The 215813-nt window shown below is 39.9% G+C and overlaps 6 protein-coding genes across 17 annotated transcripts in view; 3 read left to right on the forward strand and 3 right to left on the reverse strand.

The window, feature by feature from the left end:
* Positions 1-32383: 32383 nt before the first annotated feature.
* On the reverse strand, positions 32384-139846 carry jade2 (jade family PHD finger 2). Of its 4 annotated transcripts, none has more exons than XM_017705311.2 (12): positions 139711-139846; positions 122324-122384; positions 115571-115656; positions 104458-104615; positions 83203-83375; positions 79840-80051; positions 79411-79578; positions 76561-76677; positions 75760-76263; positions 66996-67113; positions 54608-54730; positions 32384-37888 (listed from the first exon to the last, which is right to left on the reverse strand). In XM_017705311.2, exons 2-12 carry the CDS (start codon positions 122382-122384, stop codon positions 37044-37046), a joined length of 2565 nt encoding a protein of 854 aa, XP_017560800.2. In that variant the 5' UTR covers positions 139711-139846; the 3' UTR covers positions 32384-37043. The 4 variants fall into 4 exon arrangements, with proteins under 4 accessions (XP_017560800.2, XP_017560801.2, XP_017560799.2 ...); XM_017705312.2 differs by lacking the exon at positions 139711-139846 and adding an exon at positions 138887-139576; XM_017705310.2 differs by lacking the exon at positions 139711-139846 and adding an exon at positions 138781-139574.
* A 4729-nt stretch (positions 139847-144575) lies between these two features.
* On the forward strand, positions 144576-157505 carry cdkn2aipnl (CDKN2A interacting protein N-terminal like). The gene is made up of 3 exons (XM_017705309.2): positions 144576-144864; positions 155431-155539; positions 157196-157505. Exons 1-3 carry the CDS (start codon positions 144599-144601, stop codon positions 157199-157201), a joined length of 381 nt encoding a protein of 126 aa, XP_017560798.1. The 5' UTR covers positions 144576-144598; the 3' UTR covers positions 157202-157505.
* Positions 157500-167086, reverse strand: ube2b (ubiquitin-conjugating enzyme E2B (RAD6 homolog)). Of its 2 annotated transcripts, XM_017705307.2 has the most exons (6): positions 166914-167085; positions 166005-166085; positions 165121-165146; positions 164145-164234; positions 159502-159590; positions 157500-158363 (listed from the first exon to the last, which is right to left on the reverse strand). In XM_017705307.2, exons 1-6 carry the CDS (start codon positions 166955-166957, stop codon positions 158235-158237), a joined length of 459 nt encoding a protein of 152 aa, XP_017560796.1. In that variant the 5' UTR covers positions 166958-167085; the 3' UTR covers positions 157500-158234. The 2 variants fall into 2 exon arrangements, with proteins under 2 accessions (XP_017560796.1, XP_017560797.1); XM_017705308.2 differs by lacking the exon at positions 164145-164234 and having other exon boundaries at positions 166914-167086.
* Positions 167087-174468: 7382 nt separating this feature from the next.
* ppp2cab (protein phosphatase 2 catalytic subunit alpha b) lies at positions 174469-190000 on the forward strand. Its single transcript, XM_017705303.2, has 7 exons — positions 174469-174791; positions 187242-187451; positions 187556-187729; positions 187822-187911; positions 187993-188154; positions 188358-188476; positions 189254-190000. The coding sequence occupies exons 1-7, from the start codon at positions 174690-174692 to the stop codon at positions 189324-189326; spliced, it is 930 nt and encodes a 309-aa protein (XP_017560792.1). The 5' UTR covers positions 174469-174689; the 3' UTR covers positions 189327-190000.
* Positions 190001-191903: 1903 nt separating this feature from the next.
* Positions 191904-197664, forward strand: skp1 (S-phase kinase-associated protein 1). 2 transcript variants are annotated; one of them, XM_017705305.2, is made up of 6 exons: positions 191904-192062; positions 192772-192868; positions 192995-193068; positions 195368-195511; positions 196603-196743; positions 197014-197664. In XM_017705305.2, the coding sequence occupies exons 2-6, from the start codon at positions 192772-192774 to the stop codon at positions 197047-197049; spliced, it is 492 nt and encodes a 163-aa protein (XP_017560794.1). In that variant the 5' UTR covers positions 191904-192062; the 3' UTR covers positions 197050-197664. The 2 variants fall into 2 exon arrangements, with proteins under 2 accessions (XP_017560794.1, XP_017560795.1); XM_017705306.2 differs by having other exon boundaries at positions 191934-192062; positions 192762-192868.
* A 461-nt stretch (positions 197665-198125) lies between these two features.
* Positions 198126-215813, reverse strand: part of tcf7 (transcription factor 7) — a 51393-nt gene continuing 33705 nt past the window's right edge. The window contains exons 5-12 of one of the 7 annotated variants that reach the window (XM_017705301.2): positions 213437-213524; positions 211239-211325; positions 208484-208603; positions 207912-208074; positions 207070-207177; positions 204246-204294; positions 203216-203288; positions 198126-199787 (exon numbers count right to left, since the gene is read on the reverse strand). In XM_017705301.2, coding sequence (XP_017560790.1) covers positions 199475-199787; positions 203216-203288; positions 204246-204294; positions 207070-207177; positions 207912-208074; positions 208484-208603; positions 211239-211325; positions 213437-213524 — 1001 coding nt within the window. In that variant the 3' untranslated portion in view covers positions 198126-199474. Of the gene's footprint in view, positions 199811-203215; positions 203289-204245; positions 204295-207069; positions 207178-207911; positions 208075-208483; positions 208604-211238; positions 211326-213436; positions 213525-215813 lie in introns of all 7 variants that reach the window. The other 6 variants (XM_037546302.1, XM_037546301.1, XM_017705298.2 and 3 more) reach the window with 6 other exon arrangements.

A 215813-nucleotide genomic window follows, 5' to 3' on the forward strand; every position in this document is an offset into this window, starting at 1 on the left:
TGGGTTTTTGAGCTAGTTTTTGGAAAGTACAATTTTATAATTGTAATGAAATGTATGTACAATTCAGTCTGACTGACCAATATGAGGGTTTTTGGTGTCAGTTACTTAAAAATGCTACAGTGTAATCACCTAATCTTCAGTTTTTGCATAATAGACTCTAAACGCATTTCTTATATCTTATATCTTTAATATGATTTTCATAATGTGTTGGAGTTGCAATTTATGATTGTTAGATTTTCCAATGTGAGGACTTTCACTGCCATTTATTTAAAGGACCTATATGCTACTTTTTTTTTTAATTATTTTACTCCTGAGTTCCACTTAACATTTTTGTTGATTTATGTACTAAAATTCTTTTTACATGACCATTTTAAAGGCACTCTTCATCTCTTAGAATTATTCAGGCTGTTTCTGTTACTGTCTGTTTGAAACCGAATAAATCACATTTATTTTGAGACTTTTTAACAACTGGACCCAGGCCTTGGAGATTTAAACTGATAGGTAAAGCATAGATAGCTTAAGAAATTGGTAATGGTAGTGAATTTGATAGTTCCATAGAGGCCCATGCTTGTCCTTAATTGTTTTCATACATTGAAATCCAGTAGCTCAATTTAGAGATGTTAGTTGCCAAGCAGTAATAATAAATAGAAAATTAGGCAAGTCCCACCTTCCTCTGCATTTATGTGTCTCTAGACAGTCTCCAGATTTGTTTCCTCATTGTTTCTCAAACTGCTGTAATGTGTATAATTGGTTGGAAGAGGCTGTCCATATATAGCTATACCTTATGTGTTATTTGGTGTCTAATAATACCTGGAATTATCTGTTGTATACTCAGGGCTATGGCAAGTGGATCAGTGGCTAGGTCAAATAAGAACATTGAGAGGCCACACTCCTGCTGAGTCAGTTTTTCCTGCAGGAAAAAAATCTGATCTGTTAGAGTTTGTGCATACTGAAGTTGTTGGCAAGAGTGATTGCCAACTCAGCCGGTTACGAAACCTGTTTGGTTGGCGTTGATGACTTTAGGTATCATCATTTCAAGGCGATGTGACAACACCTTGGTGAGGATTTTATAAAAACACTCTAGGAGCAAACAGGGCAGTAGGATCCGTAGTTTAGGGAATCCTTGTCTTTCCTAAGACTGATATTATTGCCTGGGTCGTAGTAGGCAGTAACTTACCCTTCAAAGAAAATTTTCTTAAACAATGACCACAGTAAGGGTGCTAGTTTACAAGAGGATAATGAATAAATTTTTGGTCAGAATCTGTCTGGACTATGCACTGTCCCACCCTCCATGGAACTTATTGTCTGTATCATTTCTTTGCTTGAAATAGGAGCATCTATTTCATAGGATGATTTGGTCTTCTGCCTTAAGTTTTGGTCATTTTATGCCATCTAAAAATCCTTTGTCAGTGGTACTTATGGAGGCTTATGGTATATGTAAAGCTTAACACAGTATGGCTTGAATTAGTAATGGGGTGCAGATTTCAGGGAATGTGCCATGTGTTGCTGCTTGAGTTAATATCTCAAAGAAATTCCCGCCTTTACACCAGGTTCATAACATGACTGTTTTGATTTAAGTACGAAATGATCTGTTTGTTTTACAAAAAAAGGTTATGTAATTCTATTTAAATCGGACTGTTCTTTTTAAAGAACATTATGGGACTGTTTAAAAACGTTCAGGTGTACAGTCATGGGCAAGCTTCTTGTCAATACCCGATATCTGTTCAATTAGTTCTGTAAGGCACTTAGTTTGTTCTCTTTTCCTGTGAGCTTTATAAGAAATGATCTGTCCCCTTATACTGGGGCTTTAAGTGATTCCCATATGGTAGTATGACATTCGAGGTGTGCTAAGTAAAAGTCGATTTGATCAACTTTTTGAATGAATAATTTTGTAAAAGTGGGTCAAGTGGCGACCCATCCAGGGTGTATCCTGCCTTTCGCCCGAAGACTGCTGGGATAGGCTCCAGCACCCCCCCGCGACCCTGACGGAGAAGCGGCATAGAAAATGGATGGATGGGTCAAGTTGCCATGAGTGCTGAAGTACAAGACTGTTTGGAAGTTCTAAAATCTAGCTGAATGGGCCAGTAGTTGGATATCACTATCCTGTAGTATTTACAATTAGTCACTATGGAAATGGTCCTATGGTCAGTCAAGTAGAAGTCAATTCTTGAATATGAAAGGTGAATTGGCGAAAAGAATGAAAACTGTCTGGTTGTGGGATTGGAGTGTTTCTAGGGACCGAACAACCTGTAGGACTGCATAAACAACAAAATCAGTGCATCTGATCTAGACATGGTTGTGTTTCATCTGTGGATGCATTTGTTTAGGATTGGCTTTAATGTACAGTTGAAAGTTTAACAATTACCATTAGACCACATAGCTTTCCTGATACAGTGACAAATTGGCCAGGGTTATTTGATGTAACCTTAACAGGCTTGAATGGGACCAGCTTCATTATTAATGTTGCAGCCCCCCCAGATCTGTGTGCATAGTTGGAATGAAATGTAGCCTCTCCAACCTTAAAGCTGAGTCTGCACATAGCTGCACAGTTGGGTTAGTCCTAAAGTAGCCATAAGGCCCCCAGAAGTCTTTTTACTGCAGGTGTTTTCGCAGAGCAGATTTACACATAAATCCAGGCCCAAGCCCCCATGAGCAAGCCAAAGGTGATAATAGCAGGGAAAAACCTGAGGAACTAGATACAAGAGGAAGAAACCTTGAGAGGAACCAAGACTCAAAAGGAGAACCCTTCCTCCTGTGGTCAACTCTGCAGTTCATGCAGGTGAGTTTTGCACGGGCTTGAGCAGCGGGAAGCTCCATGGTAGTCACAGTGGTTCAGGAGGCTGTAGAGCAGTGAGCACCTGATCAAGGCAGAAGAAGCAACAGCATCAGACACACAGGATGGGCAGTTGTTCAGCTTGACAAAAAAAAACAAAGAATGAACAGTGTTAGTTCTGGTAAGAGAGACTGATTAAAGTATACAGTGTTAACAGAGTGGAGCAGAGACTCTGGCAGGTCTAGCTATTACAACCTAACTAAAAGGGAAAGGTAACGGATATATGAGGGCTCCCAGAGATGTCAGCGCCCCTCCGCATCAACAAACTTGAGTCAATGCATGAGAGCAGTGGGAACACACCAACACTCCCAGTTTACCATAATACATATCTATGAACCCCCAGATCTGCACCTTTTATCTAACAGGAAGAACTAATTACCAAAGGCCTGACTATTTTGTTCCATTCTACGTCTAATTTTGTTTAGTATTTCTCTGTGAAGTATGTAAAAACTAAACTGAAAGCACAACATGCTTATTTTTAGTTTAAAATAAGCTTACTAATAGCACACTACATTACATACAACTTCTTTTTTTGTAAGGGAAATCATGGTGTTTTAGGATTAAGTGACCCTTATTAGTCCCAAAACGGGGAAATTTCACCTCCGCATTTAACCCATCCATGAAGTGAACCACCACATACACACTAGTGAGCACACACACACTAGGGGACAGTGAGCACACTTGCCCGGAGCGGTGGGCAGCCCAATCTGCAGCGCCCGGGGAGCAGTTGGGGGTTAGGTGTCTTGCTCAAGGACATCTTAGTCATGTACTGTCGGCTCTGGGGATCGAACTGGCGACCTTCCGGTCACGAGGCTGGATCCCTAACCTCCAGCCCACGACTGCCCTGCAACACACAAATAACCAATATTACTAGAATAGCTTTCCTGCATATTCACAATATAGCCAAATTAAGAAATACACTACAGGATGCAGAAAAGCTAGTTCAAGCATGTATTACCTCAAGGCTGGATCCCAGTAATGCCCTGCTGTCTGGATCTTCCAGCATAAGCTTTACCAAGCTTCAATTAGTCAAGAATGCTGTAGCCAGAGTCTTTACACGCAGGACTGCCGGTGTTGTATCCAAATCACGTTCTCTAAATCAATATTTTTAAGTGATACAGACTGTATCATGCTGCAAACAATGCAATTAATGGGATCATATGTAGATGGGTGAATAGTCTCATCCAAATGTGTCCCCCCTGTACAACTCAAGAAGTATCTGCTGTAATAACATATATATGGACTCTATAATTTAGTGTTACACCAGGGTGATTACTGTAGAGCAGAGATTTTTTTTCTTTTGGGGAAATGCTTTTTGAATTAATTAAATGCCTTGTCCACAGTTGTTCCCCCAGCAAATATAGCTCAGAGAAGGTGTGTGTGTTTAACACCTTCATATCGATGAATTACTTATAGTAATATAGTACTAATAAGTCAAGCCCTACACCAAATGTTTTTCAGACCCTGTGTGCAAAGGGTTTAATAAGGGGAGTTCATTTTGAATGGGACAAACGTCTCCCATTAATTGCACTGTTTGCAGCATTATTTTTATTGCTAGAGGACAAGCAATTATCAGAGACATGGTTTCAGTATACCAATAGTTCACAATGGGAAGTCAAAAGTTTAAATAAAAGAAATTATATATAAATATAATATATTTATATATATATATATAAGAAAGAAAGACAGAAATAAATTCATAAACTGAAAAGCAAATATCACATCTTGCATGAGGCAGTGGAACAGGTCTTCAGTAAAAATCATTTTTAAATACTCTGTAAGACGGGATTTACTTTGTAAATTTCATTTTATGGATGAAGCATTTACCAAGTAGAATGAACAGATTAAGCACGTAGCAAATGTCCTTATTAAAGTCTTTATAATAAGATAAAATATCAAATATATTCTTAATATAACGTTCATTTTTTTGCCCAATATCCTTCATTGCATCATACGAAAAATTCTTTGAATACAGTTGAAGATGATGTGTTCAATACATTAATTTTTTTTCCACCACAAAAGCTACATATATTCTCTACTTGTAAGTTACGTTTTGAGACTATACTAGTGCAGGCTTAATATTTATGAAGGATTTTGTATGTTACTTCTTTAACTTTATTATTTAATACATATTTGTAAAAGAGGGTCTGTACTATGTTCCAATCAGTGACAAATTTTGAGCCAGTGCCATGGAAATACTTCTTGGGATGTAAAAAGCTCTAAGAAATCTATTATTAAATTGTTCTTTACTTATATTCATTCCATCAATTGAAACCATTTCAAGGTCATCAAATGTTAGTGCTGATATTTCTAATGTGTTTCTTAGCAGAGTGAGTGTACCTTTAGGAATAGCCTCTGTTACTATAATATATTCTTTTGTGCTAATTTTAATGTTATATTTAATTTATTTAGTAGAAAGTCAGAGTGTTGATAAAATTGACCACTTTCATTTAGCAGTTGACTTACCAAAAGAATATTACTCCTGCACCAGTTTTGAAAAAACAAACTTTTTCTTTTGTGATAGATGTCTCGGGTTATTCCAAATGAAGTAACGTTGAGGAGAGAAGTTGTGTTTGTAAATAAGAGACCACAAGAGTAGCGACTGCTTATGGAAGTTGGCTAGTTTGATTGAAAATTTCCCTATCGCATATGGACGCTGCAGCAAAAAGTTCAGACCATTAACTTTTAATTCATTTACTTTCGTTATTTTATTAAATGTTGTAAAGTTCAGTACATGCAATCCACCGTCCTTTATTTTATTTTTGAGAACTTTTTTTTTTTTTATTTTGTGAGCACTCTTGTTCTTCCAAATAAAATTAAATAATAATCTATCAAGAGGGCTACATAATGTATGTGGGATATCTATAGAGGAGAAAATGTAAGAGGCACGAAAAGGCTCTCTACTTTAGTTAATAAAACTCTGTGAGCGGGCATTTGACCCACCACTTTTCAAAGTACTGGGGCGATGCCCATGCTACTTTTTGAGTTAAACATATGCACAGAGGCTACGTTCACATTACAAGCCTCATTGCTTAAATCCAATATTTTGACATTTAATTAAATTGTCTGTAGCCCTTAATCATTAAGGTTGTGTATGTGGTAAATAGACAGCAATCACACAATATTGCCAAAAGTATTCGCTAGTCTGCCTTCACATGCATATGAACTTGAGTGACATCCCATTCTTAATCCATAGGGTTTAATATAATGTCGGCCTACCCTTTGGAGCTATAACAGCTTCATCTCTTCAGGGAGGGTTTTCCACGAGGAGTGTGTTTATGGGAATTTTTGACCACTCTTCCAGAAGCGCATTTATGAGGTCAGACACTGATGTTGGACGAGAAGGCCTGGCTCACAGTCTCTGTTCTAATACACCCCAAAGGTGTTCTATCAGGTTGAGGTCAGGACTCTGTGCAGGCCAGTCAAAATCTTCCACACTGAAATCGTTCATTCATGTCTTGATCGACCTTGCTTTGTACACTGATGCATAGTCATGTTGGGAAGGGGCCATCCCCAAACTTTTCTCACACAGTTGGGAGCATGAAATTGTCAAATCTTTTGGTCTGCTGAAGCTCTAACAGTTCCTTTCACTGAAACTAAGGGGCTGAGCCCAACTCCTGAAAAACAACCTGACACCATAATCCCCCCTCCACCAAACTTTACACTTGGGACAACGCAGTCAGACAAGTACCGTTCTCCTGGCAACTGCCAAACCCAGACAGATGGCCAGATGGAGAAGTGTGATTAGTCACTCCAGAGAACACGTCTCCCAGCCATGGAAACCCATTGCATGAAGCTCTACGCACTGTTCTTGAGCTAATCTGAAGGCCACGTGCAGTTTGGAGGTCTGTAGCAATTAACTCTGCAGAAAGTTCCCAACCTCTGCGCACTATGCGCCTCAGCATCTGCTGACCCTGCTCTGTCATGTTATGTGGTCTACCACTTTGTGGCTGAGTTGCTGTCATTTCCAATCACTTCCACTTTGTTATAATGCCACTGGCAGTTGACTGTGGAATATTTAGTAGCAAGGAAATTTCACAATTGGACTTGCACATGTGGCATCCTATCACGGTACCATGCTGGAATTCACCGAGCTCCTGAGAGCGACCCATTCTTTCACGAATGTTTGTAGAAGCAGTCTGCATGCTTAGGTGCTTGTTTTTATACACATGTGGCCATGGAAGTGATTGGAACACCTGAATTCAATTATTTGAATGGGTGAGTGAATATTTTTGGAAATAAGGTGTATATTGTTTCAAAGTGGCTTCAAGTCCAAACTGTCTAAGTATTTTATCTATGTAAGCACTTAATCACATTTCTCCTTCTTTACGTTTGTTCCAAAATTTTTATAGAGCATGTCGTCCTTCTCTATAATCTCTCAGAATTTAGAGGTCATTTCAGATCCTCCAAAGGACAAGTAGAGGTCTGTAGAGAGTGAGGAAGCCACATTACCGTCCAAATGGTTTTAATGTTATGATAACCTTTTTTCCTCTTGCTTACTATTCAGGATCTGATCAACCCTGTTTACATGAATCCACAGCAGACAAAACTGCCACTGACAAAGAGTGTCTAGAGTGTCCTAGGCTGTCTATGGACACTGTCGACCAGGAGTCTTATAGGGTTATAGCAGATTTAGTGTCACAAAATCCACTCTTGCCACACATCTTCATGAGTTTTGTACTCTAGTAAATACACACATGGCACACCACGTTTGGTCACCCTGGTAGTTGGCATAATGCTACAGCCTTTCGCCTCACAGAGGTTGCTTGTCTTTTGGAGGAAGATTCTCCCACTAGTTGCACGACTCTCTTTGCTAGCAGAGGGATCAAGCTGCTCCTCATTAAGAGGACTGTCTGGCTTTGCATGTGAGAGGCAAGGCTGCTCCTTTCCAGTGGATGAGGGCAGTTGGGAGGAGGTCTTGTCTGGAAATAAAGATGTTAAGTAGATGGTGGTGCACTACCTGCCCCTGATTTCCCAAACAGGTTATCCATTTGCTGTTAAAGAAAGTTTATTAGTTGCTAAATTTTCTCACTGTGACTTACTTTGATTCATAATTATCCACCAAGTATATGTCACATAATAAAATTAGTTCATTCACAAGTTGGACCAAAAAACTAACCAGTATATCAATCCAGGTGGCAATTGGTCTACAAAGCTGCAAAAAAGCACATGAATTTTGATCTGAACGTTCACATTAAGGTTGCTTGTCCACAAATCGATTATGCATCGAATGTAGGACCACAAGTGGCTCACATCGGATTTGAAAAGATCAGATTCACATTAGGGCAAAAATCGGATTTGTGCCACTTCAAGCTGGTAATGTGAATATAGCCATAAAAACCTCTGCTTTCCCTAAACGGCATGAAGTGCTCACCAGCAGGTGAGCCAATAAAAATCTCATTTTCTGATGGGACTCACTTTCAGACTTGTCTTGGTTAATGCGGATCTGTCCAACTTTTTCTTTAGTTCAGTTTTGGCATGCAATTCCACCTGAAATCAGGCAGAAATCAAACAGCTGATAATTCATGAGAAAATTAAACACTTTTTTGCTGTAATGTCAGCATAATCTGCTGCTAACATTTCACTCTTTACAGTGCTCATTTCCTTTTAGTATTGCAAGCTGCTGTAATAAAGACACAAAAAAAAATGTCTTGGATTTTGGCAATAGGACCGTGAAGCATTATTTTGGCTAAGAACCTGATCGGTTAAACCTAAATTTGTATTCACAAAGATGATGAATATCTCTATTTTCTGTTTTTCTGTTTTCCTGGTGGTCAATGTGAGAGTAACAAAACGCTTGCATCCCTGCAGATGAATAAAAAACACCCATGTAATTTAGTCCCCTTTACATTTATGGCATTTTGCTGACGCTCTTATCCAGAGCGACTTACAATTTGATCATTTTACACAGGTAGGCCAAGGTGGGGTTAGGAGTCTTGCCCAAGGACCCTTATTAGTATAGTGTAGGGTGCTTGCCCTGGTCAGGGATTGAACCCCAGTCTACAGCATAGAAGGCAAAGGAGTTAACCACTACACTAGCCAACCACCTTTAGCCCTTGCAGTCCACCATCTGAACCAAAGGAAAGAGTATCACAAACTAAAAACAAACTTAAAACAGCCTTAAAAATAAATAACTGGGAATAAAAACAGCCAGATGTTCTTCAGAGTTATTAACCAACAAATATTGCTACCTGAGGCTGCACCTACTGACACTGTTCATGATCATGATCAGGTTCAAAGGTGGGTAGTGTTGCCTGAATCAATACTCAGGTAAAAGCATTGACACTTCCATAAAATAATTATACAAGTAAAATTATCTTCCTCAAAACTACTTTAGTAGAAATACAAAAGAAACAGGGCAAAAATATACTTAAATACTGCAGGGAAACGTCTACATCCAGCATTTATTAGCATAGGAACTGAAGATTGTGCAGAAGATGTTCTTCTATTCTGGGAATCTTTTGGTCCAAGATCCATACAAAGCATACGTAACCAATGACAAACCAGTACAAATATTGCCACCATCAAAACAAATTGAAATTAAAAGAAAAAATAGAATTAGTTACTAAATACGTTTGGCTAAAATGATTTTTTTTTTACTCAATTTAGTAGATGTAAAAGTAATATGATTTGAAAATACTCAGGATAAAGAAAATCCATCAATATTTTATTTTAGAACATGTACTTGAGCAAATGTAACTAATTACCACCCACCTCTGAATAGACAAACCTTTTTATTAAGACGACATTGGCATGACATGAAATGCAATTTTAGTGGCCATGGTGTATTCCGTCATTCATCCCAGCCACTTTTTACATTTTTATTATTTTTGAAAAAGTATGTTTTGTCCCATCACTTCTGGAGGTGTGGTGCCACCCCTACTTGCAAGAACTAGAAAGTTTAACCATATACAAAGCACAAAATTATTTTACTGATATGTAAAACTCTGAACAGGCTCCCCTCAGTACCTGAGTGAACATAGTTCTTACTATAAACCATCACTCCTACTTAGATCACATGGTGCTGGCTATCTAGAATTAATAAAGTTACATCAGGGGGTAGAGCCTTTTCATATGAAGTCCCCCAGCTTTAATCTTCTAGCCAGTGTTTGGGACTCAGTTTCAGACTAAAACAGTCTCAGTTTTAGGTCTATGCTAAAAACCTACTTGCTTAGTCAAGCTTTTGGTAATTAGTTTTCATATAAGATAATGATACAGATCTGGAGGTTCATGGAGAATGAAAAATTATGGTAACCTGGGAGTGTTTGTGCTGTCATCCCGCTGCTCTCATGTGGAGCAGAGGGGCACTGACGTCTTAGGGAGCCCTAATGTCTTTGTTACCTTCTGGCTCTCCCTTTTAGTTAGGGTGTAATAGCCACACCTGCCACTGTCAATGCTGCACTCCGTTAACACTGTACATTGTTATTAGTCTCTCTTAACAGAACTGCCTGTCTGTTTCTATACTGAGCTGAACAACTACCCATCTTGTGTGGTCTGATGCTGTTGCTTCATCTGCCTTGATTGGGTGCCCACTGCTCGCCTACCTTCTGGACCACCATGGACCTTCCTGCTGTACAGCGCTGTGCAAACCTCACCTAGCACTTAAAAAAGTGCTATTTAAATAAACTTTGACTTGACAGTTGGCTATTGGAGGTATCCGCATATGTAAAGATGCTAATGTAAGTCTGGGCCTCGTCAGGTATAGTGGAGACTGTTTGTTACTGTTTGTTATGGTTGATTCAGAGATGAGCTGACTGGAGGATAATGCATTGGACCCGTTCTAAACCCTAACACAGTTATCTCACCCTGTTTTACTCTGCTCAGGCTCTGGCCACTCGTGCTGTGTAGTCTGGGTAGCTGTATAGACCACTGTAGTTGTGTGTCATTCTGTAGTCCATGTTTTACCCATATTAGGATCTCCAGATCTAAGTTGGATTTCTAGGCTGGATGGCCAGAATGAATGGGGTTTTTGAAAAATTGCTTTAATCACACCCTGTGTTAAGCCACTTGTAGCTCACCATGAAAACACCCTGTTTTAAATAAAAATATTCAGAACCTTATACGTTTTGTCCTGTGCAAATCTTCCCCCAAATATCACTGGATCCTCTGAATTATGAGGTAGTTAAAGAGCCTTAATAATAGTAATTATGCTATATCAGTTTGATTTCACAACCCCCCCCGCGACCCTGGCGGAGAAGCGGCTTAGAAAATGGATGGATGGATGGATGGATGGATTTCACTAATCTCTGTGAAGGTAAGGCAGGTTATGGCAATGTTCTGGTGACTTATGCACGTAAACAAAACTTCTAGGTGGGAGATTTCGATAGCTTAAACCTCCTGATCAAAAAATACTGTACCAGCAGTATTTTTTCCTGTTTCTAGTTAGAGTTTCCCATACCACCTTAAATCGTGCAGCAGTTGTGATTAGCTATCAAAAACATTAGCAACTAGGACAAAATTATACTGACCTGTTCTGTGAAACAGCAAACATGAGTTAATGTTACTCAGCTGTCAAGCAGAAATTAAGAGACCTCCCTCACATGTTGCCTTTCAATTCTCCTGAAATCAGCTTATTTTTCGCTGGCTGCTTGTACAAATTTCTTGTTTCACCTTAAACGGCCGCAATATGTTACAAGCATTAAAATAATGATTAGAATATTTTGATAGTGCAAATCAGTTTATATTAGAAGGTAAGCAGTAATATTAAGCTGAGTCTGTACTGAATTATCCTGAGGTAAGTTTAAAGAGCTTTTCAAATCAAGCAAGTGTGCAGAACGGTAAGATCTATCATGTTTCAAAATGATCAGATGAAGAACAGAGCACTGGAGGGTTACCTTGCTTCTTTTGTTCTGGCTTCTTTTGCCCTCAGTCTGTACATCGAATGTGCTGTTTTGCTCAGTTTTTAAGGCGGCCGGCAGTTGAATGATGTGAATTTAGTTTCCACTAGTATTAGCTTACATGTCTCAGTATTGACGCTTTAACAGTCTTGTAATTTAGAAGATCCAGTAATATTGCATAGAAGAATGTTAAATGGGCATAAGAGCATGGTGCTGACTAGAGAATACAGACACGACTACAGTGGTCTATGGGGCTGGAAGGAGTTAGGACGATCCTAAGAGCATGTGACTGACAGGGGCCCTGAAAAATTATTAGAACATTACGTCATTTTAAAAAATATATTATAGAACATTTTATATACAATGTATTTGTAAAGCGGTTTATTTTTAAGTAAACGTAAGTATAACCATGGGGTGCTTGGTTCTGGGATCGGTGGCTCTGTGATCTGCTAGTATTCATTCTGAGTGTTTGCTTAATCTGTTTTCTCTGTTTTTATTTTTATTATATACTAACCATCCATAGACCCTTACAGGCTGTTTTCACAGGATTACTTCCTACAGAGAGTGAAGACTACAGTTTAGCTTTCCAACAAAAGCTGGTGGTAAGATTTAAATCCACTGAAGAAGCAAGTACCTCTATCCTCTACTATGGCTGTCTTTACTTGTGTGGATTGTGGCATGTATAGTGATAATCCTCTCTCCACCACTAGTGATAACAATAGTGGTTCAGTTTGTGAGAAGTGCCTGTTAATTTCTACTCTGGTGGAGAAGGTGAATCAGTTAGAGGTGCGCATCCGGGGCTTAATCAGGGATAGAGAACAGAGTTCAGTGTTATCTACCCCGGGTGCCTCAAGGAGAGTTAGTGCCCCACCGACTCCGGCATTAGAGCCCCCACAGCAGGGCGAATGGGTGACGTCTCGGCGGCATAGTTAACAAAGCTAAAGCTAAAGCTAAAGCTAGCCCACCTGAGCACCACACTCCACCTATTCATGTGTCAAACAGGTTTTCTCCACTCAGTGAAACACCCACCGAGGAGCCTGTCAGAGGTGCTCTGGTTATAGGAAGCTCTATTGTGCGACACGTGAAATTAGCTACTCCTTTAGGGTCACCAGCAGCTAGAGTTATCTGCTTACCAGGAGCCAGGGCGCCAAAGAGGTGGTCAAAATAGCCCATACGACGACCGATGCTGTAATATGCTCTGACCCTATTCCAAGATGACGGGGTGCTGAAGCTTAAAGCAGGCTTTGGGCACTACACTGCTGGATGTCCAAGTGGTGTGCAGAAAATCATGTGGGCTTTATAGATAATTGGTCAAAGTTTGAGGGGAAGTCTGGTCTCGTAGGGTGGGACGGTGTTCACCCCACATGGGAGGGCGCCACTCTGCTATCACGCAGCATAGCCCATAGTCTGTTAGTTAGTCGGCAGAGCAGGATAGATAGTTGCTGACTGTCCAGAGCCAGGACCAGGCAGCAGCTAAACCGACCGTCTGCTCGCTGCCTTGAGACGTCACCTACGTAGGTATAACTATATCGAGACTGTTTCACTGCCCCGAATTAAACACAAACGTAGAAAATCTCCATCATTTTGTTTAAATAACTTAATTAATATACAAATAGCAGATCCAGTGTCTAACTGCAGCATCTCTGAACTAAGGTTTGGTTTGTTTATATAAGGTCACTCAACTCTAAGGCTCTCATTGTAAACGATACAATAATTTATCATAAAATTGATGTATTATGTCTCACAGAAACATGGATTAAACCTGATGAATATTTCTCATTAAATGAAGCCACCCCTGTAGGTTATAATTATGTACACAGCCCTAGACTATCTGGCAAAGGAGGTGGTATATGTGTCATTTATAAAAATTCATTACACATAAATCAGAAACACAGTCTCACTTTCAGTTCTTTTGAGATTCTTTTCATAAACATAACCAATCCAACCACAAATAATAGCGCTCTTAACCTAATTAGTATTTATAGGCCACCAGGACCTTATTCAGAATTCTTAAAAGAATTCACTGACTTTGTTGCAGATCTAGCAGTGAGTACCGAGAAAGTAATAATTGCAAGAGATTTTAATATTCACTTTGAGAACACAGCAGATCCATTAAAAAGGCATTCTCATCTATCTTAGACTCTGTAGGCCTCACTCAAAATGTAATAGGACCTACACATTACTGTAATCACACTTAGATTTAGTTTTGACTCTAGGTGTTGATATACATAATCTAACTGTTCTTCCACAAACTTCAGTAGTTTCAGATCATTACCTAATCTCATATGAACTAGGTCTTAGTGAAAATGTATATACATCACCCCGTTATTGCATGAAGTGTTCAATAACACCAGATACAGCTCAACACTTTATTGAAAGCATTCCAGGCTTATCAACCGTAGCTTTTCCTTCATTAGACCCAACAGAGCTAGACAGATTAACAGACTAGAAAATATGTTCCGATCAACCATAGATAACGTTGTACCTATAAAAATTCAAATGATGCAACAGATAAAAGCTCGCTCCATGGTACAACAATGAAATACCCACCTTAAGACAGACCGTACGGAAATTAGAGTGCAAATGGCGACTAACCAAGCTGGAAGTATTTCACTCTGCTTGGAAGGACAACATTAGCAGGTACAGAAAGGCACTTATCAAAACACACTCAGCACACCTGTCCTCACTTATCGAAATCAACAAAAACAATCTTAGAGTTTTATTTAGTGCAACTGCAAAACTTACCAAAAATCAGGCAGGATCTGAACCTCAAATACCCGCCAACTATAGCAGCAATGATTTCATGGACTTTTTTAATAACAAAATCGAGAATATTAGACAAAAAGTTCAACCAATACCAGTAACCTACCCATCATCTGGTTTGGCTGAAACAACACAAAATGTGGTTATAGAAGAGAGACTAGAAACATTTTGTCCGCTTCAGCAGTCAGAACTAGAAAAAATAATATCTTCCTCAAATTCTGCAACATGCACACTTGACATGATTCCAACAAACTTATTTAAACAAGTACAACCAGCTATACTTAAACCCATTTTAAGAATAATTCATTCTTCTCTTAGCCTAGGTCGTGTACCCAAATCATTCAAACTACCAGTGATTAAACCTTTGATAAAGAAGCCAAATATTGACCCCAGTGAATTGTCAAGCTACAGATCTATTTCCAACTTATCATTTATTTCTAAGATTTTAGAAAAAGCTGTAGCCCAGCAACTCTGTTCCTGTCTACATAAGAACAACATGCATGAAAAATTCCTATCTGGTTTTAGGCCCCATCAGAGCACAGAGACAGCTGTAGTTAAGATAACAAATGTTCTTCTTCTTGCCTCTGATGAAAGCCACGTATTGGCCACTGGTACTACTTCATCTAAGTGCAGCTTTTGACACTATAGATCACTCTATTCTCTTAGACAGACTACAAAACACTATTGGAATTAGAGGAATAGCGTATCCTGGTTCACATCCTACCTCACTGACAGGTTTCAGTTCATACAATTAAATAATGTATCATCTAACTATACAAAAGTGAAATATGGAGTTCCACAAGGTTCTGTTTTAGGTCCTCTGTTATTCACGTTAAACATGTTACCATTAGGCTTAGTTATAAATAGACATGGAATTAGTTTCCATTGCTATGCTGATGATACAGAGCTGTACATATCAGCCAAACCAGATGATAAATCCAGACTAAATAAAATAGAAGATTGTGTAAAAGATATAAGAAACTGGATGCTGCAGAATTTCCTTCTTTTAAACCCAGATAAAACAGATGTTCTCCTTCTTGGTCCAAAGGCTGCTCAGAATAAATGCTCAGATTTAATGTTAAATCTTGCTGACTTCTCTGTAATACCTGGTTCAATCGCTAAAAATCTTGGTGTGACGACTGATTCAGATCTAACGTTTAATCAACACATAGATAATATTACAAAGACAGCATTTCTTCACCTCAGAAACATTTCAAAGTTAAGAAATGCGTTATCCCTTCATGAAAAATTGGTACATGCCTTTATAACTTCAAGGCTAGACAACTGTAATGCATTGTTGTCAGGATGCTCCAACAGGAACCTAAATAGTTCAGACTGCTGCAGCTAGAGTTCTCACTAAAACCAGGAAATCTGATCACATCAGCCCAGTTTTAGCAGCATTACACTGGCTTCCTATCAAATTGCGTATTGACTATAAAATTCTCTTATTGACGTATAAAGCCCTGCATGGTCTCTCACCAGAGTACCTGCAAGATCTTATTTCCCATTATAAACCGCCTCGTTTACTCAGATCCCAGGATGCTGGTTTTCTACTGGTTCCTAAAATTCAGAAGACTTCAATGGGTGGAAGAGCTTTTTCTTACAAAGCCCCCAAATTGTGGAATAATCTCCCAGTAAATGTTCGGGACTCTGACACAGTCTCAACCTTTAAGTCTAGACTGTAAACATTTGTTTAGTTTAGCTTTTGATAATTAGCCTTCCCCTTTAGATAAAGGCAGGAGCTCCAGGGGTTCAGGGGCATAGAGGCTTATGGTAAACTGAGATGTTGGTGCTGTTGACCCACCACTTAACGCGTCACACAGGTTTGTTGATGCTGGAGTGGGGGGATCCCAGTGTCTCAGGGTACTCTCATATCTATGTTACCTTCTGGTTCTCTCCTTTTAGTATATGCTGTTATAGTTAGATCAGCCGGAGTCACCAGCCACACTCTGGGGGATATCATATTTATTACAGTCATACTCCTGAGCAGAACTAATTTTGTCTCTTTACTCTTCCTGAGATAATGACTGCCCTCCCATCCTGCTGAAGACATCATGACCTCCTCCTCACCATCACCAACTCGCTCTCCTGTTCATTTGTGCCAACTGCAACACTCTCAATTACATCACTGTGCCATCCAGATGTACCAGCATTGAGATATGATGGGACTGTTTCAGCTCACACCCACTTTTCATAAAGACTCAGTCAGAGACTGCCTCAGTCAGAGACTGCCTCTACCAGTGCAGTTTCTAAAGCTGTACCATCCAGTCTTAAGACAGAGATCCTCTTAGCTTCTATTTGGTATTTAGCTTATTAAATTGTAAATACTGTTTGACCAGAGGGGGATGGGTCTTCCTCCAGTCTGAGGGAGTTTTTCCTTGCCACCGTCACCTCTGGCTTGCTCACTGGGGGATATTATGTTATAACTGTATGTTTTCAAACTTCTGTAAAGCTGCTTTGTGACAACATTGTTGTAAAAAGCAATATACAAATAAACTTGAATTAAATTGAATAAACATCCAGATCTGTATGGGGTTTAAGCACTTCATTAGGTCTCCATTAACTTCAGAAGTTTTCGAAAATTATTAACATCTTGGGTTTTACAAGGCTCTCGAGACACAAACTTTACATTGCTGCAAGTTGTCTTTTGCTTTAGCGTCTTCTGATGGGAAGGGCAGTGTTTTCATGGTGAGTCACAAGTGACATATGGGAACATTCCCTGTCACTGTTTGCCACTCTATACAATGTTTCAAATTTGGTTATAATTAGACAATTGCTTTGAGGTCAGACTAAGCCAAGTCACAATGATTTATTCAAATCTTGCAGCCACACTGTGCTTAAAAGTTACAATGTTTTTAATATTTATTCATGTTCAGACTCCACAGATTGTTTTGAATTAAAAATAGAGGGAATTTGATATAAACCCAAGGTGGTAAGAAAACATCCATCATCAAACCTTCAGACTCAGTGGAATGCAGGCAAAATTTTGAATGTACATGTCAAATTTGGTCAGAATCAGAGCATCACTGATGGTTTTATGGCACAACTAATGAAAGCTCCTTAATGTACTCATGTTATGAGGAAAAAGTGATATTACAATAGAAATTTGGAGTTATGGGATGGCAAACTTGTGAAAAGTGTCAGTGTGATTCAGTATATACCACTATTTCAAGTCCCATAAAACAGGCAATTCAAGGTGTTTTCATATCCAAACATTAGAGACCTAAAGAACACTCTCTCCTGTACTCATGTTATGAGGAACAAGTGATATTACTGTAGGAATTTGGAGTAGTGGGATGACAAACTTGTGAAAATTGTGAATTCGTTTCTGTATACAGTGTTCCCTCGCCACTCCGCCTTTTTCACCTTTTGCGGACTCGCTGCATCACGTTTTTTACATTAAAAAATCCCAAAATGTATAAAAATATATTAAAAATATTAATTCTAACAATAAAGGAATGTTATAAATCATAAAATATTACAATTTACAGTAAATAGTGCATATTGATGAATACACACCGAAAACGAGAAGCAGCATCGCCCGCCTGAGACGCTACTTGCCTACATGAGATTGTAAACAACACACAGTAAGTGTAAAGGTACAATACATGCACAGAAGTGTGGGAATGGTTATTAAGGGAATGGGAAAGGTTTATGTAGCGTAAAAGTGTGGGGGAGGGTTTATAAAGCCTTAAAATAGTGTATAAATACTTAAATAAATATAGCATTCCTACTTCATGGATTTTCGTTTATCGCGGGTGGTCCTGGAACGTAACACCCGAGATAAACAAGGGAACACTGTAGACTAAAATTTGAGGTCCCATAAAAGAGGCAAGAAAGAGTGTAATCGTATCAGACCAAGATATTCCCGAAGAACATTGTATCACTTACTCATGGTATGAGTAACAATTGCTTTTACTGTAGGAATTTGGAGTAACGGGATAGCAAACTTGTGAAAAGTGTATATTTTGTTCAACACAGACCACAATTTTAACTCCCGTGAAACAGGTAAATCAGGATGTAATTGGATCACACCAAATTCCTGATGAACACTGTATTCATGGTTTGAGGAACAAGTGATAATACAGTAGGAATTTGGAGTAATGGGATGGCAAACATCATCAAATTCATCAAATTTATTTGTATAGCGCTTTTTACAACGGATGTTGTCACAAAGCAGCTTTACAGAATTTCGGAAAAGACAAAGTTTCAACAGGACTGTAAGAATGTACAGAAACCCCCCGGTGGGCAAGCCAGGGGCAACAGTGGCAAGGAAAAACTCCCTCAGAACTGAGGAAGAAACCTTGGGAGGAACCAGGCTCATCAGGGGGGACCCATCCTCCTCTGGTCAAACTACCTACAAGTGATTATACTACTAATATTAATAGCAGTAATATTGGTATTAGGAATAACTAGGAGTCTATGAGAACATCAGCGTGGGGTGGGCAGCTCGTCCAAGGCAGGTGGTGGCAGCTGGGGCGTGGGCAGCTGGTCTGAAGTGGGTAGCAGGAGGGCTCAGCAGTCGGTCGTCCTTCAGTGTCCAGCCGGACATATGGGTGATTGTATACTCGGAAAGAAAGCAGGTAGATGGAATTAGTTTTATTCTATCCGTTTGTACATAAACAGGGAATGTGAACATTTACAGACTGTGGCTAACGACTCCGGCAGATCTGACGATGACAGCTAAACTAAAAGGAGAGAACCAGAAGGACACACAGACACGGCAGCACTCTGAAACAGTTTGGCATCCCTCCAATCCACCGTCCACAAACTTGAGTGACCGCGTCCGAGCAGCGGGACGACAGCACCAGTGTCTCACTTTACTATAATTCCCTGTGTCCATGGACCCCTGGATCTGCTGCCTTTATCTAGGGGGGAACATCACCTACCAAAAGCTAAACTGAACAAGTGAGTTTTCAGCCTAGTCTTAAAGATTGAGACTGTGTCTGAGTCCCGAACAGTTTCTGGAAGATCATTCCAGAGTTTGGGGGCTTTATAAGAAAAAGCTCTTCCCCCAGACTATTAATATGTGAAACATGTGAAAATAGTCTGTGTGGTTCTTCATATACCACTATTTGAAGTCCCATAAAATAACCAAATAAGAGTGTTATTATATCAGACCAAGATATTCCTGACAAACACTGCATCCTCTACTCATGGAATTAGGAACAAGTGATTTTACAGCAGGAATTTGAAGTATTCGGTTTTGTGTAGACCACTATTTGAAGTCCCATGAAAAAGGCAAATCAAAGTGCAATCATGTCCCACCAACATAATCCTAATGAAAACTCCTTTGTGTACTCATGTTATGAGGAACAAGTGATATTACAGTAGAAATTTGCACTAATGGGATGGCAAACTTGTGAAAAGTTTTAATTAGTTTCAGTATAGAGAACAGTTTGAGGTCCAAAAAAATATGCAATTCAGAGAGTTATTGTATCAGACCACCACATTGTATCATATACTCATGGTATGAGTACCAAGTGCTTTTACTGTAGGAATTTGGAGTAATGGGATAGCAAACTTGTGAAAAGTTTTTTCAATTTTAACTCCCGTGAAACAAGGTAAATCAGGAGATTATCGGATTATCAACATATTCCTGATAAACACTCTCTCATGGATTCATGGTTTGAGGAACAAGTGATAATACAGTAGGAATTTGGAGTAATGGGATGGCAAACGTGTAAAAACTGTCTGTGTGGTTCTTCATATACCACTATTTGAAATCTCATAAAACAAGCAAATCAAAGTCTTTTCATATGTGACCATCATACTGCTAAAGAACTTTCCCTTATGTACTCGTGATATGAGGAACAAGTGATATTGCAATAGAAATGTGGAGTAATGGGATGGCAAACTCCTGAAAAGTGTGAATTCGTTTCTGTATAGACCAAAATTTGTGGTCCCATAAAATAAGCAAATCAGAATGTTATCATATAAGACAGTCATATTGTCAAAAAACTGTATCATATACTCATGGTATGATTATGAAGTGCTTTTACGGTAGGACTTTGGAGTAATGGGATAGCAAACTTGTGAAAAGTGTCTATTCGGATTTATATAAACCACTATTTGAAGTCCCTTAAAAAGAGGCAATCACAGTGTTTTCATATCAGACCACCATATTCCCAAAAATCACTGTATCATGTACTCATGGTATTAGTAACAAGTGCTTTTACAGTAGGAATTTGGAATAATGGGATAGCAAACTTGTGAAAAGTTTCTGTTCGGTTCTATACAGACCACAATTTGAACTCCCATAAAACAGGTGTTATTCATTTCAGACCACCATATTCCCAAAGAACACTCTCTCAGGTACTCATGGTATGAGGAACATGTGAAATTACAGTACGAATTTGGAGTAATGGGATGGCAAACGTGCGAAAAGTGTGACTTGGGTTGTGTATAGACTACAATTTGAAGTCCCATAAAAAAAAAAAAATCAAGATTTTATCATTTCAGACCAGAACCTTGTTCTATGTACCACATTATTTGTAAGTCACTTTGGATAAAAGGGTCTAACTATATACGTATATGTCACGTATAACTATGACAACACTCTTATTTGCCTCTTTTAATGGATGTCAAATTGTGGTCTATACAGAAACGAATTCACACTTTTCACAAGTTTGCCAAACCATTACTCCAAATTCCTACAGTCATATCACTTGTTCTTCCTTAAATGAGTATATGAGAGCCAGTGCTTTAGGTATATGATGGTCAAATATGATCAAACTTCGATTTGCCTGTTTTAAGGGACTTCAACTAGTGGTATATACAGAATCACACAGACACTTTTCACAAGTTTGCCACCCCAGTACTCCAAGTTTCCACAGTAATGTCACTTGTTCCTCATCCCATGTATACATGAGAGAGTGTTCTTCAGGAATAATGTGGTATGATAACACACTTATTTGCATATTTTATGGCACCTCAAACTGTGTTCTGAAATGAATTCAAACTTTTAACAAGTTTGCCATCCCATTACTCCGAAATCCTACAGTATTATCACTTGTTCTTCTTATAATGAGTACATGAAGGAGTGTACTTTAGGATTATGTTGGTCTGATATGATAACACTTTGATTTGCCTGTTTTATGGGACTTCAAATTATGGTATATACAGAATCACACATACACTTTTCAAATGATTGCCATCCCATTACTCGGAATTCCTACAATAATATCACTTGCTCTTCGTATCATGAGTACATGATGTAGTTTACTCTAGGATTATGCTGGTCTGATATGAAAAAACTCTGAGTTACCTGTTTTATGGGAGTTCAAACTGTGGTCTGTATAGAACCGAATAGACACTTTTCACAAATTTGCTTTCCATTACTCCAAATTCCTAATGTAAACGCACTTGGTGCTCATACTATGAGTACATGATAGAGTGATAACCGGGAATATGGTGGTCTCATATGACAACACTTTGACCAGCTTTTTTTTATGGGACTTCAAATAGTGGTCTATACAAAACCGAATTCAAACTTTTTACAAGTTTGCCATCCCATTACTCCAAGTTCCTACTGTAAAATAACTTCTTCCCCATACCATGAATACAGTCGAGAGTGTTCTTCAGGAATATTGTGGCCTGATATGATAACACTCTGATTTACCTGTCTTATGGGACTTCAAATTGTGGTCTGTATAGAACCGAATAGAAATTTTTCACGCTTCCTTTCCCATTACTCCAAGTTCCTACTGTGAGATAATTTATTCCTCATACCATGAGTACATAAGAGAGTGTTCTTTAGGAATATGGTGGACCAATATGAAAACACTTTCATTTGCCTGTTTCATGGGACTTTGAATACTGGTATATACAGAATCACACAAACACGTTTCACAAGTTTGCCACCCCATTATTCCAAATTCCTACAGTAATTTCACTTGTTCCTCATAACATGAATACATGAGAGAGTGTACTTCAGGAATATGGTGGTCTGATATGATAACACTCTGATTTACCTGTTCTATGGGAGTTCAATTTGTCGTCTGTACAGAACTGAATAAACACTTTTGACAAAAGTCAAAATTCCAATTTGACTTTTTTACAATTCCTATTGTAAAAGCATTTGGTACTCATGCCATGATTACATGATACAGTGTTTTTTGGGAATATCATGGTCGGACATGAAAACACATTGATTGGCTTTTTTTATGGGACTTCAAATCGTGGTCTAACTGAATTCACACTTTTCACAAGCTTGCCATCCCATCACTCCAAGTTCCTACTCTAAAATCACTTGTTTCTCATACCATGAGTACGTGAGAGAGGGTTCTTTAAGTTCATGCTGGTCGTATATGATAAAAGTTTGATTTGCCTATTTTATTGGGGCTTCAAATTTTGGACTGTATAGAGCCAAATAGACACTATTCACAAGTTTTCTATCCAATTACTCCAAACTCCAACAGTAATATCACCTGTTCCTTATAACATGAGTACCGGTGAGAGAGTTCTTGAGGAATATGCCGGTCTGAGTTGATATTTTGATTTGCCTGTTTTATTGTACTCCAAATTGTGTTCTATACAGAAATGAATCCACTTTTTTCACAAGTTTTCCATCCCATTACTCCCAGTTCCTAGTGTAATATCACTTCTTCCTCATACCATGAATACAATCGAGAGTGTTCTTCAGGAATATGGTGGTCTGATATGATAACACTCTGATTTACCTGTTTTATGGGACTTCAAATTGTGGTCTGTATAGAACCGAATAGACACTTTTCACAAGTTTGCTATCCCATTATTCCAAATTCCTACACTCAGAAAGCCTAAAAACGCGTTTACAGCACGCCTGAAGCGCCTAATCTCTTTAGAAAGGCTAGAAACGCTATGCAGTGATCTCTTACCGTGAATACACTACAATGTTTATTAAACGGATATTTCTGACATAAAACACACTTGATATGTCATATAACTGAATTAAAAACACATTTTATTACATATTGACCTAAATCTTTAACTTGGGTGAAGAAACCCTTCCAATAATGAAACCGTCGTTCTATACGCTCAGAAAGCCTGAATCGGTTTCATTAATGGGCAGGTTTTTTTTACAAGAGTTAACGATTTAGGTCTCTATGTCATAAAATGTGTTTTTATTTCAGTAATATGACATATGAAATGTGTTTTATGTCTGAAATTTTTGTTTATAATCGTAATGTTTTATGAGATCACTGCATAGCGTTTCTCCTCTTTCTATAGCATTTGGGCGCTTCTGGCGTGCTGTAAGTGCCTTTTCAGTGTTTCTGAGCGTGTAGAACAACGGTGTCATGATTGTACAGGTTTCTTCAGCCAAGTTAAGGATTTAGGTCTCTATGTAATTTTCTTACAGTTCTATGACATATGAAATGTGTTTTATGCTTGCCCTACTTTTAATTGTATAAAATCAACCATCCTTCATGAACTTGTCAGTCAGACACCATTGTCCAGTCCCTACCCATTCCCTTACGCACCCTGCATATCATGTATTTGGACATCAAAGTCCACATGCAGCCGTCGTAGCTGCCCAAACCTATTTTCAATCCATTGCTAACAGCTATAAACAATAAACGTTCTATGAACCTTCCACAATCCCTCATTGGCAGAATACCTACCATCAACAGACAGTAATACCAAAAGTAAATTACTCCTTTTCAACTTCCCACCACTTGCTTTTAAAATTTAGACTCCATCATCAAGTTTTACTGGAAAAACAAATCATCTAGAATTAGCCCCTAACTTTCAACATTTTTCCAGTCAACTACAGTATACAGTCAACCAAATGGAGAAAACAAACTCTTAAGTATGACACAACCCTAACTTAATAGCAATTAAAAAAAAAAAGACCAAATCCATAAAAATGGATAGAAAAAGATGTTACACATTTCAATCACATCTTTCAGAATAGTAAGTTTGCATCCTTACATCTAATCTAGACATGGAATAACAACTAGTTTCTTGAATACCTCTAACTGATATCTATCATACATTCAAAAACTCAAATATAATTTATAGATTAATATCTCAATCAGACCAACAATTTCTTTGTTAATGAGAAAATGGGAAGAGGATACTCCCACTGCCAGTGTCTGGACAAACGTTCTCAAAAACACTTTTAACATGACTAACAACACCTTCACCTTATCAAATACAAAGTAATTCAGAAAGTACTCTACACTGGCCAGAAATGATATGATCTAAAATGGGACTGGTAGACACTGAAATTCACTTGAATCGTTCATTAAACACACCAGACAACTACAGTACCCTCCACAAATATTGGCACCCCTGATAATCATAAGCAAAATAAGCTGTACAAAAATAATTACTTATTAATTAGATCTTTCATTCAAAATATTAGCAAAGATCTAAGCTTTATTTAAGGCACAAATGGGCAATTAATTTTCCCAAGGGGCCACATGAGAAATTGGAATGGTTTTAGGGGGCCAGACTAATATATTTAACTCATGTCTGCCCAATGCATATATACTGTGTGTATATATATATATATATCCCTTTATAAAAAAATGGAAACATTGAAATGATACAACGAAAATGTGGAGCACAGAATTATACCATTGTTTAACGAACTTGTGATTGTTCAGTTTAGAAAATTGTAAACTTTTGCAATGTTTAAAAAGACGAACATCACAACCTGACATAAAATAACATGTTTTTCAAAGACCAGCATCACATTAACTTTATACAGAAAAGCAATAAGATAAGTGCACCCAACTTTGTTTGTTCTACCTCAGTTCTTTTTGTATTCAATGACAAAAATTTAGACTATTTTGGCCTTGAACAAGTGCATTGAAGTCAGGTTGAATATCTGAGGTGATGGTTGTTCAAGTCTAATATGATCGATGTTTCTTAAATGTGTTTCTTGCTTTTTTGCATGGACCTATTAAAAGAACCAGGATATTTTCCCATCTTAAAGCATTGAGGGCAGAAGTTATTTTTTTATAACTTCTGCCCTCAATGCTTTAAGAAGGGAACATATCCTGGTTCTTTTAATAGGTCCATTTAAGCCCTTAACATTCCAGCTAACAAAGCGAATAGCGCCCCCTTCTGACTTTGTCTCAGTATTTACTCATATGTACTTAGTAAAATATGAACAAAAATGATTAATCGACCCTAAGAAGAAGATGTAAGCCTGCAGAGAAGAGTTCACATAAGCAGCATTGTCCTGGCCATGAAGTAAAATATAAGACTTGACTCTAAACCAAACAAAAAAATAATTAGAAGAGAACAATTTAACAAGATTAACCATTGCCTACATTAACCTCTTATTACTTGGTCAACTGCAGGCTATGTGCCACCTAACTATATTCCAAGACTTCCAATATTTTCCACACAAGAGAAAATTCACAGCGGAGGCGACCATTGAAAAGATAACAAATCTTGACATCTATAACATCCAACTTATTTACAAACTGTGCAGAATTTGTCAATGTTCCAGAGCCACACTCAGATCAGGGTAGACTCCTAGCTTGCTTCCTCTATAGGTTATGCCGTGTTCTCTTACCCATCTAATCACCTTCTCTTTCTCCCTGTATCTGTGAAAGCACACCACCAAAGGTCTGGTTTCAACCCAAGCAAACAATGTACTCTCTCCAGCTTCAGGGGCTTAATGAAAGCGTTCTGTCCCATCGCCTCCACCAGAATATTTGAGATGAACTGAATACAATCTTGGTCGTCTTCACTACCTTCTATACTGAGAAATCGAAGATTGGATCTGTGAGACCTATTTTCAAGGTTGTCCAGGCGATCCAAGAGGGTAGCGTTTTCTTTGTGTAAATGCTCAATGGTAGGCTTGGCCCTTGAGAGACTCTCAGAGCAAGCGAGGGCTTCAGCTGAAACAAGGCGCTCTCTGCACCTTGCAAAGTGTCAAATGCTGTTTGTAATGGCCTGAACAAGACTTGTATTAGGGTTGAAATGTCTTCCAAGAGGGTCACTCGATTTTTAGTAAGTTCTGTGACTAACTGCTTCATTGAGAGAAAATCAGAAGAGCCGCTCTCACTGTGGTCTGTTCTTTCCCTCCCCTTCTCCATCTCTCTAGCTAAAGCCGACATTGCCATTGTCGCTAGCTTTCCAGCTAACGTAGTGGAGGCTCTGGCTGCAGGAGGTTGAGTGTTCGACTGTTTCTGTTCTGCGCTGCTCATGTTAGACAGTACTTCTGAGTATCAGAGTTTATTAGCTGATTATCTATACCTCTTAGGCGTCGAATTTGTCTTGAAATATAGTGGAAAAACAAGATTTGGCCCGGAGCTCCTCGCTGACATGTCTTTGCTCTAGTCCGCCATACCGAAAGTCCCCCGCAGCTTGATATTTAGTTCATTCATTAGCGTAGTGGCATCAATAGCAAAAGCCAGATCTACAATCCAGTGTGTATCTAAGAGCTCTGGGGTGTCTTTGCCTTTCTTCTCTCAAGTCTCATTTATGCTTTTATCTTGCTCTATCAAGTCTCAATACACCTTTAAGCACCTTGCCAAGGCTGAGCCATCTCACATGTATTCTGTGAATCTGGTATTCAGTGCTTTTGCCCTGATGAAATGAATTACAGCGCCCTCCACAATTATTGGCACCCCTCGTTAAGATGTGTTAAAAGCCTTAAAATAAATTACATTTTTATTTCAGAAGCATAATCTCACACTGAAAATTGTAGAAAAAAATGTAACCTTAAAAAATTCCTGACTATGAAATCATTATTTTCCATAAAATTACCTGTTCCACAATTAATGGCCCCCCTAACAATTCCTAGAAAATAAATGTAATTGAAACATTTCTGTAATTTCTACTGTAGTTTCTAAAGTTGATCAGAGTATCTAGGAACCTTTAATCAGTAATTCATCACTTCCTGTTTCCCTGGGGTATAAATATGACGTGCCTATTTCTCCACTCTTCAACAAGAAAACACACCATTCATGTAAGGCAGCTGTGTGTCGACCTTCATAAGTCAGGCAATGGGTACAAGAAAATAGCCACTCGCCTACACCTGCCCATATCTACAGTCAGAGGAATCATCAAGAAGTTTACAGTGGCAAACAAGCCTAGATGAGGACACAAGTTTATCTCAGCACCAGGCACAGTGAGGAGGATGGTAAGAGAAGTAAAAAGTTCTCCAAAGCTCACTGTTAGAGGAATTGCATCAAAGAGTAGCATCTTGGGGTCACAAAGTCTCCATAACAACCATCAGGTGCTATCTACATGCCAACAAGCTGTTTGGGAGGCATGCACAGAAAACGTCTTTTCTCACTTACAAGCATAAACATAAACATCTGGAGTTTGCTAACTGGGACCAGATGAGACCAAGATAGAGCTTTTTGGTAACAAACACTCCAAGTGGGTCTGGCATAACACAAAAGATGAGCATGTTGAAAATAACCTCATGCCCACCGTGAAGTATGGGGGAGGATCAGTGATGCTGTGGGCCTGTTTCTCTTCCTAAGGCCCCAGGAACCTTGTTAGAGTGCATGGCATTATGAACTCTTTGAAATACCAGGACATTTTAAATCAAAATCTGGTGGCCTCTGCCCAAAAGCTGAAGGTGGGTCATCACTGGGTCTTTCAGCCAAATAATGACCTAAACATGTGGCTGAATCTACACAAAAATGGTTCACCAGACACAAAATCAAGCTCCTCCCATGGCCACTTCAGTCCCCAGACCTCAACCCAATCGAGAACCTGTGGGGTGAGCTGAAGAGGAGAGTGCATAGGAGAGGATCCAGGACTCTGGACTTATTTAGAGAGATTGTGAAAAGAGGAATGGTCACAGATCCCTCTCTCTGCATTCTCCCATCTTGTGAAATGTTATAGGGGAAGATTAAGTGCTGTCTTGTTGGCAAAAGGGGGTTGTATAAAGTATTAACATCAGGGGTGCCAATAATGGTGGCACAGATGTAAAATGAAAAAGAATTATTTCTTAATGTGGGATTTTTCCCCCACTGAATAAATGAATTAAAGGTTGGATTTTTCTCTTTTTTGCATTGTTGTCCTATATTGTTTAAAAAAAAAATCTTAGGAGCCTAAGAACACATTTGAGGGGTGCCGATAATTGTGGAGGGCGCTGTATCTTAGTTACAACATCAACAACATTGCTGATTTTTTAGCACTGACAAGCACAAGACCTCCTGATGAATAATACAATGCAAAAATATCAATTTCAGCTCTGGGTTCATTTCTGTCACTTTATCTTGCATCCGCTTAAAAAGTCTGATGTTTTTCCCTGTTAGATTTGGACAGCCATCGGTTGTAACACTTACCAGTTTGTCCCAATTTTAGTCCCAGCTTGTCCATGGATGCATTTACCTAGGTGAACAAATCACTCACCATCGTAGTCCCTTTCATTGACCGCATAGCTGCCAGCTCCTCCGTCGTGTCAAAGTTTTTCATTATCCCATATACAAAGATAAGTTACCGGGCTGTATCACAGACATCACAGCTCTCCCTCCCACAACTCCCCATCAGACAATGGCTTACTGTACAAAGCTGGTGTTGACTGCTGCATCCCTGGATAAGTGGAGCTTTGTAAAAAATCCTTGCTGCCTTTGCAGCTTCCCTAGCAAATCTGCAAATGCCCAGGCCCACTCTGCCTCAGTCAAGTTCTTGTATTTCTCTATTCTAAATAAATATTTAGAATATTTAGAAATGCCTCATTAAAACTCTGCATTCTGCATCAATCTTTCTTTTTTAATGTTAGCTGACATATTTAGGTGCTAAAAGCTAAGTTCTTGAAAGCGGTCCAACACATTCGCTGGCACACTTGAGTGAAGGTGCACACTTCACTGACCGGACAGACGCAAATTTAAAATCAAAACGGTTGCCTTCAAAATAAAAACAGTGTAGTTGTATTTTGTGCACACTGTAATAGGTGTTGTAGTTACACATTTATGCCCAGGTATGATTTAATGTATGATGATTTAAGGAAAATCTGGTCATGGAATATTTTTGCGTGTGCCTCAGTTGTAGGCATCAGAAATTCTTAAAGTGAAATCCAAATGTAGTGTATTCCCATTCATTTTTTATATTTTAAAGGTTACCTGAGCAATTAGGAGCACTTACATGGTCAGCCATGATTTTCTGTCTCACTAGGGTATAAATGTAAGGTGGGACATGGGCCAAATGCCCTCAGTCACACACCACTATGAGAAAGATCAGAGAATACAGCACTGATATACGACAAAAGATTGTTGAGCTGCACAAAACAGGAAATGGCTACAAAAATATCTAAACTGTCAAAAATATCCATATCAGCTATGAGGTCAATAATTAAGATTAATACATTTAAAACAACCGGAGATGTTGAGAATTTGCTATTCTTATTCTATGTTGAACTCGTGCACAGTGAGGATGGTTTGAGTGGAAAAAGAATTGCCAAGAATCACAGATGGGGAATTTTAGAAATTAGTTAAGTCTCAGGGTCCGATCATCTCCCAGAAAACAATCAAACACCACTCATATAACTACAAGTTGGTTTGGGGCTGCCAGGAGAAAGCCCCTTCTGTCAAGGACCAACAAACTCAAGTGCCTACAGTTTGCCAAACATTAACTGGAACTTTCATTGGGACCATGTTCTGTGGTCAGATGAGACCAATATATGAGGTTTTGGTAGCAAACGCCAGAGGTGGGTTTGGCTTAAACTGGTCCATAGTTTGGATCTTCCAGTAGGACAATGATTACACCATAAAATCAACATAAAATTGGTTCATTTGACCTCATGTTTACCAGGGGAGCCCATATTTGTGGAGGGCACTGTATATACATATCCCACTAAACACTTCTGGAAATGTTATGGATTGCTTTCTCACTGTGTTTGTGTGACACATCAGCAATCAGGATAATCAAGACAAACATTAGAGCAATATTGGTGGTGCTAACATTCACCAAAAATATTCTGATGAATTGGAAATAAATATTACCATTAGAAAAATCTACTTACAGATCATGTATCAATGGATACGTTTTCAGCATCTGTTTAAGACAAAACTACCAAACTCATCACAGCATTACGAATACAACATACACCCATAACCATACCACATATCTGAGGGTCTTTCCATGAGTGCTTTCTTGCATTAATACATAAACATAAACACGCACACACAAAAACACAAATCTATGTGACAGAGATGTTAATTGCAAATTGGTACAGTTCAATACACCAACATTACTTTTTTCATTTGTTTATTTGTCTGTTTTGTTTTTGTATAATCACTTATTTATCACTCAGTTATTGACTTATTTTCCATTTGATTATTGCCATTATTACTGTCATAACTATTACTACTATTAATCAATGTGTTGTTTTTTTGGCAAACATTTGATCAGACTACACGTATACACACATATCACAGTGCACATGCAGCCTTGCAATGTTATATTTTCAAACATTTATATTGTAAAGGTGGAGGCATGAAAACAAAAAGGCAGAGGGCTACCACAGAGGGACCGAGACATTCTCAGAAGGACAAAGGGAGAATCCATGACGTATATGGTGCTTTTACTTTAACTTTTAAACAAGTATAAATGGGTGTTCAAGTTCTAATTTGTTATGATTACGGAAATCAAAATCCTTTCACATGAAATAGGCCTATTGTATAAAGACATTTTTCATTAGCTGCCTCAAATAATTTAGGTAGCTTCTTTTTCATCTTTTGACTCTTGGAGAGTAAGAATGCACTCTCTAGTATTGTAGTTATCAAGTGCATCTTAAAATAAATCAATCAACCTTTATTTAAACCCTTAGCAAAGCCAATACAGAAAAAAAGAGTATAAAAATAGATTGTAAAAACTTAGTAAATTTAATAGTGAAAAAAATCAACATAATTTAATGAATAACAGATTAAAAAGAGATAAAATAATAAGAAAAAGGGGAAAAAGAATTAAAGACAAAACCATAACTAGCAGTAACTTCAAAGTTGATTAAATCAAAAAAATAATAATGTAAAACAACTAAAGTGTAGCAATATATAATTATGTGTTAATTAAAATCAAATAAACTAATTGCAGGCTGGGTGGAGGCAGTTAGAGACTAAAAGTTTAAAATGTTCTTCTGACACCAGCACATGAAGCTTTAGAACTTCCTGTAAAGAATTCCAGCTTACTGGTGTGCTGTAGCTAAATGCAGATTTTCCCAGTTCAGTAACAGCTCTTGGCACCTAAAGGGTTATCCAGGAATGGGAATGAGTCAAATAAAATGCATTATTTACAATGAAATTTTTTTATCATGTACAATGGCATACAATGAGTAGTTTTCTTAACATTTAAGACTAGTTTATGATTGTAGAAAGGCAACTGTAGGGCATTAAAAGAATACTGCAATTTTTCCCCAGCGGCACTAATTTAGTCAATCAAGCAGTACAGAATGTTGTCGTCAGCATATAAATGCATTTTGCAATCCACAATGGAGGTGTCAATGTCATGAATACAAGTATTAAATAATACTGGTCCGAGGATGCAACCTTGAGGGACGCCTTTAGTTACTGGTAGTAACGCTGATTTTACCCAGGGCCACACAATGCTGTCCATCAGAGAGATCATTTCTAACGCAGTTGGTAGCTCTGTGGTCAAAACCAATTTTTTGTAGACATTTTGAAATTGATTGCAGTGTTTTTTTCTAAATGCTTTTATCTAAAATCAGATTGGCACTCTTGACACAACTGAATTTCAAAGGAGAAATGTCTTCAGTTAATAATTTACTTGGGATTCTAAGACTTTATACATGACATTTTCAAGATGGGTCTATAGTTATTAAGATCTGAGGCATCACCTCCTTATAACACTGGAAGGCAACAAATGTGTTTCAACACTGCTACTACTGAAACATAAAATGTGCTTTCCAGACTGCCTGTAAACTCTTAGAAAGTCATAGTTTTTAACAGTTAATGACTGAGGCTTTGAAGTAACATGTTATTAAGTCTGAGTCTGAGGAGAAGAGAACAGAGCAGAACAGAGACTGCATGGATACACAGAAAGCGTAGCTTTATTGACTACATTGGTCAACCACACCAGGGTATTGGGCAACGACAGGGACAGGTGAAAAAGCCACAGTGAATGCAGCCATTATTAAGGCAACAAAAACAACATGCAGATATATGATGGAACATTATATTGCTTTAAAGACTGCTTACATGGAGAAAATGTACAAAAAGTAAAATAGCTTTTCGCACTAATGAAAAATACATTTGTCTTCTGTCCTCCTACAAATATGATTCGTAATACAACAAAATAAATATAGCAAAAAAGCCCCAAATAATTTAAAATAGCTTTTCCCTCCCTCAATATGTTTAATATTTTTCTCTCTGTTATTAACAAATGGCACAACATTCTCTAAAACAAAGGATACAGAAGGAAACTCCTGCAACATTCATATTATCATACTAACAGAAGCAGAGCCAATATTAAGTGGGAATAGTACTTGATAACAAAAATGTCACATTTACAAGATGGGTAATGACAATGGATGTTTAAAGGTGTGAGATGCTATCAGCAGGTTCTAAAAAGGATCAAGTTCTCTTTCTGATATTGATCTTCCCTTTTGTAACACACATACAAGAAAGCTCCAGGAAAAAAAGCATGTGTGGCCAACAAATAATAACACTGAGACTTGACCAGTCCCCTTTTGGGAGGCCATCTGGGGATCTGCATTAGCATGCAAAATTTAGGGATCCCTGATCAAAATTTCAGTTAATGCGAGACGTTAAGTGGAACAGAAAATATACTCATCTCCAAAAGGCATACAGATGAAACATTCTTTCAAATGTTTAAGCAAGATTACTGTATTATTTTGCTTTGTACAATTTTAAAGTGAAGACAGGAGCCATGGTTTCCATGTCCAGCACTCTGAATATTAAGATAATTGATGCCCACAAGGCAGGAGTTTCCTCAGATCGGTATGTAATGAAGAAGTGCCAGTTAACAGGAGCAGTCACGTTGAGGTTCTAGAAGACCAAGAAAAGGATTGCTAGAAAGGCAAAAGACCTTCAGGTAGATTTAGCAGACTTAGGAGTTGTGGCACACAAATATGACCTTCATGGAAAACCTTTCCTGCATCCTCAACACAAGATTAAGCTTCAGAACTTTGCAAAGGAACATCTAAACAAGTCCGAAGCATTTTGGAAACAAGTCCTGTGGACTGATGAAGTTTAAACTTTGTGATCTCAATCAGCAAAGGTTTGTATGTAGAAAAAAGGGTGCAGAATTTCATGAAAAAAAAACACCTTTCCAACTGTTAAGCACAAGGATGGATCATTCAAGCTTAGGGCTTGTGTTGCAGCTAGCGGCATGGGAAACATTTCACCGGTAGAAGGAAGAATGGATTAAATTAAATACCAGAAAATTCTGGAAGTAAAAAAACACCAACTGTAAAAACACTGAAGATTAAAAATAGGATGGCTTCTACAACAGGATAATGATTCTCAATACACTTTAAAATTCATAATGGATTTACCTTGAGGTGCAAGCTGAAGGTTTGCCATGGCCCTCATAGTGTCCCAAGCTAAAGTTCATCAAATATTGGTGTATAGGCCTCAACAGAGCAGTGCATGTAGGTTGGCCCAAGAAACTGGAAGTAGAAGTCTTTTTCAAATAAGAATGGGTGAAAATCCTCTAAACAAGAATTGCTTTCTTAGAAGGTCACAAAAAGTGTTTAAAAGCCGTGACACATGCTAAAGGGGGCATTACTAAGTACTGACTATTCAGGGTCCCCTTTTACATCAGGCCCTTTTCCTTTTTGTTCTTTTGAAACTCTTAACAGACAGAAATAAAGAAGCAGCCTTGCTTAAATTTAAGTTTATGTCAGCTTTATGCCTTTTGGAAACAGCTACTCACAATCCCAGAAATTTTGAGCAGAGTCCCCAAACTTTTACATGTCACTACAAAGTCATGAGACATGAAAACATACTGGACAAGAACATGAAACCCTATATATGGCCCATATAAGAACCCAGCTTCTGAATCACCTGATCATTTAATACATGCAGAATACAGGAATTGTTGAGAACACTGAACAAAATTGCGAATGTGGAGTTTTACTGAATCCAAGGGATGAAACATTCCTACAACTGACCTCTGAATACTAGACAGCAAAAGCAAAGGCTCCTTTTCTACATTGATGAAAGCTGCACTCTAAGTCACAATGAAGGGTGATTTGAACTGCAACTCATCACCATTTTAGCACTTACTTTTTACAAAAATACACCCAACTACTGTCTCATTACTTTTGCTGCTGATAGGTACTATAAAGAACAACATCGAGTTGCTGCTTGTATTAGGAATTTATTTTGTGTAAAAGCAACATATCCATGTTGTTACCTAGCTTGAAGAGCTTTTATTCTCCACTTGTACCTAAAATAATTTCTTAGCCAGGAATTGGAAGCAAACTTCATATCAAGCAGTTAAATGTCATCATTCTGGTATATAAACAATAAATAAAAAACTGAGAGAAAAGCTTGCAGACTTCAGTATAAAGAGCAAAACTAAGTTGCTAGAGGCACAGTATTCTATGTTTACTATGGATGTGTACAAAACTACAAAACAGAGGTGGGTGGAAACATAAATAAATCTGTTCCTTTTCACTGGCAGCACATCCATGTCCATTTATCTTATATTGCAAAATGTTAAAAATTGTGGCTTCGGTGTCTAAAAATATTTAGGAAAAGAGATTCCTCATGTCACGACAATACAGAATGGTTTAGATTACACTTCCATATTACTCACATTATTTAGTACTGCAGTATTACTCTGTCGATTGATCAGCGACACGTCATAACAACAACATCTACACTTTCTTTGTAGTAAATCGGAAGGTTTTTAGCCATTTAAGCTTAAGTTAGTCCAAACTATGCACTGAAATAGTCTGTTTGAGCTCACATGCTTTTCTGGTTTGCAAACGAAATGGAGTATGCTGTAATATATGCCAGTACTGGTTCAAGAGTCAGGATATAAACTTAAAATTGCATGACCCAGTAGTAGTATCTAAGAATACTACTACTAGCTTAGATTAGGCCATAATATAATAAGCAGCAAAAATGAAATGCTTAAAAGAGTTGCTGTTTTTGCATCACTAAGGTCATACAACAGATATAAATTGTGGTTTGTGTAGGTACAGTGTAAGAGCAGTGAAAAGCAATTGCCTGTAGATATTTGTCAAAAAAGAGAACTGACGTGAAACTCTTAAAAGAGGTTACCCTCTCCCAAATGAGAGAGCTGATGATACTCTCGCCATGGGGCTAGATCAACCCCTGTTATTAGAAGTGGACCACCTTGTACTAACATGCCCACTGTATAGTTTTCAAATGCTGTTCTTTGGCACTAATAATAAAAAAAAAACTATTTAGATAGCCTACAGAGAGCCTACCTATTAGTAGTCATGATTATCAACAGTAAGGTGTGCATATGAAAAATGCAAATAAAGATTTTGTGATTATTTTCCTTTTTATTAGATTGAGATTAAGCTCTTGCTCTTTAACCCTGAGACATATACCATGGGTTGCTAAGCTATACAATAAGGAGGAATTGAAAGCTTACAGCTATTTTGAAATTGGAGACTCACAGAGGCTGATTGTAAGTCAACAAACAGGTGATTTAGGCTATTTGCAGACAGCATCTTTCATAACAACGGTACGACGTTAGACACAGTTTGTTGTTTGGCTGATTAATGGCAAATGCTGCATTTCTAGGCACTGCACTAAAACATCTGAACTTAGCTTTTAAGGGGTTTGTCACTTTAAACAAATAATAAGTTGATATATAAGTTGAATTAGCTGATTATCTTATTTCAGGAGAGCAAAAGAAGGCACAATTCTTAATACAGATATCTGCTTACTCTAAGTGAGCCTTGGCAACTGGAAGAGACAGGGCTAGTTTGAAGACATGAAAAATGGTGTAGTATGTTATATACATATGCAAAAGAACTCTTTATTTTTCGAACTACAAACTATGTGAGTGAAACATATAAAATCTTATTTTCACCAAATACATTTTAGTAGTAATGTGCTTGCGTACTACAGTTTTTTTTAAACTTTGTTTCTTTAAAGCTGCTTTGTGACAATGTCTGTTGTAAAAAGCGCTATATAAATAAACTTTTACTTGTGCTTTTAGGAATCTAAAGACGCTTAGTTTTTACTCTGTATATTGTTTTTGCTGCCAAAAGGCTGAATTGGTCACATTCATTGGAAAGACGTATTTGGTACTTTTTGAAGACAAAAGAGCAATACAAACCTGAACCAACTTAATAATGCCCATATAAAATTTCTATTTGATTGCTTATCACTTACTTTTTAAACCAGTGTACCAAATCCAGTTGCTTCCCAAAAACAGATTTGGAGGATAAAACAAAATATCAAGAAAAATGTTCATGTCTATTGTAAATTGTTCTGACAGAGAGATTCTGCTTAGGAAATACAATGGTAATAAGCATTATGCTTCACCAACCAATAACAACATGATGTGGGTACAGTGTCACATTAACAAATTTGACTGACTAGGTATTACAGAGTTTTGGTCATAGATATAATTCTACAGGTAAACTTCGCATTTTGTCACCAAATTGATTGAAAAGAATAGAAATCAAGGTATCTTGAACAAAGACACACTTTTCCTCCAACTGTATTTGATTCACACATTCAGGAGGCCAGAACACTTTGTCTCAGTACCTCCTCATTACCAGGATGCAGCGGGGTCAAGTGCAACTTACGGCTAGCAGGACGGGAATCTGAGTCACTCTGTTCAGCATCTGAGAAGTAACCATCAGTCTCGGTGTCCAGCAATGAGCTTTCTTTCTCACTACTACTTCCCTGCACAGAGGCTCCCACTCTTTTAAACCGGGACTTGCCTTGTCTTGGGAGTCGAAGTTGTAAGGCCACTTGGGAGCTCCTGCTGCCCTCTGTTTTTGGAGCAGTTGGGCAGTCAGGTGCAGAGGCTGCAGGTGTTACTCCTGCATTACCAACACTCTCCCAAAGCTCATTCTTCTCTGAAATGTGGCAAGAGTCCATTTTGGATATAGGTGGCTGTATCAGATCCACTTTGCCATCAGTGGTACTTGTTTGGGCATGACTAAGGTGGTAGTGGTGGTGATGGTGGTGCAAAGCCTTTAAAGAGTGTAGTCTTTTGCCCCATCTGCTGCCATGAACTTCCCGATGTTCAAAAGGTTTTTTACCTTTGAATGTACACCCAACACCGACTCCTGGGCCAGAGGTGATCTGCTTGTGGCCTCTTCCCTGGGATTTGCCTCTAGCTTTGCGACCCAGTTGAGGGGTCTTCCAGGTGGACTTCATGGAGTGGTCCATCATCAGGTTAAGCAGACTCTCCTCACCTTGCAGCAGCTGGTCAGATAGAAGGCTACCAGAGGGGTCACGTGGCTCTCCAGCCAATGCCCATTGACTCAACATATTGTCTGCTGTGATCTGAACAGACTGTGCTAGCCAGCTGTTAAATAGCGAACCTTCTAGTGGGAAGGATGTGGAGAAATCTGTGTGAAAGACACAAAAATATACATTAAAAAATATTTTCAAAACAACCAAGTGTATGTCTACAGTCATTTCTCTGGTCATCGGAATATTTCTTAAGCAAGACTTCTCCCCACTTTTACTACCTTTAAAATCAATAAAGGAAAGCCAACAGGAGTCAGTACGCTTCATGAATATAAGATCAATCTTTTGTTCCTTGTTAGCTGTACATTTTATTTAGGAAAATACATCCACACACCCACTCCTGGGTCAAGTCTCTTAAGTCTGTTGTGACAAATTAGGGAGAGAAAAAGAGTATGAACCAGTATGAGAAGCAAAAGAACTAAATTCTAGATTCCTTGTTTGTTGTCTCAGTGGTGTTTTTACTGCCATAAATCAGGACATATAACTGCTTAGTTTTGCATTAAAACACAAACAGAAACACCAGGAAAAAATGCAACATCCAAAAGAGGTGAGTTTTATTACATCAGTTTTATCCCCTGATGACTGTTACCTGCCCTTTGTCTTTAATGGGTCAGTGTCTATATTACATGCAGAAGAATGTGGCCAGCATATTGTCATCCTGCGTGACACTGGGGCTATGCAGTCCTGTCAGATAACACCCAGCACCAAACACAAAATGTATCTACTGGAAAGGTAAATCTGTTATAGTCATATAAAACATTTACTGGTTCATATGATTTTGCCACGGTTTAGAGATGAGCTATGTTCAGGTTATAATGCTTCATGATGTTCCTTTTGGCTTAATGACTAGCACTGTGAGAATTAGTGTTAGGCAGGAGTTAGACAGACAGATAGATAGAGCGATAGATTCAACCTTGTCATTACTCAGTACAAGTAATGAAAAAAGCAACGGAATGCAGTTAGCATCTACCAGAAGTGGAAATATCAATTGTGCAAACAGACATGTCTATGAAGTATGTATATAGTATATAAACAATATATACACAATAACAAATATATCTATGACTGATCTAATGTGTGTATCCATATATATATATATATATATATATATATATATATATATATATATATATATATATATATATATATATATACACACACACACACATACACACATGGTATCTCAGTAATATTTTATTATATCTTTTCATGTCCTCTGAAAATAACTACACACAGCCATTAATGTCTAAATAGCTGGCAACACAAGTGAGTACACCTCACAGTGATCCAAATTGTGAAATTTGGCAATATTTTGTGTTACCACCATTATTATCTAGCACTGCCTTAACCCTCTTGGGCATAGAATCATCAGAGCTACACAGGTTGCTACTGGAATCCTCTTCCACTCCTCCATGATGACATCAGGAAGCTGGTGGATGTTAGAGACCTTGAGCTCCTCCACGTTCCACTTGAGGATGCCCCACATGTGCTTGATTGGGTTTAGATTTGGAGACATACTTGGCCAGTCCCACACTTTTAACTTTAGCTTCCTCAGCAAGGCAGCTGTCATCTTGGAGGTGTCTTTAGGGTCATTATCATGCTGGAATACTGCCATGCGACACAATTTCCGAAGGGGGGGGGGGGGGGGGGGGTCATGCTCTGCTTCAGAATGTCACTGTACATGTTGGAATTCATGTTTCCCTCCATGAACCGCAGCGTGCCGGCAACACTCAGGCAGACCTAGATCATGATGCTACCACCATCATGCTTGACTGTAGGCAAGAGACATTTGTCTTGGTACTCCTCATCCGTGCCACAATACATACTGGACACCATCTGAGCCAAACAAGGTTATCTTGGTTTCATCAGACCACTGGACATGGTTCCAGTAATTCATGTTCTTGGACTGCTTGTCTTAAGCAAACTGTTTGCAGGCTTTCTTGTGTACCAGCTTCCTTCTGGGACGATGGCCATGCAGACCGAGTTGATGCATTGTGCAGCGTATGGTCTGAGCACTGACAGGCTGACATCCCACTTCTTCAACCTCTGCAGTAATGCTGGCAGCACTCAAGCGTCTATTTTCTGAAGAACACCTCTGGATAAGACACTGAACACGTGGACTCAACTTCTTTGGTCAATCCTGCCGAGGCCTGTTCCGAGTGGAACATGTCCTGCAAAACCACGGTAAGACCTTGGCCACTGTGCTATAGCACAGTTCCAGGATGTTAGCAATCTTCTTATAGCCAAGCCATCTTTGTGGAGAGCAACAATTCTATTTCTCACATGCTCAGAGAGATCTTTGCCATGAGGTGCTATGTTGAATATCCAGTGGCCAGTATCAGCAAATTGTACACAAAACACCAAATTTAGCAGCCCTGCTCCCCATTCACATGTGGAACCTTGTAACTCTTGAGGTGTATTCACTAGTGTTGTCAGCTATTTAGACATTAATGGCTGTATTTTCAGTACACTGACTGTTTTAAGTAACATCCAAATTGAATCTCTATAGTGCTGTCCCATGATAAGATATAATAAAATATTTGCAGAAATGTGAGGGGTGTAGTCACTTTTGTGAGATACTGTACATATACACACACACACACGTTATTGTAGTCCATCTGTTTTTCTGCATAGTTTGTTAGCCCCCTTTTACCCTGTACCCAGTGGTCAGGATCCCCATGGACCCTCAAAAAGCAAGTACTATTTGGGTGGTGGAGCACTGATGTGCTAGTGGTGTGTTAGTATGTGGTGAGCTGGTACGAGTGGATCAGAAACAGCAGTGCTGCTGGAGTTTTTAAACACCTCAGTTTAATATGTTTTTATATTATAAACACAATACATACAGTAGGTTACATACTGTTCGAGTAAGCAGTTGTGTTGTATTCTATATACAGTGAACAGTCTGTTGTATGAAAATGCAGAAATACTAAAAAATAAATATTGTGTGCAACATACAATATTACAAGATTAGTGGAGCGGTGTGGAGTTCAGCAGGGTGAGGGTGGAGGAAAAAAAGCTGGACCTGAGCTGACTGATGGCAGGGAGCCATGTGCCAGTGATGTGCTCAGCAGCACTCACCACTTTTTGGAGGGCCTTCTTGTCGGCCACAGTAGAGCTGCTGTACCACTCTGTCATAAAATTGGTCAGTACGCTTGTGTTGGTGCAGCAGTAGAAGTTTGAGAGAATCTGAGAAGACAGATGTTCCTTCTTTAGTCTCCTCAGCAAGTAGAGGTGCTGCTGTGCTTTCTTAAACAAGTGTGAGGTGTTGAGTGTCCATGAAAGTTTTTTGGAGAACTCCCAGTAAATTGAAGCTGGAGACACGCTCTACCTCAGAACCATTCATTCAGACAGGACGGTGTGTGCAGCTTTTGTTTTTCCGGTAGTCCACAATGAGCTCCTTGGTTTTATCTGGGAGTTGAGGGAGTGGTTGTTGGCGGTGCACCAGGCAGTCAGGTCAGATCTCCCCCATGTAGGCAGATTCATCACCACTGATGTGGCCAAGCACGTGGTATTGTCTGCAAATTTAATGATGATGTTTCATATACGCCGAGGAATGCAGTCATGGGTAAACAAGGAGAAGAGCAAAGGACTCAATACACAGCTTTGTGGAACACATTTTTACATTTACAGCATTTAGCAGACGGTCTTATCCAGAGCAACTTTCCCGGAGATCAGGGTGAGGGTGGAGGACATATGACAGACTGGTGTCTGTCAGGAAGTGCAATGCCCAATTACACAGGGGGTGTTGATTCCCAGATCACTGAGCTTGGTGACCAACCTGGTGGAGATGACTGTATTGAAGGCAGAGCTGAAGTTTGAACTGCGAATGTATGTGTTCCAATTTTCCAGGTGGGTAAGAGCAGAATGAAGAGCTGTGGAAATGGAATCCTCTGTTGATCTGTGTGAGTATCATGCAAACTGGAGGAGATTCCAGTGATGGTGCGAGCAGTGCTCTCAGAAGAGTAAAAACCAGTTTCTCAAAGCACTTCATTACAATGGGTGTGAGTGCGACAGGGCAGAAGTTGTTCAGACATGCTGCAGAAGAAAGCTTCCAGCACATTTGGAACAGCAATCTGGGCCAGAGACAAGTTGTAGATGTCAGTGAAGCCTTGGGCTAACTATCCAGTGCATGCTCTGAAGACATGGATGCTGGCTAGGAGAAAGGCACTGAGAAAGGCACTGCTGGCTAGGTGGGTCAGTGGGGGGAGGTCTGTAGTCCGTAAAAGTCTGGATGCCCTTCCACATGTGGTGGGGGTCAGCGCTGTGGAAGTGCTTTTCAACAGACAGTTTTAGGCTTTCCTTATACCCTTCTTCAGGTCTGCCCTGATTGAGCTGTAAGCCTCAGCATCACCAGATCTGAAAGCAGTGTTACATGCCTTAAGCATTAGCCGAACCTCAGCATTCGTCCAAGGTTTCTGATTAGGAAAGATTTTCACACAGAGGTGACAGTCAATACATGAGTTGATGTGACTCATTAAAGCTGAGGTGTATGTGTCAAAGTCCGTGTGAGAGTCTGTAGTGGCTTCAGAGCAGAACATACTCCAATGAGTGTCTAAAACTGATGCTGTAGAGAAGAGACAGCTCCTGCTGGACACACTTTAACAGTCTTTGCAGATGTTTTCATATGTTTGATGAGTGGCACATACTTGGGAAACAGAAAAAAAATGATATGTGATCAGACTGACCCAGGTGGGGGAGGGTGACAGCATTGTATGCGTTGGCAATGTTTGTGTTGATATGTTTTCGAGTTTTGTCTCCTCTGGTCAGACAGGAGACGTTCTGTTAAAATTTAGGTCTCAGTGATAACAATGATGTTACTCTCTCTGATCCATCTGTGTATTGTAGTCCAGTGTCGCAGTTCATCCGTTTTGTTCACCGAAGACCGAACATTAGCAATGCTGGGAACCAATCTCCTGGTGCAGGTTAAGCTCCGGCTTAGCCCATAGTCCACCTCACCTTCCCCAGATTTGTTTACGATCACTGCACCTGCGTCAACTTTGCTCAGCTTGGGAAGCCAGCTGCGCAGTTCACGGCACATTTCCAGAGGTAATTCCAGATCAATAAAAACTGTATAGTAATAGTTTTTATCGATCTAGAACTACCTTTGGAAATATCAAGAGTGCTGTGAGGGTATTGTACCTGACAGGACCAATATACACTAGATTGCCAAAAGTATTCGCTCATCTGCCTTCACACGGATATGAAATTGAGTGACATCCCATTCTTAATCCATAGGGCATAATATGATGTCGACCCACCCTTTACAGTTATAACAGTTTCAACTCTTATGGGAAGGCTTTCCACAAGGGTTAGGAGTGTCTTTATCAGAATATTTGACCATTCTTCCAGAAGTGCATATGTGAGGTCAGACACTGATGTTGGATGAGAAGGTCTGACTCACAGTTTCCGCTCTAATTCATCCCAATGGTGTTCTATTGTGTTGAGTTCAGGACTCTGTGCAGCCCAGTCAAGTTCTTTCACACCAAACTTGTCTTTATGGACCTTGCTTTGTGCACTGGTGCACAGTCATGTTAGAACAGGAAGGGGCCGTCCCCAAACTGTTCCCACAAAGTTTGGAGCATGAAATTGTCCAAAATCTCTTGGTCTGCTGAAGCATTAAAAGTTTCTTTCATTGGAACTAAGGGGCCAAGATCAACTCCTGAAAAACAACCCCACACCATAAGCCCCCCTCCACCACACTTTACACTTGGCACCATGCAGTCAGACAATTACCATTCTCCTGGCAACCGCCAAACCCGGACTCATCCATTGGATTGCTAGACAGAAAAGCGTGATTCGTCACTCCAGAGAACACGTCTCCACTATTCTCGAGTCTAGTCCACTTTGTACCACTGCATTTGATGCTTCGCTTGGTGATATAAGGCTTAGGTGTAGCTGCTCGGCCATGGAAACCCACTCCATGAAGCTCTCTATGGGCTGGTCTTGAGCTAATTTGAAGGCCACATGAAGTTTGGAGGTCTTTAGTGACTTTGCAGAAAGTTGGTGACCTTTTTTGGTGGCATTTTGTGTCAGATTATCCGCTGACCCTGCTCTGTCATTTTTACGTGGCCTACCACTTTGTGGCTGAGTTGCTGTCATTCCCAATCACTTTCACTTTGTTATAATACCACTGACAGTGGAACATTGACTGTGGAATATTTAGTAGCGAGGAAATTTCACTACTGGACTTGTTGTACAGGTAGCATCTTATCATAGTACCACACTGGATTTAACTGAGCTCCTAAGAGTGACCCATTCTTTAACAAATAATTGTAGAAGTAGTCTGCATTCCTAGGTGCTTGGTTTTATAGAACTGTGGCCATGGAAGTGATTGGAACACCTGAATTCAATTATGTGAATGGGTGAGTGAATACTTTTGGCAATATAGTGTACCTAGGACTTTTTACAGGCAGTGGTAGCTTTAAATCCCATTTGGAGAGCCATACCGTTTAAACTGGACTGTAAGTGGGCGTGTTCCTGCATCTGCGATCTGGGTAGATTTTCTTCTGACGCATTGCCATTTGGAGTCGTACATGTGCTGAGTACGTGCTCCAAACCTCCTCACTCCTTTTCATCCAATCATCGACTGATGGCACTTCAGATGGTTCAACTGACCAAGGAAGTAATGGGGGTTTATAGCCCAGCACACACTGAAAAACGAGAATGATAATTATTGTAATATAACTTTTTCTCGACAGAGCGATAAGAAAAGTTAGCTAATTTTTTGATATGATACGCCGTTCTCACTTCTGAGTTTTTCAACATGATTAGAGAGGGTAGGGGCGACAAGTAAAAAAAAAAAGAGTTGCCAAATATACTTTAGCAACATCTGAAACTTGGAGTTATACATTCCCTGCTTGAATGGAGAACCATCGTTCTGCTCTCCTGTGACCAAGAATGAGTGACGAGATTAGTGGTGTAACTGTACTTGCTTAGAGAGAACTCACCTCTTTCTGTACATCCTAACAAGCTTTAGCAGCGTTAAATTACATCTGCTCCTCTCAACTAAAGGGCTGTTACAGCGCTCAAAAAGTCATATTTTAGTATTATTGCATTCCCAAACAACGAAACTGAAAGAAAGAAGGATCATGTTAGTTACAGCCTGATTTAAATAAAAGTAAACTGGGGAAGCTGTGAGGCACTGGAGAGCACTATCTTTATAGGCTAGCTTTACATTACATTACATAACATTACATTACAATTTAGCAGACGCTTTTATCCAAAGCGACTTACAAATAGTGTGGTACATAGAACACACATAGTCAGGCCTTAAAGGAGGCCAAGGGGTAAAAGCGGGGTAGAGAAGGGAAGGAGGGCAAGAAGGAGATGAGGTTGGCAGTGGCTAGCTGTTTTTAGCAGCTGGCTAATTTAAAACAGCGCTCTATCACTTGCACAATGAATCGACGATACTGTAGATCAGACAAGACGCAAGAGCACCACTTTCAGTTTAAACATACCTAAAAGGAGGACTCTGTTTGGTGCTGGATATATTGCGGTTCACCCCTTAAACTACTACAATAGAATAGAGAAATCCAGATATCTACTAGCTGGTGTTAAAAGGCAGTGTGATCCATCACTGACCTATTGAGCCAGCTAATGTTTGCTGTTCATCCTAAGTTGACATTGTTGAGAAACTAAACAGTTTAGCACTATTGTTGGCCACTTGTTTAGCATTTGTAACGTGACAGCTTAGCACTCATTACCAGACAGCTAAAATGTTTTTTTTTTTTCCCGTAAATTATGACTATTACAAAAATTGCGGCCGTGCTTTTTACAGCTGGTAAAAACAGCAAACCAGACACTTTCTCCCTCTCTCCCATGACAGATTTGTGAAGTGTCCCACTGTTTGGCGAGTGTGTGTCATGTTCCGACCATAAACGATAGTTTAAAACAGCTACTCAGGAGCAAAAATCAGATTTCAAACTTGACAGAAACAAATTATTTGACATTTATTGTGATATGTATCGATATTGAACAACATGAATTTTATTTATCGTGATAACATTTTTGACTATATCATCCAGCTCTGGACTACTATGTCTGTGCTTCCTTTAGATGGGGGTAGATCTGTCAGGAAATTCACAGCTATATGCAATGATGGGGGATAGCGAGGGGCATAAGGCGCCCAGAAGCACAAACTCCAAGCACAAACAGAACATGAGTTAACAAAGTTGGTTACGTCATTGGATAAGGAGGGCCACCAGAAACTGTTCTGAACCAGGGAAACCATTCAGGTTATACCAGGATGACCTGATCTCAAGGATGAGTGCCCCATTGGATCAATATTATTTCAAAGGGCAACAGGAATGTAAATACTGTCAGCTGGGCATGTTGGGGGTGCTGGGTCGGTGATTTGTGCTCCAATTTCTTTCATACAATGCCAAGAGATCAAAGCAACAATACATGAAGGGGGTAGTATGGGGTCTGCACTGATGGGGTTTTTTCTCAACATTATGTTGGCGGGGGAGAGTGTCTGCCTTACCATTCTTAGATCCAGGTAATACCCATCGGGCCTGGTGAGGATTCAGATGTTTAGTCAATTTAATGTATTCCAAGTTTCTATGATCCATTATAATGGTGAAAGGGTGGGCAGTGTCCTTAACCCAGTGCCTCCATTCTTCCAAAGCTGCTTTAACAGCTTATTATTGCCTATGTCATAATTTCACTCAGCAGGATTAAGCTTCCTGGAATAGAATGCACTGGGGTAGAGTTCAGCAGGGTTACCATGACTTTGGGAGAGAACAGCACCTACTACCATCTCAGAAGCGTCCACGTCCTCCAAAGAAGGATGGGAGGGGTCAAGGTGGCAAAGAATCAGAGCAGTTGTAAAGCTTCAAATGAGTTGAAAGCTGATTTGGCTTTGGTTGACCAGTTCAATTACTTAGCATAGCCTTGTGGTAGAGAAGTGAGAGGAGCAGCAATCATACTAAAGCCTCTAATGAATCATCTGTAAAAATTTGCGAAGCCTAAAAAGCGTTGCAGTTCTCCAATAGATTTTGGTCACTGAGGGTTTTCCCATACAGCCTTTTGACAGTCAAAGGTGATTTTATTTTATGGATGGGAATGTGAGGTTTGGTGGCAATGTCTTGGTCGATAACGTTTCAGGCAGCTCCATAGTCAAACAGCACTGAGACAGAAAGACTTTGAGAACCCCAAATTAGTGTTACGGGTGAATTTGCGACTTTCAATAGGAGAATATATGGTCTCACTCACGCATATGGGGTGAGAGTGGGACAGTCACCTTTGAAGTGTCCTTCTGGACACAGTAAAAGGAAAGTCCCTCATGCATGCACTTTAGTTTTTCTTCTGGAGTAAGCTGCACATGACCAATCTCCATGGGTCCAGAGGTTGACAAACACAGAAGGGATAGCAGAGGAGCTAGTGGCAGGACGACATCTGGAATGAATGAGACTCCAAAGTAATCGATAATTGTATGAAATCTGAAAGGCTATTGTGACTGTCCCTGCACGCTAATTCCTCCTGTAGGGTTTCATTAAGGCTTTGCCGAAAAAAATGGTCTCAAGGATTTCTTGACCCATCCGGCCTCTGCAGCGAGCGCTTGGAAGTGCAAAGTGTGCTCAGCTGCTGTCTTGATCCATTGTTTGAAGGATAGTAAAAGTTCTCCAGGATCTTTACCGCTAACTGGGTGATCCTTTATAAAGACCAGGGGGCCTGTCGTATTTATCAGGAAGTGTCAGAGGGAGGTGGGAAGAGCTGTACCGGAGACTGGAGGGAGACTTGAGCAGGCAGGGGGGCTTGTGCAGACAGAGTACCAGAACCTGAAGGTTATGAACCACATGGAGAACTTCGTTGAGGGTATTAATGAGGTGCAATAATTGTGTGTGAGCCAAAACAGCAGAATGGATATTAAATGGGTCTTCTGGATTCTGGGTGGGTGAAGTATTCTGTAATGAAGACTCTCCAGATGGGTTTGAATGGGTTTTACAGGTCAGTAACATGATATGGTTATAAAAAAGCATCCCAGAGAGGCTGAGTGTAATGAAGATTTTCCAAATGGGTTTGAATCCATAATTATCATTTGGATAATTAATACTTGCACCATTTTGGATTGTGCCAGTTCATTTCATGAGAACTGGCGTCTTGCTTTTCTATAATTTTGTGATCTCAAAACCACAAAAACAGAATCAGAGACATTCCAAAAAGTCAAAAGAGTAGATCACAACACAGCAAGGGTACCAAAGGGAGTTCAAAAAGCTCTCTCAAAAAGAGTTCAGAAAAAGGTCCAGGCAATCCAAAAAAGCCAACAGACGTGAAGAAACAAGGCTCGGTACGTAGATGAACTTTATAAAATACTTCATAGAGATCCAGAGTTTGTGAAGGTTCTTAGAAAGTGAGGTGAATGAGCTGCAGGCAAAAGAGTTCTAGGACTGCACAATCAAATAGGGCAACAAATCAAGAAAAACACTTCTCAACATAACATTAAAAGATTCAGAAATTCTGGAGAAATCTCTGTATTTGCTGGCCATGATCTTTGGGCAGCACTGCATTAAAAACAGACGTGATTCTGTAGGGGAAATCACTGCATGGGCTCAGAAACTCTTCTGAAAACCACTGTTTGTGAACACAGTTTGTTGCTGCATCCACAAATGCACATTAAAACTCTAAAACTCAAAGCAGAAACTGTACACAAGCAGGATCCGGAAATACTTCCACCTTCTCTGGGCCCAAGAAGTTTTTGAAAATTTGAAATTCTTTTTGGAAATCATGGACCTCAAAAAGTGAATCCTCATGGATTCAAAAGCCAGTATTCATGATAGTATAAGAGTGCATTAGTGCACATGGAATGGGTGACGTGCACATCTGTGAAGGCACCATTAATGCTGAACAATAAATATAGGTTTTGGCAACATATGCTGTCAGCCAGACAACTTCTTTGTCAGGGAAGGCCTGGCTTATTTCAGCAAGACAATGCTAAACCACATTCTGCATATATTACAACAGCACTGCTCTGCATTAAAAGTGTCCGTGTGCTAAACTGGCCTGCCTGCAGTCCAGACCTGTCACCAGTGAAAACACTTGGCACATTATGAAATGAAAAATACAACAAAATAGATCCAGCCTTGTTAAGAAGCTGAAATTCTGTATCAAATAAGAATGGGAACAATTCATTTTCAAAACTACAGCAGTTGGTCTTCTCAGTGTTGTTAAAAGAAGAGGTGATGAAACACAGTGGTAAACACGCCCCTGTCCCAACTTTATAGAACATGTTGTGGGCATCAAATTCAAATTGACCATACATTTTTCAAAAAACAGTACAATTTCTTAGTTTCAACATTTGATTGTTCTTTTTGTAATATCCTTTAAAAATATGGTTTACATGATTTGCATATATCCCTGCATTCTATTGTTATTTATATTCGGCACAGCATCCCAACTTTTTGTAAATGGGGTTGTAACTAAATTTGACAATCAGAGGTATATATTGAAACGGAAGAATGTTTGCATGTCTCCATGCAGAGAGCCCTGCTCTCCTCTGAGAGCAGATATTTCCTGCTGCAGAGAAGATGCACTCTGATGGAGCTGATGGGAAAGTGGCAAATGTTTGTGGCAAACTTATTCTCTATGAATGAATTCATTTAATCTTCTGCCAGCTGCCCTGTATTTTCACAAAGAACTACCTCCTGAAACTGTTTGCAAGTGGTGGAAAACAGAAAACATTCACAGAAAAACAGAAACCTGTTGGCAACTGTTTGTAAACATTTCCTTATGTAGTTTTAAACCGTAAACATTATGTGGAATGCGAACAGGGTCATTTTGAATAACAGTTATTTGCTTTTCCATTTCAACTCCATTAACGATTCAAGAGAGCATGCATTTCAAAAAAGATGTTAAAGCTTATGAAGTACGATGGCTTTTAACATTAGCATTAGCCAGTTAGCTAGCTTTTCATCTTCAGATGCTCCAACATGGAGAATGTGCTTCCATGCCAGCTGTTTAGCAAGAAATACTCCCACACTTTTGAGGATTTTGTTCTTGGGCTGCCATCGCGCTTTTGTCAACTCTCCAGTAAGCAGTAATGTCAAATCATTCCTAATGAGCGTGAAAAAGACGTGACGTCACCAACTAAACTAGTGTTTAGCTTAAAGCTAATATGAATGGACATTTTCATAGACATGCTGACAAATTAGCATAATTTTCTACAACATGAATTTAGTGATAACTTCACACATGTCGCTATTTTTCCACAAGGAGGTACTTAAGAACACGATCCGGTTATGAAAACAAAGATAAATACCCACAGACCTATGGCTTTCACGACCTAACAATGGAAGTTTAACTTCTCTACAGCAACTCTAAAGGTACAAACTTAAGGCAAAATGCTATAAAAAAAAATTAATAAATAACCGCTCTTGGGTAACAGACAGCACAGGGGTAGTATAAAGCAGCACTGGTGAGGAAACTTTTACTGAGAGAGAGATCAATAACAACTGTTTGTGGCAAAACTGCAGATGAGCAAAATGTAGGTACCTAAAAATAATTTTGCTATGTGTTTCTTTGGTTGTTTAGGGCCAGCTAACACTAACAGCTGGGGTAATATAGTAACTTTTTTTAGTAATTTTTTCAAAAGTTATTGGCCTTACTTGCAGCAGGATCTAAAAACACTTTGTTAATTGAATGTCTGTAAGATTAACTTACCAACTTATCATCTTATCAACATTATCTTACTCTGGTAGTCGAATCAATACTTGCACCATTTTGGATTATGCCAGTTCATTTCACGAGAACTGGCGTCTTGCTTTTCTAGCCAAAGAAATGCTTTATAAATTAACAAGCAAAAAAATGTAATGTTTGATAAAAAAAAGCTGTACTCTGTGAATTACTAGATGGCTAGTTTTTGTTCCACTACCCTGTTAGAAGCAAGATTACCAAATTCTAAATTGTTGGCAAACTTGGATTCCCTTGAACAATCCCCACTTTCGGCAGAATTTTAAATTATTAGATTTTTCTTTACTAGGCCCTATATGTAATGATCATTAGTCTTACCCAGCAAAATTGGACTCTGTCTTTTCAGAATGGCAGAAGCTGTGTCTCAATAAATTCAGCAACTTATACACAGATGGGACTTTTGCCAGCTTTAAAGTCATCTCCATGAACCATAGACTTCCAAACTCCAACCTATTTCGTTACTGTCAGTTATGCTGTTTCATTCATGCTGAATGTCCAACTTTCCCTAATTTGCCTCCAAGATCAGGAATTGATACCTTCTTAGAAACTTGTTCGCAATTCAGAGGCCTGATTTCACGTATTTACAATACTATCATGTCTTTCAAAAACACGACAATGAGTAAAATCCGTACTGAATGGGAGGGGGAGTTTAGATCAGGGATACCCGCTGAAAGTTGGGAGAGTGCATTAAGAAGAATTAATGGAACAACATGCTGTGCTCAGCTCAGCTTAATTCAGTTTAAAGTTCTACATCATATCTATTACAACCGAACAAAATTGGCAAAAATATACCCTAATGTTTGTGATACATGTGACCTTTGCTGTTCTGCCAGAGCGAAGTGGATTTGAAGTGGAGATACAGCCTAGAATGGAAACTTTTTAGTGTCCAAGGAGGCAGTGATTCAAGAAATAGTACAAAGAGGGATGCTTTTGCCTTTGCAACTCTCCTAGCAAGGAGAAGGATTTTACTGAAGTGGAAGTCAGCATACCCACCTCAAGACCTCTGGCTATTTCTTAAAAATGGAAAAAAAAAAATATTCATTTAAATTTCTACACCCTGTAAGCCTGTGTGGTCACACTTTAGAAGTCTACATTCTTGCTCTAGACTAAGTAGGACAAAATATTGGCGGTATTTTAAAAATACATTATGCAGTACTATATGATAGTATATTATCAAACACAGACTAAAGTGTGTGAGTGAATGTTTACAGTGTTATCCCTCATCATTTTCCATCCATCCATCCATCCATTATCTTCCGCTTATCCGGGGTCCGGGTCACGGGGGCAGCATCCTAAGCAATGAAGCCCAGACCTCCCTTTCCCCAGCCACTTCCACCAGCTCTCCAAGGGGGATTCCGAGGCGCTCCCAGGCCAGCTGGGCGATATAGTCGCGCCAGCGTGTCCTGGGTCTTCCCCGGGGTCTCCTCCCAGGTGGACTCGCCTGTGACACCTCCCGAGGGAGGCGTCCAGGAGGCATCCTAACCAGATGCCCGAACCACCTCAGCTGGCTCCTCTCGACGTGAAGAAGCAGCGGCTCTACTCCGAGTCCCTCCCGGATGACTGAACTTCTCACCCTATCTCTAAGGGAGAGTCCAGACACCCTGCGGAGGAAACTCATTTCGGCCGCTTGTATTCGCGATCTTATTCTTTCGGTCATTACCCAAAGCTCATGACCATAGGTGAGGGTGGGAACGTAGATCGACCGGTAAATCGAGAGCCTTGCCTTATGGCTCAGCTCTTTCTTTACCACAACAGACCGGTAAAGAGCCCGCATCACTGCTGACCCAGCACCAATCCGCCTGTCAATCTCCCGCTCCCTTGTACCATCACTCGTGAACAAGACCCCGAGATACTTGAACTCCTCCACTTGAGGCAAGAGCCTATCCCCGACCCAGAGAGGGCTCTCCACCCTTTTCCGCCTGAGAACCATGGTCTCGGATTTAGAGGTACTGATTCTCATCCCAGCCACTTCGCACTCGGCTGCAAACCGATCCAGCGAAAGCTGAAGTTCGTGGCCTGATGTCCCCAATAGGACCACATCATCTGCAAACAGCAGTGATGTGACCCTGAGGTCACCAAACCGGACACCCTCCATCCCTTGACTGCGCCTAGAAATTCTATCCATAAAAATTATGAATAGAATCGGTGACAAAGGGCAGCCCTGACGGAGTCCAACTCTCACTGGGAACGAGTCTGACTTACTGCCGGCTATGCGAACCAAACTCCAGCTTTGTTTGTACAGGGCCTGAATGGCTCGTAGCAAAGAGCCATGTACCCCGTACTCCCGAAGCACCTCCCACAGAATACCCCGGGGAACACAGTCGAATGCCTTCTCCAGATCCACAAAGCACATGTGGACTGGTTGGGCAAACTCCCATGAACCCTCCAGAATCCTGGAGAGGGTGAAGAGTTGGTCCAGTGTTCCACGACCAGGGCGGAACCCGCACTGTTCCTCCTGGATCCGAGGTTCGACTATAAGCCGGACTCTCTTCTCCAGTACCCCTGCATAGACCTTGCCAGGGAGGCTGAGGGGTGTGATTCCCCTGTAGTTGGAACACACCCTCCGGTCCCCTTTTTTAAAAAGAGGCACCACCACCCCAGTCTGCCAATCCAGTGGCACCGCCCCCGATGTCCACGCAATGTTGAAAAGGCGTGTCAGCCAAGACAGCCCCACAACATCCAGAGCCTTGAGGAACTCAGGGCGGATCTCATCCACCCCTGGAGCCTTGCCACCAAGGAGCTTCTTAACTACCTTAGCGACTTCGGCCTCAGTAATGGACAAGCCTATTCCCATGTCCCCAGACTCAGCCTCCTCACTGGAGAACGTGTCGGTGGGATTGAGAAGGTCCTCAAAGTATTCCTTCCACCGCCCAATGACGTCTTCAGTCGAAGTCAGCAGCACACCATCTCCACTATATACAGTGCTAGTGGCACACTGCTTTCCCCTTCTGAGTCGCCTGACGGTTTGCCAGAATCTTTTCGGAGCCGACTTAAAGTCAGTTTCCAAGGCCTCACCAAACTCCTCCCATACACGGGTTTTTGCCTTGGCAACAACTGAAGCCGCAGATCGCTTGGCCTGTCGATACCTGCCAGCTGCCTCTGGTGTCCCACAGGCCAACCATGCCCGGTAGGACTCCTTCTTCAGCTTGACGGCATCTCTCACCTGGGGTGTCCACCACCGGGTTCGAGGATTACCGCCCCAACAGGCACCAACTACCTTATGGCCACAGCTACAGTCAGCCGCTTCAGCAATGGAGGAACGGAACATGGCCCATTCTGAGTCAATGTCCCCCACCTCCCCCGATATCTGGTCAAAGTTCTGACGGAGGTGTGAGTTGAAGATCAATCTGACAGGTTCTTCTGCTAGACGTTCCCAGAAAACCCTCACTATGCGTTTGGGCTTGCCTGGTCTGACCGGCATCTTCCCCCACCACCTGATCCAACTCACCACCAGGTGGTGATCAGTTGACAGCTCAGCTCCTCTCTTTACCCGAGTGTCCAAAACACATGGCCGCAAGTCCGATGACACGACTACAAAGTCAATCATTGAACTGCGGCCTAGGGTGTCCTGGTGCCATGTGCACTTATGGACATCCTTGTGTTCAAACATGGTGTTCGTGATGGACAAACTGTGGTTTGCGCAGAAGTCCAAAAACTGAACACCACTCGGGTTCAGATCAGAGAGGCCCTCATCATTTTATTATTGCTATTTATTTTTTCTCTTATTTCATTCTAGCCTATAATTATTTATCTTTTTATTTTATTTATTTAGTTTTTATTAGTATAGTTAATGTACTCTCTGTTAAATATGAAGGCGCGGGAGGCGAGGATGGAGAAAAAAAAGTTAGTGTTTTTCACTTATATGTATGTAAAATACCTGTTCACTTCAATAAAAAAATATATCCAATAAATAAATAAATGAATAAATAAATTCCAATGTGTAAATGAAGTCTAAAATGTTGCACAAGTCAGCCTTAGAACTTTGAGAAGCAGGTCATCTAGCCTTGCCCATTACTCATTTTACCATCAACAAGAAAGTGGCAGGCCATATTTTGAAACTGCACTATTCAGAATGAAGGACGAATAAGGCAAGGTGGTGTAAGAATAAATGGTGTAAGAGGCTGACATACCCAGCTGTTTGAGAAGAGAGCTGTTCTTCCATTGCTGCATCTTCTCTGGACTTCTCTTCTTCCGTTCTTTTCCTTTCTCCTTCGCCCCATTTTGATACTCCTTATCAACTTTCAGTCTTTTTTCTGCAAGGGACACAATGTCAAAAGTTATCTAGTGGACGATAGATTAGTCTAGTGGAAAGACTATTATAGTAGACTCCCCATACAACCCCATGAGGGATGGGTGGCTGGCCATTTTATGGCAACAAAATACTATATACAATACTATTTTCATATTAATGAGTTTTGTAAGATGGAGCAACTGAAAGCACACAAATTACGGAATTATATAGAATTAAAAAATGTATATAGAATTAACACAATATGTATTAATGGTGGCAGAGAAGGTGGCACAAGCAGCCACTTAGGCTATGTATAGACTGCAGCTTTAGAGCTTTAGTACAGACTGCAGCATTAGGAAGTGCCATGCTTGTTTGTTTATACTGTCCACACCTGTGATGCTCATCTTCCAAAATGAAGACAAGAAGTGTAACCATAGTAACAGGCTTCTGAGCATGTGAAATTATGATGAAAACTGAGATCGACTGATGTAAAAGTCATACGAATACCATTCTGACTGTTCAGACAGAGGCCACAATGTGTCACAATGTGTGTCAGATTTCAGTACCACATAAGAAAAAAAAGTCCAAATTTATTTGAAAACCAGATTCAATGCACTGTTCTCAATGTCTCTCTCACTCACACACACACACACACACAAACAAACAAAAATAACAAGTGTATGTTATATAAGAAAAAAGATGTCTGCAGTCTGAATGTAGCCTCATTTACTTTGCTCAGTCTCATGCATTCAGTATAATTCAGTATTTGCCCTACTTAAATATGCCTGGTTAAACGTATTTGTTAATTTTCATGCTTATTGGCTGTGTTTTAGCAGGAATATCACTATCCTCCAGGACTGGAATTGAAGAACACTGCACCACATAATCAACCACCTCATTCCCTGTCCTTAGTGCTTGTCATATGTCATACAACACTGTGTGCCTATAATTTCAAGCACCCTAGAAAATGTCCAAAAGGTGGTCTTTGACAGCTGCAAATGATTTTGCAAATATTTTTACAAAATATTAAAGCAATAAAACAGAAGAGGCCATGTGTTGCAGTGGCATAGATAAGAGGTATTAATATATAAGTAAATGAGTAATATGTATATAAATGTGCATGTCTAGTAAGCCATTTAACCATCACCTACTGTAAGACATACCAGTATGAACATTTAAAATAAGCATTAACAGGGAATGCTAATCACAACTTTTTAAATGTTGAAACATTTTTTTTATGAAGAAACCTACACACTTTACATGCAGTCTTTGTTTATCTGAGTACCACTTAGATATCAAATGTTGCTATAAATATCATATTATGCCAGTACTTAATGTAGAAACATTCACTTTTTAAGAAGAATTTGCTAAAATTACCACCACTATAATGTCAGTTGTATGGTAGGATGAGATAAAAACTGACAAAAACAAAAAGACAAGAACAGAAACCAAAGAAGAAAAAAAACCCTTATCTCAGCTGTGGAGCCCAAAGGCCCTGGAAACCATCATTTGCTATATAGTCAAGGCACTGCTATGTCTGACCCAGTCAATTGTAAGTGCTATTATTGTAAAATGGAAGCAACAAGAACTCGGTCACAAAGCCATAAATCACATAAAGCCACTGGGAGGTGAAACAAACAGCACAAAATTTAAAAAAAAAAAATCATGCCACCACAGGACTCTGGAGCAGTGAAAAATTGTGAATGTGGATGTGGTACATACCAGAAGAACTCTACCTACCAGAATGCACAATGTCAACAGTGCAGTTTAGTGGAGGATGCATAGTGGTCTGGGGCTGTACTTTTGAGATCTGGGCTAGGCCCTTAGTTACAGTGAAGGGTAATCAATGTTACTGCTACAGGATACATGTTAGGCAATTATATGCTTCAAATTTTGTGGCTAAAGTTTGGGGAAGGCTCTTTTCTGTTTCAACTTGACTATGCCCCTTTGCATAAAGTGAGGTCCATAAAGACATGGTTTGAATTTAACCTTGATGGGTTTATTTTGTTGTCTGTGCTTATGCACCGAACGGCAGTTCGGAGGACCCGGCCTTCTTGGAGCCTCTAAGGGGGTATTGGAAAGTGCCTCCAGTGGGGACTTCATTGTCTTGATGGGTAACTTCAACGCTCACGTGGGCAATGACAGTGAGACCTGAAAGGGCGTGATTGGGAGGAACGGCCTCCCCGATCTGAACCCGAGTGGTGTTTTGTTATTGGAGTTCTGTGCTCGCCACAGCCTGTCCATAACAAACACCATGTACGAACACAAAGGTGTGCATAAGTGCACATGGCATCAGGACAACTTAGGCCGCAGTTCATTGATCGACTTCGTAGTTGTGTCACTGGATTTGCAACCATGTGTTTTGGACACCCGAGTGAAGAGAGGAGCGGAGCTGTCAACCGATCACCACCTAGTGGTGAGTTGGATCAGATGGCGGGTGAAAATACCGGACAGACCTGGCAGACCCAAACGAGTTGTGAGGATTTGTTGGGAACGACTGGCAGAGGAACCTACCAGAAAGATCTTCAACTCCCACATCCGACAGAGCTACAACCGCATACCGAGGGAGGCGGTGACAATGAGTCAGAGTGGGCCCTGTTCTGTGCCTTCATTGCCGATGCAGCGGATCGGAGCTGTGGCCGCAAGGTCATAGATGCCTGTCGTGGCGGCAATCCCCGAACCCGCTGGTGGACACCTCGGGTAAAGGAAGCCGTCAAGCTGAAGAAAGAGTCATATCGGGCCTGGTTGGCTTGTGGGACTCTGGAGGCAAAAGATGGGTACCAAAGGGCTAAGCGGGCCACGGCTTCGGCGGTTGCTGAGGCAAAAACTCGGGTGCGGGAGGAGTTTGGTGAGGCCACGGAGAAAGACTATCGACAGGCATTGAGAAGGTTCGGGCAATCCGTCAGGCGCATCAGGAGAGGAAAGCGGTTCCCGACCAACACTGTATACAGTGGGGCTGGGGGGCTGCTGACTTCGACTAGGGACGTCATTGGACGATGGAAGGCATACTTCAAGGATCTTCTCAATCCCACCAACTATCCTTCCTCAGAGGAGGCAGAGCTTGGAGATCTGAGCGAGGGTCCGTCCATCACTTGGGCTGAGGTAGCCAAGGTGGTTGGAAAACTTGGTGGCAGACACCAGGGGTGGATGAGATCCACCCAGAATTCCTGAGGGCTCTGGATGTTGTAGGGCTGTCTTGGCTGACACGCCTCTGCAACATTGCGTGGACATCTGGGGTGGTCCCCCTGGAATGGCAGACCGGGGTGGTGGTGGTCCCACTTTTTAAGTAAGGGGACCGGAGGGTGTTTTCCAACTACCGGGGGATCACACTTCTCAGCCTACCCAGTAAGGTCTATGCAGGGATACTGGAGAAGAGAGTCCGACCGATAGTTGAATCTCAGCTACAAGAGGAACAATGTGGGTTTCACCCAGGTTGTGGAACACTGGATCAGCTTTTTATCCTCACCAGGGTCCTGAAGGGTGTGTGGGAGTTCACCCAATCAGTCCACATGTGTTTTGTGGATTTGGAGAAGGGATTCGACCGCATCACTTGGGGGATCCTGTAGGGAGTGCTCTGGGAGTATGGGGTGAGGGGCTCGTTGTTACGGGCCATTCAGTCCCTGTACAAACGGAGCAGGAGCTTGGTTCATATAGCCGGCAGTAAGTCAGATTGGTTTCCAGTCAGGGTTGGACTCCACCAGGGCTGTCCGTTGTCACCGATTCTGTTCATAACTTTTATGGACAGAATTTCTCGAAACAGCCAAGAGGGTGTCCAGTATGGTGGCCTCAGGATTTCACGTCTGCTTTTTGCGGATGATGTGTTCCTGTTGGCATCATCAGGCCATGACCTCCAGCCTATTCTCTGGACCAGTTGGCAGCCAAGTGTGAAGCGGCTGGGATGAAAATCAGCACCTCTAAATCTGAGACCATGGTCCTCAGTCGGAAAAGGGTGGAATGCTCTGTCCAGGTTGGGAGTGAATTCTTGCCCCAAGTGGAAGAGTTTAAATATCTTGGGATTTTGTTCACGAGTGAAGGAAGGATGGAGCGAGAGGTTGACAGGCGGATTGGTGCAGCACCTGCAGTAATACGGACCCTGTACTGGTCTGTCATGGTGAAGAGAGAGCTGAGCCAGAAGGCAAAGCTGTCAATTTACCGGTCAGTCTACGTTCCAACTCTCACCTATGGTCAAGAGCTTTGGGTAGTGACCCAAAGAACGAGATCGTGGATACAAGTGGCCGAAATGAGCTTTCTCCGAAGGGTCGACGATCTCCCTTAGAGATAAGGTGAGAAGATCAGCGATTCGGGAGAGGCTCGGAGTAGAGCCGCTGCTCCTCCACGTTGAGAGAAGCCAGTTGAGGTGGTTCGGGCATCTGGCAAAGATGGCCACTGGATGCCTCCCTAGGGAGGTGTTCCAGACATGTCCGATAGGGAGGAGACCCCGGGGAAGACCGAGGACACGTTGGAGGCACTATATATCTCGACTGTCTTGGGAACGCCTTGGTATCCCTCCAGAAGAGCTGGAGGAGGTGGCGGGGGAGAGGGAGGCCTGGGCCTCTTTACTTAGGCTGCTGCCCCCATGACCCGGACCCGGATAAGCGGTTAAGGATGGATGGATCAATGGGTTTATTTTAGTCAAAATATGTCCAAATAATTTTGATGTAATCTATCTGGAGATATTTTGCACAAAAGAAAAGTTTCAAAGCTCTTGCTAAGTGTTCTCCTTGCACATATTTCACAATGTACTCCATTGCCATCAAACATTACATAAGAAGACACTTATTATAATACAATTCTAATGGTGTGTTAACCACGGAGAAATTCAGCCTTCTTCGGCTGTATTCTTGGCTTTGAGACGTGGCTAGCATCTAAGCACAAACCTGTCAACATTTTGTTTCCACTGGCTATAAATAAACACATGAAAGGGATACTGCATAACATGACACCATTTGTGTCATGTATCATGATCTGATAACACGCTCACTTCTGTGGTTCTACTGTTTATGGAAGATGAGTTAGCCAGCTTGCTAATGGCTACATTGGCTCTTTGGCTAACTGCAAAAGCACCCAAGACAACCCCCTCTGCTGTCATCCATGCCGGTTATCTACATTTTGGCTACAGATCAATGTGCAGCACTGTACTGCCATGAGAGCAAGTCCTTCTGTCTGTAGGTGTATGCATAAACTCCATACACCCTATTTGCAGTCTATTTGCTTTGATGGCATCAGTACTCATTGTTATGGGAGATATTTTATAACATGCTCCTAGTGCAGTTTGGCTAATTTCCATTCATTCACAGTGGCAGTGATTTGGGAGGTAGATGAGCTGAACCTTTAAACCTTTCATCAAACTGAAAGAACTTTGTGACTTTTTAAATAAGAAAATTAACACTGAATTAAATTGACATCACATTTTCTATTACTCCAAAGTTCTAAAACTGTCTTATTGCCAGACATTCTCTATTATCCCAAACACTTTTTAGCTTATCTTTTTTTTAGATTTTTAAAGTCCCTTTTTGCATTTTGTTTTACATTTATATTCTCTTTTTCACGCTGAATATGTAAACACAAAATAGTATTTTTCTACTGTTTTCATTTGTATTTTTACAAATATTTGTAGCAGTTAACCTTTAACAATTCGATTAGAGTTCTATCACATTCCACACATTTAACTGACTTCAAACTGAAATCACCTTGCTTTAGGAAAATTTTTCATAAAAATTACATATAGAGTAATACACAGTACAACAGTAGAGCTAGCTACCGCATAGTGGACAGAAAAATGACTCTGACCTCAAGTTCACTTTACATCTGTAACTTTTGCATACATTAATTAGGATACATTATTCAGAAGTTTGAAGTAGGCTAGTCACTTTTGAGAAAACAAAAGTTGAAATGATTAACCTGTAAAATGGATTCTTATTTGTAAAGCCATTTTGTTAGCCAAGAGTGTAGCTTCAAACATTGTGTGCAGAAATGAATAATTCATAAATCTCATAGAAATATAGGAATGCTACATAAAACCTTAATTTAACAAAAACTATTTTGAAAAATGGAACGGTTAAATAAAAAAAAATTACATAACAGTAAATTAATTCTGTTAACAGTTAAACCCAATCTTTAAGAAACTTATTATCACTAATAATTTAGCACTAACAGCTAATTGGAACATTTTTTGGAACATTGCAACAACTTTCAAAAACTGCATGGTGACAATTTAGTTTTGGCTTAATTTTTTCCTATGGAACACCAATGTGTTCCATGATTTGGTGTGGAAAAACAATTATGACTAAGTAGTATTAGAATGGTTATACAAACTGACTTTTATTATCATTTAAAAAACAGTATTTTAGGTTAATCATTTTTCCACTTCCGGCGGCGCGGCGAGTAGCTGCAGCGGCCACTTCGGGAATAGCAAAACGGTGCTTTTTTTCTATTTTCGTTTACTGTATGTCGTGTAACCCGACCAAAACTAGATATTATGACTGTTTCAACCAGCACCATCATCTACCATCGCCAGAGCCTGCTACAGCTGAGAAATCAGCCACAATCTCTGCTTCCAAGTGAACTGCGGGAAGAGCTGTGCGAGCTAGGCCTGCTACGGTCATGGCACTGCGTAAGCCTCCTGGCCAAAAGCGATGCACGAGGAGGCAGATGTGAGGCAAGCAAGCCGGCGTGTGCGCTAGTCTATTGGCTAACCCCACATGACCAGCCATTCCATTGCTCCTTCTCTCCAACATGTGTTGCTTGGAGAACAAACTGAACTACCTCCGGATTCAGCGGGCTACCCAGTGTGAGCTTAGAGACTGCTGTGTTTTCGTTTTTACAGAGACATGGATGACGAGCTCCACTCCGGACTCAGCTGTTCAGCTCGACAGCCTGTTGTGCTTCCGTACGGACAGAGACGCTGAGCTGTGCGGTAAGACTCAAGGTGGAGGACTATGTGTTTACATCAACACTGAATGCTGTAAAAATGCAGCACTAGTCTCCAGTCACTGCTCACTGCTGGTGGAGTTTGTCAGAGCCAGGCCATTTTATTTGCCTAGAGAGCTAAGTTCGCAGTATATAATAGCAGTGTATATTGCTCCCAGTGCTAATGCTAACGCCACACTGAACAAGTTGTTCAGCGCTATCAGCGTCCTCCAGAACACAAACCCAGACAGACTGTTTACTGTTGCCGGTGATTTCAACCATGCCAATCTGAAGTCAGTACTCCCCAAATTTCATCAGTATGTGGACTTTGCAACCCGGGGGCTAACGTGCTGGATCTTGTTTACACAAACATCCCCAGCGCATACAGGGCCGAGCCCCGCCCTCACTATGGCTACTCTGACCACATCTCTGTGATGCTCATTCCAGCATACAGACCACTCATCAGACGTGCCAAACCAGACCAAAAGCAAGTGAGGAGCTATCTCTGCTCTTCAGGACTGTTTTGAGCACACTGACTGGTAGATGTTCAGAGCAGCAGCAACTACTGGTGACTCCATCAACCTGGAGGAGTACTCAGAATCAGTGACTGGCTACATCAGCAAGTGCATTGTTGATGTTACTGTCTCCAAACTCGTCACAACTCACCCCAACCAGAAACCATGGATGACTGCAGAGGTGCGCATGCTGCTGAGAACCCGCGACAAGGCTTTCAAGTCAAGGGAAAAGCAAGCCTCAGGGTGGCAAGAGCCAAGCTCTCTTGGGCCAACAAAGAGGCTAAGCGTGCCTACTCAAAGAAAATCCAAAAAGAATGCTGTTCATAGACTTTAGTTCAGCGTTCAACATCAATCCTCAGCAGCTTATTGGAAAACTGAGCCTGAACACTTCCCTCTGTAACTGGATCCTGAGTTTCCTATCTGAGAGACCTCAGTCAGTCAGTATAGGAAATAAATCTCCAGCACCACCACACTGAGCACCGGAGCCCCTCAGGGCTGTGTGCTCAGTCCACTGCTGTTCACTCTACTGACTCACAACTGTACTACAGTTCAAATCACATCATCAAGTTTGCTGATGACACGACTGTGGTGGGTCTGATCAGCAAGAACGTCAGCATGCAGAGAGGAGGTGCAGCGGCTAACGGACTGGTGTGAGGCCAACATCCTGTCTCTGAATGTAGACAAAACTAAGGAGATGGTTGTTGACCTCTGAAGAATGCGAGGTGACCACCCCCCACTGAACATCATTGGCTCTGGTGTGGACATCGTCACGAGCACCAAGTTCCTTGGTGTCCACATCACAGATAACCTCACCTGGTCCCTCAAAACCAACTCCATAGCCTAGAGAGCCCAGCAGCGCCTCTACTTTCTGTGGAGACTGAAGAAGGCTCCCCCCTCCCATCCTCACCATGTTCTACAGGGGGACTGCAGAGAGCATCCTGAGCAGCTGCATCATCGCTTGGTTTGGGAATTGCACTGCCTCAGACCGCAAGACGCTACAGTGTATAGTGAGGACAGCTGAGAAGATCATCAGGGATCATCCCCTCCATCATTAGCATCTACACCACACGTTGTATCCGGAAAGCCACTAGCATTGTCGATGACCCCATCCATCTCTCACACGGACTTTTTTCCACTGCTGCCGTTTGGCAGAAGGTACCGGAGCATCCGTGCCACCTCTGCCAGACTCTGCAACAGCTTTATTCCTCAAGCAATCAGGTTTTAAAATTCACACTCACACAACTCTTTTGATGCTCTACTTGCACTCTGCAAATCTGGAACATTGCTGCTACAGTGTGTTTTCACTGTTTTACTCAGGTTTTTTTGGTGCAAAGTCTGCTCTTTGAGGTGTATAGTTTGTTTACTCCATTTCTGAACTACTTTTAACCTGCGTATGTATGTTGGAAAAATTATATGCATTTCTTATAAAATGGTTAGAAAAAGTAAACAATAGTATTAGGCAGATAACAGTTACATTGAGCATATGACGTGCAAAGAATGCTGGTCCTGTCATGACTTCTTTAGCTTATTAAATATTTTCATAAGTCAGAAATGTCAAGTGGCATGAACACATTAAACAAGAAATAACATATTTTATAACAACATAGCATGTTTACTATAAAATGTTATGTTTATCCATGTTAATGTCTTGTCATTTTGTACAAGACCAAAACATGCTTTCATTCAAATCATTCATCATTCATTCATTCATCAATCATTCATGCATCATTCCAATACCCAAGAGGGGGCGACCCAGCGAACTCAATGACTTCAGGCCTGTTGCTCTAACATCCCATGTCATGAAGACACTGGAGCACCTTCTTCTACACCTTCTTAGACCCCAGATTCGACATTCAACAGACCCCTTGCAGTTCGCCTACAGGGAGAAAGTGGGAGTGGAGGATGCCATGCTATACCTCCTCCATCGTGCCCATTCTTATCTGGACAAGGGTGTTGTGCTGTAAGAGTCACGTTCTTTGATTTTTCCAGTGCCTTTAATACCATTCAGCTCCTCCAACTGAGAGACAAGCTGGTTAACATACAAGTGGATCCACACCTGGTCTCCTGGATTACTGACTACCTCACTGGTAGACGTCAGTGTGGATTTGTACTCTCATTAAATGACAAAAGACACCAAATTAGGAGTTGGTGGTAATTTACTTGTTATAATAAGCTTTTACAGTACTCAGACACACAGCGTTGTCCTCACGTTTCTAGCGTTGTCATTACCCCATTTCCAACGCATGCGCACCTCTCTCTTGCGTCCTCTCGTGGTGCGTTCAATGTCATTCTATTTCAGTGTTTTAAACATCACAGACATTACACTCAGTATGTCAGGCTGAAGGACTGTACATCAGAGACTAGAGACTGTGGTCAGCAGCACAGGAGCACCACAAGGGACTGTACTTTCCCCCTTTCTGTACACCTCAGACTTTCAGTACAACTCTGAGACATGCCACATGCAGAAGTTTTTGGATGACAGTGCCATTGTGGCTTGTGTAAGGGGGGAGGACAGGAGGAGGAGTACAAGACCCTGGTGAAGGACTTTGTGGAGTGGTGCCATGGGAGCAACCTGCTTCTGAACACTGCCAAGACCAAGAAGATGGTAGTGGACTTTTGCAGGGTTAGGCCACCCACACAGCCAATCTCTATTGAGGGGGTTGAAGTGGAGAGGGTAATGACCTACAGGTATCTCGGTCTGCAACTGGATGACAGGTTGGACTGGTCAGCCAACACAGACATCCTGTACAGGAAGGGTCAAAGCAGGCTCTACTTCCTGAGGAGGCTGAGGTCCTTTAACATCTGTAGGAAGCTCCTGCAGATGTTCTATTAAACCATGGTTGCCAGCTGTCTTTTTATGCTGTGGTGTGCTGGGGAGGAAGCATAAAAAGGAGAGACGAGATGCGACTGGTCAAGCTGGTCAGGCAAGCAGGGTCAGTGGTCGGTGCGGAAATGGACTCTGTGGTCAAGGTGGCTGAGACAAGAACAGTACACAAACTGCTCTCCATCATGGAGGATGATGGCCACCCACTGCACACCATCATCATGGACAGGAGGAGCATGTTTAGTGGCAGGTTGCTGTCACAGAGCTGCTCAACCGACAGATTCAGGAGATCCTTTGTCCCCAGAGCCATCAGGCTCTTCAACTCTTCCCAGGGGGGCCAGCAGAGAAGGGTGCAGAGAAAGGAGGACTGAATCTGAATCTCATGCTTATCTTGTGTTTTTCTATTCATCTGTACATATAGACAGCATGCTGCACATAGAGCACTTTCTGCATACCTCACTGTGCTTCTTGCACATCTGGACACTACACACTTATTCATTCAGTGTGGTCATTATATGCCGTTACCTGTAAATTCCTGTACAGTCATTATTGCACTGCATTTCTCATCTCAGGTTGTAGATATTATGACAGATTGTTGTATTTTTTCTATTTGTATATATGCCTGTAGATAGGATCTGTTACATTTATTCTTGTTATATGTCTACACCCTTATTACGGTTACTGTACAGTGTTGTGTGTCTGCTACTGGCTGCTAAATTTCCTTCAGAATCAATAAAGTATCTATCTATCTATTTTGACAACCAGAAAAATAATGAAAAGATAGGATTTCTAGGAAGTCTAAGAAAAAAAATCTAATCTAAAGACAGAAAGGTGTCAAAAAACTTTGAGCTATCTACAATAGCAACTTGTCCATTCTGAATCTTGCTTGCCTTCTGTGTTAATGACAATTTAAATCAGTATTTGCACTGATGAGAGAGGGACTGAATTTGTGTGCCACACAAGACATCTGAATGGGGTTACAGGCAAGATTTCTCTAGTTGGAAGCATAAGGCATGTACAGGAAAGTATGTTTGAAAAGTGCAGTCAGAGTCTGAACCAACCGCAGGGAGCAGAGGAATAAAAAACGGTGAAAAACAGAAGTCGGCCAAACACAATGCCCTTATTCACCAATAAAAAGTTTTTTTTTAAAATCTGTTATGAAGAAATCTCCTAAGAAAAGAAGACTGCCAGGTGAATTTGAGAAGACATTTCTTCTTAAGGAAACAAAATTTTTATTTAAGCATTTGGTAAGATACAAACCTTAACACATGCATGTGTATTATCTTGTTTTTTTCAAGATAGTTGTTGCTTAAGAACTGGCTCAGCAGGCAGACAGTTAACACATTGCTCCAATAATACCCAGAGTTAGGCTTTAAGTTGAAGAATTTAATAAAGTATGTCCTAAAAAACTGCAGCATAAAGTAAACCGTTCTCTGTACACTATGACACTAGTCTTATGGGGTTAGCTGAGGGAGATAAGCAGGCTGCCTACAATGCTTTCTACCCAAAGCTCAAAAAAATGTAAACTTTGCTTTTGCACCCCTGTAGAACCGGGCCCTTGTTATAGGTCAGCATTAGTTATATTAAACTGATTCTGCAGTTGCTATGATCATTTTAAAGACCTGAACAAGAATGTCCTGCCTATACATACATTTGTCTTCACGTTTGAATGTCCCTGGTCAAATTACATGTTTTGTTGATTCCCTAAGTGAAAACTAGTTAAAACATCCCCTACATGTTAACAAACTTAATTATGGCATTTGTCAGCAAGATTTAGTGTACATTTTTGCTGAGATTAACATATTTAAAAAAAAAAAGAAATGTGCACAGGACCCATAAGCAGTGCATTACATTTACCAGAAATGCATTTTTTGTAGAATGTGTACTTAATTTCACTTTAAAAATAATAAAAAAAAATCATGAGGGGATGCCCAAACTTTAGGTAGAATCAAAACTGGAAATGTACCAGAGATATGCAACACCCTGATCTAAAGAGATGGTGAATGTGTATTTGTATGTGTGCTTTTGTCTATATATACCTCCAGTCAAGTCCTCTTCCAGGAGCTGAATCTGCAGGTTCAAGATCTTCTCTTGTAGGCTACACAAGTTGTGCTTCATCTTTTCTCTCCGTGTGACCATATAGCACAGGTTTCTGACCTGAAGTGGACACACCACACACACAGACACACACACACACACATTATCCCTGTTATGTAAGAGACTAGTACAGTAGGGGACATACAAAAAAAATCATTTTCACATCTAGACCAATTCTTTTACTTCTCAGAGGGGAAAGGTGACATTTCACTAAGTATACTGCCCATGCGCCTACCTCTGTCTCTTGACATCTACATTGTGTGCTCCAAGGGAACTCACAAATATCCTTTGAATTTAACTTTTAGTTCTCATCATTCTCCACAGTCATTAGACTTCACAATCATAGTTTCATGTAATGGGGTGCACTGGGATGAGGCAAATAAATGCAGCAAGTAAAAGAAAGCAGTAAATCCATTCACTGAGATATTATGGAGCTATCAAAAAAAACTTGCGGCTCAACTAGTGTTAGCTACTAAGGAAAAAGCATTACAAGTAAAATAGCTAATCAGTCAGTTTGGCTTGTATTTTAATACAAGAAAAGACAAATTGTAAATCAAAAATATTTATATGACAATAGTAATATTAAAATTTCTTGTGATGACTCTACTAGTAAAGTAAGAAAACTTTACCCCCCCCCCCCCACCGGATGTTCATTCAATGTATAGCTATACAATATTTCATCACTTTAAACATAGCAGAACAAATTCTGTGGTATTTTCCTCATCATAGTAAACTTAGTTGTTGGATCCTGGCAGCTGTACTTTAAACACTGATATCTGAAGCTTGAATGACATGTATGTAATATATTCTCTACCTTGTATGTTGCAGTTTTTCAGTAAATTTCTTAGTAAATACTTCAACTTAAAGTCTAACTCTGAATGTTATTACTGTTTGCCTATCAGTTGTTTGCAGAACTTGGTTTTAAATAAAGGTTTGTGCTACAATATGTCATTGTGGTTTCCACCTTTTGTGACTGCAAACATAAGGGCATTTACTACAACCCCAATTCCAATGAAGTTGGACGTTGTGTAAAACATAAAAACAGAATATGATGATTTGCAAATCCTTTTCAACCTATATTCAATTGAATACACTACAAAGACGAGATATTTAATGTTCAAACGGATAAACTTTGTTTTTTTGCAAATATTCACTCATTTTTAATTTGATGCCTGCAACACGTTCCAAAGAAGTTGGGACAGGGGCAACAAAAGACTGGGAAAGTTGAAGAATGCTCAAAAAACATCTATTTGGAACATTCCACAGGTGAACAGGTTAATTGGAAACAGGTGAGTGTCATGACTGGGTATAAAGGGAGCCTCCCTGAAAGGCTCAGTCGTAAGGATGGGGCGAGGTTCACAACTTTGTGAACAACTGCGTGAGCAAATAGTCCAACAGTTTAAGAACAACGTTTCTCAAAGTGCAACTACAAGGAATTTAGGGATTTAATCATCTACAGTCCATAATATCATCACAAGATATAGAGAATCTGGAGAAATCTCTGCAAGTAAGCGGAAAGGCAGAAAATCAACACTGAATGCCTGTGACCTTTGATCCCTCAGGCGGCACTGCATTAAAAACCGACATCATTCTGTAACGGATATTACCACATGGGCTCAGGAACACTTCAGAAAACCACTGTCAGTGAACACAGTTCGTCGCTCCCAAGTGCAAGTTAAAATTCTGCCATGCAAAGCAAAAACCATATATCAACACCCAGAAATGCTGCTGGCTTCTCTGGGCCTGAGCTCATCTGAGATGGACTGGCGCAAAGTGGAAAAGTGTCCTGTGGTCTGACAAGTCCACATTTTGAAAATCATGGACGTCGTGTCCTCCGGGCCAAAGAGGAAAAGTACTGTCTGGATTGTTATCAGCGCAAAGTTCAAAAGCCAGCATCTCTGTTGGTATGGGGGTGTGTTAGTGCCCATGGCATCGTTAACTTGCACATCTGTGAAGGCACCATTGATGCTAAATGGTACATGCAGGTATTGGAGCAACATATGCTGCCATCCAAGCAATGTCTTTTTCGAGGACATCCTGCTTATTTCAGCAAGACAATGCCAAGCCACATTCTGCACGTGTTACAACAGCATGGTTTTGTAGTAAAAGAGTGCAGGTACTAGACTGGCCTGCCTGTCTCCCATTGAAAATGTGTGGCACATTGTTAAGCACAAAATACGACAACAGAGACCCCAGACTGTTGAGCAACTGAAGTTGTACATCAAGCAAGAATGGGAAAGAATTCCACCTACAAAGCTTCAACAATTAGTGTCCTCAGTCCCCAAACGCATATTGAGTGTTGTTAAAAGGAAAGGTGATGTAACACAGTGGTAAACATGCCCCTGTCCCAACTTCTTTGGAACGTGTTGCAGGCATCAAATTCAAAATGAGTGAATATTTGCAAAAAACAATACAGTTTATCCGTTTGAACATTAAATATCTTGTCTTTGTAGTGTATTCAGTTGAATATAGGTTGAAAAGGATTTGCAAATCATCGTATTCTGCTTTTATTTGTTTTACACAACATCCCAACTTCATTGCAATTGCGGTTGTAGAAATGTACTAAGAATCATCAGATGTGTTCCGAAAGAGCTCATTTAGCACATAAAATGCAAGCTAGACGAAGAGCAAACAATGTTAAATGTTATATCTACTGCTTCACAAAAATAAAAGCAATAGTGTTTCTATGCTTCCTTCTTTGGACTACACTGGTTAGAACCTCTGCCCAAAATAAGATACAGGTTCTACACTGCCTTTTGTCGGAGGATGATGTTCAGAGAATGCATAATGTTAGAAAGAAGATTAAATTTGCTTATCAAAACCCTAATTTGATATGACAATTAGATTTTTTTTTTTTTTTTAAATCAGTCTGCCCATGTAACAGATTGCCCATGCATAGCACTTATTCAGACCCTAACCTATTCATATAAGCTGATGTACTAAAGAGAAGATGGGTTCATGGACAATTTTGATGTGCTAATCAAAACACCCTCCTTAAGTGGTTCTAATAGCAACAAAGAAAGCATTAAGGAAGGCTGCTTGTCCTTAAAAACATCCATTGCCAATAAACAGAAAATGAAAGATTTTCAGGCTGTTATTCAACAGAAGACACACAACATTCAAAGCTCATTACTGTTTCATGCCAACTGACACGTTTAGGTAAATAGAACAAAAATAATGTAAACTCCAACACAAAGGCCGCCACTCAAAAATCATGAATTTTGGATAAAATCAGGATTCTGGCACTTTCCAGTCTTTTTCCCAGACGACTATGAAAAGTTAAAATGCTAAAAGGTAAAAACAAAAAGGTTGCAGACTCGTAACAAAAGTACCCAGTAAAATTCCAAGATGGAGTATTTTTGCTTTAAAGCAATTACTAAGGAAAGGTCAGTGAGGCAAATAATATTAAAGCTATGTCTTTAGGCTGAATTTCAGGTCATTTATTTACTTACTAATTTCTTTGGTATAGCGGTGAGAGAAAGATTATATGAAACTAGATGCAGAGACGTAAATAAATAAATAAATAAAAATCAGGGAGCTCCTTCTGTTCTGCCATGCAACACTAGGAGAGCAGATGTTAGGCAAATGAGTGTTAAGTGTCTTGGTATCTATGGATATAAGCATTAAGGTCAGAATTTTACATACACTATGCTTATTTTCTGACCTAACATGCCACTGAGAAATTTCACACTTCCTATAATCAAAATCAAATTATTTCTTTGAGATGATATTGTAAAAGTGTGTGTAGCAATCACAAGAAAGCGATCCACTCAATCACACACTGTAAGTCAATTAATGTTAATTAATTAACTTTAATTAATTAATAATAATAATAACAATAATAATGATTATGATAATAATAATAATAAACAGTAATTAACAGTAATAGAAGAGATTATGATTATTCATTTAAAATCAGATAAGACAAATACCAAGAAGAACTGTTTTAATTAAACACCAGGTAAAGAGATATGTTATCAAATGTGTCTAGAAGGTGTGCACTCAGGTTGATTGTTCAATAAAAAGTGGAATTTAATTCATTGGTTTAAAAGCATAATTACTGACGCCGCTCTATGTTTTCTGTATCTAACGGAGGGTATTTGCAGAAGGCATCTGCAGATCCAAGATTATGTGCCAGTATACAAACAGAGAGACATTGTGATGAAAGCAGGTCCTGGGTCATTAAGTGGTAGCAGAACCTTTTTTTTCTGAAAGATTAAGTTTAAGAAATGAAAGAATAGTTGTCGAATATTTTGTGATGCATTACCTCAACTCACTCTGTGTGTTTTCAAGGCAGCCAAGGCCTATGCATAGCCTAATTTACTGACTCTACTCTGTCTGTGAACTCACCCAGTACTGCATGGACAGCATGTAAGAAGCAGAGAGACCATGTTGCAAACAACCCAGAAAACTGTTCTGATAAATTCATATCCCATCTCTGGGAAAGCTTGGACATTTAGTAAAATGCAATAAAAACAAGAGTCTGTGATTTGTTAATTCTCTTAAACCTTTATTTATCTGACAATACTACCAAGAAAAGATTTCCAATGTGATTCCAATTAGTAAATATATACAAATTAGAATTTGATGCCTGCAACACACTTAGAAAAGCTGGGACAGAGGCACGTTTACCGCTGTTACCTTTCACCTTTGTAGTTACTTCACTTTTACTTCATCTGCTCAACAGTCTGTGGTCGTCATTGTCTGATTCTCCTCTTCCTGATGCACCATATATTTTCAATAAGAGACCAATCTGGACGGCAGGCAGGCCAGTCATACACATGCATTGTGTCTACGAAGCCACAATGGTGTAGCACGTGCAGAATGAAGCCCGACATTGTCTTACGTGAAGTAATCATGAGCTAAAATTCCAATAACCGCCTTCACATCAATGGTGCCTTCACACATATTCAGGTCACCCATACTGTGGTTACTGATGCACCTCCATAACAAGACAGATGTCGGCTTTTGTGCTTTGGCACAGAGAACTCGACGTCCGTTTTTACCAAACAAAGCTGAAATGTGTAATCAACTGACCATAGCACACATTTTCAGCGTCTTTTGGACCACCTGATGAGTTCCTCATCTATGGGGCCCATAGAACTCAACAGGTTTCCATATCTTTTTGTGTATGGTAGGTGATGAAAGAAAAATGTTCTTTTTGAACTGTTTGGCAATTCTCTTACAAAGTTTGGCACAAAGTGGTGAGTCACAATCCATCTTTTGTACCAAATCATGATATTCTCAGATGTTAGCAACTCACCTGTCTGTCAACTGTGCAACTTGAAGATTCTATACTTTTTCACTCTTTTATCACCCTGTCCCAGTTTGTCTGAGTGTATTGCAAGCATCAAATTCAAAGTTTGTTTATATTCACAAAATACAATCAAGCTGGTCAGCCAAAACATCAAAACTCATTTCTTCATATGTTTGTCAGTAAAATTAAAAGTTCAAGAGAATTTACAAATCACAGGTTCTTGGTTTTATTGCACTTTGCAGAATGTCACATCTTTTCCAGAAATGGGGTTTGTAGTTATCTAGGGAAGCCATGAAAAGAGGGTGGAAAGAAAACAGAGAAAGACTGGCGTGGGGGAAAGGTTATGTGCTGCCAAGATTAGCTAATGTTGCCTGTCTAATGTATGTCACATACAGATGTTTGTTGGCACACATTTTCTTTTTCCATCTTTAATAATAATAATAATAATAATAATAATAATAATAATAACAGCAACAACAACAACAACAACAACAACAACAACATTAAATACAGTCAACTTTACATATCTTTTCTGCCTTTTAATAGTAACAGAAAAAATTAAAGTTGAGTTTGAGTCTTTTATCATTCTATAATCAGCCATTATGCTGTTAAATCAGGATCAGGAAATATCAAAGGACAGCTCATAGACAGAACACAGTTAGATTCAGGTTCCACTCAACATCACTCCAACAACAGTCATTTGACTTGCCCCTCTCTGACATAATTCTTATTATCTTGTATATATTAATATGTACATTTTATTTAATGCAATTGTTCTTGTGAAGCCTTACGAGCCTCTGTAATCCGTGGTGCTTACATAGTTGACTGCAACATGCCAGAAAACATAAGATACACTCCTTAAAAGGTGGATGACCGATTAAGAGAACCCCTCACCACCACATCTTTTTAAACTGCGGCTAGCACAAGTTCACTGCACAGCTCAACACACTTGGGGGGAGAAAACTAAAAGACAGTTCTTTACATTGGCTAACTGACACCCATATTGTCTAGAATCAAGCTGAATGATGGATGAGAGGGATCAAAGCCAAGTGCTCTCTTGGACTCCTTACCACAGATGGCCATGGCATCAATGAAGATCGAACTTGAGATTAACAACTGTGCCACTTGAAGCCCGATTTTTTTTTTCTTTCAGTTTCAGAAAAACATTGATATTTTTGCAAACCTTTTAAATGTGTAACTCTTCGCTCCTACAACTTCTGTACTACAGCAGAAAGGGCAGACTGTGTATCTACATCCATATTGGCATTTCACACCGACATTCAAAATGAACAATCACCCAATGTTTTGCATGTGTGTACAATGTGTGTACAGTGCCAACAAAGCCACATAAGATAAAACACCAGCTAGCAAACACACGATTGCACCTCAGTTACTTGATACCTACTGTTTCACACAAAGGTCAAGAATAACTTAAAACAGGATAGCAGGACTGTTTCATTGTCCAGTGACTAGGCCTGTATTTCACTCCAAAAGGCTTAGTGGTGTCTAGGATGCAACTGCTCGCTGCTAACATAGAAGCTTTGATAGCCAGAGCCAGTAGTGAAGTGACATTCTGTAAACTGATTTTAGCATGCAGTTTACAACAGAAATTCAGTGAACTTCTATGGGCAGAGTGCCTGAAGCTGAAACTTGCAGAAACATAACAAAACATTAAGTCCAGACAGAGATTTTACGCCTGTGAAATTGGAATCCATTAAACAGACAAACATATTAGATCAAACTAACAAAATTAGTGGCAAAATCAACTATTTGGCACATTGTTGAGAGGCAGGAATGCACTGGTGAATTTAGTAATAGCAAATTTACACAACTTAAGTAAAATTACTGAAAAGACCAACGGTACTTATCATGATGCAGGCACAGATAATCAAATACTATGTAAACAGAAAAATATCCCATCATGCAGGCTTCACCACCGAATGTCTGTCAAGCCTTAACAAAAGAAGGGCCAGGGTGCAGTTTGTGAAAAGGTACACCAAGACTCTACATGCTCCAAATCATATTTGGACTGATAGTCAAGGTAGTGTAATGGCTTGGGAACTTCCTCACTTTTCTTTACGCTTGACATGACTGGAGTCAGGAGCAGGATGAACTGTGAAGTGCACAGAATCTCAGAATCAACCAAATTTGTCTCACTGGACCTGGACAGTAACTGAACTTGCAGCAGTTTTTTTTCAAAATTGCATCCTTTGTACTGAATACAAAGGAACCCCCATAAAAAAGGATGTACTTAACGCAACACAGACATAAATAACTTTAAACTGAAGCTAAAATGCTTTGCCTCGAGTCCAAACGACTGCACTGCAGATTTCTTTTTATTTATTTATTTATATTTAAAATGGTTCAAAAGGAGCCATTTCAATCTCTGCACTAATATTTGCTAGCTTTTAAAATGTCATTTAATAAATATTGATAAATTAACTTGGACATGGTTCTGTAGGCATGACAAGCGTATGTCGTGGCTCAACATTTAGTTAAACACTATTTTTTCTAAATGCAAATTATAAAGGCCAAAGTCAAAAAAGACAAAGGCCAAAAAACATAACTGAACGGCAGTACATTAAAAACTGGCATTTCTGTGACGGATTTTTCAATTAAGCTTGTGCCTTATATCAGCTTTATCAGCACTTTTTATATTTTTAAGACTTTTACATTTTTAGCAATTTACTGTACGCTAACAAGTTTAGACTGACAGATTTTTCATCGATTTTGAGATAAGGTGATTAGTTAGACAATGTAGCCCTAAAACAAATTAGAATTATATGGCTACATTTGTGCATTGTGCCTCATTTTAAAAATGGTCAAAATAGATAGATTTTATTTTGGAATGAACTCACAGCGAAATTACCTGAGGTTTAAAGATTTGCTTAGTTCAACAAGACAACGCTAAGCTACATTCTACACATTACAACAGCACTGCAGTCTAACCAGAGTGTGCGTGTATTAGATGGGCCTGCCTGCAGGTCAAACCTGTCTGCCCTTGTTAATGTGTGGTGCTTTATGAAACACAAAACAGGACAATGAAATCCACATATGGGTGCACAACTGACTTCTAAAAGTAAAAAATTCTGCTTTCAAACCTGAATCAACTGGTGTCTTCAGTCCCCAAATAATTACTTAGTGTTGTTAGAAGGAAAGGTGATATGACACAGTGGCACATGCTTATGTCCCAACTTTTTTGCAACATGTTGCAGGTGTCAAATATGGAAGAAGTGTTAAAAAAAAGGTAAAATATCAAATAAATTTTTGTATCTTTTCTATTTAGTACTTGTCAAACATACCTTACTAATCACTGTTCTCTTCTTTTATTAACATTTCATATATTGTCACAACTTTTTTAGAATTGAGCTTTGTGTATTATAGTAAAGGAGTTAACAGAGCTACAGATACAAAGAGGTTTTAGAGCCTGTCAACCCAACCAGACTCACCCTCTCCAGATCCTGTCTCAGGTGAGTAAAGAGCTTTAGACGGCGATATAGCACATCTTGCTCCTGTTGAGCCAGGTTGTCCACCTCATCTCTCTTCAGAGTCACAAGTGGACGGTTAAAGTTAGCCCTGCGACGGAGCTTCCAGAACTGGTAGAGGAAATCCACGTGAGCATCTGGCAGGCCAAGGTTCTCAGCAACATCCTTGGGATCCACCAGGTGGTAAAATTCATCTTCCAGTTCCTGCAGCTTCTGTTTGCGCTGGCTGGCCTTTTCTATTTCTGTTTGATTCCGGTCTACTTGTTCACTCTTTGACTGTCCCACATTTGTGTGTCTTGATTCAAACTTCTCTACATTGCTGCTGTTTGGGTGCGAGACACTGCTATGCTCCAAGCAGTAGGACTTGAAGTGCACCTCATCATTTTCTGCGAGGATGGTACGCATCTCCAGGCCATGGTCAAAGGCGCAGGTCACATGGAAGGCAACAATGCAGGAAGGCATGGAGCACTGAATAAAGCAACAAGTAATAGAGGAAAAACACCAATGACCATTTCTCCTATAGAAAACTACTTAAACATACAAACTCACAAAGCACTTTATTAGGAACATCATCTCGTATTTATGTTCCTTGTCCATTTCATCAGCTCCACATAGGAGCACTTTGTAGTTCTAAAATGACTAATTCTAGTCCATCTACTTCTCTGCAGTGTATCATTATTAGTACTTCAGTGACACTGAAGTTATATTATATATATATATATATTATATATATATATATATATATATATATATATATATACATACCTGTATGCATGTGCCTGTATGTTCTTGGCACAGGCTACAGGACAGGGCCCAGCGACTGGCAGGAATGTGTGACACCTTGGTGATAGGCTCCATCTTCTCAGGGCAGCCAATACTTACCTGCATCAAAGTAATGAAAACACAATACATATAAAAAACAGCATTGTACTCAACACTCAATTAACTCTTCATCCCAAGGCAACAACATTCAAAAGCAAATTAGATATAGTAGACTCATTCTATAGTAAAGGAACTTCTCTCTACATCTGGGGCATTACTACTAAAAGTGAATAATAAACAAGATGAAATCATTCTAAATCAAGTGATAATTGGACGACATGTTTACCAAGTGTGATTCCCAGGTAAATGCTCATTATAATAAGTACACCTCATGAAAACCTTAAACATATTTGTAGATACAAATATCAGACATTATTTTACACAGTACTGACATAAGGGTGATATAATTTCAAAGGCGACACCTAGAATGAACATTTTTGTAATACCTTAAATGACTGAAATGAACAGCAATGTAATTTTCTTAAGTGTAAAATGTAAGCACACCCATGCATATATCACTAATTCATGTGTGTTAAACTGAATTAGGTGCACCTGATCAGGTGCTAATAATCAGAACATGGTTAGAGAATATCTGGGAGGAATTTGTTTTATTTAAACCTCAGATATCTGGTCTATTTTTTTTTTTGGTCTCACGCCTAAATGAAATGAGCTCTCTGAGGCCTGTAGAAAGAAAGTTGCAGATGCCTATGAGTCTGGGAAGGGGTTTAAGAATATATGCAAAACACTGGAAATCAATCATTCCACTGTCTGGAGCATCATAAATGGAGAAGATTGGAAACCACTGCCAATGTCCAGGCCAGCCTGTCCCAGCAAATTTAACCAAAGAGCAGACTGTAAGATCCTAAAACAAGTCTTTAAGAACATAAAAATTTCATTACATGGTCTGCAAGTAGCTCTTGCCACAGTGGTGTGCATGCATCCACCACTGGAACAAGACTGCACAACTTTAGCTATATGGACGGTGCATCAGGAGGAAGCCTCTGCTGTCTAAAAAAGAACATTGGGGCAAGACTAAAATTTGCTATTGAATATACAGACAAGGACCTGGACTTCTGAAACAGTGTGCTATGGACATGGTCAAAGATTGAATTTTTTGGCCACAGTACCACGTTTGATGAAAACCAAAAACAGAAGAGCGCAATACCAACAACTAAGCATGGTGGTGGAAAATGTTCTGGGGTTGCTTGCTTCCTCAAGGCCAGTCAACTCACAATCATTGAATTTAATTGAACTGAATTCTGCACCATCGGTCACTGTGTTTGCACACTCTGAAATTAGACCTCTGCATTTAACCCATCCGTGCAGTGAAACACCCACATACATGCACACTAGTGAACACACACACTGTTCAGGGCAGTGAGTAGCCCTATCCATGGCACCCGGGGAACAATTGGGGGTTAGGTGCCTTGCTCAAGGGCACTTCAGTCATGGACTGTCAGCCGAGGGGATCAAACTGCCAACCTTCCGGTCACAGGGCTGGTTCCAAAAGACGAGGTCCCACCAAGATAGAAACGACTCTGAAATCTCTTCTATGCCAGAGAGGAGAATCATCTGTAAAAATTGAAGCTGAAGAAGTGGACCTTCCAACAGAATAATGATTCCAAATTTACAAGTAAATCTACCAAGGAATAGCTCGAAAGGAAGAAATTGCGGGTTTTGCAATGGCCTAGTCAAAGCCCATATCTGAATCCCACTGAAATGCTGTGAGGGGAATTAAACAGCCTGAATATGCAAAAAAAAAAAAAAAACCTCAAACATTGCACATTTGAAAGAATTCTGCATGGTGGAATTGGCAAAAATTTCTCCCAGTGGATGTCTGAAAGTGGGAGACACAAAACACATTCACTGAGTTGTTTCTGACATAAGGGGTGGTACCAGTTACTGAAGCCAGAGGTGTACTTACTATTTCAACTGACAAAAATAATATTTCGGTTAATGGCTTTTAGATTGCAAGGTCAAAGTTTTTGTTCTATTACATAAAATTCATCTATACATACTGTTCAACTGAAGATCAAATACTAATTTCCACATATGTCATATTACTGTAGGAAGTGCATGAACCTATTCCAAGCACACTTTGGTTAAATTTGTTCATCCACCACAAGCTATACAGCTTTATAATTTCATTTTTCTGTAGCGTGCCCATACATCGTTTTGTTTTCCCTTTGCAGTATTTTATGCGTTATTGCATTACTATTTTAGCAATGGTAATCTTTTCAGTTTTTTTTGGATAGCCTCTACTTTCTCCCTCCTCTTTTATTATTGAGGTGTTTTCCCTCAAATGATGTGTGTTTAAACTTTGACTTACCCCTTTCCCCCATTCTGACTGCATTTAAAATTCTGCAGACCTGAGATTTATTTTATCTTAATAGCGTGACAACTTATATATATAAATAACGAGTGGAGAAACATGATGTGCAAATGCTTCCAGACAGGCATACTACATAATACAATTCATTACTTAACAGCTTACTATGGTAGTATGTATACAAACTCTTGATGAAGACTTTATGACATTAAAAGAGGGAATTATGGGGTAATGGATGGCAGGGGGTTTTGTCCAACTACAGACCAACTATATATATATATATATATATATATATATATATATATATATATATGTAGTTGGTCTGTAGTTGGACAAAAGCACTTCATTGATATTAAATTACTTTGGAATATAAAGAATTTGTCCCTCACACAATCTATAAGCAAATCCGAGCACACAATATCTGACAGTTCTGGAACACGAAAGTTTGACAAAAACGACTTTACCTCAGGGATCCATAAGGCACAGCTGACGTGGACCCATTTCGTTCCACTGCGGGTGGGCTTCAGAGCTCCTCCTCTCTTGGGACACAGCAGACATTTCGGCTGCACCCCAAGTGCACATGTCCGACACAACCAGTTCCCCTGAGGCACCTTTAAGATGCCATAGCATGCCTTTTAGAAGAAAATGAAACAAGTTTTACTACATAGTCAACAACAAGAACAGTTAAAGCGCTGTTCCTAATTTTGAAAACCTTTTTTTAACCTTGCTAATTAATGTTGCTCAATACATCATGGCATGGAAAGAAAATGCATTATGATTTCCAATTTGCACTGACTATGTTTAAATAAAAAATATTTATATATTGTTCAACTGAAGTGTTTCATATTTGTAATCCTTTGTTATGGGTGCTAGATGGAGTTAATTTTCCATACCTGGTGTACACAGATGTTGCACTTGTCGCAGAAAACCATCTCATTGCCATCCTCACCTTCAGGTGAATGGCACACATCACAAACTACATCCTCATCATACTCAATTCCCAAGCCTTCCTCTGCCTCAATGGCTTCCTGCATGTTCTCTTCACACTGGCTTTCCAACTCCACCAGAACTTGCTCCATGGTCAGTTCGTCCAATTCTGGCAGTGCTGCCACATATTAAGATATGTTAATGCACTGGCAAAATAATGAATTTAATGGCTGCTAAAATTGGTGCCTTAATACTAGTATACATACTTTCTTACATTTTCAGCTTAACAAGCTTTAAACACAAATGTAATATGAAAACAGTTAGCTACCTAATTCAGGTTAAAAGCCACTGAGTGAACGTTACTATTTACATAACGGTGAATTCAATCAGCTATGATGTACATGTGGGTGCAAGAGTTTAGACCAAAGTGAAAGGGTTCTCAGAAGAAGCACAGGCAACTTGAACACAGCTTTTTAAAACTTGTACTGGCAAAACGAGTGAACACATGAACATGATTTTTTATAGCTAAATAGAACCTAGGCATGTTCTGACACCACATTAAAACCTCCCCGACCAAGAGCAGCACTAAAACCACCAGACAAATTCTCTGAAATGTACAGGAGTCCACTGTCATCTCTTTAAGGGCTCTGGGCCCAAGGGGGTATCTGGCATCCCTTATAGCCTTAGCCTCTGGGTCACAGTTCACAGTTCTCCTGAGTGCTGGGCCTTGATGGGATTCCAATGCTGCTCAGGGACGTTATCAGTGCTCTGGAGCCTGGAGCCTGGGGGGGTGGCTGGCCGGTGTGGATTGGGTAGCCTAGAGGACTAAGGGTGCCTACACACTAGACACCACAAGGACTGGCCAGCAGACACATAAGCATGCAGATTGTCCATCTGGAAAGCATGTACATGGCTGGAGCGGGACAGAGTTTGTATAATTCGAAATCCAGTGGGAAACATTCGGGCCAGAAACAAAGAAACACAGGCCATCAAAAGAAAATTTTGGTGATGGCCATGTGCAGAACCACGCAGATAGCCATATTGAACAGGAAAACAGTGCTGCTACTGTCCTCCATCTTGGATTTTCATCCGTCTTCTGCCTGCACATTTCTATGGGTTGACGTTACCCCATGTCAGAATCCATTACAGCAAAAAGCTGAAATGATTTGAACTTTTTTGACGCTCAACGAAGCGCCCTTTCACAGTATACAAGTGCGTTTCTAGTCTGACAGAGCTGATGCAACGTTCTAACTGAATTACATTGGGGGAATGCATGTCTGGCACTGCCTCGTGTGTAGGCACCCTAAGGTGCCCCTCCCAGGGAAACACCACATGGCTCCAGGTTTTTGTGCATACCCAATACACTACAACTGGCAACCTTTACACCGTGGGGCAGGGCCCACTTGAGAGAGCGGCCTTCCCGGCGGCACATCTCTCTGCTGGCTGAAACTTCCCAGCTCTCGACCCGCTGGTTAAAGTACCACTTTCTCTTTGATCCACTGCAATGTCAATACTGGTGATGGTGATAGTGCTGATGGTCCATGGCCCTCGGGAATCCATCCACCAGCTCTTGCCGCTGCATGTTCAGCTCCTTCAGAATGGGCAGCTTCACCTACAAAAAGCTATGGTGCCCTGGGGATCTACCAGTTCTGGCGCTACCTCTTCATCTCTTACAGAGCTGGCAGCTTTCCCTGTGGGAACAAGGCCAAATTGTAAGGGACCCCAAAATCTCTGCCTCAGCTCTTCCTCTAGCTACTGCAACCAGCTTTACTTGTCAGATCTCCAAGCCCAGGATTTCCTTCCTGAGTTTGAGCATGACCACAGCCACTGCGAGGAAATCCAAACCAAGTATGCACACAGCCTGTATAAATGCAGGCCAGAACTTGTGCACTCAGCTCAGGCCCCACACCATGACCAGAAGCATTCTTACACCATTCCCCATCATTACTGCAGCAAGCTGACCCAGCTTCTCTCAATGCTGGCACTTCCTCAGATGGAGTTCCTCGTTCACTAAACTCCCTCCCCAGGCTGTCTATGAGGTTGTGTCAAGTTATTGTAACATCAGCCTAGACCTCTAACAGCTCCTGCAGGGCTGGCCCTTCTAGCGCCATGGCAAACTGCTGCCTTAGCTTGGTCTAACCATCCTGCTGCTGAGGCAAGCATCTCAAATTGCTACAGGTTAGCTGATCAACTTCCCGTACCATCATAGCACCTTATTTTAGGGAGATGCACTGCAGTTGCAGTGTTAGCTGCATCACGTTCAGGGCTGGTACTGGCATCAGGTGAGAATGCCACAAGTTTAATGCCAAACTGCTCTGTTGACCAGTACAGGTTGGCACTTTTTTCATCTAGCCTGCATGAAGGGGGAGGGGCCCGCAAGCCTTTGGGAAAGCATACTCTTCCTCTGGGCTGAGGGTAATGGGCTGTCTCCCAGTCACTTCATGGCAGTTTGGTGCTTTTTTTCAGTGTCTTTGGGAAAGTGTACTCTTCCACTGGACTCCCTGGCTGGGAGTGTCAGTGTCTTCCACCAGCCTTGCCTCCCTCTGTTGCACCAAGCCCCTTTTCAGTGCTCCACCAGATCCACATGCCACTACTGGGATCAATATTCTGCCAGTTCTGATACCAGTGTTGCAGGGGGGCTCTCAGAAGAAACACAAACAACTTGTAGTTTATGTCTATAACACAACTTTCTTTAAGCTTGAGTTGGCGAAAGGAGAACAAAGTGTGAAAATGTTCTCAGCCTAAGCTCAGTTATCTTACTGCTCTCTTGATACACAACTTTTATACTAATTTAAAATGTATTTATCTGTTGATATACATATGTTTACATATGCACTACACTCTGCACTACATTGTATTACTTTTTTTTTTTTCTTTTCTCCCTGATCTACTCTGAGCCAATGCAACGTAATTTCATTCTAATGCGCACTGTACGGTGTAAATTTGAATGACAATAAAGTCTGTCTAAGTCTAAGTCAACGCACACTACACACAGCCTGTGTGGTTACCAGTCCTGCCTGCCTCTATCACAGTCCTTAACAAAATAAATTCAGTGGGTAAACGCAGAAGAACATACAATGCAAAATCAACATGTAAAAACATTTTCTGAACACACTACCTACTGTCTTTTTGAACTAAACAGAACTGCACCACAATATTTACCATGCTATATCCACTTTGGAGAAAAAAAAATGTTTTGCTTGCAAAAATACAGTGTGCAAAACAAGATAAATATATTTGCTTATCACTTGAAATTACATCATACTAGTTCCAATATTCCATAATGTATGCACAAAACACTACGGAATGTAAGACAAGGGGATCTGTACCTAGTTCTCTGAACTCTGCATTAACAAGTTCAAGCCAGGTCACATCCAGATCGTCCAGATCATATCGGCTCATTGTGTCTGTAAGAATCTGTGAGTCTCCTAAGTGTAACTCTGCATGGTCTCTCCTCCGAACTGACGAAAAGAATGGAATTCGATTGACCTCAGGAAGCATCCTAAAACACACATCAAACAACAGAGATTGGTAATTCATTACAACAATAAGACATCAAAGGCTGCTTTTCATTATGCAAAGTATTATACAATATATGGCTGAAAGTATGTGGACAATAAACCATGTCCTCGCTCTTATTCTAAAACCATAGGCGTTAATATAGAGTTGGTTCCTATTTTCATAATTCAACAGCCTTGTCGAGATTTTGGAACATTGCTGTGTGATCATACAACATGGCGCCCACCGTGGCAGATGTCTTTGCGTGTTCCTCCTGCAACTGACGCTATTTATTATTTATTTTAACTTTAGTGTTTATTTTAAATGTACAGAACATCTACGGTACAGTTAGTTACAGTAGAGAGGCACTCCTGGAGATTGGTAAAGTTCATCATTCAGACTTCAACTTTCTCTTACGCTCGCACTCCACCAGCACCAGCCAGCAAGGCCCAGCAGCACCGCTGCTAGCTAATGTTCACCCCCTCGAAAACAAGCTGGATGAGCTGAGAACCAGAATAACAACTCAGTGTGAAATCAGAGAGTGCTGTGCTCTTATCCTCTGATAAGCACAGCACGCCATATCTGACAGCACGCCAGACTCGGCGATCCAGCTGGAAACGCACTCCGTCCACCTCGGGCACCGCATGGCAGCGTCGGGGAACAACAAAGGCCGTGGTGTCTGCATCTACGTGAACAACAGGTGGTGTACAGACGTAAAGACTGTTGAAAAACATTGTTCAGCTGACTTAGAGCTGCTGATGGTGAAGTGCAGAGCCTTTTACCTGCCTAGAGAGTTCAGCTCTGTGCACATTCTGGCTACTTACATCCCGCCACGCGTGAATTCTACCACAGCGCTAGGGCTGCTGCATGACACCATCAGTAAACAAGAGACCGTGCTCCCGGACGCGCGTTCATTGTGGCCAGCGACTTCAATCACTGCAACCTGAGGACTGTCCTCCCCAAGTACCATCAGCACGTGAGCTATCTGATGAGGGAGAGACACTTCGGACAGTCCGACCACATCTGCGTGTTCCTCTAGCCAGCATACAGACAACTCCTCAAGCAAGCACTTCCAGTGAGTCAGACCATCAAAGTGTGGAATGAAGAAACTGACTTAGTGCTTCAGGACTGCTTTGACAGTACAGACTGGGATGTGTTCAGAACTGCATCTGAGTGAGGACTGCACTGTTGATCTAGAGGACTATGCTTCTGGGTTAATGGGCTACATCAGCAGTTGCATTGAAAGTGTTGTCCCTACAAGGCGCTGCAGAAAATACCCCAACTTGAAAACCTGGTTAAACGGCCAAGCTCGGTCCATGCTACGTGCCCACCATGCTGCAACACTGACGATTACAAAAGGTCCAGATATGACCTGCGTAGATCTATCAGAGAGGCCAAGAGACCGTACAGGCTGAAGCTGGAGGGCTACTACACCACCACGGACTCCCGGCGCACGTGGCAAGGACTACAGCACATCACCCACTACCAAGAGACGAGCAAGGCGGTCACAAACAGCCACACCACACTACCTCATCCTCAACCCTGGCCAACCGAGAGACACTATGGCCACACGAAACACATCACTCACTGTGACATCAGTTGATGTGTGCAGGACCTTGAGGAGAATAAACCCACAGAGAGCAGCCGGCCCAGACAACATCCCCGGGCGTGCTCTCAGAGTTTGCTCATCAGAACTGGCTGATGTGTTTGTGGACATATTCAATCTGTCCCTCGCGCAAGCTTTTGTGCCATCCTGCTTCAAGTTAACCACCATCGTACCCCTCCCAAAGAAAAGCATTGTGACCAGCCTAAATGACTATTGCCCTGTTGCACTCACCCCAATTGTGATGAAGTGCTTCGAGAAAATAGTCATGATTCACATCCAAGAGACCGTTCCAAACACTATAGACCCTCTTCAGTTTGCATACCAACGGAACAGGTCCACAGACGACGCAGTGAACACTGCCTTTCACACAGCCCTCACACACCTGGAGGGCAAGGACACCTATGTCAGGATGCTCTTCATTGACTACAGCTCAGCATTTAACACGGTCATCCCACACAAACTCTCAGAAAAGCTCACCCTCGGACTGACACCTGCCCTCTGTAACTGGGTGCTGAACTTTCTATCTGATAGACCCCAGTCAGTCAGAGCCGGCAGCGGCACATCCAGCACAAGAACAGTGAGCACAGGGGTCCCCCAGGGCTGTGTGCTGAGCCCGCTTCTGTACACACTCTTCACGTATGACTGCGTGGCCTCCCAGAACAACACCAGCATCATCAAGTTCGCTGATGATACTACAGTCGTTGGACTGTTCACTGGTGGGGACGAGACAGCGTACAGGAAGGAGGTGGCAGAGCTGGTGGCCTGGTGTCATAACAACAATCTCTCCTTGAATGCAGACAAAACCAAGGAAATGATTGTTGATCCAAGGAGAAAGCGGGAGCTACACATACCCCTGTACATAGGTGAGACTGAGGTGGAGAGGGTGAAAACCTTCAAATTCCTTGGCATCCACATCAGTGAGGATCTCACCTCATCAGGATGTCCCAGCAGCGACTGTAATTTCTGAGAAGGCGGAGAAAATTTGGCTTGCCAGGCAAAATTCTCAGCACCTTCTACAGGAGCATGATCGAGAGCGTTCTTACCAGCTCCATCACGGTCTGGTATGGAAACTGCACTGCTCAGGACAGGAAGGCTCTCCAGCGTGTGATCAAAACTGCCATCAGGCTGGTGAACACCTCACTACCTCTTCTCCCCTCCCAATCTGAACTGATTTAACCTTGCACTCAACAACTGCACCTTACCTACACTGTACTGCTGCTGTTAGAACAATACTGTTTACATCTATTACTTGCACAGAACAATATTGTTTACTGTTTACATCCGTTTACATCTGTTACTTGATGCACTTTATGAACAGCTGCTCTACATATTTGCACGTGTAACTTTAATTTTATTTCAACTTTGCACATACTGTACATTTTTTACTTTTACTTTTTACTACTGTTTTTAGAGTTCTTCTTTTATTCTCTTATATTTGGTGAGGAACAGCAAAGTAAGAATTTCATTGTACAGTGCAACTGCCTGTTCTGCTGTGCACATGACAATAAAACTCTTGAATCTTGATTCGGTTTACATTCAGCCACAAGACCATTAGTGAGGTTGGGCACTAATATCGGATATAAAGGCCTGGCTAGAAATGTGCGTTTCAGTTCATCCCAAAGAATTGGGCTGAGGTCGGAGCTCTGTGTGGGTCAGCTTGGTAGACCACTTCTTTATGGACCCTACTTTGTGCACTGTGGCACTGTTATGCTGAAACATGAAATGGCTTTCCAAAGTTGAACGAACACAATTCTTTAGAATGACTTCGTATTAAGATTTCCTGCGACTGGAACTAAGGGCCTCTAAAAAAAAAAACAAAAAAAAAAAAAAAAGACAATTATTCCTTCTCCACCAAATTTTCTTCCTCCTCAGTCACTTGTCCAACATCAAATAGCTGTTCATCAAATACATTAACACACATTTTAAGAAACATGGAACGCAGAACTTTAAAAAAGCTCCCAGGAAATAGTTTTCACAGTGATCTTGCTTATAAATTGCTTCCAAGTGCTGTGTAAACCAAGGCCAGATGATTTTTATGTGCTAGACGATAGCGTTCTGTAAGCTTACGTGGGCTAATGTGTTGTGGTAAGCTGCTATTGCTCTTAGACAACAGCCCTTCCAGTTAACCAGGACAGTTATAGCAGGGCAGAAACAGGATGAAATGACATGTTGGGAGGGTGTCACCTTCATGTCATGTGTCCTGTACAAATCACTGAGCTCTTCAGTTCAACATACACTCACCAGCCACTTTATTAGGTACCTTGCTAGTAAAACGTTGGATCCCCTTTTGCCTTCAGAACTGCCTTAACTCTTCGTGGCATACTTTCATCAAGGTGTTGGAAACGTTCCTCAGAGATTTTGGTTGGTTATTTGAGTTACTGTTGCCTTTCTATCATCTCGAGCCAGTCTGCCCATTCTCCTCTGACATCTCACATCAACAAGGCATTTTCATCCACACAACTGCTGCTCACTGGATATTTTCTCTTTTTCGGACCGTTCTCTGTAAACCCTAGAGATGGTTGAGCGTGAAAATCCCAGTAGATCAGCAGTTACTGAAATACTCAGACCAGCCCGTCTGGCACCAAAAACCACGCCACGTTCAAAGTCACTTAAATCCCCTTTCTTCTCCATTCTGATGCTCGATCTGCACTTCAGCAGGTTGTCTTGACCACCTCTACATGCCTAAATGCATTGAGTTGTGGCCATGTGATTGGCTGATTAGCTATTTGTGTTAACAAGCAATTGTACCTAATAAAGTGGCCGGTGAGTGTACAGTCTTTGTCTATGGAGATTGCATGGCTGTGTGCTTGACCACTGGACATAGGTCAATGTTTAAAGCCTCCAAATTTCTGTTTTTTTTTTTTTTGATTCAATGTTTTTATTCATTTCTGTTTAATCTAGAGCTGGATGACAGAGTGTTCAACCATCCCCCATTTTTTTTTACTAACAAGAATAAGTGACCAATTATTTTCACTACATTTAACTGCCAAGCCTAGTTAGGTCATATGCAAAGTTTTGGCAGGGCTCCTGAAAAGAAAAAAAAAAAAAAACAGGTTGAGGAGCCACTGGCTAAAAGAAAAAAAAAAAAAAAAAAAATCAGGTACCAATAGTTTTGTTTTTTTTTTTTAAGTGCCAAATAATAATATGCAGGAAAATAAATCTTTTCAACACACCTCAGTTTGACTTGAAAAGGGACTTTTTTCAAAGTTTTTTTTAATTTTCTGCATAATGTCAACAAATTCATGCAGTGGTTTGGTATGAAATGCTTTGTTCTAGAGAGACTTACAGAGTCAGAATTGTTCACAATGATGATGATAGAAATCTGTGTAGTTAAATGTCTCTAAAAGCTTCCTCCCAGAAAGGCTGAGTAGGTCAGCCTAGATTTGGCATTATGGAAGGCTATATAACGATTTATATGTGTTTATTGATTTTGTTATATTACGAAGCGGAGAGAGCGGACCTTCGTTGCTAAGAGGCTGCCTGCTTTTTCTGCTGGTGTGGTGTCAGTAAAGAGTACTTCTTGTAGCAATTAAACTAAACTAAGCAGCACCAGGTGGTGCTGGAAGGTGCTGAAGGCACCCAGGTCATCTCCCCTGAAAAATGTTGACTTCCCTCACTTGATTCAGACCATCGTAAAAATGCTTCCAGAACTGAAATGAACACACAGACCCATTGTGCAGCTTTAACATGCCTCTAAAGGTCCTTTCCCCCAAAACCCAGAGTCAGCACCGCTGCTTCATTATTAAATAAAAAAACAAACCAAAACAAAAAAAAAACCCACTATGAACACCGGACACTGCACATGTCGTGTCGTGTGTCAGCACAGTTTTTATGCTAATAGAACAAAATCAATAAACACAAAATGCCTTCTATAACAGTCCTAACAGACACTTCTGCTCTAAGGTATGTGGCAAAGTTAGCTGACTGCTCTATGATGAGGTGGAAATGAATCCTTTTTTATTGGCTGTCAGTGAGTTTAGCCTCTATCTTTATCCTTTTAGCACTTCTAAGGCAGTCACAAATTGAACACAAAAAAGCATTGAAATATTCAGACGCAATTTTTTTAATCAAAACAATGCTCACCGAAAACAAATAACTGACCAGACAGACAAAACGTCTTCTTCAAATGATGAATACATCCTTTTCATCCTATGTTGAAAAAAATTCAAACATAGTGCATCCTTTTTTGAGAAAAAGACAGGAGCAATGTTTAAGTGATTGCTTTCGCAGATAATTTTGGATGCCAATTTAAATTTCTGTTGGAGGTGTTAGCCCCACATTTAACAAAGCAAAGGACAAACGATAGGGAGCCTGTAGACCCAGAGCAGTGACTAGCAGTGCGTTTGAGGCAAGAATAAACGTCCAAATTACAACCCCAAAAAAAAGTTAGGACACTATGTAAAATGTAAATTAAAACTCATGATGTGCAAATCATTGAAACCCTATATTTTAATTGAAAATAGTACAAAGATAACAAATCAAATCTCGAAACTGAGAAATGTTATTGTTTGCTGAAAAATATATGCCCATTTTAAATTTGATGCAGACAACACATTCCAAAAAAGTTGGGATGGGGGCATGTTTACCACGGTGTTTCATCACCTCTTCTTTTAACAACACTCTGTAAGCGTTTGGGAACTGAGGAGACAGAGTGCTGTAGTTTTGAGTGACATATGCAAGTCATATGCACTAATGCACTCCTATACCATCATAAATACTGGCATTTGAACTGTATACTGACAACAAGCTGAGTGGTCATTAGCCTGGAGGACACAGCATCCATGATGTCCAAAAAGAAATTCAAATGCTGATTCATCGGACCATAGAATACTTTTTCACTTTGCATCAGTCCAAATGAGCTTGGGCCCAGAGAAGGTGGCAGCATTCTTGGATCCTGTTCATATATATGCTTTCTTCTTTGCATTTAAGAGTTTTAATTAGCATTTGTGAATGAAAAGCTGAACTGTTTTCATAGACAGTGTTTTTCACAAGTTTTTCTGACCCCTGCAGCGACTTCCACTACATATTTACTGAATCAAAGATCATGGCCAGCAAATACTGTTTGTTTGGTTCCCTTGCATGCAAATTTCCCTAGATTTTCTAATTCTTTTAATGTTATTATGTATCATAGGTGATGAAAAGCAAAAGGGCTTTGCTATTTCACATTGAGAAGCTTTGTTCTTAAATTGTTGTAATATTTGCCTGTGCAGTCTTTCACAGACTGGTGAACATCCCCATCATTACTTCTGAAAGACTGTCTGGGATGCTTTTTTTATACCTAGTCATGTTACTGAGCTGTTGCCAATTTTCCACCAGGTATTTTTTAAGCATTACACAACTTTACCAGCCCTTTTGCTGCCAATGTATATTCAAAATTGGAATATATTTTTTCCCCAAAAATTGTGATATGTTGTCTTTGAAGCATTTTCAATGAAACATAGGGTTTAACTGATTTGCACATCATTGCATTTTGTTTTTATTTACATTTTTCACAGTGTCCCAACTTTTTTGGAAATATAGATTTACAACCCCAGATAGAACATCAAATAGCCTGCCAACAGAGATATCTTAGGCGGAGAAAAATACTGTATACTTTAGCTTTAATGCATTTCAGCATCAAGTGACAATCATTTTGCACTGTAATTGTATTTTACAGATTCATGAGTACCTTTACAATCACAGCAGGATGCTACTGTTTGGGGGTCTCAAGTGTGGCCAAAAGGTGTGTCATAGACACATTATCTGGACACACATGAAGGAAAAATACATGCCACTGACAACAAAAGAGCACTGGAGACGTACAGTTACAACAGTCTTGGAAAAATTGAATTTTCCTAATTGTACTGGTGCACCCCCGCGACACTGAGCACTGGCTACCAAATTTCAGTTACAAGGGAACATGTCCCACAGTCGCTCTTGTTCATGCAAATTATAAATTCAATGTAATCGTTGTTAGTAGCTATGATAGTAATAGAGACTAGGGGCATATTTACAAATTTTTCTTTAGGACAGGATCTGCAAGCGAGAACCCTGAATGTATCCCCACCTTGTCTGTTACCCTCTGCATCTGTGCTTAGGCCACTGCCACAAGTCATTGTGACAGTTAAAGCTTTTCCAACAAAGCCCTACCTCCTGCAACTTCACCTAAGAAAACACCTTCAAGACGATATGAAAATGTTCAATTACTGCCTGCATGCAGATAGTGTATTCAAGGCCAGCTGCATTCTTTGTAACTACTTGTGGCCTGAAGAGGAAGAAAGTCACAGTGACACAAAACTGTGTACTTGACACCATTCAAAAACTTTGAGGAGGCTCCCAAGTGGCGCAACCGTCTAATCGTTGGCCCTATCATCAGGAGATCGTGAGTTCGATTGCTACAGCCATCCGTAGCCGGGTGTCCAAGAGAGCACAATTGGCCTCACCCTCTCTGGGTGGATACGATGGCCCCCCCTTCTCCCCCCATTACTTTAATGCGATGCGAGTCCAGCGCAGGCGTCTATTAGCTGATTAACAGATCTGGCGGTTGCTGCTTTCGTCCAAGCATGTTCAGCTGTTCAAGACGTTGGGTGAGCGGCACTTCGAAGAGATACGGTAGCTGGCGTCACAGGCCTTGGAGGAAGCCTGTGCTGCCTTCACCCTCCTAGCATTGATAGTTTTGTGTGATTGGGGGAGTCCTAACTAGCGGGTGGAATTGGAGACAACTAAATGGGGGGGGGGTAAACTAAGCATCAGTTGGGGCTTTGAAGGTACTGGACACTTTTTGACATTATTTTGTCTAACTTGAAGTTCCATTTCAGTCTGTGAATAAATAAAAATTTTATTTTATTTTGTGTACAATTCTGTATTTGATTTTGTTCAAGCCAATATAATAACAGCACAATTAAACTAAGCAATAGTATAAAACACCTATATAATAGTAATTACAATATATATATTTAATTCTGTAATAAATATATACTGTAATTTTTTTATAGTAGTAATATTAAATGTCATGTAATCACAACAATAATTATTATAAATATTTTTATTACACAAAATACTTATAATAATGGTTATATAATTGTTTTTGCTGCTATCACCATCATTAGTTACATCACACTGTCATACATTAAGAAGAAATATAATAATGTCACATATACTATCTATTATGCTATAAATAATTGTAATACAATTTTGACTGATTGACTGTTTGAAAGCCAACATTTTGATGTGATCAGTTGGCTGAATTGTTGAAGTTTGTGAAAGCTTCAACATTTTGTGAATTTTTGCACACGTTTGTCCCAAAATGTGGTCGGATCATCATCTTAGTATAAAAATACATAAATAAAAATATAGACACATACTAAAAGACTGTTCTGGAAAAAGTACCTTCAGTGACCCTAGTGTAGCACAATAAGCTCAAGTTAGGCAATAAGGCATAAGTTCTTGTAAAGACAATATTGTCGTATTTCTTACCTTTATGTTTTATTAATGTTAATTCAGGTTTTTCACTTTGTCATCATGGTATCAATCATTCGTTTGGTGTTAAGATAACTAGTTTGCTAGGTTGACTTAGCTAGCTAGTCAATCTACTCGTTCATAGTTAGCTATAATAATATTTAGTCTGCACAGCAAGCTTTTTCAGAAGTAGCAAGAGATGCTCCCATGTGCCACCCTAAAGCAAATCACATGCTCAGCGGGCAATGCAGGTCACAAATTCAGATTCACTCGTTCTCTTGAATTTATATAATGTCTGACTCAAGTCTATGATAAAGTTTGAATATCAGTATGTTTCTGAGCGTGCAGTATTACACTTGCTGTTAGGAAGTTATTGATAAAAAAATACTCTGTCAATTTCACCATTAATAAACATTTTAAAATATTTCTCACTATTGTGTTACATAGCATTTTGTTGATGACTAGGTTTCAGGGCTCATACACCTTTTCCAAAGTCAAATTCAAACACTTTTCAAGCAGTTTCAATGTCCACTGACTTTCCTTGCTATCTAACCATGCAAAATCAGGATAAAACAATTAACAAATAAATAAATAAATATATATATATATATCACTCAACAAATAACTTTACCTCCAATAAAATCTTTACTGAAAATGTTCAAAACAACAACTTCCACCTTTGAGGTAGGCAGTCGATCAGCTCTATAACATTTTCCACGGTATTGTGCAAATCAAACTAATAGAGAAGAGTGATTTTGTCCTTTCAACAAAAATCAAACCACACTGTGAGCCACAATATTCCATTTTATGTCCATTTTGACTGTAAATATGACTCAGTATGTGCTAATGTACTAGTATAACACTACTGTTGGAAGAAATTTCAAATAATTTGAAAATACCTGTTGCCCTTTACACGGTGTCATTTCATGAAGAACGGACCAAAACAAATGGCACCAAAATTACTTGAAAAAAATGTCTGGTTCCATTAACTTACACTAAAAAGTAAAGTAGGTTTTTCCTTCTTCTATAATGCTACTATTTTGGAGAAATAAGGTTTTCTTGTCAATCTTCAAGGTTACAGGATGAATTAGCAGTTCTACATTAACTCCAGCATTTAGACCATTTACTGTTAAAACTGTGTTAGAACCATCAGCACAGCTTTATTTTACTGCAAAGTAGGATTATTTTATTTTTACACAAAAATAATTCTGCTGTGGAGCCACAACAGAGCAGTAAAAGAGCCACATGTTACCGACCCCTGTTTTAAGTGAACGATGGGAGAACTGTTTTTCTTTCTTTCTTTCTTTCTTTCTTTCTTGTAATTTAATACAAGGCAGAATATTAGGGTGACCCTCTCTGTGGTGGTATAACGAAAGAGCCATTTGGGAGCAAAAAGAATAGTCACTTCTGGGTGAGTCAAACCAAATGACCTTGGTTCACCAAAAAGCTGAAATTCCTATCACTATAACAGATGCAGATGAGCAAGCGAGCCCAGGTGGAGAAGTTTTCATTTTAGGCAGCAACTTATTTTATTTCTCCATCTAATAACTGAACTATTCAGTTAGACAGATATTTGTTGTTATAATTCAAGCATTTTCAAGCACTTTATCCAAAATTCCAGCATTTTTCAAACCTGGAAAACACAACATTAAAATTCAAGCATTTTCAAGGATTTTAAGCACCTATAATAATAATAATAATAATAATAATAATAATAATAATAATAATAATAATAAATTACATTTATATAGCGCCTTTCATAAACCCAAGGTCGCTTCACATAGCATGAGCAGGAGAAAAAAAAAACATTGCAGAGGAGGAGAAAGAAAAATGTGAATTAAACAGAAAAGTCTTTAAGTCAGATTTAAAAGAGGAAAGAGAAGAGGGATTGAGGAAGAGAATTCCAGAGTTTGGGGGCCATGGCACTGAAGGACCTCCCTCCCAAAGTGAAAAGTCTGGTGCGTGGAACAGCAAGTAAGTTACTGCAAGAAGATCTGAGAGAGCGAGAAGGAGTGTAAGAGGTCAGCAGTTCTCTGAGGTAGGGGGGAGCAAGATTATGCAAAGCTTTGAAAGTGAGTAGTAAAATTTTAAACTTCATACGTGACAGGACCGGTAGCCAGTGTAGCTGAGAGAGAACAGGGGTGATATGAGCTGAATGCTGAGTATGGGTGAGAACTCTAGCCGCAGAGTTCTGAATGTACTGTAGCTTTAGGATAGACTTTACAGGGAGACCAACAAAGAGGGAGTTACAGTAGTCAATGTGGGACATAATGAAGGCATGAACCAGACTTTTGGCATCTTTATCGGTCAGGAACGGTCGGAGACAAGCAGTGTTACGTAAGTGAAAGTATACAGTCTTAGTAAGGAACTTGATATGCAGATCAAAATTGAGTGACGGGTCGAGTAAAACACCAAGATTTCTAACAACAGGTGCAGGCTTAATGAGCAGGCCATCAATACTAACTGAAAAATTGGATGACTTTGATAGTAAATGTTTAGGGCCAACCAGTAAGACTTCAGTTTTATCAGTGTTTGAGAAAGTTATTGCATGAGAAAGTTATTATGCATCCAAAGCTTTAAATCAGAAATACAATCAATTAGTGTACTGGGAGGGGAATCTGAGGGTGTGTGTGTGTGTACTGAGATATAACTGAATATCATCAGCATAACAATGGAAGTTTTGGCCATGGCTACAAATAATCTGCCCATGGGGTGAAATGTAAATTAAGAAAAGTAAGTCCAAGAACTGAGCCCTGCGGGACACCACATCTAACAGGAGAGGAGGAGGACTTCTGTGGGCCTAGTGTAATAAACTGGTGTCTGTCTATAAGATATGACCTGAACCACTGTAAGGCTGTGTCAGTGATGCCAACAGAGAAAAAAATGAGAACATCACGATTAACGGTATCAAATGCTGCACTTAAGTCGAGGAGAAGGAGAACATTGAGAGAACCACTCTCAGCAGACTGGAGAAGATCATTAACGACTCGCAGAACAACTGTCTCAGTGCTGTGGTGAGTATGGAAACCAGACTGGAATGGCTCATAGAGGGCATTATCACTCAGAAAAGTCTGGAGTTGGGAAGCAACCACTCTTTTCATTACTTTAGCTAAAAATGGAAGGTGTGAGATGGGTCTGTAATTAGAAAGAGAAGTCGGGTCCAATTCAGGTTTCTTAAGTACCGGAGTAACTGCAGCAGTTTTAAGGGCAGTAGGAACAGAACCAGAAGAGAAACATGAATTTATCACTGCATCAATTGGGGTTGAGTTTTTGGCCTAGACTTAGCATTATTTATGATGGAGGAGTAGTAGTTGGAGCGGGCAGTATTAAGGGTATCCCTATATTTGTGGGTGTGTTGACTGTAAAGTAGAAAGTGGACAGTAAGGCTAGTTTTTTTATAAAGGTCGGCGTTCAAGACGCCGACCAATGGCCTTCAGTACCTTTAGTTCAGGGGTGAACCAAGGACACGAGTGGTTGGCAGGGAGAAGTCTATTCTTAAAAGGGGGAGGAGTTGAAATATGAAAACTACATTGAGCTTATGGTCAGAGATACCAGAGACAGAGAGATACCAGAGACATTCAAACCAGTAGAGCTGAGTAAATCAAGAGTATGACCATGAGTGTGAGTTGGAAAATCAACATGGTGCATCAAGTTAAAACACTCTAAAGCTGAAATGAACTCAGATGTGCAAGAGCATTCAGTATCAACATGGATATTAAAGTCACAAAGCACAATTATGACAGAGCAAAGAGATGAGATGATTGTGAGGAGTTCATTAAGTTCAGACAAGAACTTTGCAGCAGGTTTTGGAGGGCAATAAACTAACAGGAACAGTAAAGCTGAGGAGGAAACAACCTTCAAAGCGATATATTCAAAGCTTGTAGTACTGAATAGGGAAAGTTCTTTGACCGTTAAACTGGAATGATGAACCACAGCCAGACCACCTCCTCTCCCTGTCAGTCGGGGTTTTGAGAGATAATTGTAGCCTGGGGGCATCAGCATGTTTAAATGTAAGTAGTCAGCAGTTTGTTGCCAGGTTTCCGAAAGAAAAAAACATATCCACGTTATTCTGGGTGATGAGGTCGTTGATTAACGAGGCTTTATTGATTATGGATCGTGCGTTAAGATGAGTGAGGTTAAAGCAGTGACGGCTGGGAAGAGAAGGTTCAACCAGATGGCCATGATTTACTCCACGGATGGCTTTAGTGTCACGCCGGCAAGCACGATTATATGTCCATATAGTCGGGACCCGTGCATAAGAGCCATCACAGCCATCACTAAATGAGGGTCCTGTTTTTGAACGGTGGATGTAACATGGACGTTGAGCAATTCCAAGTGTCTGGCAGAGATTATATGATGCAGAGTCCAAGCGTGCATGGCAGGCGAGGTGTGTAAGTTCAGTTCGTGAGTATTTAAACATTGCCAGAGCGTAAAAAACAAAAATGCACAGCACAACTCGAGGCCAAAAACAAAAACTCTGGACACCGGTCATGGACATGACAGAGGAGAGTGAACATGCCAGAGCTCAGGCCACGCACGTTAGCCAACCAAAACCCACTACACCACCAGCTTAGACTGAGAAGCACAAGCAGAAATGCTGCAGCTTACCACAGAACAAACTGGCAACAGCAACGAAGCAAGAGGTTACAAACACACTCACCACAGATGCGGTGAAGAGGAAGAGGGCTCGCGCAGGTGAGAAGCAGGTGTGTTATAGGCATGATCACAAAGCAAGATTCAGCTTGCGAGTAGAAAACAGAGAGAGTCCATCGATACTGGAGAGAATCTGTGTCAAAACTCCCGTAAAAAGAAAGGAAAACAGCCACAAGAAAAACAAAACACCGGCGAGTAGCGGCAGCCAAACGCGCACAGCGTACACTCAACCGGAACCGGAAAATGAAAAGAAAAAAAAAAAAAGAAACAAATGTGCAAAAATATACAAACCCTATGGTTTATATTGAATTAAATGTGAGGTATATAACTATTTCTAATGTCACATTCCATGTTCAGTACATTATTGTTGTACACTTGTTGTACACAGTGGTACACACTGAATTCAGGGTGGAGAAGATTCTGTATTAAGGCTGTTTTCCCGCCTGATTCGTTTGCTGAAGTCCGAATAGTTGGTTTACTGTGATCTTATATCTTTTTCATTCGGTTCTGTTGGTTTCACACTGTAACGGATAGGTTCGTTCACTTTTGCCACCATCGGAGGTAGAAAAGTAAACAAAACATTTTATTATATTACACAGACCACATAACTTATGTCTGATAGGCCCACACATCAACAACCAATAACTAGAAGTAGAGATGGTGTGAGGTTTAGTTTTATTTCTCTGACATCATTATACCATGTTGGGCTAGTGAAAGTTAGTTTGTTAGGTTAAGTGTCTGTCCTGAAGCGTAGGCAACCTTCTCAGCTAACGGGCTGCTCTGTATGAGCCTTTTCTGCCGGTGTAAATAAAGGGCACTTCTCGTAACAGAATCACGGCCCTTCCTGAGTCTCCTTCTTCACCAAGGAAGAAAAGGAGTCAGAGTTCAGTACAACACCAGCCAAATACTACATAATGTGAACTTGAGCACACCAGCAGCTGATCTGGGGAGTATGAAGCCCCTGCATTAAGTGGCGGGAGTGCAGTCTCTTTCTCATATCGTTTCATTGTTTTGCAGGTAGAGCACAGCTGTGCACGTCAAATACACAAACACCCACACAAAACATCCATCCATCCACCCATCCATCCATTTTCTAAGCGCTTCTCCGTCAGGGTCGCGGGGGGTGCTGGAGCCTATCCCAGCAGTCTTCGGGTGGAAGGCAGGATAGACCCTGGACGGGTCGCCAGTCCATCGCAGGGCAGACAGACAGACACAGACAGTCACTCACACACTCACATCTAGGGGCAATTTAGCATGTCCAATTGGCCTGACTGCATGTCTTTGGACTGTGGGAGGAAACCGGAGAACCTGGAGGAAACCCAAAATATATCAGAACCACAGGCCTGTATTCTGAGCTTCTGCAAATCTGCACTTTTTTCAAAGTGATGGTAATTTTTAAGTGTGGATGATTAATATGACCATTTATTCTATTTCTTCTTGTTTGTTATTTGATTTTATGATTAGTTTGCGAAACTAATAACTAAATTAAACAGTTTCTGGATTTTTTCACTGACAGTAACAGAACCAAAAACAAGAACTTACCATTTTTAAATTTTTCAACACTGTATTTTGAAATGAAACTCGAATGAACAGAAGGTACAAGGTCTGCGGTAGAAGACCAAAAATGCTGCTGTGTTCCGGCTGAGATTGAGAAATCTGTGGCCTCCTTGAATCAGCTACCGATGTCTTAAGCAGGTTAAGTGAGTCATTATCCAAGAGTAAAACTCTGATCTCGTTCTTTTCTCAGTCTAGCAAGTATGCTTTGCTTATTTTACTTCTATGACGAATGGCTTGTTGGAGAAAAGGACAGTTAACTTTAATGGTGGAACCTAGACTTTAGTGCCTCTGCTGTCTTTCTTACGGAGTTCCATGGTAAGAGACGTCACTTTGACCCCTATGTTTGCCTACGTAGCTAGTTCTCAAGGTAAAGTGCAGGTTAATACGCATTACAGTTATGCGTTCTTTGTTATTTTCCAGCTTATTTTTATTTTGGAATGCATAATGCTGGCTTATAGGCTGTATTGTCTTCTCTCTTCCTCCTGTTTTTCTGCTTTTTTAAGAAAATGGCTTTTGTGAATTTTTGTATTGAATTTTAAGGGTATCCCTTCACATATCAAAAGGATCTTAACTTCTTTAAAAATAGCGAGTTGACATTGCTCTGTTGCAAGAAACTCATTTGGAAGGCACAGATCATTTAAAACTGCAGCAGGGTGGTTTTGGGCAGGTCTTCTTTTCTTCATTCACTAGCAGGAGTAGAGCAGTAGCTATACTGCTGAAAAAAAAGTACCTTTCAAACGGTCATCCTGTGTGAAGGACAGCCAAGGTCGATATTTGATCGTGAAGGGTATGGCTATTATGAATGTGTATTCCTCCCCTCGTCATCCATTTGAATTTCTTACTTGTGCTTTTTTTCCCCCAAATTGACTGACATGAATATTGGTAATTAAATTTTTTGGGGGATGTAAATCGTCATTTAAACCCTATGATAGATACATTTCCTAGGGGTACAGTATTACTGTCATTTCAGGCATAAGGGTCTTAATGTTTTATGCGAGGATTAGGAATGTATTGATGTCTGGATGAGTACTTTTTTCCCTAACCTTTATAAATATCAAAACAAGGATAGGTTATTTCTTTATCCCTAGAAGACTAATGCAGTGTGCAATTTCTAGCTCAATTGGAAATACAGCTATACCTGACCACCAGTATTTCTGAATGTCGAGCTGCGTAATTCATTACCACAGTCAGACGTTGGAGACTTAACCCCCCAATATTGAATAACCATAAATTCATATCATACGTGACTTAACTTTCAGTCAGGACAATCCATCCTCGTTATGGGAAACTTTAAAGGCCTTCTCACGTGGGATCATCATATCTTATACATCATACAAACAACACAGACAGCATGAACAACAAGAAGTACACACACTCTCTCTCTCTCTCTCTCACACACACACACACACACCCCCACACACACCTTCTAAACTGCTTATCCTTCTGAGTCACGGGGAGAGCTGCAGCCTAAGCCAGCAGTCACTGGGTGGAAGGCAGGATACACCATGGACAGGTCACCAGGCCGTCACAGGGCAGACAGAGACATATAGATTCACACACACACACACACACACTCACAACAACAACAACAACAAAAAAAATACTAGAAACCAAATTGAAATTAGCAGATGAAGTTTATATTAAGAATTCATTACCTGCTAAATTGAAAGAAATTACTGCCCTGCGCTCAGAATTGGAGCACTTAACGCTCCAATCTCCAAAGTAGAGGTTCTCAGTGTTAATACAAAGCTGCCATCTGGTAAGGCCGCATGCACGGGTGGACTTAATAGTGATTTCTAGAAAGAATTACAGAATCTCTTCGTTGACCCAGTACCAAATATGTTTAACGAATCTTCTGCCTAGAAAGTCTTCTGCTTCAGAGAGGCTTTTTTAAGGGCTGTAAAATTCTTATAATAATATTTGCAGCCTTTTAAATTGTATATCTTGCTTATAAAAAAGGGCACTAGATGGGATGGTGATTTTATTAGATATGCGGAAAAGGCATTGGACAGCATAGAATGGGCATACCTTGTATATATTATATACATCCATACATGTATGTGTGTGTATACACACACACACACACACACACACACACACACACACACACACACACACACACAAACTTCTTTAACATTTTAAAAAAAGAATTCGCTTGCCTGCCCTCACATGCATATGAAATTGTGAGTGAGATCCCATTCTTAATCCATAGGGTTTAATATGTCGGCCCACCCTTTGCAGCTATAACAGCTTCAACTCTTCTGGGAAGGCTTTCCACAAGGTTTAGGAGTGCGTTATGAGAATTTCTGACCATTCTTCCAGAAGCACATTTGTGAGGTCAGACATTGATGTCTAACGAGAAGGCCTGGCTCGCAGTCTCCGCTTTAATTCAGCCCAAACGTGTTCTATCGGGTTGAGGTCAGGACTGTGTGCATGCCAGTCAAGTTCTTCTCAGTCTTCCATGTCTTGCTTTGTGCACTGGTGTGCAGTCAGGTTGGAACAGGAAGGGGCCATTCCCAAACTGTTCCCACAAATTTGGGAGCATAAAACTGTCCAAAATCTCTTGGTCTGCTGAAGCATTAAGAGTTCCTTTCACTGGATCTAAGGGGCCGAGCCCAACTCCTGAAAAACAACCCCACACCATAATCCCCCCTCCACCAAACTTTACACTTGGCATAATGCAATCAGACAAGTACCATTCTCGTGGCAACTGCCAAACTCAGATTCGTCCATCGGATTGCCAGATGGAGAAGCGTGATTCGTCAATCCAGAGAACACGTCTCCACTGCGCTAGAGTCCAGTGGCGGCGCTTTACACCACTGTATTCGATGCTTTGCATTGTGCTTGGTGATGTAAGTTGGACTTGGAAGCAGCTGCTCAGCCATGGAAACCCATTCCATGAAGCTCTCTAAGCTGTTCTTGAGCTAATTTTACTATTTTATTTCATCCCGATCACTTCCACTTTGTTATAATATCACTGACAATTCACTGAATATTTAGCAGTGAGGAAATTTCACGCCTGGACTGGCACAGGTGTCATCCTATCATGGTACCATGCTGGAATTCAAGCTCCTGAGAGTGACTCATTCTTTCATAAATGTTTGTAGAAGCAGTCTGCATGCCACGGTGCTTGGTTTTATACAACTGTGGCCATGGAAGTAATTGGAACGCCTGAATTCAATGATTTAGATGGGTGACTGAATACTTTTGGAAATATAGTATACTTCAAAAACTTTTCACAATACACAATATGTCACATTTCATTTTTCCTGACATCTTATAACTGGGAACAGACAAAACAGATCCAGAAATCTAAAACTATATTATCAAAAACAATGAACACAGTGAATTGTATTCAACATTTCATATTCTATGCAGCAATAATTCCAATTTAACAGCATTACTTATGGTTTCTTTGTAATGAAATATGCAGCTGGTCAGTAAATTGCTGACAATGCACATAATATATTCAATGAAGCATACTGTGGCTCTTATCTTGATAACGAAAAATATTGTCACATTTCCCAGCCCTACTGGAATGCATCAGGAAATTCTACAGGAAAATGTCAGGACAACTGCCCATAATCTCAAGTTTAACAGAAGATGGGTCTTACACCAGAGAGAAGAGATAAAGCTTTCACATAAGTAGTGGTGCTTTATTTTCCAGCTCTTATTATTCACAGCTATGTCGCATGTAAGCAAAGCTTTCCTCGGTTGTAACAGCTCATTCTCTGATTCCGCTCATGGCGCTATTGTTTCACTCAGCTCATGTAGATTATAGGTAGTGTGGCTCTCCAGACTTAAGAATTCAAACTGTGCTTGAAGTGTTGTTGTAATACCCATCATTATGACAAAGTCATTCAACTTCCTGAGTGCTGCGACAACAACCAAAATCTTTTGTTTATTACAATAAATTAAACTAAAATTAAAATAAATTAAACTCAGACTCTTTGCTTGGCTTTATGTCCTATTGTGCTATTTGCTGAAATGGAATAATAAAGATTATTTACACATAGAAACAACTGAAATCAAGAGTGTAATCTGTAGCATCCACATGTCTGCGAGATGTGCAAGCACTCAAGTACTAATAATACCCACAATATTCTCCGAAGAAAAAACACTGCAACATATTGTGACATGATTTATCACAATAACAATAAACGCAGTCAAACTGTGGGTTAGAACTTTTTACAGCCATCTCAGTTATTGCAAATGTGCTTAGATTGAACACATCCATAAGCACCAAGCTAGAGCACGACTTTCAATTTTCAAATGCATGTGAGCATGACTAATTTCAGATGTGTCAAGCAAAACTGAGCAATAAAAATGAAGTCAAACATATTTTTCCCTCACTATAGAATTGTAGTGTATGTTGAAGTGACTCTGATATACTCGTCATACAGTTATGTAAATAAGAACACCCTATGAAAAAAAAACATTTTAACATTGAACACATTTTAAGATGCAGATATCAAGTTTTCATTTAAACAAAGTTGATAAAGGTGATGCAACTTAACGATTGACACTTAGTATTAACTTTTTTGCTATCCTTTATATAATTGAAATATAAAGCCATACAATTTTCTTAAGTGGAAAAAGTAAGTATACCCATGCATATATCACTATTTCAAGTGTGTTTATCTGAAATTAAGTGCACCTGATCAAGTGTTATGACTAGCATCAGGTACAAATGACTACAATACTGTTAGAGAATATCTTGGAGGAACTTGTCTTATTTAAATCTCAGATGTCTGGACTGGTTTGCTCTTTGTTATTGGACGGTGTGGTATCACCATGCCTAAGAGCTCTCTGAGGCCCTCAGAAAGAAAGTTGTAGATGGCTATGAGTCTGGGAAGGGGTTTAAGAAGATATGCAAAACACTGGAAAGTAAACATTCAAGGATGTGTTCTCTTTTTCAACAAACAAAAATGATCAGTTTTATTAAAATGCAATATTGCAAAGTCAAACTTAAATTTTTTGTTCTTAAATAACGTTTATCTATATATGCTGTTTACCTGACAATTCAATACTGATCCACACGTCAAAATAAATAAATTAATAAATAAAAATAGGGTGCAGTTCTTCACACAAAAGTGTGTGTGAAACAATTTAACAACAAAGGCATTGAAAAAGTGCAAATGCACTGAAGTAACAGATCCTTCACATGAAAATGCCTTAATGAAAGATGCATATGGTGGCTGTCCATTTTTTATCTCTTTATTTATTTTTTTGGTTAGGGAATTTTTATTGTTCGTTTTTGTTGATTTTTACTTTTCTACACCATGGCATGGCAGCTGTCCTTGACATTGTGTAAAATATTTCACAATGGAGGAACCAATAGGAATGCTGTATTAAGCAATTTTGTAACACTTCTTTAAATGGGCTTACTTTAAGAGTAAAGCTTTTTTTGCATTCTCTTGGAAAGTTACCATCTTTGAGATACTTTAGTTAGGTGTGTCCAAACTTTTGAGCAGTACAGTATTTTATAGTTCATTAAAAAAAAAAAAAAAAGCCACTGATTAAGTCTGTTTCCGAATTTTACAACTCACTTGATCTAGGATAGTGCCGTTAAAAGTATTACCTTGAATAGCAATCCTACTAAAATCATTTCATCTGAAACATTACAAACTTATAAATGATATTATAATGAAATTGTAAAAACAGTATATCTAGTTTCTGCTCCAGTGATCAAGAAACTCTAGAATAATCAATACAGTCTGATCCACAGCAAAAATGCTGCTGGAGTCTGTCGTGCTTTATGGCATGACAGGCACTTGAAGAACCACTTTTGATTTTATTTAGGTAGCATGCACAAGCAACAGAGGTCACGCACCTGACCACAGGCACAGGAACGGCCTCCATGTTCGCTGGGACCTGAACACCTTTCTCCCATTCCTGTCTCCAAGGATCTGACAGAACATAAAAGTCCTCTGGGTTCAGCTGGGCTGAGTCAGGCAGCTTCATGGCTGTGATAAAATCTGTCCGAAACACCTGAAGGAATAAAAACATTTACATTTACAGCATTTGGCTGACGCTCTTATCCAGAGTGACTTACAATTTGATCATTTTACACAAGTAGGCGAAGGTAGTGTTAGGAATCTTGCCCAAGGGCTCTCATTGGTATAGTGTAGGGTGCTTACCCAGGTGGGGGATAGAACCCTAGTCTACAGCATAGAAGGCAGAAGTGTTAACCACTACACTATACCAACCACTAAAAACTAAAGCAGTAAAGGAGAAAATGTAATAAAGCAACAACAAACTGCTTTTCAGCTCAGTTTTTACCTATACACAGCTTAATTCAGGCATTTTTGATCAACCAAAGAATAAATCAGAAACCTGTTAATTTCCTTTAATTCATAATTATAATCCATACTTTTGTTAGCATAATGCCTAATCAACACCTACATAAACACAGAATTACATAGTGGGGGAATTTATGTAAAGTTTGTTTTATTTAAATATGAATTAATATATAAACAGAAAAGGCCGTATTTTTGTCTGGGTTTGGGGAAGCAGGGCTGTGAGTTAAGTGAATCAACACACAATAGGAGGCAGTGAACACACTTGCCCAGAGCGGAGGGCAGCCCATGGAGCAGCTGGGGTTCAGGTGCTTTAGTCAAGGGGGGCACTTCAGTCATGTACTGTATGATGACCTTCTGGTCACAAGGCTGGTTCACCCTTCACTTGGAACTGACATACAAAGATACAACTAAATTGAAAGGACATAACGAACATCCACAACAGAGAGTTTACAAACTCTTCAGTTCTGCATGTGACAGTCTCCTAAAATGCCTAGTGGTTGCTTTTTTTCAGATTCCATTGCACATAGTAGCTAAAGGACAGTACAACAGTGCACTTCTGTGAAGAGAAAGCATACATGCCAACACCGCGGCAGAGAAAGTTGGCCAAGTGAATACTAATATTGCAACCAAAGGGGGGGCGCAAGAGTACTAAGTGCACAGGCAATGAACAGTAAGTCTCCCCTCTGATCAGACTTTTAACCTCTTTACCGATTAAAACGTTTTTTCTACCTACAGTGATGTGAAAAAGTGACTGCCCCCCTCCCATTAAAACATAAATTAATTGTGGTTTAACACATCTTCGGAAAGCTGTGTTCAAATTCCCTAGCCACACCCAAGCCTGATTACTGCCACGCCTGTTCTCAATCAAGAAATCACTGAAATAGGACCTGCCTGACAAAGTGAAGTAGACCAAAAGATCCTCAAAAGCTAGACATCATGCTGTGATCCAAAGAAATTCATGAACAAATGAGTAACAAATCAGTCTAGAAAAGGTTATAAAGCCATTTCTAAAGCTTTGGGACTCCAGCGAACCACAGTGAGAGCCATTATCCACAAATGGCTAAAAAAAAATGGAACAGTGGTGAAGCTTCCCAGGAGTGGCCAGCCAACCAAAATTACCCCAAGAGCGCAGGATCTGGAAGACTTGCTGTGGTAAATGGAATCATGAATTCTGCTGTTTACCAAAAAATCCTGAAGGTGAATATCCGGCCATCTGTTTGTGACCCCAAGCTGCGACACTTGCGTTCTGCAGCAGGACAACGATCCAAAATACACCACCAAGTCCACCTCTGAATGGCTTAAGAAAAACAAAATTAAGACTTTGGAGTGGCCTAGTCAAAGTCCTGACCTGAATCTGACTGAGATGCTGTGGCATGACCTTAAAAAAGGAGGTTCATGCTCGGAAACCCTCATATGTGGCTGCAAAAAAAAATCTGCAAAGACGAGTGGGCCAAAATTCCTCCACAATGCTGTGAAAGACTCATTGCCAGTTATCACAAACGCTTGATTGCAGTTGCTGCTGCTAAGGGTGGCCGAACCAAATTAGGTTTAGGGGCAATCACCTTTTCACACAGGGCCCTGTAGGTCTGGATTTCTTTTTTCCTTAATAATAAAGACCTTCATTTAGAAACTGCATTTTGGGTTTACTTGTGTTATCTTTGCCTAATATTTAAATTTGTTTGGTGATCTGAAACATTTAAGTCTGACAAACATGCAAAAGAATAAGAAATCAGGAAGGGGCAAACACTTTTTTTACACCCCTGCAACTCTTTAATTGGCATACACAGGTGGCATACACATCCTGGCTCTGGGGGAACCTGTCCAGTATTAAAGAAGGGATGGACATTGGTGATAGTAAAAGGTGAGAAAACATCATTACTTGGATGAAATTAGCTGTACAAGATAAAGTGTGACTGGGGTAAGATCTTTAGCCTCGATAATAAATCAGATACTCAGCTCTCGCTCAAACCCATATTGAACAAGCATAAGGTTGTCCAGTATGGGCTTGAGTGAGAGCCAGCAGCACTGCTGTCTGAGATCTGCTCAGACCAGCACAACACACACTAAAACACCACCACCACCACCACCACCTCAGTGTTACTGCAGTGCTGACAATGATCCACCATCCAAATAGTATCTGATCTGTGAAGGTCCACAGGGGTCTTGACCAGTGAAGAACAGGGTAAAAGGGGGCTAACAAAGTATGCAGAGAAACAGATGGACTACAATATGTAATTGTAGAACTACAAAGTGCATCTACACTGTATTGCCAAAAGTATTCATTTGTCTGCCTTCATACGCATATGAAATTGAGTGACATCCCATTCTTAATCCATAGAGTTTAATGATGTTGGCCCACCCGTTGCAGCTATAACAGCTTCAATTCTTCTGGGAAGGCTTTCCACAAGGTTTAGCAGTGTTTTTATAGGACTTTTTGACCAGTCTTCCAGAAGCGCATTTGTGAGGTCAGACACTGATGTTGAAAAAGAAGGCCTGGTTCATAGTCTCCACTCTGATTCATCTCCAAGGTGTTTCCGCAGGAAGTAGAGGCGCTGCTGGGCTCTCTTGGCTATGGAGTTGGTGTTGAGGGACCACATGAGTTTCTCTGTGATGTGGACACCGAGGAACCTGGTGCTCCTGATGATTTCCACAGCAGAGCCAGTAAGGCTCCACATTCAGAGACAGATTGTTGGTTCTGCACCAGTCCGTTAGCCACTGCACCTCCTTTCTGTACGCTGACTCATCATTCTTGCTGATCAGACCCACCACAGTCGCATCATCAGCAAACTTGATAATGAGGATGGAGTGATGCTTTGCAGTACAGTCATGAGTCATCAGAGTAAACAGCAGTGGACTAAGCACACAGCCCTGAGGGGCACCGGTGCTCAGTACGGTGGTGCTGGAGATGTTATTACCTATCCTAACTAACTGAGGTCTCTCAGTCAGGAAATCCAGGACCCAGTTACAGAGGGAGGTGTTCAGGCTCAGCAGGTTGATGGAGTCACCGGAGGTTGCTACCCAATCAGTGTGCTCAAAACGGTTCTGAAGAGCAGAGATAGTTCCTGTTGGCCAGGTTCTCACTTGCTTCTGGTCTGGTTTGGCACATCGGTGTGTTAAATAGCATAGCAACCACCTGACAACACTTTAACAACAGGCTGGAACACCATAGCAACCACCTAGCAGCTAGCTTGGATATCACTGGAACCGCACAGCAACATCTAAACAACACTTTAAATTTGTAGACTTTTGATGGTTACTAATGTTTTGATGTTAATTAACTGCCTTTTTCAAACCAACTTTTGGTCTTTCATGAACTTTCTCTTTTCTAATTACTCTAATACTATGGTCAAAAAATAAAATGCTTCTCATCCCAGAGCTTTCAAGCTAGAACAACAACACTTTGTAGAATAGTAGGACCTATACTGGATTAGGTTGCTTGTGCTTTTCTAATCAATCTGACATATGGCTTTCATAAAAGATCATATAAAGACAATACTTTTTTCCAGTAGGAAAAGAAGCGCAGAACGTTCAAGTCTAACTGCCACAGTGATTTATACGCAGTATTAACATTTGTATGTAAGGGAGCAATGAATTTATGGTAGCAAAAGATTTAGGGTGGCAGTGGATTTAAGGAAGGAATGTATGTAACATATCAGCAAATTTGAGATGGCATTTAATTTAAGATGGCGGTGGATTTAAGGGAGCAGTGGATTTAAGGTAGCAGATGATTTAACTTTGGTGGCAGTGGATTTTGGAGGCAGATGATCCACTGTGGCGACCCCTAAAGGGAGCAGCCGAAAGAAGAAGAAGATTTAACTTTTGAAGCAGTTGAATTTAGCTGGAGATCTAATGTGGCAGTGGATTCAAGGTAGCATTTAGAAATGCTTCAAGGTAGATTTAGAAATGGTAGAAGTATCAGTAGATTTAGAGTAGCAGGGATTTAGGTAGCAGTGGTTTTAAGGAGGTATTGTATTTTTAAAAAAAAAGAAAAAAAAAAGTGAATTTAAGGTAGCAAATAATTTAAGGTAACCGGAGATTTAAGGTCTCAATGGATTTAAGGCAGCAATGAATGTAAGGCACCAGTGTATATAATAGCACAACAACCACCTAGCAACACCTTAGCAACAACCTGGGACACCATAGGGACCAACTAGCAGCACTTTGGCAACCATCAACAGTCTGCCTCCATTTTAAAAATGCAACTTAATTAGTTGCCTTTTTCAAGTCAATTTAACTGTTCACAAACTTTCCCTTTCAAGTTCTTATTGCTGTTCTACATTTTAAAAGGTAAACGTTACTCCTCCTACAGCTTTCATGTGACAATCACCAAGCTTTGCAGGATTATAGATCCCGTATCACATAACAGTTTTCATACAGTATTCATTTAAAGACAAGATAACTGTCCATAGGAATTCAATGGAGGATTGTTTGGGATATTTTTAACTGCCACAATAAGTCACAATACATATCTCTCATAGAAAAACTCATACACAATGACTCACACCCACACTAATGCTCAGCAGTAACAGCAAAAATAATGGATTTAAAGTGTTACTAGGACTGCATGATATGGACATAAAATGTGATGTTTGATAAAGCTACTGGACAGTTTACCTCTGACTGGATGTGATTCAAGTACAGACTTTTCTTGTATATGTACGGAAAAATCTAATTAACCTCTTTAAGTAAAAAGAAAAACACAAACTTAAAAAGCACCATTTACTACTGTGCAAAATAAAAAGTAAAGAAATACTAACATTAACTTCAAACATCAAAACTGCAAGCACATTTTTGTGCACCAAAAGGCTGAGCTGAGATTACTTCAAAAGCTTTTTTTATAATTTCTACCAAAACAAATAAAAACATAGGCTATTATTTTTATGTAGGCACAAAAGAAATATAGTTTATTTGTAGAACAATAAATATTAAACAATATTTACTGTGACAGTAGTAAGTACTGTCTTGCACACATAAAAACACACTTTTAGGTGTGAGAACAATCCTAATGTTTGGTGTGTTTTTACAGGGTTGCAGTACAGAACAGAGAAATTTTTGAACTGTGCTTTTGTAATTGGCTGAACATTTAAATTTACAGCATTTCAGCTTATCGCAGAGGAGCATTCATTAGCCTGCTAATGGTTTGTGCTTGCAATGATGTAGCCTCTCTTGGGCACTGAGTGTAGGAGGTTATTTGAGCTGTTGTGTTATCACAGCTTTTAACAATGTGTGTATAGCAAAAACTCATATTGAGATAATGATAAAAATATGATTTATCATGCGGTCTCTTTGTTATCTTCTGAAAACATGCTTCACAGCTGCAGTAAATACCCCACAAAAACTAAAGAAAGCATCCAAAATGGACCTGGCAGTTTTTAGCCAATACCCGATCCATTAAAACATCTCTAAATTTGGAGGTACAGAAAAGAATAAAGAGATTTTCAGACATTAAATATTTTTGAAAAAGGTCATAAAGATTTAAGATTTTATGGATTCAGGTGAACCTGATGAATTTACAGCCAATAGTTTTCTTTGAGCCAATAGTTAATTAAAATACAAAATAAAATCATATATGATGTTGAAGAATAATGTGTTAAATATTTCATGTATTATAGTTATGTAAAAGGAACTGCTAAAAAAGGCATAGAAGCATGCCCAAATCTCAACACTCATGCAGAATGCAACGATCTATGGATATGCATGATTACACAAATTCCCTTGCTGCCTAGTTTCTAAACTATTCCCCATCTATGCAGGTACCTATAGCAGAAACAAAGCTCCCATTCCAACTTTAATAAAAAAACTTTGTCTGACTCTCCAGTACCAGTACTTTATTTCACCCACTCAGATTTGAGTCTTTATCCTCCAAAATTGCCTCAGTCCCACATCAATCAGCCCAGGATGGTGGTGGCTGGTGTGTGATGACATGGTTTGATGACAACAGCCAGGCACATTCCCCCATCTACACAGCTGAGGTAGAGTGCATATCTGGCTTCAAGTTCCTCAGCATCCACATCTGATGAAGCCACATGGATGACCGCATGGAGGTCCGACTCCTTCAGCATGGTCAAAAAGGTGCAACATATTTATTTCCTACAGAGCCTCAAGAAGCCCCTGCATCCTGGGATATTAGTGAACTGCTGTACCATCTCAGTGTGGTATGGCAACTGCACAAAAGCATTCCAGTAGGTGGAACAATGCATCACAGGCACCCAGTTAGCCCCCATTATGAACATTTACTATAAGCACTGCCTGGGCAGGGTGAGGAACATCATCAAGGATGTTTCTCATCTTAACCATGGACTTTTACCCTCCTCCCATCTGACAGGCATTACAGAAGCTAGTAACGCAACAATTCAAGAATAAAGTTTTTCAATAAACACAGCAAAGAACATTTGCTTTTCATCATCTGTGGTATAAACTAACATTTAAAAGATTGAGAATCTGGAGGAATCTCTGTGTGTAAGGGACCATGTATTCATAATCATAGCACTATTCATATTTGCACAGTCTATTATGGCACTATTCATATTTGCAGCAACAGTTATTGTACAAGTTTACTCTGCATACACATCTTTTACATATACTGCTCTCAAAGTACCTACATTTGTACACTTTCCATTCAGTCTGTATAATATATTTATACTTGCATATCATTTTTCTTACCATTATACCATCTTTCTGCACTTTATATGTAAATAATAATGTATTTTGCACTTCTGGTTAGATGTTAGCTGCATTTGATTGGCTTTGTATCTGTACAGTGACAAAGTTTAATCTAATCTATGTTACTTGTTCCTGTATAGTCAGCAAATTGCTTGTATATTGTGTAGACTGTCTGTAAATTATTTGTATACTGTCTGTATATTGCATTCAATACTACAGATACCAACAGCTAGAATAAAATTCTTTGTGTGTGTGTGTGTGTGTGTGTGTGTCAACATGCTTGGCCAATAAATCTGATTCTGATTCCAGAGCAGGATGTACTTTGGAGTATTGGCTCCTTTCAAGGCTTCTTCCTCTTGCTCTTAGGAAGTTGCCAGTATCACTCTACACTAGCTCATCTGGGGCTTGGACCTGGATTGAATGTAAAGCTGCTTTGTGACAGCACTCAATGAAAAAGCGTTATGTAAAAATAAATATATATATCCTGAAAAAGCACTGATTCAACTAATTTATGCATGATATCAACTACCAAGACAATACAGCAGAAATTCTAAACCCAGTTAATCTGAAAAAGCGTCCCCAAAAAAAAATTTAGCATGGTCTTTTTTATTTTTAGAACCAGTAGTAAATTATGTTCTGTTCCTTTTCATGTAGCCATGCAAACAAAGGAACTAAACTGTTTGAGTCATCACAGTTTCACACAACTCCACAGTAGAAGCAAGAACCAGATTTTGGCAACTTCATGGCATGATTTACCGCAGCTCTTTCGTACACAGCTGGTTAAGTGACATGGCGACAGCTTGTGAAGCTTCCATCGCCTGACAAATTCTACTCCAACTGATTTTTGTCTAGGCTACAGAGGAAAAAGCCTTTCATTACAAGTTTCACACCTGCCTACAAGCAAAAGCAGCTTCCTTCCTGTTCAGTAAAGGTTTGTCCCAGCTCTGTATTAGTTCACAGCCAAAGTTTAATGATTCATTTTCAAAGAAAATAAATATACTAAACAATCTTGTGCTAGATTTTGTATGCATTGCATTTAATAAATGTGACACGTGCACTTAAATGTAATGTATCAAGATGAAATGGCAAATTATTTGAATTTGGATTGTAGCTTGTTGAAAGAGCATGCACTACAGAGGAAAAGAAAACCACCTACTTGGTAGTATAAATAGTATCTCTGTAGTTTCAGCTTAGTTACACACTAGACTAAAATGACAAACAAACACTGTAAATATCCTCTTAGCATTAATCAGGCATAATACACTTTGACAAAAATGTCAAATAAAAACAAACTATGGGCATTTAAAGTCAATGTGAAACAGAAATAACAATGCATGATCCTTCTGCACCATGACTTGCACTATATTGCCAAAAGTATCAACTCACTCATCCAAATCATTGAATTTGGGTGTTCCAATCACTTCCATGGCCACAGGTGTATAAAACCAAGCACCTAGGCCTGCAGACTACTTCTACAGACATTTGTGAAAGAATGGGTCGCTCTCAGGAGCCCAGTGAATTCCAGTATGGTATCATGACAGGATGCCAGCTGTGCAACAAGTCCAGTTGTGAAATATTCCACAGTCAACCGTCAGTGGTATTATAACAAAGCGGAAACGATCGGGAATGACAGCAACTCGATGTGGTCGGCCACGTAAAACGACAGAGCAGGGTCAGCAGATGCTGAGGCGCAGAGTGCGCAGAGGTCACCGACTTTCTGCAGAGACAATCACTACCAGACCTCCAGACTTCATGTGGCCTTCAGATTAGCTCAAGAACAGCGTAGAGAGCTTCACTGAATTGGTTTTCCATGGCTGAGCAGCTGCATCCAAGCCTTACATCACCAAGCGCAATGTAAAGCGTGGAATGCAGTAGTGTAAAGCACTGCCACTGGACTCTAGAGCAGTGGAGACGTGTTCTCTAAAGGGTCAGATGACGCTTCTCCGTCTGGCAATCTGACGGACGAGTCTGGGTTTGGCGGTTGCCAGGAGAATGGCACTTGTCTGACTGCACTGCGCCATGTAAAGTTTGTTGGAGGATGGTGTGGGGTTGTTTTTCAGGAGTTGGGCTCGGCCCCTTAGTTCCAGTGAAAGGAACTCTTAATGCTTCAGCACCAAGAGATTTTGGACAATTTCATGCTCCCAACTTTGTGGGAACAGTTTGGGGACCGCCCAAACATCATATAAGACCCGACATCATATCAGACCCTATGGATTAAGAATGTGATGTCACTCAAGTTCACATGCATGTGAAGGGTAGACGAGCTAAGACTTTTGGCAATATAGTGCATTTCTAAATGTAGGGTCTCTAAGCCAAGTGTTTGACTCGATGATACGTGGGAGTAGTGGGAGCAGAAATATGACAGTTTGTTAATTTTGTTTTTCCATACCTACTGATGCATGACGACCAAATTTAGAACACATTTCTGAGGTGTGTTAAAGTCATTACACTTACAGGAAGATCATGGGGAAACAAAATTGTACCTTTTTTAAATGATATGGTAACTTGTGCTTATGATAACATTTTTGGATGCAAGTGTACTATAATAATTTAAGACACCAAGTTTTATTTTCAGAACAGTGTAATGCAATTGAACAACAGCATTTAGGTGACAAAAATATAAAAGCCAATCAGGTCACTTATTACATGTGTTTCAGGCCAAGTGACTACCTGTTTGCAGTCTTCAAAGAACACTAATCACTTTAGAATAACAGGCCCAAGTAAACAGCAAGTTAATCATAATCTAACAGTTGGTTAGTAATTATATAACAATCAAATGTACATTAATAAATAGTACAAATCGATTTATTAACCTTTTTCTTAGTTAGCTTTTTTTTTTTTTTTACACATCATTAATCACTGGCCCCTTTTTGTAAAGGTGTGGAAAAAATATTTATAGTTATATAAGCACATTTTAAATTCTAGTATAATATAAAATATTTATAGTTAATAATTTCTGCCACTAAGTAAATTATGGGTATTATGAATTTTATGACATGATTAATTGTGCTTATTATAATTAATAATGTGTTTATTATTATGATGAATTATAAAAGGTAAAAGGTCCTTTTTTTTAGTACATTTTTGCTACATATCTACACTTTAAATGAACAGTATTCAAATTCCAATGGGAAAATATCTGATATTATTATCAATTAAAAATTGAACACAGAACATTAGTAAATTAATTTATTATAGAGGTTAGGGAACTGGCCCTGTGACCGGAAGGTTGCCGGTTCAATCCCCAGAGCTGACAGTCCATGACTGAGGTGTCCTTGAGCAAGACACCTAACGCCCAACTGCTCCCCGGGCACCGTGGATAGGGCTGCCCACAGCTTCGGGCAAGTGTGCTCACTGCCCCCTAGTGTGTGTGTATTCACTAGTGTGTATGTGGTGTTTTACTTCACGGATGGGTTAAATGCGGAGGTGGAATTTCCCCATTTGTGGGATTAAAAAAAAAAAAAAGGATCACTTAATTAATCACTTAATTGTCATAATTGTCTGATGAATTTCTGATAAATGTAAGATTGCTGTGAACACCTAGCAGAAGAGGTGGTCCATAACTGATCAGTTGGTTTGTTTAGCAATTTTGTGTGTAGGCATATGTGATTTAAGGTGTAAAAAACTAGAAACATGCTGCAGGTGTGGGTGATCGCGAGTGGGCAGAGCCAGGGTGGTGAGTCAATGCAATATGGTAGAGAGTCCTTGTTGCAGTGATTTACAATACCACTTGACAAACAGAACAAGAACTTGGAACTGCATATAAATTGCAGATAAAACCTAATTTACTTCCATTTTAATTACAATCTATACATGGCATAATTGAATACACAATAAAGTAAATAAATACTAAGATGTGTTCAGATATCTGAATAACCACACCTATTCCTGATATACATGTAAATGTACATAAATACAAATTGCCCTTCAGCCACATTTTATGCCTTTTGATGAAATAAATACAACTTTCCTAGCACTCACCTCTGATGGTTTTCTCTGTTCCTGTCGTACCCACGTGCTATTGGTCCCAGTGTTCTTTGAAGAACGCGACCAGGTTGTCACTTGGCCTGCAACACATGCAAATGCCTTAGCTAAAAGCCAATCTGGTCACTTACTACATATTATGTGACTTAAATGCTGCTGTTCAATTAGGGGCATTAGATTCCTCTGAAAATAAAACTTAAAAAGTGTATTAAATGATTATAGCATACAAACATCCATCCAAAAATAGCATATTTAATCATGAATCAACTGTTGCTGTTGGGGGGAAAAAAAAACATCCATCAATATGTAAAGATGTAACAGGAGTATGAAAAAATGAAAATTAAATTAGCATCAACAACAATGTCTTATTGTAGCACAATAAGAAGTGTTCACTTGATTTGATCAAGGTAAAAAAAAAAAAAAAAAAAAAAAAAAAAAAGAGGTATTTTTTGGAGATTTGGCCCCATTGGGACACTCACAATGATCAGTTTTAATTAGGGTTGCTGCACAAATTTTAACTTCAGTCGTTTTTAATAGCTCTAAGACCTCACCAAAGCACAAATAACACACAATTTAATAAGATGTGATAGTTGATGAATTAATGCTGCAGTAAATATTTAAAAGTATTTACTGTCTTGCTACAATAAAGATATCTTTTATTACTTATTACACTTTAATCTACATTTGTAAAGAAGGATTTACAGTGCTTTAATAATTTGTATATCACTAAGTAAATGGTGAGCAAGTTAAATTGTAACACTTATTAATGTACAAAAAACAATTCTAGAACTGTGATCCATCATTAACAACTACGTAAATATTAAGTTGCTATTTATATGGGCCTGTTATTATCAAGTGTTATAATTTTATAGTGGGTTTAATATTGATTTATGATTTGGTTACCAGTTACTTTAAAATGCTACAGGAAAATCACTTCATTTTTGTTATGTGCACAGTAGTGTCCACTCTAAACTGACAGTTTTTGTTTTGTTGGTCTAACCATTTTACACTAACCATCAATACGCTATGGCTTCAAGTTTCACATTAGTCACGATTTTGAAACTAGAAACAGCACAAGGACTGTAAAGCAGAATGTTTACGTGATATTTTTGTTTTAAAACCGTCCTAACTTTGCAGGAGCTTTAATATCAGTGAAACAGATTTACATAGCTGTTTCACACTATCCTGTCCATCAGAGATGTCTATATGTGGAATGGCAAATGCGAGAGTGAAAGTACGTAGGTTGGCTGAGTGGGCATGTTTGTTTGAGTTAGGGGCACCTTTTAAAAGTGCACAGACTAGGAAAATTTTGAAGCAGGCTTTAAAGAAATAGCAACAAATGTCATCACAACGCACTGAGGCTTAATATAATTTCTCTATACATGTATTGGCCTTGTGAAAATATCCTATTGAGGGCATTTGGAAACTACCATTTGAAAAGGCCACATGGTCTTGCCTTACAATTTACAGGCCAGTTGTTCCCAATTCCTCTCATAACATAATTGAACATCCTCATGATGTGTCTGATACTTCACTGATGAGTAAGACGTGAGATTTGGGAAGATACAAAATGCACAGAGAACAGGGTCACCAGGACCAAAAACCACATCCTGCTAGGTTAAAAACAACAGCAATGAAAACACACAAGTGAAGTAGTTTGAGAAGTCAGAAGAAAAACTGTGCATGACATACAGATGTCCTGCTTAAAAACCGCTTCTGTGAGAGAAGGATGATGTGACAAACAACGAAAAATGATGAAATGAAATGAGTCAGCATTACTGTGCCCATAGTGTGGTACTACCATCAGAAGTACCATGTCAGAGCAAGCCACTTTGACCCAGTTTACATCTGGTTGTTTGAGTCCTGAGTATTAGGATTAAAAAAAGAATATTCACAAAAAGGAGGTGTAAACACACCCAAGGCTTGTTTAAAGGAGACTGCTTACTGCACTTCAGGAGGTGGTCTGAGACGCATTTTAGCCAGAAGTTATACAAGTGTAAATGAGTCCTTCCTTCTGAGCCCCATTTGACAACTAAAACCCCTCCCAATACTGCAGTGTACCAGAAGCTTCCTATTGATGTAGATCCTGATTATCAAAATCACTTCCTGTTTTCTGTACTCTAATTTTGCTAGTGTCTATTCTTTTACATTATTCTAAGTATACTACAACCACAGGCTTTCCAAGGCCATTTATTCTCGCCTAGGATCCTTGAGACACACTTGGAAAGGACTCAAATCAACCGACAAAGCAATGTCAGTATCAGCATGACTATCAGCAGCTTTTGCTTTGCTCTGTAACAGGTTTAACTATGTGACAGTAGAGATACTAACTTTTCTTGTGAAAAATGTTAATTAGTTTCCTGAGGTGTGCATCCAGAAATTAAAAAAAGATGAGGGCTACTAAGCAGGGCTCAACCTGCCGTTACAAGCTCCGGGTGGCTCAGGGAGTGGTTAGCATGGCCTTGACTGTGGCAGCAGAATCCTCAGAGTGGTACGAATGGTTGACCCCCTGCTACCCACTTCAGACCAGCTGCCCACGCCCCAGCTACCACCAACTACCTTGGATGAGCTGCCCACCCTACGCTGATGTTCTCATAGACTCCTAGATATTCCTAATATCAATATTACTGCTGTTAATATTAGTAGTATAATCACTTGTAGGTAGTTTGACCAGAGGAGGATGGGTGAGCCTGGTTCCTCCCAAGGTTTCTTCCTCAGTTCTGAGGGAGTTTTTCCTTGCCACTGTTGCCCCCAGCTTGCCCACTGGGGGGTTTCTGTACATTCTGTACATTCTTACTACTGTTGAAACTTTGTCTTTTCTGAAATTCTGTAAAGCTGCTTTGTGACAACATCCGTTGTAAAAAGCGCTATACAAATAAATTTGATTTGATTTGATGTCTTGGTAGCATAGTCACAAAACCAAAACTAACGATAAGCATTCCCTGTGCGAGTACCACTCCACTCCCATTCACGTGTCCAACAGGTGTACCGCATTCAGTAAGGCACCTCCGAGATGCCTGTTGAAGGTGCTCTGGTTATAGGTGATTCTATTATAAAGTATTTGTTGGAGACTTTAATATTCATCTCTGCTGGTTTCCATTAAAGTATAAAATGGTACCCACTTATTATTACAACAATACTTTTGACTTAATTTTAACCTTTGGTACAAACATAGGTCATCAAGTTTCACATCTCCCTCCGTCACAGTTGAAGCTATAACCAATACTGCCGCCTCAGACTGCTATTCGCAGAACCCTTCGCAGTCTCACACTGGACTCCAACCGACCAACCTACCTCATTCTCACCACATATCTAATCACCCACATGCCTGTTCCTCATTTTATGTCTTTGTTAGTTTAGTATATAAGCCTGGGCTTTAATTCAGTTATTTGAGAAGTATCGTCTCAGTACGAGCATACTGAGCGTTCTTTCCTTGCCTGTTTATCGATTTCCGAGTGGTACCTGTTTTTCTGTCCTGACTTAGATTTTTGCCTTGCCTTTTTGTCTTGTTATGGATCTCTGCGTTTTGACTTTTTGCTTTGGCCTTACGACTGTGATTTTGGCTTATACCCCTGTAATTAAATATTTTAATAATCTTACCTCAAGCTTCATCTGCATCTGGTTCTGTCTGCCAACGTTACATTCAGCCATTCTCCCACAGCAAAGCAGTCTCACATTTTTACCTAATCTTATATGAAATCCCCATGCTATTGTGTCAAGTATACTATAACATCCTCCACAGTTAGTGGCTTTGTCAAAAACCTCCCAGATCCATCAAATTCTATTAGCTGTCCATCAAAGTCTACCAAAATAGATAATATGACTGAATTCCTAATATTTTAAGATTTTTTTGTTCTACTTTAGTGTAGCTAGACCAAGAGGTAAAAGACTAAGGCCGAAAAGGCTTGCCCCAGTGATCCTACTCAAACTTTAAAACAGAATGTCAGACAACTAGAGAGTAAACAGTGCCTGACTAAACTAGAACTACTGTATTACAATCTGCCTGGAAAGATAGCATTACAGGCTACAAATGACAACTTACTGAGGCACAGTCAACCTGTCTCCCCTTTCTGACTGAAAATAAGAATAATTCTAAATTATGATCATTCTTATTTAGCACAACTTCTAAATTAACTAAGAACCAAACAACAACTGAACTCCAGGTACCAGCCTCTTACAGCAGCAATGACTTCATGATTTTTTTCAATGATTAAAAAAAAAACATTAAAAAATTCAAAACGCATAGTTAATTGCCACAAACCTGGTGCCCTGCGAAGACAATGCAAATCTTAAATAACTACTAAAGAGGCTGGAATCCTTAAATCCAGAAAATCTTGTAAAGTATGTCAAAGTATGCCAACATACCAAATTCCAAAGCATCTTGCAACAACAGGCTTCTTCAATTCCCCAAGTAGTCTGTGAGTGCCATACCTAAAGCTGCCTAAATCTATGGGGTGTAAGTACAGCTGAAGATGGCATATTGAGAGCCACCATCAAATAGGTCTAAATATAGCTGAAGGACCCAATGTACAGGCATTTAAACATGCTTGTTGTGGGCAAGTTTGGGTGCATCTTTTGTTGTCTCGTAGTACAGAAAGGGGGCGGGTCTGGGATGCCAAACACTACTGTAGAGCCTTCTTGAGGTGTTGAGGACTTTCCATGAGACACTAAAGAAGGAAGGTGCCCACTTGATGAGCCCTGTAAAAATGCTCACAAAGGCATTTTTGTTGTTGTTAGTATTAAGTACTAGCATAGTGGTCATAGTGCACCTTGTTGTGTTCTACTTAAGCTAGGTTGCTAGATATGAGTCCTTGCATCTGACAGTGACAGGTTTGGTCACTGGGAAAATTCATAAGGAATTTAACATCTCTTCCTGTGTATAACTAAAACTGGCATACATATGTAGCAAGATGACACCATCTAGTATGCAACAAATTAAGCCATTATAAGTTGTAATTTGCAATTTGAACACGATATCAATGCAGAGACAAAAAAATAAAAAAAAAAATAAAAAAAAAAAAAAAAAAAAAAAAAAAAAAAAAAAAAAAAACACAAAACAAATATCTACCTATGAAATAAAACCACTGAATGTACAGTCAGTGAAAAGTATGAAAAAAATAGCTATTTTCCATAAATTAATGATGAAAAAGGTTTCTATCTGCAAGGAATATTAATATCTTCCCATAAAAGTTTCAAGCAATGAGGGGTTCAGTGGACAACTTTTATAGCTGCTGGTCACCTTTCATCTCCTTTTTCAGGTCCCTCCCGCAGCTTCCTGCAGAGGACTTTGGTACTCCCCCCTCTTGAACATGCAATAGTCCCAAGCCGCCACCCCCCCTCCTTTATTTATTTATTTATTTATTTAACATTAATGTTTCACTGTTTTCATTTCTCTATTTTCCTTTCATATTATTTTATTTGCACATTGATTCACTTAGTACTTTTGGTTTTTTTTATGTTGTTTTTTTTTTTTGTATTTGTGTTGTAAGACCTGTAAAAAGCAATAAAAAAAAGTTTCAAGCAAATTCAAATAATCTTTTATAAAATATAGTCAAAATATCATAAGACATGTTTTCAGCTATGAAGCTATATTTAGCAAGATATGTGGCAATCATTGTTTTATGCAGGACCAAATAAATTCTAGATGTGACAGAACTATATTAATACTATTAAGAATAAAAATCTGGTCACAGAAAAACTGAAATCTAATGGAAAATTACACTTTTTTATAATATGAATACTCTAACATTCAGCACCAACTACTTACATAAATATACAGTCCAAATTATCCTTAGAAGTACAAATTTCAACCCAATCCAGTGAAAAATCACCAATTTTTCTACTACCTGGCTCTACTGTTTAGTAAGGCTATAATAGCAAGGAATGCTCAGCCCACTACTTTTAGGCCTGCACCCTGTCAACACTATATGTTTTTCTCAGTCACCTTGACTAGAACTAACTATGCTGTGCAGTCTGATGCTGCTGCTTTGTCTGTCTTGATCAAATGTCCGTGCCTCCCACCTTCTAGACCAGCTTGAAAATCACAGGGCTTCCTGCTGTCCAAAGCCACACATATCATCACACATCTCAGAGAAGTCCCTGATGTTCATGGATTTGACTCTCCTTTTCACTACAATATGCTACTAATAGTAATAGTAATAGTAGTCCCTGGTTTCCAGGTCCCAGCAGTCATTGTGTATCGCTGACATCTGTCAATGACAAGTTGACTTGTTTTTCTCTGTTTTCAATATTTGTAAGCTTCACTGCTTAGGAGCCAATCATAATAGTCAGTAAAGAACTTAGCCAATATCATTGCCTGTTATAAGGGTGTATTTATAAACTCCAAAAGTGGTTATCAGAATTTTAGCAGCATCAGCAACAAAATGTTCATATTGGTCAGGCCCTACATGACATGGACTGCACCTCGCTCTTTCACTAAGACCAGATCAAATAAAAGAAGTTGACAAGAGATGATAAAGATGAAGGGAACACACAAACTCAAGAGTGACAATAGGAGAGCACCAGACTGGTAAGAGCAATAGTAGCACAGAAAAAAGATAAGAAGAAATGTAAAGGTCCTCTGCTTGTCTGTTTAGCCTGCTGGGTACAGCGGCTACGCGACGTAATCTTTACTGCTTTGTAAATTGATCTCTTGTGAGTCACTCCAAACTAATTAATCTCCAACAGCAACATTCCTTGTACAATTGCTTGTTACCAGCCAAATGTTTTCTCTGCTCAGTAGCTACTTACTGTCAGTGGTATCAGAGTCATTGCTACTGGTGGAGTACTTTCTCCTCTTCTCACTCTCCATCTGATAAAAGAAGATACAGGAGAATATCAGCAGTCAGAAAACATAACACTTTCAAAGCAAATGGAAAAACCTAAAAACCTTTCATTGCAAATAGTACAAACACACACACACACACACACACACACACACACACATATATATATATATATATATATATATATATATATATATATATATATATATATATATATACATATACATATACACACACACACACACACACACACACACACATACATACATGCATACATATAAATAAACCGTCAGTGTCAACAACCCCTGTGCTGGACTGCAATGACTGTGTGAGGCGTATGGATGGTTACCATGGAAAGGACAGTTCCATGGTGCTCTTACAAGAAGTTTCTGAAATAAAACTTTGTCCTGTGACCTGTATGTATGTATAATGTGTGTGTGTGTGTGTGTGTGTGTGTGTGTGTGTGTGTGTGTGTGTGTGTGTAAAGCTTTAAAAATGTAAAGCTGTAAAATGTTGTTAATTTTTGAAAAATATAAGCCCATAAGCGTAACAGCAGACCTGTGAGACGTATAGGGTCCTCTTTTTTTTGGTCAATAATTTGTAGGTAGTTTGACCAGAGGAAGATGGGTCCCCCCTTGTGAGCCTTGGTTCCTCCCAAGGTTTCTTCCTCAGCTCTGAGGGAGTTTTTCCTGGCCACTGTTGCCCCTGGCTTGCTCGCCTGAGGGTTTTACATTTCATGTTAAAACTTTGTCTTTATTGGAATTCTGTGAAGCTGTTTTGTGACAACATCAGTTGTAAAAAGTGCTATACAAATAAATTATATTTGATTTTGAATTTGACATCAGCAAAGCATTTCAAAAACGTTAGGGAGAACAAAAGATAAAAGACTGAAAGTTGCGTAAAGCTAAAAAAAACACCTGGTGGAACATCTCAACTAATTAAGTTAATTGGCAACAGGTCAATAACATGACTGGATATAAAAACAGTCTTTCAGGAGAAAACAGGGGAAGGGGTTCATGACTCTGTGAAAGACTGCATGGGCAAACAGTACAACAATTTAAGAATAACATAATATAGCAAAGAACTTGAGGATTTCATCATTCATTCAGAAAATCCAGAGAAATCTCTGTACACATGGGACAAAGCAAAAAACCAATAGTGGCTGGCCACGATCTTTGGTCCCTCAGGCTGCACTGCGTTAAAAGCATATCATTCTGAAGTGGAAATCATTGCATGTGTTCAGGAACACTTCCAAACCCACTGTCTGTGAACACCATTCATCATTTGCTGCCACACGGACATCTTTTTCAGGGAAGGCCTTGCTTATTTCAGGAAGACAATAGCAAATCACATTCTGCACGCATTACAATAGCATGGGTCCATAGTAAAAGAGTCTGGAAGATTGGCCAGACACATTATGAATCAAACAAAAAAAAAAAAAAAATATATATATATATATATATATATATATATATATATATATATATATATATATATATATATATATATATATATAAAATGATCCCAAACTGTTGAGCTGAAAATCAAGCAAGAATCTGTAAACATTTCACATTCAAAACTACAAGCAGTCAGTCTCCTCAGTTCCCAAACAAATGCTAAAAGAAGCAACAAACGTGGTAAACACTTGTCCCTGTCCCAGCTGTTTTTAAATGTATTGCTTGGGTCAAAGTGGGCATATATTTAAAAAGAGAAAAAAAACTACAAAAAAAAAAAAACAAACAAGAAAACTCAGTCTTTACACCATTTTCAATTAAATATAGGGTTTGCATATCATTGCATTCTGTTTTTATTTAGATTTTTTTTTGGAAACAAAGGTTGTAGAACCTGGAGTGACATGTCTACACATCGAGATATACAACATGTAGTTTTACGAGTCCCAAGGTAAAACGATTTACAAGACCCTAAAGGCACAGCAAATCCCGATTTCACTATGAGCTATTCAGATAATAGGCCAATGCTTTGAATCAACAGGTGATGTTGACAGAAAGAAAAGATCTGGAAGGCCCAAAGCCTCTTTAAACAGAGAGGACCACCTGCTGAAGTTTACTGTTCTCAAAGACAGCGAAAAAACCTTCAAAAACTGGCCGAATTCAAGACACAGAAAACAAGACTATTGACAAGAACAACAACCAGAATGTTTTCTAATGCAGGTTTTGTACCTAGAAGGTATGTTAAGAAAGAAGACTGCTGTCTTAGAGAAACATCAGGAACAGAATGAAATGTTTGGCAGAATATGGAAAGTTTGATTAAGAGTCACAAGTTGAGTTGCGCGGTGATGTTTCAGACAGGTATCTTTAAAGAGTTGAGAAATACAACTCTGACTGCATCTCTACTACCATTCAGCATGGAGGTAGACATTTCAAGGTGTGGGGAGCCTTTTCAGCTGCTGGTACTGAAAGCTACTTCACTGAAAAGTCAATTAATGCTTTGGAACACAGAAACATAGTGCAGAAAGGCTTGAACCCACAACTGAAAAGTTCTTTCCTCTTAGAAAGCATCACCTCTTCTTAGAAAGAATCACCTCTTCTTAGAAAGAATCACCTCTTCTTTTAATAACACTACGTTTTTGGGAAGTGAGGAGACCAACTGCTGCAGCTTTGAAAGTGAAGTGCTTTCCTATTCTTACCTGATGTAGGATTCCAGCTGCTCAACAGTTTGCATTTTAGAGTTTTAACTTAAATTTGTGGATGCAACAATGAATTGTTTTCACAGACAGTGGTTTGCAGAAGTGTTTCTGAGCCCATGCAGTGATTTCCACTTTAGAATCATGTCTGGTTTATTGTGGTGCAAAAAACAAATACTAGTTTTTGGCCTTGTCCCTTGCACAGCTTTGCAGAGATTTTTCCAGATTCTCTAAACCTTCTAATGTTATTGATGTACCGTAGATGATAAAAAGCAAAAGTTCTTTTCTATTTTATGTTGAGAAATGTTATCCTTGAATCATCGCACTATTTGATAGTGCAGTCTTTCAGAGAGTGGTGAGCCCCTGCTCGTCTTTACTTCTGAAAGACTAAGTCTCTCTGGAATGCTTTTTATACCTTAACTGACCTGTTGCCAACTAACCACCATGTGTGTTTCTTAAGCATTACACAACTTTACCAGCTTGCTGGCATCAAATTCAAAATGGGCATATATTTTTCAGAAAACAATAAAATTCTCAGTTTCAACATTTCACATGTCGTCTTGGTACTAATCACTAAAGTTAATCAAATAAAGGGTTTAAATGATGTCCACATCATTGCATTTTGGTTTTATTTATATTTTGCACAGTGTCCCAACTTTTTTGGAAATGGCTTATCTCGATAATAAAAGAGAAAATCCAGGTCCAAGCCCCTCTGAGCAAGCCAGTGGCGACAGTGGCAAGGAAAAACTCCCTAAGGGAAGGAGGAAGAAACCTTGAGAGGAACCAAGGAGAGAGGAAGAAACCTTGAGAGGAACCCATCCTCCTCTGGTTGACACCAGATAGCAAACATTGTTAGTATTACAGTACAAAATGGGAAAAAACAGGTGGGGCAGTGGTTAATTTGGTTAGTTTATGATTATGCAGTGGCGGCAGCAGCATGTGAGGATGAGGACTGCACAGCGTTGTACAGGAAGAAGCTCAATGACAGTGTTTTTTAAGTGCTGACGACATACACAGCATGCTCCAAATACTGACATATTGTCCACTCCAAAGTAATGCATCATATTTCCAATGCCAATTTGAGAGGGCAGCCTATGGTCGATGAGACTTAAAAAAATTATGCCGTATACTAGAACTGTTGTTATTATTGTTAGTCTTTTTTCCCCCCTTTTGAATGGAACTTGTTAGGTATTGGCTGCAGCTTCAAGAAGAGATATGTATCACTATACAGGCATCATAATAAAATATAATGCAACTTGCCACATGCGCAACAAACATCTTTTGTCAATGTTTCTTTTCACAGTTGTTTAGAAAATATGGTAATAAATTCTTCCCCAGGAATGCTAGGGAGTCTTCTAAGGACTACATTGTAGGTGTTTAGAAGCAGAGATTAAACATTGATCAATAAGCAATCATATGATAATATTGCTATCAAATATTGCTGGCAAAAATGACTTTGCTATCTGTCAGATATTTAGTGTTGATATAATATTAATAAGTAACAAGAGGCCAGGTTTTTACAATGATTTTACTGCAGGTGTCGTCAGGCATAATATAAAAGTGCCAATTGTTTGTGTTGTTTGTAAAAATGCGTGTTAAATTGTTTGAGGTGTTTTCTAAAATGTGTGTTAAGATGGATGCTGACTCATCTATTGAAAACCAAATTTACCTACAGGTACAAATGAGGGAACCTAAACCTTTCTCTTTCTTTTTTCTTCAATACAATCAGTATTTTGATTTATGACAGATTTAACACAAATATCCTTCTACTTCATTATGCACATTCAGTAGGTGTGAATAAAAAAGAAAGCATGTTTGTTTCAACAGTACATGCCACTTTCCTTGAATTCTACTAAATTTACAGGTGCTAGAAATGGGTGGCGCGGTGGGTAGCACTGTCGCCTCACAGCGAGAAGGGCCTGGGTTCGATTCCCCAGCTGGGTGACCAGGGTCCTCTCTGTGTGGAGTTTGCATGTTCTCCCCGTGTCTGCGTGGGTTTCCTCCGGGTTCTCCGGTTTCCTCCCACAGTCCAGAGACATGCAGTTGGACATGCTAAATTGCCTCTAAGTGTGAGTGACTGTCTGTGTCTGTAAATGACATTTTGTACATTTTAAAACCTACTGGTCTCTTCTAAAGTTATAAACATCTTATAGAATATTAACCCATTTTAACTATTTTTAAAGGCTTCCTTGTTTTAAATTTCCTGAAGTCCCAATTATGAATAAATCATTATAGACCAATCTTATTCCAAATAAAGTAATTCATTAACAGTATGTTATGGTTTCCATGCAACATAACAGCCAAATGTTATTCAATGAGCAGCATTTTTTTTTCCATTTATGTTTTTAATGTTGCTACGGCAACCAGATTTCATAACTAAAACAATGTCATTTAATAATGACTCATTTTCTCTAATAGTCCTCCCTGTATAGGACAGAGCACACTGACATAAGACACTGCAACAAATCCCAACATTCTAATACTTGGAGTTGTTTTAAGAACTGATGAGCTAATTACCAGTAAAGAACATGATACAGTCTCCCACCAATCAAACACAGGTATAGGTATGGCATGTCAACCAAAGATTTAGGTGTGTTTGGTCAGAATATTGCATTGTTTTCAGTATCAAAAGAAAGTTTTTGATCTGATATTATAGCAATATGCTCCTGGTAGGGTCTCCCAGGGCGAACAGGTCTGGAGTGAAGACCCAGACTAACACGATACAAAAACCCATCATGAAAAACGGGCACAGAAAACCGTGTACCCTGCCCAGGATGGGGTCACCAGGACCTATCGCTGGAGCCAGGCCTGGGGGTAGTGCCCCCCGGCAAGTGCCTCGTGGCCGGGCAGCCCACGTAACCCGGCTGGGCTCAGCCCGAAGAGGCAACATGGGGGGACAATGCAAGGTCCAGCATGGGGGAGCGGTGCAGCGCTGCACAGGCAGTGGGAGATTGCAGGGGGGCCCTTGCAGCAGAAACTGGCTCTTGGCACGTGGAATGTAACCTCACTGCGGGGGAAGGAGCTGGAGCTTGTGTGGGAGGTTGAGAAGTACCAACTACAACCCCAATTCCAATGAAGTTGGGACGATGTGTAAAACAAATAAAAATACGATGATTTGCAAATCCTTTTCAACCTATATTCAATCAAATACACTACAAAGACAAGACATTTAATGTTCAAACAGATAAACTTTATTGTTTTTTACAAATATTCACTCATTTTGATTTTGATGCCTACAACACATTCCAAAGAAGCTGGGACAGGGGCAACAAAAGACTGGGAAAGTTGAGGAATGCTCAAAAAACACCTGTTTCAAACATTCCACAGCTGAACAGGGTAATTGGAAACTGGTGAATGTCATGATTGGTTATAAGGGGAGCATCCCTGAAAGGCTTAGTCATTCACAAGCAAGGATGGGGCGAGGTTCACCACTTTGTGAACAACTGCATGAGCAAATAGTCCAATAGAACAACGTTTCTCAACATGCAATTGCAAGGAATTTAGGGATTTCATCATCTACAGTCCATAATATCATCAAAAGTTTCAGAGAATTTGGAAAAAATTTCTGCAAGTAAGCGGCAAGGCAGAAAACCAACACTGAATGCCCGTGACCTTCAATCCCTCAGGCGGCACTGCATTAAAAACTGACATCATTCTGTAACAGATATTACCACATGGGCTCAGGAACACTTCAGAAAACCATTGTCAGTTAACACAGTTCATCGCTCCATCTACGAATGCAAGTTAAAACTCTGAAATGCAAAGCGAAAGCCATATATCAACAACACCCAGAAACACTGCCGGCTTCTCTGGGCCCAAGCTCATCTGACATGGACTGACGCAAAGTGGAAAAGTGTCCTGTGGTCTGACGAGTCCACATTTCAAATTGTTTTTGGAAATCATGGACGTCGTGTCCTCCGGGCCAAAGAGAAAAAGGACTGTCCGGATTGTTATCAGCGTAAAGTTCAAAAGCCAGCATCTCTGATGGTATGGGGGTGTGTTACTGCCCATGGCATGGGTCACTTGCACATCTGTGAAGGCACCATTAATGCTGAAAGGTACATACAGGTTTTGGAGCAACATATGCTGCCATCCAAGTAACGTCTTTTTCAGGGACATCCCTGCTTATTTCAGCAAGACAATGCCAAGCCACATTCTGCACGTGTTACAACAGTGTGGCTTCGTAGTAAAAGAGTGCGGGTATAAGACTGGCCTGCCTGCAGTCCAGACCTGTCTCCCATTGAAAATGTGTGGCGCATTAGGAAGCGCAAAATACAACAACGGAGACCCCGGACTGTTGAGCAACTGAAGTTGTACATCAAGCAAGAATGGGAAAGAATTCCGCCTACAAAGCTTCAACAATTAGTGTCCTCAGTTCCCAAACGCTTATTTAGTGTTGTTAAAAGGAAAGGTGATGTAACACAGTGGTAAACATGCCCCTGTCCCAACTTCTTTGGAACGTGTTGCAGGCATCAAATTCAAAATGAGTGAATATTTGCAAAAAACTATAAAGTTTATAAGTTTGAACATTAAATACCTTGTCTTTGTAGTGTATTCAATTGAATATAGGTTGAAAAGGATTTGCAAATCATCGTATTCTGTTTTTATTTATGTTTTACTTCATTCCAATTCATTGGAATTGGGGTTGTAGATATAGTTGGGCTCACCTCCTTGGTAAAAACTCCTTGATAGAGATTGGTCCCTCTCCTACTCAGGGGTTGCACAGGGTGAGAGGAGCCGTGGGGAATGGGGATACTCACGAGTCCCCGGCTGGCAGCTACGCAGTTGGAGTTTGTCCCGGTGGACGAGAGGGTTGCCTCAATGCAAATTAAAAACGCAGAGATGAAAACTCTGTCTGTTGTGTGCGCTTATGCTCCGAACAACAGGTCAGAGTATTCGGCCTTCTTGGAGCATATGGGCGGGCTTCTGGAAAGGGTCCCACCTACAGACTCCATAGTCTTACTGGGGGACTTCAACGCTCATGTTGGCAACAACTGGGAGACCTGGAGAGGCTTGATTGAGAAGAACGTCCTGCCCGATCTAAATGCGAATGGTGAATTGTTATTGAACTTCTGTACCAGGCATGGATTGTCCATAACAAACACCAAGTTCGAACACAAGGATGTTCATAAGTGTACATGGTACCAGAGCTCCTTGGGTCAGAGGTCAATGATCGACTTTGTTGTCGTTTCATCTGACTTGGGACCATATGTTTTGGACACTCGGGTAAAGAGAGGTGCTGAGCTGTCAACTGATCACCATCTGGTGGTGAGTTGGATCAGATGGCAAGGAAAACTGATGGTCAAACCCGGTAAGCCCAAGCGAATAGTGAGGGTGTGCTGGGAATGACTGTCGGAGGCCCCTGTTCGAAATTATTTCAACTCCCATCTCCGGAAGAGCTTTTCTCATGTCCCGGGGGAGCTAGGGGAGTCTGAATGGACCCTGTTCAAGCTGCCAGGCATAGCTGTGGCCAAAAGCTTGTGGGTGCCTGTCAGGGCAGTAACCCAAGAACCCCCTGGTGGACACCAGTGGTGAGGGAGGCCATCAAGCTGAAGAAAGAGGCCTTTCTGGACTGGATGGCCCGAAGGACTCCCTACTCAGCATAGAGGTGCCAACAGGCGAAAAAGGTGGCAGAAGCAAAATCCAGGGCATGGGAGGGGTCAGCTTCAAGGAGGTTCTGGACAACTGTCCGGCGACTCAGGAGTGGTCGGGGTGGCTGTGCCCAAGCTGTATTCGGCAAGAGTGGAGAAACTCTGACTTCAAATGAGGATATTGTCAGTCGGTGGAAGGAGCACTTCAAATGAGGATATTGTCAGTCGGTGGAAGGAGCACTTCGAAGAACTGCTTAATCCGGGAGACATGCCTCCCTCACAGGAGTCAGGGCCGGAGGCCTCTGGCGGGTCAAGCTCCATTTCCCTGCTGGAGGTCACTGAGGTAAGGCAAGCTCTTCAGTGGCAAGGCACCGGGGGCGGATGTGATTCATCCGGAGATGCTTAAGGCTCTGGATATTGTCGTCGCTCAACACTTATTCGACTAATAAGCCTAGGTATTATTTATGGTTGATAAAATAAGACGAATTTAACTGTTTGTTCAAGGAAAATAAAAGAATCAAACGAACTAAAAAATATGAGAAAACTCTTCGGATTTCAGAAGTGCAGGTCATTTATTCCTTCTTGAACAATGGCCCTCAGGCAACACTCACACATATACAGAGTTTGTAAACATATTTTATACGCTCAGTAAGGGTGGGGTGGTGTCACCCCACCCTTTTTTTATTATCTCCTAATCCCATGATACCATCATTATGTCCAAATTGATATCCATACATCTAACGTATGGAGTCATGTGGAAACCATTATCTCCAAGTGCAGTCTGTAGCATTTATAAAAAAAAATAAAAAATAAAAAATAAAAAAAAAAAAGAGAGAGACACTGTACCAGGCACATCCTAATACATCCTAGCATGCTTGCTGGTGTTTTTCCATCTTGGCCATTCAGCCTTGAGAAGTTCATAAGTTCACTCGCTTCCTATAAAGTGTTTTTCTTCCCTCTTACGCCCTACTAAGGAAGCTTGTTTTAGGGCACTTGCTCCAATGTGCTAGGCCATATTGTACTTTATTTATGTTTTATCCTGCATAATACAAGACATTTTGTTTTTGGAAATCTTCAATTTACATCAATATTGTGGGACTGTCATGGTTGACGCGCCTCTGCAATATTGCATGGACCTCAGGAACAGTACTCTTGGACTGGAAGACCGGGGTGGTGGTCCCCATTTTTAAAAAAGGGGATCGGAGGGTGTGTGCCAACTATCGGGGTATCACACTGCTCAGCCTCCCTGGGAAAGTCTATGCCAAGGTGCTAGAAAGGAGACTCCGACCGATAGGTGAACCTCAGATTGAGGAGGAACAATGCGGATTCCGTCCTGGCCATAGAACAATGGACCAGCTTTTCACCATCTCACGGATTGTTGAGGGGGCATGGGAGTTTGCCAACCCAGTCTACATGTGTTTTGTGGATTTGGAGAAAGCTTACGACCAGGTTCCCCGAAATATCTTGTGGGAGGTCCTCCGGGAGTATGGGGTACTACTGACTACTGGCTACTACTCCGGGCCAATCGATCTCTGTACTCCCAGAGTGAGAGCTGTGTTTGTATACTCAGCATTAAGTAGGACCCTTTCAGAGTTAGCGCTGGGCTCCGGCAGGGTTGTGCCCTGTCTCCACTCCTGTTTGTGATATTCATGGACAGGGTGTCAAGGCGTAGCCAAGGTCAGGAGGGCATTATGTGTGGAGGCTTGAGGGTGGTGACCCTGCTATTTGCAGATGATGATGTTCTTTTGGCTGAATCACATGGATGCCTACAGCGCTCACTGGAGCAGTTTGCAGCTGAGTGTGAAGTGGTTGGTATGTGGATCAGCACCTCCAAATCTGAGTCCATGGTCTTAGCCTGCAAAAGGATGGCATGCCCACTCCAGGTAAGGGGAAAGGTCTTGCCCCTGGTGGAGGAGTTTAAGTATCTCAAGGTCTTGTTCACAAGTGATGGGAAGAGGGATCGTGAGATCGGCCGCAGGCTGGGACAAGCAGCAGCAGCAATGCAGTCACTGTACCGGACTGTATTGGTAAAGAGGGAGCTGAGCTATAAGGCAAAGCTCTCAGTTTACCGGTTGGTCTACATCCCAATCCTCACCCTGACCAAAAGAATGAGATCGCAAATATGAGCAGCGGAAATGAGCTTTCTTTGCAGGGTGGCGGGCTACACTCTATTTGATAGTGTGAGGAGCCCGGCCATCCAGGAGGAGCTCAGAGTAGAGTCACTACTCTGCATTGAGAGGAGCCAGCTGAGGTGGTTCGGGCATCTGATTCGGATGCCCCCTGGACGCCTCCCGGTGGGGGTGTACCAGGCACGGCCTACCGGGATAAGATCCCAGGGTCGTCCTAGGACCCGCTGGAGGGATTACATCTCCAAGTTGGCCTGGGAGCGGCCTGGGGAGCGGCCTGGAGGAAGTTGCGGGGGACAGGGTCATCTGGGATTCTCTGCTCTCCCAACTGCTACCGCGACCCTATCTGGATTAAGCGGTTAACAACGACGACGATGATGACGATGATGCATAAAGCTCAGTCTTCACATTCAGACACATTTAACTACACTCACTGGCCACTTCATTAGGTACCTGTTCAGTTGCTTGTTAACACAAATAGCTAATCAGCCAATCACATGGCCACAACTCAATGCAGTTTAGGCATGTAGAGGTGGTCAAGACAACTTGCTGAAGTGCAAACCAAGCATCAGGATGGGGAAGAAAGGAGATTTAAGTGACTTTGAACGTGGTGTGGTTGTTGGTGCCAGACAGGCTGGTCTGAGTATTTCAGAAACTGCTGATCTACTGGAATTTTCACGCAGAACCATCTCTAGGGTTCACAGAGAATGGTCTGAAGAAGAGAAAATAAAGAGAAAAAAAAGGCAGTTGTGGGGATGAAAATGCCTTGTTGATGTGAGAGGTCAGAGGAGAATGGGCAGACTGGTTCGAGATGATAGAAAGGCAACAGTAACTCAAATAAATAAACAAAATATCGGAGGAATGTTTCCAACACCTTGTTGAAAGTATGCCATGAAGAATTAAGGCAGTTCTGAAGGCAAAAGTGGGTCCAAACTTTTACTAGCAAAGTGTACCTAATAAAGTGGCTGGTGAGTGTATGTAGGTATGCATGTTCTTATATAATGTTTAAAATGTAAGGTTGTGTCCAAAGTGGTTCCCTAATCACTAAACCCTCCAATGGGGTTACTATATAGAATACTATTACAGCAAACAGAATTTGTGATGCTGTATACAGGTTACAATTTATACAGGTTTGCTTACTTACAAACAACGCAATGTGTTGTGGATATCCCCTATCCCTGAGGGTACATAGGTTGTACACTACATATTGAGGTGCCCTGTGGGTGTATTTGAATGCACTGGGTCTTCAGACACCACCATAAGAGTGGAACCCCCAAATAGTGTACCATATATTGAACAGCGCACAGTTTCGGACATAGCTTTAGTTAGCCAGATCGTTACTGTTACTGGTAATCAGATCGTTGCTACTTCTAAAATGATTTAGCCAGCCTGCAAGCCATGTGCTAATGTTATTCCTCCTAATAAAAACAAATTCACATTGAGCTTTGCCTCACTGCCACCACCTGAATATTTTATTTGAGGGGTTTTCATTAAAACACAAATGTAATAAGAAATCTTGTCTACACTGTTAGAAAAACAAGTGAAATGCAATGTAGATTTGACAATACAGCTACATGTAATGTCAATATGCTAGAAGTGAACTATGCCGCCTGACACTGCATTAAAATGATAAAACAGATCAAACCAGAACATCATTGTAAAGCATTCAGGAAATTCTGTCTAGTTAGGATCCTTCTGTAATACTCTTTTCTTGTCTGAAGTTAGGATAAGATTATGAATTTAGGAATTGCTGATCTACAACAGCTTCTGTCCTAAATTTAGTTCTAACTGAAACTGTCATGCTGACTACATACATAAGATTTTGAGTTAGGATGTTTCCGTATATGGCCTGAAGCACTGAAGTTTCTCTACAATTAATAATATTTCATCTTACAATATTTCAACTGCTTACAACTTAATGATTTAATTACACATACATTAAAAAGGTGGAAAGCCTCTTTAATCATTATAGTGATATTGTAATATGTATGTAGTATGAGCCTCTAACAAATCACTCAATGCTTGGGGTGCTGTGAACATCCTGACCAATCACAGATGTTCTGTGACTGGTCAGGCCACTCCTATAACTCAATAAAAATAATTGATTTAGGTCAAACGTAATGCAAGCTATTTCTTAACCATGTCACATCAAAGGTTCAATAATGTGTTTTTAACATATTGGAAGATTACAACCGCAATAAGGAGGAATACACAGTCACTGCAATATATTGGATTGTCCGCATCATGAAGTCATAACCAGAATACTGAACTCTACTGCACTAATTCCACCGCTAAACAAACGCACAGGTAGATTAATAATTTGAGAATAGTTTATCTGGTACATTTTTAACTCATCATTTTTTATTCCAAAATGCAATATTTATCGCAAAAACAATGCACTATAAAGCAATTTGTCTTTTCTTATCATACCGAACGAATCTCTCCTAGTTAAATTTTAAAAACACTTCATGAAACATCAGCTTCATATATCACAAACATTAAACAAACATTACGCAGGTATAGCCAGGGTCGTAATGTAAGCTAAAATTCCAGGAGGGCAAAATTAGAGCTGGGGGCAAGGGGGTCCTTCCTCAGACAAAAGAGAAAATAATGCAGCCATTATTTTAAACCTTCACTAAATCAGGTTATGTACCTCCGGAATCTTTGTATTTATTTTGAGATTTTCATGTTAATTACTTCTACACTTCCTTTCACTACGGACACTTTTCTTGAAAAAGAACAAAATCTTGTCTGCTTCACCCAAAGGAGGCATAAATTCAAACAGAAAAAAACTATATCCACAATACAGTTTAATTTACAGAACATAGGTAAAAGGGACCTGCCACCGTAGTAATAGCTGTATTTTCAGACACAATATATATAGGAAGTAGTATGAGTACAGATCTTTGATGGAAGTGTAGCTAAGTAGAGCGCTACTTTTTGCAGTTAACATAGTTTTTTGTAGATAATAGCTGTAGCGCCTACAAATGTTTCTATAGCTATAGCGATCATTTTCGCTACAGGGTCCAGGCATTCCACGCAAAATGTGAAACACAGGACACGGTTGTTAACTGGGCTGGTGGAGACTGAGCTGCAGACAGCTCCAGCAAACAGTCACATGCTGGCGCCACACACTGATCACCCCTAGTCTTAGCTTAGGGGCCACAACCAAAATGTTTAAGAAGAGCCATTTGGTCCTTTCAACAAAAATCAAACCACCTTAGGAGCCACAATATTTTATGTCCATTTTAACATCTTGGCTGTAAGTATGTCTCAGTATGTGCTAATGTACTAGTATAGGTTACTAGTACAGATTAGAAATTAAATAAATGAAAACGTAGACTTACTTTACTCTGCTTTAACCTTTGGCTCAGCTGTAGCTGCTTTTCTCGCACCTCAGTCAGGAAAGTTTTCTGCAAGTTTCTTGTAAAATGTCTCTCAATGTTCCGACTTTTTATGAGGCTGAAGCCACCATTTAAGGTGGAACGGGAGGATTCGAATGACAATCAGGAGAATGAGAAGCGTCTTCAGCTTCGTGAAGTTTAAATGTATCAGGAAACCAGTTGAGTGCTTATAAATGCAAATAAGTCCATTTGTCTCCAAATTACCGATGTTTGTCTTAAATCTCTCTCTTTGCCATTGCGTTGTCTGCATTGCTGTGTGACCAGCAGTCTGTACATCAATCTTCAGTGTTAAAGGTCAGTGAATTAGCAGTTGTGTGTTAACTCCAGCATTTAAGACCATTTATTGTGAAAAACAGATTATTCAGCTGTGCAGGCCGGAATCTCACCCCAAACAGAGCCAGGGTCGATGATGAGCTGAGGCTAAAATGTTGCTGAAGTTTAACAAAGGATTCTAAATGTCATGTCTGTAAAGATCTTGGAAAGTTTAAGCTGGAGCAGTTTTATTTCAGCACTTGACAGTGCGTTGCACAAAGTTGTTTGGTTTATATCTGGTCATACCTGGTACAGCTGACACTGCTCACTGACATAAGAGCCACACAGCTCTCCTTTACCAACATTCAACAGGATGCTATTTTATCACAAGTCATGACCAGCTAGCAAGCCAGAAGATTAAACAACAGGACTGAAGGCTGGCTACTAAATTTACCTGGTTCACTGATGCTCTATTACCCACTTTTCAGCAACACACCATTTATCAACCATTTAGTACTGATGCCCACAGAGCATTTCATGCATCTGTACCTGCTGATGTGAACCAATTTCATCTGGCAACTCAGAAGAAACCAACACCATAGGAAAAGCTGTGCAAGTGACCTTTTGAGCTATGATCTATGACAATTAGTAGACTATGTTGACTCATAACATAAAACAAACACTACACATAATAACAGAGTTACAAAATAAAAAATAAAAGCAGAAAAATTCAGAATTCTAAAGTCTGTCTGGGCATGTGCCTCCCCAGCCTGAATGGACATGACACCTCTGGATAGAAGTAATACTCTGTTGCAAATAAAAAGCCATAAACACACTTCAGCTTTTTTGTGATATGCTCTAAACACAGCAAGAAGATGAACTTCTAATCCAAGCAGGCCATGATGGTAGCAAAGGATGGCTGGTGGAGGAAGTGCGGAAAGCGATTTCCTTCTTTAACATCAGACTGAGGAGCTCCACAGGCAGCAGTTCATTCATAACACTCCCTCGTGTGGGAGCTGCACTAACAGGATACAGCTACCCATGTGAGTGCCTTGCCCCCTTCTCCACCAATCAAAAGCTGGCTCCCTGCTAGGCTGTGCATAAACACAGCCTGTGTCACAGTGGATATATGTGGAGGGTTGAAAAATGCACTTCTACAAGCTCACATCACTCCAGAGCCATATCACAAGCAGACCAAGCCAATCCAGAGTGTCTTCATAGTCATTAAGTTCCTAAAATGCTTTAACCTTTGACTTATGCCAGAAATCCTCCCCTGAGGAGCAAAAAGCCCTCATGCCCAAACAATGAGTCATCTCCTATTTCCTGCACAGCTCGGGATGATGGGATGAGCTGGTAGAAATGGAGTGGCTTAACAAGCCTCTTGTGATTCCATCTTAACAGATTTTAGGCAAATTTTTCTGTAACCTAGAAGACCACAGGTATTTCCCCCATTAACTTACTTAGTGGGACCTGAATGTTCTGTTTACAGATAAAATCATGAAAGGAATTCATTGGGGAGCAATTACTGTATTAAGCAGAGATGAGGCTTAAGAACAGCACAGGCTAGCGAAGTACCAATGGCATCTACTAATCATTCTTCAACTGTTCTGGACTTTTAATTTAGGAGGACGCTACTCCACTTTGCCATGCGCACAAGATTCAGGTTCCGCCCACTTTTCCCACTGAAAGCGGTTTTAGACGGTAAACAACAGCCACTCCCCCTACAGCCAGGTCTTATAGCAGAGTCAGGAGACAAGGGCTTAACGTCGTGCTCGATTTTTAGCCCTTAAATAAGTACGTGCTTTTAATTCAAGTGTTCTTCAAACGCGTGTGTTGGTCATCATATCCGTGTAGCTGGACTGTTGGCCACCACCCCACTGATGTAGCTAGATAAGTGTACTGCATCTCACTTTAAGTTACTTTACCCATGAACTTGGCACGATAACGCATATGTAACGCACGACTCCAGAAAGGGGTGTGCTTTCAAAACTCGGTTAGCCAGCAACACTCGCTAAACTTTAAGTAGCATTTCCCAAGTTCGTGGAGCAGCTAATATAGCTTTGCATACATTAGTTTAACTGTCGTGTGCTGAATACTATTTGTAGATTTCAAGAAAACGGTCATCTTCTCTTGAGACCTGAGTGTCCGTTGGCATAACGCGTAAAGAAACAGCAATGTGCAGGCAGTCCAGTGCTTGTGCTTAAATTAGCTTCAAGTACTTCACTGAGAACCTAAGGCGCGTCCACGACTTCGGCTGAATAATCTGACCTACATGTCGAACCACAACACACATTTCTGCGTAGTGCGTACTAGCCACACGCAGCCTATGCAGATGAACATACACACAGATCACTACGCATTTCGGGGGTAGGATTAACTGTAGCAGTGGCTCGTTTTTACCTTACCTTGTATGCAGTTTTCCTGTGAGGTCAAGACGTCCTCGACTCTGGACAATATTGGGAGATTAGGAAATCATTTGAGGCTAACCACATGTAGCTAGGCTAAGTTTACCTAGGATTCTTGGGTAGTCTTGCGTAGCAGTTGCTAGTCCGTGTAGCCAGCATCAACCTGGCAACGTTGATGGCTGGATAAAATCGTGGCCACAGCTCCGAAGTGACAGTGACACGCTGAATGTTTTCCTCCGAGTAATCGAAGTAAAAAAAGTAGCACTTGTCCAATTCACCCCAGAACAGGACACCTCCGGTGGCATATCATGGTATTCAAAAGAAGTGCGACCGTCGCCTGCGCAGTTCTTGGTTTACTTCCTAAAAATGTTGTTTCGAGACTTCGTGCGAGCGACGGGTGTCGTTTGTAGTCCAAACTACAGATGACACTAGCTAGCTATCTGAAAGAACCCGCTATAACCAGGGACACTGCTAACTGGGCAGCTGGCACGCAAAGCTAACCGTCTGAATTCGTAAAACCATGACGCATTTCAGTAGCAGCCCAGGTCCAATTTCGTATGCGACAAGAAAGTCTTATTACGTAATGTTTTCTCCTGAGATCAGACAAAATTCTTCCCTTAATTACAGTAACCTGAGTTAACTATATGTTACAAGCTAACTGACTCATTTCTTTCGTAACCCTCTTCCTAAAACATTTTGCCCCGAGATTGCTCGCTTGCTGCCCCCCCCCTCTCGAGCTCTCCCTCCTCTGCGATTGCACAGGCGTACATTGGGTCTTCAAACCTTACAACAAAATAAGCCCATACTTAAAACTCTTTTGGCGCCATATTAATGACGTACTAGAAAAATGTCCGTTGTCAGTGAGCATCCAGAGAGCATATGCACTTGACGTGCAAGATGCACAACAAAACAAGCACGCTGTTTACATACCTGTAAAGTTAGTTTTAGCGAATGATAACCATCAAGAACGTCAGCAGTTTCTCGGATCTGTAAATGGGGCGGTTCATCATCCAGTAATCGTCCATTTTACAGTGAGCCCGATGGGGGGAGCCATCAGCAAAATCCTTTTTGCTAATATGATTGGGGCGGTTCAGGTGAAACAGCACAACTTCAGGACCAGCTTAATGTTGTTCGCCTAAACATCGCATTTGTGTTAACTTGTGATTTGCTCCACATTCTTATGACAGTTTTTTCCTGATTCTGACCGAAATATTCTTTTGAATATGAGAAAAGGGAAAAGGAAACGGTGAATTAGGCCTGCACACATGTACATCCTGTAGTGGCCAAGTGATTCATCCAAATCGATCATCCTCCTGGGTCGCGGGGGGGTGGAGTGGGGGGCGTGCTGGAGCCTACACCAGCGCATGGTCTCCTTCCCCAAGCGTTTCCCATTGCCAATGTGTCTTCACCTCACGATGACAACAGTAAAGATGCATCCACGTGTTTGATTTGCATTGGCAGCTCTTTGCCAATGACAAGACATAAGTTCTTTCAACTCCTGGACATTGGGAGCAGAAGCTGCAACTTGCTAATTCATATTCAAACGAGAATTTAGTTGTGAAACTGAAGTAGAACCTTATCACAAACATCAAGCCTGAACATGTGCTTACACAGAGGAGAATTCCCCATTTTTCAAACCGACAGTCACAAAATATTAACCTAGCTGCCTGTGTATTACAGAGCCCAAACGCTAGATGGCGATATAAAACATGCTTCTACATCTGCATAAGCCTGTCTTTGTAGACCTGGTACTATTGTGAACCATAAAAAAGATGTTATTTGTTCTTTCTAAAGTAAACACGAGCAAAAGTGTTTTTAAAGGTTGAAGTCATGAATGCTGCCGGATTCATCTGAAATTTGGAGCTCACAAGAACTATATAGATACATCGCTGAACATAGTACTTGTATGAATTATTTAATTCAACTAATGTTTTACATATTCAGAAAAGCAGTATAGATCAGTATAATAAATACATAAACAGAATTTATATGCTCTCATGTTATGAACTCATTCCCTGTTAAGCCTTCATAAATGTAAGTATGAACCCCCATACATAGCCTGTACTTTGTGGTTCTTTTAGAATGCCCCTAATTAGAATGCAAGCAAGTACGAGTAAATGCACCCTCAAAGGTACTACGTGGTCCTTAAGGTCTTATGTACCTAGGTTTTAAATGCACATCGTTATTCACTTTTCCTGGGGAAAGGGACATAATTCTTCTTCTTCTTCTTTCGGCTGCTCCCTTTAGGGGTCGCCACAGCGGATCATCTGCCTCCATCTTGCCCTATCCATTGCCTCCTCTACTTTTACACCAACCATCTCCATGTCCACCTTCACTACATCCATAAACCTTCTCTGAGGTCTACCTCTTCTCCTTCTACCCGGCAGCTCCATCTCCAACATTCTTTGCCCAATATGTCCACTATTCCTCCTCAACACATGTCCAAACCATCTCAACCTGGCCTCTCTGGCTTTATCTCCAAACTGCTCCACCTTCACTGTCCCTCTGATCTGCTCATTTCTAATCTTGTCCAGCCTTGTCACTCCCAACGAAAATCTCAGCATCTTCATCTCCGCCACCTCCAGCTCAGCCTCCTGTCTTTTAGACAGAGCCACAGTCTCCAAACCATACATCATAGCAGGACGCACTACTGTCTTGTACTGCTATCCTTCTGTCACACATCAGCCCTGACATCCCAGTCTCCACCCACTCCATCCTGCCTGCACCCTCTTCTTCACCTCTTTTCTACACTGTCCTTTGCTCTGGATGGTTGATCCAAGATATTTGAAGTCATCCACCTTTACGAGCTCTACTCCTTGCATCTTCACCTTTCCACCTGCCTCCGTCTCATTCACACACATGTATTCCGTCTTATCTCTACTGACCTTCATTCCTCTCCTCTCCAGTGCAAACGTCCACCTCTCCAGATTCTCTTCCACCTGCTCTCTACTCTCACCACAGATTACAATGTCATCTGCAAACATCATGGTCCATGGAGCCTCCTGCCTGACCTCATCTGTCAACGTGTCCATCACCATTGCAAACAAGAAGGGGCTCAAAGCTGATCCCTGATGTAACCCTACCTTCACCTTGAAACCATTTGTCACTCCAACTGCACACCTCACCACTGTCTCCCTATCCTCATACATGTCCTGCACCACCCTAACATACTTTTCAGCTACACCTGACTTCCTCATACCATACCACAGTTCCTGTCTTGGCACCCTATCATATGCCTTCTCTAGATCCACAAAGACACAATGTAGCTCCTTCTGACCTTCTCTGTACTTCTCTACCAACACTCTCAATGCAAAAATTGCATCTGTGGTATCCTTTCTGGGCATGAAACCAAACTGCTGCTCACTGATCTAGACCTCTCACCTTAGTCTTGCTTCAACAACTCTTTCCCATACCTTCATGGTGTGGCTCATCAACTTTATACATCTGTAGTTATTGCAGCTCTTCACATCACCCTTGTTCTTAAAATGGGGACCAGTACACTGCTTCTCCACTCATCAGGCATCCTCTCACTCTCCAGGATTTTGTTAAACAACCTGGTTAAAAAGTCCACAGCCTTCTCTCCTAAACATCTCCATTCCTTCACAGGTATGTCATCTGGACCAACTGCCTTTCCATTCTTCATCCTTTTTAAAGCTGCCCTCACTTCCACCTTACTAATTCTCTGCACTTCCTGATCCACTATCTCTCCCCCCGTTGTCCTCCTCTCTCTGTCGTTTTCCTCATTCATTAGTTCTTCAAAGTACTCCTTCCATCTACTCAACACTCTCTGTTCACTCACTAGTACATTTCCCTCTCTATCCTTTATCAGCCTAACCTGCTGTACATCCTTTCCAGCTCTATCTCTCTGTTTAGCCAATCGATACAAGTCCTTTACTCCGTCTTTACTGTCCAGCCTCTCATACAGCTCATCATAGGCCTGAGCCTTTGCCTTTGCCACCATTCTTTTCGCTATGCGACTAGCCTCACAGTACTCCTGCCTACTTCCTTCATCTCTCTGGTTATCCCAATTTTCTTAGCTGCCTTCTTCTTCTGAATACTCTCCTGGACTTCCTCATTCCACCACCAACTTTCCTTGTCTTCTTTCCTCTGACCAGACGAAACACCCAACACATTCTTGCCAGTTTCTCTCACCACCTTGGCTGTAGTTTCCCAGTCCTCAGGTAGCTTCTCACTGCCCCCAAGGGCCTGTTGCAATTTTTCCCTGAACTGCCTGCAACCACCCTCCTCCTTAAGCTTCCACCATCTAATCTTTGGTTCTGTCTTCACTCTCTTCCTCTTCTTTGTTTCTAATCTCATTCTACAGACAACCACCCTATGCTGCCTTGCTACAGTTTCCCCTGGCACCACTTTACAATCTCCTTTAGGTGGCATCTCTTGCTATGGATATAATCCACCTGTGTGCACCTCCCTCCACTCTTGTATGTCACCCTGTGTTCTTCCCTCTTTGGAAAATACGTGTTCACCACAGCCATTTCCATTCTCTTTGCAAAATCTACAACGATCTGACCTTCCACATTTCTGTCTTTCACACCATACATACCCAGCACCTCTTCATCCCCTCTGTTCCCTTCACCAACATGTCCATTGAAGTCTGCACCAATCACCAATCTCTCCTCTCTAGGGACACCATCTACCACTTCATCCATCTTACTCCAAAATTCCTCTTTCTCCTCTAACTGACAACCAACCTGTGGTGCATATGAACTGACCACATTAAAAATTACACCATCAACCTCCAACTTCAGGCTCATGATCCTGTCTAACACTCTCTTTACATCCAGAACACTTTTCCTAAGCTGTTCCTTTAGGATTATCCCTACTCCATTTCTCTTCCTCTCTACACCATGATAGAACAATTTGAATCCACCTCCAATGTTCCTGGCCTTGCTTCCTTTCCACCTGGTCTCCTAGACAAACAGAATATCTACCTTCCTTCTCTCCATCTGTCTGCAAGCTCTCTGCCTTTACCAGTCATTGTCCCTATGTTCAGAGTCCCTACTACCTACTGGGGCTGGAGCCTATCCCAGCGGTCATCGGGCGGAAGGCAGCATACACCCTGGACAGGTTAAAACATAAACAGAAATAAAAGAGAAAAAAAAACCCTGTTGGGTAAATGGGGAGTCCAAATATTATTGCAACAGAATATGTTACAATTATGTTCCCCAACTAAAGATACTAAAGACGTACCCTTGATAATACCACCCCAGTAACAGCATTGCAGTTAGAGATCACATATTCTCTCCTCCTCTCTTTTCTGTTGTACTTTTTTTTCACAGTGATAACAGCTCTGTTTATCAGTCAAGCAAGCAGATCTAAACAATAGACAGTAGGCTGCTGAACATACAGTACTGGGTAAGAGTCTTGGAGGTCTTAGCCAAGAGAATTGTGTACAACTTCCAACCTGAATTTTAAAAAGCTGTCACAGTATGTGAAATTGAAATAAACAGAAAACAGTTATTTATAAATTCACTTTGACCTGTATTTAAACAAACCCAGTACGAAGACAAGATAGTCGATGTTTTAACTGTTTTTCTAAATATATGTTCATTCTGAAATAGAGGCCAGAAAGCTGAGACGGGGGTCATTTAAGACTATGCATGTTGTGAAATGTTCAAAATCCTTTACAGTAGGCAAAGCAGTGATGCTTATGTTTAAAAGGAGCATCCAGGAAAGGCCTAGTCCTTTATGAGCAAGGAGACTTGAACTTTGGGAAAATAAACGCCAGTGCTTATTCCGACAGTGTCCCCCAGCCAGTAGGTGGCAGTAATGTAGTTGGACCGTAAGTTACCAGCTCAGAATGGAAGTAACGTTTATTGTGTCCAGTCAGATCACAACGCGTGGAGAGAGGATGTCTGCTTCTGGGGATATAGAGCAATTTATTGAACAAAACAGGCATTTGTCAGACATTGTAGAGTCATTTCGTACAATTTCCGAGAGCGACAAACACTGGGAATCTAGGAGAGCTTTCATTTTTAGAAACATTAATGACTACGAAGACCCTCACTTGGATCATCTTCTTGCTTTGTCAATGGTGTGGGCAAACAATGTGTTCCTCGGTTGCCGGTGAGTGTTGGTTTTGCTACTGATGTCTGTTCTTTTCTTTATTTATCTATATCCATATATTTGAACTACATTTGAAATCATGGTTTAATGTCTATCGGACTTGATTTATGTCACCGAACTCCCCCGACCGGTTTCTCGCGGAGAGTGATGCATAGCTTAGCTTTTCTTTTGTGGTTTGGGCGACGTTCAACACCGAAAAACTGAGGCCATATTTCCCGTTGGAATGAAATACTAAAATGCAATTCCTAGATCGCGCCTACATCTGTGTACACGCATTTCCCCCGAATCGTTTCAGTGCATTTAGATACATATTTAATTGTCGCCGTTAACAATAAATATTGATTTGAACAAAAAAAGTCAATCGCTCCTTAACTACTGTGTCGAATATATACATATCTGATTATTGGGTTGTTTACTTTGAGTTTACTTTTAGTATGTTGGTGGCCTTTTTTGGTGAAAGAGTTTAGTTTGTCAGAATATCCTGTCTGTAGTTTTAATGTTGGTAGCAGTTTCCTTTAAGGTCATCTAGGCATTTAAAATATCCTAACTCTAGTTTTAGCTATCTGTAAATATATGCTAAAGTAGGACTTTTAGGCTACGTTTACACAGCAGGTTAAACTGGCCCGAATCGGATTTTTTTTTGTTTGGATGTCCACATTATCTTTTACGTGTGATCTGTATGTGACGTCAGTCTGAACAGATCAGCTCCTAAACCGACCCGCATGCGCAAAAGAACGGCGTCCTGAGGTAAACAGACATGACGGCCAGTCAACTTCTTTGGTTTGCGTCCTCATGATTCTTTAAACGCTTCAGCCTCGGAGCGGCTGCTTTGAGTCTCTTCTGTTGTTTTTGGTACAGAAACATCAGCCTAAATAGTCTCAGCAGCGCGAAATTATGACCAATGTCGAGTTGGACTGCCGTAAAAGTCACATGAATTCCGATCTGGCTGTTCAGACTGAGTCGCACTGCCGCGGGTCGGATACGGATCGGGTTTCAGTACCACATATGAAAGCGTCTCAAATCGGAAATGGAATATGACCGATTTAATGTGTTTTTTTTGCTGTTCACACTGCCACACAAATGACGCGTCAGTGTCACATGTGAAGGAAGAAGATTGGATTTGGGTCAATTTTACCTGCTGTGTAAACGTAGCAGAGTGGGAACGTAGCCAATAGGACAGGGGTGTCCAGTCCTATCCCACAAAGGTGTGGCTGACAGTTTTCTGCCAAAGCAGGCCTCATTTGTTTGAAGACTGAGACCATTTGATTAAACACTATAGAAATCAGGTTTACTCCTTTTAGTTCAGAAGGAATATCTACTGGCCTTGTGCAGAGAAGATTGGAAGCCACTGCAATAGAACATGAGCAGAGGTTAATAAACAAAAGAAATAAAGAGAACAAGACACTGTATGTCAGAAAAACATAAAGCTCCATTGGTCATTCCCCATGGGGGTAATCGGACCACAGTCTGGCCATATTTTTGGCAGCTAACAGGACTATCAATGCTGATTGGGTCAAATCAAACCCATCTGCAGCTCAACATTAGAAGCAGTATGCAAAAGGAGTCATAACCTCTTTGTTTTTTGCTGTATGCAGGTCACAGTTATATTTGTGTGCTTTTTGTAATCTGCAGTTATTACGCATTGGTTTCAGCAGTGTTGTGTAACAGTACTGTAGGTTTCATTTCAACATTTGGACAGACACGCTGCTCATACCACTTGACTCCTCATATGATCATGTGAAATATGATAAGCATTTTGTACTAAATATGAGGTATATGTTACTTTAGGAATGTGCCAATAAACGGTGAAAGTGTTGTTAACACAGAGAATCAGTCAGATACTTTAGTGTTCTTGGTTAACAAACTGCATTTTAATAGTAAATATTTCTGATAAAGTAGAGGAGTGATAGCATATTTGATTAAATATTAGTTATTTAAAGTGTTCAAGGTAAGAATGTTCAGAATATTGAATAACTGTTTATTGCCACATTCCTAACGCTCACACTTGACTCTAATTCATAGATTTACATTTACAGCATTTGGCAGACGCTCTTATCCAGAGTGACTTACAGGTTGATAATTTTTACACCGGTAGGCCAAGGTGGTGTTAGGAGTCTTGCCCAAGGACCCTTATTGGTATAGTGTAGGGTGTTCGCCCTGGTGGGGGATTGAACCCCAGTCTACAGCGTAGAAGGCAAAGGTGTTAACCACCACACACACACACACACACACACACACACACACACACACACACACACACACACACACACACACACACACACACACACACACACACACACACACACACACACACACACACACACACACACACACACACACACACACACACACACACACAAGACTCACATGCACAGATCTATGGTCTCGGACACAGATGAGTGTAGCTGCTAGAAAAGTACAATGACAAGGCTGTAATGGAACATCTATCAATTTCAACAAATCAAATGTCTTTAAACTGAGAATCAACTGGATATTTTAATGTGTGGTTGGCAGGACCAACAGGATAACAGAGCTCAAAAGTGGACTGGTCCAAAACCTGACACCTGGTAACCGTAGGTAGACATACATAAATGTCGTGCCATCGCAGAAGTACATTTTTAGATGTAAAAGCTGGCTAAACAAAGTAAATAACTGCTTTAATGATTAAACTAGCTAGATAACTTTTGCTAACTCTCAGTGCTGCAAAAAAATGGATCAATACCATGACAGAAAGTATGCATGCCTGTAGATATAAGTCCATATTGGTGTTTAGCTCTGCTGCAATGCTGTTTTTATTTTCTTTTTTAACCTGAATTATTTTAGTGACTTTTGAGTGATGCACTGACTGGAGAGCACTTTTAATTTTGTTGTACTTGTGACAATGACAATAAAGATCTAAACCTAACAATCTAGGCTGCATTACCAGTCTTTATAATCCAGGGAAAAGCTACATCCTGCAGTAGGTAATAAGCTGGCAGTGTCTTACATGATTAAAAGGGGTCTGCTTAATTTACCTTACTTTTAAACATTATTGACAGTCTTGAACATTAAAAAAGTGGAAATGGCTCAGTTTGCTACAGTAAAAGAACATGAAATATGCTGATTGTAAATGTTCCCTATGCATCTTATGTGCACAGTGATGTAAAGACATGGTTGAAAATATGGGTTTAAACTAGGGATGTATCAATATTGATATTAGCCAGTAACTGTGGTCATTTAATCAAACTCATGATGCCAACAATTCACAGATACCAACATTCCAATACCCAGTGACACCCTGTGCACATGGAGATCGAACACAAAGTCACTTTAAACATTCTGCCTTTGCATATTCCAAGACCTACCCATCCTACAATGTGTTATTTTAGCCCATTTTAAACACAATCACAACTGCTTCCCCAATACAAGTGCATACTCAAAAGCTAGAAAACAGGCAAAAGCGTTTTCTCTCCCAACAAAGTCCGCATACACTGACTTTACTCTGTGACTAAATACAGTAGAGATTTATACGTTAATACAGTGTGGTTTTGTTTGTTTTTGATTGTGTAAAATAAGTCACTGGTTGAAATATGAATTCTTCTTCTTCTCCTTCTTCTTCTTCTTCTTCTTCTTTCGGCTGCTCCCTTTAGGGGTTGCCTCAGCGGATCATCTGCCTCCATCTTGCCCTATCCACTGCCTCCTCTACTTTTACGCCAACCATCTCCATGTCCACCTTCACTACATCCATAAACCTTCTCTGAGGTCTACCTCTTCTCCTTCTACCCGGCAGCTCCATCTCCAACATTCTTTGCCCAATATGTCCACTATTCCTCCTCAACACATGTCCAAACCATCTCAACCTGGCCTCTCTGGCTTTATCTCCAAACTGCTCCACCTTCACTGTCCCTCTGATCTGCTCATTTCTAATCTTGTCCTTCCTTGTCACTCCCAACGAAAATCTCAGCATCTTCATCTCCGCCACCTCCAGCTCAGCCTCCTGTCTTTTAGACAGAGCCACAGTCTCCAAACCATACATCATAGCAGGACGCACTACTGTCTTGTAAACCTTCTCTTTCACTCTTGCTGCTATCCTTCTGTCACACATCAGCCCTGACACCCGTCTCCACCCACTCCATCCTGCCTGCACCCTCTTCTTCACCTCTTTTCTACACTGTCCATTGCTCTGGATGGTTGACCCAAGATATTTGAAGTCATCCACCTTTACGACCTCTACTCCTTGCATCTTCACCTTTCCACCTGCCTCCTTCTCATTCACACACATGTATTCCGTCTTGTCTCTACTGACCTTCATTCCTCTCCTCTCCAGTGCAAACCTCCACCTCTCCAGATTCTCTTCCACCTGCTCTCTACTCTCACCACAAATTACAATGTCATCTGCAAACATCATGGTCCATGGAGTCTCCTGCCTTACCTCGTCTGTCAACCTTTCCATCACCATTGCAAACAAGAAGGGGCCCAAAGCTGATTCCTGATGTAAACCTACCTTCACCTTGAAACCATTTGTCACTCCAACTGCACACCTCACCACTGTCTCCCTATCCTCATACATGTCCTGCACCACCCTAACATACTTTTCAGCTACACCTGACTTCCTCATACCATACCACAGTTCCTGTCTTGGCACCCTATCATATGCCTTCTCTAGATCCACAAAGACACAATGTAGCTCCTTCTGACCTTCTCTGTACTTCTCTACCAACACTCTCAACGCAAAAATTGCACCTGTGGTATCCTTTCTGGGCATGAAACCAAACTGCTCACTGATCTGAACCTCTCGCCTTAGCCTTGCTTCAACAACTCTTTCCCATACCTTCATGGTGTGGCTCATCAACTTTATACCTCTGTACTTACTGCAGCTCTGCACATCACCCTTGTTCTTAAAATGGGGACCAGTACACTGCTTCTCCACTCATCAGGCATCCTCTCACTCTCCAGGATTTTGTTAAACAACCTGGTTAAAAAGTCCACTGCCTTCTCTCCTAAACATATCCATACCTCCACAGGTATGTCATCTGGACCAACTGCCTTTCCATTCTTCATCCTTTTTAAAGCTGCCCTCACTTCCACTTTACTAATTCTCTGCACTTCCTGATCCACTATCTCTCCCCCCGTTGTCCTCCTCTCTCTCGTTTTCCTCATTCATTAGTTCTTCAAAGTACTCCTTCCATCTACTCAACACTCTGTTCACTCACTAGTACATTTCCCTCTCTATCCTTTATCAGCCTAACCTGCTGTACGTCCTTTCCAGCTCTATCTCTCTGTTTAGCCAAGCGATACAAGTCCTTTACTCCTTCTTTACTGTCCAGCCTCTCATACAGCTCATCATAGGCCTGAGCCTTTGCCTTTGCCACCATTCTTTTCGCTATGCGACTAGCCTAACAGTACTCCTGCCTACTTCCTTCATCTCTCTGGTTATCCCACTTTTTCTTAGCTGCCTTCTTCTTCTGAATACTCTCCTGGACTTCCTATTTCCACCACCAACTTTCCTTGTCTTCTTTGCTCTGACCAGACGAAACACCCAACACATTCTTGCCAGTTTCTCTCACCACCTTGGCTGTAGTTTCCCAGTCCTCAGGTAGCTCCTCACTGTCCCCAAGGGCCTGTTGCAATTTTTCCCTGAACTGCCTGCAACCATCCTCCTCCTTCAGCTTCCATCATCTAATCTTTGGTTCTGTCTTCACTCTCTTCCTCTTCTTTGTTTCTAATCTCATTCTACAGACAACCACCCTATGCTGCCTTGTTACAGTTTCCCCTGGCACCACTTTACAATCTCCAATCTCCTTTAGGTGGCATCTCCTGCTAAGGATATAATCCACCTGTGTGCACCTCCCTCCACTCTTGTATGTCACCCTGTGTTCTTCCCTCTTCTGAAAATACGTGTTCACCTCAGCCATTTCCATTCTCTTTGCAAAATCTACAACCATCTGACCTTCCACATTTCTGTCTTTCACACCATACATACCCAGCACCTCTTCATCCCCTCTGTTCCCTTCACCAACATGTCCATTGAAGTCTGCACCAATCACTAATCTCTCCTCTCTAGGGACACCATCTACCACTTCATCCATCTTACTCCAAAATTCCTCTTTCTCCTCTAACTGACAACCAACCTGTGGTGCATATGAACTGACCACATTAAAAATTATACCATCAACCTCCAACTTCAGGCTCATGATCCTGTCTAACACTCTCTTTACATCCAGAACACTTTTCCCAAGCTGTTCCTTTAGGATTATCCCTACTCCATTTCTCTTCCTCTCTACACCATTATAGAGCAGTTTGAATCCACCTCCAATGTTCCTGGCCTTGCTTCCTTTCCACCTGGTCTCCTAGACACACAGAATATCTACCTTCCTTCTCTCCATCATGTCTGCAAGCTCTCTGCCTTTACCAGTCATTGTCCCTATGTTCAGAGTCCCTACTCTAACCTCCACACTCCTGCCTTTCCTTCTCTCTCGCTGCCTTCTAACCTGCCTTCCTCCTCTCCTCTTTGATGGTCTTCGACTTACAGTAGTCCAATTTCCACCGGCACCCTGCTGGTCAACAGCACCGGAGGCGGTCATTGTTAACCCGGGCCTCGACCGATCCGGTATGGCAATCATATTTGTGATCCGCATGATAGTTTTATGCCGGATGCCCTTCCTGACGCCACCCTCACCATTTATCCGGGCTTGGGACCGGCACCAGAAGTACACAAAGTACACCCGTAATGGCTGGTATATGGAAATATGAACATGAAATATGGAAGGAAAAGCTCAATGTTCAACATGGCTTCTGTTTGAGGAGAAATTCCTGCCCATCAATTAAAAGAGCCAATCAGGTTGCTGGTTACGTGAGGAGAGAAGGGTCAGTGATGTTGTGGCATTAGCAGGAAAAGCCCCTTCTTTGTGGAGATCGCAAGTGTAGTTTGTGTAATCTGTTTTTTAAACAGTAATTTGACATACGTATTACAAGTATTTTGGTCCTTCCTCATTCTAAGGGATAGGAGAATTTGGATGGCAGTACCCATTTAAAATGCTTGCTGTCAGTATTACATATTGCTCCAAGTGAGACATCTAGAACTTCAGCATAAAAGTTCATTGTGCCAGAGAAATAACCTATTTTCCTGTGTTGCCCATTGCTGTTACAATACCATTCTGTCAATGTGGTGTACTCTGGGGTATGGCCATGGGCATGACAGGCTTACCCTTTGAAACGGGGATGGAATATTTGAATTGTTTTTCTGTCACTGCATAATTGCATTTCACTCTCTGCCAAGCTCACTGCTCAGCAACCATCACTATCCGCCATTGCCACAGTAACAGAATTGGTAAGTAACGAAGAACAGCTACTTTGTTACTATACTGTTTTTTTTTTTAGGTACTTAAAATGCTAGTCAGATATTGGTGAGGAAAAAATGTGCAAAATGTCAGTAGTCAGATCTACAAGTTATATCAAATGAATTATTTCAGTGAAATGCAGTAATTATATTTAAATGCAATCTTCCATACGTCAATTGAAACTGCAAGAAGAGGGAGTGAGGTAGTCTCATATTGTTGTGCTTGTTGAGGAATCTGATGGCTTGTGGAATGAAACTGTTGTAGTCTGGCTGTGAGGGCCCAAATGCTGCGATACCTTCTTCCAGATGGCAGAAGAGAGAACAGATTGTGTGAGGGATATGTGGGGTCAGTCACAATGCTAGTGGCTTTTTGGATGCAGTGTATGGTGTGCGGTCAGAGGCGGAGGCGGTGAAATTCCCAACCAGGCAGTAATGCAGCTGCTCCGGATACTCTCTATAGTACCTCCCTCTGTAGGGTAGTAAGGATGGTTGGGTGGGAGCTTTCCTTAACTTCTGCAGGAAATGGAGATGCTGCTTTTACTTAAGTTGTTGTTTAGAATCCAGGTGAGGTTCTCAGTAGCATGGAACTGCAAGACTTCAAGGTGGAACGAAATTTGATTAAGATATTTTTTTTTAGCCTTGAGAGATTAGCACATCTGTGTGTGAATCTGGCCACAGCATTATCCAGTCTGCTTTTGGCTGACACAACAATCTACTGTGTTTATTGGATTTGCTTCAATGCTTCAGTTCGTTATCAGTGCACCAGTGTTTGAATTTGAAGCTCCAGATAACCAGTTAATTTTTAAATGTTTCTTCTTTTTCCAAAGCTGAAAACAAGTGTTAAAAAAACTGTTATGGTTGGTTTTCTGTGAATTTGGTACTTATAGTTCTGTTTAATTCATAAGCTGGCATGGGCGTTGTGAAAATGCCGTGGCAAACATCTAACATTACTTCATTGCATGAAGTTATCACATCTTCATTGTGTCTGCCCGCTGTGGCAGTAACCTGTGTTTTGGATTCAATAATTAGTTTTAACTGAGTAAATCTTGAAAATGCTGATGAATCACTCTGAATTTTAAAAGTACTGAGATTACTAGTACTTTTGCTTAAGGAACTCTGCCACCCCTGTCCAATAATTCAGTTCCTGACAGTACCTGTCATCTTCATAATTGGCATGAGGACACCAAGGTCCTCTGTAGTTTCTGAAGTGTTTTATGAGATTGTGGAAAAGTCAGACTGTTTTTAACTTCTTGAAAAGCTCAGGTATGCAGCACACACTCTTCAGTGACATGGCTATGGTGTATAATTTGTTTTCATTTGAATCACTTGTTGTTAGTTTTTACCAGTAGCAGCTCAGTTTAGTCTACAGGCTCCGTAGTTGGGTTATATTAGTAGTTAGTTGAGTTGATGAAGTTTTATTGTGTTACCTACTCATATTATAACAAGCGTGAGAGAGCTTGTTGTTAACTAGCATGCTGGTGGCAAAGTATCATTTAATATAGATTTTAAGAAATTAAGAAATACCAGGTATGAGTAGCCTAGCTTCCTGTTAGCTGGGGTTTGGTAAAAACCATTTTGTGTTTGTTTCTTTTTAAGTAATCAGTAAAGACAGACAAAAAAAATCTAAAGAATAAACTTCTGGTTGATCATTTTTAGTTGAACAGTTTTTACTATGTTTTTTTGGCAGAATGAACATCACAGAAATTTTGATCCTAGCATGCCTGTGGACTTTGCACATGTGAAAAATGAGCAATAACAGTGGGTGACTTTTTTTTTTTGTCACATAAATTAAAGAAGGTGATTGTAGTAATATTTTGGCACTTAATTCCGATATTTGTGTAACATCCAGTCATTTATGTGACACCACAGATTTAAAAAAAAAACAAAAAAAAACACACATACATTTACTTTACAGTACAAACAGAAAATACTAGGGCTTAATTTCCCTTGGTACTGCTTTGCTATACTGGACATGTCTTGATGAAATTGCTTGTTGGGCTTGACTAGATTCTCAACATCCAGGTAAGAGTGCAGAAAATGTTTTTTAGTTCATTGCATGTTATACCCCACAGTTCCTTTAATGTTTGTGATGTCATTAAGTCACAAATTTTTTACAGTAGTTTTCAAATTTGTGATTTTTCCCACAAAGTTCCTAGTACTATTCTTGAGTGACAGCCATGCTGCTTTTTTTTTTTTTTTTTTTTTTTTTTTTTTTTTTGCTTGGATAATGCTCAACACTTTTCCAAGAATGCCTAATGTTAGTATTGCTCTCTTTTTATGGGGTATGGCAATTCGTTTTGCTCCATCACCCATGTACTTCTAGATTTTGTATGTGCACATGCACTGACTGGCCATCTCATTAGGAACATCTGCCTTGTGTCTACACTCATTTTATTGTCTCCATTTCTTGATACGTTTGCACCTTGTAGTTCTGCAATCGGAGACTGTAGTCCATCTGTTTCTCTGCACAATTTCCTCTTGCCTCCTTTTACCCTGTTCTTCGGTGTTCAGGACCACCACAGAGTACTTGGCCCAATATTTGGGTGGTGCTGAATTTGGCTGCTGCATCCAATCTATTTGTACCTCTGCAACACACACCAAAATGCCACTGCAGTGCTGACATTGGTCCACCACCTAAAAAAGAAATACCTGCTCTGTAGGGGTCCTGAGTTACTGTTGTCTCTGTCAGCTCAAAGCTGTTTGCTGTTGACGTCTCTCATTTACAAGGCGTTTCCATCAACAGAACTGTGCTCGCATTTTTTCCTCCATTCTGATGGTTGATGTGAACATTACCTGAAGCTGCTGGTCCATATCTGCATTCATGCCAGAAAGACTAGGGAGGCCCAAACCAGTATTAGTATAGTGTTCCTAATAAAATGCTTGATGAGTGTATCTTGCTGACTTATTTCGAAGATGCAGTCAGTTTTGCCTTTTGATTTTATGCATTGCACTACAGCTAGACGTTTGGCTGATGAGAGAATTGCATGAAAGAGTAGGTATACAGGTGTTCCTAAGAAAGCCCTTGCTAAGTGTATTTGAAAGATGCTTTTCAATAGGGAAATTATTCATCAGAGAACACGGCAGAGATGCTGGATTGTACATCTGCTTGTAGTTGAAATGGATGCAATAGCTTAATTTAGTGGAGAAAAAAGGAGCAGCAGTTAAGCTTTAAGTATATTAAATGTCTTTCGTCACATTTACTGTTTACATTGACTGCAAACATTGTTCCTTTGTCCATTTTATTTTAGGTACAGTCAAGATCTCCTAGACAGAGTGAAGGAGATGGCTAACGGAATTGTAGTTGAAGATGCACCTGTTTTTAAAACCCGAGATGAGATCATCAAGAACCAGCAAAAGGTAGATTTGCTTGTCATATTTGCTCTGTAATGTCTAGGCTTGTTCCTTCTGCACCACAAAAAGCTGCTATGTTAAAATCATAATCACTTTATTTCTTCAAGTATTTTGCATATACAAGGAACATTTCACATGAGTGCACACATATATTACCTGTAACATACTAAAGAGACCACCCATATGGAAAAAATATATATTTCATCAAATATTTTTTTTGCAATGTATGAAAATGGCCAAAAAACTTTTGTTAAATATTTGTAAATCCTTCTAAATGCATCTGTATTTATCTGTAAAGTGACAACTAATCAGACACTTGCAGATAAAAGCACACAGTGGAATCAAAAGAATCAACACAATAATAATAATAATAATAATAATAATAATAATAATATTGTTTATTATTATTATTATTAATAAAAAAGGCAGAATCAGGATGAGAGGATTACCAAACCAGGCAAACACAACAAAGTTCAAAAACCGGTAGTCAGGAATACAACACAGACCAAAGAGAAGAGACAAAAAGCAACATTGAGAAATACAAAAAACCACAGACAAGAAAACCACTCAGAAAAGCAGGAGCAATGCTTCACAAGATACCAGGCAATCTAAACAGTTTAAGTACGGCAAGGGACAGAAGTTACACATCAGTACTCGTGTAAGGAAGATCCGTGAGGTGATGATTGAGAGTTCTGAGTCACATTGTCTCTTAGGTAGTTCTTGGAGGCTGGAGTCTGGGAGAGAATTGGTGTTCTGAGTGTGAGAAACTAGAGCTGGAATATATTTGTTCAATAGAATTTAAAATGCATTTATTCGTAATTACATTTCCTCAGTTGTATGTAGTTTTAACAAAGGCTACAAGTATAATTAGATTAAATGACCCTTATTAGTCCCACAGCAGGGAAATTTCACCTCCACGTTTGACCCATCCATGCAGTGAAACCAAACACATGAGGTGGCAGTGACAACACTCGCCCAGAGCAGTGGGCAGCCCTATCCACAGCACCCAGGGAACAATTGAGGGTTAGACTATCAGCAGCTGTTTACTGCTGCATCAGGATACCAGCTGCTCGAATTCCTCTCTGTAAGTGAACTCATTGGCTATGAGGCGCACCACAGTGGTGTCATCTGCAAAGTTCAGGATCTTCACAGCTGCTTCCTTAAGAGAGACAGTCTTTAGTGTAGAGACTGAAGAGAAGGGGTGAAAGCACACAGCATTGTGGATGTCCAGTACTGAGGGCCTGACATGTTTTCCTAGCTGCACCTGCTGTCTCCTGTTATTCATGGTCCACCAGCACACGGGGCAGACTGCTGGGACAGTTTGGCACTATGATGTTGAATGCTGAGCTGAAATCCACAGAGAACTTTTTTGGCGTCGGTTCCAGGACTGTCAAAAGTATATACTTGCTATATAATTGCTAATGCATGTAAACCATAGTAATAATATGAACTGTTAATTGACAATATTGAGCAGGCAGCCTCCTGTTGTCTTAGAATCAGCCACATGGTATGTGTAGTTTTTTACAAAACATCAATCATTAAATGGAAAGACACTGTAAAATGTAAATTGAGACACATGTAAATAATCTCTAAAGGATGTGCCTGTAGAGCAGTGATGTAAGGCGTTGTCCTAATTCTTTTTTTCCTGAATCCATTTTTCAGAGGTGACACCAAAGCTACTCATCAGGTGTTTTTGCAGTCTCTTGATGAACCTGACCAGTGAAGAACCCAAGAAAAGGACAAAGAGGACAGTCATGTCAACAGATACGACGATCGACTGGAAACTTTTAATCTAGTTTTTGTCACATACATTTTCTAATTGACTTTTTCATTTTTTTTAAACTCAGACTATGGATCTGTAATAGTTTTTAAAAGCCATAACTGTAAAATGGCTTTTTATGTGAATGCTGAGTCTAAAGGATGTCACCATCACTCAAAGTAAGAAAAAATAAAAATCAAAATCAAATTAAAATCTGAAAAATTTTATTTTGCTTGTACAGCATACAGTATAAATGGTTTTTATAGGATAAATTCACAAAAACTAACTTCATCCCACACTAACACATCCCTTGTCATGGAAACACTGTGACAATATAACCCACACTTTATTTGAAAATGTACTTATATAATTTTGTATAGGACAGAGTATATTCATTAATGCACATTTCACTTATTTGCAGCCACATACAAATGAAAGTGAGTGTTAAAGAATATCAAATGAGACACAAAGTGATTCATTTGGTATATCTAATTCAACCAAAGTGTGATTCTTTAGATTGTGGCATGTAGCACTGTTGGTTTAACCCTTGTCGGGTACAAATTCAGATTCACCATATTTAGGGAACATGACACTATAAATAATATAGGGATTTATATCTTTACACAATATTTTTACCAACAGTCTGCTTTTCTTAAAAACAAAAAGTAAAAAAAAAATGAACCATTTGAAAATCTCTTAACAGCAACAATTCAACAAAATAATTTTACAAATTCTGTTAGCAATAACTTACCATGCAATAAAAAAGAAAATTAAAACCAATAGCACAATGATTTCTGCTCTCAGTAAAATATCAGCAAAGTCCCTATTGATTGTTTTCCTCTTGTAGCACTTAAATTCCTTTTGTCAGAATTTTTTTTGTGATGAGGTAAATGAAAGACTGAAGAAATTCGTAAGCGATGTTGGAACAAGGGGACTCCAGCATTAGGAGTCAACCCAGCTTTGCTCCACAATAGCAGAAACTCTCTTCTCATACTCCCGCTTGTTTTCTTGATAGAGCTGTGCTGCCTGGCTGTTGGCTGGGCTGTTGGGGTTGGGCTCATCCAGCAAAGACTGCAATAAACAAAAATATATTTGAAACCGAAACGGATTTTGTGCAAACATCAGTTTGTCCTCATAGTGATGCATTAAGTTGAATCAATTTGGAAAAATAGGTTCCCAAAAGCAAATGATAAAAAAAAATTATTCATTTTTTTAATATAACTGATCAGTATGGTCCTTTTAAAATTGCAACTCCGACCAAGTAAATGGCTGTTTATTCATTCAGTCACAAATTTTATATAGTGACATACTTTAATGGCCACTTTCTACCTTAAGTTACTTTTAGCTCAAATGTACTGCCAGAACATTTATTGTTCTGTATTAAAAAATTAACCTTAGTGCACCACAAACACAAGTCATTTCGAGTACATCCTTTTTGGAAGGACTGAATATTGAGATTTAATTCTTTAATGCCTACACAAAACAAGCAGCCATTCCTGCCTACTTTCTACTTATCTACCTAATCTACTTGCCTACTTTAATAATGTTGCCATGTGTTGTCAGACAGTTTGTGTCATTCTGTTGCCACAGGAAAATTCAAACAAGCAAAATATAAGTTAACATGCTTCACATTCAGTGGAGTTTTATTAACACTCTGATCATGTGTTTCCCTAAAGATGTGCATTCTGTTCTGACAAAGTTTGATATGGTTTTTATGTGGCCCACCTGACTACAGTGAAATTTGTAGGAAAAAGGCCAGGAGAGTTCCAGTGCTTAACCAAATGGAACATTTAAGGGACATAGCTTCACAATTTCCAGGAAAACGGGTTGTTGGTATATGTCTGTGGATAAGAGGAAAGTGGACTAAAGTCCCCTGAATCCATTGAATTCTAGGAATGTCACTGGACACAGCCTGACTGGTCATGCCCAGCAAAATGCTGGTGTGTTCTTTATTATAAACTGTTTATTGTTAAAATTATATTATACAGATAAAATCAATTTCACTAACCTATTAAATGTGACACAAAAAAGACAAACGCAAATGTTAATAATGCTTCAATGGTAAACACTCACCAGTTTATTGTCAGTCCTTTTTTTTTTTTTTTTTTTTTTTAAATAAAGCCTTGACAAACATGATGTAGGTGATGTGTTTCCAAATGTTATTTGGAAATAAGAATACAAAAGGTGCTGCCAAAAATGATCAACTCACCTGGATAGACGTTAGAATAGAGGATACATCATATGTAGGACTCCAGCGATTCTGAAGAATGTCTAAACATATACTGCCATCTGCGTAAACTGTTAGATTCAACAATGAGATTAACAATGCATGACGGGTGCATTCATTATTGGCTGCTATGTAGGACACAGCCAGTTATTAGTATTAATCTAGTATAGTATACCCTTTTATTGTTGAAAACAGTGTGTGGTACACAGATGCCTCTACATGCAAAACGCATTAACAAAACAATGGCAAATTCAGAAATACAACAGCAAATTCATTTACTTGGCACCAAATAAAAAAAACAATACTGATGATTGGTTACAGTGACTATGGAAAGCTGAGAACTACTGAAACTTCAGTATATAATTTCTTATATGGACTTTTAAGGGCCATTTCCTTCTTATAATCGTTCTCTTTCACAGTAAGAAAGTTTTAGCACAGCCTACTCAATTTATGCATGTATCATATTACGTATGTCTAATTTCTGATGAGTTGGTAGAAATGTGCATAATGATAGAATGCTGTTTATTCAGAATCATATTTTCACCAAGATACTCTCTCTTTCCACAGTCATTTAGACTGATGTGTGCTATAACCAATCAGCAACAAGCATGAGACTCTGGACCACACTCAGTTATTATGAGTTATGAGTTAATAATAGGCCCAAGCGATATCTAAAAATAATTAACACAGTATATTCTAGTCTAGAAAAATCAAGATTATCTCGCCCGGCCTCCCCCAGATTCACAGATTTGCGGTGACATGCGTGCTATTTGCGCTCCCTGCTGGAGACTGCAAGTGACTTTCAGAGCCATGCCCACATGCTTTCCAATTTGAAAACGAGTTTACGGCAGCATTTTCATAATTCAGCTAACCACCGGGACACTTCACCTGCACAGAAGTTAACTTTACGCTAATGTCCAGTCATTTAGTTTTTTTACTACAGCAAGTCACTGAGCCAAGATGAAATTCCAAAGCATTTACTCAAATCAGCATTTATTTCCAATATACACTGGGAAACTGGGGTTGCTATGCACTGAAATGCTAGCTTCATTGCAAAGATTCCTCTTATTTCAAAGTTAGCATCTCTTGAAAGTAACCTGATTGTGGTGGATGAATTAGATTAATCACTGAAAACATATTTAAGAGAAAAAAGTTCACACTGAAAGTAAAAGTGGCTCAAATTACTTCAAGATGAATTAACTTTTTTTTCTTCACGTGATAGAATTTTACACGTATGGGACCTGAGCTTTGACTACCCTCCACGCAGCAACGTCATTAATATGTCTGGTACAATGGTTCCTGCTTTGTATATTCCATGTTGGAGGACGAGACAAGCATGGGTAGTGTAAGCAAACATGGCACTGTTAAACGAAAGATATCAAATGAACAGCTCTTGAAAATCAGTTTTACTTGAGTTTTACTTGTCTACTGTTTGTCCTTTAAGTAATAGTACCACATTTGATTCGGAAAAATAAGCAATCTGCTACCTTGAACTTCAAACACTAGACTCTAAAATGACCAGGTTCAACAAAGTGAAAAAATGTTGTTTGACGTTGTCTTGCTGAAATAAGCAAGGCCTCTCCTGAAACAGATATTGTCTGACCGCCTAAGTTGCATAAACTTGTATATTTTGTTTAGCATCAATGGTGCCTTCACAAATGTGCAAGTCACTAATACACCCCTATACATTAATGGATGCTGGCTTTTGAATTGTGCGCTGATAACAAGCTGAGTGGTCTTTAGCCCTGAGGACCCAGCGTCCATGATTTCCAAAAATAATTTTAAATTTCAATTTGGTAGACACAGGACACTTTTCTATGGGAGGCAAATCCTGCCAAAAAGGAAATGAAAACAATCAAATGCAAATGCAAACCTCTTTTTGCCATTTATTTTTCCAAACATCTGCACAAGTATGAAATGCCTTTTTTTGAAATTTGTAATTTCATTTTTCACATGAGCACAAGCCGTTTGTGACAAAAATAAAAATAAATTGAAAACACCTCTTTGTCATTTCATTTTAGTCCTTGTTCTGGTTTTTCACAGCCAAATCTAAAATGAAAACGCTAACAGACAAAAGAAAACACAAACTTCACTTTGACTTTTCTTCATTAAACGCAGAATACGTGTCAAAACTAAAATGAAAATGCAAAGTTTACTTTCTTGTTTCTTTTTCATAGCGATCGGCTGCAAATCTGACAAAATTAAAAATGAAAATGCAAAATGGATAAATCAACAGCAAAGTGACCGTCTGTGATTCTGTTTTCGGCGCTGACGTGCTTTAACTGTCAAAATGAAAAGGAAAATGAAAACGAACATCAGCGCCACCTGCTGGAGATTCACTTTTCATTTTCCGGTTTTCTATTTCTTTTTCTAACTGACCAACCTGCAAATATATGTTAATAAGTTCTGGGCGGGGTTACGGGGTACGTTTTAGGACAGCCCCAGCCGTCTGCGTCAGAATCGCCATCATTCCTCAAGATAAAAGACTTCGAGTCTCCAGAAAAAACATCGTCATGAATCTGGTGAAACTGAACATCAGACCAAATGCTGTCAGACCAAACGGCCTCAGAGAAAAGGTATCACACCAAACGGCCTCAGACAAAAGTTATCAGAACAAACACAAGCCTGGTCGAGCATAGACTGGTTTGTATGACTTAGAAAACTATGGTGTATCTCGATATAAATCGCAGTGTAACATTTTCAGTTTTTTCTGAGGCTGTCTGATCTAACACCTTGTCTCTGGGGCCATTTGGTCTGAGACATGACGTGTTTTTCCTCGGACGGCTGGGGCTGTCCTAAAATGTACCCTGTAACCCCGCCTACTGCTAATTAACATAATTGCATGTTGGACTGTTAGAAGAAGAAATAGAAAAGTGGAAAAAGAAAAGTGAATCTGCAGCAGGTGGTGCTGAAGTTCGTTTTTATTTTCCTTTCCATTCTGACAGTTAAAGCGCGTCCATGATGAAAACGGAATCAGGAACTGTCACTTTGCTGTTGATTTATCCATTTTGCATTTTCATTTTAATTTTGTCAGGTTTGCAGCTGATCGCTATGAAAAAGAAATACGAAAGTAACCTTTGCATTTTGATTTTAGTTTTGACACGTATTCTGCTTTTCACGAAGCAAAGCCAAAGTGAAGTTTGTGTTTTCTTTTGTCTGTTAGCGTTTTCATTTTAGATTTGGCCGTGAAAAACCAGAATAACGACTAAAATGAAATGATAAATAGGCGTTTTCAATTTATTTTTATTATTTAATTTATTATTTAATTTAATTAACTTATTTAATTTAGTTTTGTCACAAACGGCTCGTGCTCATGTGAAAAATGAAATTGCAAATGAAGGCAATTCATTTTCAATTTTGGCAGGATACTTGCGTAGATGTTTGGAAAAAGAACTGGCAAAAAGAGGTTTGCATTTACATTTTATTGTTTTTCATTTATTGTTTTTTTGGCAGGATTTGCCTGCCATACTTTTGCACTTTACTTCAGTCCATCTTAATGAGATCAGTCCCAAAAAAGGCAGGGGGGTTCTGAACTGTTTAAATATAGTGTCTTTGTTGCATGGAACAGTTTTAACTTGCACTTGTGGATGCAACAACAAGATGTGCTCACAGACAATGGTTTTCAAAAGTGTTCCTAAGCCAATGCAGTCATTTCCACTACAGAATCATGTCTGTTGCCTGAGAGCGCCAAGATCACGGGCAGCAAATACTGGGTTTTCAGCCTTGTACCTTACGTACAGAGATTATTCCAGATTCTCTGCTATTTGCCCATGCAGTCTTTCACATAGTGGTGAACCCCTCCCCATCTTTACTTCTGAAAGACCCAGCCTCTCTGGGATGCTCTTTTAATATCCAAACATGTTACCGACCTGTTGCCAATTTACTACCAGGTGTTGTTGTTTTGTTTGTTTGTTTGTTTTAGCATTACACAACTTTATCATTCTTCTGCTGTCCTGTACCAACTTTTTTTTTAAACATGTTGCTAGCTTCACATTCCAAATGATCATATATTATAAAAATATGACATTTTTCAGTTTCAACATTTGATTTCTTGTCTTTGTACTATTTTCAAAGAAAGACGGGGTTTGAATGATTTGTACATTATTGCATTATGTTTTTATTTTGATTTTGCACAGCATCCCAAATTTTTGGACACAGGATTGTTCAATGAAAATTGAGTTTGCCTTAAAAGTCACATTAATTTCTGATCTCAGTTCAGACAGTTCACAATACCATGAAAGAGGCCCCAGTTGGAATTGAAACTAAAATTGAAATGGAACTGAAATCAGATTCAGTGTGTGTTGTTTTTTTTTTTTTTGTTTTGATTTTTTTAATACTGTCACACAAAATTACAAATCTGTGTCACATTCATTCACAGTCAAAAAAAGACTGGATTTGGCTTTTATGTGCAGTGTGAGCCTAAAGAATCATTAATTGTTAAAATACATCATTGTTAAATTACATTTTGGGAGAAAATGGCATACAGTGTAATATAGTTTGACCCAATCTAACAAAAATGAATTCTGTTTAAACAGGCCTTAAGGTTTAGCACAAATATCTGCAATACATTCTCAATAATCTTCAGAGATGTGATTTTGGAAAGAAAACTGTTCATAAACACTCACCATTGGGGTGGAACATTTTGGAAATAAACCGAACTGTAGGAGGCTTGTTAGGATATTCTTCTGAAAATTCTATTACAAGCTTAAATGTACCTGCAGGATGATACACAATTAAGATTACATGGAGTAGTTGGTAAGTATGAAAGAAACTAATCCTTAGCTTAGACAAAATTTCTAATATAGACAAAGCCTTTAATGAGAAACTGAATGGTGATTAATAAACTGATTACAATACAAAGAAAATATGCATTTTCAAGGGCGATCCACATTTGTTAAGTAAGATTTTTTTTTTAAACAAAGGATACACTCTACACTTACGGTTGCCTTGGTCATTACCAAGGCAATGTACATCTGAGATATACATTGATATAAGAGTTATAGCCAATCTGGCTAAAGTGCAACTTATTTATGCAAGGCATACAGAATTCTCAGCTGAAATGTACTGCCAAAGGATTAAACATCTCTCTCCTAATCAACGCTGGTGTAGGATACTAAACAATCTCAAACATCACATAATTTTAATAAGTGTTTTTCACCTTTATGAACTGATTTACTATCTGAATTTATAAGTTATTGCTTATATACGTATAAACTTAATTTGTACGTTTTAACTGAACAAGACCAACAAAGATAAGGTGATCAAATATTTACTAAATGCCAGCAAATGCCAAATGATATACACATGAGACATGAACATGAACACTCAAATCACTGGGAAGCTAAACATGTCAACACAAATGAGCCAAAAAGGAAAGAAAACTGCATAAAGTTTTCAATAAAATTTGCTCACAATTTTTTAATATATTATAAATGTTTTTTTTCTAGAATCCCTTGTTCTTCTAACCATGAACTCTCAGTTTGTCCAACAGGAGAACACTAGAGTAAATTAATGATTTGGACAAACTCAGTTCTCTAAACCAGTATTTTCTAACTGGGATTTGCATGCATTTAATTTGAATTTGTCAGTATAATGGCTTACCATCCTCAAATGGTGTTCCCACAGGCCTGAAAAAAATGAATATTTACCAATTAATTTAACTAATAAATACCTGAAGGATAGCCATGCACTAACTGAATGCAAACGCATTATTCATTATTACTGAACGGCTATGCACTGTTTCTGTAATTTCATCTGGATGACAGCATTTCATAGAAAAGTATGGATAATATCATTGCTGGGAAAGTTTTTGGGGTTAGCTGAACTCATTTTTTGATATTGGATTATAGTGAACTGTGCATTTATATTAAGTTGTTCAAGATTTTTTTTTATATATATAATTAGGAGAGAAACTGGAAACTGACTAATTAGAAATGTGCCAAACTCACTGAAAAGAAATGTAGTTCTTGGCCCAATGTCTAAACTATGGGGCCAGAAGTCCCCCCCCCCCAGCCAAAGGGTAAAAGTTCCCCTTTAGCATTTTTTACATTTTCATCATAACAGCACAAAGTATTTTTCACAGATCTTTCACTGACTGTCTAGCATCCGTATTTCTTCCTGGGTCGCAGGGGGTGCTGGAGTCTATCCCAGCACTCATTAGGCAGAAACCAGGAAACACCCAGGACAGTCTGTCTAGCATTAGTGATGTAATAACACAATTTGTGAAGAATGTAAAAACAGGAAACCACTTGACATATAATTTACGTGTCAAGTAATATCTTAGTTTTACATTCTGAAAAATAAATTCTGTAAATCAAATGCTTTTTAAAATTTTGTCCTATAAAAAGAAAACTGGCTGCTGTTGCAATTTGCATTAAAAGGATATTGTTCTTAAACAGGGACTTCTACCTCCATTTCCCCCTACCTGTTTCATTTTTTTTTCAGTACAGCATAGTGTTTAGTTAAAAACGCCCTTTACTACTCACCCAAAAATAACTGCATTCCACAGCATGATATTGTTTTCTGATGGGGCACCACTCACGCCAGTTGGTGGGTCTTCTTGAAGTCTGAGTACAGAGAAATGCTTTTGTTAGCTGCAAATGGAGCCTCACCAAAGTCTCGGGCTGTGTTACCTGTGGTTATAACAATAGTAAGGTAGAATATTCTTTACCATGGTAGCCAAGTGAATAAAGCTCTTATAACCTTTTCAGCCATGGAATCCCTTTATAAGAACAGAAAGCCAAATATTTATAGTATTTTCTACTTACTGATCCTTTTGCAGAGGACATGAAGGGATGAAGAATCTACGCATACAAGTTCAACTAAACAATCTAGCTGAATAACACGTGTGTTTTTATTGCTGAACGAGGTGGGCACAGGTTTCGCTACGTAACGTTACCTTGTTTTACACAAAAAAACCATGACATGTCGAATCCGCTGGTAAGGTTATCTCCTACCCGGACTAGCATATATCATTAGAGCCACTAAACTGCTTAGCAGTGTGGCTAACATGTATATAAGAATATTCGGTTGCAAAGCAGCAGCTGAGCTGCCGAGTGATGGTCCCTTTATTAACCTTACTAAAATGACCAAACCAGCCTGCGAATTTAACTAGCTCGAAACCAACACAACGAGTTTGAAGATCCACTGCTGGCTATATAAAGCATTCTAAGAGTGACAAATATAATGAGCAAGCTAACTACATAAACACAAGGTATAAAACATGGTTTAGATCCTCGGATAAGGAAGTGCTAGCTTGCAAGCTAAACTGCAAGCTAGCTACACTTACTAGCCGACATCTAGCAAACATCTAGCTAACCGAGCTAATTTAGCTTAGCTATAAATCAGACTGCACTGAAAGAATAAACAACACTCTTGAGGCATATTTTACACACCTTTTGAAGTCTCTCATTAGTCGCCTTCTTGCTGGAGTGGACATGATTAAAGGACTCGGAAAATATTAAGTCATAAAATGTGCAGGAGTCGGATATAAAGGGACGGTTCGGAGCTAGCTGTTAGCTGTTACTGTGGGTTTTCTCCTCCAAACAACCAGTGACGTCATGTGCCATGTAACCCCCCCCCCCCCTTATTATTTAGATTCTAAAGGTGGATAAGGTGGAAGGCAAAACAGGAACGAATTAGCTTTCAGTATTTACACTGAATACTGTGGTGGTTGCAAATGACTTTTGGGGCGCGGCATGCATAGTCTGCGCTGTAGCCCCTTCCATGTAAACCAGGATTTGAGTTGTCTTGGAAAAGCTAGCTTACTATTCTTTGTCATCTTTTTCTTATAACGTTGTCTATAATAATAATAATAATAATAATAATAATAATTGTTATTATTATTATTATTATTATTATTATTATTATTATTAAACACACATTTTGAAAACTTTTAATGGTTCACAGTTTTTGACATACAACAACCATTTTTTTCCGTGAACGTTACTCATATAAGGGAATATAGTGCCTTTGTGGTTTTTGGCCCAATGGAGTCTGGTTGCAGAGATGCACTCTCAGCCTGACATTCACCGCCAGCCTATTAATGACGTCAGTGCACGCTCTGCCGCTACAACTCCTACTGGTGTTTTTTTCGGTTTTATGAGGAAAAACAGCGAACCACGTACTTTTGGGCAAGAGTTACACTAACATGAGGGTTTTGCTTCCTACATTGGTTTGATGTTTGCCGTTACAGACCATTAGGAAACAAATAGAATCTGGAATCAGTCCCAAAACGCCTGATTTAGTGAGCTGAATCCTTTACACTGTAATATCAACCCTTCAGGAAAACATAGAACACCATTAGCGACTAACGAAAAACACTTTGTACAACAGGGGAGTACAATAAATGTAATTCTCTAGCTGTGTTATGGAAGAAAAACCTACTGGATTAATATCGCTAAGCAGAAGTAGCCAAATGTTCACATGCCTTTGGGAGGCTTCTGCCATTGTGACAGAGTGCACGTGCACGTGACGTCGCTGGGGCTGAGAGCGCTTCAGTCTGAGAGCGCATGTTTTGGACTGATCCGGTCGGTCTTCGTAAAATAATCATTCAAAGGTTGAAATTTTGTTATGAATGTCCAGAACATCTAAACTAACTGCTACAAGTGATGTTACAGTGCTCATCTCTCACACAGCTACTCATACACAGTACACACAGGCTCTCACGCATGTAGACCAATGCACAGCAATAACAGTAGCAATAACGATAGTAATAACGGTAGTAATTACTGTAGTAAAACAATAATACCCAAACTAAAACGACATAAAACAGTAATAAAACAGTAAAACAGAAATACAACAGTGAAAACAGTAACAATTCATACTCAATACAGCACACACACCAAACACACACACTGCGCACTCGACACAAGACACACTACACACAAGCGCACACACACACACACACACACACACTACATACCCATACTCATACATATGCTCATCACACACATATCGCACACTCAACAAAATACACCCACCATAAACGCACCACACCACACCAGTACACACATCACACGCACCACATGCACACAAGTCACATACACATCACACACGTTCTACACAAAACGCACATACACACTACACACCACAAACACTTGATACAAAACAAACCACACACACATTCTACACACCTCACATACACCTCACATATCTCACATGTACATACCACCCACACTTGACCTAGAACACACCACAAACTCTCCTACTTACTTTTTTCCTTACTAGGAAAAAAGTAAAAAGGTATAAAATGGAAATGACATTTATGTTTATGTGCTTTTTTCATAGAAAATTCAAATGGGATCTCAGTCACATTGGGGATGCATTTTAGTGAAAAGTCTAAATAGAATCCTGCTACAGTATATCTAGATACAATCTGGATATGAAACACATTAATGTTAACAGGGTTAGGATTATTTCACCAAAGATCTGTTCTGTGAGAGTATTACAGTTTAGTCTTAACATTTGAAGTGTGAAGTAAATTTGTCCTCAAAAAGAAATTCTTGATCTCTTATCTTCAGATTATCTGCATTGAACGACTCTGTTGATTTTTGTAACAGGGATACAAGAAAAATGTGCCTTTAGCAAGCAAACTGTTATGCGTATCAATATCTTGCATAAAAGCTTTTCAAAACACTTCAAAATATGATGCCATGAACTATGCAAACCTTGTTCAATCCAGCAAATATATCTATCTCCAAAAGGTATCTGTTACAATGATGCACACAGATCTTAGCAATAACTGTCACTGCTAACATTGTACATGGATTTTTTGTTGGTCATGACACTCAATACTTGTCCTTTTCTGATGGTTTTTTGTGTCAGTCTGCATTTGAGACTATCATAAACTGTATGAGCACCTTGACAATTCAGATGAAACAATTAATATGAAGTGCTGACACAAGTTCTGTAATATTTTGGTCTGTTTTTCTCTTTTCCAGGACTGATCATAACAGATGGCCCAGTGCTTATGTGAGATCTGCATGTAAATACCATCCCCATCCATCCATCCATCCATCCATCCATCCATCCATCCTCAACCGCTTATCCGAGTCCGGGTTGCGGGGGCAGCAGCCTAAGCAAAGAGGCCCAGGCCTCCCTCTCCCCTGCCACCTCCTCCAGCTCTTCCAGAGGGATACCGAGGCGTTCCCAAGAGTTGAAAGATATAATCCCTCCAACATGTCCTGGGTCTTCCCCGGGGTCTCCTCCCCGGCAGACATGTCTGGAACACCTCCCGTGACCATAGACGAGAGTCAGAATGTAGATTGACCGGTAAATCGATAGCTTTGCCTTCTGGCTCAGCTCTCTCTTCACAATGACGGACCGGTATAGGGTCCGCTTTACTGCAGACGCAGTACCAATCCACCGTAAATACCCTGCTTGTTATATAAATACCCTGCTTGCTGAATAAACAGTAAAGCCTGCAAACAAAACATAAAATCTAACAGGAAGTTCTGTCATCATATTCTACAGTGAATGGTTGATAGAACATGACAATAGCACAATAGTTTTAACTTCAAGCTGTGTTGTAGAAAAATGCTCAGCTGAGAGCAGGATAACTCACCTTTTCAGCCAGGGAAATGTAGCCCAAGGGGAAGGACAATATACAGCGGATGAGTAAACTAAGGAAAACTAAACAATGCACATAGAAGCCTGGGAAAAATGGAAAATATGACTTTTACTCATCTTGGACGATTGGACCAAACACTCAAGTCAGCTTTCACAGAATTTCACTGAAAGAACACCACCGTGGTTTCACAGTATGGATTTGCTCAGTAATATTAATAATAGGCAACTAAATAAAACAACAATTGTGCAATTGTGTATTTTTAGAGCGGTTATGAAAACCATAAGCAAGGTTTGCAGGTTGTTAGAAGGATTTCTAATTTGGCCAAGAAGTTCAAATCACTCAAGGATGTACTCTTCCCTTGCCGTCCAGCAGATGGAGCTGAAAGTCTCAGATATAATAAGTATAATTAAAATCCTCGCATTATTCATCCATCCATCCATCGATTTTCTAAGCCGCTTCTCTCTCAGTGTCGTGGTCGCATTATCCCCATCATCAAATAATAGTTGGTACTAATAATGTGGCCCAGATTAAATCAGAGGTAAATACTATGTGAGTAGTGAGATTATGTTTTCCTGTGAGTAATCAGCAAAGCAATCCCATCAGAGTTTGAAAGAACTAATTAGTAATTTATAATATTTGTTTTTTATGAGTGATTACTCCAACACTGGTTCTATCTATAGGCTACATACATTAACTCTTGTGTTATGCCCAGTCTGTTGAACCTGTGCCACACTGTTCTGGCTGAAAAAACAAAGCGAGATTTGGGAGTGAAGTGACAACCTGTTTGCTTTTCTCCCTCTTTTTGTGTTTTTCTGCTGCACTTGGAAAACTTTGATTTTCCCTCTCAACATTCAGAAAATCATACCAAAATACCTTCTCTTCATAGTATAGATTATGGCTTTATTATCTCGATCCCAGACCATCTTTACGCAGTTGTGTCTTCATGTAACAAGACAGAAGAGTTCATTATAACCCATGACCTGGGGGGCTGGTTTTGAATTATTGAAAATAATCTCTACAATCGTAAATAATAGCTGTTTTGAAAATTCCCTCTTGTTGTTTTACAGTGACATCAATACAAGCACAAATGCTTTTACAAAGTGTAAAGCGATAATAATTCAGTGTGATTAATATGTATAGTTCAGTTGTTTCATCTGTTTGAAATGCTGATGTTCGTAATACCTTTGATGTTTGAATTTATGTTCTTTTTAGATGTGAAACATTTCTGACAGGCCTATTCATGAAAATGCAATGCTTATTCATTTCCACATGATGAGAAACATCATGATGATGATAGTGGATATAGGAAATGCTGTTTGTTATGTGCTTGCCTTTCTCAGTTGTGATACTGAGTCAATGGCAAATACTTTAGATTTATTGCTTTTCTCAAGGCACATTTAATGAATAGCATTTTAGCTATAGTTATAGCTATAGAAATCTATTTCTATATATTTCCATGCCAGAGTTAAACACACACACACAGTTTCAAAGCTGCTTCTCCCTCAGGGTTGTGGGGGGGTGCTGGAGCCTATCCCAGCGGTCATCGGGTGGAAGGCAGGAAAACCCCTAGACAGGTCGCCAGTCCATCGCAGGGCAGACAGACAGACATACACAATCACACACACACACACACACACACACCTAGGGGCAATGTAACATGTCCTATTGGCCTAACTGCATGTCTTAGGACTGTGGGGGAAAACCAGAGAACCTGAAGAAACCCACGCAGACACGGGGAGAACATGAAAATTCCACACAGAGAAGACCAGAGTTAAACAACCCAGTCAAAACATTTGATATCCTCTACCAAACTGTTCTCTCAAATCACACACACACACACACACACACACACAATCTGATTGGTTGAGAAGCATTCTAACCACACTGGTATTTGTTAGCACCCCTTGTTGCTAAGTAACAGCTTGCTTCTCTTCAGCTAATCAATTCCATTTTACCATACAAAAAAAATGAATACATCAGATAAATTCTATAGAATTATACTGTAGTTGATCCATAGTATTTGGCCAGATTCTGAAGAGTACTGAGGCATTGAAATATTTCAGCTTTATGTGACAGTTTTACGGCTGTAAGAATTAGTATTCTTTTTTTGGTGGAAGGAACTGCCCAAATTAAAGCATGTTTTATACTATATTCAGAACAGCTTTGCTCTGCTTTTTTATTTTGCAAAACTTCTGATAATTTGTTCGAGATCCATTGCTATAAACCCTAGTTATTCATTCCTGCTCTAAATATTTACCTTGAGTTTCTGACTGGTGTGTGAACAAGTTTGTATCTTAGTGTTTACACACGGGGAACTGTGTGTTAATTGAGTTCAGGGTTCAGCTTCATTAACTGAATTCTAAAAGCTAGACTGCAGTCTAGGTGGGCTGAATCTAGAGGTCGCTACCTGATCAAACGCTACATTTTGACCGTTTTCAAGACAACTGCCAGAGTATCTTTCACTGCCTTCTATTGCCCATAACCATTTGTACATGTGTCTGTCTCAAAGAAAATGAATAAGAAACACTGGCAGGGTGAATCCAACTACTACAGTTTTTTTATGATTGTTTAGGTTTTATTTTGGGCTCTTTTTGTCCAACCATTACACACAATTTCTGCAGCCACAAACACAACTAGCAAAACACTTCAGATTACATGCAAAATTGAGCACTTTATTCAAAACTATACAAAAATATATAAAAATCCAATTCTGATCATACAATCTAGCTCTGTTTGAACCAGTTACACTCTGCTCTGCGCAATCTAAAACACACACCTTTTCTGCTCGTCTTATGATATAATCTGGGTTTGATTTTATTAAGAGATATTAGAGTAAAATGTATAATAACCAACACATAAGACCAGTACTGCATGCTGACAGTGTTGAAGTGTTGATGGTTGACTACTGAATACAGTAATGCATCTGTTACAGTATATAAAAACTAACATATTCAGAATACATTTAAAACCTGTTCATTTTTTTTCCCTTTAATTTTACACTGGGCCTCTTTCACAAACCATTCTTAAGAATACATTTCTTCTTAAAACCCACGTATGCAGTTTTCACTTGATTCTGACATTCACCAGTGTTTTCCTATTTGTGATTTACTCTTAGCAAAGAACAGAATCTACACACTCTCAGGAGAACAAAGGCGCCAACAATTCAGTGGTTTAAGACCACGTCATGAATCTGACGTAGATTTTTTCTTAGAATCTTTCTCAATAAATAAAAAAAATATTGGTGAATGAGGCCCATTGTTTCTTGCTGTCACTTGTAAGCAGTATTTTCCCTGTAATCTATGGGGAAAATTCACTTGTTGTGTCAATGAAGCTCAGATTCTTAACATTTCTTTTCTTTCTCACCACCTGTTTCAGTCTACTACACCCACAGTCCACTGAGCAGGGGTCCAGTCCAAATCCCATGCTAAATTTATCAGCATGCAAACAAGTGGAGGAGATTACTGACGAGATTATTTGTTTAACATGTGCTTATGTGTTTTGTTGTGTCTTTTATGGAACAATAAGTGTGTGTGGAAGTGTTCACAGCGGGGTGAAGCTGCGTTGCTGGAGCCGACCACTCTGCTTCAAGCTGCCTTGGAGCAGCTTGGAGCTTAATAAAAGAGCACATTTTCAGCAGAAATGATGACTTGGACTCTTCTTCTGCATGATGCCACAACATGTACAAAGACACGAACAAACGGGGTAAACAGGTCAGACGTTATTTTACGACAGTATGACTACATCAGAGAATATCAGTTAAGTGATACTTTATTAATCCCACAAACGGGGAAATTCCACCTCCGCATTTAACCCATCCGTGAAGTGAAACACCACATACACACTAGTGAACAGACACACACACTAGGGGGCAGTGAGCACACTTGCCCGGAGCGGTGGGCAGCCCTGTCCACGGCGCCCGGGGAGCAGTTGGGGGTTAGGTGTCTTGCTCAAGGACACCTCAGTCATGGACTGTCGGTGCTGGGGATCAAACCGTCAACCTTCCGGTCACAGGGCCAGTTCCCTAACCTCCAGCTCACGACTGCCCCAGGCCTATGTGTAAATAAGTTCTACCCCTTCCCTTTTATGTAGAAGCTCTCGCATTGGACAATGAATAATCATTTAGAATTTTAATTGAACCTTGAATTTCAACCTTAGAAAATGACTGACACAAGAGCAACTACCTAAACCTTAGAAATGTTGAATTAATGCTCACATACGTACAAAGTCCTACTCACCGTGCAGAATCATAATAAACTGGCCTTAGTTTTGGATCTCTCCAGCAAGGGCCGGTTAGAACGGAACTGTTCTGAGGACCAATGAAGAAGCGCGAGCCTCCTGTATGTAGCCAATTAGAAAGCAGCTTTCAGCCGGTTCCGTCCTCTGTGAACGAGGTAGACTGTGGCTCAGGGTGGGACTGAGGGGACTGACGTCTTCGTGCTTCCTTGTGATATTTTTTCTTTTTATTTAATCATCAAAATTAAGAGTAGCAGCCACATGAACCTCTCAAAGTAATCGCCTTGAAACGGGGTGTGGGCTACGAAATCCAGGGGGTAATTAAATTTGCCTGTGATAAAATCGCTTGAAAATCAAGTCAAGAGAAATGGACGAAAAGGCGTTTACGAAGGAGCTTGATCAATGGATCGAGCAACTGAATGAATGCAAGCAACTCTCGGAGAGCCAGGTCAAAACGGTCTGTGAGAAGGTATGTAGCTAACGCTATATGGGTTATGGTCTTGTTAAATAAGGCTTGGTTCCAAACTGAAATGGCAGCGTCCTGAAAGAGGAGGACTGCGGTGCCACCATAAGCCATCTACAGAGCGCTAACGCTAGCTGGTTAGCCTACAGTAGCTATTAAGTGAGCTGTAAGATGGCGCCTGGGTTTTTCTTTCTTTTTTAACACGAAACTGAGTGTCAGAACTCCTCACGGCTTTAACACGAGTTGGCTGGTTTCTGTAGACAATAAATATATTCTAAGGGGTGAATACACGTTAGCTTTCAAGGAGAAGATGCATAGTGGTTGTTGGCTAGCTAGCTTTAGCGAGCTGGCGCTAGTTAGCCTCAGGCTAACCCAGAAACATTTATCTACAAACATTTCCGCTAACGTTAGCTCTTCATAGCGGCATTTACACGGAGCATATGTACGTATTACTCGTCTGGTCCACGGTCGATGTACCACGCTGTGCTGTGCGGTTAACTAGTTAAACTTGTGATTTAGGTTGTGTAAAGAATTAGCAAGGCCTGTTGTTGCTTTAAACTGAACGCAAATCGCTCGTATTACTTTAGTGTTTCGCTGCGCAGACACTCAAAATGGCGCCGCCTTTATAACTAGATTGTTTCCGTAATTAAATTCACTCATGCTGTTTTTCACTAACATTAAGCTTATTTGTGGAGGTTCCCTACGATTTTTGTGATCATACTCCGTAACTAACAAATAGGGGAAATTCGACGGTCTGAGCCTTTAACGTCCAAGGCCTGAGAGGAGATATAGAGAATACGGGCTTGTGCAGAATATATGTAACTTTAGTTAGCTAACTAGGTGAACGCTGCAAGCGGGATTTACTGTAAGTTACTGTGTTCTACATTGTCAGAAATCACTCGTCCAGCATGTAATTAAATTAATATAGTGCCTCCAAAAGTTGTATGGAAACTTTAACCATTAACTTACTGGTAAACTTTAATTTAGCCTTTTAGGTTACCTCATAAATTCAGTAACAAAACTATATTCATTTTAAAGATTAAGTTTTAGCGTAACACCAATCCAGTAGTAGACTTTTTTGAGTGGAAAGAAGGATTCCAACCAGATTGCACTCAATATACTGTAAAGCACAGTAGGGAGGAGATGATGGGGACAATATGAGGGAGCAGATAGGGAGAGGTTTCAGAGAGGAGATGGGAAGGAGATGAGGGGGAGAACATGAGGGAGGAGAGGGAGAGGTTTCAGGGAGGAGATGGGAAGGAGATGAGGGGGACAACATGAGGGAGGAGATTGGGAGATGTTTCAGGGAGGAGATGCAGGAGATGGGAAGGAGAGGGGTTGGGGAGGAGATGAGGGGGGAAACATGGGGGAGGAGATGCAGGAGAGGGGTTGGGGAGGAGATGAGGGGGGAAACATGAGGGAGGAGATGGGGAGAGGTTTCAGGGAGGAGATGGGAAGGAGATGAGGGGGACAACATGAGGGAGGAGATTGGGAGATGTTTCAGGGAGGAGATGCAGGAGATGGGAAGGAGAGCGGTTGGGGAGGAGATGAGGGGGGAAAACATGAGGGAGGAGATGCAGGAGAGGGGTTGGGGAGGAGATGAGGGGGAAAACATGAGGGAGGAGATGGGGAGAGGTTTCAGGGAGGAGCTGCAGGAGATGGGAAGGAGATGAGGGGGAAAACATGAGGGAGGAGATGCAGGAGATGGGAAGGAGAGGGGTTGGGGAGGAGATGAGGGGGAAAACATGAGGGAGGAGATGCAGGAGAGGGGTTGGGGAGGAGATGAGGGGGGAAAACATGAGGGAGGAGATGCAGGAGAGGGGTTGGGGAGGAGATGAGGGGGAAAACATGAGGGAGGAGATGCAGGAGATGGGAAGGAGAGGGGTTGGGGAGGAGATGAGGGGGAAAACATGAGGGAGGAGATGGGGAGAGGTTTCAGGGAGGAGCTGCAGGAGATGGGAAGGAGAGGGGTTGGGGAGGAGATGAGGGGGAAAACATGAGGGAGGAGATGCAGGAGAGGGGTTGGGGAGGAGATGAGGGGGGAAAACATGAGGGAGGAGATGCAGGAGAGGGGTTGGGGAGGAGATGAGGGGGAAAACATGAGGGAGGAGATGCAGGAGATGGGAAGGAGAGGGGTTGGGGAGGAGATGAGGGGGAAAACATGAGGGAGGAGATGGGGAGAGGTTTCAGGGAGGAGCTGCAGGAGATGGGAAGGAGAGGGGTTGGGGAGGAGATGAGGGGGAAAACATGAGGGAGGAGATGGGGAGAGGTTTCAGGGAGGAGCTGCAGGAGATGGGAAGGAGATGAGGGGGAAAACATGAGGGAGGAGATGCAGGAGATGGGAAGGAGAGGGGTTGGGGAGGAGATGAGGGGGAAAACATGAGGGAGGAGATGCAGGAGATGGGAAGGAGAGGGGTTGGGGAGGAGATGAGGGGGAAAACATGAGGGAGGAGATGGGGAGAGGTTTCAGGGAGGAGCTGCAGGAGATGGGAAGGAGAGGGGTTGGGGAGGAGATGAGGGGGAAAACATGAGGGAGGAGATGGGGAGAGGTTTCAGGGAGGAGATGCAGGAGATGGGAAGGAGATGAGGGGGAAAACATGAGGGAGGAGATGCAGGAGATGGGAAGGAGAGGGGTTGGGGAGGAGATGAGGTGGAAAACATGAGGGAGGAGATGGGGAGAGGTTTCAGGGAGGAGATGCAGGAGATGGGAAGGAGATGAGGGGGGGAACATGAGGGAGGAGAGGGAGAGGTTTCAGGGAGGAGATGCAGGAGAGGGGTTGGGGAGGAGATGAGGGGGGAAAACATGAGGGAGGAGATGCAGGAGATGGGAAGGAGAGGGGTTGGGGAGGAGATGAGGGGGGAAACATGAGGGAGGAGATTGGGAGAGGTTTCAGGGAGGAGATGCAGGAGATGGCAAGGAGAGGGGTTGGGGAGGAGATGAGGGGGGAAAACATGAGGGAGGAGATAGGGAGAGGTTTCAGGAAGGAGATGCAGCAGATGGGAAGGAGAGGAGTAGGGGAGGAGATGAGGGGGACAACATGAGGGAGGAGATTGGGAGAGGTTTCGGAGAGGGGTTGGGGACGAGATGAGAGGGGAAAACATGAGGGCGGAGATAGGGAGAGGTTTCAGGAAGGAGATGCAGGAGATGGGGAGGAGATGAGGGGGACAACATGAGGGAGGAGATTGGGAGAGGTTTCAGGGAGGAGATGCAGGAGATGGCAAGGAGAGGGGTTGGGGAGGAGATGAGGGGGGAAAACATGAGGGAGGAGATAGGGAGAGGTTTCAGGAAGGAGATGCAGGAGATGGGAAGGAGAGGGGTTGGGGAGGAGATGAGGGGGGAAAACATGAGGGAGGAGATGGGAAGGAGAGGGGTTGGTAAGGAGATGAGGGGGACAACATGAGGGAGGAGATGGGGAGAGGTTTCAGGAAGGAGATGCAGGAGATGGGAAGGAGAGGGGTTGGGGAGGAGATGAGGGAGGAGATAGGGAGAGGTTTCAGGGAGGAGATGCAGGAGATGGAGAGGAGATGAGGGGGGAGAACACGAGGGAGGATTTAGGGAGAGGTTTCAGGAAGGAGATGCAGAAGATGGGAAATAGAGGGGTTAGGGAGGAGATGGGGAGAGGTTTTAGGGAGGAGATGCAGGAGAGGGGTTGGGGAGGAGATGGGGGGGGGGGGGCGTGAGGGAGGAGATACAGGAGATGGGGAGGAGATGCAGGAGATGGGTGGGGGGGGGCATGAGGGAGGAGATGGGGAGAGGTTTCAGGGAGGAGATGCAGGAGATGGGAAGGAGAGGGGTTGGGGAGGATATAGGGAGAGGTTTCAGGGAGGAGATGGGGAGGAGGAGAGGATGGGAAGGACATGATCAGGAGATGGAGGAAAGGGGTTGGGGAGGAGATGACGGGGGAGGAGATGGGGAGAGGTTTCAGGCAGGATTTTGAGATGATGAGGAGGAGGGGATGGAAAGGTCATGATGGCGGAGTTGGGGACTAGATGAGGGGGAAGATGGGGAGCGGTTTCAGGTGGAAGGAGGTGGAGGGGAGGGGATTATGAGGAGATAAGGGAATAGATGGAGGGATGGGGATTAGAAGGTGATAATATTCCCCCTTATCATTTACAGGAATATACTGTGTTCAGGAGCAAACCAATTGGCTTTATACTGGACATTGGTCCCACTGCTCCAGTGGCAGAGGCAATGAGTTCCTGTGTTGCCAGATTGGAGCATTGTGCATTCTTTCTTTTGAACAAGTTCAACCAGTATCTTTCTCTATAGTCAGAGCTCTATTTCCTGAGGAGGCTAGGGTCCTTTAACATCTGTAAGAAGCTCCTGCATATGTTCTGTCAGACTGGTTGCCAGCTGTCTTTTTAGTGGTGTGCTGGGGCAGAAGCATGAAAACGAGAGACGAGATGAGACTGGACAAGCTGGTCATGCGTGTGAGGTTAGTGGTTAGTGTGGAACTGGGCTCCAGAGAAGGACGTTGCACAAACTGCTCTCCTTTATGGAGGATGATGATCCATCTGCTGCACACCATCATCATGGACAAGAGGAGCATGTTTAGTGGCAGGTTGCTGTCACAGAGCTGCTCAGCCGACAGACTCGAGATCCTTTGTCCATAGAGACATCAGGCTCTTCATTTCAGTACCAGTATTTGCATATATTTATTCAGTATTGATATTATACAGAATTTTCCTGCACCTCATTGTACAGTCATTATTGCACTGCCTTTTTTAATCTCAGCTTATAGACGTTTATATACAACCCCAGTTCCAGTAAAGTTGGGACGTTGTGTAAGACAAATAAAAACACAATATGATGATTTGCAAATCCTTTTCAACCGATATTCAATTGAATACACTACAAAGACAAGATATTTAATGTTCAAACAGATAAACTATTGTTTTTTGCAAATATTCACTCATTTTGAATTTGATGCCTGCAAGACGTTCCAAAGAAGTTGGGACAGGGGCAACAAAAGACTGGGAAAGGAACATTCCACAGGTGAACAGGTTAATTGGAAATGGGTGAATGTCATGATTGGTTATAAGGGGAGCATCCCTGAAAGGCTCAGTCGTTCACAAGCAAGGATGGGGCGAGGTTCACCACTTTGTGAACAACTGCGTGAGTAAATAGTCCAAAGTTTTAGAACAACGTTTCTCAACGTGCAACTGCAAGGAATTTAGGGATTTAATCATCTACAGTCCATAATATCATCAAAAGATTCAGAGAATCTGGAGAAATCTCTGCAAGTAAGCGGCAAGGCAGGAAACCAACACTGAATGCCCGTGACCTTCGATCCCTCAGGCGGCACTGCATTAAAAACCCACATCATTCTGTAATGGATATTACCACATGGGCTCAGGAACACTTCAGAAAACCATTGTCAGTGAACACAGTTCGTCGCTCCATCTACAAGTGCAGGTTAAAACTCTGCCATGCAAAACAAAAGCCATATATCAACACCCAGAAACGCCGCCGGCTTCTCTGGGCCCGAGCTCATCTGAGATGGACGCAAAGTGGAAAAGTGTCCTGTGGTCTGACGAGTCCACATTTCAAACTGTTTTTGGAAATCATGGATGTCATGTCCTCCGGGCCAAAGAGGAAAAGGATTGTCTGGATTGTTATAAGCGCAAAGTTCAAAAGCCAGCATCTCTGATGGTGTGGGGGTGTGTTAGTGCCCATGGCATGGGTCACTTGCACATCTGTGAAGGCATCATTAATGCTGAAAGGTACATACAGGTTTTGGAGCAACATATGCTGCCATCCAAGCAACGTCTTTTTCAGGGACGTCCTGCTTATTTCAGCAAGACAATGCCAAGCCACATTCTGCACGTGTTACAACAGCGTGGCTTCATAGTAAAAGAGTGCGGGTACTAGACTGGCCTGCCTGCAGTCCAGACCTGTCTCCCACTGAAAATGTGTGGCGCATTATGAAGCGCAAAATACGACAACGGACCCCGGACTGTTGAACAACTGAAGTTGTACATCAAGCAAGAATTGGAAAGAATTCCACCTACAAAGCTTCAACAATTAGTGTCCTCAGTTCCCAAACGCTTATTGAGTGTTGTTAAAATGAAAGGTGATGTAACACAGTGGTAAACATGCCCCTGTCCATTGTATATATGCCTGTAGATAGGTTTTTTTTTCCTTTATTCTTCTCTTTATAGTGCTTCTCCCTTAGTACTATTACTATTCCTGTGTTGTGTGACTGCTATTGGCTGCTAAATTTTCTTTGAGATCAATAAAGTAGCCATCTATCTATCTGTCTGCAAAAGATGGATTACTAATGAGGTCACAGAACCTGTTTGAAAAGGTATTAATGGTAAATGCAAAACTAACAAGATCTCAGTTTAAAGTAAAATCTTATACCATTTTGCCATTTAAAAATGGATGAATTGAAGAGTTAAATGGATCGGAATCAGAAACAATTGCTAAATGTATTAAATTATTTAAAAAATGAAAAAGCAAACAATTGCTTGGGACAGTCTAAGCAAGGAAAATTTGTTCATGTAGAATCTTTCATACACAGTGGCAGTTCAAAGTCCTTCACACAAACACAGAAAAATGAAAGCATTAAATCGTATAAAATAATAATGCTAATGACTGGGCACTACTAACTGACCTGTCTCTAGTGATCGGAGAAGCCTATCATCAGGCCATCCAATGATTTGTATACAATTAGAAGCATTTTAAAGTCAATTCTGTAGTTAACTGGTAGCCAGTGAAGTGACTTGCATTGGAGTAATGTGTTCAGATCTCTTGGTTCTCATTCTAGCTGCAGTAGTCCAGCTTGAGATAAAGGCATGAATTAGTTTTTCTAGGTCTTGTTGTGACATTGTTTTTTTTAAAACTTTCATAAATTCTTGAGATAGTAAAAGTTGGCTTTAATTATTGTTTTTACAGGGCTGTTGAAATTCAGATCTTAATCTATTATCATGCCAAGATTTCTGACTTGGTCTTTAGGCCTCAAAACTCTGTTGCCAAGGTGAGCACTTGCCTCAAGTCTTGGTTCTTATTTACAAATATAAGTACTTCTGTCTTTTTTTTATTTTTTAGTTGGAGAAAGCTTTCGTCTATTTATTTATTGGCTCTAGGCAATAAGTTAAAGTGTCAGTAGAAATGTAGTCATTTGGCTGGAGAGACAGTAGATCTGTGAATCATTTGCACAGCTGTATATTAACTGTTTGGGGGCAGTGTATTTTCAGTGTACTGCCCGACCAAGCAAGACGGAGGAGAAAAGGTAGTGTTGGACCCTGATGTTGATCATAGCTTGTTTGAAGGCTTGTGTTTGAATTTCTACTTCCAAATTCCAATGATTTTGTCCTAGTACTCATTTTTCTGTAAAGTGCTGTTACATTCTCAAATGTTCCTGCTCCTTCAAAAACCTAGAGACCAGAGATTTTGCTCCTACCTGCTATTTATAACACAACATTTGTGCTCGTAAAGCTTCCATTGATACTGCTCCAACTTCATGTTGTTGCTGAATGGTCATGACTGTCTTCCATTATCACTAGACTTGCATCTACTTAATCCAGTACAGATGTATCCTTTGGGTCTTGGTTTAGAATTATAGTGTCTTGAAAGAGAGTGAATTACAAACATTGTACATACAAGTGAATGGCCAAAGGAACTGCTTTGTTTACTGATTCCAAAAATGTATTTTTGACATTTCTGGTAAATAGCTCTATAACTGACACAACATAATCCTGACATATTATTTCTCATTCTAAATGGGTATACCGCAAGATAGCTTTTTTTTTTTTTTGGGTCAAGAGAAATAAGATTCAAGTGACTGACAGACTGTTTAGCTGTATAGTGTACCAACAGTGACTACGTTGGCGTCTGCATTTAGAACTAAAGTACTAATTCAGTACTAAAATATATTCTAATTTGTAGAGTGATCTAGTATAAAAATGTTTGTCAAATGCCATATTATTCAGTAGTACTAATGAAAGAGGTGGAAAAGTAGTTTTTAAAAATACACGTTATTTTTAGTAATGGCCAATATCTTATGTGATATGTTAAACCTGTTTGTACTTAACAAATTATGCTTGTTCATGTTGATCAACAATGGTGCCTGGTATAGCAGTATAGTTTTTGCTTGTTTGGAATAGGTCATGTTTGTTGAAGATACTACCGCTGAATTGTAGCAGATGCGCCAAGTGATTAACTGACATGCTAAGCTATTTTATTTATTACTGAAAAGAACATTAGTTCTTATGGAACTTTTCTAATATTGCCTGTCTCTTCATTTTTAGTTCTGCTGCTATCTTGATTTGAAGTAGGCCTGTAACAAATGTTCAGATTTCAAATTTGCTTTCCCATGTGTGTGTGATATAGCAAAGATTTATAACAGTGCCTGTAGCTTTTATATCATTGTAATGGTGTGTACAATCAAATTACATCTTTTGTTGACTTTTTGAGTGAAAATACAGTAACACATCCTGTAGAACCAATTTAGATTTATTTTTACTGCACAGTTGAACACATTGGCAAAATATTTTACATGTATTAAGCAGACGTGTTTTTTTTTTTTTTTTTTTTTTTTTCTTGCATAGAATGTCCCCTTTTTGTTTATGTAGAAAATCAAAACCAGGAGTGCATCATATTAGGGCAAATTTAATTTGCTTTCATATGCTTTCAAAATGGAAGGATATGACTTATTTATTATTGCCCATTTCCTAATTCTTTAGTGATATAAAGCTGAAGTCAGCTTCTCTCAAATGTTCCCGTTCCACCTTAAATGGAGCAGCAGTTACGTTCTGGCGCTTCAGGCATCAATACTGCTGGACTGTGGAACGGGAAATTTAGCTAGCTAGCAACCAAGACAGTAGCATACAATTAGCGATTTTTTTTAAGCTTGTTATGAAGAAAAGGACCATAATACATTGAAACGACATTAAACTAAGATAATACAATGGTTATCATATTTTTTACGGGGAAAATACTCGTGTTTGTGGGTTTCTTTGGTCACTTGTGCAGCCATCTTGCTGGTTTTTCTTCTTTTTCTTATAACACTCGATTTGGAGTGTGCCAGTTTGAAGGGCCATGTAGCCCTAACCCTTCACCCTATCCCTCTATCTCAACCACTATCGGGACACCCAACCCCTACACGCACAAAACGGAGGGCTAAGGGCTAAGTGGTAGGGGCAAGGGGTAAAATGGGATTGGGCCTAACTGTTTAACGCTGTTACTTTCCACACAGTTAGCTCAATAAGAGAACCATGTTACTGGCCCGGGGCTATTAGAAAGATAACAATTAGAAGTGGTTAATAGGATTTAGCTTAGAACAATGTGTGAAATATGAATAAAAATCTATTCATTGGTTTTAAAGTGTTTTTATATGGTGCTTTTTTTTCCCTGTTCGGCTTGGCAAACCTCAGAAAAACTCAAATAATTGATGTACACTATGTGTTATCTTATTCAAGCCCATGTTCATGTTTTACAAGACATTTTGTGCATGGAACATTGCAGCATGGAAAAGAATCAAGTGACCTGCGGCTAGAAAAATTGTTTTGAAGGCGGACGGCATATTAGGAATACTACGTGGAATTCAAAACTGTCATAATAGATTTAATCAATCACTGATGTCTTCAATCAGCTCAAGCATACATCTGCAATCTACAGACAAACTCTGGCAGTGTCTTGTGTTTAGTCATACTGGCCCAATCTGGCTGGTGTCTTTATTTCTAATTGATGTGCCATTGATTGTGCATTCCTGTCTTGATTGCTTTATTTGATTGTTTTACAGTCATTTCAGTTTGTGAATTTTTTTTATTTTTATATTTTTCTGGAAGGGCTTTTAATTTGAGGTGAGCTTGTCAGTGCTATAATGCTAAGCAGCACTATTTTGCTGCGGATATGTCAGTAAAGTGTTTACTTTCCCATAAAAGTGCTTTTCATATGCATTGTTCTGGTCTCTTCTATCTCTTTTATGAATGAATCTTATACTTTGCCAAAGATGTCACCTCTTTCATGCTGAAAAGGAGTTTACTAAGTTCTATCTCAATATAAAATCATTTTCATGAGTGATAATGGACTTTTGTGCTATACAAACTTACAAGGTTTTGGAGTATGCCAGTGGAAATATGCACCTATTCAGCCAAAAGAACAGTTGTAAGGTCAGGCACCAATGTTGGATGAGAAGGCCTGGCTAGCATTTGGCAATCGAATTCATCCCAAAAGTGTTCTGTGGGTTGAGGTCAAGACCTTGTGCAGGCCTTTGGAATTCCTCCACACCAAACTCATCAGACCATGTCTTTACAGTTATGTCTTTGTGTCCAGGGACTAGAACAGGAAAGGGCCCCCAAACTGTTGTCATGTAGTTGGAATCTTATAGTTGTCTAAAATCTCTTTGTATGCAGTAGCATTAACATTATAGTTTCCTGGAACTAAGGGGCTGAGCACAAACCCTCCTGGCATCTGGCAAACCCACTAAATGTAGTGAGTGAAGCAGTACATTTGTACGTGTGTGTCGTGTTTAGAGATGAAACGTTATTAAAATTTTATCATGACCAAAATTGTGACAGTTATCGGTATTATTGCAATATTGTTCAAATGTATTGAAAAGTAAATAAATGCTGACACACAAACTGAAACTCATCTCACCAACTTTTATATTAACACAAATAGAATTGGCAGTAATATGAACTTTTTGTTTGCATAAACATTAAAAATAGTCAATAGAGTGCACCAGGTAAAACAGCCAAAGTCAGAGGAATTGCATGACTGTGCTGTGAGCTGCAGACAGTGTAGAACTTAGTGTGTCTTCACATGTGGAGCTGCTTCTCTAAAAGCATTTTTAAACTAAAACATAACTTGAAATTAACACGCATCTGAGCTGTGGCAGAAACTCCGCTTTTCCTAAAAGCAGCACACAGTGTTTACTCATGCAAGGTCCCTTCTCCAAGCACACTATCTTCCCTATGTAGTGCACTTTGTGGATCATGAAATGGCAAATCCTTCACCCGAAGCGTGCATGAAACGTTCGACTAAGTCATCTATAGTCAACATTAACAATAGGTTAAAAATTCCCTATTTATAACTCAACTGCTTGACAATGATGATTGTGTTTGTTGGAAAAGTAGCGCACTATGTAGGGGACACTGAGTGATTTGAGACAGTGTTATTCTCATCTCAGAAAGGAAACTGCAGGTGAGATGAGAAAGGGGAACTGTGCAGATTGAACTTTCGCAGCGAGTCATTCCAGAGCTTGTGTGACTGGTAACTCGGAGATCATTTTGGAGACACTGCTCCACAGAAATATATGCTAAAAGCTTTAGTTTCGATTCACAGTTGATTCGCTGATTTTTGTTTTGTTTTGTTTTTGACTCTAAAAGCTTAGTTTTCTATTATTAACGAACCATAAGCATAAGTTAAACCGTACAGTGACACCCCATGACATTTCTTCTATTCTGAAGTCCCCACAGACTTCGAAGTTAACTTTCCTTGCATTCTCTAAAAAGTAGCGGGTGGTGGTCGCGAAGATGACTCATAAGGTTTGATGTGTTGCCCCCTTTCGCTGCTATATTCTTTTGGCATGTTCTGCAGACAGGGTGGTCATCTCTAATTAGCTTTCCTTCTGCATTCTTATAAAACCCAAAATATGACCAAACATCAGACTTGGTCTTCTTAGAAGGCTGAAATATCTCGGAATCTCTGTCATTACATTCTACCATGTTCTCCCTTCTCTCCCTCTCCCCCTTCCCCTCTATACACACACACACACACACACACACAGCTGCATCTGAGAGAATGATTCTGCCTTTGTTTTGACTCTGTAAAGTGAGATTTCGCATCATTTTTTTGCTTTTTTCGTTTTAACGATAATTTAAAGTTGAAACGGTATTACTAACTCATTAATTTTACCGCAGGTTACAGTGAAACCGGTAATCGTTTCATCTTTAATCATGTGTCTACACTAAAACAGTGCACAGTTCCACCTGCTGATGTAGATGTCCCTGACAGTGTTAGGCAACAATTTGTATTGTCTAGGATGCACTTAGTATTGTGTATGTTCGTTTTATATTTAGCTTTAGGTTGTTTATGTCACTACTAATCATTATGCTACTCAAAGTTCCCATTTACATACAATTTACTGGATTTAGTTGTTCTTAGTGAATTTAGGCTAACATTGCTAACACAAACAAAGGTAATGACTGCCAGTTAATATGATGCGTTGAATCCTGACATCACATAGCGGTTTGCGCCAAGCACGACATTGTTAGGCAATGCTATACCGTGATGAATGCTTTTATATGTGGTAACTGGCTGAAGTGGCTAGTCTTGTTTCTGCTAGGTAATGCTAAAGAACAAAGGTATGATCTCAGATCTTACCTGTGTTTGAGGTTGCATGGAATTCAAAAAATCAACATGGAAAACAATGTGTCTTGATGCTGTTTAGTGTTTTATAATAAATTATATTTGTTTTTATTATATTAAATTATATTTGTTTCTGATAGGCTAAAGAAATTCTGACCAAGGAATCAAATGTACAAGAGGTACGATGTCCAGTAACGGTTTGCGGAGATGTCCATGGCCAGTTTCATGACCTCATGGAGCTTTTCAGAATTGGAGGAAAGTCACCAGACACAAATTACCTTTTCATGGGAGACTATGTGGACAGAGGCTACTATTCTGTGGAAACAGTCACACTGCTTGTAGCTCTTAAGGTACTTTTTAATGATGGGGTAACTTGTACGGGATGAAATACCATGCAATTTTATACCTTTGTTTTGTAAATGTAAACACTAATTTTGTTCAAATTTGATTTCAGGTTAGGTACCGTGAGCGCATCACCATTCTCAGAGGAAATCACGAAAGCAGACAGATCACGCAAGTGTATGGCTTTTACGATGAGTGCCTAAGGAAATATGGCAATGCAAATGTCTGGAAATATTTCACAGACCTTTTTGATTACCTTCCTCTAACAGCCTTGGTAGATGGTCAGGTACATATGTTTTCTTATTTGGCAATATAGGACAGTTTCACAATTTGTGCATAAAATACATCTGTGAGAGCCCTTGAACTTATTGTTTTCAGATATTCTGTCTACATGGAGGACTTTCACCGTCCATAGACACACTGGATCACATCCGTGCACTGGATCGTTTACAGGAAGTTCCACACGAGGTATAAGACTGTTAGACTAGCTGAAGTTAGTAGCTGAAGACTTTTGTTCACATGCAAAAACTAATGCTACCTTGTCCTTAGGGACCCATGTGCGATTTGCTGTGGTCAGACCCAGATGACCGTGGCGGTTGGGGGATTTCACCCAGAGGTGCAGGCTACACCTTTGGGCAGGACATATCGGAAACCTTCAACCATGCCAACGGCCTCACCCTGGTCTCTAGAGCTCACCAGCTTGTGATGGAGGTGAGTAGAGCAGCATTTGTAAACACATGAAGCTGCAAGTACTCAGATATTATCACCCCCCTCCCTTTTTAAAATTAATTATTTTTAAAAAACCTTTAAATACAAGTGATATCAGCAACACAGATACTGTTAAATAAAGTGTGGCGTTTTTTTTAAAGAAGGTTGCATGATTACAGCTGTTGAATATATCCTTTTGTTCCCAGGGTTACAACTGGTGCCATGATCGCAATGTGGTAACGATTTTCAGTGCACCCAACTACTGCTATCGTTGTGGTAATCAGGCAGCTATAATGGAACTAGATGACACCCTGAAGTACTCTTTGTAAGTATTTCACAAGCAAGAAGTAAAGAAAGGAATTCAAAATGTTTTTTGTTGACATGAAATAGTTGCACATATGTGTTTAGTACAGATTGTTTCACTGTATGAGTAGTTTTTGTTCATTTGATTACCATTGCTGTAACCCGTGCTAACACAGATATATACTCTTTTGTGAATTGCAATATTGTTAGTAAGTTACATACCTGGTGTTAAGTCACAGTCAAACAAGTAACATTCTTTAAGTTGCATGTTGTGTTCAGTTTTACAGTGGATCCTTTATAAAATATAAAATCTCAAGTTGTGGTCAGATTGACTTTAAACCCACCTAATGGTTAACTTTGTAAATGCTTGCCGTTGTCTTGTCAGGGAAAATACTTAATAGCAGCAAATGTAAATTTTTGCTAAACTTTAATTTCCCTACAAAAAATCTTTGTGACCTGGATCCATGTCCATCAAATGAGCATTTGCAAAGAATATCTACACTCAGTTTTGCAGATTTGCTCCATACAAGTTACTCGTATATATATTTATATATATATAAATAAAACTTAAAATTCCATGTGGCAGCATATTGGTACAAACAAGTACAATACAAATTAAGACAATATACAACAAATCCCCCAATTTCAATTATCAGATTCCTAAATCTAAACATGTATCTCACTGGCACAAAAATCATGTGAATAGAGCACAATGTTTTGTACTCTTGGCATTGTCACTCTGTTTCCACATGATTAACATAACTTTTACATAACTAACTCTGTCTTTATTTCTATACAGCCTGCAGTTTGATCCAGCCCCTCGTAGAGGAGAGCCCCACGTCACGCGCCGCACACCTGACTACTTCCTCTAAGTTCTAAACAGTGCAGTATTGCCATAATCTATATTCAGCTTGAAAACAGGGTTAGATGGGTGGGTGTCCCTATAAGGAAATCTCCAGATTATTCAGATTTGGGCGGGGGTTTGGGGGGCTCTTTAATCATTCAGAGAAATAAAATGTCTGTATACATGGACCAAAAAATGTGCCATATCCAAAAATAAATTCCAGAAGCCTCTGTCCAGTATCATAACCATAAGATATCCAGTAATTTCTTTTTTCCCCACTTCTTGTTCCTGTTGTCCAGTCTGTAGATCCTAGGCAGTAAATGGACTTTGTTGAAGTTTTCATGCTGTCGTCCATTCGTCGCATACTTATGAACCTCATGTTTTCTAAACAATGTTTTTAATCTGTTTGCACTTTTTTATGAGAAGAGTGAACAGTCACGTCAAATGTTTTTGAGCAATGTTTTTCTTTTCCTTTTTATTATTATTGAAGAAGTGTTTTTTTTTTTTCTTATGGTATGTATCCCAGCAACCATTTTCAGCAGAAAAAAAATTAAATTGAAAATAAACATGTTCAACAGGCATCTGATCAGTTTGTGTATGGGAGACATACCAGATTGTGAGCATGGTGAAAGGTTCTTGTGGTGGGTAAATGTCTGCATAATGGGCACCAGCTGAATAATAAAGTTGGAATTTGCTCCTTCATTTTTTGTGTATTGTTTCTTCACCTGACTTGACCGTCTAATTTTAAAAGCATTCAAGGCTGAACGTCGGTTCCACTTCATCTTTCTGACGCGTTAAGAGCGGTGCTGGGAGGTGATCAGGTACTTGAAGCTTTGTGTAGCTACAGAGACACACAAGGGTGCGTGACCTACTGGGCAATATGAAGACGAAGTAAATGCAGAGAACTTGTAGAGAGGAGAATTACCACTGCAATGTTTTCTGGTTTTCTCAAACGCTAGAGGGCGCTCCCGAGTGAGTCCAAAATGAATGGGTTGAAGTGGAGCATTTGAGCAAAATAATACTTTATAAATGCTTGAACATTTTAAATGTAGCAGAATACAAGCATTTCCTGAACATCATAAAACATTTTAACATTGCTGTTATGTTTTTAAGCGCTTTCAATCTCGAGTTATAAGAGTTTATAACGGCGCCTCATGTACGTTCATGACGTCAGAGTGCAAACAGCCAATGAGCGGCTCCGCTCGCCAATCAATCATCGCGCTCTAGCAGGAATATCCCGCTTCTGCCGCCCAAAAGCCGTTTGCTGTAGAAAAAATTAAATATATAGATGAGTTTTCTTTGGGTTTTTAGTGAAATACATCCTTCTACTTTCTAAAATGAAAGAAACGTTCTGGGTGAGTTATTAGAAACTTTTAGGTTTTCGTTTTTAGCCGTTGAGCGCCATTTACTCCCATTCATTGAAGGCTCACTCGTGGGCGCCCTCTGGCGTCCTGTTTTTTGATATAACGGGAGGAATAGAGAGTGGTCCGTCTCCTTATAAACCGGCTCTGGTAAATGCTTCAAACCTGTTCTGCACTACTGCGTGGACGTACATTGGGGCGCTGAAGTGGCATTTTATACGATTTGTTTATCCACTATTACACTGTTTTAAGCATAACAGAAAATCAACATGTGATTTTTGATTGAATGTCACTGTGATCGTTTGGTTGCTGTTGCTGTTAAAAAGAAATGTTAAACTGTAGAAACTCACAGTCGACATGTGGCAGCTAAATATTCTACTTAACGCCGTATTTGGAAAACGGTAAGTCTTGAAACGAAACGGGACGTTTTGAAGTTCGTACATTTCTTTACACTATTTTAATTAATTTGATTTCTTCAGTTACATTTTAGATGAACGCTGGTCATGAATTTGCATCCCAGGACATTTTTGTTTCACTACACTCTTACTGGCTGTTTAGCGAAGGAAGTGGGTAAAGGTAGCTCACAACCATTAAAAACACCCAGCTGTAGTACTGCAGTTAGCTATTCATATTTTAAACGCTTTCGGTAACTTTTTGAGATTTGACAAAAACCAGAAAAATAAATTGGCTGTAAAACTGACGCCCACACAGTCACGGCACTGCATGCAAACATTTTCCATTTTTCATCCGATTAGATTGTTCTCAACCACTTTCATGAATAGAGTCGAGCGCGAACGCAGGCATTTCTGCTATACTATGTAAAATATTTATTAAATTGCGTCACCTTGTGGCCTTTCTGGTCGAACCTACGTAGCTACTACTCAAGCACCAACAGATGTATCGGGGCACCAATCGCTCTGTTTTTGTATTTGTTTTCATCTTTGTCTGATGAACAGTAATTTCATGCATAAGACTTAGCAGATTAATTCAGCCTTCTGAACGCTTAAAATAATCGACATGGATATTGTAGGCTGTTTTCGTTTTGTAAAGTGACATTTTGCTTTACACTTTCAGTATTTACCAAGTTAATACATAACTATTTATGGACGTTTGGCGTATGTATGTAACGTATGTTTGTGTTGGATTGTTTTTTTCATGGGCAAATAGACACACAAACGTAAATCCAAGATTCGGAAAACTAGCTTAAGTAGCTGTCGACCCGGGAGAGAAACGTATGATGCAGGCAATGTTGCTGGCTGCTTTCACAAAGACCCCCCTGCCTGCACTTAATGACAATGCGCCTGTGCTAGCTAACGTTCGGCGTTACACCAGCGAGTTCTGCTTGCCGCCGGCCTTGTTGACGTTCAAATCTTGTCTTTAATTTGGGCAGCAACAGTGTCAATGTGAGTACATGATAGCTTTAGAATACCGTGTCTTAATCTTGGCGGAACCACTCTGTATTGAGAATATAACTGTATCTGTCGGTTTAAGGGAGAATTATCCTGGAATCTAGCTAGCTAATGGTTGCTAAGCGAGGCCTTGATATTACCAAGTCAGCTAGCTAACGTTACTAGCAGGTCTTGCCTGTTAGAAGTAGGTTGGTTGGTTCTGACCAGCTCGATAATTAACACGGGACTCTCATAAATATTTATTTATCATATGGTGTAACTGTGGGTTTGTGAGTAACGGCACTACATTGTATTTTAGTGTCTTGTTAGTCATTCTTGCTATTGACTTGCAGCTAAGGCTTGTTAGCAAGCCGCTAACGATAGCTAGCTAACGCTAGTCAGTTAGTTAAGTCGCAGCTTGTTCGGTCTGTGTGTATTCGTTTGGTGCCGGTAGGGTATCTGGTTAGGAAATTAAGATAATGAGAAAGCAATAGAGCAACAGCAGTACTTTCTGGATAAATAGCCTCGTTTCGCTGGTGCATGTTTTTGTTTGCCATAGGACCATTAGCTAAATAGCTAGCTAACGTTATTTAGGTAACGTAGCGAGCAGGGTGGACTCTATAGCTAGCTAGCTCGCAGTTTGTCTGTTTAAATTACGAATCTTAACTAATGTATTGTCACCCGCGATTGCCGATTGTCTGTATTAAAATGTAGTCCGTTGTAGATGCCGACAATTAAACTGCAAAGTTCCGACGGAGAGATGTTTGAGGTGGATGTTGAAATCGCCAAGCAGTCAGTAACCATAAAGACGATGCTAGAAGGTAAGCTAGTTAACCCAGCTTAATTAAATTTACCTATATTGCTGTTTTAATTACAATATTACTATATTCAAATGATTACTTATCTTTAAAATATGTCTGCTTTATTTCTTCTGCTTTGTTTATCAGATTTGGGTATGGATGATGAAGGGGATGATGATCCCGTCCCGCTCCCCAACGTGAACGCAGCCATCCTCAAAAAGGTAGAGTATATGACGTTGTGCCAGTATGTCAAAATGTTAACATGTTATCAGTAAATATATATATACCATGTTTTGTTCCTGCTGAAATATTTAGCTAAATTGTAAAGTGGTGGCACGTATGACTTGAACTGCAATCATGGTTACGTATGTGCGCGCTGTGTCTTTACAGATTAAACTCTGAAAAGCAAATAAAGCAGAATTCCAGAGATTTTCCAGAGAAGTTCAGCATAATTTAGGATGTAATTCAGAATGGCATTGAGAAATTACCAATTTGGATTTATTTACAGTGGTGGTGGGACCAGAGCTTGTGATGTGTACTGCACATACACCATATTTCCAAAAGTATTCAGTCATCCACTGAGATCATTGAAGTGTTCCAATCACTTCCATGGCCACAGGTGTATAAAAGCAAGCACCAAGGCATGCAGACTGCTTTTACAAACATTTGTGAAACAATGGGTCGCTCTCAGGAGCTCAGTAAATTCCAGTGTGGTACTGTGATAGGATGCCAGCTATGCAACAAGATCAGTCATGAAATTTCCTCGCTACTAAATATTCCACAGTCTACCGTCAGTAGTATTATAACAAAGTGGAAGTGATTGGGAATTAAGGCGGGGGTTGCCAACTTCCTGCAGATCTCCTACAGACCTCCAGCCTTCGTGTGGCTTTCAGATTACATCAAGAAAAGTATGTAGAGAGCTTCATGAAATGGGTTTCCATGGCCGAGCAGTTGCATCCAAGCCTTAGGCCACCAAGCACAATGCAAAGTGTCGAATGCAGTGGTGTAAAGTACACCACCACTGAGCTCTAGAGCAGTGGCGACGTGTTCTCTGGAGTGACGAATCATGCTTCTCCGTCTGGCAATCTGATGGATGAGTCTGGGTTTGGCGGTTGCCAGGAGAACGGCACTTGTCTGACTGCATTGTGTCAAGTAAAGTTTGGTGGAGGGGGGACTGTGGTGTGGGCTTGTTTTTCAGGAGTTGGGCTTGGCCCTTTAGTTCCAGTGAAAGGAACTATTAATGCTTCAGCACCAAGAGATTTTGGACAATTTCATGTTTCAATTTTCCTAACTTTGAGGGAACAGTTTGGGCACGGCCCCTTCCCTATTCCAATATGACTGTACACCAGTGCACAAAGCAAGGTCTATAAGGACATGGATGAGCGAGTTTGTTGTAGAAGAACTTGACTGGCTTGCACGGAGTCCTGACCCCAACCAGATGGAACACCTTTGGGATGAATTGGAGCAGAGACTGCGAGCCAGGACTTCTCATCCAACATCAGTGCCTGACCTCACAAATGCACTTCTGGAAGAATGGTCAAAAATTCCTGTAAACACAGGAAATTTTTAGGAGGGAATTTTTAGGAAATTCTTCTAAACCTTGTAGAAAGCCTTCCCAGAAGAGTTAAAGCTGTTATAGCTGCAAAGGGTGGCCCGACATCATGTTAAATCCTATGGATTAAGATTGGGATGTCCCTCAAGTTTGTGTGTGTGAAGTCAGACAACCGAATACTTTCGGAAAAATGGTGTATATAGACATCAAAATGACCAGTGAACCTACACAAATTTGCATAGCATGGTGTTGCCAGGACTGGGATTGGGAACCTCTGCCTTAAGAAACATTGATGGTGGTGATTTAAAACGGAGGTTTTCAAATCTAGATCTTGAACCCAGCTGGGTTTTGTAATCATTGTTGAGTATATTGTCAATTACATCAACAGCTAAAGGAAACTACCAGTGACTACAAAATACAGGACGCTCACAGTACAAGATTTAAGACCTCTGAGATCAAATCAAATTTATTTGTATAGTGCTTTTTACAACGGATGTTGTCACAAAGCAGCTTCACAGAATTCCAGAAAAGACAGGGTTTTAACAAGAGTGTAACCGCCCCCCCCATTGAGCAAGCCAGAGGCAACAGTAGCAAGGATAAACTCCCTCAGAACTGAGGAAGAAACCTTGGGAGGAACCAGGCTCACCAGCGGGGGACCCATCCTCCTCTGGTCAAACTACCTACAAGTGATTATACTACTAAAATTAATAGCAGTAGTAGTAATAGCTAGGAGTCAATTAAAACATCAGTGTAGGGTGGGCAGCTAATCCAAGGTAGGTGGCGATAGCTGGGGCATGGTTAGCTGGTCTGAAGTGGGTAGCAGGGGGGTTGAATTTCTCTTGGTTTCTTGGATTTCCTAGGCTCTTCTCTTCAGTCCTGCCACCATAAATTAGAATTCATTTATCAAGTCATTGTGTTTAATCCTGTAATAACGGCAAGCCTTATGTGTGCATTTTGTTTGTGTACAGGTGATTCAGTGGTGCACCCATCACAAAGATGACCCTCCACCCCCTGAGGATGATGAAAACAAAGAAAAGAGGACAGATGACATTCCTGTGTGGGATCAGGAATTCCTTAAAGTAGACCAGGGCACACTCTTTGAGCTAATTCTGGTCTGTTGATTATGTCTCTTGATGTCTTTGATATAGACATGTGTTTAAACTGTTCTAAACTCACTGCTTTAGATGTTGCATGTTAATGGGGGAAAATAGGGGGCTTTGAATTTTGTATAGTATTTTTTATTTTTATTGCCCTTAGTTTGTTATGGTATGCATATATAGAATGTAGATTGAAGTCAACGTTTTGCATATTTCCATGTCCATAGTATTATTTTTGTGTGTGTGTGTGTGTGTGTGTGTGTGTGTATGTATATATATATATATATATATATATATATATATATATATATATATATATATATATATATATATATATATATATATATATATATATATATAAATTTTTTTGTCTTTAGTGGAGAGTTTAGTGCAAAGCATGTGTGTCAAACTGGGTTCTGAGGTCTGTTGAGATTAAGCTTTCTTCTTGTAACTTCTGTAGGCCCTGTTAAATATGACTGAGTCAGGTGTTAAGTGAGGCTGAATGTCTTCAGTAGTGTAGCCCATGAGCACTGGAATTTTGACATGAGTGGAGTAAAACCTTAAGTAACAGTGGAGGTGGACTTTATGTGGATAGTTGCGGAGATATGTTTTGGATATTATTTTTTTCCCTCCTAGGCTCTTTTTTAATTGGCTGTGGGTTCAAAACAAAAAAGGAAATGGATTAGATTAGTCCTTTGCAGCAGGGATACTTGGTGGTCTTTTGCAGGAATAGACATGTCAATTGTTTAGTGTTTTTTTTTTTTTTTTTTCTTGCAACGTAGACTACATATTGTGCTAATATTGTATTGACTACATTGTGTGATCGTAATGAAAGGGGGATGTCGTGTTTAATGTGGCTTCTTGGGTCAAACCAGTGACATGTTTGTCTCCTGCATTTAATGCAATACCTGTTTTGGCATAGTGATGTTACAGCGCTCTGTTAATCGTAAACACTAGTAAAGCTTGTCATTTGAGTCTCGGAGTATGATACAGGAATATGTTTATATCCTTTCTGACGGAAAGTAGGTTTCATTTGCATTATTTTATAATAGATTCATCAACCACACTTCCCTTGCTTTACTTTCATCTTTGCCTCCCTTGTTTAGGCTGCAAATTATTTGGACATCAAAGGCTTGCTAGATGTCACCTGCAAGACAGTCGCAAATATGATCAAAGGCAAAACCCCAGAGGAGATCAGAAAGACGTTCAATATCAAAAATGACTTCACAGAGGAAGAGGAAGCTCAGGTAAAAAGAAAAAAAAAAACAACACATAGCTTAGCAGACGGTCACGTCACCATGTCTGATAAATCAGTCTTTGTGATTGTAAATTAATGTCTCCATGATTTCAGATTTTGTTTCCTTAAAACTTAAACTGGCCAAAAGTGGGCCACTTTTGTTATTTAACCATTAGAGAAAACCCTGATCATTATATTCTATATGGATTTGATCAGCTAAAGAGAAAACAAAATGCATACATTTGAATGTAGTTTCACTCGCGCTTCTCTTTCTGTTCAGGTACGCAAGGAGAACCAGTGGTGTGAAGAGAAATAAGGAAGCTCTGCTTGACACTAACACACTGTAAGGATTGTCCCCAAAACAGATTTACTGGTTGCACTGCGCTGTTCATACTTGTTGATATTCACCTGTAGACCAATAGGATGAGACCCCTTGTGTATTCATAGCATGATCTTACTTGCTTGTGTGGTGCAGAAGAAAAGTATAATTTAAATTCTTTCCTGTTTTTATTTCTCTTCATATATTCAGCAGAAATAATCCTTGTTGCTAGAAAGTGTTTTTTTTTTTTTTTTTTTTTTTTTTTTTTCCTTTTTAAAACTAGATCTGTTTCTTTGAGGCAGCCAAGTACATTTTTGACAAATAAATTTGTTAAAAGCTCAGTGGTAACTTTTATAAATGCAGCCTCGTACATACTGTCTTCTCATGATTCATGCTGAAGAAAGAATAAAAAGTTGTGGGAAGTCTGGAAGGTTATACAAATTTTCAACTTGTCCTGTGGACTGGAAGTACTCGTTTAAGAAGTAAAATGTTTTCATGCAGCTTGGACATTTATTTTGCCTGTTATCATTGTAAATGATTGGACTCATTTTCTTAGTTCTGCTCTTACAATGAAGCTTAGGAATAATCATTAAATTCTGAAAGTAAAACCAACAAAATGTGTGCTTTTTTTTTTTTTTCTCTTCAAAATACAAATCAGAATCCATTTAGAAGTAACACTGTGTTTAAAGGCTTGCAGCTTTTGGCTTTACTTCCCAGCAAACCACATACTGCATTGGTAGCTGCTACTGATACTTAGTCCACTTTGTAATTCAAACCGCACCAATGGGCAAGTTATGAGGATTCTTCAGTGATTTTTTTTTTTTTTTGGCCACAAGCTGTTTTGCATAGAAATGGACTAAATCTAGGCCACACAATCCTGTCTAGTGTTCAAAGTAGTTCAAGTGGTAAAATTTTATATTATAATTTGAACTGCTATAAGATGTAGATAGGACTCTGTCATGATCGTACCACTGTAGGATGTCCTTTAAATGAAGTATATTGATCTGGCTCACTAAAATTAATCACATATATATCAGTGTTGACTGTGTCTTAATGAGACAACATACTAGATATAGATTTCCAAAATAGTTTAATCAAAATGATGTTCCACCAAAGAAAAATAACAAATCCACTTGTATTAAAATAGAGAGGAAAAAAAAAGTCTTTACTTTGCCAGTACTGTCAGTCATGAATACTGATTTCTTTTTTAAATACATAAGAGTAGATAAAAGGAGCAGTCATGTAGAACAGCTCCCTCTGCTGTATATGAGGTGAACAAGCACAGTAGTTTGAGTGCAGCAGAAGAACCATTTTCAGACATTGTACTGACGTAAATGAATGCTCCATTTGAACATTGAAACTTGCACTTTTATTCCATGTCAGAATAGACTCACTGAATGAATACTGATTGACTTGCATATAGAGCAATTTGACAGCACAGACGTGAAAAGCAAAATGAAGCATTATCTTTTTTTTTTTGTTGACATTTCTGGTGCTGGAAAGACATGCACATACTTCATTTTACACAGTGGTGTTTGGATCAATGACGGATGAGATGACAGACAAGACATACTACACACTACAACTCTATAGAACAAAATTATTTTCAAAAGTGGCTTTTTTAATGTAAGAAAAACAGACTATGAAAACCAATTTTTTTTACATAAAAACATATAAAAGTTTAATTATATATAGAGAATTCAATATCTATAAAAACAGATTTACAACACTTGAAATAGAATGCATTTGGTTTTTCAAGAATGTTTAACAGGCCAAACCAGGGAAACGGAAGGACTTTGGGCACGTTTTCTGGACACGGGTTGATGCCAGATGTTGTAGGGCAGTGTTCAATCTTATTCCAATCTTAGAGGGCCAGTGTGACCAGGTTTTCACTACAACAAGGCAGGAGGTCACCTGATAAACATGTTTGAAGACTAAGACCAATTGATTAAACAAGGAGAATCAGTTGTATGTCCGCTTGTTTGGAGTGAAAACCTGCAGCCACACTGACCCTTTGCGCGTAGGATAAGATTGACCAACCCTGTTGTAGGGTTTTCATTCAATAATGTATTGCCATTAACCGTAATGTGTAGTAATGTGTACAGAAAACTCAATCTTGATCGTTTAAAAAAATGTTCTGACTTTTACTCGCCATGTGGGGAAGCACCTGTGGGGTCTATTATAAAAGAAAATGCCTTCACGGATTAGAAAGAAATAGCTGCTCTTTCTCCACTTGTAAGAAGAGGGCAAACCAAAGCATAAAACACAGACAGGATATAAGACTGTCCAGTTAACATTTTCCTCTTGTGCTTGGTGCTGATAAAGGCTCCTGATCTCTGGTCTGTGTTCCATACTGTCTCTAGTGAAGGTCTTGGCGGATGGCGAGCAGATGGATTAGAATGGAGGCAGATGGGTGTTGATGTTAGTGGGCCTGGGGCACGGGGCAGCCTGGCTGGAGGTTATGGACAGTTGTCTCTGTTTTAACTCTGCTGAAGGCAAGAGAGAGTTTACTGGTTCTGAGCGGCGAGGGCAGAGTGTTGGAGTGTTTTCTGTTCTGTGCTGTATGGAGATTGCTGATTGGTGACGTAGGGGAAAGTGAGGGGCAGTGTGAAGGAGAGGTGGGCTGTGGCAGGTGATGGACAGGAGAGGAGGGCGAGTCTATAGCACTTCCATCGGAAGAATGGGGGCTGGTGCACTGTCCTCCTTGAAGGTAGCGAATGCACTTCTTTTTCCTCCTAGGAACAGTCAAGAGAGTTATCTGTGAATAAAGCGTGGATGTAAAATGTCACAAATACGAACACTCATTTCATCATGAAGACAGAAAATAAAAGGACAAACACGGCTTAATCAGATGTACCAATTGATATTGATGTATTTAACTTAATATAACCCGCTGCCTTATTATTTCCAGCATTTGAGGCAGATACAAAAACATTTTAAGCATATTCTTTTCAAAATCCATCGAGTTAAATAAGTAAAACATCTTAATGCAAAGGAACCACACACTGGGCTGATTATACACATGGAAGCAAACAGTTTGTTCCTCCTTTATGTCAATATGAAATCGCTTTTGGAGAGCAGATCTAAATTCTTCACTACACGTCATAGCTACATTATTTTACATGTAGAGTCACTGCAAAAGTTGATTCATTTTTGACCTCTGCTTTAAGTTCTTCTTTTTAGATATAGCCCTAAAAATGAGAGCACTGGCATTATGTATGTTAATTCATTAGTGTACTGTTCTTGTGAAGTATTGTGTAAATACTTTTACATTTTTATAAGTAGTACCCCCCCCCCCCTAGCTAGCTATTTTAACTTATCTAGGGTGGCTTTGTAAATAGATGGCTTTGTAAAGATAAACTCATGTTTCAAATCTGAAACCACTTTCAGTTGTGAAGAATTCCGGCAAGTTTTTAGTGAAACCAAAACCACAGTCATAATCGCTTGCTAATTCATGGATTATACTGTTCAAGCATTCTTGCTTGCATCTTTGAAATGCTCATTAATGTCACAGTGAAGGGACTGTTCCAATAAACAGTACTTATTTTAGATAATAAAGTTAACCTTTTCTAGACTGCCACTACTTTAGAAGACTAACAATCAACACAATTAAATAGACATTTTCATTTGTCCTTTGACATTGTTGGTTTCTGGTCAGCAGCCACAGATTCCTCCTTATGATTTAGTGCACACACGAATACTTGTTTATATGTCATACATGGGCATCAATGCTTATATAGACAGCAGGCTGTTACCACAAGTGTCCACAAGTAAATGTACAGAATGAAAATTGATTAATTATGATGTAAAAAACAGCATACAATGTCATTTCTTAAGTTATGTAACATCTGCATTAGAGCACAGGGCAAGTAGAAAATGAAACTACATGTTAAAGTCATCTACGTTTTTGATGAAATGGAAAAGAAAACTCAGATCATGTTTACAGTAATAATGGGTGCTTATATGCCATTCTGCATTTCATTTTAAAATGAACTGATTTGAGAAACAGTCAACTTTTATACTGTACAACGTGGAAATGATTTAAAACTCTTAATATGTAAATGCAGGCAAACCTTTTTGAAAGTATCCAGTGTTTGAGAGACTGGTCCAGTTTGTGGAATGTCTTAATGCTTAAAAACCCTAACCCAACCATACTACATAATAACAAGAATCATTTATGAAACAATGAAATCTTAATGAAATATACATGTCTATATGTTTTACATATCAAAATACATCATTGGTTATCTAAGCTGCTTATCCTCTTGGGTCACGAGAGGTGCTGGCGCCTATCTCAGCGGTTGTTAAGCAAGAGGTCGCCGATCCATCACAGGACAAACAAACAGACTTTTACATTAACACTTATTTGTGCAGGAATGTTTATGTATCAGTTATAATGTTGGAGTAATGGTGTTAGAAAGCCAATAGGCTTAACGGTTAAGGTGCTGCGTCTTAAAACACTACAATAATGAAAGTGAGAAGAACAGGAAATGCTTTCATTTCGCTGGCAACAAAACAAAGTGTCAGCTGCTACAGCCCTCTTTGGTGAGTATCAAACAAATCAAAGTAACGCACAGTGACTCTCCTCCGCATGAGAGCATCTCAGAGAAGAACGTTAGTCACTTTCGGCCACCGCAGAGATGGGCGCGTCTCGCAAAGAGCGCTCCCCAGAAATGTCAGAATGTGCCATCAAATGCATCTGAAGCTGACCGCACTGTTGATAACGAGAGGAGACAGACAAGAGAAGGGGGAGTGGGGAGCGATATGGAGTTTGCGGGGAGATGCGTAGGTGTGAATGCCATCAAAAGTGCTGCAGTTCTAACAGAACTGCTCTGGGTGTTGTCTGGTCTCGGGGTTTGCTGGAGCTTTCTAAACCACAAGCATCTTGCTTTTTGTCTTGTTGTGTGTGAATGTATCATGTCCGGATGTTTCCATGACGTGATGATGGGGGAGACACATAGACACATATAGAACAGGCTTTGCAATAATAGTCCTGCTGACAATGCTGAAGCTCATTCTGCTGTGAGTAAAGTATTAATGGCTTCTTTAAGAGCAAATACTAAAGAGTACAGGCCTGAGCTACATTTTAAAAGGGAAAAACCTCCTTTTTGTGCTACAGTCAGCATGTTTTTACATTTTTTCAAAAACTTATTTTAGATACAATGATATTACATGTAAGACCACTACATCTAGGATCATTTTAGATTTTTTAGGTACATATAAAGATGTCTCAAATAGAGTCACATATAGTGAAAATGGCAATACAATGAATACTTTGTATATAGAATTTTATAGAGATAGAAATAATAAAAAAGTCTACCTTCTGTATCTGTAGTATAAGGTCGATGACCACAGGCAGTAATTTCAGTGCCTTTTCTTGTACATATGTTGTGTTCGACTTAAAGTTGGAGCTCAGAATTATCTCATGTTTAACTTTCATGCGTTGAACTACAAAGTGGAATAAAACATGGACGTCTATGAAAAATGAACATTGTTAGCACCTTTAGTACCGAGTTTTGTAAGTACCTTTGACGTTCTTGATATATTTACCTTCTCAAAAGACTGAACTTTATGATCAATGTTAGGTTCAACAAATTACACTGTATGCTGAATGATCTTAAGTAAATATTACTATAATCCCATTTAAAAGTAAAGCGGTGGTACTTTTTCAAGTAAATTGACATTGTTTAGAAGCCATGTTAATAAGACATTGTATGCTGAACTCAGAGATGAGGCCACCCACCAACTTTCTTAGTAGGAATCCCCAGTTTATTTATTTATTTATTTTTTGTCTTAGTCAGAGGTAGAAAACTGCAAGTTACAAGCCTCGTGTTCATTCAATATACAATTCTAACAGCATCTGAACAGACCAGTGCAAGTACAGGGAAATGCTGCAAACTTACTGTCCATGGTAATTGATCATACAATACAGATGAAATAAATATAAAAAACACTGGCATTCTGCTTTCATTTAAAATTTTTAAACTGTAGACCTGTTGAGATGTCTTTTTCTTTACATACAGCATTGATCTGAGAGAGTTGGGCCCTAGTGTGACTCCAGTGTTAGTGAAAGGATAGCATGTAGAGCTGTGCATAGCAGCAAATGAAAGACAGGGGGAAGGATGGACAGATAGAGGCATGACAGGAGAGCAGAGGTACACACCTGCATGGGCCACACCAGTCCGTTTGTTGGCTGAGGCCGAAGCGAGCTCGGCATTTCTTAGGGGAGCCAGGGTCTGAGCACAAGGAAGCATGCATGTACACAAAGAAAAGAGAAAAGAGCAGGAGAAAGAGAGGAACAGAGGGAAAGGGGGGAAAGTAGAAGGCAAGGACAGAGAGGTGAAGTGTTTATAGACAGAAAAAACACGGATCGGCATTAAAATCCAAGTTGTGGCTTTTTGCTGAAGGTTTCAGGACATTAACATGGGAAGTTTAACCTGGAAACGCATTTACTTCACTGTTGATTGCTGCTATTCTGAGAGCATAAGTTTTTTTTTTATTTCAAAACCCTTAGAAGTCCTTTTTTTAGTTAATATAGTACTATGGTTATCCTATAGTCTTTTACATAGTATGCCAGTCTGGAGCTTCAGCAAATATGAAAATAAAATTTTAAGATGAATTTTGTCTTTAAATGTTAAGTTTCTTTCAATTAGGCATTTTAAATCAGCTTAGTAGCATCTTCTTCAGTGTGTCGGTATCCCATTTTTTTCAGAAAATTGCATCAATTTTGATTGGACGTTTTGAAAACAGACACTTTTGTCTAAACTGATGAACATTTCTATAAAAATCCCTGCAAATGTGCACTGCATTTAAAAAAAGAGCACGAGATCGGTCATACCCTAATATATTTCTCAGTAAAACGCAGTATTAGGGAGGGTCTCTGAGCTAGCTGAACATGCTATGATAGGAGGAAGATGTGAAATATTATATTTTTGGTAAATATTATTTTACCCTGCCTGCTGGTGATTGGTGACGTAATAAAAACGTTTTAGATATGGGCTGAAAATTACAGGAAAACAAGAATTTAACTAGATGATATGATGAATTGTGCTTAGTATGACCAGGGACATGAACTAACAAGGTAAAACACGTCAAATTGATTGCAGGTTGACTTTAAATAGTGTAGAATGGGTTTGATTTGCTTGTAAATGCAATGAAGCATGCAATGCAATGAAATTAAAGCATGGTTGTACCTGTGGTAGAATCTTGTTGCTTGTCTCTTTTTCTCCTTTTTCTTTTGCCCTGTGGGGAAGAAGATATAGAGAGGACAGATAAAGGACAACTGTTCTTTGAGCAATGTGTGAAATGTGTACCCAGACAACAGAACCTTGATTATTTGGATTGGGATCATGGCCAGGCGATTATTTAAGATAAGTAACGTACATTTAACATTTAATTGACAATACATTCTGAGACGCTGTCTCTTTGAACTCTTTTAAGAACTGCCTCCAAAGAAATTGGGGTATATGAATGTCCATCTTTGGGATGCTGAATGTTGAACTAGAGGTGTTAACTTGCTTATCTAACTCAGAAAAACAACAACGCATGCCACGTTGACCAACTGCATCTAAAAAACTGCAACTATACAACTGCATATAAAAGAAACACAACACTGCTCACTGAATTTAGATCGCCATGGGCTTATTATCGGCCACTGGTCATTAGAGTAACAAAAAGCACATAAAATATTAAGTATATTTTTATATACAGTATACTCACATGTTTGCTTGCTCAAAATGGTACCTTGTGACAGAAACCAAATAACAATCTAGAAAGTTTTAGCTTTGTTACATTTCAGCATCACAATCTGTGCTAACGCTGAAAAGTGTGAAACAAAAGCAATATCTGCTTTCTAGGCTTGACATAAGGGGTTAATTCACTCTAACCATCTCTTTCAAAAGAAAACTATATGGCAGTCTTTATTAAATGAAGAAGCATGAGAAAGTGGGAGTTCATCTTTCTGCTATCTTCCACCCCCTCTTTCCAGAATCCGCTGTGCGCTTCCTGTTTGCATGTCTGTGATACAACACTGAGGGTAGACCACAACTCTGTCACACTTTCTCCCCCTCATCCTCTGCCAGGTCAGGTACATGTTTGGTTTAAGGCTGACAAGATCATCTTTCAACCATCATTTCAAATTAGGATCACTGCTAAGGAAGTTCAGATGCCACTCGCTTCACATAATGTGGGTACCATGACCTTATCAAAGCAATCTCTGACGCATTTTTAGTTGCTGTGAATTATGACAGCCAGGAAGACAACATCTTTCACAAAGGAAGTTACATCACAAACCCCCCCAAACACTATCAAGGTAGAGACTGTGGACGATGAACAAGGAGCACTGAGAGTTATTTCGCCTAAGTCTATGTAAGACTGAGGCTCTAAAATGTCTCAAGTGGCTCTTGATTTCAATGAGATGGATAAGTAGTTGTTTTTTTTTTTTTTTTTGTATGAGTGAGTGTTCTGTGGTCTGACCTATTATCCAAAGCAGTCCTGGATATACTTCGTTTACACAACCAGCAGTTAGTTGCCCTGTGAGTCACAGCACAAACGCATGTCTGTGGTGAGCTACCACTCAAGGAAGCTGCATTAGAAGCTTATATTTCAGTATTCATTTTTTGTCGTTCAGTCCTCACGAGGTCTTTTACCACAGAGTCCGTTTTTTATGGATGAAATAAGTGGATGTGTTTTTTTTTCACACCATAAATTTCACATCAAGTCGAATATGCTTTTAGTATTACACAAATGCTCTGAACGTAGGAGAAATTGATTCATCAAGTAGAAATGCTGATCACCAATGTGTCTTAAAGAGCAAGTTGCTGCAAAACAGCCTATTCTGCTACAAGTGTTCACAGCATGGGGAGTTCTGCCCTAGATATACTGAATATGTAACTGTTAAATACATTTTAAATCATGAAAATACTGGAAATATGATAAATCAGAATACAAATGATCAATTATCACATTTTTACAAATTAAATCTCAGCCCTACTGAAAACTGTCCAGATTGTATTCCAATGCTGGAAATTAGCACTAGAGTTAGCTTTACCAATGCATGCACACATGAGAAATCCAGCAAACACTCATTTTTGCTCACATAAAATTTCCTTGCTTGATATTTGTTCTTGGCATTTTTATCTCTTTTAAAATGGTGTGTCCATGGAAAAAAAAACTTTCAAACTTAACTCCAGTTCTAGCTTCCTGCACTTCCATCCGTTATATAGGTCTAAATAAAATACATTTAAAAATATTTAAATAAAATTCCACTAGGACGTAGGGCATTCAGTTCCGTTCTCTGCAGTACGGAAGGTGTCTGCAATGGATGACACTGTAGTAGTTACCCAGAAAGAAATTAAAACATGACCTATAATCAATGTAACTTTGTATAGCATGAATTTGTCGAGTAGACTGCAGTTTAAATGGTTGAATCCTATAGAACATATATATCCAGCTGGCACCCTCACAGTGGTGCTCTGTGGTTAGGTGAGCAAGTCCAAGCTGAATCTCTTTACAGTTACCTGCCCTCAAACACTTTCCTTCAGCCTTCCTACAAAATATCAATCAACTTTTGTCCTGAACTACTACTATGAGATAGGAAATGAATGAATGAGACTCAGTTTAAACTTCAGTCACCTCTTATTGTCACTCTGATTAAACAATTTTTTTTTTTTTACATCAAATATAAGCTGTTACTGACGTGTTTTTTTTTCTGAATATATGCTTGTGCTGTACTGCATTTGACAACAACAGCAGAGGCTGAAACAGGACTGTGCGATCAGAGGCTCTACCAGTATTATTGTTATTTCCTTTGGTCAAAGTTGCTCCATTTTCATCTATTATAGTATCATACATATACATTATACAACATGGATGAAGCATGGATGAGGCTACTGATTTGTATAATGTTCTGTGCAATGGTTGACACATGAACTTGAACAGACCAAGGTGTACAGGAGCACGTAACAGAATGGGTGAGTTAGTTGAAATAACAGGTTATTAGTATGTGTGTGTACTCACATAGTTGTCTCGGGCAGACCAGCTGGGGTAGAGTTGCATATGGAGCTGCCGCTCTTTCCTGGCAAGCTCGTAATACTTAGCCTGCTCCTCACGAGTCAGAGCATGCCACTGCAGAACACATACACACAATATAAATGAAATCTCATACTTGGAGGTCTCTTGCTGAGTTCAGTTGACTTATAATTATTAACTATGTAATGATTTTAATGAACGACATGATACAGTATATAGCAAATGATGTGCCCAATGTCAAGTTAATTCAGCATATACATTTTGTGCAGTACTGTTCAAAAGTTAATCATTTTTATATTTTTTTTTCAGTAACAAATAAACAAACTATTGAAGTTTCATGTATAAAATCATTCAATATTTCCATAATTTCACAGGCTTCCAATTTGTCGGAGGCTGTAACAAATTTGTCTATGCCCATCATGATGAATGAGTTAGAATAAAAATTAACATTAAGAATGTCTTGTATTTAGAGTGCCTTGTATTTAAAGCATTAGTACCTTCTAGGTGTTCCCAAAATGAACTAAACAACTTAAATCATCTTAAAATACCTTCAGGTGTCTGACTTACAGTCAATCTACACTGTACATGTTACCATTGAATAAAATAACAGCAGTTATTAATATGACCTGCTATTGAACTAGTACTTCATGAAGACACCTTGTGTTTATAAGTTATTATATACACATTTTGAAGGATTTTTACAACTATTCTGGGCTATAAAATCAGACACGACACAATGCAGTACATTGTGTATTTGTAATGCATTAGTAAGAACATCCTAAATGCCTAAAGCTCTAAAAGCTCACAAGTTATGTTTTCAGTGTCCTTACCCTGCGTCCCAGGATCTGATTGATTGCTGCGCTCTCCTTCAAAGTGCATTCTGCAATGACTTTTGCCCTCATCTCCTTCATATACAGCATGAAGGCATTCAGAGGCTTCTTGATGACTGGCTTCTTGGGCTCTCTTTCTCTCTTTGGCTCAGAATGAGGCTTACTGCAATACAGGAGAAACATTTCTTTCAGTGTTTCAGACATCATAAAGAGTTTAATAAGAATGGAAAATGTTCGCATAAAGATTATACAAGTTCGCATATCACATATATTTGCTGCAGCTTTTCAACTGTTACAAGCTTCATCGGGTGAACATGTAGTAAAAATAATTCAATGACATCAGATAACTGAATAATGGGCTGACATCAAGAGAGTTACATTTTATCCCACAATCACTACACAAGTTTAGTTGTTTTATAGAGGCTCTCTATAATTGGTCTCGACACCCACGATTTACTCCCAAGCGTATATAGCGGTGGAATTTCATGCCCTTGGCTGGATAAATATAAAAGTCCTCCCTCCGCACCTTAAATATTTTCAATTTTGCAGTAAATACCATAAAAGCTACTTACGCATACATGTTCCTGTCAAACTGGTCATGCTCTTGTTTGCCCGATGGGGGCACTATAGCTGGGTGTGGGATTCCTGTAGGGTGCATACCAGATGGCCCCAACATCAGCGAGTGAGAGAACCTTCAAAAATAAACAAACAGGAAGAACAAAGGCTTTTCATTTATTAATTAAGAACATACGACCTGGTCTATGGAGCTATTAAAATGAAACTCATACAAACATCAACTTTACATTAACATAACCTTATTTATTAGAAATGCATACACGTCATATCCAGATAAATCAGACAAAAATCTATGGCTTGAGTTTCCCATTAATAGCTCCGAACGTCCTCGCACTACAAGTTGTAAGCTCAGTCATCATTACGCACTCTTGTGAACAGCAGATGGCACTCTGCTTGCACTGTAAATGGCTGGTTTTGCAAAAGCAGCACAATGAATATTGCTGTAAAGTGAAAACATACCCTTGATCACAGCCAACATCTTTTTTAATTTTAGATATTACACTTCTGTTACATTTCCAAGACTAGTATAATTTGAATTACAGGGTGTTTTCACACTATTTCAGTGTCTTTATGAGGAGTCTTAGTGAGGACAGCTGAGGTCATGGTTTTCTGTACATATGTGAACCCCTCTACTGTAGGCCCCAAAAAATGAACCCAATTCAGACCACCTCTCAAGCGATTTGTGCATTGTGAAAACAAAACGGCCCTAGTCCGCTTTTGCTTCATCTTAAAGATCTCAAGGCTTACCGTAGGTACATAGCCACAGTCTTCCAGCGGGTAAAAATAGACCAAGGATCATTTGTAAGGTACCACTCAGGATAAAGCCTGCTCATGATCTCATGACAAGACAGCAGCGCTGACAAATTAAAGTTATGGTATGTGAAAGCCCATGTAATTTTACTGTGATAAAGGCTAATGTTAGGCACGAACACAATGCAGAGTTTGAAGCTGTTTCACACCGAACGCTGAATGAATGCGAGTTTACCGCTGCACACATTTTTTTTTTCACTGCTGATGCAGATTTTCACCGGGTGGGACTGCATGATGAGCTACAAGCGACAAGAATGTTGGCCGATCATTTCAGTGCGGCTAATAAGAGCAGCAGCAGTGTCTGTTGTTTCTTCTAGCCACCTGAAAGGTTAGATTTAATCAAAGAACGCTGCCCACTTTTGCGAACATTGAGTGCTGTGGAAGGGTTCTGAGTTGGGTCTGAGATCTCATCAATGCTAAAAACGACCAGAAAGTCCTCTTTAAAGTTCACTTACATTGTGAGCACAAAAAGCAGAGGTCGTTCGCAGTAGTTTCCCTTATCGTTTACACTTTAATAGAACAAAGTTTGGTTCATTTAAAAAGAACTATATGTGAAAACACCAATAATTGGAATCGGTGTTGAACAAACAAAAAATGCCATCATAAATGAAAGTTTGACTTGATCATCTTTCTACTTTTGTGACTAAAAAAAAGGAAAAACATTGTTTGTTCTTTTCTTTGTTCTGCTTTCATGACTAGAACATGTGTGACATTCAAATATAACCCATTTTCCCCAGCTTGGATTTATTACTTCCTGCAAGTATATTAATGTGATTTGTTCACAGAAATGTGGTTTTGGGTTACAAAGGAAGGATTTCATGATGGAGCCGACTTCTAATGGGAAAAGCCACAACAATGGATTGCAGGCACTTTGCACCCTGCAGCAACGGCAGCAACAGGCACAGGGATGCCTCGTCCCATCATCCACCTCAAGACAAGGCGTGGAGCTGACCGCACACAAAGCATGAGGCTTATACACAGCAACAAGCAGTCCAAAAAACCTGTTTGTTCAAATATAATCGCATTAATACTCTACAACTTCTTCCTTCTCTTTCAAGGTCTCTTTGTCTGAAAGTGGAATTCCACTGACTGAGATGTTCTGAAGTATCGATAGAGGTTGCTTTAATGGCCACAGATCTGAAAAAGCTAGGATACTGATCTTGTGCTTCTGGCCTTGAGATTACCTAGAGCTAATATAATTTGGTATTGGTCTAGATCCAGGATAACGTGTTTTAGAGTTGCATCTGTATTGTATGGTTGATGATGTTAATGCTTTTCCCTATACTTAGTGAAATAAAAGACAACCTATTGACTTGAAAAGCCAATGGGCAGTTACTTAGCTACGATGCAGAGGCTGAAGAATGCTGGAGTACACCTAAGCACTTGTAGAGGTACAGGTTTGCAAGCTTGTGAAGTTTTATTTAACCTCTGAAATCCTCTTAATCTGTAATGCTTATTATTCAGGAATTAAATGGAAAATTATTCAGTAATTAAATGGAAAACACAAACTGGCCATTTTAAGGGACTAAATATGTCCCTTACATTACTCTGCTGATAATTACTGTTACTTACCAATTAAAAAAAAAGAACTAGCTTTCTTTTAGGACACCTGCCTTAATGTTACATAACAGATCTGGGTCTTGGGTCTGGAGGACCTTAGTCTAGCTCTTGGTCTTGAGTTGAACTGAATAAGAGGTGAAAAAGGTAAATAAAGTTTTCTCAACCACATATGGGGTCAAAGTGCAATGACGCAACTAAAAAATGTACTCTAGGACAAATCTAGGTGATACTCTTCAATTTCAAACGGATGCAGCTTGGACACAAAGACATTGCAGAAGCTTGGGCAAGCTAGGCTGGGCAGCAGGTAGAGCAGGCAGGCATGGGGTGCAGTGCAGGCTGGGTGAACCCCCAGCCCCAGGCCGATTTTGCTCAGTACTGTACCTGGAGTAGGAGGAGCTGCTGGGAAGACTCGAGGAGTAGGGCTGCCTGAAGCCACACGAAGAGAGTGGATACACAGGCTGACTTTGCCTGCAGGTCATTGTGGGTTGGGGGAGGAAAGATAAGGATTGGGGTGAACTGAGCCTCTGGCCACCGCTAAATGGACTTCTGACCTGTCTAGAGAACTTCTAATAGTTTCAGAAGGACGACCTGAGCAGTTTAATGGATTGAACAATAAATAAATAAATAAATAAATAAATAAATAACTTTAGCTACCCCACATCCTGAGCTTTAGATAAGGAATCTATATTTAGGTTTTGTCAAGATAGGCACTCTGGGTCAATCAAAATACACTACACCATTTTGTCCCCTAATATCATTCTGCATGTTCATGGTTAATGTCTTACAACTAAGCACATTCCTTTATTCAGCAGATGGTTTTATCTATGCCACGGAGAGAATGTATACCTCTAGACTTACATGTAGAACAGAACATTTAGATTAGATCAGAAGCAGTTTTTGTTTTGTTTTAGCAGCAACTGATAACTAGAGGAAATTGAATTGGGTTAAAATGTAACAAAGCAAGCTAAGCTCTTATTAGCAGAAATGATCAACTTATAAGGAAAAGAGATATCCAGATATAAAGTACAGTTTCCTGATGCATTCACAGACATTGTTAGGAACTGCTGACAAATGTATGCAAAGTTAAAAAAAAATAATTTATATGAATTTCTTAAAAAAAAAAAAAAAGGTATATTGAACTCACTGGGATACAATATTAATCAAGCTTTTTTTGCCATTCTTTGCACTTTTATGGAAACTGTAGTCAAAAATGAAACATTACCATTAAAGGGGAATTCCACCTTTTATTTAAAAAATATTCTGAATAATTAAATCATAGATGTAAACAGAGTCATCCAGAGTGGTTTGATTTGAAATGTGAAACTTGCTTAGATTTCTAAACAGTGGTGGAACCAGGGGTCATTATGTCTACAACTACAAGCCATTTGAATATCCAAAATGACCAGTGAACCTACTTAAGTCTTCTGAGTTTTATAAATAATGATAAAAAAAGTACTTTTTTGCCTTAGTACATCTTTTATTTACCTCTCTGCCATGAAAGTATTTTTAAAAATCTTGAAGGTCAAAAGTAAACCTTAAAACTATTGTGAAACAATATCTCCGGCATCAGGCAGGTATTCATGAAATAACGTCTTGTGAAATAACTTTTAAAAGCTTTAAACACTTCAAATGTCTTCCTATCACCACTGCCGTGAACCAAGCTGACTCTGTAAGTTTCTCTAGAATAGAGTATTTCAAATCAAACCACTCTGACTGAACGTTTACAATCTAAAGATTAAATTTTATGAAATGAAAAATTCCCCTTTAACTATTACTGTGATTCAGCCTTCTATTAGTTTTACTGTCATTTATCTACTGCAAATTTATGAGAAATGTGAAATATAATCAAACTCCATGAATGATAGGTACTACATCTTTCAATCTTGCACCCATTTAGCATGATACGCATTTTCATCAGGCTTTAGGTTAATTGTGAATTTCTACATTCTACATTCTTTACATTCATACATAGCAATGAATACAGCAGGTATGCAGTAACTTAATGGCAGGTGTGCAGTAAAAAACAACTGCACCCTGGAAGTACACTCTGCTTTCTAGTATGCCAGCAACTATATAATGTTTTAAGATGTCTGAGTATACATGCACATGTTTTCATGAGTCTGTAAAAAACAATAGATAATATTTTTCACAAAAAATTGATTTGACTTGTCTGGTCAGGCTCTGTTTGTGTGCCTACTTGAGCTGCAAACACAACGCAGTTCCTGCAGTTCCTGCAGCTTTTTGCAATATAAGATTTTTTTAATCACAAAGGAGAAAACTATAAAAATCTGTAAGAGAAAACTTTGTTTAATTCATTTTAGATGTCACTCATTTGTACTTTATTCTCTACATAAACCATTTGATAAAAATCAATATAAAATTTGTGTAATTAATTTCAACAAAAGAAAAAAAACATTGTAAGGAAAAGTTAAATGTTATGCACTGCACTGAAGTATGTGTAGTGTATTTCTCACGTTAAAGTCCTGAAGAGCTGTTCACTTGAAAAGGCAGTGCACTTTTTGGATGGACATGGGATACATGTACTAGCAGTGGAGCTAGGTGCAATTTTTGGAACTTACCAGCTCATGGACGGGGGGATTTGGCCAACTCCACCTGGGGGCAGGGGGTAGAAGCTGGCGAGGTCCTGGGACTGATGCCTGTGAACGCCTGCAAGGCACAAGGATGAGAAGGTGGGGGTGGGGGTAACTAAGGAGTCTTGCCCCAGTAAAGGCATCATTAGCAGTCTGGGAACCTGCTATTATTCTTGGCTAATCACAAAGGTCAAACACTTCTCAGGTAGGTCAGGTAGCCACAGAAGAAAAACGGCCTCTTTCTTCCCACACTTTAGTATTACGTGTACATGTATTTTCTTAAAAAGTTATATTTCATGACAAGAAATTGCCATAGATAATTATTTTTTACTTTTTTTTCCCCTAATACCACTTGCTTTTTGTGCCATGTTGAAAATTCTCGTTCTCAAAACACTTAATAACTACTGAATAAATACCTATTTTCTTTGACAACTTTTGAAAGATTGTGTAAGTTAAAAAAATCACCACCCAGTAAGACATGCAGAGGTTTTACCCAGTCAGACTACATTTAGTAAATCAATAATTCAGAAATCCAGCTTTGTGAAATACCCTGCAACTGGCACTAGTCCTCACTATAGTGTATACAGCTATGAGGAACCATCTACTGCCACCATCTTTCTGTAATCAAGCAAATGGACAACAGTAAAACATTAGAAGCCCTAATCCAAATCAGAGAACCATAGATGAAATGCTCTGAAACTGTTCAACCATTTTTCCATTGTCTCTAAAACTCTTCAAAACTAAAAAGGGATCTCTGTGTGTTTCAAAAGGAAGTCATTTGTCAACGGCAAGCACCTAGCACTTAAGGGTAACCTGAAGGCAATCTATGTTTGTACAGAGGAATGCCACTTGATTACTGTAATTTGACAATGCTTCAGGCCTGTTTCTGGATTCAGCCCTCTATAAATCTGTTCAAATGGAATGTGTCTGAGTTGCAAGTTGTCTGTCTTTGTCTCCCTCGGCAAAGTCTTTCTACTACTTATTGTAAAAATGCCTGGTCTCCACCGTTCAACCCTTCCTACCTGTGAAAACTGGCAACATTGTAAATGAGGGGCACCCTCTATGTTCTCCAAGACTAAATAAAGGTTGACTGATTGATTGATTGATTGATTGATTGATTGCAGATGCTGTCTGTTCAAGTTTAATGTGTTTCTATTTGAGATTAGTGCAAAAAAACAGTTGCAAGCTTTAAGGGCAAATATTACTAATGATCTATATAAGACCTTTTGTTGTGCTAGCTACATCAAAAATGAAAGTGCAGTTTTACTGTAGATGAAAATGAAGCAACTTTAAAAAAATATATAAAAGGTTTTCATGAAATTATTCAGTGGTATCAGGTATCTTAAGTGCTTTCTAATTCAGACAGAGGGAAATTCTTGAAAATGGTAGCTACTGAGGTTGAACGGTTCTTAAATGACACATGGGCAGGCTTAAAATAACCTTTCAGTATAGGGCAGATTATGTTTTGGTTGCCAAAACCAGAGAAAGTGAAAGTGCCTGTGAGCTTGAGATGACTGGACAGTATCCCAAAAGAAAACTCCAACAATACGACAGGTGCTACACAGCCAAATACAGTAAAACAAACATCTAATAGTACAGTAACAGACGCTCAAACTTTCAGTGTTTTCATTTCCCCATGTACTTTACCTTCATGTACTGTCAATACGGTAATGACTGCACTGACTGAAAACACATTTCACAGCCTCATCCTGTAAGCAGGTTGGGTCACAGTTGGTGAGTCTGGTCTCAACTGACTGATTGCACACACATACACCCACATGCACATACATGCACATGCATTAAGTGGTAAGATGCACAGAAGTGGGAAAGTGAAAGAAAGAGATAAACAGAAACAGACAAAAAGGCAAAGACAATGCACAATAAAAAGTGACACTTGCTCTGCACAGTGCAAGCATCTGAGACTAGCCTTCATTGATTTCATTTACAGTCCAAACAGCCATTAAGCAAAATGTATTAATTTGTCAAGCCCTATTTCTGAGGACATTAGATACAAGACAATCGATAAACCCAAGAAAAGTGAGTCAATTGAAAATAAGTTAAAAAACAGGAACTTCCAAAACTGGAGTTCAAACAATCAGCACTATCAGAGCCTGTATAATGGTGAAGATGTTAGTCAGAAAGGGAAATCTGTATTAGACTACTGAAACTGAACTGACATTTGCAGTTTTCACATTTGAAAACAAGTAAATAAATACAAAAAATAAATGAAAAACAATGAAATAATTATAATAATAATAATAAACAACTAACAGCTTCTGTGTAAAATCCCATTAAGTATACGTCTTCTGCTTTTTACCTGATGCTAACAAAAAATTCAGAACTTGAGCTTAATAGCCATTTTGTC

This window comes from Pygocentrus nattereri, chromosome 16, assembly GCF_015220715.1.
Source record: "Pygocentrus nattereri isolate fPygNat1 chromosome 16, fPygNat1.pri, whole genome shotgun sequence".
In the NCBI taxonomy this organism is placed as follows: domain Eukaryota; kingdom Metazoa; phylum Chordata; class Actinopteri; order Characiformes; family Serrasalmidae; genus Pygocentrus; species Pygocentrus nattereri.

Coding starts and splice junctions, on each gene's coding strand:
- jade2 (XM_017705311.2), bottom strand. CDS start 122,384: ATGGAGAGTGAGAAGAGGAGAAAGTACTCCACCAGTAGCAATGACTCT. Junction 115,657..122,323: donor TGACTCTGATACCACTGACA/GTAAGTAGCTAC, acceptor CATGTGTTGCAG/GCCAAGTGACAACCTGGTCG. Junction 76,678..79,410: donor GTGCCTTATGGATCCCTGAG/GTAAAGTCGTTT, acceptor ACTTTGATGCAG/GTAAGTATTGGCTGCCCTGA.
- skp1 (XM_017705305.2), top strand. CDS start 192,772: ATGCCGACAATTAAACTGCAAAGTTCCGACGGAGAGATGTTTGAGGTG. Junction 193,069..195,367: donor ACGCAGCCATCCTCAAAAAG/GTAGAGTATATG, acceptor GTTTGTGTACAG/GTGATTCAGTGGTGCACCCA. Junction 196,744..197,013: donor CAGAGGAAGAGGAAGCTCAG/GTAAAAAGAAAA, acceptor CTTTCTGTTCAG/GTACGCAAGGAGAACCAGTG.
- cdkn2aipnl (XM_017705309.2), top strand. CDS start 144,599: ATGGAAGTAACGTTTATTGTGTCCAGTCAGATCACAACGCGTGGAGAG. Junction 144,865..155,430: donor AATGTGTTCCTCGGTTGCCG/GTGAGTGTTGGT, acceptor ATTTTATTTTAG/GTACAGTCAAGATCTCCTAG.
- ppp2cab (XM_017705303.2), top strand. CDS start 174,690: ATGGACGAAAAGGCGTTTACGAAGGAGCTTGATCAATGGATCGAGCAA. Junction 187,730..187,821: donor CAGCCTTGGTAGATGGTCAG/GTACATATGTTT, acceptor TATTGTTTTCAG/ATATTCTGTCTACATGGAGG. Junction 187,912..187,992: donor TACAGGAAGTTCCACACGAG/GTATAAGACTGT, acceptor CCTTGTCCTTAG/GGACCCATGTGCGATTTGCT.
- ube2b (XM_017705307.2), bottom strand. CDS start 166,957: ATGTCCACTCCAGCAAGAAGGCGACTAATGAGAGACTTCAAAAG. Junction 166,086..166,913: donor CTAATGAGAGACTTCAAAAG/GTGTGTAAAATA, acceptor CTCTGTACTCAG/ACTTCAAGAAGACCCACCAA. Junction 158,364..159,501: donor CTATTCTAACGTCTATCCAG/GTGAGTTGATCA, acceptor TGTTTATTGCAG/TCTTTGCTGGATGAGCCCAA.